The 288,358-nt window shown below is 40.3% G+C and overlaps 1 protein-coding gene, 1 non-coding gene and 2 pseudogenes across 2 annotated transcripts; 2 read left to right on the top strand and 2 right to left on the bottom strand.

Annotated features, from left to right (window-relative positions):
• Nucleotides 1-28,949: 28,949 nt before the first annotated feature.
• On the bottom strand, nt 28,950-29,780 carry LOC148163575 (endogenous retrovirus group V member 1 Env polyprotein-like; annotated as a pseudogene).
• A 17,484-nt stretch (nt 29,781-47,264) lies between these two features.
• LOC114216399 (ORM1-like protein 2) lies at nt 47,265-72,309 on the top strand (annotated as a pseudogene).
• LOC114216441 (U6 spliceosomal RNA) lies at nt 57,886-57,992 on the bottom strand. The gene has a single exon (XR_003610781.1). It is a non-coding gene; the product is annotated as a U6 spliceosomal RNA (small nuclear RNA).
• Nucleotides 72,310-134,094: 61,785 nt separating the features above from the next.
• SPTLC3 (serine palmitoyltransferase long chain base subunit 3) lies at nt 134,095-286,259 on the top strand. Its single transcript, XM_028113001.2, has 12 exons — nt 134,095-134,253; nt 175,514-175,696; nt 191,608-191,762; nt 192,394-192,542; nt 215,437-215,561; nt 224,433-224,526; nt 235,781-235,886; nt 244,697-244,916; nt 253,132-253,258; nt 277,686-277,821; nt 282,696-282,825; nt 286,105-286,259. The coding sequence occupies exons 1-12, from the start codon at nt 134,137-134,139 to the stop codon at nt 286,216-286,218; spliced, it is 1,656 nt and encodes a 551-aa protein (XP_027968802.1). The 5' UTR covers nt 134,095-134,136; the 3' UTR covers nt 286,219-286,259.
• The last annotated feature ends 2,099 nt before the right edge of the window (nt 286,260-288,358 follow it).

Raw genomic sequence — 288,358 nt, 5'->3', positions numbered from 1 at the left:
GAGATTGTACTCTTCTGACTCCTGTCACTGTAGGCCATGCCATGCCTTGCTTTGCTGTGTTGCACCTTGCCTGCTGTAAGGCCCCTTAGGATGTTCTTGGTAACAGCACACCCCAGGGGACAATTTCCTGGATTCTGAGAAATTCACTGATGTCCAGACAAAAATCTGCCCCAACTGTTCCCTGGTGCTTGAAATCCTTCTATCAGGGAAGACATGAACTGTGTGCATAAATGCCCCTAGAGCTGCAACCTGGTGATTTCAATTCATCAGGTAGAAATGACAGAAAGAAAAGATACCTGCCAGACACAGACTTTTTAGGGGGATCAGATAAGGTGGGAGAGGTGGGGAAAAGATGCAGAAGGAGAGGCCAGAATCATCCAGAGAAATTTCATCTAATGGTTAATGTGATGGTTGACTGGCCTCAGGGTCCTGATTCATTCTCCCTGCTGGGGAGGGACTGGATTATCCATTTCTTCTGACTGTGTCATCTCACAGCATTCTCTCTCCCTTGGGAGTAGGTAGGTCTTGAGAGAAAAGGGAATAAGGCTGAGCTGTAAGTCTACTTGTCTTTGTGGTTTGTTTGTTTGTTCTCAGCTTAGTTTGGATTGAGTTTTTCTTCTCTTTTCTTTCTGCTCATAAGGCTTTCCACCCCAAATGAAGTGTTTTGGAAGTGTGGCCCAGCTTGTTCTGAACTATAAAAGATTGAGTTAATTAACCTTTTTATTTCAACCTTATTGTTGGCACATTGGGGAAATGTATTAGTGGCTACTAATTAAAGGTATTGAATATACCTTTACACTTCAAATTCTTCAACTCCTGGAACTAAGTTGATTAAAAAGAAAAAGGGAAAGTTTCTGTTGAATTTATCCTTGAAAACGGCTAAGAGAGACTATAAATAAAACCAGGAAAAGGGAGCTGTCACCTTATTCTGTAACCTATCTTTGTAATTGAAGTTTGGGGCTAGGGACCATTTTGTAAAAATAATAATAGCTGAAATTTACTGGATGTTTATCATATGCAAGAAAGATAATAACAGCTTTACATGGACCATCTTATGTAACTCTCACAATTCGAGAGAGATATTAATTCCAATCCCAAATTATAGACAAGAAAATTAAAGCCTAGCAGTCAAGCAAATTGTCCAAGATCACAAAGTTAGTACACACCAAAGGAGGGACTTAATGTGGGTGGTCCGTCTCCAAAAATGATACATTTAATCTCAACAATGTTGACTTAACTGATGCTACAATCATTATTTTTGGAGTTGAAAAAAATTTAAAAAATCCACTTGCAATTCCAAAGAACATCATATTTTCTCACAATTCCTTTCTGTATTGGTTGTTTATTGCTTCATAACGACTTTCCCAAACATGTATTATCTTAGTCCAGTTAGTTGGGTCTGAGTTCTTCCCAAGATTGTAGTCAAACTGGTGGCCCAGGCTGCAATCATCTGAAGACCTGACTGACTGGGGTTAGAACACTTGCTTCCCAGCTCATTCATCTGGTCATTGACAGATGTTGTTGACTGTTGACCAGAGTCTTCAGTTTCTCACCATGTAACCTCTCCATTAGTAGCCCGAGTGTCATGATGGCATGGCAGCTACATTCCCACTAAGCATGTGACCCAAGAGGGAGAGAACCATGATGGAAACTGAAGCCTTTTATAGCCTCAATCTCAGAAGAGACAGACCCTCAATTCTGTCCTATCCTATGGGTCACACAGGTCAGTCCTGGTACAGTGTGGAGGAGGGAAGGGGACTGCATGAGGGTGTGAATACCAAGAGGATAGAAATCTCTGGGGGCCATTTGGAAGCTGGCTACTATCCTCAACTTTCACACTGATATGTCAACATTCCCTTTTCCATCTTTTCTGTCTGCCTTCTGCTCATCCTTAAAGACTACTTCAAATGTAATTCTTTGGTAAATAATTCCCTAGTTCTCATGATTCTAATGATTTTTTAAATTTTTTATGAACATTCTTTTTTAAATTCTTTTTATTATTATGTTCAGTTAGCCAACATATAGTACATCATTAGTTTTTGATGTAGTGTTCAAAAATTCATTAGTTGTGTATAACACCCACTGCTCATCACAACATGTGCCCTCCTTAATACACCCAGCTACCCCATCCCCACACCCTCTCCCTTCTGTGACCTTCAGTTTGATTCTAATGATTATTAACACACTGATCACATTGTACTGTGATCACTTGTTTACAAGTTTTCTTAGCTTGGGATCTCTCAAAAAGCAAAGACATGGATTGCACTAAGGAAATTTACTTTGGGGAGTGATCTCAAGGAACAGGCATGGCAACTGTGAAGAATGAAATATGAGAGGAAGGAAAGGCAATCCAAGAGGTCACTGCTGAGCTGACTGACACTGTAGGCAACTGGGCTCCATCCACTGGGGATACTCTGAGGGACTGTGTCATGTGTAACCAGAATTGTCTGCCTGAAAAAAGAGAATTGTATTTATTTGCCAGGTCCTATCTTCCCAGTAATCAAAAGTGGATTCAGAGAGTAGTGACAATGGTACAAAAAGCAAGAGATATGGGGTGTAGCAAGTATACTAGAGATACACTGGTATATAGCAGGTGTCCACAGCAGTGGCCTGAAAAACATGTTGGAATGGGAGGGTGTAGATGTCCAACATACACGTATGGATCCCAGTTAAGGCCAGGGATGGTTCTTCATTTGTCTTTGTATCCCATTTCCATAGAACAGGGCCTAGAAGCTGAAAAACCTTGACATCCCATGCAATCATCCTGAAGGCCCTTAATTTATTCAACAAACAAGTACTGAGTATATACTATTAGGTAGGCACCATGCAAAGTACTGACAATCCTGGTAGAGGGATTTACAAAATTTTAATAGCTAGTACCACACAGGTACTGACCAATCAAAATGAACACCAGCCCTTTATAAGCAGCAGGATTATCCTGGAAGTTACTTTGTTAATTCAAATCTGGAAACAGTTGAATAATGAAGCATAAACCAAAAATGATGGATCTTTTTGAATTGGGGGCTAGGGGATGGAGGAAAGAGATGTCTTAGATGCTTTCAAGAGAGAAAGGAGAATGGTGATTGAATATGGAAGGAAAAGGCATTCGTGGGATGGGGAGGAGGATGTGGGAAATGATGCACATGAAAGCACAGATCAACCATTCCAAAATGAGTGGTCTGTCCCTTTGTTCAGCTGAGAATAAATCAGGAAAAAAAAATAAAAAATCTCCAGAATTATCAAGCATCAAGATAGAGAAGTGCAAAGTGTCAAACAGCATGTTAAAATGTTAAAGCTGTTAAAGCTCAGGGTCATGTTAAAGCTCAGGGTGATATTAAAGATGTAAAACTTTATCCTAAGAACTCACTTCAAGAAAAGCTTTATGCTTCTCTCCAGTTTGGATGCTGATCTCTGGAAAGACTGCTCAGAAATGTTTTTTGGTCAAATAAATGAATGGAGCTTAAACTTCTCACTTCAAAATGAGCAAACTAAATCCTGGTCTGTTTCAGATTCAGAGAGTGGCAAAACACTGTCATTCCCACCCTAACCAAGAATACAAAAAGGAGAAGCTCTAAAATCATTTTTTCAAACCCTTTAGAGAGCTGAGGACATTAAAAAACAACAACAACGACCTAAATGAACTAAAATATAGAAACAATCTCTTCCTAGGGGAGAAGAGAAACAAGGCAGCTTTCATCCCCAGCAGGGGGGTGGAGGAAGACTCCTCTACAGACAAGGACCTGCAATACCAGACAAACTAAAAAGATGTTTTATAGATGGAAGAAAAATGCCGCATGGACACTTAGGTCCCTTGTAAAGAATGAGGAATACCAGAAAGAGCAAACATAAAACATTTTTTTAATTATCATGTTATATCTGTTTTCTTAGTTTATAGATTAAAACAAAAATAATGAACATTGTATAGGGTTTACAGCATACCTGGGTAAAAACAAATGGCGACAAGAGCATAGAGGGTTGTGGGGGGAGTAAATTTAACTATAATGTTGTAAAATCTTACAGTGTGTATGAAAAATTAGGATATCATGTAAAAGACTGTGATCAATTTAAAATTATTTTTATAATCCAGGTCAAGCCCTCAAGAAATGATATAAAGAGGTATAGCTTAAAAAGTTGAGGGATGAAATAAAATGGAATACTAGAAAAAATACTTGATTCACCCAAAAGAAGGCAGAAAGAGAGAAGTAAAGGGAAGATGGACAGATGGGACAAATAGAAAATCAAAATAAATATCAAATGGTATACATAAACCCACTATGATAATAATTATATTAAATTTAAATAGAAAAAAAATTGAAAGACAGTATCTGGTAGGACGAAAAAGAAGATACAACTATTTATTGTCTAAAAGGACTCCTTTAAATATAAAGACATAAACTGGTTGCTAGTTAAAAGAGGGAAAAGGATTTAACATACAAACAATAAGCAAACAAAATCTGGAGTGACTATATCAATATCAGACAAAGTAAACTCTAAGACAGTATTATAAGGGATAAAGAAGGACATTTCATGATGATTAAAGAAATCTATCTCAAAGATGTAAACAATCCTAAGTGGTGTTTGAATCATAGAACTTCAAAACACATGGAGCAAACCTAATATAACTGAGGGAAGAAATGGACAAATCCACAGTAATATAGATTACAATGTTCAGCTCTCAGTGATTGACAGAATGACCTATGAGAAATTATTTGCAATGCATATACCTGATAAAGGACTTATACCCAGAGCATATAAAGAACTCTTACAACTCAATTATAAGACAAAAAAATCCAATTTAAAAAAGGGGCAAAGGACTTAGACACATAAAAGAAGATACAGTAATGACCCAATAAGCACATGAAAAGATGCTCATTGTCATTACTCATCAGGGAAATAAAAATTCAAACCATGGTGAGATGCCATTATAAGTTCAGTGGAAAGGCTAAAAATAAAAGGACTGGAACACCAAGTGTTGGCAAACATGTAAGGGTACTAAAACTGTAATATGTTGTTAATCAAAGATAATATGGTTTAACCAATTTGGAAAATAATTTGCCCTATCACCTAGTAACTCCATTTCCAGGTATTTACCAAGAAGAAATAAAAATAAATGTCCACACAAAGCAGCTTTACTTACAATACCCAAACTCCAGAAACAACCCAATTGTCTATCACCAGGTAATATAGAAATAAATTATTGTATATTGTATATTCATACAATGAAATACCAATTGGGGGGTCCCTGGGTGGCTCAGTGACTGACTGACTGACTGACTGACTGTCTGACTGACTTTTGATTTTGGCTCAGGTCATGATCTCGGGATTCTGAGATCAAGCCCCATGTTGGGCTCTGCACTTACTGCGAGGTCTGCTTGAGATTCTCTCTCTCTCTCTCCCTCTCCCTCTGCCCTCCCCACTGTTCGTGTTCTCATTCACTCTCTCTCTCTCAAATAAATAAATAAATAAATAAAATCTTTAAATAAATACATAAAATCTTAAAAGAAAAAGAAATACTAGTTGGTAATTATAAGAATAAACTGCTTATGCACACAACATGGATGAATCTTTAAAATCATTGTTGATCAAAAGAAGCCAGACCCAAAGAGACTATACTGTATGAAACCCAGGAGCAGGCAAAACTAAACTACAATAATAAAAATCAGCAAGTTGTTGCTTATTGAGCGGGGGAGGTAGAATAGCTAGAAAGGAACATGAAGGAATTTGCTGAAGTGATGCAAAATGTTCAATAGTGTGTTTGGAGCAGCAGTTACATGAGTGTGTAACATTGTAAAAGTTCATCAAATGCCCCCCAAAAAGTTCATTAAATCCAATAAGAATATTAAATTTATTCATTTTATTGTATGCAAATTGTACCTCAGATGAAAAAAAAAACAACTAAATCCAAGTAAATTTAAGAAACTTGAGAGTCTTTATATTAATCAGATACTGCTGGCAATAATGCCTAATAGAAACAACCCCCAAGCTCAGTGGCTTGCAACAGCAAACACTTGTTTCTTGCTCACAAGTGACAGGTTGACCAGTAGTCCCGTGGGACTCGTCTCTTCTGGAAGTTCTAACAGTTACCAGGGCAAGCTCTTCTCAAGCTGCACGAGAGTCCTTAGAACCTCAGCTTATAACCTGCATCTTGTCACCACTTTCCATTGGCCAAAGGAAGTGACCTGAGCCCAAAGCTAAAAGGACGGGAAGAATATTTCACTCCCAGTGAATCATGACAAGGGTGGAGAAGGAAGGTAGAATTAATACAATGTCAGTGTCCCCAAGTAGTGTAAGAGGTGGGACAAAAACCAGGTCTCCTGACAACTAGTGCAGTACCTCTGAATCACACCATGCTGTCTCTGTGTAGTCTAGAAGCCAACAAGGTCAGCCCCAGCTATGTTCCAGAGAAAGATTCCAGAACATCTTCACACTCCTTGACAGAGAAGTGTGACAAAACCAGAACACAGTGCTCAGTGCAGATCTGAGAGAAAGCCCCACTCTAGGACACACAGTCAGATAGTTACCTCCTCCAGGGAGCCACCAAGTTCTCTGTGATGAGAGAAGAAACATCTGTTAATAGAAAGAAATGCAATACAGCCATCTAATGGATCCTGGGTGTCATAGGCCTGCTTCTGCTTCCCTGAGAACATCTGAAATAGATCACAATACAAAGGGACACTGTGTCTCTACTTGCGTTGTTGAGTTTGAGCATGCATGTTAGCAGGCAGGTGGGCTCCTGCCAAGGTGGGAGGCAGTAGGTGTATGAATTATCACTGGGCTGCTTCTTGGTTTGGAGTAGTTGTTCTTCAGCTCTCTGGGGAGAAATATTCCCTAACTTGAGCCCACCCCAGCATAAATATCCAAGGAGGAGATTCGACATAAGAAAAGGGAAGAAACTAGACCAATTTTCACCCACCTATATCTGGTAAAGACCAGGTCTAAAGACAGGTGGTGACCATTTCTGCTGCATATAGTTTAGTAAACCAACCAGAAAGAAACTTCAGCTTCTATAGTCCTTCCAGACATGGTAAACCATTTTCTCCCTGACCAACCATGGACACAGAGTAAGCACAGCAAGAGCCTCCAGCCTTCAGTCCCTTTCTGCAACATTATGGTCTGACCCAGGCCAGTGATATGAGCTTCCCCAAATCTGCCTGACTCCAGGAATTTGTCTACTACTCCAGTCAACTGAAGAAGTTATTCGATTTCATTCGCTCATCCAACCAACAATGATTGCTCACCTGCTATGTGTCAGGAACTCTGCTAAGCCCTGGGGATAAAGCTGTGAATGAGGAAACCATGGTCCTTTCCAACACAGGGCTTATAAACAAGTAGACAAGATGGATGTTGACAAAGCAGGTTAAGTGTAATAGGAGTTAAAAAGCAGAATTGCACAGGGGTCTTCAAGCCTGGTGAGTCACAGTAAGGAATCCCAGTGTATCTTAAGGGTAGTGAGGAGCCATTAAAGGTGCAGTGCTGCATGACCACGGGCTTTGGCTGCTGTGCTTTCCCTGAAAGCTGCCATGTAACAGGGCAATGCTTCAAGTGCTACATCTTTCTGTGAGCTCTGTCCTGCCTTGTGGGGTTTCAAGCTAAAGAGCTTACGAATGCACTTAAATTTTCACAAATGCACTTAAATTTTTACAAATGCAGTATCTCTGACACATCCCCACTGAGGTCTGAAATACTCTGGGGACCCTCCAGGACATCTGGCCCTGGGCCGGCAGAAGCCTAGATCCCAGAGACCACACACAGGCTGCTCATACCCTCTCCCACCTCTGTCTGCGCTGTCCCAAGCCCAAGGGGAAAAGTACTTGCATTGTGATAAAGCGTCTCCTCCATCGGGCCAAGCGGTTGGCTGAGCATCACCAAGCAGTTTGTAAATATAACAGGGAAAGGCCCAGTGGGAACTCTTATTTAACATACTCTGCACCCAGCCCACTGTATAGGGTTAGAAAAGTGACTTAAATCCTCATCTCCTTTTCACTATGCCCTTAGTTAAATGAATACAACAAAGGTCTAAGCTGACAGCCCTTAGTTGAAAGTCTAAGGCCTAGCTGACATTCATGAAGGCCTAAAAATAAGGGAAATAAAACTAAAATATAATCCCCACCGAAAATGTAACTGGAAAAATATCTTCTAGTTTCAGTCATACATTCCTCAAAGGGCTTCAAGCCAGGACCACAAAAATGGTCAGCAACAGTGGTTAATTTTGTGAGGAAAGGGGTTGAGTTTTTTTTCCCCTCCTAAGTGTTCTATTTAAAAGAAACTATCATTAGCTAAAATCTGGCATTTGGACAGCACAGCGTTCTATTTGTAAACAAACACACAGTTTAGGCATATTTCATTGAGCTCCTTCACTAGGCAGAGAATTGCCCTGACAGGCTTGGAGAATGATGTATGGTGCCGCGTGCAGGAAAGAAGGCTGGTTGGTGGGGTGCTGGAGCCTCAGAGGTGCTTAGGAGCTTGACATCAGAACCAATGGAATTGATTGAGGGCAATTTTGTTTCTTCCGACTGTGTGGGAACTCTAGCGAGAGAGGGCTTTTGGGGAAATTATTTTTATAATTTGATCCCAGAGTAAACCAGGATGATAGCTTTGCCCTGCAGCAGAAACTCAGCCACTCAGGAAACACCAGGCCTTCGGAGGGAAGCCTGTCACTTCACTGAGAAGGTGTCAGCATTTTCCTCCAAGCAGGCTCTGATCCTGCCTTGGGCTGATCTGCAGGAAAGTGCAGGACAGGTCAGGGGCTGGAGCTCCCCAGCTCCTCAGCATGCCAGCAGTGTGGAAGAAGCATGAGAGGAGATTGATTATGTCTGCCAAGGGTTGACCCGAAATAAATGACAGTGCCCTTCACTTTTGCTTAAAGATCCAGGCCAGGCTTGCCTCATAGTTTGTGCACAGAGTTCACCCTGTCAGAGGAAGTGAATGCAAACGCATTTGTGCACACATACACACCAGCACACATAGGGTTCCATCATGATCTGCATCCTCCTGCCTTCCTCCTTTTCAGCAAATATTTGAGGAACCCCGGCAGTGTACTGGGCACTTGATTCTGGAGGTCATGTTGTGGGTTTGGAGGTGGTGGCTCAAGTGGGTGCAAATGAGCTGTCAGCAGAAAGTGATTTGGACAAAAAGAAGAGGAGATTGTGACCTGAACTGCTCTCAATCGTGTGGGAATCCGTGTGAGAATCATACAGGGTCTTGAGTGGGTTTCATCATTCCATAGGTCTGGGAGCAAGGACACAGAGCCTAACATCTTCCCTCATCTTAAACCAAGTAGAGATAGCAGAGAGGACAACTTATTCTATAAAACAAGAAGAAAGTACTTTTCTGTAGAAGATATTTGTCCCTCTTTGGCTGGTCAGTATCCACATCTGTTCCCAACAATCCCCTCCTGCCCACCATAAAGGCTGGCAGTCCGGGGTCCTACCCTGTGTGGTAGGCTGGATAACGATCCCTCAAAGATGTTTGCATTCTAATACCGGGAACATATGACTACATTACCTTACACAGGTAGATAAGACTTTGCAAATGTGATTAAGAACCTTGGATGAGAAGATTCTCTTGGATTATCCTGATGTACCCAACGTAATCACCAGCGTCTTAGATAAGAGGGAAACAGGAGAGTCAGAGGAGGAAGAGGAGAAGCCCATGTGATGACAAAAAGAGAGGGATATGGAGTCAGAGGGAGGCCATGCTATTCTGCTGACTCTGAGGATGAAGAAAGGGGCCATGAGCCAAAGAATGTAGGCAACCTCTGGAAGTTGGAAAAGGCAAGAAAATGGATCATCCCCTGAAGAGTCCAAAAGGAAAGTAGCCCTTCATCACCTTGATTTTAGACTTCTGACATTCAGTATATTAATTCATGTCCTTAGCCACTAAGTTTGTGCTAATCAGGAAATTAATAGGAAAATGGAAATTAATAGGAGACTAATACAACATGTTAGTGCAAGATTGCTTGGCTTTCAGCTGCCATCTTGTGCTTCCCTTTCCCAAGACCACTCAGCCCCTATTTGTAGCATTCCAGAAGTGACTGAGGATGCACTCCCACAACCTCCAAGCCATCACTGAGGAGAGCTGGTAGACGTAAATCCCAGTTCACTTGACCTTGGGACAGATAATCAGAAGTGTGGGTTGCATATAGGTTCCTCAGGTTGCCCTATGAGATTAAGCCCCCACTGCCCTGTGTGGAAACTGGCTCAGTTGGGCTTCTGGCTGCCTTCTCTTCCCTGTCTCACTTTCCCACTTCCTTCTGGGATTAACCCCCAAGTATAAGATGGAATATGATCAGAGCCCTGCTTCCCTGAACTAGAATCACTTATTTAAATCAAGTGACTCAAGTCAAACCCAGTAGATGGTTGTAGCCTAGAGCATGAACTTTAAACAGAGACATGAGGGACCTTAAACCAAGGAGCACTTGGTCCTGGGGGAGCCTCTTACCCCACACTGCTCCTGCCAATGTTTCAGTCTTCACCTGCTTCAGGTTCCACAAGCCCCTGTAAGCCTTCCAAAGAATAGCTTTCTCTTAAATTAGCCAAAGTTGGTTCCTGTAACCAACTTTGCCATCAAAGAACCTTAGCAGATAGAGAATTGGGGAAGAAATGAAGGAAGGAGGTGTACTCTTTGAAAAACAGGAAGGAAAAATGAGGGGAAGGAGACTTGACATCTGGGAGCCTTAGTTAAACATGGTTTTTAGTGTTTTTCAAATAGAAGCTTCCAAGGTATCCATTTTGCTCTTTCTCAGCCAATATCAGCCCTTCCCTCAGGACAGGCAATGTCTAGGTACAGACACATGACTATGCTGTGAATGTTGACCAAGTTGGAATTTGACCATTTTGAACTTGGGAGAATTCTTTAATGAGCAGAAAAGCAGGTGCCCAGAAGACCTCCCTTCTCTGCTGTGCAATGCTTGGAGGTGATAGGGACTCCTCTTCTGTTATTCTGGGTAGACATGTGATGGGCTGAGCCTGGGATATGTAGAGTTCGATCCTTGATATCATAAAAGAGTAGGGGAGAGAAGTACAGCCATTATCCCCAAGAAGTTTGTAGTAATCTTGTTCAGCGGTAATGGACAACAGAATGTGTTGCAATAGTGATAATGACATTTGATTCTAGAGAACTGGTGTCTAGTTTTAACTCTGCCACTAATTGTATAACTGTAGGCAGGAAACATCACCTCCCTACATCTCCCTTTCCCTCAATTATCAAATGAGAGGACTGGACAATGTGATCACTCCCTGGCCTAGTGGCTATAGAAGAGCATGATTCTTGGATGATCTTGTGCCAGTCAACTTATCATAACCAAAGTTATGAAGTTGAATAAACATACTCCCACTTGGCCTGCATTGCTGTCTCCCCATCATACTCAGCATCCAGCAACCTGGGAGTTTGAACATGGAAATCCAAATTATTTTCTTCAACATGATTAGAGGCCAGAGGAATAGGGATACAGCTCTAAGCTTGATTTCACTCCCAAATAACTGGTAGACTAGTGCTGTAGGTAACTGTGTTGGCTTTAAAAGGAGAAAAAGTCAAAAGAACATCTTATTCCTTATTAGGCATAAAATGAAAATATCTCTGCTCCCTCCAGAATGCAAGGGCATTTAGTTTCTTAAAGCTGCTTTAAAAGAAATATATTCATTTTGGGGATAGTTAAGCTTATGGTTTTCAATAAAACTGCTTCATCTTAAGAATCTAGCTAAAACCTCTAATCTGCTGAGCCAATTCATTTAGCCAATGTTTTGAGCACTTGCTATACACCAGACATAGTTAAGTAACGGAAATACAAAGCCATATGACTCATACTCCCTTTTATTTTGAAAACTCACCTTTATTCGTTTAGTACACAACCATATTCTGGGCACCTATTATGTACTAGAAACAGAACCAGACACTGGGGAAAAAAAGTGAACCAAATAGTCTCAACCTTCAGGCAGCTCCCAGGTATGTGATGGAAAAAGTCAACAAAAATGGGCTATTCTAGGGCGCCTGGGTGGCTCAGTTGGTTGGGGGACTGCCTTCGGCTCAGGTCATGATCCTGGAGTCCCGGGATCGAGTCCCGCATCGGGCTCCCTGCTCGGCGGAGAGTCTGCTTCTCCCTCTGACCCTCCCCCATCTCGTGCTCTCTTTCTCTCTCATTCTCTCTCTCAAATAAATAAACAAATAAAATCTTTAAAAAAAATGGGCTATTCTGATATTGTACAGAGGTAGATTTATATATGCATGAAGCTGAAAGTAAGGAGTGGTTGGTGGCTACATGAAGGGGTCAGAAATGACCCTCAAATGTGCTGACTCTTCCACAAAAGTATAAAGGAACCAAATAGATGGGGAGTTGATTGGAGTAAAGTTGGTGAGGAGAATTCTAGGTAAGGATACAGATGTGTGAAAAGGAAATCTGTTTCCTTGTCAAGGGTTACAAAGACCAAACTTGTCAAAAACAGGAAGAAAAGAAGACATTGTCTGCTTGAAATGTCTTTCCTTCCATCTTCCAGTAGATGTAAAAATCATTCAGTCAACCCCAAGTGGATGAAAAACTCAATTTACAAACATGAAATGTTGTCAGCTGTGTTCTATCACCAGGGAGGACGGGGCCAGGACTACACCCTGGGACTTCAGCATCTCCTGGGTCTGGGTTTAAACTCAGCTCAGCCACTCCCGAGATTCAGAACCTTGGGCAAGCTACTGTAAGATGAGATCAATAAAAGGATACTCCTAAAATTGCTTAATCAGAAAATGACTATAGAATCATCTACTAAGTGATCAAGAAACACTAAAATTATTAGAAAAAAACTTTTTTGCTTTCTTATAATGAGTAACTTTTTTCTTTTTTCTTTTTTTATGCATTTATTTATTATGTTATGTTAATCACCATACATTACATCATTAGTTTTTGATGCAGTGTTCCATGATTCATTGTTTGTGCATAACACCCAGTGCTCCACACAGAACGTGCCCTCTTCAATACCCATCACCAGGCTAACCCATCCCCCACCCCCTCCCCTCTAGAACCCTCAGTTTGTTTCTCAGAGTCCATCGTCTTTCATGGTTCATCTCCCCCTCCGATTCCCCCCCCTTCATTTTTCCCTTCCTGCTATCTTCTTCTTTTCTTCTTTTTTTTTAAACATATAATGTATTATTTGTTTCAGAGGTACAGGTCATGGAGCCAGTCTTATTCACTTGAGATATATAAACATCTATTTATAAAACAAATTGTAGTCTAATTCCTGGGTAATTTAATTTTTATTTTATTTAAAGTGTCCCAAATGAGGAACATTGATGTCAGTTTTTCCTTTCCAAGTGGTACTACTTACAAGCAGACAATCTTGTATACAAATCCCATTTTTATTATTAAGTCCACAGTTCAAAAAGTGATTCTGTATAACTTTGCGTAATTACAGGCTCGATGGTGTAATGCATATACTTGAGTTTTGAGCTCCTCATCTACCACTTACTAGCTGTATGACATCGAGCAAGTTAACTCATCTCTTTATGCTTTCTTTCATACATATTTAATATGGAGATTACAGAGTTGCTGTGACAATTAGATGAGCGAATTCATGCAATGTGCTTAGGACAGTAATTGACATATACAAAGTTCACAATAAAAGATAATATATTATCATTATAAAAATTTTAGACATTCAGGTCACCTGGGTGGCTCAGTCAGTTAAACATCGAACTCTTGGTTTCGACTCAGGTCATGATCTCATGGGTCATGGGTTTGGGTCCTGTGGGATCAGGTCCTGCATCAGGCTCTGCACTCTGTGGGGAGTCTGCTTGAAGAGTCTCTTTCTGCCCCTCCTCCAACTTGGGAGTGCACGTCCATGTGCGCACGTGCACACACACACACACACACACACAAGCGCACACGCTCTCTGTCTCTCTTGCTCTCTTTCGTTCTCAAATAAATAAGTAAATAAATCTTTAAAAAAATTTAGACATCACCCAAAAGGGGTTCTAAACTAATTAAGAAAAACCGTAACGATTATTGGCTTGAAATTGTCTATATTAAATTGCTATATAACAAGTCACCCTAAATCTTTGTGGCTTAAAGTAAAAATAATTACTGATTATCTCTTATGGTTGGTTCTATCTCAGGGTCTGCCATGGAGCTGTAGTCAGATAGTGGCTGATCTGGGATCACCTCAGACAGATGTGGGCTGGATCAGTAGGGGCTGGATTTTAGACAACTCTCTCTGTCTCTAAGGGCCTCTCCATAAGGTCTCACAAGTGCGGCAGCTTCAGGTGACCAGAGTTCTTACACAAATGCTTCAAGAGTCTCAAGTCTCTTATTGAGACAAGAGAGAAAAAAAGAGAGGGAGCTGAAAGATGTCAACACACGCCGGTGCTCAGAGCAGTGCCTGGTAAGCTGTCAGCCTTCAAATAGGTAAGGCCAGCTATTGCTATTATTATCAGTTATCATCATCACCTTCTAAGTTGCCCTTCAAATGAGTGTCCTTGAGAAGACAGGTGGCAGAAGAGCCTTGGTTTGAGTTTCCCTGGAAGCAGTGTCTGGGACGAAGGCTCGGGTGCCATTGGTTTGTTCAGTGATTCCATGAAGCAGGAGTGAGGGAGCAGAAAGCATGAGACAGCCAGAGAACAAAGCTGATAAAACGTGCACTGTTGAGCTGATGGCAACAGGGGCAATGGGGACATAGAACAAGCCTCCAAAATTTCCCTCTCCTGGAAGTTGGAGTATTTATCCACCACCTCCCACTGATGGCTGAAGGTTGGTTGAGGATTGGGCCAGGGTCATTAACTTGCCCGTATCCACACTGTGCTTAAGGGCAGGCTGGAAAGCCCTTCCCCACTTCAGAAAGGGGGATTCAGAAAAATTCCTGAGGCAAAAAAAGAAAGAGGATCTGAGGTGGAACCCTGGCAGCAGGCACAAAACTGCCCTCTCTAACTGTGCCAGAACTGGGGAGGTGGTGGGGTGGACACATAAAGAGTCCACCTCAAGAGGTGTCTCCACGCAGCCCAACAGCTGGGCACAGGAGCTGCCCTCCACTCAGTCCTGAGGGGCTGTGAGCTGCTGGAGATGCCATGGCATGGCATGACATGCTGGGCATAAATGGATGCTGGACTCAGAGCAAGGCAGATACAACCTTGTTCTCAGTAGCCCTAAGGCTGTGGGTGTGGCAACGGACAGTATTTCCTTCTGAATGTGTCCTAATTCACCCAAGGGCCAAAATGAAGGAGCCAGGAGGGCAGGATCTTTGTTTTGTTCACTGATGAACAACTCAAATGTGCCTAGAAGAGTTTCTGACAGAGTACGCCCTCAATAAATATTTGTTCAGGGAGGGAAGGAAGGAAGGAAGGAAGGAAGGAAGGAAGGAAGGAAATGATCCTTCAAAGGCCCAATATAAATCTCTGGTACTTACATGGGGCCTCCCTGTTCCCTCTCTATACTTGAAGAAAGAAAGGTCCACCTTCATAGCCTGAAATAAGGATAAGAAACATTTAAAGACTGCCTGTAAAGTAACTAAAATAATAATTAATAATAATAATACTTATTATTATTATTTATTATTATTATTATTCCAAGGCTCAAATGGCAACATGCCTCTCCAAGCAGAGCAGTCGGGCTAGGGCTGCCCTCTCTGGGGGCGGAGGTACTCCATTCAGTCCAGAAAGTCCAGTGCAGTAGAAAAGGCACAGTGATAACTGAATGCCTGGCCCAGCCTTAATTGCAGTGTTAGGTTCTTTCTTGAGCCACCAAGGACAGCTCTAAAGACCAATTTGCAGGTTGCTGCTTAGGGTCAGATGTGGGACTTTCCTGCCAGGAGCAAAACTCAGAAATAATTTGGAGCCCAACTTAGTTCTGATCCTCTCCTGCTTCTCTTTCTATCACGATGTCTGCCCTGCACAGAGGGGCTTGGGGAGAAGCCTGCTAATGAGCCCAGCGCCACTTTGGGGTTGTGCTCTTTCCAGGGCGCTGGCAACCAGTGGTTCTCTGAGGCTCTGAGGAGGAGTGGGGCCACAGCACCACCGAAAGGAGACAAGAGAAAAGGCCATTCGTTGCAGTGTGTGCATGCAGGAAAGCAGAGAGAGCCCCAAGTCTCCAAATGTGGGATAAAAATGAAATGAGCCCTGCAATCAGCAGCAAGGGGAGCCAGGCCCAACACTGACAGATTATATGAAGTCCATGCCCAGCATGGTGTCAACCAAACATTTCAGCACTTCAGAGTGACCAAACCCACAGGCAGACCCAGATACAGAGGAAAAAACACCTACACACAGAGAGGGGAACATTCTCTTCCCTGGAAGCTCAAGTTTATGTTAGCCCTAGAGCAAGGCAGGCTGAAGGAGCTATAAACAAACCACTGAGGCAGGTCTCGGGTCTTTTGAAAACTCCTTCCCCCTTTTAAAAGAGAGCAGAAGACATTTTTCTAAGTGGAAGGGGAGTGGGAGGCAGAGAAAGAACCAGAGAACCAGTGTGACAATCTCAGCCGCAGGAAAACACAACTTTTATAAACTGAATTCGAAATTTCCAGAAACATAGGAAATCCAGGAAGATCTACACAACTTATGACACTTCCCAGAAATGAGAGGGCAAACTGGGTGTGTTACATGACGTTAATCCTCCCTAATTTACTGCAAAAATCCCCAACTGATTTTTTTGTGAAAAACAACCTTTTTAGGATTTGCTTTCATGGACAAAATCACTTAGGGGTTTCCCAAAATGGCAGACTTGCCCAAGCAATATATATCTGATTTGGGCACATTTTTGAATTGACAAATGAACATGGGTCTGTTGGACGTTGAGAATTCATACTTTGAGAAAATAAAAGAAAAAAAAAAAAACTACCCAAAACCCAAGTGTAAAAAGATCAGAAGGTGCAGCCTAACCTACTCCCTTAAAGTCACTGGTGAGTAGGAACAAATTGCTTTCTCTCAACCCTTCTCTACCTCAGTAGTTTCCAAACTCACGTGAGCAGTGAAATCCTTTCTTCAAATGGAAGTTCATGTAGAGCTCCAAATACCAAACTGGTTCAAGCAGAGGGGTCCTGAGAAGCAGGTAAAGGCTTGTGAACCTGCAAGGGTGCTCCCAACTCTCCCATGGCTGTCACCCCAGGAACCCCTCATGTACATCTGCCATGAAGCCCAGACTGAGTATCACTGCACAAATACACAAAAGTACACTCTGCAGAGGTATGAAGAAGTTTGTTTTACACTCCTGTCCTCAAACCTCTTTTTATAAAAGATAACAATATATCCTTCCGAAGATAAAAATCATCAGTGGCTGTTGGGAAATAAGAGTTTAAATTTTAAGGGCACCTCAGTGGTGCAGTCAGTTGGGTGTCCGACTCTTGGTTTCAGCTCAGGGACGTGAGGTTGAGCCCTGCGTCGTCGGGATTCCATGCTCAGCATGGAGTCTGCTTAAGACTCTCTCTCCCTCTGCCCCACCCACACCCGTGCTCTCGCTCGCTCTCTCTCTCTCTGTCGTGCGCACACGTGCGTGCTCACTCTCAAATAAATAAATAAATCTTTTTTGAAAAAAGAGTCTTTAAATTTTAAAAGTGCATGTGATTTCTATAGGAAATCAGGCTTAGCTAATATTCTCAGAAACCAACATCTCTGATAAAAGCATAAGCTATGGTAATAATGTAAATTTGAGTATTCATAATGACCTCTCAAGGTAGATGTAGTAATCATTCTTCCTATTGCAGACACGATCCTGTGTTTTGCCTTTATCCATGAGGTAAGTGGGTTGTTGGGCAAATCTACAGCCATTGAAGCTTGAAAGGCAAAAGAGATTTAAAGCTGCAATTTTACTTCTTGGTATTAGTGGATGTGATAGTGAGAGAGCTTGGGGGCTGAGTCAAAGGATAGGTATTAGTTAGAATTACCAGAAAAGATGGATCAAACCAAACCCACAGAATAACTAACTGGGACCCCTTCTGACTCTGTGCCCCGAAAGGTGGTGACTGAGCTTTACTCATTCTTGAATCCCCAGAAATCAGTGCAGAGTGATTGCATTTAGTGCAAGATGAGCAGTCCTAACCTGCTTCCTTCAGAACTCACATTAAAATAACCCTGACACAAAGAAGCTGGATTTATCTCTGCAAGGAGTGCTACTCAGTGGCAATTGCTTTGTTTATATTTTTGAATCTCTTATAAATTACAGGAATTCAGAACACTTCATTCACTTATTTGTAAAGGAAAGAAATGTCAAGATCTAGGGGCGCCTGAGTGGCTCAGTTGTTAAGCGTCTGCCTTCAGCTCAGGTCATGATCTCAGGTCCTGGGATCAAGCCCTGCATCAGCAGGAAGACTCTTCTCCCTTTCACACTCCCCCTGCTTGTGTTCCCTCTCTTGCTGTGTCTTTCTCTGTCAAATAAATAAAATCTTTAAAAAAAAAATGTCAAGGTCTAGTTACCTATAAGTAGTTAATCAACCTAGAGAACAATGGAACCTATAAATCAATCGTTGTGTGCAAACTTAAGAGCAAGATTTACTGTAATGGGCAGGAAGAGAACCAGCATTGGAGTCCTGGGGACGTGGCTGAAATTTCAGCTCTGTCACTCACTCTACATCCCACCATGGATCCCAGCAAGACACCTTCACTGCTCTTAACTTCAGTGTCCTCACTTGTAAAATTCAAGGCTGGGAGAATATCTATCTCACAGGTTTATGAAGGGTTTGTGAAGAATAAATTTGAAATATATGTAAAGCTCTCTTCATAGAGCCTGGAATATATCAAAGTTCAGCAAATTGTATCTAGCATGACTAATAAAAAGAACTAACATTTTTTTTTTCCTGTAACCAGCACTCGGAAGAAATGATAAGTAAGAGTAAAAAAGAGACAAGACCAGGAAAGACCAATTAAAACAGGACAGCAGGAAAAGATCCTTTAAAGGAAATCCCTCTGCTTTGTCCACAATAGCTTCAGCATACCCCCTTCTGTGATTCCGAGGCCATGGTAAATATATGCCATGTGTGTGGCTACCTAGCATGTTTTGGACAGCTTTTCTGTGTTTTCCACATTACAAGTCTGCCTCCTCAAGTAGAATCCAGAATTCACTTATTTACATTTAAATTTCCAGATTCCTTTGTAACTAAAACATGGACATGTGACTTAAACTCCACCAATCACATGTTCCCACATTGGATTTGGAAGAGAAACTAGTTGCCATGTAGAATCCAGTTTCTGGTGAGGGTGACTAAGTATAGTGGAAACAATTCCTATTTCACATGGAGAACTGGCTAAAGTCATAGAAATAGTACCTACACCTGTAACACCTGCAGAGCTGGCGCCTAATGGTAGCAGCACAGAGTCTCTCCTGGAGTGACCAGTGGTACCATTGAGGCATCATTCCTGCTGCCTAGGCTACATACCTAATACTCTTACCCTCTATAATGCTATGAATTATCTAAGATCTAAGAATAAGTTTATTTTATTACCTAACTAGTAGAGTGGATTCTGTTATTTGCAACCAAGAATGCCAATTGCCTACTTCAGGACCACCATTGCATCGCAGTGCCTGGGTGGCTCAATTGGTGAAGCATCTGCCTTCGGCTCAGGTCATGATCCCAGGGTCCCGGGACCAAGCCCCCCAGTTGAGCTCTCTGCTCAACACGGGAGTCTGCTTCTCCCTTGCCCTCTGCCCCTCCCCCCACTGGGCTCTCTCTAGCTATCTGTCTCTCTCAAATAAATAAATAAAATCTTAAGAAAAAAATCCTCTAAAAAAAAAAAAACACTATTGCATCATAGTCCAGAAACGGGCACTCAGTAAATAATGCTCCTGAAAATAAATCACCAAAAGAGAAAAAACAAAAAAACAAAAACAGTTTAAAATGTTGAGAAAATTAGGGTTTAAAAGTTATGGTGCATTATAAAAAGTCTTCCATTTTAGAAAATGGTTAATGGAAACATTTAGGTAGGAAAAGAATAAACATTGGTCATGACAGACTGTGCTTAGCATTTAGTCTGTGTTATCTCATCAAAATTGACTTCATTATGTGGAATTTGACAATCGAGTACCACCTACTTGTTGATTTCAGTCCTGACACATGCATTAGGTGCCACTGTCATAAACTGGAAGGCATTAGCAACCATCTGCAGCCTCTACTCTAACTCACCAGACAAAGATATAAATGGCATATGGGTAGGAAAGAGTTTCTAATTGTCTATAAGCAGAACAGAATACAATAATTGACTTCTATCCATTAATTATTGCTGTTTAAAAACAACCAGTCATTCATTTATTCATTATTTATATTCAACAAATATTTATTTATTCAGGGACAACCACATACCTGATGTTATGCTAGGTACCAGAAATAATTAACAGTTACCAATATATCACTTGTCAATGGTATAATTAAATTCAACTCTTTGGATGTTTTCATTTTTTATGTTTAACAGACATGCAACATGGTTGTCAACTAAAGTCTTCCAGCCTCTATGATCTCAATAAGATTGACTCCAACTCTTTTTGCATGCTCTGGAAAGTTCCAAATTCCCCACCACCACCAAAAAAAAAAAAAAAATTGTAAATATCTGAGGTAATGTTTTTCCCATTCCTTCTGGCTATTATTTCCAGCATCTTATGAATTACACACCTTGCATTATACATCTTGTGACTTTTTTCTGAAACTCATTTTCCCAACTCTACTACCAAAGAATCCCATTTACAGAAACCCTTATGTGCAGAGCAGATTTGGAGAGACAGGGAAGTTTAGATCACAACAGTATAAACAAGTACAAAATGAATATTAGCCATCTGAGCTGGGGAGTCCCTCTGTTCCCTTTCAATGGGCTCAGTCACCACATCATCTCTATTTCCTACTTCCTTTTTGTGCCCGTGTCCCCTAATTCTTGTGTGTTCTTATATAACAAAATCATTAATAATAAAATTGAGCTTTTGAGATAGGCCTCTGACGTGTGGATCCCAGCTCTACCCCCTACAATCCACACGACCTTGGCCAAGTTACTTCACCCCTGGAGGCCACAGTTTGCTCATCTATAAAATGGGATCACTCTCATTTATGGTGTTGTTGTAAGAATTAAGTGAGTTAAAGCACATAATGACTGTATATACGTGTTAGGAATTTTACTGTTGTTAATGCAGACCTGCTCAGTTACCCATTTGTGCCATTACCCTTACTAATCCATGTCTCTGGCCCGAGAAATGGTTGAAACTAATTTTTCTTCCCTAAGAGGAATTCTATTTCCAATTGCTAAAATATTTATTATTGGCTTAGGTGTAAAGGCCCACTTAGCAGGACAGCATAGGACATAAGCATTTGGTTTGGAAGATCGATGGCCTAGGCTGAAGCCTGGTACCACTCCTTAAGGTTTTTTCTCCCATTTGAGCAATTAATCAATTCTGATGCTTCAGTTTCCTCATCTAAAAAACAGGGAAATAATACTACATACTTAGTAGGAATGTTGTAAGGATAAAGTAAGTCAATACCTTGAGAAATTAAAAATAAGCTTGGACTTTAAAGTAAAAATCAGGCTTGGCAAATAGACAAGATAAAGCCAGTAGCAGAGTTCATAGCAAACAGCATTCCTCCCAAGGGCACCCTATAGCTGTAAAGTGTCGTAAAACCCCCTTCACCAGGGGACAACTGCTTTTTTACCCACTGGGAAATTCTGTTCTCTAAATCATAGACTCTGAGAAACATTGCTGTTTGAAATCATACCAATATGAATGAAACACCCCACTCTGTCTGGTTTGGGGCTTTTGTCTTTGAAAAAATATATACATTTATTATCTTAGAGTTTCTATCGGTTGTAAGTCCAGGGGAGTCACATGATTCCTCTGCCAAGTAATGGGTTCTCAGAAGGCTGAAATCAAAGTGTTGGCAGGGCTGCATTCCTTACCAGAGGGTCTGGGGAAAAGTGTTCCGAGCTCATTCAGGCTGTTGGCTGAATTCAGTTCCTTGTAGTTGTAGGACTGAGGTCCCATTACCTTTCTGGCTGTCAGCCAGGCTTGTCTCTGATTCTGGCAGTTTCCCACAAAAGCATCCTACTCTCATCTAGAGAATCTGAGTCGCTTTGGCAGGGAAAACCAACCTGGACTTACAAGCCATGTGCACACCTCCAAATAGGGAGTTTCTGGCTATAGTACTCCACATCTACCTTAACTTTACTGTCTCAAAGTAAAAGGATTCTGAGTCCACTTTGTGTCCAGACCTAATGCTGACCTCTTACACACAGCCCAGCTTTGCTTTCAGCCCATCAAGATGCTGCTTCAGTTACATTGCACCTAAATTCCACACTTCTCCAAAATCCTAGAACTGCACTTCCTATTTTATTTGGTAAGATCTACCACATTTCCTCTAGTGTGTGCTCTCCCTCATTGCAAAGCATCAATAATCTGACTTAGTAGGACTAGCGGCTTGTCCCTGGTGGTCTTAGGCTGGTCGGGCTAGAACAACTCTGCTTAAAACACAGTCTGACACATGATAGTACTTGACTTAATCTTAGCTGTTATAACAAATATAATAATAATAGTTATATTATTATGATAAACTCTGTGGATAAATGCAAATAAATGAGCGATAATGCTGTACCAACGATAGAAGCTATGAATAAGCCAACTGGAAAAAACAAACACATCACCGTGCACTGTCTGCAGAAATACCTGTAACTGCAGAGATTTTCTGAAAGCAAATTTCCACTTGAGAAATCTTGCTTGCTGTCTTGTGACAGCACCCTTGGTGCTAGCAGAAGCTGTTCAGTCCTTTGAAATATTTCAACATGTTTACTCCTCAGGACTATGAGTTAAAACAATTAAGCCACAGTGTATAAGACTTTAGAAATTGCTTTAAAATCAGCCCCATAACTGATACCAAGTGGAAAAATAAATTGATCTCAGAAATGTTTCTTACTTTTCCCATTAAAAATGTAAAATGTAAAAGATGTTTGCCAGCTTAATAATAATTATGAGTAACCCTGCATAATATAAAAGGACTTGGGCTTTGAGGCTTCTTTTAGAAACATGCCTAGCCCCAATTTGAGGTTCAAGGAGAACCTGGTAAGGATGGAGGACAACAAGCATCAGAAAGAGATCCCTTAGCGCATCCCCATCTTTCTGGCTTACCTAAGCAAGATTTCTCATATGGGTAAATAATATTCAGAAAAAATAGATTCAAATGTCATTTACCAAACAATTTAAAAAAGTTGAGTCAGGGGGCTAGTGGGTAGCTCAGTCAGTTACACATCTGACTATTATTTTTTTAAGATTTTTTGTTTATTCATTTGAGAGAGAGAGAGAGCATGAATAGGGGGGGAAGCTCAGAGGGAAAGGGAGAAACAGAATCCTTGCTGAACAGGGAACCCAATGCAGGGCTGGGTCCCAGGACCCTGGGATCATGACCTGAGCCAAAGAGAGATGCTTACCCGACTAAACCACCCCGGTGCTCCTAAGCATCCAATTCTTAATATCAGCCCAGGTCTTGATCTCAGGGTCATGATAAATAAATAAATAAATAGATAGATAGATAGATAAATAAATAAATAAATAGTAGTCTTGCACACCTACCCAAGCAATGAGCCATACACATGCTAATTCTTCTTTTACCCAGTGCTCATTTTGCTGTCAAAGACTATAGGGGAATATCTGAATTAAAGATCAGAGAATGGAAAATTCCTTTATCTCTTTTAATTCTTCCCTACTTTTAATATTATGACTTTTCAATAAATGTTGTGTCCCTAAGCACCTCTGCTTTCTCCTTTTAGTTATGAATTATTCATGTAACACAGAGCAAATCAATAACACTCATTTTAACTAAAGTTATCACTTTTCACCAGCATTCATTCATTTTCTTTTGTCTCCTCTAGGAGAAAGAAAAGTTTTTTTTTTTTAAGATTTTATTTATTTATTTGACAGAGGGAGAAAGATAGTGAGAGCAGGAACACAAGCAGGGGGAGTGGGAGAGGGAGAAGCAGGCTTCCCGCTGAGCAGGGACCCCGATGCAGGGCTCCATCCAAGAACCCTGGGATCATGACCTGAGCCAAAGGCAGATGCTTAATGACTGAGCCACCCAGGCACCCTGAAAGAAAAGTTTATTATGTATGCTTGATCGATGTGAAAACACACCCAAACTATGAACACAAGAAGATTAAAAGTCTTTAGTTCAAATCAGACCACCCCCCCAAAAGAAATAACCCCTTACAGCTAACTAAGCCATGGAAGACACCAATTTTCATTAGTTCATTAGTGGTGTGGGAAACAAAGGCAGAAGAAAAATTATCAAATTTCCTTACTACCTAGAGACCACCAACAAGTTCTTGAAACAGGCAGAGTGACATTCCTCTAGGGACTCAACTGCTTCAATATTAATACTTTGCTAAGGGCAAAAGGCAATCCTAGGCTGAGCCCCAACCTCCACTAGGATCCTGTAAGTCTACTTTAATGTATAAGAATTCCTTTGGAAACTTCTTTATCTCTAAACCCGCCAAGATACGTGTTCACAATCATCCCCCAAGCGTATGGCCCACCGATATACATCTGAAGGGTCTCATGACTAAGGTTTTATTAGATGGTAATAAATGACATTTTCCCAACAATAGCTAGCCCCCTCAAGGTCCTGGAAACCTTGCTTCCAAAATTCCTTAGAGATTTATCCTAACCCCCTCCCAACTTGAAAGTATATACTGAGGCCACTCCTCATAACCCCATTGCAGCTCTTTCTGCCGACAGGTCCTGTCCCCGTGATGTAATAAAGTCACGTTTTTGCACCAAAGACGTCTCTAGAATTCTTTCTTAGCCCTCAGCTTCGAACCCTAATAAAGTCTTTCTTACATCAATTAATATTAACCCTTTAAGCCTATTGGTATTTTAAATGACACCAACTGGAAAATCCTCACAGTGTGGGCCATGGGCTTCTCACCACAGCTATTACAGATTCCTGCCTCATAAAAGGACCTTCTGTGTTGAGTGGATTCCAGAAACTGGGGCATTTCTGTAAGAGAGCTGTGAAAACATGCTTGACTGGATAAAAGGGTAGCCTTGTTTTACTAAAAAACAAATTTAGGCCATAAAAAATTAAGATAGGCCCTAACAACAAAATTAATTATATTTTAGTTACACATCCTATGTTTTTACAGAAAACACCTTTCTCCACAGAGAAACTTCAAAGTACTATCACCTCCATAAAACACTACACCCTAATTCTCAACAGGGGAATTGCAGGACTCTGAAAATCCCTGGTCCCCATTAAATTTAATTTAAGAATTTTTAGTAGCTATGAAGCATCTCCTCTGATCTTGCAACCCCAGCAAAAACATCAACAGTAACCAAAATATCTCCCTTCTTTTGTCTCTTAGTCCCATCCATTTTGAAACAACCTGAGTTCTTAACCAACCTGGATTATCCAATGGGAAATACTGAGAGAAATCAATAATCTCTTCCTGGCATTCCAGTTCCAAAGAGAACCCCAAAGATGTTTTGTGTCACTGTTACTGACAAAATCCTTGAGACTCAGGGATAGAAAGAATGTCTCATCCTACCTGCTTCCCTGAAGCAAAGTAAACATGTTTCATGGTAGACCTTGAGTTATTGAAAAGACTTTTGAGTTATTTAGCTATTATAAGCCAGTTTTTATTCTCACATGAAACCACTTGAAAGTAGATGGAATCTTCCATAATTAAACAAACAAACCAGAAAAAGAGTACTTGACCATTTTAAAAGATACTTCTCTCCATCTGGGTCTTGATCAAGCCAGATTGTATCTATTCTCCATTACAAAACTTAGATCTGAAACCTCCTCTTTCTCAAGATTAACAGCTAGCTCCTGATTCTAAGAACAACAAACAACTATTTTTTTATTATTATGTTATGTTAATCACCATACATTACATCATTAATTTTTGATGTAGTGTTCCATGATTCATTGTTTACATATAACACCCAGTGCTCCACGCAGAATGTGCCCTCCTTAATACCCATCACCAGGCTAACCCATCCCCCCACCCCCTCCCCTCTAGAACCCTCAGTTTGTTTCTCAGAGTCCATAGTCTTTCATGGTTTGTCTCCCCCTCTGATTTCCCCCCCTTCATTTTTCCCTTCCTACCATCTTTTTTTTTAATATATAATGTATTATTTGTTTCAGAGGTACAGATCTGTGATTCAACAGTCTTGCACAATTCACAGCACTCGCCATAGCACATACCCTCCCCAAAGTCTATCACCCACCCACCCCATGCCTCCTACCCCCCACCACTCCAGCAACCCTCAGTTTGTTTCCTGAGATTAAGAATTCCTCATATCAGTGAGATCATATGATACATGTCTTTCTCTGATTGACTTATTTTGCTCAGCATAATACCCTCCAGTTCCATCCACGTCATTGCAAATGGCAAGATTTCATTCCTTCTGGTGGCTGCATAGCATTGTACATATATGCCAAATCTTCTTTATCCATTCATCTGTCGGTGGACATCTTGGCTCTTTCATAGTTTGGCTATTGTGGACATTGCTGCTATAAACGTCGGAGTGCATGTACCACTTTGGATCACTACATTTGTATCTTTGGGTTAAATACCCGGTAGTGCAATTGCAGGATCGTATACAAACAACAACTTCTAAATAACCTTCTGACTAGCAATCCTCAGACTCTTTCTTCAGAAGACACTGCCTTGTGAAATGCTTTAGCAAGAACTGAAGATATGGGAAATGTGTTGTTATGCAGAAATGCATTAGCCTTTGGGCAGGTGCTTGGAGGAACCATCACAGCACACCTTGTTTTTAAAGTGTGAGTGGCGGGGAGGTCAAGGAAAGACCAGTGTAAGATTGTGAAATGATGAAAAAAATGGAGAGGGGAACAAGGAGGAGAAGGAACAATGAGAAAAGCAGAATAGCTCTTGCACTTTATCTCATAAAATCATAGTTCTCTCTGATAAATAAATGAATATGGTAAGAAATCTGATAATTTACTTTAAGGAAACATATAATTTTTCTTTTTTTAACACAATTCAGGTTTATTTCTTTGGGGCTACATGAAACTCCAGAGAAACAGTATAGACATGTCAGTATTCAGAATAACAGTAAGGGAAAAGCTGACCTAAAAATACTAAATAAATGTTTACTTTTAGAAAATGAACTGTCTGTGCGTACACATTTATGCACAAATACACATCTACCAGAGTAAACCAAGACCCCTCTTCCTCCTCAGCTTTCTTATGTGTGGCCCATTGGCTATGGGACATGGTGTTTGTAAAGACAAGATGCTAGATCTCAGAGGCAACAGAAATGAGGTAATACATCCACATTATCACGACCCTTAATAGGGAACTAACATGATTGGTCATAGTTTCAGTGCAGTTTTCCCTGGAAACATACCCTGAGTCGAGAATTTATAGGCATTTAGCTTGTTGGGGTAATAAAGGCAACACCAGGGAGAGGAGTAGGGAAGGAAACAGGGAGGGAAACACTGCCAATAAAGAAGGTGTTGTCAAGCCAGCTGTCACCAAGGTGACTCAGGAAGTGTGGGACTGGTACAGAGCACAATGCCTTAGAACTAACCCATCTGAGGGGAGAGAAAGCCAGAACTGTACCTGTCAAGTCTTATAAGTCATTGACTGAGCCTGCTGAGATGAACGCTAACAGTATCAACTCAGGTTTTTGGGCTCTCTAAACAAGAAATTGCCTACAAGCCAAACAGGAGTTCCAGGTGAGGCTTTTATTTGAGCTTACACTGGAGCACAAGGGTGACAGCAAAAAGGGAAAGTGTCCTTCAGGCTAGCTTTCTGGGAAAAGTTTTGAAAGGGGCTGAGGTGGGAAAGGAGTGACATCTAGGCATGTTGGGGCAGGAAGATACAGGAGGTTGGATATACAGGCACAGTGGACAGAACATGCTTTCACATGCATCACATGTCTCATTAGCATGTTAAATCTCCACCCCAGGCATGATTTTTAGTATCATAATGAGGGGGAAGATTCAGTACTGGGGTCCATCTTGGTGCAGGCTGGTCTTGTCCTGTCTTCATAGTTGAATCTCTCCTTTCAGCGAGCTTCCTATCTTTGCATTCCTGCAGGATAAAGACACAGAGTTGTAGCTATCTCAGAAGATCTACCCAAGGGGCATTGCTATCCAGGAACCCTGGATTCAGCAGTTAAGGGACTTGAGGGGACCTGAGTCCTGTCCCTACATTTTCTCATTCCCCCCTGAGAGATTTGACCCTCCTTATTCCTAAGGAGAAGGGGCCAAAGATTTCATCTTCTGAAACTGCTTCCTGCTGAGCGGGAGGCCATCATTCCTATCCTACCCTGGAGGCATAAAAATCTTTCACTGACAGTCTAATGATTTAGAAGCACTCGGATCCTCCTGTCGTGGTGTTGGTTGTACCACCATTAGCTTGACTTGGAACTCTTGAAGGCTGGAAGACACAAACTTTACCAGGAGATTAAGAAGATAGGGCCCCAAAAGTAACAGCAATAGAATAGCCGATCAGGGCCCAAGGAAAGGCAGGAACCAGGTAACATTAGGGATATAGCCTATAATAGAGTACCATATACTTTGAGCATTGATACAATTAACCCAAGCAACCATTTGGCTTATTTGTAAATCTGAATATTCAGTTCAACCTCCCCAGCAGCGTTGATGTACGTGCAGCAAGTTTTCATTGACTACTGTAGAGACATCTCTTTGTTCAGCCAGAAGATAATCTAGAGCCAACCTACTATCAAGTACAACCTATTTGCCAAAGAATGTAAGGACTCCCAGAGGCCCTCTAAGGTGTCACCAACATCTGAGGCCAGTTTGTCTAAGGCCTGGATATGGTTCTTTGAGGTTGTTTCATGATAGGTGAAACAGCCTCAGGGGGCGGGCCAGTCTTATGGCTGCTCCAATTTCTGCTGAGAGGAGTCACAGTGCTCTCTTTTATCTGGCTTGAGAGGTGACTTTATATATAGTGGGGCCTAATCCTTTGGGGCCTAGCCCTTTAGGGCCCAATTGTCCCCAAGTGCACTCTCACTAGAAGGTAACATTATTTGCCTAAAGAAACCAGGAGGAGAAGGAGAAATCCGAGCTCCCTTCATAAGGTAGTTTATTTTGTGGTGGACTAGAGCGTGGGCTACAAGCTTGGCGAGGTAAAGAGGAACTAAACCATCTTTATAAAAGGGGACCCAAGTTAGGTGCATTACTCATCTGGGAGACAGAAACTGTCCATCCGATGGCCTCCCCATCTAGTTCTGAGTCCTCTTTTATTCTCTCCTGGCTGCCCAAGGCAGATGGGGTCTGATAGGTGAGCCTCTAGGAAGGGGTTGCTGGTCCTTTTCAGTGCATACAGGAGGAGTTAGGTTGGAGGCCTGGGGAGAGTAGAGATGAGTCCACACACCAGTGAGTCTGGTTGGGGGTACATGAAGAGCTTGAAGAGGAAAATGGCAAAGGGTAAATAGGGGGTGAGCTTCCCACATCAGTAAGGCAGGTATTTGTCTGGCAGGGGCAACAGTGTTGTCCCTGTTTTTCACAGAGAAATGGGTGCTTAATCTGGAAACTGGCTTGGTTCCAAAAGTCTGTAAGCCCTATACACCTTAAATCGTCACAATCACTGAGTTCCACGATTAGAAGTGATGTGCTCCTAATGGGGCTAAAAGTCAAGGTGAGATTAGTGTCTTCATTTATAGGTACAAACTGGAGCTTAGGAACCCCTTCTTGTGGGTGGGGATGATAGATCCAATCATTAGAAAGGTTATTTCCTGAGGCCACAATGCTAGAAAAGTTTACAATTGAATTTTCTCTCCAGGTTTCCCTCCCTTTGTTATTTCCTTCCCAACTCATCCTCAGGAGAAGGGCCAAGAGAAGGGTCTACCTCATCCATCTCATCATTGGTTTCCATGTCTTAGACCCACCAGGGCAGAACAGACCTTTCCCGGGGAGGGGGGGGAGGTGACCCGAAACAGTATTGGTAGAGAAGGAAAAGTAAAACAGGGACAACAAAAAGAAAACTCAGCAAACCAATTCAAAGCATAATCACCTATCTGACTCCAAGGGTCACTTCTGGAACAAGTATCTAAGGTCTTCCACAGGTTCACAAGAGTAAGGTGGTTCTGGGCCTGAAGAAGTCCAGGATAAAAAGGTTTTAGCCTGAAAAGATGTACCCAGTTAAGGATTCCCTGTGGAATGGCTAAAATCACTAGATGGGGCCTTTCCACTTAGGTAGCAAATCTTCTGGGGAGCCCTCTTTCCAAGTTTTAAGGAGGACATGATCTCCTGGATTAATGTGCAGTGGCGTGGCCTCTTCTAAATTACCTCTATGGGGTGCTGGTAGCACATGATTAACATACTCCAAAATAGATTTTTGTACCTGGCCCAAGTTAATAATATGCTGAAAGCCTTGGCTTATTTCCCCACCTAGTAAAATATCAGCAGTGAGGAAGGGTTCCCCATATGTCATTTCAAATGGGCTGAGTCTTAGGCTAGTCTTAGGGCAGTGGGAATCCTGACTAGTGCAATAGGAAATAATTTGGCCCAAGGCTCATGAATTTCCTTGAGAGCTTGTTTGGAGGTTCTAGCAGGGGAGCGCAGCTACTCGTATACCCTTGATCGAAGAACGGTCCTCCTCTACCTGGGACGTTCGTCCTCTTCGACTGAGCGCACAGCTTCAGGAGGGATGCACATGGAGTGGTGAGGGAGGAAGGGGACACCCGCCTAGCCAGCCAAATCAGCCGAATCAACCCTGGCGATCAATGGGGTGACAGATGTCGCAGCCAGATCGCCCTCACATCCAAGGCTCATGAATTTCCTGACAAAATTTCTCTAAGGTTTTCTTTAGGGTATGATTCATCTTTTCAACCTTTCCTGAAGACTGGGGACTCCAGCAGGAGGCATGTGGTTTATAGTTTATTCCCAGGGCTGTCAAGAGGCCCTGGGTGACCTTGGCTATAAAGAAGGGCCCGCTGGCGCTCTGGAGAGACTAAGGAAGATCAAAATGAATAATTACTTCTTTTAAGAGGGACCTGCAAACCTTAGTTGCCTTCTCAGATGGAGTGGAGAAGGCTTTGACCCATCCTGTGAAGGTGTCAATGAACATAAAGAAGATATTTATACCCTGATTGTGGGGACATTTGGGTGAAGTCTATTTGCCAAACTTCCCCTAGGTATGTACCTTGGTGTTGGACTGGCTTAAGTAATGAAGGAGGGATTGGATGGGCCTGTGCATTGTTAGGAGCACACAAGTTATAGGTGAGGGTTACCTGTTTTACCATTTTTCTAAGTCCCCTTCCTGAAAAGATCTTTTATACCTAGTCCCATAGAGCATCCCTCTCATAGTGGTAGCATTGTGTAAATACTTAATGAGTTTCCACATTTGGGCCCCAGGTATGAGAACCTTGTCACCCTTTATGAACCATCCAATACTCTGTTTTTTTTTAATATCTCCATTTTTCATCACCTTTCTATTCCTGAGGGAATATTGGGGGTGACTGGGGAGCATGGAGGGGCCAATCACTGAGCCTTGACTGATCAGGCTTTTATGATTAAACTGTCTATTTTGGCGCTCAGTCAGCCTTGTTGTTTCCTTGACTTACAAGGGACCTGTGTTGTTGATGGCCCTTAGAGTGGACCATGGCTACCAGAATGGGGAGCAGTACTGCTTCCAAGAGGGTTAGGATCAGATCTTTATGCTTTATGCTTTATCAGGGAATTTTTAGCTGTTAGACACCCCCTTTCTTTCCAGATGGAAGCCTAGGCATGTAATACATGGAACCCATACTTGGGTCGGTAAAAATAGTTAATCTTTTTCTTTTCCCCAGTTATAAGACCCTGATTAGGGCAATTCACTCAGCGTTTTGAACTGAGGTCTGAGATGGGAGGGATTTTGCTTCTGTAACCTCATTGAGACTCAATATTTCATAGTCTGCTTTCCAGACTCCCCTTTCTATAAGACTGCTCCCCTCAGTAAACCATTCCATTACTGGGTTGTCAAAGGGCTTGCCTTGAAGGTCAGGTTTACTGCAATAGGTTTGCTCTATTGTCTCTATACACTAGTGTTGCAAACCTTCATCCTCTCTGGCTGGGAGCAAGGTAGCTGGGTTTAAAGTTTGGTTATTCTTAAAGTGTCCATCAGGAGAGCCTGGTATTTAGTTAACCATCCTCCCACTAGCCAATGATGTCTTTTAATTTCTGGTACTGTCTAGACATGATGGGGAGTTATGCATTCCAGGTGTTGGCCCAGAGCAAGCTTAGAAGCTTCATTAGCTAAAAGAATAGTGGTTGCAACCACTTGTAGGCAGCTCTGCCATCCTTGTGCAACTGGATCTAGCTGTTTTGAGAAATAGCCCACCAGTCTCTGGTTAGGGCCCAGCTTTTGGGTTATGACCCTCAAAGCTCCCAGTCTTTCATGAGTATAAAAGGTAAAAGGTTTGTCCAGAATGGGGAGTCCCAATGCTGGGGCCCTGCCTATTTTAATTTTTAAAGCCTCAAAGCCTTGCTTTCATTCCCTATTCCATTGTAAGGGCTCCTTTTACTCCCCTTTTAGAGCCTCATATAAGGGCTTTGTAATTAGGTCATAATTAGAAATCCAGAAGCATCAGAACCCAAATATTGAACCGGCTACCATGAGATCTGAGCTTTCATTGGGGAGATTTTATATCCTTTTTTCCAGGAAGTTAAGGTTAACATCTGAGTCTTGTTTTTTCTGGCTACTTATCAGCAGATCATCAACATATTGCAACACGGTTCCATTCTTTAAGTTGAATTCTCATAGTTCCTTTGCCAGTGCTTTTCCAAAAAGATGGGAAGTGTCCCAGGAGCCTTATGGGAGTGCAGGCCTCGTATACTGAGTAGCTTCCAGAATATCAGGGTGTCTCCACTCAAAAGCAAAAAGGGAAGCACCTAATGGCTCAGTTGGTTGAGCAGTCATCTCTTGATTTCAGCTCAGATCATGATCTCAGGGTTGTGAGATTGATCCCCGTGTAGGGCTCCACACTGAGCATGCAGCTGCTTGGGATTCTCTCTCTCTCTCCCTCTGCTCCTCTCCACTTGGGCTCTCTTTCTCTAAAAGCAAGCAAGCAAGCAAGAAAGAAAGAAAGAAGGAAAAAAGGTACTGGGAGTCAGGGTAGAGAGGAATGTAGAAAAAGGCGTCTTTAAGATGCTACTCTTTAAGATCGTTAAGATCTAACACAGTGAAATATTGGGTGTCTCCAGGACCCTGGGTGAGTAAGGTGAATGGATTTGGGACCCTGGATGAATGGGACTAACTGCCTCATTTACCACCCATAGATCCTATACAAATGGATATTCCCAGTTTGGCTTCCAGACAGGGAGAATTAAGGTGTCACTGGGAGATTGCCATGGTTTAATTAGTCTGTTCCTAAAAATTTAGCAAATAGCAGTTGGATTCCTTATAAGGCCTCAGGTTTTAGGATATATTGTCCTTTTCAAGGAAATCCCTCTCCAGGTTTTAACTTTGCTTTTATTGGGGGAACATTTTTAGCCTTTCCTTGGGTAAATATGTCCCAGACAGAAGAGTTTACTTGGCTCCTAACTTCCTCAGGAATATTTAAAGCATTAGGCTCCAGACAGTTTAGACGTGCCAGTAGGTGGAGTCCCTGCCCAGATTCCATTTCCATTTGAATTCTATTCTTTTTTTAGGGTAATGGTGGCTCCAAATTTATTTAGCAGGTCTCTTCCTTGTAGGGAATGGGGCACTCAGGTACATATAGGAAAGAACAAGTAATAGTGACAGACCTGACCTCACAAGCAAGAGGGGGAGTGAATTGCCTTACCTCAGGCCATCCATCTATCCCATTGCTGTGCAGTTGCAGTTGGAGAGGGGCCGGTAGGCCTGATCATGACAGATTAGGCAGCTCTAGCATCTATAAGATTTTCAGTCTTCCGACCTGCCCCAGCAAGGGTGGCCGTAGTCTCCGCTGCAGGGACACTGATGCACTAGGCAGAAGCTGGAGCTGGGCTGGCACTGCATTCGGTCAATCGGTGTAAGGTGTATGTGTTCTCATGGAGAGACTAACAAGAAGAAGGTATGGCCAAGGTGTCCCACAGGGAGCTTTCCTGGTATTCCCTTCTTCTCCAATGTCCCTCCTTCCAACAATAAACACACTGGTTTCTTGGGAGGCTGGCAATCTCCTGTCGATTGTCCTGTCTTCTGAGCCTCTGAGGGTGACCTCGAGGCAGTGGATGGATTGGGGCAGCTGTGTCTTTTTGGCCAATCTCCTATCTCTATCAGCTCCTCTGCCTTGTCCTTGTTATTACAGACCTTGAAGGCCTCCTCTACTGAGGTTGATGATGGAGTCTGAGGACCAGCCTCTAACTTTGGCAATTTTCTCCTAATGTCGGGAGCAGATTGGGTAAAAAAATGCATGACAAGCAATGCCCTTTCCCCTCCAGACTCCAAGACTGTGTTAGTATACTTTCTGAGTGCTTCTGTTACCCAGCTGAGGAAGACTGTGGGGTTTTCATCCTTCTCTTGAGTAACATCTCTAATCTTATCATAATTCACAGATTTTATCCATCCCTCTGACAAACTGCTGAAGTAATGCTGTGTTCTGGCTCAGTCTATGTAATCTTTATAGTCCCAGTGAGGGTCTTGTTCTGGGACCGTGTCACCACCCACCTGGTAGACCTGATGGGGAGGATTGGTGGCCATTAAGCAATCTGCACATTCTCTAACCTTCCTTATGATGAGACCTTTCTCATCAGAGGTGCAACAGGGTGCTAAAATGATAATAAACTCCTGCTAGGTCAGTGAGAAGGTAGTCTCAATCTGACAAACTCATCCCTAAACTTTTTTGAAACTCTACCAAACCTTTCTTTGCAGATCCCTAAATCTCCCATAGAGAAAGGGACGTGTACTCTAGCCATTCCCCAGCCCCAGCCCCCCATCCTGCCCATTAACCACCTCCCAGAGGGGATAGAGGCAAAGGAGGGGGGTAACTTGGAGCCTGATCAGAGTCCCATGAAAGAAAGACTCTGGTTTGGGGCGTTCTGGGTCTTTAGGAGCTGGATTAGGATAAGGTAGGAGCTTAGAGGCTGAAGAGGGTATTGAAGTAGGAGGCTGAGGGTAGCCAGCTGGTCCCTGAGGAGTGTCCCCCACTTGGGGAAGATGCAGTAGCAGTAGGAGAAGAGGGTCTGTAAGTGAATCTGGTTGGGAATCCTTTGGGGGTACGGCAGGAATGGAGACCATACATACACAATCATGCAAGCCCGGGTCCTGATACAGTTTCATAAAGGCCTCTAGATACGGAATCTCTCCCACATTTGAGACTGTTTACAAAACAGATCCAGTTGTAGAATAGTGTTAAAGTTAAGGGATCCATTTGGTGGCCACTTCTCTCAATCATCCAAAGTGTTTTGGGGGCCAGACCATGTTACCAAAGAAAACTAATTTCTTTTTCTTTAAACCATCTAATTAGAACTGGTCCTGGTTATTAAGAAGGCAGCCCAAGGGGGAGTCCTTTGAGATTCCCTGAGCATTTGTCTTAACTATTGATAAACCTGGTGTTCGACTATCAAAGGACCTGGCGCTGGATGGAGCCTCTGGGACTCAGAGTGGTTCTGGATAGACATTGGCTCCTGGCCCAGTTACTGTGGGAATGAGGCTGCAGAGAAGGGAGAGAGGAACGGATGTAGGAAAGGAGGGGTTCTCGCAGTGCTGAACTGCATGTATGAGCAACCCTTTCAATTTCTCCAATCTTACACCAAATCCATGTCCCGCTCATTCTGAACCCAAAATTTTTGGGCTGAAAAACAATTAATAAGGTGGCTGGCCAAACAGAGAGAGGAAACAGATTTTAGGGTCAGAAAGAGCCTGTGCCCATGTATTATTGAGGCGGTCTTCACGGAGATTGCAATGAGATCTAACCAGGTGACAAATCGAGCTAGTGAGGTGACAAAGACACCTGCACAGTTCTCCTCCCCACAGACTGGGACAGAGGATGGAGAAGTACCCAGGAGTTTCAAAGGGGAATCCAAATGGTGTCTCCAGGTTGAAGGCCAGAAGTGGGTAGAGCAGAGCAGCTGGAAGAAGGAAAGGGAGAAAGAGAGAGAGAAGGAAAGAAAGAAATACCATTTGAACCTGCCTTCCTCAAGGGTGTCTGTTCAGGCAGAGAAACCAAACAGGGGCCAGTGGAGGGAGACACTCTGTCCACATCCACCGCCCCAGGGTGATCAGGCCCAGGGAAGTCAATCATTTCTACCAGCCTTCCCTGAGGGTGTCTATTCAGATAACCTAGAGAGAAGAAGAAAAGAGAGAAAAAACAAAGTTTCCGGTGACTCTCAGACTTACAGCCATTACAGGCTGCAGGGTGGCCGCCTCCCACCTCTGCTGGTCAGTTACTGGCCAGAGCGAGTATGTAGGGAGCATGTTCCCACAAGCTGAGAACAATGAAGCTGCAGAGGTCTGCGGTCACCCCAGAGAGGGTACGAAGGAGGGGAAAGAGTGTGGAAAAGAAGAGGGAGCTTAAAGGAGGAGAGAAGAAAAGGAAAAGGGAAATGTATTGTCTGAATGAGAGCAGTGGGAATCCCGGGACGTCGGAGGCAGATGTGCCTTGATGTGACACTGGAACAAACGTTCAGGTGGCCTCATGTCAGCAGCGATGGGGCTGCATCTGTCTGTCTGCCCTGAAGGGTCCCAGACCCTCTCTAACAGGGGGAAAAAGACCCCCCTGGGGCCCCTTCTTGGTCGCTGAAATATGGTACCAACCTGGGTCCTTGGGCTCTGTAAACAATAGAAATTGACTAGAAACCAAACAGGAGTTCCAGGAGAGGCTTTTATTAGGGCTTATGCTGGAGCACAAGGGAGAGAGCACTGGGGGAAGTGTCCTTCAGACTGGCTCCCCAAACAAAGGCCAGGGAAAGTTTTTAAAGGGGGTGAGGTGAGAAAGAAGTGACATCTAGGCATGCCGGGGCAGGAGGTTGGGTTTGTAAACACAGTGGACAGAACATGTTTTATATTCATCACATATTTCATTAGCATGTTAAATCTCCACCCCTGAGCATAATTTTTAGTATTATAATGAGGAGGAAAGTTGGTGAAAGTTCAGGGGTGCAGGCTGGTTTGGTCTGGTCTTTGCCAGTCTTTATAGTCTGGTCCCTCCTTTTAGTGAGCACCCTCGCTCTGCATTCCTGCAGGATATACTAGTCAAAAGCATAGAGTTTTAGTTTCCTGGCAGACCTACAACTCAAGGGGCATAGCTATCCAGGAGTGTTGGATTTGGCAGTTAGGGTGAAAGGACCTGAGTCCAGTCCCTGCTCTGTCTCATTAATTCCTAGGCATCTCCAGTGAGCAAAACAGGCCTCAGTGGACACAGAACACCCTCAGACAGAGAAGTGCAAGGACTAACAAGTGAAAACAGGCCCTGTGAACTGTTGGGGCTAGGGTGTAGGGGTGGCACTGAACCTATCTGCTTACAGTCTCGCAGGAACTCAACCTTACTGAATAAAAGGAAAGGATTATCTCACCTTCCCATCCCACAGTGCACCTGACTGAGACATTGTATTGACCATCTCCTTCCAAGGTAGGCTATTGAGCTTGTAAGGGGTGGAGGAGAATTTCCTGCCCCCTTCATTGTCTCTCTAACTGGACTAAGAATCAAATTGCTGTGAGACACAATGGAATATTATGCAGCCATCAAAAGGAATGAGATCTTGCCATTTGCAACGATGTGGATGGAACTGGAGGGTGTTATGCTGAGTGAAATAAGTCAATCAGAGAAAGACATGTATCATATGACCTCACTGATATGAGGAATCTTAATCTCAGGAACAAACTGAGTGTTGCTGAGTGTTGGGGGGTGGGAGGGATGGGGTGGCTGGGTGATAGACATTGGGTAGGGTATGTGCTATGGTGAGTGCTGTGAATTGTGCAAGACTGTTGAATCACAGATCTGTACTTCTGAAACAAATAATGCAAGATATGTTAAGAAAAAAGAAAAAGAAGACGATATCAGGAGGGGAAGAATGAAGGGGAGTAAGTCGGAGGGGGAGATGAACCATGAGAGACGATGGACTCTGAAAAACAAACTGAGGGTTCTAGAAGGGAGGGGGGTGGGGGAATGGGTTAGCCTGGTGATGGGTATTAAGGAGGGCACGTTCTGCGTGGAGCACTGGGTGTTATGCACTAACAATGAATCATGGAACACTACATCAAGAACTAATGATGTAATGTATGGTGATTAACATAACAATAAAAATTTTAAAAAAATTGCTGTGAGACAGATTAACAGGAGAAAATCAAACTTAATTTTGTACATATGGGAATACACGCAGACATGAAATTCCAAAGACAGGCAAAATGAGACTTGTATGTCATCCTGAACTAAGGAGAAGGGGGTAAGTGTCTGAGACTTTAACAGGAAGGAATGCAATTCATGGGGGGGGCAGGGGCTAGATGTTTGCTAATTAGATATTTACCTGCCATATAGATGGGTCATTCAGTTAAAATTTATCTCTCATAAATAGCCATTATTCTGGGAAAGACCCTTCATTTAGATTCTTTTATGTAGGTAATAGAGGGGTAAAGGTTTTTCTTGAGACTGTAGGGTCTCAATTGCCTTCACCTCAACAATAATCTTTATGCCAAAGTGGGCCATCTTGGGGTGGCCTGCCCTTGGTGCCTACAAGCTTCAGTAATCAGGGAACATTCCAATTTTATGTGGACAACTCAGCTTCCTTTTGGCATTCCAGCAAGATACCCAAACATAAATGAAGCTCCTACATACTTTGTCTTTTTCATTTCTCAAGATAGATCTAGAATCTTGAAAAGGTGTCTTGTGTTCTGCAATTCCTCATTTCATAGAATCGTCACATCAATGCTCTGTGGGCAAACAGCCTATTATATGATAGACTGTTTCTTATTCCTAGGAAGGAGCCTCTAAACCCTTGGAAATTCTTGAGTAGCAAGAATGTCTTTGTTGCTCATGGTGGGGGCCCCTTGGGCCATACTTGAGTTTATGCTTATGAAGTGACTCTGGTGGACTCCTAGTTTCAGGATGGGGGCAGTCCATGCTGGAAAGACCAACCATGTTATTGGAAGGTCACATGATATCAAGCCAACCTCTTAGGAGGGAAGAGGGTCTGGTCATTGAATGCAGTCATGTGGCCAATGATCCAATCAATCATAGCTACATAATGAAATCACAATAAAACATCTGGACACCCAAATCTCAAGTGAGCTTCCCTAGTTGGTGATCATACACTAATGTGTCAGGAGGGGAACATGGCCTGAGGACATGCAAATTTCACTTTTGGGACCCTTCCAGACATCAGCCTGTGCATCTCTTCATTTAGTTGCTCCTCATTTGTATTCTTTATTTAAAAGCTCATAATTAATTATAAGTATAGCCCTTTCCTGAATCTGTGAGATATTCTAGCAAATTATCAAGCCTGAGGGCACTGTGGGAATTCCTGAATTTGTAGCCAGTTGGTCAGACGTGCAGTTGTCCTGGGAACGCCCAAGCTTGGGGCTGGAATCCAAAGTGAGGGCAATCTTGTAGAGGAGTTTGCCATTAACCTGTGAAATCTGACCTAACTCCAGATATTTAGACTCAGAATTACACAGTGCAGCCTGAGAAGTCACACAATTCATCTAAGGTCCTTTCAGCGCCAAGTGGGGACAGACTGCAACACAGGTCCTCCTTGCTCTAATTACAAGTCCTTCCACTACACCTTGCTGAATTTTAGCATATGTCAGGAGGGTTTAGGCTAGGATCAGGGAATTGTGTAGTTAAAGCTGACTTAAGATCTCCAAGAATAGGGGTACCTGGGTGGCTCAGTGGCTTAAGCGTCTGACTCTTGATTTCAGGTGGTGATTTCAGGGTGGTGAGATCAGCCTCACATTGGGCTCAGCCTCATGCTGGGCTCCACACTCAATGGGTAGTCTGCTTCAACTTCTCTCTTCCTCTCCCTCCGCCTCTGACCCCACCCCATTCTCTCTCTCTCTCTGTCTCAAATAAATAATTTTTTTTAAAAAAAGACCTCTAAGAATATGGTGTGATATTTCTAAAAATATACAAAAATAACTATAAAATATACAAAATTTCTTTCAACAAGTAAATCTGTATATGCGGTTACAACAATGCCAAATCTGTTCTTAAACTGCTATAGCCTGAAACTTAATCCAGGAAACTGGGACTGATACTGCTCTAAAATTAAATATCAAAGCATCTAGAGTTTTTCCTTACAGTGTCCCTGCCATCATATTTTGGAAGTTTTCCGGGTTCACTAATTTTTGTTCATTTGCTTTAGCAAAAGTACAGGAAGTAAAGTCACATTTTTGCTCACACTAATCACAAGTGTGCAGAAAAAAATAGGCATTTTTATTTCTTTATGATTGGCTTCATGTTTTTCCCAAGCTGCTGGGTGTGTGTGTAGTATGTCATTTTGTGGGGTAGAGTGTAGATTACTTGTATAGATTTTTTAAGTTATCTTTTCTTAAAGTATAATATGAATACAGAAATACATAGAAATAGATGTGGGGCCAGGAGTGAACGGTCAGGAAAAAGTTCTTGAGATGTTTTGGTGCAAAAAGGTGTTTTTATTATAGCACAAGAACAGGACCCATGGGCAGAAAGAGTTGCACTTTTGCTGTGTGAAGCTTGTGATTATATGCTTAGTGCTCAAGGAGGTGGGGATGTACAGGGAGCATTCGATCATAAATGTTTTCTTTGAATTTCTACAAGATTTCTCTGGTGCTTATCATTCAGCTCAGTATTAACTACCAGTGAGATGTACAGGCAGTCATGAGATCCTTTAAGAATGTAGCAGCCAGAACCTATTTGATCCTTATTGGAATGATGCAGGCTATAGGGCAGCCTTCTGGACTAAAGTGGACATTTTTCTGCTTCTATCCCTCATCACAAATCAGAGTGAATTTTCAAGATTCTTGCTTTGTGGAAAGGGTGAGGGGATCCTGGATTTCATTCAAGGGCTGAATATTACATTTTTCTCTTTAAATATCCGCTATAATAATTCTAATCTTAATTTCTATTTTCCCCTGCCACCTCTCTATTTCCCTCCTTTGAATAAAAAACAAACAAAGAACAACAACAAAGAAACCCTGCCTCGGGAAGAAGAGAGAGGTGTCATTTACACAGAAACATACAATCAAAAAACATATTCAGATATTTCAAAGTATTAATAAGAGATGCAAAGATTAATTTGGGCATATTTCTTCCAATACAGAACCACCCTTGATAACTAATGAGTTCTAATTCATCAGCTGCAGAAGGATTGGGCCAAGTAACTCTGAAAACCAAAGGGAAACAGTGTGGCTTGCCTTTATAGTGTTTGATAGTTTGCAAGATGCTTTTTAATACCTTCCTTATTTTAGCCTTGGAAGACATTGTGGGAGATGTTTTACTACCTTCAGGTAGAGGCCTGGAGCAATTCAATTGCTTGCCCCCAACGTACAGCCATAAGTGAGGAAAAAACAACATATTTTAAGCATGCCTTTCTTGTGGTTCTAAAGGTAGAAATGAAAGGTGTGTTTGGGGCAAACTTCCTAGGTTTTCAGAGGAGACATTTTTAACACACCCTTTCTGTCGTTCAAATGGTTATCAAACACAAGCCAGGGCCAGTGTCCTGGAGAAACACTCCATAGGTGAAGTCAAGCTAGACGCAAACTGTGTGTCCTGGGAAAGAAGTGTCCTGTTTAGAAACATAAAGAGCCGCCATCTTTACAGTACCGTGCTCCCCTTACAGGTTATTATGATGGGAACGGATGTTTTGTTTTCTGGACAGGAGTCAGCAGTCTTGCACTCTGGAAAAGCTTAAAAACTTGGCCTCTTGAAGTAGGAGGGCAGAAAGAGCCCCAGAGAAGAAGCAAGTTGCTGAATTCTAGAAAAAGAGATCTGGTATTTTATTTTATTTCCCTTTTCTGCATCATAATTTCCTTATATTATCTTTAAATGTTGAACTCAAAAGCCATGTGTTAATCGTGCTTTGGGAAATCATCGCTATCCACATTCTTTGGCAGAATGGGCCAGAGAGAATAACTACAAGAAGGAAAAGGGATTCACAAGGGCAGAAAGAAGGAGGAAGGGAGCCTTGGTGTGCAACATGAGGTGCCCGGGGCACAGGTGGGCCTGCGGAACATTCTGGTACTCCCCAGGGTTCTCAGAAACACCTGCTATTACCCAAAGGGGACTCCAACTTGGGACCACTGGACAGTAAAGAAGAGATAGCCTCCCACAATGCAGGGAAACTGAGTACAACTATAATTAACAAAAATGACTCAAATACCTGTTCTAGATCCCTGTCCACCCTTCTTGCTGTGGGGCCCAAGGGCAGGTTGTCCCAAAATGCGCCAGTTTGGCATATTGGTTATTTTAAACAAAAGTTACTTAAGAGACAGCCTGTGTAATGAGATCTTGCCATTTGCAACGACGTGGATGGAACTGGAGGGTCTTATGCTTAGTGAAATAAGTCAATCAGAGAAAGACATGTATCATATGACCTCACTGATATGAGGAATTCTTAATCTCAGGAAACAAACTGAGTGTTACTGGAGTGTTTGGGGGTGGGAGGGAAGGGGTGGCTGGGTGGTAGACATTGGGGAGGGTATGTGCTACGGTGAGTGCTGTGAATTGTGCAAGACTGTTGAATCACAGATCTGTACTTCTGAAACAAATAACGCAACATATTTTAAGAAAAAAGAAAAAGAAGAAGATAACAGGAGAGGAAGAATGAAGGGGAGTAAGTCAGAGGGGGAGATGAACCATGAGAGATGATGGACTCTGAAAAACAAACTGAGGGTTCTAGAGGGGAGGAGGGTAGGGGGATGGGTTAGCCTGGTGATGGGTATTAAAGAGGGCACATTCTGCATGGAGAACTGGGTGTTATGAACAAACAATGAATCATGGAACACTACATCAAAAACTAATGATGTAATATATGGTGATTAACATAACAAGAAAATTATAAAAAAAAATAGAGAGACAGCCTGTGTAAGAAGAACACTCAGACCCTCCTCTGTCCCCCTGGAAGCAGAAAATGAATTTCCCATATGCAAGTTACCCTTTCTGTACCAGAAAGTAAAGAGCCATCCTCATCACCATAGATGGGAAATTAAGGGCTGAGAAGGTTTGATAAACAACCCTCGTGACTTTTTACTAATTCACTATCCCAGCCCAAATTCTGTTTAGAATTCCTTACCAACTGAAGCTCCCAAAGTTAAGTATCCTTTAACCTGTCAATTCCTCACAGATTTATTGTCTCTCTGTTTAAAAAGTACAAAAACTATCTGCCGTGGTCATTTCTTGGGGTCTCAATTTTATTATTAGGGATTCATGTATACATAAGAAAACTGGGTTTTTTTTTTTGGTCCTGTTAATCTGTGTCATGTCAATTAAGTTTAAGAATTAATTAAGAATTAAGTTTAATTCTTAGTCTAGCTGGAAGACCTTGAAGGGTAGAGGAAGAATTTTTCCCTCCCTACATTACCAACTACCACAAAGGGAAAAGGACATTTTTTTTTTAAATATCAGAGTTGATATTTCATTTTACTACAACAAAAAAATAAGGTAAATACTATGAATATGTCTAAACTCAGATCCTAGTTCTGTCCCTACAACCCTGGACAGACCACCTGTCCTCTAGTAGTCAGATATTTCAACTGTAAAATGGAGATATCCATATACCTCATGGGTGTTTTGTGGGGATTAAATGAGATAATTTAGAAACAGTGCTTAGCATGGGGTCTAGTTGCCTGACGTAATATTCTGATTTGTAATAAATATGTATTTAATCTTCATCTCAGTTGTTTCTGGCACAACTCTCCTAAAACCCTTAGAACTTGCTGAGCGATAAAGGTGTCTTACTATTCATAACAAACCCCTTTCAACCACATCTGCATTTATGTCAATGCAGCAACTTCTGGAAAGCACTTGAGGATTGGACTGGTTGCAACAGAACCAATCCTGCGATTAGACAGTTGGAACTTTCAGTCCCACCCCTGATTTTCAGGGAGATGAGAGGGGCTGGAGATTGAGTTCAATTGCCAATGGCCAATGATGTAATCAATCATGCCTATGTCATGAAACCTCTAGAAAAACCCAAAAGGTTGGGGTTCTGAGAGTTTCCTTCCCAGTTCAAGAACACAGGGAGATTTGTGGAGAGTAGCTGTGGAAGCTCCCCACCCCACCCCCATATCTTGTTCTATGTATCCCTTCCTTTGGTTATGAATTTGTGCCTTTTAATACCCTTTGTAACAGGTAACGTGGTAAGTAAGTTTCCTGAGTCCTGTGAGCACTCCAGAAAACGAATCAGGAAACCTCTGATGTCTAGCCTGTTGGTCAGAAGCACAGGTGATGACTTGGACTTGTGACTGGCATCTGAAGTGAAGAGCAGTCTTGTGGGACTCAGCCCTTCACCTGTGCGATCTGATGCCATCTCCAGGTAGACAGTGACAGCACTGAGTTGAATCATATCTGGTATCAGAGAATTGCTTGCTGTGGGGAAAAGAGCCACCACATCAGAATCAAGTGCAGAATTGTACTGACCTTAATTAATAAGTGCTCCATGAGTGGATTTTCTGCTGACCAGTCCACTGTTATTCAAATATATTTTAGGAAAAATGAAAACTGCAAGTTAATTGGAATTAAAATGTTCTGGCCCCTCATGTTTTGGAATCATAATAATACTGTTTTTCAAAATGATAGAGGGGGGAAACTCCTCCGTTTGCTTTAGGAACAGCTTCCAGCTCTTCTCGGGTGGCATGTGCATTGGTCTAGTGATAAATCTGTCCAGGATGCCGAGTAAACAACTGCTTGCCTCCAGTTGTATATTCAGTTACACCAGATACATAATCTGATGTCTGGGAGCCCCAGGCTGCTGAGGACAGTGTCGTCTTTGTGGGGTTATTTAAAGAAGATCTTTGTTTACCTGCTCCCCAAATGTCCTCGCCTCATATATTTTTTTGCAGTCTGACATGTTCCCTTTCAATCCCAAAGGCTCTCTGTGTTCAAAGCTCCTTATCTATTATAATGCAAATGTCCCTGGGGAAAAAATTAATAGCTCTTTACCAACTAATATTTCAAGGAGAACCATAGCAACAAATGCCAAAGACAATTTCTTGGGAGCCCAGGATATAGGAGAGGCGTATATAAGAAAGGGAGGGGAATGTGGGGGGAAGGAATACAAGACGATGGATAATCTTGAAAAATGGAGACAGATGACAAGGATGGGTTTTGGAAATAGGCCAAGGCTCAGATTCCCACACCAGCCAACGTCCATGACCCTCAGTTTTGCTTCCTCATTTGTAGAGTAAGCATAACATTATTTATCTTACGAAGTGGTTTTAAAGATTAAATGAGGCAACGTGCAGACTTTGCCTGTCCTACTCATTGGAAGGAAGTGATGACCGTTAGCTCCACCTCTGGGCTCTGGGGTCTGAGGGACCTTCATTCAAGGCCTCATCTACCACCTGCCAGCGATGTGACCTCAGGCATTGCTGCTAGGTTCCCTCTAGGTAAAATGGGAACAGGTCTTGCCTGCTGGCCTACTCGTGAAGAAGGAAATGCATGAGGCACATTTTTTAACATCTAGTTAGCTAGCTATACAAATCACTCAAGTCTGCTGCATTATGTTGGCCATCTGAAGAAAGAGGTCATCCAGTGACACTAAGTGAGTGGCTTATTAACTGAAGCAGAAATAGCCATAATAATAATTTATTATTAGCCAGAAATAAATTTATCTGTGGTCATTAAAGTTAAAATATTACTTTCTTATAGCTATGCTGAAAAAGACTGCTGAAGAAATGTGACATATAATAATAAAGGGAATGAGTAAAAATGAAGGTGGAGTGAGCGGTTCAAGTTTCTTGTTCTCAGACTCCAGGCCACCGCCCCCCACCCCCCGCCCCCGCAGTTGCCCCAAGGCTCCGTTTCTTTCTTAGTGGAACGCCTTTTTCTATCTCGGCCACAAGATGTCAGCCTAAGCTTAGTCATTTCTGTATTTTCATTTCTGTATTTTTCCAGGCCACATAGAATTTCTTCATCCCTTCCGTTCCTCTTGTTTTCTTTATGGACTCTGAGCTTTGTGGACAAGTGCTCTTTGGCTTGTGGACACTAACAAATCACAACTGATTGCCTTGACTTCTAACAGTTGCAGAAGGGCCTCTGCTAACAGCAGTGTCCAGCCTCCGAGGGAGCTGCCTTTCCTTCCCACAGCGGCCCCCAGGCCTGGGAGGACACTGACCCCTTGCCCAGTGTGTTGGCTGGAGCTTCTTGCATAAGGACAGGAAACCAGTGTCCCTGATTTCAGAGAAGACACCATATACCTGCCTCCCGCCAGTGCATGAAGGCAACTCTGGAATGACTTGGTAGCTCAGTGCCTTCATGGACGAAAATGCTTTCCCAGCCTGTCCTCCCCAGGGTGTCAGCCGAACCTTTCCTCATGGGTGTGAGATGCCTGCAGTAGCTCCAAGAACCACCTCCTTGCCACACAAGAGAGAAAGAGAAAAAAAATGGCTTTTCTTTCTTTCCTTGTGGATTCCTGTGAGCCCCTTGCTGCCCCCGACAAGAAAACCTCTTCCAGACACCTTCCAGCAGATGTGGGTGTGCAGCTCACTGGCCAGCCTGTCCCAGAAATTGTTACCAGCAAGAAGAGTGGGGGACCCCATGATTGGTTTCGATTGGTTAGACTCACTCCCTAGGTCTGGGGAAGGTTTACCTTCCTTAAACACAGTACTTGTACCAGAGATCCATATTCCTGGGCTGAATTCTAGGGCCTGGGGTGATGAATCTGAAGTCAGGACACTGACCTATCTCCCAGGGGCCCGGTAAGTGGCTGCCCAGGGAGGTCTGCAGTACGCTAGAGCTTCCCCGAAGCAGAGCAAAGACACCACCAGCCATGACAGTTTATATATAAGTGGTTGCCCTTTGCTGAAGGAAGGGGGAAAAGAAACATGCTGCTGTGACCTGCCAGGACCCTGACATCAAGAGGCCCCGGTGTCAGTGCAGGGAACATTGGGCCAGGGGTCAGGAGTTTGGGACCTGGAACTCGTTCCGCTCAGACTGAGAACTTGAGAAAATACCTCTTCTCTCTGGGCCTGTTTCCTTTAGAGAAGTGCAACCTGTTCCAGGAGGTGCAGCCTTGCACAGCATCCGCCTGGACTACTGCCCGTCCTTGGGAACAGCTGGGCTTGGACCTCTGTTTGTTGGTCTCTATCCGTGCCCTTAAGCCACGGAGTCATGGTAACCCATACTGTCCAACCAAATGATCTTCTCTGCTTGTGTAAATATTGGGCACCACTATCGGCAAGCATCCTTCTGTTCCCTTTCCTATAGCTGACCGGTGGGGATAAAATACTCAGACAAAGGTAGGATGTCCTGAGGAAGTGGACCTGGAAGGGACATGAACTGTGAGGCCATTGATGTGCAGGCCTATAAAATGGGAGACAAGTTGACATTGTTCACTGGACGGGGGTGTGTAATAAGAGTATTCAAGTACCAAGTCATGGTGTGCTCCGCCTTCAAGATCAAGGTCAACTCTGGGGAAAGGATATAGGAAAGGTGATTGGATTTTGGTTACATGTGGAATGATTTTTCTCCTATAAAACACTTTTTTTTGGCAGAGAAACACAAGTTGTTTGTCAGGATGCTGATGTCACATGAACAGTCACTACACCCTTGCCTTGGTCCAGCCCCTGCTTGGGGCTCAGGGTCTCAGAAACACTAAAAGCCACAGAGAACCAGGCTTCCTGCAGACACACTCTAGGAATCAACCCCATTGCAACTTCCATGGGTGGAGAAGGATATTAATTACATAGGGCTCGACCAGGAGCCATCCAGCTTCCCCTGGGACCAGGTAGATAAGTCCGTGAGAAACTCCATTACATTCAGAGGAATTTCAGGCTCCACCAGGAACAAGTCAGGCACATGAGCCACCCTTGGCTTCAGCCTTGCTCTTATCCCATAGCTTTGTGCAAAAGAGAACTTGGCATCAAGGAGAAATGTCACATTTTGAAGGCGCCACTGCCAGGGCTGGACAGTACAATTTTCTGTTCCACTCACTGCACTCACCTTGTTCTGTCTCTTCCCAAGAGGGGAATTCAAGAAGAGGAACCGACAGAAAGCTCTGTATGTGGAAGGACAGCGATTGGGCCAAGTTCGTGCTGGGACCCAGATCATGGTGTGTAAGAGCAGGGATCCTGGACCCAAATGCCACAGGGCCCAGCTCCACACTCCCCTCCTAGCTCAAAGACCGGGGGCAGGTTTCCCGAGTATCTGTAGAGCTCAGTTTCCCCCTTGGCTAGCTAGCAATGTTAGCAATAGTACCTGCTTCTGGGTTGTGAGGTTAAAATCACAAAGGATTCAGAACAGTGCACAGCACGGTGAGTTCTTAGTATATGTTAGTTTTTATAATTTTTACTATGATTTACCAACTACTCCGATTTTGAGCAGATGATTTCTCTGAGCCTCGGGGGTGTGCTCCTTAGACCTTAAAGCACTATCCTAGGGCCCCAGGAGATAGTGGGTAAAGATTTTACAAGGTCCCCCTACTGCAAAGTTGTAATGAAATCCAGACCTTCACCTGAGTCCCATCGGCAAAGATAAGGGATTTCCAACCTGATCTCTGCATCGGAATCATGTGAGGATTTTATAAATAAAAATATTTTTTAACAGAATGACACCACCATAATATTCTAAATAGTTCATGTTAACTATACAACAAAGGGAAATAAACAGTTCAATAAGTGGGAGATTACAACTTGACCTTGTGACTTGGGATCATCCTCTTTGGTGATAGTTTTAAGTTTTTTGAAACCAGTCCTTGGAAGTGTGTCTAACCGTTGCAGAAAAAATAAAAATCAGACCGGCGAGAGACCAAGTGACACTCGAAAAAGTAGGAGAACTCGGATTTATTTTACGCGGGCAGACCTAGATGAGCTCGTGCTCGAAGTTCTGGGCCCCGGGCAATGGGGTTATATGGCTTTTATAGGGGACTGCAGGCAGTCAGGTTCCAAGGGCTATGTGGACTGCTGGTAAGTGGGTTTAAACTGGGGAAACGGGGGCTGCTTTAGGTGGGGACAGTAGTGCCGGGACCCTGTGGTGGGAAGCCTGTTTACAGAAGCAGAAATGGCTGGTTATCTCTTGCTCCCAATAGGGCTTCTGGTTATCTCTAGCTTATTGTTAGTAACTTTCCATCTTCTGGGGCCTCCTGGCCTGGGCCTGCTCTGGGTAATTTTCCTCTTCATAACCAGGTACCCAAGGATATACCTTCAGAAGAGTTCTTTATTCTACACTGTCAATGTCCTCCAGCCAAAGACCATCAGGAACAGACCTATGATTCAACAAGTTGAATTTATTTCTCATCGAAATGAGGAACAACACCAAGGGGAAATGTGGAGTCTCTCAGTAAGAGCATGGTAGAGAGGACAGGAAATGTGGGGCTTGAGTTGGGTGCTTCAGGGGCAGGCTTGAGGAATCAGATCTTTGCTGTGCCGTGGATGCTGTCGGGAAACAGAGTCGAATCTATTACCAAGTAGCTTGGAAAAATCATATGTACAATTTGGGAAATGTGAGACTAAAGCTATGCTTGGTAAAGCAACTGTTAAACTTATTAGCCAGAAAGGGTGTTTGCTCAGTTTTGTGGTTTGGGCTATGTTCATGTTTCTGACTGCATTCAGACATGACTACGGAGTGGTTTTCTTTTTGCCTTGACCCATCGGAGTTGCAACATGGCCTTCTCTAATGTTGGTGTTGTGTGGAATTATTTTTACTGAACAGGAGAGTGCTATGTCCTAGCTGTGAGGGCCAGATCTGCTTCTGGCAGCACCGAGCCTAACAGATGGTGCCAGGCCAGTTCCCAAATGTCAGGGACTGCGTCTCTCTTTCTCAGTACCTCTTTCAGCCAAGGCCAGACTGTCAGGTTTCAGGACATAAATCTTCACCATTGCCAAGATGTTGCTAGTCAGGTGTTTGTCCAGAGTGTGCTGCCTGTAGGTAATCTCTCCTGCTGCTTTGTTGCAGGATGAGTCATTGTATCACCGGACATGGCCATGACTGCCCAGGAGCATTTAAGACTCTGGATGGGCTGTATCAGTTGATTGCATTGCCAGCAGTCACCAGAAACAGAAATGGTTATTAGTCCTTTCAACAGGCCTGTGCAAGGGGCCTAATCATCAAAATGAGGCCAGGAAACTCATCCTAGAATCCAACAAGGTCGGTGGTGGAGAGCTGGGTACCTTTTCCTTTAGCCTAATCACAGGCTATGTCATTGCCTGGTGTATGTAGGTGCAGTAAGAAGTGTTGGCTACAGTACAAACTCTCTAGCGGCTAGTTAAGAGAAAATTCACGTCTTTATGGTTATCCATGATTGTGACTAGTAAACTTAAACTAGTTTGTAGGGTTTCCAGAGAACAAATTGTGCAACTCGTGACATCTGCTAGTGTCAAAAGTAATTTTTGGACTTAATGCAACTTTTCTAGTTGCATTATCCCTACCATGGGGGTTGCTGTTCAAATACTATGTGTGGAAAAGTCACTTATGCCTCTTGGAGTTCTCCCCAAGTAGATTCTGTTTGCCTCTTTCTGGAGGTTTTTGGATATATTTTGTTCAGAGAAACATGATCCACTGGAGGGGTAATAGTTTTAAATATATGAAAGTTTATAACAATTATCCTGAATATGCAGGATTAGTGTGTAGTGGTCAATACACACTAAGTTATCTTTGTACTTAGGATAAGTCTGATAAGCAGCAGAACCTAATGGGGCATGAACCGTATTGGGATTATAAGTATTATATTGCAATGCTATTAACCAAAAACTCTATTCCCCAAGGAATTCATCAGTTCTTGCAAAGCAGCCAAGAGTGTATCAGACTATCGGACCAAACTCAGTCCAACATTAGTCCCCACTGGACTAGGCTTTTCTGAGAGGGTTGTAATGGCTTTCGCAGAAGCATTTTGTTGACATGGGTCAAGGTCCAGTTTTCATAAGACTAAATTTGAAACCAGTTATGTGAGAGAAGCTCATGTACCAGAAAGATCAGTATAAGAAAATTTACCTTGAGGGGGGCGGAGCAAGATGGCAGAGGAGTAGGAGACCTGGATTTCGTCTGGTTCCAGGAGTTCAGCTGGATAGGGATCAAACCATTCTGAACACCTATGAACTCAACAGGAGATCGAAGAAAAGAATAGCATCAACTCTCTGAACAGAAAAACGACCACTCCTGGAAGGTAGGATGTGCAGAGAAGTGAATCCGAGGCGATATTTGGGAGGATAGACAGTGGGGGAGGGGGCCTGGGGGAGGGGGCCTCCGTCGGCCGCTTCTGGCAAGTGATAGAGCAGCAGAGCACAAAATCGGAATATTTAGAAGTCGGCTCCGCTGAGGGATGTCGCTCCAGTGGCTAAGCGGGGGGTGGAACACTCACTGAGGCAGTGTGGTCTCAGGACCCTCGGGGTCACAGGAAGACTGGGGGTGCCTGAGTGCGGGAGAGCTCCCAGGTATCAGAGCGGGGAAGCCAGCTGCAGAGACGGAGCCAAGGAGTGGGCTCTCAGCTCAGGGTTGCCGTGAACTGTGATCCACGGCACAGTCGGGCCACTGCTCTTCCAGCAGGGACCCAACAAGTGGCAGATCCAGGGAGACTCCTCTTCCTCCTCTGGGAGGAGTGGTGCAGGAGAGCTCTGCAGATATCTGCTGGGTTTGGAGACTCCACACGGGGTCGGGTGCCAGAGATAGAAATGCTCGGTCACAGGCCGGGTGAGCACGGAGTGTGGCCAAGACCAGGGAGACAGGAGTAACTGACTGTTTTCCTCTGGGGGCTCACTGAGGAGCAGGGCCCCGAGTTCTCAGCTCCTCCAGGAAGGAGATTGGGAGGCCGCCATTTTCACTCTCATCCTCCAAAGCTGTACTGAAAGCTTGCAGGGAACAAAAGCTCCCAGAACAAACCCGAGCAGATTACTTAGCCCAGACCGACAGGACGGGGCAATTCCACCTCCGGCAAAGACATTTGGGAACCACGGCAACAGGCCCCTCCCCTAGAAGATCAGCCAGAACAGCCAGCCAAGACCAAGTTTACCAATCAGTGAGAATGGCAGAACTCCAGTGCTAGGAGAATACTGCACATAGAATTCGTGGCTTTTTTACCATGATTCTTTAGTCGTTCAAAGTTAATTTTTTAACTGTTTTTTTTTTTGAATTTTTCTTTTTCCCTATTCAACCAACATCTTATCAATCCTTTTTTAAAAAATGCTTTTATTTTTCATTTTTAGAGTCATGTTCTACCCTTCATAGTAGTTACCCTTATTTTTGGTATATATATATTTATATATAAGTTGTTCTCTCTTTATAATTTTGAGATACAGTTTCTTCTAACAGATCAAAATATACCCTAAATCTCTAGTTTATGGCTTTGTTCTAGTCTCCTGCCTGATCACATTCTCTCCCTTTTTTTTAAAAAATCCTCTTCTTTGTTTTTCAACCAACTTCTTATTTTATCAATTCCTTTTATAAAATCTTTTATAATTTTCATCTTTACACTCATATTCCATCCCTTCATCATATTAACCCTCATTTTTGTACTTATATAAGCTTTTCTTACTTGAAATTTTGGGAGGCACTTTCTTATAACAGACCAAAATATGCCCAAAATCTAGTGTGTGGCACTGATCTATGCACCAGCCTGATCATATTTGATCATATTCTGTTATTTTGTTTTGTTTTTGTTTGTTTTTATCTTTTTCTTTTCTTTTAATTCTTTTTTCTTTCTTTCCCTTTCTTTTCCCCTGGTTTCATGTCTTTTCTGATTTGTTTAGTGTATCTTTTCCGGGGACGTTCTTACCCTGTTAGCATTTTGTTCTCTCATTCACTTATTCTCCTCTAGACAAAATGAAAAGACAGAAAAAAATCACCTCAACAAAAAGAACAAGAGGCAGTACCGACTGCCAGGGACCTAATAAATACGGACATTAGTAAGATGTCAGAACTAGAGTTCAGAGTCATGATTTAAAGATACTAGCTGGGCTTGAAAAAACATGGAAGTTATTAGAGAAACCCTTTCTGGAGAAATAAGAGAACTAAAATCTAAACAAGTCGAAATCAAAAAGGCTATTAATGAGGTGCAATAAAAAATGGAGGCTCTAACTGCTAGGATAAATGAGGCAGAAGACAGAATTAGCGATATAGAAGACCAAATGATGGAAAATAAAGAAGCTGAGAAAAAGAGAGATAAACAACTACTGGATCATGAGGGCAGAATTCGAGAGATAAGTGATAACATAAGACAAAACAACATTAGAATAATTGGGATCTCAGAAGAAGGAGAAAGAGAGAGAGGGACAGAAGGTATATTGGAGCAAAGTATAGCAGAGAACTTCCCTAACTTGGGGAAGAAAACAGGCATCAAAATCCAGAAGGCACAGAGAACCTCTCTCAAAATCAATAAAAAGAGGTCAACACCCCAACATCTAATAGTAAAACTTATGAGTCTCACAGACAAAGACAAAATCTTGAAAGCAGCTCAGGAGAAGAGATGTGTAACCTACAATGCTAGAAACATTAGATTGGCAATAGACCTATCCACAAGGACCTGGTTTGCCAGAAAGGACTGGCATGATATATTCAGAGCACTAAATGAGAAAAATATGCAGCCAAGAATACTATATCCAGCTAGGCTGTCACTGAAAATAGAAGGAAAGATGAAAACCTTCCAGGACAAACAAAAAGTAAAGGAATTTGCAAACACAAAACCAGCCCTACAAGAAATAATGAAAGGGGTCCTCTAAGCAAAGAGAGAGCCTAAAAGCAACATAGACCAGAAAGGAACAGAGACAATATACACTAGCAGTCACCTTACAGGCAATACGATGGCACTAAATTCATATCTTTCAATAGTTACCCTGAACATAAATGGGCCAAATGCCTCAATCAAAAGACACAGGCTACCAGATTGGATTAAAAAACAAAACCCATCTATATGCTGTCTGCAAGAGACTCATTTTAGACCCAAGGACACCCCCAGATTGAAAGTGAGGGGTTGGAAAACCATTTACCATGCTAATGGACACCAAAAGAAAGCTGGGGTGGCAATCCTTATATCAGACAAATTGGATTTTAAACCAAAGACTGTAATAAGAGATAAGGAAGAACACTATATCATACTAAAAGGGTCTATCCAACAAGAAGATCTAACAATTGTAAATATCTATGCCCTTAACAGGGGAGCACCCAATTATATAAGGCAATTAATAATAAAAGCAAAGAAACACATCAACAAAAATACAATAATACTGGGGGACTTTAACACCCCCTCACTGAAATGGACAGATCATCTAAGCAAAAGATCAACAAGGAAATAAAGACTTTAAATGACACACTGGATCAAATGGACTTCACAGATATATTCAGAACATTTCATCCCAAAGCAACGGAATACACATTCTTCTCTCATGCCCATGGAACATTCTCCAGAATAGATCACATCCTAGGTCACAAATCAGGTCTCAACCAGTACCAAAAGTTTGGGATCATTCCCTGCATACCTTCAGACCACAGTGCTTTGAAACTAGAACTCAATCACAAGAGGAGAGTCAGAAAGAACTCAAATACATGGAGGCTAAAGAACATCCTACTAAAGAATGAATGGGTTAACCAGGAAATTAAAGAAGAATTTAAAAAGTTCATGGAAACCAATGAAAATGATAATAGTAAAACTTATGAGTCTTCAAAATCTTTGGGATACAGCAAAGGCAGTCCTAAGAGGAAAGTATATAGCGATACAAGCCTTTCTCAAGAAACAAGAAAGGTCTTAAATACACAACCTAATCCTACACCTAAAGGAGCTGGAGAAAGAACAGCAAATAAAGCCTAAACCCAGCAGGAGAAGAGAAATAATAAAGATCAGAGCCGAAATCAATGAAATAGAAACCAAAAGAACAGTAGAACAGATCAACGAAACCAGGAGCTGGTTCTTTGAAAGAATTAACAAGATTGATAAACCCCTAGCCAGACTTATGAAAAAGAAAAGAGAAATGACCCAAATAAACAAAATCATGAATGAAAGAGGAGGGATCACAACCAACATCAAAGAAATACAAACAATTATAAGAACATATTATGAGCAACTCTATGCCAGCAAATTAGATAATCTGGAAGAAATGGACGCTTTCCTAGAGATGTATCAACACCAAAACTGAACCAGGAAGAAATAGAAAACCTGAACAGACCTATAACCACTACCACTAAGGAAATTGAAGCAGTCATCAAAAATCTCGCAACAAACAAAAGCCCAGGGCCAGATGGCTTCCCAGGGGATTTCTACCAAACATTTCAAGAAGAATTAATACCAGTTCTTCTGAAACTGTTCCAAAAAATAGAAATGGAAGGAAAACTTCCAAACTCGTTTTCTGAGGCCACCATTACCTTGATCCCCAAACCAGACAAAGACCCCATCAAAAAGGAGAATCAATATCCTTGATGAACATGGATGCAAAAATTCTCACCAAATACTAGGCAACAGTACATTAAAAGGATTATTCACCATGACCAAGTGGGACTTATCCCTGGGCTGCAAGGTTGGTTCAACATCCACAAATCAATCAATGTGATACAATACATTAATCAAAGAAAGAATAAGAACCATATGATTCTCTGAAAAGACACAGTCTGCAAGATTGGTTCAACATCCACAAATCAATCAATGTGATACAATACATTAATCAAAGAAAGAACAAGAACCATATGATTCTCTGAAAAGATACAGAAAGTGTATTTGACAAAGTACAGCATCCTTTCCTTGTCAAAAGTCTTCAGAGTATTGGGATAGAGGGTACATACCTCAATACCATAAAAGCCATCTATGAAAAACCCACAGCAAGTATCATTCTCAATGGGGAAACACTGAGAGCTTTCCCTCTAAGGTCAGGAACATGGCAGGAATGTCCACTATCACCACTGCTATTCAACATAGTATTAGAAGTCCTAACCACAGCAATCAGACAGCAAAGAGAAATCAAAGGCATCCAAATCGGCAAAGAAGTCAAACTCTCACTTTTTGCAGATGATATGATACTTTATGTGGAAAACCCAAAAGACTCCACTCCAAAACTGCTAGAACTCATACAGGAATTCGGTAAAGTCACAGGATATTAAATCAATGCACAGAAATCAGTGGCATTCCTATACACCAACAACAAGGCAGAAGAAAGAGAAATTAAAGAGTCGATCCCATTTACAATCGCATGCAAAACCATCAGATACCTAGGAATAAATCTAACCAAAGAGGCAAAGGATCTGTACTCAAAAACTAGAAAATTCTCATGAAAGAAATTGAGGAAGACACAAAGAAATGGAAAAGCATTCCATGCTCATGGATTGGAAGAACAAATATTGTGAAGGTGTCAATACTACCTAGAGCATTCTGCACATTCAATGCAATCCCCATCAAAATACCACCCACTTTTTTCAAAAAAAATGGAATAAGTAATCCTAAAATTTGTACGGAACCACAAAATACCCCGAATAGCCAGAGGAATGTTGAAAAAGAAAAGCAAAGCTGGCGGCATCACAGTTCTGGACTTCAAGCTCTATTACAAAGCTGTCATCATCAAGACAGTATGGTACTGGCACAAAAACAGACACATAGATCAATGGAACAGAATAGAGCGCCCAGAAATGACTTGCAGCTCTATGGGCAACTAATCTTCGACAAAGCAGGAAAGAATGTCCAATGGAAAATAAGACAGTCTCTTCAACAAATGGTGTTGGGAAAATTGGAGAGCCACATACAGAAGAATGAAACTGGACCATTTCCTTACACCACACACAAAAAATAGACTCCAAATGGTTGAAAGACCTCAATGTGAGACAGGAGTCCATCAAAATCCTAAAGGAGAACACAGACAGCAACCTCTTCAACCTTAGCTGCAGCAACCTCTTCCTAGAAACATCGCCAAAGGCAAGGGAAGCAAGGGCAAAAATGAACTATTGGGACTTCATCAAGATAAAAAGTTTTGCACAGCAAAAGAAACAGTAAAAAAACCAAAAGACAACCCACAGAATGGGAGAAGATATTTGCAAATGACATATTAGATAAAGGGCTAGTATCCAAAATCTATAAAGAACTTATCAAACTCAACACCCAAAGAACAAATAATCCAATCAAGAAATGGGCAGAAGACATGAACAGATATTTTTCCAAAGAAGACATCCAAATGGGCATCAGACACATGAAAAAGTGTTCAACATCGCTCGGCATTGGGGAAATCCAAATCAAAACCTCAATGAGATATCACCTCATACCAATCAGAATGGCTAAAATTAACAAGTCAGGAAACGACAGATATTGGCGGGGATGTGGAGAAAGGGGAACCCTCCTACACTGTTGGTTGGGAATGCAAGCTGGTGCAGCCACTCTGGAAAACAGTATGGAGGTTCTTCAAAAAGTTGAAAATAGAGCTACCATACGATCCAGCAATTGCACTACTGGGTATTTATCCCAAAGATACAAATGTAGAGATCCGAAGGGGTACGTGCACCCCGATGTTTATAGCAGCAATGTCCAGAATAGCCGAACTGTGGAAAGAGCCAAGATGTCCATCGACAGATGAACGGATAAAGAAGAAGTGGTGTACATACATACAATGGTGTGTATATATATATATACAATATTATGCAGCCATCAAAAGGAATGAAATCTTGTCATTTGCAATGACATGGATGGAACTGGAAGGTGTTATGCTGAACGAAATAAGTCAATTAAAGAAAGACATGTATTGTATGACCTCACTGATATGAGGAATTCTTTTTTTTTTTACAAAAAGTCCTCATTTTATTTTTTGCAAAGTACTTTTTAAAAATTTTGTTTCACCAAGGACTAATCCTTTGCTGCTGTTCAAATTTAAACTATTTTTCTGAGTTTGTTTCATAAGAGAAAAACATGAAAAGTTGCTTCTGTGGCATTTTCTTCTAGTTTTTCAAGCCCTCTTGTAGTAGCAACTGGTTCAAAATACTGCTTTGTTTCAAAGCATGCAGTAAAAAATATGGAATGCTTCACGAATTTGCATGTCATCTTTGCGCAGGGGCCATGCTAATCTTCTCTGTATCGTTCCAATTTTAGTATATGTGCTGCCGAAGTGAGCACTGATATGAGGAATTCTTAATCTCAGGAAACAAACTGAGGGTTGCTGGAGTGGTGGGGGGTGGGAGGGATGGGGTGGCTGGGTGATAGGCACTGGGGAGGGTATGTGCTATGGTGAGCACTGTGAATTGTGCAAGACTGTTGAATCACAGATCTATACCTCTGAAACAAATAATACATTATATGTTAAAAAAAAAAAAAAGAAGATAGCAGGAGGGGAAGAATGAAGGGGAGGAAATCAGAGGGGGAGATGAACCATAAGAGATGATGGACTCTGAAAAACAAACTGAGGGTTCTAAAGGGGAGGGGGTGGGAGGATGGGTTAGCCTGGTGATGGGTATTAAAGAGGGCATGTTCTGCATGGAGCACTGGGTGTTATACGCAAACAATGAATCATGGAACATTACATCAAAAACTAATGATGTAATGTATGGTTATTAACATAACATAATAAAAAAGAATTTACCTTCAGTGTTTAAAGGAACAGAAGCCATGGTCTGAGAAAAATATGCCAATTTTTTTCCCCTTAAATGGTAAAAGATCATGGCATGGGGAAGGGGCAGTCAAATTTAACAGAATGAAGATGAGGGAGATCATATTAAGAGACTGACACAGGACAACACTGGGTGTGATTTGATTAGTGTAGAGAGAGAAAAGGAAAGGGATCCTGAAAAACAGAAAATTTATCTGGTTTTGACATCTTGGGTCTTGGGTGAAAGCCATCCACCTCTGCACTCAACATGATCTAGAAAATTTCTAAGAACCTTCAGTTTCAAGTCTCCTGATGCAGTGGACATCCAGTGGACAGAAGTTAAGTCTTTTAAGTTGGGAGACATAGCCTGAAGACCCACATCTTAGAGTTTCACTGTGACAGTCATTCACAGTACTTGTTAAGGTCTTTTCCCATTGAGGTTCAAGAGCAGTTTTTCTCCAGTGCCTTTTTCAGAGGCCCAAACTTCCAGGTCTCAGATCATGCAGCATCTGCTTCAGTAGTTGTTAAAAATTGTTTGTACCTATTGGTGATAAAGTCAGAGGTATTGTATGAGTTCTTTGGAGTAATTACTCATATCAGTGTATAAGACAGTAGACTCTAGAATGGGAAGTAATTCTCAAACTCATGAGGCAACTTGTTATTAATGCAGAAGGGGATAACTTCTGAGCCCTATGAAAAATGGATCTTATTGCCATCAAGGCTAATGGGAATAAGGCCTTAGAAGTTTGAGGATTTTGAGAGCTTTGATCATTATGCTTTTAAAATTCTGTTACTTCTTTTTATTTTCCCTGAGGTTTATAGATGATAAAAGGAAGTTTCTGAATAAAAGGTAAGGCTTACAGAGTTCTTAACAGTAGTGTCCATGAAATATGTGTCCCCATTACTGCAAAGACAGATTAAGATTCTCCAAGCCCAAAATACAAAATCAAACAGTTTTCCCCCTATCATTACTGCCATAGCTTTCCAGAAGGATAAACCTCAACCATGCCCATGTCCTACCTTTGTGAACTTCCTGGGGTTGTGTCATCAGCAGGTGGGACAATACCAGAAGCATCCTCAGTAATACCTTATGCTCTTGTGGATAATATCATGAAACATTTTTTAAAAACTCTACTTCCATTATGACTTATTATAACTTTAGATAAGACTAAAGCATCCCAGTGTCTCCAATGCACTGTCCTACATTGGCCAGGACATCTGTTCCTAAAGCTTTTTAAAATCATGAAGTAACCTAAAATCATACCTATTCTCAGTATAAATATTTACCTCTTTATGTTCTATCAGCCAACAAGTCTGGATAAGGGCAATTAATTTAGCCATCTGGAATATTTAATTTCTGGGTGAAGCTTATAAGTCAAGGGCAAATTCAAGTTTCTGATAGCATACCCAGCTTTGTTACTTTTGTTGTTTTTTTTTTAAGTATGAGCCATATAAAACCACAATAAAATCAAAGTTATCTCATCTAGAAGATCTATGTCAATGGTAGATAGTTCCCTAAATGATGTTATGTAATTATTGGGTTCTCTTTCTTCAGGTAAAGAAAAGAGTGTGGTCAGATTTTAAAATGATGCAGCAGTGGATAGAGATCTTTGAAGGGCAAAGTAGGTGGTCATGGCTACCAGAAAAGTGTGGATCCAGTGGTTCTTTTATACCAAGTCCTTTGTGAATCTTTCCATGGGGCATGGTATTACCAGCCTCCAAAACAGAAGAAGCTCCCTATTGCATATAAGATGTCATCAGTGTGTTACATTGCCTTTGACGTGAGAGAGAGAAAAAGAAATTTGTGCCTCCGTTAGTTCAAGATTATGTTAAATTAAAGAACCAAATCATAAAGGCAAAGAGCTGGGTTTCTGTGTCCATGTGAAGTACTCTCAATATAATCATTACATGCCTTCAGGTGTTAGACTGTGAACAGTAACCAACCCCTGGTCCAGACCTCATGGGTAGCCTCTGAGCATAATTGAGTGACCAAGACTTCTCTGCTGTCCAAGTGCTTTGGTATGGGTACAGGAGCATTTTCAGCCAGGACAACCCAGGCTCTTCACCAAAGGCTGCTCTAGGCTGGTGGTGTGCCCACAACAATATAGTAATGGCCAACTGCTCCTTGTGGTTTTCTGATGATTGTGCTTCTTATTAATCCTCTGCCATACTTTGGTAATTGTATTGATTAGAATTTATAACCACTTTAGCTCAGATGTTGTTCTTTCAAAACCTTTGTACCTATACAATAAATATGCAGTGTTTTTCTCTTCAAAATTTTCTATGAAAAGCTGTAAGAATTGGCTGATGGAAATTCAAACTGTCATGGGATATATTGTTCTTTCTGGAAATCCTGAAGCTGCTCTTTTCATCAACTAAGTATTGACACATTTTAATAAAAAGTATAGGTGTCCAAGTTATTCCATGGACACATTTTTTAGATTGTAACTTATTTCAGATACAATAATAATTTTGAAAATGTTTTGAGAACATCTTCTGTCTCGTGTCGGACACTTAAAAGTTAATGCATAATATTACTATCACTATTTGAAAACTGAAAAAAAATTAGAACCAAAACAAGTTATTCCTGATGATTATGTGAACTCTTCACTTGCAACTGCCCTAAAGCCATGTGGCCATAGCACCCTACCACATAGGCATTTGCTTCATTACCTCTTGATGCCTGGAGCAAGAGTTTCCAGAGCCAGGTGCTACTATTAGGCATCTGCAGAATTTATCACTGAGAAATCTCTGAAGGGTTTATATGTTGTCTTCTCTGGCATTTAGTGCAAAGGAGGGGTGGGTGTTGTAGCAGTCAAATCACAGCATGACTTGGCTTGCCTATGAATGCTTGGCTCCAAGGCTTTCCTTAATTGGATATGTTAGGGGCAGTAAATATATAACATACTTAACTGTTCTCTTTGTTTTTGAAAGGTTGATAAACCTGGTATGAGATCTAATTTTAGTCTATTAAATCTTAGAAAAATATATCAGAAGGAACATGTTGAAAATGTAGCCAGTTTTAAAATCTTTTAATTTTTTAAGTGCTAGTGTTGTGTATTTTTATATCTTCTAAAGTATGATAAAGCTTTCAAATGTAAAAAAAAAATAAAATAAATAAAAGAGAGTCTGTATAGAATGAGAACTCATTAAATGTAGTGGGGAACCTGGAACTAAATCAATGGACATTTTCTTTTTTCTTTTTTCTTTCCTAAATCAAAGCAAGTTTTCATGCATTTTGCTGTTGTACATATTAAACAAGTTAGATATGGCTTGGCCACTGGATCTAACAAAACACTGAAATAAGCAGGAGGTCTCTAATGATTCTCACGTAACTGAGTCAATACTCCTACCACTTGTTCAGAATTTTCATGAGCAAGAAGAAAAAGGGATTTGTGAATCTAGAATCCTGGAGCCAATTTCTTTTAAAAAGATTTTATTTATCAGTTTGAGAGAGAGAGAGAGAGCGCTGCAGGAGAAACAGAGAAGGAGAGAGAAGGACAAGCAGAGTCCACACAGAGCATGGAACCCCACTCGGGGCTCGTTCCCAGGACCCCGAGATCATGACTTGAGCAGAAACCAAGAGTCAAACATTTAACCTACTGAGCCACTTAGATGCCTGCAAAATTTTTTGATAAAGTTATTGTTCCAGTTTTTGTGCTTAAACATGAGCCTGCTGCTTATAAATTGAAAAGTATACAATTATTAAAAGATAGTTCTATTAATACATTCTACTTATATACAATTCACCTAGGAAGATCAGCTCTCTTGGATTTGTCTGGTTTTATGGTTTTGGGTTTTTTTTGGCCGTTTTTATTTTTTTTTTCCTTTAAATTCAATTAGCCAACATATAGTACCTCATTAGTTTCAGATGTAGAGTTCAATTAATTCATCAGTTGCATATAACACCCAGTGCTCATCACATCACGTGCCCTCTTTAATGCCTACCACCCAGTTGCCCCATTCCCCCACCCATCTCCCTCTCTGCAACCCTCAGTTTGTTTCCCAGAGTCAAGAGTCTCTCATGGTTTATCTCCCTCTCTGATTTCTTCCCATTCAGTTTTCCCTCCCTTCCTCTATGATCCTCTGCACTGTTTCTTATATTCCACATATGAGTGAAACCATATGATAATTGTCTTTCTCTGGTTGACATCTTTCACTTAGCATAATACCCTCCAGTTCCATCCATGTCGATGTAAATGGTAGGTATTCATCTTTTCCAATGGCTGAGTAAATTCCATTGTATATATAAGCCACATTTTCTTTATCCATTCATCTGTTGAAGGACATCTGGGCTCCTTCCACAGTTTGGCCATTGTGGACGTTACTGCTGTGAACATTGGGTGCATGTGTCCCTTCTTTTCATTACATCTGTATCGTTGGGGTAAATACCTAGTAGTGCAATTGCTGGGTCATAGGGTAGCTCTCATAGGGAACCTCCATACTGTTTTCCAGAGTGGCTGTACCAGCTTGCATTCCCACCAACAGTGTAAGAGGGTTCTCCTTTCTCCACATCCTTGCCAACATTTGTTGTTTCCTGCCTTGTTAATTTTTGCCATTCTAACTGGTGTAAGGTGGTATCTCATTGTGGTTCTGATGTGAATTTCCCTGACGGCTAGTAATGTTGAACATTTTTTCATGTCTCTGTTAGCCATTCATATCTCTTCTTTGGAGAAGTGTCTCTTCATGTCTTCTGCACATTTGTTGGCTGGATTATTTGTTTTTTGGGTGTTGAGTTTGAGAAGTTCTTTATAGATCTTGGATACCAGCCTTTTATCCATAATGTCATTTGCAAATATCTTCTCCCATTCCGTGGGCTGCCTCTTAGTTTTGTTGACCGTTTCCTTTGCTGTGCAGAAGCTTTTTATCTTGATGAAGTCCCAATAGTTCATTTTTGCTTTCATTTCCTTTGCCTTTTTTTGGTTGTTCTTAAATACCAAGGTTGGAGGACAAAGTCTCATTGTAGTTTTGAATTAATTAAAACCTGGATATTTTTAACAAACCTAATTATTCTTATTTCCACTTACTTTGTACAGCAAAATAATATAATTATTATACTGAATTTTGGAAGGGCAAAATAAACACTAATAGCACAGAAGACAATATAAATCATAACTATCTAAAATCAGAAATAATTTTAGAACATTGTAAAAATACACAATAATAATTGTAAGAACGAAATTAAGAAAAACACAAAGAATTTTTAAAAACTGATTGAAGTGTAGAGAAAGCACTGATATTTAACAGAATAATTAAGTTACAAAAGGAAACTCCACAATCTAAGCATACAAGTTTATTCCTGTTTTACAATACTTATGTAATAATTTGGAGCAAAAGATTTATTATTGTACTCTTATATGTATATACTTAGGCATATACAGATATATAAAAGGTAATTACTTAAGCTTTTACCTGTAGCTTTAAAATATAATTAATCTATAAGTATATTAAAAATGTAGCTATCATATCAAATTTATCCTGTGAATAAGCTGTTATAAATTTCTTAAGCAGAAATTTATATGTATTTTACATATATTATTTATCTTATATAGTTAACCATTTATATTAAAATCATCTTTTTTTTAAATTTTATTTTATTATGTTTAAGTTAGTCACCATACAGTACATCATTAGTTTTGATGTAGTGTTCATTGTTTGCGTATAACACCCAGTACCCTCCTTAATACCCATCACTATGCTAATCCATCCCCCTTTCCTCTAAAACCTTCAGTTTGTTTCTCAGAGTCCATAGTCTTTCATGGTTCATCTCCCCCTCCGATTTCTGCCCTTCGTTTTTCCCTTCCTTCTTCTAATTTTTTTTTTTTTAAAGATCTCACAACCCTGAGATCAAGACCTGTGCTGAGACCAAAAGTCACACATTTAACCAACTGAGCCACCCAGGCGCCCCTATATAAAAATCATCTTTAATCAAATTAACCAACCCAAAAAAGAACTACAGGACAAAAAACAAGAATTGTTTCACTATTTTTTCTTTATACACATATCATTTTAACAATTGAAGTGGATGGATTCTCACACATATAAAGACATACATATTTATTTCTGCCTGTATAATTTGAGTGAGATAGTTGTCATCCAAAGACAATTGTATATTTTGTTGTTAATCTATTGCAATTTAAAACAATAAGAGTAGAAATTATGTTTATTAGTAGGTGTTTTGTGTCTGGTTTTAGAAACTTCCCTAGCTTTCATAATTTAATTAACTGACTCATTTGTCTTAAGATTTTAAGATTAAATAAGGATTGGGAAATTATAATTTTGTTAAATCTGTAGCTTTACAAAAATTTAATAAAGTTTAAAACTTTAAAAAGACATCCATCGTTATCATTTCATTTCACTATGTATATACATAAATTTTAATTTATACACATAGTTTTTTTATTTTAAACTGGTTATGTAAACAGTGGTAACTTATCTAACTCATAAATCCAATATAGGAAATTTATAAAGTTTAAATCATGGGACAGTTCTCCCTGATCTTGAACAAACAAAAATACTGTCCTGACATTATATTTATTATATGGTAAGCTGTTTTTTTTTAAACATACCAATTCCAGTTTAGTTGGAGAATATATTTTGTTTTAAATCATCTAAATTTAGTGTTATTTTTTGGCGTGGCATATGGTATATCCCGAAGAATGTTACATGTGCATTGTAAAATAATCTGTATTTTGTAATCATTGAGTAGAGTGTTCCATCTATCTCAAGTTAGTTGATTGTGTTGTTCGAGTCGTCCATATCTTTGTTAATTTTCTGTCCAGCTATTCTAGCAATTATTCAGAATAGGGTATTGAATTTTCCAACTATAGTCAGTGAATTTTCTATTGCTCCTTTCAATTTTAACAGTGTTTGCTTTATGTATTACGGAGTTTTTTATTAGATATGTATGCACTTATAATATATATTCTTGATGTGTTGAATTTTTATTGTTGAGATGTTTCTCTCTCCAATAATATTTATTGTCTTAAGATCTATTTTATTTTATTTTTATTAAAGATTTCATTTATTTATTTGAGAGTGAGAGAGGCAGAGAGAGCTGGGGAAAGGAGCAGAGGGAGAAGCAGACTCCCCACTGAGCAGGGAGCCACAGGTAGGGCTTGATCCCAGAACCCTGGGATCGTGACCTTGGGATCATGACCTGAGCTGAAAGCGGACGCTTAACCAACTGAGCCACCCAGGCGCCCCTTAAGATCTTTGTTATTGATATAGTCATTCCACCTTTCTTATGGTTACTATTTGTATATCTTTTACTTTCATTTTCAGTCTCTTTGAGTCTTTAAATTTAAGGTGTGTCAGCAACACAGGTCGGGTCAATCAGAAGCTCCATTCAAAGCACAGTACAATCATTCATCCCTCAAAATCTATTTTCTTATTTTATTTATTTATTCCAGTTCCTCGCTCCCTTTTTTCCTAAGCTTCCCCAAAAGAAATCATTATATATTTATTTTCTTTTATTTTGTATGAGTTCATATAAAATGTAGTTTTATAATGTGTACATGTTTTAACTTCAGTAAATGCTACTGTGTTCTTCCTCATTTTGTTTCTTGCTCTTTTGGTCTGAACTTCCTTTAGACCACGCCAAGAATGTGGACCTTGCTGGCACATTCGTGCTCCTTTTTATTTAAAAAAAAAAAAAAGGATCCAACTAGATTAGTCATCAGCAACCACTGCTGGCAAGCCAGATCTGGCCCTGAGCTTTTTTATGAAAATAAACTTTTACTGGAACACAGCCATGCCCATTCGTGTGTGTACCATCTATGAATATTTTCATGCTACAATGGTCAAGCCTAGTAGTTGCCATAGAAACCATACAATCTACAAAACTGATGATTTTGCTATCTGTGCCTATACAGAAAGTTCACCAGACCCCTGAACTGGATGATCCATTGCAGTCCTCATATTCTCATTTGCCAAAATCTTCCTTTCTCCTGCCATTCTTACTGAGCTAATGGAGGAAGGCAAACATTTACCATGACTGCAGAGATTTTCCAAAGGCAACTTTCCACTTCAGAAATCCCACTTGTGGTTACATGATGAGGCCTTAGCACTGGCAGAGCCTGTCACACGTTGGAAATGCTCCTTCTATAAGCTCCATGTTAACTCCTCTGGATATTATGGACTTGAGCAATTAAGTCTTGGTGTTTAAGACTGCTTTTTAAATCAGTCCCTTGACTAATGTTGAGTAAAAAAAGAAGCTGATTTCAGTGAGAACTGTTTCTCACTCTTTATACTGAAAGTGTGCCCTTATATTTTTTAATATTGTTACCCATGTTATAGATTATTGTAAAAGGCTCCAGGTTTTGGAAAAAAATTAAAAATACAGAAGGCACAGACTCTTGGGGATTAAAGTAAGGCAGGTGGACAGAGGACCCAAAGGTCTTTCAGAACATTATTATTACTGTTCTTTGTTCATTATTATTCTTTTGTCTTTCTATCCTAGTCTAAACATCATCTCTTACTGGTGTAGTTTAATAAAGACTCAATTGACAGAGGTTAGGTTCTGTGTAGTACAGTTCTAGGCAGATAGTAGACACTCATTAAATATCTGTTAGATGAATGAGTGGCCATGATGGGTGCTTTCAATGTAATCCCAGCCCTCTAGGAGCTTTAAATGTTAAAGAAAGTACTGGCACAAGCATTCAGTGATGGGCATCCAGATGGGCAACCATAGAATGAGAGGAGTCCAGACCTGTATGGACAATGAATTGTGCTAAAGACATATACAACAGCCATAGGTTGGCGGGAGGAGCAGTGTAGGGGGAACACAACAAAAAATTGAAATGATTAGCTTCACTGCAGTTATATTTACACTCAGTTGATGTAATTAGCATCAGGTAAACTGTCTTGTCATTATTACCCCTATGAATGTCCTTTAGTAATACTTGCTACATGAATTCTCATCGTGCCTTTGGATTTCACTTGTCTTCAATTCCTTGGCAAGTGTTCAAACTGAATCAAGACCTCATCATACAACATTTATATATTCAAGTCAAAGGGCCACCTTACCAAGTTAACAAACAAACATTTTTCTCAATAAATATATAAATATTTGGTTCATGAATATGTTATTCATTCTTTACTTTTGTTATTTGGTGCTTTTGTGTTTGGTTATGCAATATTTAATATTTACTGAAAGACATAAAGAATAATATTGCAAACATGCATTTACACACTACCCGACTTGACAAAGTATTTTCAATCCAGTCGAAGCTCCTAGTGGTCTCATCCCTGATCACAGAACTCCTTCTCCTCACTTAATGTAACAACCCTCTAGACTTTGGGGATTATTATTTTCATGTGTCTCTCTATACTTTTCTACATATATTTTCATCCCTAAAACATCCAGTATATTCTATACACTTATAGCCTACATGTAATTGTTATCACAATTTAGGTGTTTTGGGTTTTTTTTTTTTTTTTTTTGCAAATCATTTTACTTGAATCAGGATTATATTTTTGAGTTTCATCCATAGTGATACATTTAGCTCTTATATAATGTTTTATTGTATGAATACAGCATTTTTTTATCAATTCCATTTTTTATTATTTAGGTTCTTTCCAACATTTTTTTTTTGCTATTAAAAACAATATTTTTGTGAACACTCATATACGTGTCTCCTTGTGGACATGTGCAAGAGTCTCTTTAGGGTGATATCGAATAATGACAACATTGAGACTACAGCTACTAGAAATAAAACCTGCAACTTACTGAGAGTTGCAAAGTGTAACTTCTAAGTATGTCAGATATATTAAATCATTTCATCCTCACTTCAACCCAATAAAATAGATCATTATTATCCTCGTTTTATGCATACAGAAAACATAAATGGACAGTTGATGGGTCATGTGATGTGTAAATTTTCAATTTTAGCAGACATTGTAAATTATCCTTCAGAGTTTTATAATAATTCCCATGTCCATTTGAGATGTATGTCAATTTTTATTGGTCTATATTCTTGCAGCACTTAGTAACATCAGACTTTCAAAAATCACTCAAGATAAAAATATATATTTGTGTGTTATATGTGTTATTTATTTGTGCCGATAGCTCAGACGAGAAAGAGAGAGATCAAAATAAATTCTGTCTTAAGAGTATAGAAGAGTAAGGAAACCCAGAGCCTGGGAGTTTGAGAACACAGTAAAATGCCCCACAGAGAATCAAACGTCATTGATCGTTGGCACACGCCTGTCCGAAGGATGGAGCGTATTTGATACACAAGTGACAGCTCTGTTTTCCTAACACTCGCAGGGCTATTGAACACAAAAGGGAAAGTCTCAATAAAATTCAGAGTATAGAAAGTCTCACCTCTAACTTTCAATTTTCTCCCAGCTTGAACATATATAACTTTACGGTGAGTGATGTATCCTAAACACCCCCACATTCTCTTTCTTAGCTGTGAATGATTCAAATAGCACAGAAAAAATCACTACCTTTGTTTAGAAAACCTAAAATGGCCATTTCTCCCCAGAATTTGTTAATTTTTTTATATTTCCTGCAGAAGGAAAGAATGTTTATTATGGATGTTTGATTGATGGAGATATACTAAAATTATGAACATAAGGAGATTAAGGATCTTTAAAATTGTGGTCAAAGCAGATAAAAATAAAACTTTTCCAGTTCATGGAGGTTGTGGAAAAATGCCATTTTCCATGAACACACTTACATTAACACTTTAAGTGCACCGAGACTCAAAATCCCACCAAATGGAAAATTCCCACGTTGTAGGAAGTGGGCTTCTTACCACATGGGCTGCTGATTCCCTCCTCATCAAAGGGCCCTTCTGTACTCAGCAGATTTCAGACTCTAGTATTTTTGTGAGGGGGTTATGCAAACATACTTGACTGAGAAAAAGCATAAGATATGTTTTGCCAAGAAATGAAGTTCAGACCATTAAAAGTTAGGATATGCTCACAGCAGCAAAACAAACTATATTTTAGTCACACAGTCTATGTTTTTGTGGCAAACTCCTTTCCCCACAGAAAATTTAGAGGTCCTGTCACCTCCATAAAACAGCAGCCCCTCCTCCTCAAAGGGAGTATTTCAGAATTCTGAAAATTCTGATTCCCTATTGAATTTTACAGAAGAGGCTTTATGAGGCCATGAAACACCCCCTTCTGGTTCTGCAATTCCAGAGAAAATATCAACAGTAACAATAGAAGCTTCCTTCTTTTGTTTCTCTGTCCCACCCATGTTGAAAAGATCTCTGAGTGCTTCAAACATCAACCTGGATTATTTAATAGAAAAAGCAAGAGAAATAAATATCTCTTCTGGGCATTCCAGTTAGAAAGAGAAGCCTGGGCTTAATGTCGCTATTATCGACCAAATCCCCTCAGCTCAGGGATGGAACGTCTTCTCTTCCTCTTGCTTGGAACTAAGAAAACGTATTTCATGGTAGGATCTTGATTATGAGAGTTTGGTTTCTAAGTGATTTGGTGATTATAAGCCAGTCCTTACTTTTCCGTGAAATTACTTGAAAGTAGATGGAGCCTGCTATGATATTAAAAAAGAAAGTAATTCCTTTGAAAATAAATATTACCCTTTTCCTGTGTTTTGATTTAGCCACAGTGTGTCTCCATTAGGAAACTTGTTCCTGAGGTGTCCTATCTCAAGCTCTATATAACATATGACTGCCGGAGAGTCCATCCCATGAAAGAGCATTCTAATTAGCAAGGCTTTTGCTAATGAAGTACTCAGAAGCCAAAGTCTTTTAAATTAACTTAATGCCAAACAAGAGATATTACAAGGCATGCTGTCATTCCAGAGTATGTTTGTACTATTACATGTTTCCAGAGGAGTCATAAGTGAGGTGGGTAGTTGGGGGCCCTGGGAAGACAAAAGATTAGGGAAGGAATGTGGAGAGATAAAGGAAGGGAAAGAATGGGGAGGTGACTGATGGGAGAGACAGAGGAATTACACAGTAGAAAGAATCTCACCTATTAAAATAGTCCATGGCTCCCTGATAAATCAGCACATTCGGAAATCTCTTTTCCTTAAGGAAACCTACATTTCGTTATCTTGAACACATTCTAAAGTTATTTCTTTGAGGTTATACGGAACTCCAAAGAATCATATTTGGGGAGGAGGAGCAACCTAGATGATACTAAACAGTAACGATTCCTGGCTAATTGAACATAATAATAAAAAATAACAATTAATTTTAGAAAATATGCTCTTGATACATGCATGTATCTACCAAAACAAACCAGTACCCCATTCCCAACTCAGTCTTATAACCTTTGATCCATGGCCCATGGCATGGACAGTAGGGGAAAAAAGCCATAAATTAGGCAATAAACTCAATTTCAAGAGTCAAAAATTAGAGCCAATATTGTTGGTCTTTGTCTTAGTTTGGGATCCACCAGAGGCAAATGTTAAGACAGAGATTTGAGACTGGCTTCTGAAGGAGGGGCGGGGAGAGGTTGCCAAGAGACTGGAAAGAGGTGCTGAGGAAAAATGGTGGGAGGCGAAAGATGGGGTAAGGGAAAGAAGTAGAGCTCCGGGGAGTTAAATACCTAGAGAGAAGCTCTAAAGAGAGCCTTGAAGAGAGCCTACAAATGATGAACTAGAGAGGGAAGCTGGGAGGAGCACAGGTGGACCCAATACTAGGGTTTAGGGAATTTTAGGTGAAGAGGGGCAGGCAAGGTCTGCTTCCCAACTAGGCATCATCAGTTTTAGAGCTCGCATAATATAAAAGGGTCAAGTTCAGAAGATCAGAGTCACCCCTGGAATTGGGGTCAGGTTCCATCTCTTGAGATGGTGAGCTCAGGTCCCTTCTTAGCTCAATCCAAAGGCCATGGGCAAATACTTGGCAGCAGCCGACTCTTGAGAGAAAGAACTGGGATGCTGCCTGCTTATGCTTACATGCCAAGGGAATGAGAGACATGCCAAGGGAATGAAAGACAGGACAGGGAAGCCCAGAGGAGAAGGTGGGCATTAGAAGTACTTTTACCTCTCCCTGCTTCTTAGTGGTTCCGTGACTGTTTCCCCTGACCCTCTTCTGAAATTATGGTGAATGTACCCTCTTCATGATTCCCTATTAACTTCTTCAGGAAAATAAAGTGAGATATTAGTTTCCCTTGCTGCTTGAAGCACCTACCCCAAGCCTAGGCCTACTCCTTCGATTTATAGTTGAAGCATAAGAATCAGACTAATGATAACCATTAATGTTTCTAAGATCAGAGAGGATTTTTTAAGTTATTTTTAAGTTATTTTTCCCTAGGTCTTCAGCTTTTCCTTTGTGCACGATGGGGGATGTTCTTTCATTCTTTCATTTTGGCTATTCTGGAGACAACTCGGGGCAACAAAGTCAGAGAGGTTGAAAGGAACTTGAGTTGGACTCCTGCCTGATCCCCCCAGTGTGGTAGGAAGAATGTGGGGGTGGCACACAGCGAAGTAAACCCCAACACTCGAGTGATGAATAGCTGGGGCATCTGGCTGGCCTACACCATCTTGGTAGGACTGCTGCATGTGGTTCTACTCAGCATCCCCTTCTTCAGCATTCCTGTTGTCTGGACCCTGACCAATGTCATCCATAACTTGGCTACGTATATTTTCTTACATACAGTGAAAAGAACACCCTTTGAGTCCCTGGCCAAGGAAAGGCTCGGCTACTGACACACTGGGAACAGATGGACTACGGGCTGCAATTTATGTCTTCCCACAAATTCCTCAGCATCTCTCCTGTTGTCCTCTACCTCCTGGCCAGCTTCCACACCAAGTATGATGCCACTCACTTCCTCACCAACACAGCCTCATGGCTCAGCATACTGCTGCCTAAGTTGTCCCAATTCCATGCGGTTTGTCTCTTTGGCATCAACAAACACTAAGGGATGGGGCTGGGGATGGCACTGGACCAAAAGACTGTAACATCTTTCCTTCTCCATACTGTCTTCTGTATCTTGAAAGCCCGAGAACTATACAACATTTCCCAACCCCAGGAAGAGAATAGATTGGAAAATGGGGTTCTCTGGGCCCAGTTTGGCAAAGAGCAGGTTTCTGTGAAACAGGAAAAGTGGGAAAGATAAGGGCCAAATCACTCTCCTCCACAACAGGAAGCCATGTTTGGGCAGCTTGTTTGGTAATTAAGTTTTTCCAGGTCTTCCACCCCACCACCTTCCAGCTCTGTTTTACTGTGTATTTTCCCTATAATAAAGAAAACTTTTTAAAAAAAGAAAAAGACAGGGATTTGAGGCAATTAGTGTACCTGAGAGGCAAAGGAAACAAGAATAGGACAGCGGAGAAATGAGACAGAGAAGTGAAGCCACCCTATAATGGTTAGGACATCAGGCCAGCTACCACTGAAGTACCTGGAGCTCTAGCCTATTGGAGAGCCCAGAGAGTCAGAGTAGAACACAGCCTCAGTGTTATCTCTCTCCAGGGGCTAGGGAGCTGGTTGAGTGCTGCTTCAAGGGGCATTAATTCTCTGACTCTGCAGCACCTTCCATGAGCAGGCAGAGCCAGCCTCACTGGCCAGAAAAAAAACCCCAGCCCAATGACACAGGAGCTGGGAGTTAGATGCTACGGGTATGTGGTGGAGGGGAGAAAACTGGGTGAGCACTAACATGTCAGATGCAGGGATGCAGGGCTGAATGTAAAGAAAGAATTATCTTACTCCCAGTTCACTTCCATGCAGCACAAGCCATATATATATATATATATAATTCACTTCATGTGGCAGATTATTAAGCACCATTAATCAAAGGCCAATTGAATTCTTACAGTTTTCCAGTTTTATAGAGAAATAATTGACATACATCATTATATGTTTAAGGCATACAGCGTAATGGTTTGATTTACATATACTGTGAAATGATGACCACAATAAATTCAGCTGACATCTGTCTTCTCATATAGATACAATAAAAAGAAAAAAAAGATCTTGCAAGGGATGTTGTTATCCAAGAGTAAGTAGGTTCATCCTATGACAGGTTTCTGGAGGAGTCATCTGATACTTCTTTTAAAGTAGGAAGCGAAGTCAAATTTTCTCCTTGTGATGAAAACTCTTTCATAATTATTCTCTTAAGTGTACATAGTTCCTATACCTCCTACATCAGTGTTAGCCATGGTCATCATACGGGTCACATACCTAGTACTTCTTTATCTTATAACTGGACTTTGTACATTTTGACCACCTTCCTCCCCCCACCCTGCTCTCTCTCTGGTAACCACAAGTCTGATCTCTTTTTCTATGATTTCTTTTTCATTTCCACATATACGTGAGATCATATGATATTTGTCTTTCTCTGTTGTTGTAAATGGTAGGATCTCCTTGTGTTTTATGGCTGAATAACATTGTACTGTATATATATATATATACCACAACTTCTTTATCCATTCATCCATCCATGAACACCTAGGTGGTTTCCATGTCTTTGCTATTATAAATAATGCTGCTATGAACATGGGGGTGCAGCAATTGCATTTTGCAATTTGAAATATGAAGCTACCGTAAGAGTTATAGAACATGGACATGTTCAGTCTTTCATTTCTCCACATAGATCTGCAATCATCAAGAGATATCTTGTGAATGAAGATTTTGGAGGACTTAAACGTGTAGCATTTCCTTTATTCTCACTGCCAGGCTGTAGGGTCATCAGATGCAAAGATTTTCTCACTGGAGAGAAAGCAGCTTGAGAGATTATGTGGTTCATCTGACCTGTTACAACTGCTGAAAGGTATGGACTTGACCCACTTTCTCCTTTCCACTATACCTGGCTGTATTATGAGACTACCGCCAATGTGGAGAAGATTTTAATTAAAGTTCTTTAAGACCTCCAAGAAAATTAGAAAGTATGTGGTATTTCCAATAATACATCCACATAACACTAACTACTAACGTAGCTATAATGATAGTATGCAGCAATAATGACAACTAAATCTCCTCTTTAATTTCTGTCACTTGAAATTGGTTCTAGATAACTTCCTACTTGGGAGAATATTAAACATAGAACTAGCCTAAGTGTTTTCTAATGGTGTCACTGTCATTGTATTTGGGAAGTCTACCGTGTTTATAGATTTTTGACCTAGTTTACTTAGCAAAAGCACATAAAGTAGATTTACACACTTACTCACACTGTGCTCAAATGCATGAAGAAAGGTGGTATCTTTTTCTCTAAAATTGATTTTTTTACTTCTCCCAAGTGCCACCTGCTGCATTGTATGTGTGTTTCCCTGTGAATGTGCCTGGAGGTTCAGAGGCATGAGACTTTTCATGCAAACTCTTCTGGTGAAGAATAACATATATAATGAAATGTGCAAATATATTTCACAAAATAAATATGAATATGGAGTCAGCACCCAGATTAAGATACTTCCCAGATACTAAACCTGAAGTGGGGGACAGGGGTAATTGATTCAATCACCCCTTTCTCCCTTCTCTGCACTGATGATCTAGGTGCATCACTGCAGAGCTTAATATGATGCGAATTACTGCTTTGCTTCCTCAGACAGGAACCAGAGGCAGGACTTGGGTTTTTTCACTCTGGAAGACATTAAAAACTTGGACCCTTTTGGGAGCAAAGCACAGACCTTGGTAACATGGCATCATGCTAGGAGCTATGGCCAGTAGAGAAATCACAGGGAAAAGGTAGCTGATGAATTCCAGGAAAATAAAAGTTGGAGTATTATTTTTAAGTTTCCCTTTTATGCACTGCAGTTTCCTTATGTTATCCTCAAGTGTCAGGAAAGTCGGCTTAATCCACAGCCCTTTTGTTAATTATGATTGGAGGGATCCTCTGTCCACATTCTTCAGCAAAACGGACCAGAGGGAATAACTAGAATGTGAAAAAGATGTCAGACCTGAAGAAAGAGACAGAGGAAAGGGACTGAGCCTGAGCCTGGGCCTGGAACATGAAGTGACCAGGGGCACAGGTGGGTTTGTGGAAAAGTCTAACACTCCTAAGTGTTTTCAGAAATACCTACCAGCATCCATAGGCTGCTCAGATTAAGGACCACCAAACAGTAAAAGGAAAAGGATTTCCCATCTGCTAGAAGTTAATTCGATGCAGAATTCGTAATTTTTTGAATAACTTCTACCTGTGCCATCAGATTAGCAAATATATATATGACATATATATAATATATATATATTCTTAATATTCAAATATATATATTCTTAATATTACCTTTTCATAGATATCCTTTAACATGCAGTTAAAGAATATCATCAGACAATTAGAAAATATTAATTGGTCTTTTTTTTGTTTTTTGTTTGTTTGTTTTTTAGTTAATTGGTTTTTATTATTTGCTGTTCTCAGGGCCCCTCTCTTCCCACTCATTCCCTGGGTGAAGGGAATTTCTTCCTGAAGCGCCTATTTCACACTCAGCCACAAGATGTCAGCCCAAGCTTAGTCATCCGGCATTTTCTCGGCGCACAGAATAAGCTTTCTTTTTTTCTAACCAGAAGTAATTTTGAGGCCCTCAAGACCCTCAGGGTCAGGAACAGCAACCACAGTGGCCGATTGCCCCGGATGCTCTTCATGGGTGAAACCCCTGGCCTTCTTGGTTCTGAGCAGACCAATAATCTTTGGCTTGTGGACACTAACAAATCACAACTAATTGCCTTGAGCTCTAGCAATTTCAGAAGGGCCTCTGCTAAGAGCAGCGTCCAGTCTCCGAGGGAGCTTTCCTAACCACCGCGGCCCCCAGGTCTGGGAGGACATTGGCCCTTTGCCCAGTGTGTGGGCTGGAGCTTCCTGCGCAAGGCACGGGAAACCAGTGTCTTCGATCTGCGAGGAGGAAGACACATACCCGCCTCTCCGCCAACAGCATGGAGGCTACTCCTGGTCTGGTCCTGCAGCTCGTATGCCTTCGTAGATGAAAATTCTTTTCCACTTGCAGCCTGCCCTCTGCAGGGTGTGAGCAGAACCTTTCCTCCTGAGCGCGAGATGCCCGCGGTAGCTCCAAGAACCACCTTCTTGCCACACAACAGAGAAGGAGGGATGGGAGAAGGTGGCTTTTCTTGTGGATTTTTGTGAGGTCTGAAAACAAACAAACAAACAACAACAACAACAACAAAAAACCTCTTCCAGACACCTTCCAGCAGATGTAGGCACAACCCACCGCCCAGCCTGTTCCTGAAAACAGTCGCCAGCAAAGGGAGTAGGGACCTAGTCGGTTTAGATTGGTTAGACCCAACCCATGGGGCGCGGCATTGCCCAACTTGAACAAAATGGGCTCCATTATCCAGGCTGTTGGGGAGGCAGCTAGCAGAATCTGCTTCACAAGGCTTAAAAAAGGAAGGAAGGAAGGAAGGAAGGAAGGAAGGAAGGAAGGAAGGAAACTGCTCAAAAAAACAAAACCAAATACAAACGAACGAAAAACAAACCTGCCAAAAGTCCATATGAAATCTATTCTCAATAAAATTTATTTTCAGTAAATCAACATTTAAAATGTGTACTGTGCAGGTAGCTTATCATCGTGAAACTCTTTTTTTCTTTCTTTCTTAAATGCCCTTTTATGTCGCTCTACTGACTACTTACAGGGTAATTTGTGAAAATTTTATTATTTTGAATGCATTGGTGGCCAGTTCATTAAGTCTCAACATAATGGGACAAAAACAAGAAAAGGTTTTCTCTTTCCCACACTGTGAATCTCCCTGGATTTCTACTGGAGTTCCCTGTCCAGTCCCTTAGGTACCTCCTGGGCAGAGTCCATAAATTTCTAGTCGCTTTCAATTGCCAAGATTCTGTTCATTTAAAATGTTTTAATTTAAATACATATTTAGGGGGGCGGAGCAAGATGGCGGAGGAGTAGGAGACCTAGATTTCATCTGGTCTCAGGAATTCAGCTGAATAGGGATCAAACCATTCTGAACACCTACGAACTCAACAGGAGATCGAACAGGAGAGTAGCAACAACTCTCTGAACGGAGAAGCGACCACTTACTGGAAGGTAGGGCGTGCGGAGAAGTGAATCCGAGGTGATATTCGGGAGGATAGACGGCGGGGGAGGGGCCTCCGCCGGCCGCTTCTGGCAAGTGATAGAACCTCGGAGCACAAAATCAGACCTTTTAGAAGTTGGCTCGGCGGAGGGACGTCGCTGCAGTGGCTAAGCGGGGGGTGGAATCCTCCCGGGACAGTGTGGTCTCAGGACCCTTGGGGTCACAGAGAGACCGGGGGTGCCTGAGTGCGCCAGAGCTCCCAGGTATCAGAGCAGGGAAGCCGGCTGCAGAGACGGAGCAGAGTCGCGGGCTCTCAGCTCGGGGTTGCCATAAACTGTGATCTGCGGCCCAGTCGGGGCACGGCTCCCCCAGCAGGGACCCAACAAGCAGCAGATGCGGGGAGACTCCCCTTCCTTCCCGGGGAGGAGCGGTGCGGGAACGCACTGCAGGGATCTGCTGGGTTTGGAGACTCCGCGCGGCGTCGGGTGCCAGAGATAGCAACGCTCGATCACAGGCCGGGTGAGCACGGAGTGCGGCTGGAGACCGGGGACACGGAAGTGACTGCTTTTCTCTGGGGGCACACTGAGGAGCGGGGCCCCGAGTTCTCAGCTCCTCTGGGTGGAGATTGGGAGGCCACCATTTTTGCCCTGGTCCTCCAAAGCTGTACCGATAGCTTGCAGGGAACAAAAGCTCCTGAGAGCAAACCGGAGCAGCTTGCTTAGCCCGGAGCGACAAGGGCGGGGCAATTCCGCCTCCGGCAAAGACATTTGGAAACCACAGCAACAGGCCCCTCCCCCAGAAGATCAGCACAAACAGCCAGCAAGCCAAGACCAAGTTGATCGATCAAGGAGAATAGGAGAACTCCAGCGCTAGGGGAATACTGCACATAGATTCATGGCTTTTTTTTTTTTTTTTACCATGATTCATTATTTCATCAAAGTTAATTTTTGTTGACTGTTTCTTTTTTTTATTTTTCTTTTTCCCTTTTTCAACCAACATCTTATAAATCCCTTTTTAAAAAAAAAATTTTTTTTATTTTTCATTTTTAGAGTCATATTTTATCACTTCATAGTAGTTACCCTTATTTTTGGCATATATATATAAGTTGTTCTCTCTTTAAAATTTTGAGGTACAGTTTCTTCTAACAGATCAAAATATACCCTAAATCACTAGTGTATGGCTTTGTTCTAGTCTCCTGCCTGATCACATTCTCTCCCTTTTTCCTTTTTTTTTTCTTAAATCTTTCTTTTTTCAAACAACTTATCTTACCAAGTCCTTTTATAAAATCTTTTATAATTTTCATCTTTACAGTCATCTTCCATCCCTTCATTGTATCAACCCTTATTTGGTACATATATGTCTTTCTTCCTTTAAAATTTTAGGAGGCACTTTTTTCTAACAGACCAAAATACGCCCAAAATCTAGTGTGTGGCACTGATCTATGCACTAGCCTGATCATATTTGATCATATTCTGCTTATTTTGTATTGTTTTGTTTTTGTTTTTATCTTTTTTTTTCTTTTTTTTCCTTTTTCTCTTTCTTTTTTCTTTCTTTCCCTTTCTTTTCCCCTGGTTTCAGGTCTTTTCTGATTTGTATACAGTATATTTGCTGGGGACGTTGTAAACCTGTTAGCATTTTGTTCTCTCATTCATCTATTCTCCTCTGGACAAAATGACAAGACGAAAGAAATCACCTCAGCAAAAAGAACAAGAGGTAGTACCGTCAGCCAGGGACCTACTCAATACGGACATTAGTACGATGTCGGACCTAGAGTTCAGAAACACGACTTTAAAGATACTAGCTGGGCTTGAAAAAAGCGTGGAAGTTATTAGAGAAACCCTTTCTGGAGAAATAAAAGAACTAAAATCTAACCAAATCAAAATCAAAAAGGCTATTGATGAGGTGCAATCAAAAATGGGGGCACTAAATGCTAGGATAAATGAGGCAGAAGAGAGAATCAGCGATATAGAAGACCAAATGATGGAAAATAAAGAGGCTGAGAAAAAGAGAGAGAAACAACTACAGGATCACGAGGGCAGAATTCGAGAGATAAGTGATACGATAAGACGAAACAACATTAGAATAATTGGGATCCCAGAAGAAGAGAGAGAGAGAGGGGCAGAAGGTATATTGGAGCAAATTATAGCAGAGAACTTCCCTAATGTGAGGAAGGAAACAGGCATTAAAATCCAGGAGGCACAGAGAACCCCTCTCAAAATCAATAATAATAGGTCAACACCCCGACATCTAATAGTAAAACTTACGAGTCTCAGAGACAAAGAGAAAATCCTGAAAGCAGCTCGGGAGAAGAGATATGTAACCTACAATGGTAGAAACATTAGATTGGCAACAGACCTATCCACAGAGACCTGGCAGGCCAGAAAGGACTGGCAAGATATCTTCAGAGCACTAAATGAGAAAAATATGCAGCCAAGAATACTATATCCAGCTAGGCTATCATTGAAAATAGAAGGAGAGATCAAAAGCTTCCAGAACAAACAAAAACTAAAGGAGTTTGCAAACACGAAACCAGCCCTCCAAGAAATATTGAGAGGGGTCCTCTAAGCAAAGAGAGAACCTAAAAGCAGCAAAGAGCAGAAACGAACACAGACAACAGACAGTTAACAGTCACCTTACAGGTAATACAATGGCACTAAATTCATACCTTTCAATAGTTACCCTGAATGTAAATGGGCTAAATGCCCCAATCAAAAGACACAGGCTATCAGATTGGATTAAAAAACAAGACCCATCAATATGCTGTCTGCAAGAGACTCATTTTAGACCCAAAGACACCACCACATTGAAAGTGAGGGGGTGGAAAACCATTTACCATGCTAATGGACACCAAAAGAAAGCTGGGGTGGCAATCCTCATATCAGACAAACTAGATTTTAAAACAAAGACTGTAATAAGAGATGAGGAGGGACACTATATCCTACTTAAAGGGTCTATCCAACAAGAAGATCTAACAATTGTAAATATCTATGCCCTTAACAGGGGAGCAGCCAATTATGTAAGGCAATTAATAACAAAAGGAAAGAAACACATTGACAACAATACAATAATAGTGGGGGACTTTAACACCCCCCTGACTGAAATGGACAGATCATCTAAGCAAAAGATCAACAAGGATATAAAGACTTTAAATGATACACTGGACCAAGTGGACTTCACAGACATATTCAGAACATTCCATCCCAAAGCAACGGAATACACATTCTTCTCTAGTGCCCATGGAACATTCTCCAGAATTGATCACATCCTAGGTCACAAATCAGGTCTCAATCGGTACCAAAAGATTGGGATCATTCCCTGCATATTTTCAGACCACAATGCTTTGAAACTAGAACTCAACCAAAGAGGAAAGTCGGAAAGAACTCAAATACATGGAGGCTAAAGAGCATACTACTAAAGAATGAATGGGTCAACCAAGAAATTAAAGAAGAATTAAAAAAATTCATGGAAACCAATGAAAATGAAAACACAACTGTTCAAAATCTTTGGGATACCGCAAAGGCAGTCCTGAGAGGAAAGTATATAGCAATACAAGCCCTTCTCAAGAAACAAGAAAGGTCTCAATACACAACCTAACCCTACACCTAAAGGAGCTGGAGAAAGAACAGCAAATAAAGCCTAAACCCAGCAGGAGAAGAGAAATCATAAAGATCAGAGCAGAAATCAATGAACTAGAAACCAAAAGAACAGTAGAACAGATCAACGAAACTAGGAGCTGGTTCTTTGAAAGAATTCACAAGATTGATAAACCCCTGGCCAGACTGATCAAAAAGAAAAGAGAAATGACCCAAATCAACAAAATCATGAATGAAAGAGGAGAGATCACAACCAACGCCAAAGAAATACAAACAATTATAAGAACATATTATGAGCAACTCTATGCCAGCAAATTAGATAACCTGGAAGAAATGGGTGCATTCCTAGAGATGTATCAACTACCAAAATTGAACCAGGAAGAAATAGAAAACCTGAACAGACCTATAACCACTAAGGAAATTGAAACAGTCATCAAAAATCTCCCAAGAAACAAAAGCCCAGGGCCAGATGGCTTCCCAGGGGAATTCTATCAGACATTTCAAGAAGAATTAATACCTATTCTCCTGAAACTGTTCCAAAAAATAGAAATGGAAGGGAAACTTCCAAACTCATTTTATGAGGCCAACATTACCTTGATCCCAAAACCAGACAAAGACCCCATCAAAAAAGAGAATTACGGACCAATATCCTTGATGAACATGGATGCAAAAATTCTCACCAAAATACTAGCCAATAGGATCCAACAGTACATTAAAAGGATTATTCACCACGACCAAGTGGGATTTATTCCTGGGCTGCAAGGCTGGTTCAACATCCGCAAATCAATCAACGTGATACAATACATTAACAAAAGAAAGAGCAAGAATCGTATGATCCTCTCAATAGATGCAGAAAAAGCATTTGACAAAGTACAACATCCTTTCTTGATCAAAACTCTTCAGAGTATAGGGATAGAGGGTACATACCTCAATATCATAAAAGCCATCTATGAAAAACCTACAGCGAATATCATTCTCAATGGGGAAAGGCTGAGAGCTTTTCCCCTAAGGTCAGGAACGCGGCAGGGATGTCCACTCTCACCACTGCTATTCAACATAGTATTAGAAGTCCTAGCCACAGCAATCAGACAACAAAAAGAAATCAAAGGCATCCAAATCGGCAAAGAGGAAGTCAAACTCTCACTCTGCAGATGATATGATACTGTATGTGGAAAACCCAAAAGACTCCACCCCAAAACTGCTAGAACTCATACAGGAATTCAGTCAAGTGGCAGGATATAAAATCAATGCACAGAAATCAGTGGCATTCCTATACACCAACAACAAGACAGAAGAGAGACAAATCAAGGAGTCGATCCCATTTACAATTGCACCCAAAACCATTAGATACCTAGGAATAAATCTAACCAAAGAGGCAAAGGATCTGTACTCAGAAAACTATAAAATACTCAGGAAAGAAATTGAAGAAGACACAAAGAAATGGAAAAACGTTCCATGCTCATGGATTGGGAGAATCAACATTGTGAAGATGTCAATGCTACCTAGAGCAATCTACACATTCAATGCAATCCCCCATCAAAATACCGTCCACTTTTTTCAAAGAAATGGAACAAATAATCCTAAACTTTGTATGGAACCAGAAGAGACCCAGAATAGCCAGAGGAATACTGAAAAAGAAAGGCAAAGCTGGCGGCATCACAATTCCGGACTTCCAGCTCTATTACAAAGCTGTCATCATCAAGACAGTTTGGTACTGGCACAAAAACAGACACATAGATCAATGGAACAGAATCGAGAGCCCAGAAATGGACCCTCAACTCTATGGTCAACTTATTTTTGACAAAGCAGGAAAGAATGTCCAATGGCAAAAAGACAGTCTCTTCAACAAATGGTGTTGGGAAAATTGGACAGCCACATGCAGAAGAATGAAACTGGACCATTTCCTTACACCACACACAAAAATAGACTCCAAATGGTTGAAAGACCTAAACGTGAGACAGGAGTCCATCAACATCCTAAAGGAGAACACAGGTAGCAACCTTTTTGACCTTAGCTGCAGCAACTTCTTCCTAGAAACATCGCCAAAGGCACGGGAAGCCCGGGCAAAAATGAACTATTGGGATTTCATCAAGATAAAAAGCTTTTGCACAGCAAAATAAACAGTCCACAAAACCAAAAGACAACTGACAGAATGGGAGAAAATATTTGCAAATGACCTATCAGATAAAGGGCTAGTATCCAAAATCTATAAAGAACTTATCAAACTCAACACCCAAAGAACAAATAATCCAATCAAGAAATGGGCGGAAGACATGAACAGACATTTCTCCAAAGAAGACATCCAAATGGCCAACAGGCACATGAAAAAGTGCTCAACATCGCTTGGCATCAGGGATATCCAAATCAAAACCTCAATGAGATACCACCTCACACCAGTCAGAATGGCTAAAATTAACAAGTCAGGGAACGACAGATATTGGCGGGGATGTGGAGAAAGGGGAACCCTTCTACACTGTTGGTGGGAATGCAAGCTGGTGCAACCACTCTGGAAAACAGTATGGAGGTTCCTCAAACAGTTGAAATTAGAGCTACCGTTCGATCCAGCAATTGCACTACTGGGTATTTACCCCAAAGATACAAATGTAGGGACCCGAAGGGGTACGTGTACTCCAATGTTTATAGCAGCAATGTCCACAATAGCCAAACTGTGGAAAGAGCCAAGATGCCCATCGACAGATGAATGGATAAAGAAGATGTGGTATATATACACAATGGAATACTATGCAGCCATCAAAAGGAATGAGATCTTGCCATTTGCAATGACGTGGATGGAACTGGAGGGTGTTATGCTGAGTGAAATAAGTCAATCAGAGAAAGACATGTATCACATGACCTCACTGATATGAGGAATTCTTAATCTCAGGAAACAAACTGAGTGTTACTGGAGTGGTTGGGGGTAGGAGGGATGGGGTGGCTAGGTGATAGACATTGGGGAGGGTATGTGCTACGGTGAGCGCTGTGAATTGTGCAAGACTGTTGAATCACAGATCTGTACTTCTGAAACAAATAACGCAACATATTTTAAGAAAAAAGAAAAAGAAGAAGATAACAGGAGAGGAAGAAAAGGGGCGTATGTCAGAGGGGGAGACGAACCATGAGAGATGATGGACTCTGAAAAACAAACTGAGGGTTCTAGAGGGGAGGGGGTTAGGGGGATGGGTTAGCCTGGTGATGGGTATTGAGGAGGGCACGTTCTGCATGGAGCACTGGGTGTTATGAACAAACAATGAATCATGGAACACTGCACCAAAAACTAATGATGTAATATATGGTGATTAACATAACAATAAAAAAATAAAAAAATTAAATACATATTTAAATCTCATCTCTCCCCTTCTCCAAAGGTTGAGCCTTCAAAATGGATGAGACTGTGGTCTGCTCTTTCCTTCTGCTTCGGCGTCTTGGACTCAGTAAAGAGGAAGACACGGTCTATCTCTGGAATCCCTCTTGGTCCTATTCATTCTAGTCTCCAGCTACTCTGATGTTGGATGAGGAAGAGCAGGTCAGGGAAAATGATAAAGGCCTTTTGTTTTTGTTGCTTCTCTGTGGTGGTTGCTGCTTCTGAGTTACCACAGACTGGCTACCAATACACTCCCAAGTGAAAGAGACTTTCAGACATCGGCTCACAGGTTACATGCACAAAATTTTTCAAAGGCCTTATTGGGGTTCTCCCTACCCCACAATTTGCTGATGTCATGGCTCATGTCAACCCCTTTCTGCTCTCCCTTATTATATCTTCCTGGTAAAAAACCCCACACACTTGTCCCTGGTAGGCAGCCTTTATCTTTTGAGCAACCATCTTCAGTGGAGAATTGACAAGATGACGCAAAACTGGCATTTTTCTGTAATGTCACAGGAAATTCTGTATCCCAGTTGTGGATGTATGAACATCTCCACCATAGATCTTTGCTATCTCTCCTGCTTTTCTCTTCCTCCTCAGGCTGTGGGGCAGACGGCAAGGATACTTGCCTTGGGAGATGCCTATCTGGGAAAGAGATCCAGCTTTTCCTTTTTGCAGGCAGCCCTGGTCTTTGTGTGTGATTCTGTTAGAAATCCCATCACTTGGCTTTGGAGATGAGAAAGCATCTTTATCATGAACATTTGCTTCACCAGGTTGAGACCCACACTTCTTACGAATCTACCACTTGTCTCAATTCTTTAATAAGATGGGAAGGGGCATTGGCTGACTCTCCTGGATAGTAGGGATGATGTGTCTCCTCTTGGTAAGCCTGGGGCAGGGCCTGGTCCCTGTGGTATTTTAGAAGGTGGAAATGTAACTCACGCTATCCTTAGGTTACGTTCATTGTTGCCAATATGGGGCCATAGTGAATGTCCTCCTAACTGTCTTTTAAATTTTACATAAAGAACAATTATTAAAGAGAATTTTAAAAGTTTGATTTGTGGATCAGCATTCTGTGTTAAATAAAAGAAGAAAACTCTAACATGTTTTGAGAACTTCTTTCATCTAATTGTCACAACAAGACAATGAAGTACTATCATTCTTACTTGATAAAAAAAAAAAGAAAGAAAGAAAATTTAAGCTCCAGAACTACTCAGTGACTTGTTCAAGGTCTCACAGTTAATGAGGCAGAAACACAGGTATGTCTGACTCCAAAGCCCATACTTTTTCACTTCTGCTACTTTTTATACAGTGTCTGGTAAGTAGGTCTGAAAGCCTCTCTAAATAACTAGTTTTAAATAAGCGAACAGCAAGACAAAATTCAGTTAAAAAAGAGTGGCCACCACTGATCATGAACAGCACTCACATCTCCACTTACAGCACTTTCAGCTTATTCAGTCCTTCAATGAAGAGTTATTCAGGGCCCATGGCAAACAAAGAAATAGGATACATATCCTTGCCTTCAAACTAGTTTGCAACTATGAAGGAACCTAAATACATACAGGAAATGAACTATAATAAAAGATGAAAGTGCAAATCCTAAAACAAAGTCAAAAACTCAAATTCTAAAAAAATTCTCAAGTTCAATTTCATGTTTGGAGGAGTGGATGTCATAAAAAGTTACAGAGTATGCCCCTGGGTGGCTCAATCGTTAAGCATCTGCCTTCAGCTCAGGTCATGATCCCAGGGTCCTGGGATCAAGTCCCACATCGGGCTCCCTGCTCAGCAGGGAGTCAGCTTCTCCCTCTCCCGCTTCCCCTGCTTGTGTTCTCTCTCTCACTGTCTCTGTCAAATAAATAAATAAAATCTTTAAAAAAAAAGTTACAGTGTGAGCTGAGTGCTAGGGAATGGGCAGCCTAAGGGGCTGAGTGATGTCAGGGAAGGGTTTGAGGGTAGGGAACAGTGTGAAGAAAATCAGAGGGAGAAATCATCTAGCAGGTTTGGGGAACAACCAGCTATAGCTAGTTTGGCTGGAATGTGAGGTGTGTGGAATTTATGTACCAGAGATTAGGAGATAAAATTAAAAATTTACTAATGGTAAGATCACAGAGAACCTTCAGTGTCAGGCTAAGGTAATAACTGAAACACCATTGAAAGAAGTTGAGCTGAGTATTATCTCATTAGAGCTGAGTCTTAGGACGGTGAACCTTGGAGTACCGTGTAGAATCAATTAGAGCAGGCGAAATTGAAAAAGTCAAAAGAAAAGACAGAACAACCAGGTAGCTACTACAATTATCATGGGATGCACTGTCAGAGTAAATAGCAAAGATGTGGAGCAACTGGAACCTTTGTATACTATTCATTGAAGTAGAAAGTGGAACAATCATGTTTCAAAGTTGTTCGGCAATTTCTTATAAAGTTCGCCTTATGATCCAGTAATTTCACTCCCAGATACTTACCCGAGAGAAATGAAAACATATATTCACAAGAAGACTTGGGTAAAAATATTGCCAGCTGGAGCACCCGACTGGCTTACTTGATTAAGCAGCTTACTCCTGATTTCAGCTCAGGCCATGAGATTGAGCTCCACATAAGGCTCCATGCTCAGTAGGGAGTCTGCTTGAGATTCTCTCTCTCTCCCTCTCCCTCTGCCCCTCCCCCTGTTCACATGTGCATGTGTGTGTGTGCACACGCTCACAACCTCTCTCTCTCTCTAAAAGGATAAAAGGAAGGAATGAAGGAACGAAGGAAGGAAAGAGGGAAGGAAGGAAGGAGAGAAGGAAGGAAGGAAGGAAGGAAGGAAGGAAGGAAGGAGGGAAGGAAGGAAGGAGAGAAGGAAGGAAAAATATTGCTAAGAATATATTGAAAAGCTGGAAATAACCCAAACGTCCATCAACAAAAAACTAGATAAACAAATTTCAGTATATACATAATGGAATATTAATTAACAATTTAAAAAAATGAGCTACTGCTAGACACAATAACATGGTTGAATCTCAAAAATATAATGTTAAAGAAGCCAGATAAGAGTATGTACCATGTGATCCCATTTATTTGAAGTCCAAATTCTGGGAAAGTTAATCTGTGGAAATAGAAATCAAATAGTGGGTTTTGGGGGAAGGAAATAAAGGGAAGTGTGGAGAATGGACTAGAAAGTTGCATGAGGGAAATTTCTGAGGGATGCAGATGTTCTGCATATTATTTCTGGTGGTGATTACCTATATCACACAATTGTCAAAAACTCATCAATCTGAAAATGTGGCATCTCTGCATCTTATTGTATGTCAGTTATAACTTAGTTTAAAAAAATTCTAGGGCACTGAAAAGGTAACATTCACGCAACCTCCCTGGAAAAAACAAACTAACAAATCATAACACTCCCATACATTACCTGAGAAATCAATCAAAATAAAATGGCGGAAATAATGGTTGGAAAGGGCATAAGGGTGAGCAATAAAAGCAATAAAAACCTACAGTAAAGACAAAATAATAAGCTTAGATTTAAAAAATTAATGACTTTTGTAAGAGAGAATGAATGCTATAAAATTAATACATTAATAGTTGGCTGTATCTCAGAGGCTAAATTATGGTAAAAAATTCTGAAAAGTCAGTGGAAAAAGATACAGCAGTGGTGTGTTTAAAAAGAAGTCTGTAATTTAAAAAGGCTAAAGGGCCTGCTGCAGAAGAAGCCAGTATTATGCTCAAATGACATATTTATACATTTAAAAGAATTTATTGTAAATTCTTTAAAGAATATTTTTTCAATTAAGTTCATGGTTCATAAAATTTGTTTTGGAAATAAAACCCATTTGGCTGCATTTATTTCTCACTCCGAGAGGTAATATAGTGCTTGCTGAAGCGTGTCCTCCTATCTGTCGGGGAAGTAGAGCTTATGTAAAAAAGGCAGCATATAACTTTCTGTAATTAGCTTAGGAAACAAAATTAATTACTATTCATCATATCTTACCCAGATAAGCTCTAAGAAGTATATACTTAAGCTTACTTGTTTGGGGAGTCAGAAATTATATTTTCCTATTCAAAAGCAAGATAGAAATCTGTAAAATATGTCATTCTGGTGACTTGCTTAGGAAGCAAAAGTGAGTTAAGAGTAGTTGAAAGTCCATTTGAGAAGGAAAATATAGCCTTGCACCGTGATAATTCATGTACCCTTCTCTAGAAGGAAAGCTAAGCTGTTACCTGGAGATGTATTTTCCAGTAATAAACAGGTGCCAGAGATGCCAGAATTCTATACAGAATAGAGAGTGACACACACAGTGCAAACTCTTAAAATACACTATGATAATTTGGATATCACCAGCTCCCCACCCACTCTGGATACTTGTTAATTCTCTGGGTTTCTGTGACTCTAAGATACTAACACATGGTTCCTAGAAATAAGTGGAATGACTCTTAATGAGCAAACAGTTGACTAAATTGTAGTTAATGTCTACAAGGAAATATTAGATCTGTATTGACATTGTATTGTTTATATGTTAAATAAAAAAAGTAAGTTTCAGAATCACACGTATTATAAATATTGATTTTAGGTAAAACAAATCACAAGGGATTTGGGATAAAACAAGTCCCAATATAAGATATGAAAACAGACCAGTAAATGCCATACTAGAGTATGGAATAATATTGTTCATATTTAAAAAAAGACATCACTGATCTGTTTAAAATGTACATGACAATTACTATAAGGAAATCGCTTTGGAAATATATGTACTAAAAAAATTTCAGGAAAGATGAGTTAATGTGGGTGGATGGACAGATGGGTGGGTGGATGGATGGATGGATGGATGGATGAGTGGGCAGACTGATGGATAGAGAAATCTGGAAGCATTTTTCCATTATTTTTTTAGTATGTGATGTTTCCAATGATAAGTCTGTTGCCAAAATTCCTTTTGTTCTCCTTATCTTTAGCATTCTGACATTTTTGACAGTCAGAATGTGAACGGAAAGCTTTTCTATTTAAAGAATTCTATTCCCCTTCAGCTCTGAAAAATACCCTCATTGCTTCTCAAGTCATTGAGACCTGCTTCATTTCCTCTATCTTTGGGGCACTACTACTTGCTGGCTGTTAGATCTCCTGGGTAGATCTCTGTCTTGATTTCTCTAAAACATTCCATATCCTTTTCATGTTGCTCAACATTTTGAGAAATTTTTTCATTTTCCCCCTTTTTTAATGAAAGATTCATTTTATAAGTCAATCAGAGAAAGACAATAATCATAAGTTTTCACTCATATGAGGAATATAAGAAACAGCACATAGGATCATAGGGGAAAGGGGGAAAACTGAATGGGAAGTTATCAGAGAGGGAGACAAACCATGAGAGACTCTAAATTCTGGGAAACAAACTGAGGGTTGATGGAGGGGAGGTGGGTGGGGGTATGAGGTAATTGGGTGATGGACATTAAGGAGGGCATGTGATGTGATGAGCATTGGGTGTTATATGCAACTGATGAATTATTGAACTCTAAATCTGAAACTAATGATGTACTATGTGTTGGCTAATTGAAATTAAATTTAAAAAGGATCATTTTGGTCTCTATTTAGAATACAATATCTTCTTAAATTGGTATGTTTCTTTCTCTCTGTGCCCTGAATTATCTCTATCCTCTTGGGTCAGTTTGTGTGTATGTGTGTGATTGTATTATCCTAAAACAGTGAAGAGAATAGGGAGTGAGATTACAGTTACAGGAAAAGAGATGTCTACAGATTTCTGGCATATAGAAGATATATTAAGAAATGTTGATGGCAGAGGAAGAGGTAAGGAGGGAAAGCCACTTCTTAGAATATATGCTGAGGAATATACATGAAAGAAGCAGCCAATTCACCTTGCAGACACGGGTGAAAATTCCAGCATGCTGTTTATTACTCAGATGATCCTTGGTATTGTACTTCATTCAGAACTTTCACTATTATTTAATAGATCAAATATACAAGGTATGAAATACATATGTATTTAAGGCATATCTGCATTTATCATTTATAACTCTAATGTACATATGGTAGATATATATCCTTTGTACATAATTATATTTAAGTTATATATGTTTTTATTGTCTTTTTTTTATTTTTCTATATTGTCAAATTTTCATTAAATATTTGTTGAATAATTTTTTAAATTTTTTTAATTTTATTGTTATGTTAGTCACATACAGTACATCATTAGTTTTTGATGTGGTGATCCTTAAGTTATATATGTTTACAATTTTGTTCTGCTTGGTTTTGAACTTACACAAATAGAATTATGCTATAAATATTATTCTAAGATTGTTTCTTTCATTCAACACTGTTTTTGAGGTTCATCCACATTGAGGTATGTGGCTGTCATTTAATCACTTTCACTGCTGAATTTTATTCCATTGCATGATATATTACAATTTATTGATTCAGTCTGCTATTATGAAGATTCACTGTTTGGCTATCATGAATCATGCTGCCATGAACATTTTTATATACATATTCGTTTACAGGAGTGCACAATTTTCTCTTGGCATGGGTTATTACCTTACAGAAATGCATAGGTTCAATAGCACATTTGATAATAAACTGGTTTCTTTTTTCATCTTTTTTTATTATTATGTTAATCACCATACATTACATCATTAGTTTTTGATGAAGTGTTCCATGATTCATTCCTTGTGCATAACACCCAGTGCTCCACGCAGAATGTGCCCTCTTTAATACCCATCACCAGGCTAACCCATCCCCCCACCCCCCTCCCCTCTAGAACACTCAGATTATTTTTCAGTCCATCGTCTCTCATGGTTCGTCTCCCCATCCGATTTACCCCCGTCATTCTTCCCCTCCTACTATTTTCTTCATTTTTTTTCTTAACATATATTGCATTATTTGTTTCAGAAGTACAGATCTGTGATTCAACAGTCTTGCACAATTCACAGTGCTCACCATAGCAATACCCTCCCCAATGTCTATCACCCAGCCACCCCATCCCTCCCACCCCCCAACACTCCAGCAACACTCAGTTTGTTTCCTGAGATTAAGAATTCCTCATATCAGTGAGGTCATATGATACATGTCTTTCTCTGATTGACTTATTTCACTCAGCATAACACCCTCCAGTTCCATCCACGTCATTGCAAATGGCAAGATCTCACTCATTTTGATGGTTGCATAATATTCCATGGTGTATATATACCACTTCTTCTTTATCCATTCGTCTGTAAATGGACATCTTGGCTCTTTCCACAGTTTGGCTATTGTGGACATTGCTGCTATAAACATTGGGGTGCACGTACCCCTTCAGATCCCTACATTTGTACCTTTGGGGTAAATACCCAGTAGTGCAAATGCTGGATCATATGGTAGCTCTATTTTCAACTTTTTGAGGAACCTCCATACTGTTTTCCAGAGTGGCTGCACCAGCTTGCATTCCCACCAACAGTGTAGAAGTGTTCCCCTTTCTCCGCATCCCCACCAACATCTGTCTTTCCTGACTTGTTAATTTTAGCCATTCTGACTGGTGTGAGGTGGTATCTCATTGAGGTTTTGATTTGGATTTCCCTGATGCCAACGATGTTGAGCACTTTTTCATGTGTCTGTTGGCCATTTGGATGTCTTCTTTGGAAAAATGACTGTTCATGTCTTCTGCCCATTTCTTGATTGGATTATTTGTTCTCTGGGTGTTGAGTTTGATAAGTTCTTTATAGATTTTGGATACTAGCCCTTTATCTGATATGTCATTTGCAAATATTTTCTCCCATTCTGTGGGTTGTCTTTTGGTTTTTTTGACTGTTTCTTTTGCTGTGCAAAAGCTTTTTATCTTGATGAAATCCCCATAGTTCATTTTGGCCCTTGCTTCCCTTGCCGTTGGCGATGTTTCTAGGAAGAAGTTGCTGCGGCTGAGGATGAAGAGGTTGCTGCCTGTGTTCTCCTTTAGGATTTTGATGGACTCCTGTCTCACATTGAGGTCTTTCAACAATTTGGAGTCTATTTTTTGTGTGGTGTAAGGAAATGGTCCACTTTCATTCTTCTGCATGTGGCTGTCCAATTTTCCCAACACCATTTGTTGAAGAGACTGTCTTTTTGCCATTGGACATTCTTTCCTGCTTTGTCAAAGATGAGTTGACCACAGACTTGAGGGTCCAGTTCTGGGCTCTCTATTCTGTTCCATTGATCTATGTGTCTGTTTTTGTGCCAGTGCCATACTGTCTTGATGATGACAGCTTTGTAATAGAGCTGGAAGTCCGGAATTGTGATGCCGCCAGCTTTGCTCTTCTTTTTCAATATTCCTCTGGTTATTCGGGGTCTTTTCTGGTTCCATACAAATTTTAGGATTACTTGTTCCATTTCTTTGAAAAAAGTGGATGGTATTTTGATGGGGAATGCACTGAATGTGTAGATTGCTCTAGGTAGCATTGACATCTTCACAATGTTTGTTCTTCCAATCCATGAGTATGGAACGTTTTACCATTTCTTTGTGTCTTCTTCAATTTATTTCATGAGTATTTTATAGTTTTCTGAGTACAGATCCTTTGCCTCTTTGGTTAAATTTATTCCTACGTATCTTATGGTTTGCAGTGCATTGTAAATGGGATCGACTCCTTGATTTGTCTCTCTTCTGTCTTGTTGTTGGTGTATAGGAATGCCACTGATTTCTGTGCATTGATTTTATATCCTGCCAATTTACTGAATTCCTGTATGAGTTCTAGCAGTTTTGGGGTGGAGTCTTTTGGGTTTTCCACATACAGTATCATATCATCTGCAAAGACTGAGAGTTTGACTTCCTTTTTGCCAATTTGGATGCCTTTGATTTCTTTTTGTTGTCTGATTGCTGTGGCTAGGACTTCTACTACTATGTTGAATAGCAGTGGTGATAGTGGACATCCCTGCCACGTTCCTGACCTTAGGGGAAAAGCTCTCAGCTATTTCCCATTGAGAATGACATTCGCTGTGGGTTTTTCATAGATGGCTTTTATGATATTGAGGTATGTACCCTCTATCCCTATACTCTGAAGAGTTTTGATCAAGAAAGATGCTGTACTTTGTCAAATGCCTTTTCTGCATCTATTGGGAGGATCATATGATTCTTGTTCTTTCTTTTGTTAACATATTGTATCACATTGATTGATTTGAGGATGTTGAACCAACCTTGCAGCCCAGGGATAAATCCCACTTGGTCATGGTGAATAATCCTTTTAATGTACTGTTGGATCATATTGGCTAGTATTTTGGTGAGAATTTTTGCCTCCATATTCAACAAGGATATTGGTCTGTTATGCTCCTTTTTGATGGGGTCTTTGTCTGGTTTGGAGATCAAGGTAATGCTGGCCTCATAAAATGAATTTGGAAGTTTCCCTTCCATTTCTATTTTTTGGAATAGTTTCAGGAGAATAGGTATTAATTTTTCTTGAAATGTTTGGAGAATTCCCCTGGGAAGCCATCTGGCCCTGGGCTTTTGTTTGTAGGGAGATTTTTGATGACTGCTTCAATTTCCTTAGTGGTTATAGGTCTGTTCAGGTTTTCTATTTCTTCCTGTTTCAATTTTGGTAGTTGATATGTCTCTAGGAATGCACCCATTTCTTCCTGGTTATCTAATTTGCTGGCATAGAGTTGCTCATAATATGTTCTTATAATTGTTTGTATTTCTTTGGCGTTGCTTGTGATCTCTCCTCTTTCATTCATGATTTTGTTGATTTGGGTCATTTCTCTTTTCTTTTTGGTAAGTCTGGCCAGGGGTATATCAATCTTGTTAATTCTTTCAAAGAACCACCTCCTAGTTTTGTTGATCTGTTCTACCGTTCTTTTGGTTTCTATTTCATTGATTTCTGCTCTGATCTTTATTATTTCTCTTCTCCTGCTGGGTTTAGGCTTTATTTGCTGTTTTTTCTCTAGCTCCTTTAGGTGTAGGGTTAGTTTGTGTATTTGAGACCTTTCTTGTTTCTTGAGAAAGGCTTGTATTGCTATATACTTTCCTCTTAGGACTGCCTTTGATGCATCCCAAAGATTTTGAACCATTGTGTTTCCATTTTCATTGGTTTCCATGAATTTTTTAAATTCTTCTTTAATTTCCTGGTTAACCCATTCATTCTTTAGTAGGATGCTCTTTAGCATCCATGTTTTTGAGTTCTTTCCGACATTCCTCTTGTGATTGAGTTCTAGTTTCAAAGCATTGTGGTCTGAAAATATGCAGGTAATAATCCCAATGATTTGGTACCAGTTGAGACCTGATTTGTGACCTAGGATGTGATCAATTCTGGAGAATGTTCCATGGGCACTAGAGAAGAATGTGTATTCCGTTGCTTTGGGATGGAATGTTCTGAATATATCTGTGAAGTCCATTTGGTCCAGTGTGTCATTTAAAGTCTTTATATCCTTGTTGATCTTTTGCTTAGATGATCTGTCCAATTCAGTGAGGGGGGGTGTTAATGTCCCTCACTATTATTGTATTGTTGTCAATGTGTTTCTTTGCTTTTGTTATTAATTGGCTTATATAATTGGCTGCTCCCATGTTCGGGGCATAGATAATTACAATTGTTAGATCTTCTTGTTGGATAGACCCTCTAAGTAGGATATAGTGTCCTTCCTCATCTCTTATTACAGTCTTTGTTTTAAAATCTAATTTGCCTGATATAAGGATTGCCACCCCAGCTTTCTTTTGGTGTCCATTAGCATGGTAAATGGTTTTCCAACCCCTCACTTTCAATGTGGTGGTGTCTTTGGGTCTAAAATGAGTCTCTTGCAGACAGCATATTGATGGGTCTTGTTCTTTTAATCGAATCTGATAGCCTGTGTCTTTTGATTGGCGCATTTAGCCCATTTACATTCAGGGTAATTATTGAAAGATATGAATTTAGTGCCATTGTATTGCCTGTAAGGTGACTGTTACTGTATATTGTCTGTGTTCCTTTCTGATCTATGCTGCTTTTAGGCTCTCTCTTTGCTTAGTGGACCCCTTTCAATATTTCTTGGAGGCCTGGTTTCGTGTTTGCAAATTCCTTTAGTTTTTGTTTGTCCTGGAAGCTTTTTATCTCTCCTTCTATTTTCAATGACAGCCTAGCTGGATATAGTATTCTTGGCTGCATGTTTTTCTCGTTTAGCGCTCTGAAGATATCATTCCAGTCCTTTCTGGCCTGCCAGATCTCTCTGGATAGGTCTGTTGCCAATCTAATGTTTCTACCATTGTAGGTTACATATCTCTTCTCCCGAGCTGCTTTCAGGATTTTCTGTTTGTCTCTGAGACTCGTAAGTTTTACTATTAGATGTCGGGGTGTTGAGCTATTATTATTGATTTTGAGAGGGGTTCTCTGTGCCTTCTGGATTTTGATGCCTGTTTCCTTCCCCACATTAGGGAAGTTCTCTGCTATAATTTGCCCCAATATACCTTCTGCCCCTCTCTCTCTTTCTTCTTCTTCTGGGATCCCAATTATTCTAATGTTGTTTCATCTTATCATACCGCTTATCTCTCGAATTCTGCCCTCGTGATCCTGTAGTTGTTTCTCTCTCTTTTTCCCAGCCTCTTTATTTTCCATCATTTGGTCTTCTATATCACTAATTCTCTCTTCTGCCTCATTTATCCTAGCAGTTAGTGTCCCCAGTTTTTGATTGCACCTCATTAATAGCCTTTTTGATTTCAACTTGGTTAGATTTTAGTTCTTTTATTTCTCCAGAAAGGGTGTCTCTAATAACTTCCATGCTTTTCTCAAGCCCAGGTAGTATCTTTAAAGTCATGATTCTGAACTCTAGGTCGAACATCATACTAATGTCCGTATGGAGTAAGTCCCTGGCAGATGGTACTACCTCTTGTTCTTTTTGCTGAGGTGATTTTTTTCATCTTGTCATTTTGTCCAGAGGAGAATAGATGAATGAGAGTACAAACTGTTAACAGGTTAACAACGTCCCCAGCAAATATACTCTATACAAATCAGAAAACACCTGAAACCAGGGGAAAAGAAAGGGAAAGAAAGAAAAAAGAAAGAGAAAAAAAAAGAGAGAAAAAGAAAAAGATAAAAACAAACAAAAACAGAACAAAACAAATAAAAACAGAATATGTTCAAATATGATCAGACTAGTGTGTAGATCAGTGCCACACACTAGTGTATTTTGGTCTTTTAGAAGAAAGTACCTCCTAATATTTTAAAAGAAGAAAGACTTATATATGTACAAAATAAGGGTTGATACAATGAAGTGATGGAAGATGACTGTAAAGATGAAAATTATAAAAGATTTTATAATAAGATAAGAAGTTGTTTGAAAAAGGAAAGAAGAAGATCAAAAATCAAAGAAGAAAAGAAAAAACAAAAAGGGAGAGAATGTGATCAGGCAGGAGACTAGAACAAAGCCATACACTAGTGATTTAGGGTATATTTTGATCTGTTAGAAGAAACTGTATCTCAAAATTTTAAAGAGAGAACAACTTATATATATATGCCAAAAATAAGGGTAACTACTATGAAGGGATAAAATATGACTCTAAAAAATGAAAAATAAAAAAATGTTTTTTTTTAAAAAGGGATTGATAAGATGTTGGTTGAAAAAGGAAAAAGAACAATTCAAAAAAAGAAAAAAACAGTTAAAAAAAATCAACTTTGAAAAACTAATGAATCATGGTAAAAAAGCCATGAATTTTATGTGCAGTATTCCCCTAACGGTGGAGTTCTCCCGTTCTCCTTGATCGGTAAACTTGGTCTTGACTTGCTGGCTGTTTGTGCTGATCTTCTGGGGGAGGCGCCTGTTGCCGTGGTTCCCAAATGTCTTTGCTGGAGGCGGAATTGCCCCGCCCTTGTGAGTCCGGGCTGAGCAAGCTGCTCTGCTTTGCTCCCCAGTGTTTTTGTTCCCTCCAAGCTCTCGGTACAGCTTTGGAGGACTAGAGTGAAAATGGTGGCCTCACAATCTCCGCCCAGAGGAGCTGAGAACTCGGGGCCCCGCTCCTCAGTGCGCCCCCAGAGAAAGCAGTCACTCCCATCTCCCCGGTCTCCGGCCACACTCCATGCTCCCCTGGCCTGTGACCGAGCATTTCTATCTCTGGCACCCGACCCCGCGTGGAGTCTCCAAACCCAGCAGATCCCTGTGGTGCACTCCCGCGCCGCTCCTCCCGGGGAAGGAAGGGGAGTCTCCCTGACTCTGCCGCTTGTTGGGTCCCTGCTGGAGGAGCAGTGGCCCGACTGGGCCCTGGATCACGGTTTATGGCAACCCCAAGCTGAGAGCCCATGCCTCGGCTCCATCTCTGCAGCCGGCTTCCCTGCTCTGATACCTGGGAGCTCTGCCGCACTCAGGCACCCCCAGTCTTTCTGTGACCCTGAGGGTCCTGAGACCACACTGTCCCGCGAGGGTCCCACCCCCCCGCTTAGCCACTGGAGCGATGTCCCTCAGCAGAGCCGACTTCTGAAAGTTCTGATTTTGTGCTCCGCGGTTCTATCATTTGCCAGAAGTGGCCAACGGAGGCCCCTCCCCCGCCGTCTCTCCTCCCGAATATCGCCTCAGATTCACTTCTCCGCACGTCCTACCTTCCAGTAAGTGGTAGCTTTTCTGTTCAGAGAGTTGTTGCTATTCTTCTCTTCAATCTCCTGTTGAGTTCGTAGGTGTTCAGAATGGTTTGATCCCTATTCAGCTGAATTCCTGAGACCAGACAAAACCCAAGTCTCCTATTCCTCCGCCATCTTGCTCCGCTTGTCTACTAAACTTGTTTCTAAAGTTGTACCATTACACCCAAACAAACAGTGGATGAAAGTCCTGGTTCTTCTACATCTTAGTTATCATTTAGTATCTTCAAATATTCTAAATCTTATTGAGCTGGTTGTGTGCAACTATGTTTCATTTGGGTTTTAATTTGTATTTCTAGTATTGCAAATGAATGTGAGCCTCACTGTCTTGTGTATTGTGATTTTTTGTCTGTGAGCGACTCATTTTTTATCTATTTTTTTGTGGGAGTTTTTTTGAGTTTGAATTTGAGGTTTTACAGAAAGGATATGCATTTTCATCACCAGGCACCTAAGAGTATTATTAGAATGAGGTCACTTCAATTAAATGATCTGATTGAAATTTTCCAGACCACAAAGGTAGTATGAATATGGACTAAAATCCATGCGAGAGCTGGCTTACATATTTTTAGAGGAGATTTCTTTTTTATCTAGTACCAAGTTCAAAAAACACAAGTTTTATCTATGCCCCCTTCTTCAGGGTGAGATTTCTTTTTAGTTCACCTTGCCACCAAGGGCGTAGCCCTTAAGAATCCCAGTCTTATGAGGAGATGTCCTAATAGACTTCTACTTTGGGTGGACCCTAAGATTTGCCTCTGTGCCCTATATTCCATAAAGCCAAATCAGAAACTCAATTCCCCAAGTTTCTTAGCAACTCTTGGAGAAGTTCCAGCTTTGACATTTAATCTAACTTACAGGGTTCCTTCTTTCACTTCAGTTTGAAAACTGCAGATGCCCTTTTTTTAAGATATCAGCTCAATAAGGCTCTTAAATTAAGAAAAAAAAATCCATCCAACACTTTCATTATTTCAATCAGGAGTGTCAATCAGCATATAATCTGGTATATTACATAACCCTGCTTCTTTATTCTTTACCAAATAGACTAGTGTTGCCCAACGGAACATTCTGTGATAAAGGAAATGTTCCATGTCTTCACTGGCCAATATAGAAGCCACTAGCCACATGTGGCTGTTGAGTATGTGAAATGTAATTCTGGTGGTTAAAGAAGTGAATTTTAATTTTTTTAGAAGATTTTATTTATTTGACAGTGAGATAGAGAGAGCACAAATAGGCAAAGCAGCAGGCAGCTGAGTGGGGAGCCTCACACGGGACTTGATCCCAGGACCCTGGGATCATGACCCGAGCCGAAGGCAGATGCTTAACGACTGAGCCACCCAGGTGCCCGTGAATTTCAATTTTCACTTAATTTTAATTGTTTTCTTTTTCTTTGAAGATTTTATTTATTTGACAGAGAGACAGCAACAGAGGGAACACAAGCAGGGGCAGAGGGAGAGGGAGAAGCAGGTTCTCCGCTGAGCAAGGAGCCCAATGTGGGGCTCCATCCCAGGACCCTGGGATCATGACCTGAGCCGAAGGCAGATGCTTAATGCCTGAGCCACCCAGGTGCCCCATTTGTTTTCAATATAAATTTAAATAGCCATCTGTAGCTAGTGGCTACCATCAAACAGCAGAGGAACAGACCTTTATTCACCCATACATAACTGCTCTTATAAGGTATAACTACTAGAATTATATATAAACCAGGAGATGGGATTATTTGCTACATGACTAAGAATGCATAGCCAAAGGAAAAGCAGTAAAAAATCAAGTTTAAAAGAGAGCTGGTCTTCAAACTATGAGGTTCTATAAGAACTAAGACATGGAGTTGTAGGGTTACTTCATTATCTGCAAACTATTTCCCCAACACTATTACATATAACTCAGCAATGAAAATACTGGATAGAAGTGATCTACATGCAGGAGCACCAGCAAGTTAAACCAACAAAACCACAGCTGTGGTAAAACCGTAGGTATTTCTCTACCAGAGGTAGGTTTAAAGGCCTACTGATTTAACAGTCAAATATCATATCTATAGCTTCATCTAGACTTTTATCATGGTGTATTGGCAGCTAAAAATGTTATTACTGGGGACCCTGTCATATTAATTACACTGGAGCTGGTACTAACATCAGGCACAGCAATGTTAAACACATCAATGCCCGAAGTGACCCTGGTATGCCCCAAGGTCTTTTCTGGCACAGCAAATGTCTTCAGTTTCTTCTCCCCATTGGCCATAAAGGAATTTTGGCAGCACTATGTATACAATCTAAGCAGGCTTTGCAGTTTTGTAACAAGGGCAGAATTGGCCTTGGTATGTTAAGAACACTTGGATTTTGAGCAGCATGCCCACATTTACACCCTTTCTTTTTTTTTTTTTTATACTGCTGGAAAATTTCCAATTTCTACATTTATCATCTCTCATGAGATCTGACATATGTTGAAGTTATGTTTTGTTTTGGCACACAGTTTGTTCAATGATGGTTACTCACCTGGTACAAGACATGGAGAAGAAACCTTTGGACACAGAGCAGATGACACCACTTTCTGTTTTGTAATGCTTCCTGATGTCATTTTCTGTGAATGTGGTCAGGTAGAGTTGCTTTTGTTGTTGTTGTGCTTTTTTTTTTTTTTTCCCTGTCTTGTTTAGCGGGGTGGGATGAGCTAAAGTCACAGGAAGAAAAATGTGATGTATATGCTCAGTATGTACCGTTTTGGTTTTGTTTTGCAAGAAGACTTGAACTATTTTTGATAAGATGAGTAAATGGTAGGAAATGATTCTTTAAATTAAAAAAAAAAAGAGTCAGTCTTCCTCCTAAAAGTATTAAGCTTCCACCCTCCTTTTTTTTTTTTTTTTCTTTTTTGGGAAATAATACTGGATATGTGACATCTACCTGGCTACATCACAAAAAGAGTATTTAACATAGTTTGTGGATTGCACAAGTCAAAAACATAAACAGCATAGGAAATGGCATGAGGCACTCCCCAAAAGATTTCATTAGGCTAAATCTTATCTCAGCTGCAATTGCTCTGACTCAGACTAGCTTCTTGAATTAATATCAAAGCCAGTACATTCTCACAGCTGGGCTCCCACCATGCAGCCTCTTGTTTTTGTTATTTATGGCACTAGACCTCTCCTTGGAACTTCAGGGAATCAGCCATTTGGCTCTAGACCCATTCACAGAGAGATTTCTCCCAATGTTATTGCTACCAGACACATGATATTTATTTCCTTTTAAGAAATGGAGGAGTATTTAAATCATGCCTCTTTGCAGAGTTATATTCTGCACAGAAGAAGCACAGTCCTGTGAAAAGAGTACTGGATTTAGGGTCAGGAGAAATGGGTTCTTACCCTAGCTCTGCCATTAGCCACATGTGCTCTTCCTGCACAAGCCACACAACTTTTCTGGGTCTTGGTTGCCTCAGCTGTAAAAGGTAAGGGTTCTACTACATCAACATTAAGATCCCATATGGCAGGGGCGCCTGGGTGGCTCAGTTGTTAAGTGTCTGCCTTCGGCTCAGGTCCTGGGATCGAGCCCTGCATCAGGCTCCCTGCTCAGCAGGAAGCCTGCTTCTCCCTCTCCCACTCCCACTGCTTGTGTTCCCTCTCTCGTTGTCTCTCTCTCTGTCAAATAAATAAATGAAATCTTAAAAAAAAAATCCCATATGGTAGTCTAATTGGAAAGGCTGAGTTATCCAGAAGTGACCCATGTAAACAAGTATAAGATAGATTGGGGGTTCTATTTCCATGCTGCTGGATCCTCAGAATAGGTCAACCCCAATGGAAAGAAAGCCAACATTTTTTGCACTTTTTCCTCAATGACCTGTTTTCTAATTTAGGAAAGATTAAATACTCATAGTTCATGAGAGTGTTTCTGGGTCATTTTGTAGGGTCTGTGTCCTCTTTGTAAGGACACTATTTTATATCCCATTATCATGCATTTCACATCATAAATGGAAACCTCTTACATTTATAGGGTATCTGAAAAGGTGGAAACCATATGATAACCTTATTTTAAGCAAGTATGTCAGTTTTATTATCAAATAATGGGCATTAAATTTAAAACAATGGGTTTAGGGGTGCCTGGGTGGCTCAGTTGGTTAAACGTCTGCCTTTGGCTCAGGTCATGATTCCAGAGTCCCGGGATCAGATTGAGCCCCGCATCAGGCTCCCTGCAGTGGGAGTCTGCTTCTCTCTCTCCCTCTGCTCTTCCCCCCACTCATGCTCTTCCTCGCTCTTTCTCTCTCTCTCAAATAAATAAATAAAATCTTTACAAAATAAAATAAAACAAAGAGTTTGTTAGTTGGCAAAAAGTACAGTAAATATGCCAGAGATTCTGGAAACAGGAGAAATGGTGTATTTGTTGTTGTACATTGTACAGATAGGAAAATTGAGTCTCAGAATTGCTAAGAGCTCAGAGTTTGTAAGGAGCAGATCAGGTCCAAAATTCAAGCCCATATTGGTCTGCCTCCAAAGGTACGCAGCTTGTTCTCCATTAGGTATAAGCATATCAAATCAGAACCATTTCCCTAACATATTTATATAACTTTTCTCATTGAAAGCTTACAAATAACAATCCACGATCCCAACAACTCACTCAGAAGGAGACTGGATAAAGTGGTCTAGACGCTTTTGATGTATGATGGAAGAGTCTAACTGAGTCTTGGTCACTTTAAGACAAAAAGTTTTCATTGTTTTTTCAGAACTTTTTTTTTAATTATGTTCAGTTAGCCAACATATAGTACATCATTAGTTTTTGATGTAGTGTTCAGAATTTTTCTTTAAGAATTTTCTGAAAATATCTGTATACTTTTCAAACAAAAACTTTTTATCCTGAAGCCCATTCTGTGTATAATGAACATTTCTTCATTTTATGACATTAAGTAAATGTGCACATCAATGTCCTCTGCTTAAAGTAGAAAACTAATTTCAGGGTGTCGTCACTTCTACCTTGTTTATACAACATATGGCACAGTACCCTGAACAGCTACACTGAGCTACACGTAGAGTCTTCAAACGTTTGGACTGGATGAAAGCTTATAATAGGCTACTCTAGTCTCCTCACTTCACACTTGAATTGATTGAGGTTCATTCATTCAGTACACCTTTTCCAGCACCTATTGTATGTCTTTCATAAGATTCAGAACAATGGGTGAGAAAAGGATGAATCAGCTCAGACAAGTCCAGCGATTGCCCAAGGACACTCACAGCTCCATGCCACATCTAGGACAACTGGAGCAATGGTGATCAGAACACTTAAGACTGAAGTAAGTCAGCACACATCTGTCATTATTTATAAAGGTGCTAAAGGTAGGAGGCAGGATGAATGCAAACTCAGTGAGCATCAAGGGAAGGAAATCTGGGGAAAGTTTTTAAATATTTATATCTGAGGACTTCAAAGAAATGCTTTAAAGCAATGCCACTTAAGTTGAGGGATATGACCTGATGGAACAATTTAGCATTTGACAGAGTATTTTTCAGAAAAAAACAGGCTTTGAGGTGTATGGTTCCAAAAGATACAATGTGGGGGCACATTAAACTCTCTAGCCTTCAGACATCAAAAAGTAACTTCTGGGTGGAGACAATTGCTCCACAGACTCACATCTTTCTATCTCCACTCTAGTCTGCAAGTGAAAGCTAACAGATTTGGAATTACAAGTGAAATCTGGCCTCCTTGGGAAAACTAAGAGGTTAAGTGGAAAAAAATAAAAACAAAATCGCTTCTATATCACCTCCCTGACAAGGCAGCAAGCCCACAATTAGAACAGAGAGTACTAATGGTTATAATGAAAACCTCCCACTCTTGTTCTAGAAATGATGAAGAGAGGAACTCCAGTTCACTGGGGATTCCTAGGATCACTGATTCTTCTAGGGGACCCTTGGCCTCTAGGCAGATCCAATTTACCCTTAAAGAAGAATGAGATCATAAGGAAACTAAACTGCCATGTTTATCCCTCCAAAGCCTACTCACTATTAACTCTAGGGGAATAGGGGTTTTTTACCTGGGCAATTTCTCCTCTGGATTATTGAGGGTTTCAAGAAGGTTGTCTTTGGAACTGGAATGTTTCTAGTGACTGAGAAGCCAGTCTGTGTAGAAGGGGTCCCGTCTGAGTCCAAACTATATATGTTCTAAGGACTCCAGTATGTCTGGACATATTTGAAGGGCTTTTAAGATGCGACCAACAGGACAGTTTTTAATGGACATCTCCCAAGGTCCAAACCACAATGTTGGTTCAAGAATAATGGTACAGGATCATAGAACAGTGGCAGTGTGGTGGAGGCACTTCAGTGTAGCCCCAGAGTATACTGGAGACCCAAGGGTAGATAGAGACTCTCGTAAAAGTGCAAGCGGAAAAGTAAAGTCACTTCAAGTATATTTTCCACAAGACTAAGAGAACAATTAGCCAACAGCACCAGGTCCAGCAAGACCAGGAATTGGCACCCTCAGTGCAAATGTTGGCACCCTTGTATCATGGATCTGCTACCTCTGTGAGAACATCGACAAACACTGGAGTAGTGGCAATACCCCAGGACAGAATGGGGAGTGATTAGCACAAAAAAATCAAAGCATTGAGAGGAGATGGGGAGTCTGGGTCCTCACACATCTCCTTCCTCCAAGACAAGAGGATTTATCTGTGGAACACATTTGAGAAAGACTCAGGAGGAATTTGAAAGAAGTTGTCATTCTTGCAGAGACATGGGAAATGGAGCCAGAAAAGTACTGTTTAATGACGATTGTCACAAGCATTATTTATTCCTACGCTGCTGTAGCATCAAAAATACAAGTTAAGAAAGAAAAAAAAATCGGTGCTTTTTTTCTTTAATGAAATGTGTAACTGTGGAATTCTCGAACTTGATAAATTATGAAATGTTATTTCTAGCCTTTTCTTCTTCTTGTGGCTCCTCTTGTACCTTCTCCGAGTATTGCCACGTGAATTTCCTCACAAAAAAGAACCAGGCTGGATGAGAACAATAATTTCTTGGAGTAGTGCAATGTCATGGATACTGAAAAGAAGGTACCACATTTCTGCTGCATTGATGCATCACTAAAGAAGCCACATAATTTATTCTGTTACTGTCAAAACCTATCTGCTACCCTTAAGCATTTTACTTAAAAATTATCTCTATGATTATTGCCTTTACTACAACCCTGATTAGCTTTTATGTGATGATAAATGCATTTATGTTTGGGTTAATATATGCCACATATATATTTCCATTCATTTTCTTCCCTTGGTGAGTGTGTTTATGCACTCAGTTTCCAACACAAACTACACCACTAGCACCCATACATATGGATAAGAAACAGAAGAGGTTAGGTGTGGAATGCCATATCTTCTTGTTCTAATTCAGGACAGCAATGGAATAACCAAACTAGGGAGGTTCTGGGCTTTAGGCAGATAAAATTCATAACTGATAAGTGTTCAGAACTATCATCCCTTTCCCCATACACTACTGAATAGGGGGATTGCTTCTCATACTCCCAGATAAACCTGTGCATAACTTCATTCACAAAGTAAGACCTTGGGCAATGAGCTTAACCTCTTTGAATGCAATTTTCTGATTCATAAAATAAAAAATAAAATATCTGCCTGTCTGTCCCTCATAAGACTTTCTATCACATAAAATAGAAAATTACGATATAGATATATTTTTGTTTTATTTCAATTACCTTCATTTTTCTTTCTTTCTTTTTTTTTCTTAGAGAGAGTGCGCGCGCGCACGCGCATGTGTGTGGGGAGGGGCAGGGAACAAAGAATCTCAAGCAGGCTCCATGCTCAGCACAGAGCCTGATGCAGGGCTTGATCTCACAACCCTGAGATCATGACTTGAGCCAAAATCAAGAGTCAGATGCTTAACTGACTGAGCCAAACAGGCAACCCGCAATTAGCTTCATTTTTAAAAAAAGAAATTATCACTTAAAATGAAATGGTTGCTGGAAACGTGAGTAACATCCGTAAGATGGCAGAATAAGAAATCCCAGTCTTTGAGCCCCCACAGAAACAGATATAACAATGATATATAAACCAAAGTACTTTTATGAGAGGTCTAGATGACATTAAAATGTTATAGTACTCAAGATGAGCACACCTTGTAGAATGGTTACCTTAAAAAAAAAAAAAAGATAACCAGTACTGACAAGGATATGAAGAAATTGGAATCCTTGAACACTGTTGGCAGGAATATAAAGTGATAAAACTGTGATGGAACTGTATGTGGCCTCCTCAGAAATTAAAAATAGAATTACTGTATGATCCAATAATCTCACTTCAGGGTATTTATCCAAAAGGGCATCAGAATCTCAAAGAAGTTTATGCATCTCTATGTTCATTGGGGCATTATTCACAATAGCCAAGATGTGGAAAAACTAAACATCTATTGATGGATGAATGGATACAGGAAATGTGATATTGAGCCATAAAAAAGAAGGAAATCTTGCCATAGGCAACAATACGGGTAAACCTTGAGAACACTATGCCAAGGAAAATAAGCCAATCAAAGAAGAACAAATACCATGTGATTCCACTTATATGAGAAATCTAGCAGAGTCAAACTCAAAGAAAGTATAATGATGGTTGCCAGGGGCTGGGAGGGGAAGTGGAAAGTGGGGAGTTACTATTCAATGGGTATATAGTTTCAGTGAAGCAAGATGAGTAAGTTCTAGATATCCACAGTACAACGTCGTGCTTAAAATTAACAATACAATAGTGTACACTTAAAAATTTATTAAGAGAGGGGTGCCTAGGTGGCTCAGTTGGTTAAGTGTCTGCCTTCGGCTCAGGTCATGATCCCTCCTGGGATGAAGTCCTGCATTGGGCTCCTTGGTCAGCAGGGAGTCTGCTTCTCCCTCTGCCTGCCGCTCTCCCTGCTTGTGCATGTGCACTCTCTCTCTCACAAATAAATAAATAAAATCTTTTTTAAAAATTTATTAAAAAAGTAGATCTCATGTTATCTATTCTTACCACAGTAAAAAATGTATTAAGCATGGGTCCTTTTAGGACAACTCCCTCTTAAAACCTAAAATATTGGAATGCCAAATTCCAAAGTGATTTTTAAATAAACTTTGAAAACTAAGCTTTACCATGAGTTAAGGACAACCTGTGTGGGATATTTGGGGCAACAGAAGAAGGAAGCTTAGGTCAGATGTTCCCTGAGATCTGAGGCAGTAACTCTTCTTTTTCTATAATTTGGGCTCTTCATAACTCAGTGTTATGTACAACATAAGTCCATGTCCTATGGTTTGGAGGATGAAGAGGCAGAAATCATGTCAGAGTTTTCTCACCTGAATAATAAACACTGAAAAAGAAATGCAGGTTAAGAAAAAATCAACCAAGTTTGAGCCCATAGGTAACAATTGTTCTGGTGCATCACCAATGCTCCACCAGCCCTCTTGGCTGACTACATGAGATCGTGGTCAGACAATCTTTTGGCAAGAGGAACATGTGAATCTTAGGACCATTGCTTGCCATAGATCCTGGGGGCTAAAATGCTCTCTCTGTTCTCTTAATGGTTCCTATACTGTACTTGCTGGAGGACTAAAAGCTCTTACAGCATCTTTCACCACTAAGCAGATGGTTTCTGTGGACAAGGCTGATGGGAGCCCTTCCCCTTCAAAAAAACAAAAAAGCAAGTTTGGACAAAGTGAACAGGGTTGAGAATTGGGGAATGCCAGAGGTCACATCTGGATACTGGTCCAAGTTTCTGCCCCACCCCATTCTAAGTAAACGAAGGAGTGCCAGCATTTTACCAACTGACGGTGAGGCTCAGATATCTGTGGATGTTGGAAATCAAGAGATGCTTCTCACTCTCACTTTATCCCATGACATTGTTCTTGGATAGCATTTAGGAAAATGTCATATTTAGTGAAAAAATTAAGGATGATATAAATTCTCATTTTAAAAAAATGAAACATTAAAAATAGTTCTCATTAGCACAAAAATGAGCATTCTATAAACTGAATATTCATAATTGGTTTTTCCCTTATTTTAGAAGTGTTTGTATTCATGGAACTGAACAAGAGGAATCATATGTAGACTCTAAATGCCATTTGGTATTAGATGAAATAGCCTCATTAGTAATAATTCTATACCTAACAGTTTGTTATGTCAGAAAACTTACTGATCAGTATTCAAATATAAGTGCTTTGGGAAAATCATTGGCTTAAAAAATATCTTTTTTATTAAGTTCCTTTTCAGAAATTATGCAATAACATCTACTCAAATTCACAGATGTAAAGATACATTATGAAAAAGCTAATATTTGCCCAGGTAACCAGAATAATTTCACATAATCTGAATGCCCCACAAGTGTGTATGATGTTTTATAATACTTTTACAAAACAAATTTGTATTATTCACATTGGTCTCTAATCTTTTCTTCTCACTTAGCAACCATTCATGAGTGTGCCTCTGAGTCAGTCTTAGAAATCTCAATCATTCCTTACTGTAGTTGCAAACCTTTCATTTATGGCTGTACCACAATTTGTCCAATCATTGCATAGCTAATGAACGTTCAGGTTGTTCCCAGATTGGTTTGCTTGCTTGCTTGCTTGCTTGTTTTTCTACTACAAACAATGCTGTGACAAAATGATACATTTGATACACATATCTTTGAGTCCTAGTACTTTTATTTACATGGGGTAGATTTCTACAAGCAAACTTGTTGGTCAAGGGCACATACATTTTTATTTTACCAGTTAATACTTGCTTGTTTTCCAGAGGTTGTAGCAGTTTTATACCCACCATCAATCTATGAGAGTACTCATTTCCTTGAGGCATTGCCAACCTTGGAGTTTGCTGTACTTTAACATTTTTGTCATTCTCATAGCTGTTGGGTGACTTTTAGATGAAAAAAAAAATAGGTTTGTGGTTTCTTTTTGTACTCTAAAAGTCCTGACTGTACTGTTATAAAATGTTCATTTTAAATAGAAAAGCTTACATGTTCTTATTTTGCCCACTGGATTTTTATTACAGTAACAATTTTACAACATAACAGATATAGAAAAGCAACCAACATCACTCCAAAACTATTTTTCCATTTTAATCCGTGTACATTTGAGTTTTATGGAGACAAGTTTCTGTATACTGCAATTTTACACTTTCAATTTTTACTATACATTACAAGATTAATATTTTCCTTGTTATTACAGAATCTTCCCTTTTAACAGCTGCTTGCTGTTCCATGGTTTGTAATCTATACACTAATTAATGCTTCATCTGTTACTGAGTGTGTGACATCCACAAAGCTATTTCTGGTCTAATAATTACAGATAACTGAAGTGAAAATATACATAAATATAAAATAATCCCTGTTAAGCAGATTTTCCTTGGATAACATTCCAAGAGAATAGAACAAACATGCTAACAGATCTTGAGACATAGAACCAAATTATTTTCCAAAAGTATGGTACCTATTTATCCAGGCACATTACCCTTATGCATGACACTTAAAGATTTCAAAATAAAGGCCCAGCAATCTTTCTTTTCAATGAGCTTTTTGACATTTTAAAAGTACTCTATGCTTTTAAGATATAATGGTTATCCTTGGGAAAGGTAACAACTGGAAGGGGGAGCAAGTGAGGTTCTGGGCCCTGGTTATGTTCTGTTTCTTGAGGTGGGAACTAAGGAGTCAGATGTGTTTAGTTTGTGAAAAACAGAAATGCAGTACACTTAAGATCTGAACACTTTCTCTATGTGTGTTATAGTAAATGTTCAAGAAATGTGTTGCGGCAATTTCATGGGAATATCTGTTGTGCTGCAGAAAAATATATGAACAATCTGGAACATTTTGCCAAGTATCACTTTGGACTGAAATTGGGTATCTAAATATGCTCACATATTTTGCTATAAACCATCAATGATGTTCCAAAGCACCAAGTCTATGGGTGTTAGAAAATCACTCCAAGTCCCAGATGATCATACATTCTTTGTTTTCTAAACTTCGGCAGCAGTCTGACAATGGCACTGTTGGGAAAACTAGGTCAACCTGGAGCTTACTGTTGCTCAAAATAAAATTTGAGGATGTCAGCTGGTGACAGGGCCCTGGGAAGTAGTGATTGATCCGAGACACACAGTTAACTAGTGGCAGAACTGAACCCAGGCCTCCGCTTTACCCATAGTGGAGCTTTTCCCAATGTAGCAGGCTGCCTTCTCTCCAGCCTGAGACAAGTATCAGACAAAATGGTTCTTGATTAAAGTCTTTCTCTGGTTTTCCATAGGACCTGCTGTAAGTTCTCTGATTCTGTATTTCGTCCTTCCCCCAACTCGGCTTTTTTAGAACTTTTTTTTTACATATTCTTTTTTTTAATTTTATTTTATTATGTCATGTTAATCAACATACAATACATCATTAGTTTTTGATGTAGTGTTCCATGATTCATTGTTTTCATATAACACCCAGTGCTCCATGCAGTATGTGCCCTCCTTAATACCCATCACCAGGCTTATCCTGGGAAAACTATGCACTTGTATGCTTTGCACCTGTTGCCTACTTCTCCTACAAGATGCTCCTGTGTTCAGTCCTTTGTATATATGACCTCATTTTAAATAGTCCACACAATAATCTCATAAAATAGGCCTTACAAACAAAGTCTTATCCAAGAGCACACAGATACAGACTTTTCACCCAGTTCTGTTTAATTCCAAACCCCTTATCTAAACCACTCCTCCCTGCTGCCTCTGTTCTTGCATTCATAGCATCTTTGAGTCTTGATAGTTACATGCATGTTTGCATAGGCTGTGTCTCATTTACCTTACAACTCCTTACAACCTCCTGAACTAAGCATTATTTTTGTGCCCCTTTACAGATGAATAAATGAAGGCTTAGAAAGGTGAAGTGACTTGCCCAAAGTCACACCATAATTATAATCCATACCACATAATTTAATTCCTGATTCAACATTAGCTTTTAGGTAATTACATAAATATTTATTGAAGACTTACTTGTGGAGCATTAAATTGGATACTCTGAGAATTAGAGAGATTGTTCATAATTGCTTCCTGTGTTAGATATATCTGTTCTATCTAGTTTATAAGATCCTACCCAGAATAGAGCTCAGCCTGCGTGTAACAGCTTCCCATAAGGCTTAGACCAGCCTGGGGCCCAGAACCACTAAGTACATATTATTAGACTGATTACCTTAGGATCTTCTCATCTTGGCTGCCAGGATAACCAGATGCCAAACAATCACCAAACATTCTTATCCTGTGGCTGATTCCAAGGTCATTCATCTCCTGGTCACCCTGATTTCCTGTTAGGAAAAAAAATTCCATTTTATTTTAAGAAAATATTTTTTTTTCTCAAACTAGCCATAGGCAGTAAGAGTGAATCCCAACCTCCCCAAGACATATAGAAAAATCACTGAGTGGTCTGACATTAGAAATTCTTCCTTTAAATGATGGTAAATATATCAAGTTAAAAAAAAAAAGAATTTTTAAGCATTAACAATTCAAAAATTCTTCAAAATCCTATTGAAGAATGAAGTTCAATGGCATAAAAGCACAAAAGAAAAAGAAAAACAGATAAATTAGACTTCATCAAAATTAAAAACTTTTGGCGACCCATGATGACTATACTTACTGTAGTGAGCACTGAGTAGTATATAGAATTGTCAAATCACTATGTAGTACACCTGAAATAATATAACGTTGTGTGTCAACTATACTTCAATCAAAAAAGAAACTTTTGTACTTCAAAGGATACCATAACAAAAGTAAAAAGACAATCTACAAAATGGGAGAAAATATTTGCAAATCATATTTATGAGAAGGGACTTATATCTAGAATATATAAAGAACTACTATAATTTAATAATAAAAAGACAAATGAACCAATTAAAAAATGGGCAAATGATCTAAATAGATATTTCTCCAAAGAAAACATACACATGGTCAATAAACACATGAAAAGATGTTTGATATCAGCCATCATGGAACTACAAATTGAAGCCATAGTGAGATACCACCTCATTCTTTCTAGAATAGCTAGATAGATAATAACAAGTATGGTGAAGATGTGCAGAAATTGAAACCTTACATTGCTGGTTGTAAGGTAATATGGTTTTAGAAAACAGTCTGGTGGTTGTGAAAAATGGTTAAACAGAGTTAACGTATGGCCCAGCAATTCCACAACTACATATATACCCAAGGGAAATAAAAACATTTTTACATAAAAACCTGGATACAACTGATCACAGCAACATTACTCATAATAATCAGAAAACAGAAATAATCCAAAATATCCATCAGCTGATGAATGGATAAGCAAAATGTAGTGTATGTATATATATATACACACACATTTTGTGTATATATAGATATAAAATGGAATATATATATTTATATATATAAATATATATATAAATTTGTATATATATTTGTGTATATATATATATAATGGAATATATATATTGGAATATTACTCAGCCATAAAAAAGAATGAAGTAGTGAAAGAAGCCATTGACAGAAGGACATATATTGTGTGATTCCATTTATATGAAATGTCCATAAAGGTAAAACAATAGGGACAAAGAGCAGATTAGTGCTTTAGTGCTTGTCTACCTGGGGACAAGCAAGGGGAAGGAGGAGATTGGGGTACCATGAAGAGTGACTGCTAATAGTATAGGGTTTCCTTTTAGGGTAATAGAAATATTCTGAAATTGTGGTTGTGATTGCACAAATCTAAGTATAGTAAAAATCATTGAATCGTATCCTTTAAATGAGTGAATTATATGGTATGTGAATTATCTATTAATAACACTGATTTAAATAAGGAAATAAAAAGAATAAAGTTCAGTCTTGGAAACTTCAAAAACATTGGAAGAAAATATTTGATGACATATCCCTGCATTCAAAACAAGTTAAGATACAATTGATGCACATCTTATTTGTGGTCCATTTCTGTGAATTTTTCCATCTGTCATTATGTATGAGTGATGTCTTCATATTATCACACCAATATGGCAAGAAGTAGAAACCAATTAGTTGGAAATGGAATGAGGGAAAGTTGTCAGGTTCTCAGAACTGGAAAAACAGGTTGAATATAGATTTGATATGTCAGCAGCTGAAGTTCCGTGCACTAGCTCACTCACAAGAGAAAAACATTAGCCATTTAGAAAGGAAGATGGTGGGATTAAATGCGTCAACCAATATCATCTGGAGACTGGTTACTGGGCAACGAACACTCTATGCAGAGGTCAAAACCAGTTAAAATACAAGCCCCACTTTTCCACCTCCATTCAGAGTAGATTGAATTCATCACAATGTGTGTGTGCATGTGTGTCCAAAAGATCTGGGGCAAAAGGAAATGTATTCTGATACTAGTGGTAACAATCTTAAGGTTTTATAAAATGAATGTTGTCCAGAAATAAAAGCAAGGAAATTACAATTACGTGCAATGATATGGGAAAATCTTACAATTACAATGTTGAGCAAAAGAAGTCAGACACAAAGGAATACATCCTTCATGATTCCACCAACATAAATTCAAAAGAAAGAGACCAAACTAATCTGTGCTGTTGGACGTAGGGGTAATGGTTACCCTTGGGGATGTCATGGTTGGGGGAGCATGAATGAGATTCTGGGGTGCTGGTAATGTTCTCTTTCTTGTTTGAACATTTCCATTTTGTATTGGGCCCACGAAGTAGGTAGTTAATCTTGCTCTTAGGAGTACTCATATTTACTCTGTCAGGAAATTCAAGAAAGAATGCTTATGGCAGCTTTGCAAAGTATCATGAATCATGAGTTCAGGGCAGGAAAAAAAAATCAAGAGAAGCCAGTCTGAAGAAAGCAAGAATTCTTATAAACATTATAAAAGTATCCCAGGAATGGTACCATTCAACTTTGAACCACACCTTCCTTTTGGTTTGGAGAAGAGAGAAAAAAGAAAATAATAAAGATGAACTGATCAATTTTGTACCCAAATACCCAGCTGATAGAAAACATTATCTTTTTCCCCCAGTTTTAGTGAGATATAATTGATATATATCACAATATAAGCTTAAGGTGTACAGCATAAGGGTTTGAATTACATATATTGTGAAATGATGACTACAGTAAGTGTCATTAGCATCTATTGTCTCCTAGAGATACAATAAAAATAAAAAGCAGAAAAAGAAAAAAAAATTCCTTTGGTAAGAAGTCATAGATTCTACTCTATTAACAACTTTCCTATATATTATGCAGCAGTAAAACTACAGTCATCATATTGTACATTACATTCTTACTACTTACTTATCTTGTAACTAGAAGTTTGTACCTTTAAATCACCTTCCTATAATTCCCCATCCCCCCACCATCTCTGATAACCACAAATGTGATCTATTTTTCAATAAGTTTGGGTTTTTGTTTGTTTGGAGTCCACATATAAGTAAAATTATACAGTGTTTGTCTTTCTCTGTCTGATTTCACTTTGCATAGTACCCTCCAGGTTCATCTGTGTTGTTGCAAATGACATTTCCTTGTAAAATGTTATTTCCTATGCTCTTCTCTTCACCCCCAAGGAGAAGAATAATTTATTTGATCTCAAATTACTAATTAATTGTGATGCCTCATTTATTACTTTTCTGAAAACTGTTGCTTAGATCTTTTCATCTTATGGATATTTTTCATTTTTCATTTTATATATCCATGGTGGATTGGTGATTGTTAGCCACTGTTAGCCATACGATACTCAAATCATAGACTCCTTGATGCAACTGATGTCTGCTATCTGATACCCTACAGGCCACCCTCTGTAAATTAAGGATGCAAAAGTTATTAGTTGGTCAATTTTTGTATCTCACCAAATGTCATTTTGAATTTAAACCTCCAAAATTAACATTTTGCTTTTTCTTGAAAAAGCCTAAAATGAGGACCATAATATCTTCTAATACTTTTAATTTTACAGGAGGACTGTATAGTCCTGAGCTATTTTGACTTTAAAATGGACCAAAGTAATGCAGGATAAAGGAATTTAAAGCAAGCTCAATATTTATTAAAAGTCCAGCTATATTATATAGTACTTTTGAACAATTTGGGAGCTACAATTAAACAAGTTATTCTCTGAGCCTCAGTTCTCAATGTGTAAAATAGAAATCTGATGGCCTATCATTGTGAAGATTATTTTGAAGACCACATGAAATGTGGACAAATTCTGAAAAACTATTTGGAACATGGCTGATGGATCTAACACTGCAGTAGCAATTTAAATGCCAAAGAAACAGCTTATACTACAAATGACTAAAGCGTAATTTTCAAAATGTAAAAAACCTGACTTTCAAATATAAAATAAACACATATGAAAGGTTTTATGCACCTTTTTAGTTAATTCATCAACAATAATATGCTAAGACTGGGCCAAAGGAGAATTTGAAGAACAGACAAATATATTTAGATATAGATAGATATAGAGAGAAAAACAAGAATGTGGACATTAATATTCTAATAAATATAAAATGGATAGTGTCCTCTAAGGCAATGCAATTTAATGTTTGGGGACATTTTTTCAAATCGGCAGAAACCAGTTATATCTTTACCAGGGAAAATTCACTTACATTGCTTTTCACAAGAATCATTAGCATTTCTATCAGTTTTCTACACATTAACTTTAACCCTACAGAACTTGTAAAATAGTCAACAGAAAATCAGTCAAAATGTGCATGCTCTTACAGAATCAGATAACCCCCGAGAGTTCACTGGACTATGTCCTGCACTCCAACTGAAAGGACATTTTGTTATTTCTTTTGTCCATTTCCAAGTTGTGCACGTATCTATAGTGTATGTGTGTAGTGTCTATAGCATATGTGTCTATGCGTATGTGTCTGTATGTGCATACGTGTCTGTACATGTATATATGTATATATGTATGGAGCTGGATGGAAACAATTTGAAATGCCTAAACTCATCCACATTCATTTCAAATGCTATAGCGGGATGATATGTTTGCTTTCTTTCTTTGTATGTATGTGCCTATATGTCGTAAGGAAGATAGGCAGGTAGGTGAATTATTGTTGTAGATTATTACTCTAATATAGTAACTGATGGGCACATTCTCCTCCTCACCCCTGTTCAGCTGCTCTATTCTCATCAAGCCAGGAGGAGGAAATTACAGAACAGCATAGAGAGGAATAAAAAGAACCTGCTCTGGACTTTTGTGTTCCAAAAGGGAAGATCTTGGGGAGCACTAAAGACTCACATGAGTGACAGCAACAGGTCTGAGAAGAGAGGGATATCCTGGGGGACTAGAAAAGAGATGCTTCCAAGTTTGGAAAAGGGAAATCAGAAAGGAAATAGTGAGAGTAGAAACATGAGTCAAAGGCAGGGGGAGGAGGTAGTACTCCTTAGAAGAGGGAAGTTCCTGGAGAGGGAATAATTACAGAAGGAATCTAGGTAGATAGGACCACAAAAAAACTTGTAGGGATCCCTGATTTCCAGCCTGGCAAGGAAAGAGGAGTTTGGTTCTTTTGCCTTCCCACATGGCACAGAGAAAGCACAGAGAAATCCAGTGGAGCTGAAGGGGGTAGAAGTGCAGAATGAGAAGATGCTCTGTAGCATGTGTCAATGACCAAAGTTATTGTCATTCTTCAAGGCTTCTGTTTCCAGAATAATCTGAGTTCATGAATGCCACCCATAACTAGACTAATGGACTAATATTATCTCAACCACCTGATGGAATGGGAGTGGGTCCTCAAGATTAAATTCTCAGAAGAGTTACATTTTTTTTTTTTTTTTTTTTGCACAGCTGAGTTGTGGGCTGTGATTTATGTGTGCTATATTTAAGATTGTTGTACTTAGAAAGATTCAGCCCTCTGGCAGGTCCAGTGCTCATCATCAACTAGGATCCATAATACTGAACCTCTTGTTGTCAATATCAGAAAGCCTCAGCCACAAGCCCCTTGGAAGCTTAGAAAATTTTTCCATCCCAAGTTACTAGGTTTTACCTCCAGTGTCAGACCATCCCAGGATGGGTTTATCCTTCAAGTGTCTGGAATGAGGAGGGCTTTTTTAAACTATACTGTGCATAGCAGAGGTATAAAGTGACTCAGTCACACTTAGGAGTCCAAAGAAACTGCCTAGCAAATTGAGAGACAGGCTACATAAACCCTCACACTGATCCTTTGCATTTAAGAAACTTAGAAATAGGTTTTAAACAACAGAGCTAAAAGCACTTTATGAATATTTTTTGACAGCTTCTGGTTTTTACCTACATTGCTTCCACAGTGATGTGGCTACAGTTATATTCCCATGAACATGGGAAAGGTTACCCTGGGTCAAGCTATCGTCCATGTGTGGCCAAGGTGGCTTAATGATTGTCAAAATCTACATTCTTCTCTTCTTCCCACACATATAGCTAGATGGCATTTCCCAGCATCCTTTGTAGGTAAGGGTGGCCAGGTGACTGATTTGCAGCAATGGAAATGGGGAGAAGTGATATGTCCCCCTTCCACACCTGGACCATAAAATCCTCCCTCAGGCACTGCTCTATGACTTTTCTCCTTTGGCCAGGGAAATGTAATAACCATAGTGGTTTTATAAGACATGGTGTGAGATGACAGAGCTTAAGTCATTTCAGTGTGATGTCATACTTGAACTGGATAATGTAATCTTTGTCAATGTTTGCCCACCCCCCCTCCTGGTTTCTTGGGTAGAAGTTCTAAGAGGATCAGGATGATTTGGAGTTGTAGTCCCTCCTACTGAACTTTCTTAATGGTTGATCTTACGTCAATCAAATTTACAGCTTGTGGTTTTGAATCTTTCTTCTTAGCTCCATAAATGCCATTACATCATCACTAACAATATTCATGGATAAAGGAGGAAGAGAGACTCTAAACTCTTGTATAAGGAGCTTTCCGATGTTCTCTCATGTAATGTTTATGATAGCCCTAGGAGACTGTTACTTTCTTTTATAGATGGAAATAAATAAGCTTCAGAAAAACTAATTTGCCTAATCCCAGCAGAGCCATTTATTCTTACCACCCAGCCTTCATGAGATACATATTATTGAAATAAAAGTTGAGGCTGTTTCATTTGACAGAGAACATCCAGGCCACCATCTCTTTACAAGTCAACTGTTTTGTTTTGTTTTTTCACCTTCTTTACTTGCAGGCAAATTAAAACTACATTGCACATTTCCTGTAGCAAGTTAAGTATGAAGCCTCAGGACCTGTGTGTGCCAGGGGCATGAAGAAGAATATGTTTTAACCATGACATACATACCTAGCTGTGCATGACTCATACAGGAATATGACAAGAACCAAAAAAAAAAAAAAAAAGGAAAGAAAAAAGAAAAAGAAAGAAACTATTTTAAAGTCAGAATGCTCTTGGCTTCAGTCTTATCACATACTTGTGGTTTGGCACTAGCAACAAGAGGCTGGAGCCAAGCAGGCAAACTCTCTTGATGCTAGACTACTATGTAATGCTACTGAGACTCAGAGACTGAGGCTCTGCCCTTCCTTTTCCTGGACAAGTGTCCCTTGGGTAAGTAGATAAATGGCTTCTCAGGTCAACAACACATACTAACTTAATCAATCCACATACTAACTCAATCCAACAGTCCACAGACCCAAATGAGTGCTTGCCTCTGCCTGAGTATTATGCCTAACACAAGAAGGAATGTGTTAGGAGCATGTAGTGAATACAGTTTTTTCTCTTCAGCCACAAGTGACTTAATTTCCCTGTAATCTTCTTGATAGGAAAATTCCCCATTAAACAGCTTGGAAACTTAAGGTTCAAACAAGCTTAAGGTTTGATAAAACTCATTCAATTGTATCCTTAGGATTTGTGCATTTCACTATTTATAAATTCTACCTTTAAAAAAAAAACAACAAACCACCAGGAGATACAACTACACACTAGAATGTATAAATTTTTAAAAGACTGACCAAACCAACTGTTGGTGAGGATGTGGAGCAACTGGAATGTTCATGGTACAAACACTTGGAAAACCGTTTGTCAGTATCTTCCAAAGCTGAACACACATACACTTTATGTCCCAGTGACTGCATTCCTAGATACATACTCAAAATTGATGCATATATATGATTACCAAAAGATATATATATATGTATATATATACACACACATATATATATATTCTATAGCTATATTATAGATATATATAGAAAGAGAGAGAGAGAAAATTCATGGTAGTAATAATATTAATAGCTAAAAGCTGGAAACAACTCAATGTCTACAGTAGAATGGATAAATGATGGTATGTTTATAAAATGGAATACTACATACCAGTCAGGGAGAACAAGTTGCTGTTACACACTACAACATGGAAAACTCTCTTAAATGCAATAATTGAATGAAAGAAGCCACATATAAAAGAATATATACTGTATAATCCTGTTTATTTAAAATTAAGAAGCAGAACTGCTCTATGGTGGTAAAAATCAATATGGTGTGTTCTTTTGGGGAGAAGAGAGTAATGAATGGGGCAGGGCATGAGAAGATTCTGTAGGCTAGACTGTCCTATTTCTCCATCTGGGTGATGATTCCTAGATGTGTCCACTTTTTGAAAATCCATTGAGTTGTACACATAACGTTCTTTTGTCTAAGTAATTAGACTGCAATAAAAAAATGCTATAAAGGGGCAACTGGGTGGCTCAGTCGGTTAAGCGTCTGCCTTTGGCTCAGGTCATGATCCTGGAGTCCTGGGACTGAGCTACGCATAGAGGTCCCTACTCAGAGGGGAGTCTGCTTCTCCCTCTGCCCCTCACCCTGTTCTCTCTCTCTCAAATAAATAAATAAATAAATAAATAAATAAATAAATAAAATCTTTTAAAAATGCTATAAAAAGGTTTGGGATATTCAACTTGAGGAATAAACCAATGAAAGCCTTTACAAACACACATTTACTATATTCCTTTTTTTAAAAGAGTAATAAACTAAATTAAGTGACCCTCTTGCCCCTATTAGTAATAGGCAGGCAGAATAATGGCTTTCCAAAGATGTCCATACCCTAATCGCTGGAAACTGTGAATATGTTACCCTACAGGGCAAAAGGGATTTTGTAGATGAGATTGCGGTTATTCTGAGATTATCTTGGATTATCCAGACAGTCACAATCTAATCATATGATTTCTGGAAAGCAGACAACCTTTCCTAGGTGTGGTCAGCATTGATGTACAACCAAAGAAAGGTGAGAGAGATGCAAAATTGCTGCCTTTGAAGATGGAGAAAGGAGGCCATAAGCCATGGAATGGGGGTGGCCTCAAGAAGGTAGAAAAGCCAAGGAAACAGCTTCTCCCCTCAAGCCTCCAGGAAAGAATGCAACTCTGCTCATACCTTGATCTTAGCCCAGTAGGACCCATGTCAGGCTCTTGACTTACAGAACTGCAAGATGATGAATTTGTGTTGTTATAGCCAAGTTTAGGAAAATTTGTTACCACAGTGGTAGAAAACTAATAGAGATAATGAGCATACAATTTCCATTTATTTTCCCTGGTTAGCTAGATACAAAAGGATTTTTTTTTTCCCATCAAAGCTTTAGAGAAAGGATAGATTCGTTTTACATTTTATGCAGATAAAACACATTTTCTGAGCCCTTTCCTCATTCAAATGCTTAGTGCTTTTATGATGCTATAACTCAAAATTTATTACGTTCCTTCCCCAACTAGGATTGTAGAGACTCTCTTTTTATATATGCACCACAAACCTTTCCTATGGGAGACAGAAGAGTGCAGCTTTCCTTCTTCTCTTCCAAGTTTGTTGAGGTTTTACTCAATAACCACATTGAGTTTGTCCACATGTTGTCTCTCTTAATCTTCAGGGCAATCCAATATTGATCTTTCAAAAGATACAATCGGATCTCTGATCAACAGATTGGTGGACTAACTGGGGCTCCTTTGTCCTTGTTCAGGTTCCCCCAAAGAGATTCTGAGACAAGGATTTGGGTACAAGCATTTATTTAGAGAGTGCTTCCAGGAAGACTGGATAAGTAGAATGATGAAGGGAGGAAAGCTAGTAATAGGTGTTTTCATAAGAAGCTTACTGTTGAAGGTAATAGGGACTCAGTCCCACTGGGGAGACTTGAGAGACTATGAACACACCTCAGAATTTTCCCCTAGAGAAGAAGAACACAGGCATTTATGCACCAGCTCTTGCCCTTCATTGGTTGAGGGTTGCTCCCAAGGGTCTGAGTCCCCAGCATGGTTAGCCACGCTGCACAAGCAGAGCACATCAGAGAACCCATGCAGAGTAGAGAGACATAGGAAGCAGTTGGCATGCAAGAACAGTCTGTCAAGGCCCCCAGGGGACACCAAGAGGATCTGAATGAGGCACAGACTGTCTCTGCCTCAGTGGATTTGATCTACTTCCGGGCAAAGACCTGTGGTGAGAAAAATGATAAATAACGAATTATTCATGACTTTCCCAATAACAGTTGTGCAAAAAAACCCAGAGGCGTGAACACTAACTTCATTAAGAGTAACAATTTCTACCCCATAGCAGACAAACTTGCATGGTCACTCTCTGGGTTTTCTCAGAGGAATGCAATAACTTCTTGGCCAATTCAGACTTAATGTTCAGTCACGTATAGTGTGTTTTCCCTTTGCCTCTCTCTTTCCCATTCTAGGATTGCCCACACAGAAGTCCACTATGAAGGAAGTAGAAAGTGAGGGGCCATATCTCCACTCTGCTGGGTTTGCATAGCCTTTCCACAGTCTTGCTCTGGGCAACAGTGAGGCACGGCACCTCCCCAAATGGTGTCCTGGGTGTTCTACGGCACAATTCACCACACTACTAGGCTGCTCAGTGCTGACTGGTTTCACTAAGACACAACAGGGATCCCGCCCTACCCACCCCCCACAAGCTCTGTGATTTCCTCGCAGTCTTGCGAATTCTACCTCACCCTCATGGTCACTTCCCAGCCTTGCTTGGGTCCCAGTAAAATGCCTGCATTTCCTCCCATCCACTTGGGGGCCAGGGTCAATCAAGAGGGCTGGGAAGTTTCCTACAACCACCTACCTACATCCTTTCCACACGCTCATCTAGCTCCACGTATCCCAACCATCATTTGGAAAAGACCTCAGATTTACCTCCTCACTCGGAAGAAGTTGATCTGTCTCTCCTCACTGTTATGTGACTCTTTTGTCACATATTTTCCCACACAAGGCTCACATTTATGCTTTCATGCCACTCTCTCTGCCTGAAACATTCTTTCCCCATCTTGTCTCCTGATACTCAACTACTAATGTACCAAGGCCTGGTTCAAATCCTGCTTCTGATACGTGGTTTTCCACACTAGGCAAAATTATTTGTTCCCTCACCTGTGCTCCCTAGTTCTCGATTCTCCTGTCACATTAGACTAGAGATCTGTGTGTCCCTCTTGCCCACAGTTCTTTGAGAGCAGGGACTGTGTCAGATTCATCTGGGATGAATGGGTTTTCACATTTAATCATCCATTTCAACCATTAAAGGGATAACAAAGTAAAGCTTTATCAAGAATTAAAGTCAACATAATTCAAGAATTGAAGTCTCCAGTAATTTGCGTATAACATTCTACTTTCAGAATAAAAAAGCAAATGTAATTAAAATAACTTATCTCAGAGACAATTTTTTAAATTCAGATTATGACCCACATTTGGTTTCTATTCAATCTAGTTACACTGTTGGGAACCTCAACCTCACCAAGAGGGTACACCTATTCCTTAAAGTTGGGTAATTGTAGGGGAGAGGAGCAAGATGGCAGAGGAGTAGGAGACCTAAATTTCTTCTGGTCCCAGGAATTCAGCTGGATACGGATCAAACCATTCTGAACACCTACGAACTCAACAGGAGATCGAAGAGAAGAATAGCAACAACTCTCTGAACAGAAAAGCGACCATTTTCTGGAAGGTAGGATGTGCAGAGAAGAGTATCCAAGGCAATATTTGGGAGGAAAGATGGTGGGGGAGGGGGCCTCTGTCGGCCGCTTCTGGCAAGTGATAGAACAGCAGAGCACAAAATCGGAACTTTTACAAGTCAGATCCAATGAGGGACGTCGCTCCAGTGGCTAAGCAGGGGGTGGAACCCACTCTGGGACAGTGTGGTCTCAGGACCTTTGGGGTCACAGAAAGACTGGGTGTGCCTGAGTGCAGCAGAGCTCCCAGGGATCAGAGCAGGGAAGCCGGCTGCAGAGACGGAGCTGAGGAGTGGGCTCTCAGCTCGGGGTTGCCATAAACCGTGATCCGCGGCCCAGTCGGGCCACTGCTCCTCCAGCAGGGACCCAACAAGCGGCAGATCCGGGGAGAGTCCCCTTCCTCCCCCAGGAGGAGCACACTGCAGGGATCTGCTGGGTTTGGAGACTCCACACAGGGTCCTGTGTCAGAGATAGAAATGCTCGATCACAGGCCGGGTGAGCATGGAGTGCGGCCAGAGACCGGAGGTGGGAGTGACTGACTGCTTTTCTTTGGGGGATCACTGAGGAGTGGGGCCCCAAGTTCTCGGCTCCTCTCGGCAGGAGATTGGGAGGCCGTCATTTTCACTCTCGTCCTCCAAAGCTGTATGGAAAGCTTGCAGGGAACAAAAGCTCCCGAGAGCAAACCTGAGCAGATTACTTAGCCTGGAACCGGCAAGGGCAGGGCAATTCCGCCTCCAGCAAACACACTTGGGAACCATGGCAACAGGCCCCTCCCCCAGAAGATCAGCCAGAACAGCCAGCCAAGACCAAGTTTACCGATCAATGAGAACAGCAGAACCCCAGCGCTAGGGGAATACAGCACATAGAATTCATGGCTTTTTCCCCCCTGATTCTTTAGTCTTTCTAAGTTCATTTTTTTAATTTTCCTTTTTTTTCCTTTTTCCCTTTTTCAACCAACATCTTATCAATCCCTTTTTTAAAAATCTTTTTTATTTTTCATTTTTAGAGTCATATTCTATCCCTTCATAGTAGTTAACCTTATTTTTGGTAAATATATAAGTTGTTCTCTCTTTAAAATTTTGGGATACAGTTTCTTCTAACAAACCAAAATATACCCTAAATCTCTAGTGTACACCTTTTTCTAGTCTCCTGCCTGATCACATTCTCTCCCTTTTTTTTTTTAATTCCTCTTCTTTCTTTTTTCGACCAACTTCTTATCAATTCCTTTTATAAAATCTTTTATAATTTTCATCTTTACAGTCATATTCCATCCCTTCATCGCATTAACCCTTATTTGTGTACATATATAATTTTTTTCCTTAAAATATTGGGGGGACTTTCTTCTAATAGACCAAAATATGCCCAAAATCTAGTGCGTGGCACTGATCTATGCACCAGCCTGATCATATTTGATCATATTCTGTTTTTTTTTTTTTACCTTTTTCTTTTTTTTCTTTTTTCTTTCTTTCCCCTTCTTTTCCCCGGTTTCAAGTGTCTTCTGATTTGTTTAGTGTATATTTTTCTGGGATTGTTGTAACCCTGTTAGCATTTAGTTCTCTCATTCATCTCTTGTCCTCTGGACAAAATGATAAGATGGAAAAAAATCACCTCAAAAAAAAAAAAAAGAACAAGAGGAAGTACCAACTGCTAGGGACCTAATCAATACAGACATTAGTAAGATGTTGGAATGAGAGTTCAGAAATACAATTTTAAAGATACAGCCTGGGCTTCAGAAAAGCATGGAAGATACTAGAAAAACACTTTCTGTAGAAATAAAAGAAATAATTTCTAACTAAGTCAAAATCAAAAACGCTATTAATGAGGTGCAATTAAAAATGGGGGCACTGACTGTTAGGATAAATGAGGCAGAAGAGAGATTCAGTAATATAGAAGACCAAATAATGGAAAATAAAGAAGCTGAGAAAAAGAGAGATAAACGACTGGATCACAAGAGCAGAATTCGAGAGATGAGCAATACCATAAGACGAAACAATATTAGAATTACTGGGATCCCAGAAGAAGAAGAAAGAGAGAGAGGGGCAGAAGGTATATTGGAGCAAATTATAGCAGAGAACTTCCCTAATTTGGGGAAGGAAACGGGCATCAAAATCCAGAAGGCACAGAAAGCCCCTCTCAAATCAATAAAAATAGGTCAACACCCTGACACCCAATAGTAAAACTTACGAGTCTCAGAGACAAAGAGAAAATCCTGAAAGCAGCTTGGGACAAGAGATCTGTAACCTACAGTGGTAGAAACATTAGATTGGCAACAGACTTATCCACAGAGACCTGGCAGGCCAGAAAGGACTGGCATGATATATTCAGAGCACTAAATGAGAAAAATATGCAGCCAAGAATACTATATCCAGTTAGTCTGTCATTGAAAATGAGGAAAGATAAAAACCCTCCAGGACAAACAAAAAGTAAAGGAATTTGCAAACACAAAGCCAGCCCTACAAGAAATATTGAAAGGGGTCCTCTAAGCAAAGAGAGAGCCTAAAAGCAGCATAGACCAGAAAGGAACACAGACAATACACTAACAGTCATCTTACAGGCAATACAATGGCACTAAATCCATACCATTCAATAGTTACCCTGAATGTAAATGAGCTAAATGCCCCAATCAAAAGAGACAGGCTATCAGATTGGATGAAAAAACAAAACGATCGATATGCTGTCTCCAAGAGACTCATTTTAGGCCCAAAGACACTGCCACATTGAAAGTGAAGGGTTGGAAAACCATTTGCTATGTGAATGGACACCAAAAGAAAGCTGGGGTAGCAATCCTTATATCAGACAAGTTGGATTTTAAACCAGACTATAATAAGAGATGAGGAAGGACACTATATCCTACTTAAAGGTTCTATCCAACAAGAAGATCTAACATTTATAAATATCTATGCCCCTAACAGGGGAGCAGCCAATTATATAAGCCAATTAATAACAAAAGCAAAGAAACACATTGACAACAATACAATAATAGTGGGGGACTTTAACAACCCCTTGACTGAAGTGGACAGATCATGTAAGCAAAAGATCAACAAGGAAATAAAGACTTTAAATGACACACTGGACCAAATGGACTTCACAGATATATTCAGAACATTCCATCCCAAAGGAAGAGAATACACGTTCTGCTCTAGTGCCCATGGAACATTCTCCAGAATAGATCACATCCTAGGTCACAAATCAGGTCTCAACTGGTACCAAAAGATTGGGATCATTCCCTGCATATTTTCAGACCACAATGCTTTGAAAGTAGAACTCAATCACAAGAGGAACGTCAGAAAGAACTCAAATACATGGAGGCTAAAGAACATCCTACTAAAGAATGAATGGGTCAACTAGGAAATTTAAAAAAATTCATGGAAACCAATGAAAATGAAAACACAACTGTTCAAAATCTTTGGCATGCAGCAAAGGCAGTTCTAAGAGGAAAGTATATAGCAATACAAGCCTTTCTCAAGAAACAAGAAAGGTCTCAAACACACCACCTAACCCTACACCTAAAGGAGCTGGAGAAAGAACAGCAAATAAAGCCTAAACCCAGCAGGAGAAGAGAAATAATAAAGATCAGAGCAGAAACCAATGAAATAGAAACCAAAAGAACAGTAGAACAGATCAATGAAACTAGGAGCTGCTTCTTTGAAAGAATTAACAAGATTGAGAAACCCCTGGCCAGACTTACCAAAAAGAAAAGAGAAATGACCCAAATAATTAAAATCATGAATGAAAGAAGAGAGATCACAACCAACACCAAAGAAATACAAACAATTATAACAACATATTATGAGCAACTCTATGCCAGCAAATTAGATAATCTGGAATAATGGATGCATTCCTAGAGATGTATGAACTATGAAAACTAACCAGGAAGAAATAGAAAACATGAACAGACCTATAACCACTAAGGAAATTGAAGCAGTCATCAAAAATCTCACATAAAAGCCCAGGGTCAGATGGCTTCGCTGAGGAATTCTACCAAACATTTAAAGAAAAATTAGTACCTGTTCTTCTGAAACTGTTCCAAAAAAGAGAAATGGAAGGAAAACTTCCAAACTTGTTTTATGAGGCCACCATTACCTTGATCCCCAAACCAAAGACCCCATCAAAAAGGCGAATTACAGACCAATGTCCTTGATGAACATGGATGCAAAAATTCTCACCAAAATTCTAGCCAATAGGATCCAACATTGCATTAAAAGGATTATTCACCATGACCAAGTGGGATTTATCCCTGGGCTGCAAGGTTGGTTCAACATCCACAAATCAATCAGTGTGAAACAATACATTAATGAAAGAAAGAACAAGAACCATATAATCCTCTCAATAGATGCAGAAAAGGCATTAACAAAGTATAGCATCCTTTCTTGATTAAAACTCTTCACAGTGTAGGGATCAAGGGTACACACCTCAATATCATAAAAGCTATCTATGAAAAAACCACAGCCAATGTCCTACTCAGTGGGGAAAAACTGAGAGCTTTTCCCCTAAGGTCAGGAACATGGCAGGGATGTCCACTATCACCAGTGCTGTTCAACATTGTACTAGAAGTCCTAGCCTCAGCAATCAGACAACAAAAATCGAAGGCATCCAAATTGGCAAAGAAGAATTCAAACTCTCACTCTTTGCAGATGATATGATAATTTATGTGGAAAACCCAAAAGACTCCGCCCCAAAACAGAACTCATACAGGAATTCAGTAAAGTGGCAGGATATAAAATCAATGCACAGAAATCAGTGGCATTCCTATACACCAACAACAAGACAGAACAGAGAGAAATTACGGAGTTGATCCCATTTACAATTGCACCCAAAACAATAAGTTATCTAGGAATAAATCTAACCAAAGAGGCAAAGGATCTGTACTCAGAAAACTATAAAATACTCATGAAAGAAATTGAGGAAGACACAAAGAAATGGAAAAACATTCCATGCTCATGGATTGGAAGAATAAATATTGTGAAGATGTCAATGCTACCTAGAGCATTCTGCACATTCAATGCAATCTCCATCAAAATACCATCCACTTTTTTCAAGGAAATGGAACAAATAATCCTAAAATTTGTATGGAACCAGAACAGACCCCGAATAGCCATAGGAATGTTGAAAAAGAAAAGCAAAGCTGGCGGCATCACAATTCCGGACTTCCAGCTCTATTACAAAGCTGTCATCATCAAGACAGTACGGTACTGGCACAAAAACAGACATATAGATCAATGGAACAGAATAGAGAGCCTAGAAATGGACCCTCAACTCTATGGTCAACTCATCTTCGGCAAAGCAGGAAAGAATGTCCAATGGAAAAAAGACAGTCTCTTCAACAAATGGTGTTGGGAAAATTGGACAGCCACATGCAGAACAATGAAACTGGACCATTTCCTTACACCACACATAAATATAGACTCCAAATGGTTGAAAGACCTAAACGTGAGACAGGAGTCCATCAAAATCCTAAAGGAGAACACAGGCAGCAACCTCTTTGACCTCAGCCACAACAACTTCTTCCTAGAAACATCGCCAAAGGCAAGGGAAGCAAGGGCAAAAAGGAACTATTGGTAGGGGTGCCTGGGTGGCTCAGTTGGTTAAGCGACTGCCTTCGGCTCAGGTCATGATCCTGGAGTCCCGGGATCGAGTCCCGCATCGGGCTCCCTGCTCAGCAGGGAGTCTGCTTCTCCCTCTGACCCTCCCCCCTCTCATGTGCTCTCTCTCTCTCTCATTCTCGCTCTCTCAAATAAATAAATAAAATCTTTAAAAAAAAAAAAAAGGAACTATTGGGACTTCTTCAAGATAAAAAGCTTTTGCACAGCAAAATAAACAGTCCACAAAACCAAAAGACAACCAACAGAATGGGAGAAGATATTTGCAAATGACATATCAGATAAAGGGCTAGTATCCAAAATCTATAAGGAACTTATCAAGCTCAACACGCAAAGAACAAATAATCCAATCAAGAAATGAGCAGAAGACATGAACAGACATTTTTCCAAAGAAGACATCCAAATGGCCAACAGACACATGAAAAAGTGCTCAACATCGCTCAGCATCAGGGAAATCCAAATCAAAACCTCAATGAGATACCACCTCACACCAGTCAGAATGGCTAAAATTAACAAGTCAGGGAACGACGGATGTTGGCAGGGATGTGGAGAAAGGGGAACCCTCCTACACTGTTGGTGGGAATGCAAGCTGGTGCAGCCACTCTGGAAAACAGTGTGGAGGTTCCTCAAAAAGTTGAAAATAGAGCTACCCTATGACCCAGCAATTGCTTACTGAGTATTTACCCCAAAGATAGAAATGTATGGATCCAAAGGGGTACGTGCACCCCAATGTTTATAGCAGCAATGTCCACAGTAGCCAAACTGTGGAAAGAGCCATGATGTCCATCGACAGATGAATGGATAAAGAAGTGGTATATATACACAATGGAATATTATGCAGCCATCAAAAGGAATTAAATCTTGCCATTTGCAACAATGTGGATAGAAGTGGAGGGTATTATGCTGAGCGAAATAAGTCAATCAGAGAAAGACATGTATCATATGACCTCACTGATATGAGGAATCCTTAATCTCAGGAAACAAACAGGTTTGCTGGAGTGGTGGGGGGTGGGAGGGATGGGGTGGCTGGGTGATAGATATTGGGGAAGGTATGTGCTATGGTGAGCACTGTGAATTGTGTAAGACTGTTGAATCATAGACCTGTACCTCTGAAACAAATAATACATTATATGTTAAAAAAAAAAAAAAGAAGATAGTAGGAAGGGAAAAATGAAGGGGGGGAATCAGAGGGGGAGATGAACCATGAGAATCTATGGACTCTGAGAAACAAACTGAGGGTTCTAGAGGGGAGGGGGGTCGGGGGATGGATTAGCCTGGTGATGGGTATTAAAGAGGGCACGTATTGAATGGAGCATTGGGTGTTATACGCAAACAATGAACCATGGAACACTATATCAAAAACTTATGATGTAATGAATTGTGATTAACATAACATAGTAAAATAAAAAAAACTCAAGAGAAAAAAAAGGTTAGGTAATTGTATCTTGAATCCTGGTAATATAGAAATTAATAAGGAGGTGATAAAGAAACTCAAACTTATCGTATTAATACTTGCTTGTTAAATTTAGGAATAATGCATATGTGTGAACGACCTAAAAAATCTATAATATTAAAGGTGCTTTCACATAGCAGTCTTGTAATTTTAAGTTGAGACATCTAACAGAATACTAATTCATTCATAGAGAACATGCGATATTGAGGAGAACTTGGATTTGCCATAAGTTTATTTAAATTTATTTAATTTATATAAACCATTTTTTTTACTTGGCAAGGTTTTGATTATTAAGGCTAGAAGCATCTCCAGTAGCCTTTTGAAGTGCTTAAAAGAAAATAAAATACAAGTGTTGTTATGTTTTAAATTTTAAAAGGATTTAATTAAGTTTTACATATTTTGGGGTTTCCACATACAAGTGACATCATATGGTATTTGTGTTTCTTTTTCTGACTTATTTCACTTAGCATAATAAGTTTGGGGCTTTCTTTTAACAGATGTTTCATAGCCAAAGAGTCCAAACATCTGTAGGTTAGGGGAAACACCTGTTCATTGGTAGGGGTATTCTGAAGGTAACTGCTGTCCCAAAGACTCAGGCACACACTCCCCAGAGGATGATATAAATGAAGAAAAGCAGAATTACTCCACTGTTGCTGACTTTGGAGTAATAGTCATCAATAACAGGGTTTTTTCTAACTTTAAATAGCATTGCCATTCTATTAGCCAATGTTCTGAAAGAAATTAAAAAAAAAAACAACTGACACTTGACTGTAACATTGTAACATTGGTATCTGGCCTTCTGATGTTATGGTGTTTACAACCTATTGATAAGAAAACATTTGGATCTGAATTATCTTGATACTGAAAATTTTCTAGACTGAATTCTTTAGGAAATTTAAATACTTCTCTGTAGAGGAATACCAGACTGTCAAATCCCGGGAGGCATTGAGATGTCATTTGATCTTTGCACCTATTTAATAGACATAAGATTTTCATGGATCAGGAAGGAAAATAAAAATTTATTTCTTATTTGGTCAATTCAACAAAATGTCTCAAACCATAACAATTTCTGTTATTTCTTTTCATAGTGGCCGACGGTTGTCTGAAGGAGAGCTATCATGATGTGTGGTAAAGGCACTTGCTGCAGACCCAGAGATTCTAGCCTGAGTTCACACCTGCTTCTGCCACATGGCCCTGACGCTTGTGGAAAGTCACTTAATGCTTCTGCATCAGCGTCACACTCCAGTACATAAGTAAAGATCAAGTCGCAGAGAATGGATAGATTTCTAGACACTGTACAATTCTGACCATTTATTTTGCTCATTTCCTCTCTTTTCTGCCAGTGTTTTCAGAACATATTACCAAGCCTTTGAACATCGCTTTCTTGCCTTCTTCTATAAGTAGGCATCTGGGCCAAAAATTCCCTTCAGAGAACACCACAAGGTCATGGTTAACTAATTTTATCTTTGCCTTTAATACACGAATGGACAGGTTTCTTTTTAATTTCACTAATGAGATATCTTGAGTAGAAGGTATGAAGGTGCTGCTAACCCTTGGTTCTGTGAGGGTGGAGACTGCTTTTGTCCCATTCATTGTTGTATAGAAAGGCTTAGCAAATAACCTAATACATCACAGTTATTCAAATATTTATTAAGATTACTAGTTGATCTGAAGTGTGCTTCATTATTCAGAGACATTAAATCATACCCAATATTTAGTTGGCATTTTAGTGTTGATTGATGTCTTAGTATGTTTGGGCTGTTATAACAACACTGGGTGGCTTATAAACAACAGAAATTTATTACTTATAGTTCTGGAGGCTAGAAGTCCAAGATCAAGGCACTGGAAGGTTTGAGCCTACTTCTTAAACGGCTATCTTTTCACCAGAACCTCACCTGGCTGAAGAGGCAAGGGAGCTCTAGTCTCATTTATGAGGATTCCCCCAACACAACCTAATACCTCCCAACTGCCCCACTTGCTAATACCATCACCTTGATGGTCACAATCCCAGCCTATGAATTTAGGGGGACACAAAGATTCAGACCATAGTAATCAATGTCCTTAAACTCAAAGGTACAACTCAACTCAAAGAGACTTCCACACTTATTTTGACTGAAGAAACAATGAGTCACCATGATTACACATATCGACAGTACCTGATGCTAAATGGTTGATGTGTTGAGATGATTTTGTGCATATTACAATTCACATATCCCAACATGACAAGTAAAGTAGAAAAGTTTCAAGAGTGAGAACATGTAGTAGATACTTCCTAAAGGTTGGTGGGTGAGCACCTAACGTTGGTAATTGAGATGAGGGGGGAAGAAAAGTGATGCAGATTTCAGTTTTGTTTTAAGATGTTTTCTTTATATACAGTTTTTGTCTCCTTGTAAAAAGAAAATAAAGAAAAACAAAAAGAGAAGGAGGAGGAGACAGAAGGGTAAGAAGAAAGGAAAAAGAGGAAATTCGAAACATGAAAGGGAAGAAGGAAGAAGAAAAGAAAAGGAGGTGGGATAGAAACATCTAATGTTCAGAAATTTAGTTAGTTTTATCTCAAAATCTTTATTCCAAAAATAATCTTGTATGGATCATTAGAGCTGGATCAAGATAACACCATGTCTTCAACTTGTCTTCCTAAGTAAGCTGGGGCAGTCAGGCCAACAGTTATCAGTGTCCTTCCCTACCTTTTCATCTCCCTTTTGCATAAGTCTAGAAGGAAATAGCCAACACAAATTTAGCCCTGACTCCCAGTATAACAGCTGTAGAAGAGAGAGACCAGTGAAAAGCTAGTTCTGCTCTGATGACAAAGTTGGAAGAAATGCAATAAAAAAATCTGAGCTTGGGACACAAAAGGGTGGGCACACTTGGGATTAGCCCCATCCCGACATTTAGCCCAAGACCTTATCTTACACCTTTAGCTCTCCCTGGGGCAGAAAAAAATGGCAACCCTCCTATGCAAATCATGGTTGGAAGAAGCATTATCATCACCTCCTCCATAAGCCACATCTTCCTGGAGGGGAAACAAACCCTTTCCAAGAGAGTTGAAAGCCAAGAAATGAGGCTCTGGCAACAGGGGCCATCTTTGTTTTTCTCTTCCTATTTTTGGCTGATGTGTGTGTCTTTGTTTTTGTGCATTGACCCAATAAATGGCTGGGGTTTTTATTCCTAAGTGCATGATATTAAAGAAGTCTCGTTCAGGGGAACTGTAACGGTGGGCTTAGGAGGACTGAACAGGCTGTAAATGATTGACACTGTCCAACAAAGCACAATGCCATCTGATGATGATAGAAGAACACAGATGCCTAATGCATTGAAAGAGGAAGAGGTAATGAGTAAACCACAGGTGTTCAGGACTGGGACACCGCAGTCACCATCTGCCTCACAACACCTGTGTCAGTAACAAACCCAAGCCACACTTTTGTTTTCCTGCTACCCCACTGGACGTTAGCCCACCAAAAATGTTTTGTCTCTTTAGCTGAACAAACTGAGGCAAAAGGAGAGTAGATGGCTTTCCCAAAGTCACGTGATAAGATATTGCAGCCTTAACAAGAAACCAAACATTCTGTCTCCCAGATTTGTGTGCTACTGGAATGCTTGATGAGTTAATACCTCTCATTATATCACTGGTTTTAACTTCAGGTGGGTTCTGAATATTGTTACTTTTTTTTGCCATTTTTGGATTATGGTAAAATCCACATCACACAAAATTTCCCATTTTCACTGTTTTTAAGTGTACAGTTCAGTGGCATTAAGTACAGTCACACAGTTGTGCAACCATCACCATCATCCATGGAACCAGCTGAAACTCTGTGCCCTTGAAACAGTAACTTCTCATTCTCCTCTCCCTCTGGGCAGTCCTGGCAGCCACTGCTAAGTGTTTTTTCACAGGAAAAAAAAAAAAAAGTTGAGCTAGGTTTACAACCAAAAGTTGTAATTAGATACAGGAGGGCGGGGGTGGGGGTAGACATAAATTCGGAACAGACTACAGGTAGGGGACAAGAGACCGTGACTGTGCTGTGTGTGTGTGTGTGTATACGTGTGTGTGTGTGTGTGTGTGTGTGTGTGTGTGTGTGTCTTTAAAAGATGCTCCACCTCCCAGCCCGCCTCCTCGCAGTTTGCCACTGGGGTTTTGCAGTCTCCTGATTTCCTCTTGCCCCCCAAGGAGCCAGCATGGGCAATATCCTTTGTAGTTTCAGAAGCAGGTCTGTTGCTCTGAAGGTCGCATTCTGAGCCGAGGAGCATAAAGGTAACCACTTGTTTTTCCTTTCAAAGATCTGCCCCAAAGATAGGCTGTTGCTCTTCTGGAAAGCCTGATCGGTAGGATTCCTTCAGGGGCTCAGCCCAAAGTGCTTCCTCCCATCCCCTCACCAACTTCAAAACCAAAGCTTGCCAAGAAACTCTGGAGGAAAACCTGCTGGATTCCATCGTTTCACACAAATGGCTAATCCTGGAGGTGGTGCTATTTGCAATGGAAATCTGCACAAGCACGAGAAACAGAGCGACGGCTCACCCAGTGGAAACTGCGTGAAGAATGGGATAGTGAAAGAAGCCCAGGTAAGAGGCGAGCCCTCCCCTGTACTCTGAATGACTTGGACATTTCCCTCTTTCTATCTGGTGCTGTTTGGAGCTGCCGAACTGAAAGTCCTTTCCACAAGTGTTTTATGTGTTTTGACACTTCAGCTAATTTCAAATGCTTGGCTACAAAAAAGTTGAGTTGTGGATTAAGGGGGAGCCTGTCTTCTCTGTACAAGAGCGGACACACAGACCCAAGAGCCTTAAACTCCCCAAAATACAAACATATCTACTAGACTTCTGTTCTCTCATGAGTATTTTAGGGGGCAAAGTGCTGAATGCTCAGACCCGTCAGCTGAATTTCCATGCATCAAACAATCACAGAAGCCTACACTCCTCAGGCCTCAGCAGGAAAAAGAGCAGTGATAGTAAATGTGCTGAGGTGATGTGGTGTGGGCGGCATTTTTCCCCAGTACGTGAGAAATGCCTCTCTGGCTGAAAGGCAAATTCTTTGTCCTGTTTAGTGGAGCATTGTCATGGCTTACAGCTTGATTTGGGGCCAGAGTCCTTCTTTGAAAGGACATCACAGGCATTCCTTTCTGAGACACTTCAGAAAGGGTGGCTTATTGTTCACACTGCACACAGGAACTAAACAGGCTTTTCATTGTTTTCCCATTTGATACTTTTTTGTCCTTCTTGGCTCTTGGTGCTGACAGAATGTTTGATGGGGATGTACTGAGGAGGAGGAGGAGGAACTTCGGAAATATTGTCAGTGTATTCAAAGAGGGAGCCCCAGTGTACGAGGTACCCATAAAAAGGCAATGCCCTCCTTCTCACGTAATGCCCTCTGCTAAAGCTGCACAGGTGAGCTCACCTGCTTCGGGAGCAAATTAGCATAGCCAAACAGGTGGCTTCACTCTTGGGAAATGTGAAGCTGGGCAGGGAACCCATGCAGTCCTGAGTTACACATCCCTTAGGAACCAGTATCCACCCAGGGAGAAGGTCAGGTTGTTCTAAGATCACAGGACAGGCAGAGCTGGCTGGGGGCCAGCCCACCACTCAGTAAATTAAATTTGTGCTTCTGGAAGAGGTGGGTGGGGAGGGGTGCTCTGGCTCCTGGGGTGTGTGTGAAAGGCTGTCATCCCAAAATGAGTTCCCCTCTTAACAACAGGCATTACCCTAGGCTTGGACGTATCCACCAAAAACCTCAGGCCTGGCCTCTCCCAGCTGAGTATCTGAAACCTATTGCAATATGAAGAGAGAACATTCAACTCCTATCTTCCTTATGAGGACAATCCTAATAATATCCACCATCTATTTGTCAGTAAGTGTTGATTCAGACTGCTAACCACCCAAGATGCTCCTTGACCCTGAAATGCTGGAAACACTGGCCAGACACCCACTCACCCTCTCGGCCAGTCTGACGCTGAGGCCTCTCATTTGGGCAGAAGAGCCTTCAAAGCTGTTCTTATGTTTCTCTACCTAATCTTGGTTTTGTAACCACCTTCTAGTGTCTGACGTTAGAAACTTAGCTCAGTGGTTACAACCACTCCTAAGTAAAGATGAAACTCAAGATCCTAAAGATTCATTGCTAAGTACTCCTGTAAGATTGAAAATACCCTTGGACATCAAGGCCTCTCTTAGAGCAACAGGAAATAGGATGGCTATTGCCTCTTCCAACAGCTCACTCTGAAGGGCCATCCAGAACCTGTTGGTTCAGATATATTTAGGTGTTACTAAATTGAAATTGGCTTTCATTGAAAGCCTCAGTTATGACTTGAAAAATATTTTCCAGAAAGAATAAACCCTGCTGAGATCTTGGTGCAGGAAGACAGACAAGGTCCTATTTTCCCCTTGAGGAGGGCGCAGTCATCTTTACTACATGATCTTCTGTCACTAGTTTTAGTACATTTCGCTTTGGAGACCTTTAACCAACAGGTCTTAACCAAAACCCTTGCCAGTTGACAAGAGCAATTCATAAATTCTTAACAGATATGCCAGGCCAGTGGTCTTCCCAACATGTTCTGCCAGACTTAAGGTCCTATGAAGTGGGATCTAAGATTCTACCAGCTTCTCCCAAGATCCCTTCATACTTTCTCTTCCTGCTTCTTTGCAGTCAGATGGCAATACCTCTGTTTCTTTTATGTATCACAGGACCCTGTAGGACTCTGAACAAAGGGTTGTTTGGCATAAAAAAGAATATGAAAATCACCGTTAGGCACTCTCTCCAGAACCCTCCTTCTCTTTGTTCCAGTGTAGCCTGGTTTTGACCCCCTTGCACTAGAGTCCAGCTCACATACCCAATCTCAAGTTTAGCAAGGGAGCCAGATTCCTTCTGTCTGGAAAACTTCCAGTTCCTTTCTGGAGCTTTTCAGAGCTTGACCCTATTGCATGTTGTCTTCTCTTTAAACCCCACATGACCTGAGGTTGCACTGATCCTGGGTTTTCATCACTGATTAAGTCCATTTATTTGTTCACTTGTAATATGTCATCCTACCTCTTACTTCTGACAGGTGGAGCCTCAGTCAGTAACAGAACACTCTTGTCCTAAAGGATTTGTTTTCCCTCCTCATGAGCATATCTGTATAAATGATGGAAGGGCCCTTAATATCTTAACTCAAACTTTATATTTCCTATTGATTTACTTAATTCCCATAAAATTAATTGGGGTTTAATATTCACATAATTTCTTTTTCACTCCCACTATTTTTGACCTGGCTATCCATTCGTATTAACAAAGCCTAAAGCTGGGTGGTAGTCCTTGTGTCTTCATTGCTCTGAATACTACATCTCCTCCAAGTTATCCTTTCGTGGGATGGGATCTGCATTTTCCCTTGTTATTTCTATAGGATCAAGGAAAACTGTTGAACTTTTCCCTAATCATTCCTTTCCTAGAAAACAAAAATGTCCTGACATTAAAGTTATTCTAATTCACTGAGTTCTTGACCATGAATGTTGTACTTTACAAAGTATAGTATAGACAGCCCTGAGAGGTAGTCATTCTTTCCACCATCTATTCATTCACACACCAATATTTATTAAGAATCTGTTGTCCTTGGGACATATAAAGATGTACAAGAAGAGACCATTTAGCTATTAGGAGAAAGCTTATATTAAAATTGCTCACTAAATACATTAAGTTAAATAATGGCACAGGACAAGAGCTGTCACAAAGCAAGCATGATTTAAGGACAAATGAGTGATACAGATATTAAATACCAGAAGTTCAGAGAGGAGAAAAATAATAGAATGTATCAGTGGTGTGCTATATACCAGGACTCAGCTAAACACTTAATGTAGAGATCTCCTAGACCCTCATTACAGCCCCATGAAGTGGTAGCATCATGCCCAATTTACAGATGAAGAAACATAAGAGATTAAGGAACTTGTGCAGAATTACAAGCAGCATAGCCAGGATTTGAACCCAAATCCATATCGGCCCAAAGCCAGTTCCCTTTCTACTACATTCTAAGAAACCCCAAGTTGGGGTGGTTGGTGATGGCTTTGTAGAGCCGGGAGGACTCACACTGAATATGGAGACATTTGAAATGGCAGAGCAAATGGGGAGTTTATTCCTGGGGGCCAAATAAGGAAAAGAAGGGAGAGGAGCCCCACAGATGAATGTAAGCATTGCTAGGTGAAGGGCCAGAAGCATAGGTCATAGATCATTCCAGAAAGGAAGGGAGGAAAAAGCAAAGGCTGTGAGGCATGACAGAGTGCAGAACATTTGAGAGATTTCTCAATTTGGTGAGGCTTCAGCTTAAGAAGGAGTGGGAGTGCCATGCCCAGCTGGTGTTCAGTAAATGCTACATGAAGGGGAAAAATTAGGCAGATTCGTGGAAACTCTTCCTAGCTCTATAACCATTGAATATGAGCCTTCTGTTCTCGTCATTTTTCATATCCTTCTGAAGCCCACAATGTCCTGGTACATCTGCTTTTCTGTTACAGTATAAATGTCTGGACAGTGAGAACCATGACTTACAGTTTAATTGCACACAGTGGTAGCTGTCTGACAGGCCCTTGTAAATATTCATGTCTCTGGGGGCTCTCTAGGCTGCACACTGATGGAAACAAAAGTCAATAATCTCACCAATTATAAGGAGAACTCATAAACTACAAGTTTTGCAGATCCCTTGGAATTGGTCTGAATGTTCATCCACTGTTGTCTTCCACAATCATTCTCTAGTACCTTTTATTTTTTGGTTCTCATTTCCTTTAACAAATCCTCAATGCAACAAAGTTTCTCTGTGATCTCCTTAAAGAGTCCTATTTTTTCATGGGCTCATCATTCTAAAGCATTCCCATATGTCAGGTGTTACAGCTATTCTAATGAAAATATTCTGTCTCCATTTATAGTAGCTCACCAATGTGGCAGATAAGTAAATAAATAATTATAATATTTAATAACAAGTTCTATAATAGATGTTGCAATTATCTACTACTGTGTAACAACTACCACAAAATTCAATAGTTTTAAACAATTGCTGATTATTTCTGTGGTCTAGGAATTCAGGAAAGGTTTGGTAGGGATGGCTGTCCATGCTCCATATGGTGTTTAATGAGCATCCAATATGGACTCACTGAGACCTTGGTACTGGCTGTTGTCTGGGAACCTTGTATCTCCTTCACAGGAATACACTCTCCATGTGGTCTCTCAGTATGAACAGAGTAACTCAAGCTTCTTTAAATGAAGGCTGGTTTCCAAGAGAGTGAAAATGGAAACCACACATCATCTTAAGGCTTAGGCTCACTTCTACCACATTCTGTTGTCAAAGTTAGTCACAAGGCCAGCCCAGATGCAAGGGGAAGGGAAATGGGCTCTGCTTCCTAACGGGGCATGAGGCAAGTTTGCAAAATCACATTACAAAAGGTTGTGAGGGATTGGAGGAATTATTGTGACCATCTTTGGAAACAGTCCATCACAGCAGAGATCTATGAACCATGTTTGGGAATACAGAAAAGGAGGCATCTGACCCAGAAGGCAAAGAAATCACTCTTGGCCTGACTCTTAAAGGCAGAGTAGCCAGGCACACAGTCATGGAAAGGCATTCTAACAGAAGGAAACACTCTTAGAAAGATAAAAAACATCAGGACATGATGTGTTTGTCATTGGATGTTGGGTAAATGGGACTAAGTTTAGGATGTTTAATGGAGATAAGCAGGTAATAAGCCTGTAAAAGTAGGTGGGATAAGATCATAAAATATCTTTGTCTTAATTTACATTCCCCAAGAAATGGACTCAGACATAAGGATTTGAGGCAAGAAATTTATTTGGGAGGTGAACCCAGGAATTAGGGGAATGGAAAAGGGAGACACAGAAGAAAAGGAAGTCAATACATTCGTGAACAGGTTACCACTGTTGGCAACCAGAGCTCAGATTTGGGGGGGAGGGGGCAACTCGATAATGGTGTAGAATATGCCTCAAAGTTGTCCCAACTAAGTCACAAGAAAAAGAGGTATATGTCAACTAACTACTGTCCATCATCAGTTGAGGGATTCTCCCAGGAACATCAACCACAGAGCACTTCCAGCCTGACTACATATGACCAGAGAAAGCCCTCAAACTGAGCTATAGGTGCTTGCAGTAAGAAATCATCAGAATGCCAGAGAATCTGGATAGCAACAAAAGTGTATAGCCATATATATTTGTAATGAGGGAGCTTTGAGAAGAGAATTGGCAAGATCTTATGTGGCTTTCTCAGGCTGTGTGGTTTTATCTCTGGCGACTTTTAGAATATGGCATTATGGATTGTCTTTGGCCTAATGGACTAGTCATCATGGAAGACTAGATTATGCTATTAAGCAACATAAATAGAACCTCCTCCTACTGTAACTGGCAATGGAGAAAACAAGTGGAGTATGTCAGGATTGAATATCATTGCCATGATTTTCTCCCTTTGCACTAAAAGAAAGTGAAAAAGTAGAAACTATGAAGAAAAATTTAATGAATTTTATCTACATAAAATAATCTAGGGGCACCTGGGTGGCTCAGTCATTAAGCGTCTGCCTTCGGCTCAGGTCATGATCCTAGGGTCCTGGGATGGAGCCCCGCATCGGGCTCCCTGCTCTGCGGGGAGCCTGCTTCTCCCTCTCCCACTCCCCCTGCTTGTGTTCCTGCTCTCACTATCTCTGTCAAATAAATAAATGAAATCTTAAAAAAATTCTAAAACTCTGGGAAAAAACATAAAGAACAATGAATAAAAATCAATTGGAAAATGTAATTGAAATAAAAGCTCCATTTACACTAGCATTAGAAACATGTACTTGGGAATAAATGTAAGAAGTGAAAATCAATTTGAAGAGAAAATCAATTTTGAAGAGCAGCATTTATGCTGAGGGAGATAAAAGAAAACTGGAATAAGTGAAAAGACATACAATCTTCATGGATAGAAAGACTCAAGATGAAAACTATGTTAATTCTGCCTAAATTAATCCATAAATTTCATGTAAGCCCAATAAATGAAACATCTTTTTTTGAACCAGAAGAATGACTTTTAAAAATAATATGGGAAAATTTACAAGAATAAACAGTAAATTTATGAAAAAGAGTGATATTGAGAGGGAACCAGGACTACCAACTAATAACCCATGTTATTCAGTGCAAGAATTAGAGTGGTTTTATACTAGCACATGGAACACACAGATAAATATTATATTTAATTGTTAAAATTAATCCATAATGGTGCTAAAAATATAAATTTTAATATTTGCATGTGGAAACTATAATATAATATTCAGAAGCCATAAAAGAAGACATTGAAAATTTGGCTACATAAAAATCAAATATTTCTTTCTGAAAGGCAACAAAACAAAAATAGAACCATAAAATAATCAGAAGGTAAATTACAGACTGGGAAAAATGTTTGCAATTCATATCATGAAATGCAATGTCTTCGTATATAAAAAACTTTTAGAAACCAATACAGAAAAATGTACAAAACCAAAGCAAAAAGTATAGGGAAAGATATGAAGAAAGTCCACGTGGAAATACAAAATGTAAGAAATGGGAAAAGAAGGGTGCCTGGGTGGCTCAGTTGGTTAAGTGACTGCCTTCAGCTCAGGTCATGATTCTGGAGTCCCAGGATCGAGTCCCACATCGGGCTCCCTGCTCAGCGGAGAGTCTCCTTCTCCCTCTGACCCTCTTCCCTCTCGTGCTCTCTATCTCTCATTCTCTCTCTCTCAAATAAGTAAATAAAATCTTTAAAAAAAAAAGAAATGGGAAAAGAAGATCAGGGAAGTGAGGAAAGGAATATTCTAGAATCAGTTTCCATGAGAAGGGAAAGAAAAGATCTTTTTTCATGTTGTGTCTGTAAGGTACAAAAGCAAGTTAAAACTTAATTGATATAATTATTTTGATCACTTCAATAATAATAGTAAGGCCAATAAATAACATTATCGGTAATCTCTCCCTGCCAGGTCCTTTTATAAAATTTGTCTCATTTAATTCTCATAACCATACTGCCAAATGGATACTATGAGTCATGTTGGTATAGATGAGAAAATTGAGGCTCTGAGAACATAAATAACTTCCCAAGGGCACACAGCTAGAAGAAAACTGGGACATAATCTCTAGACCATACCCCTTCGCCAATTTCTTTTTACTCCAACACTTTGCCCTGGACCCCATGGTATTATCTGCTTTCGATTAAAATAAGCCTAGAAACCTTTAAGAATAGACCTGTACCTCTGAAACAAATAATACATTATATGTTAAAAAAAAGAAGAAGATAGTAATAAGGGTAAAATGAAGGGGGGGAAATCGGAGGGGGAGACGAACCATGAGAGACTATGGACTCTCAGAAACAAACTGAGGGTTCTAGAGGGGAGGGGGATGGCGGGATGGGTTAGCCTGGTGATGGGTATTAAAGAGGGCACGTATTGAATGGAGCACTAGGTGTTATACGCAAACAATGAATCATGGAACACTACATCAAAAGCTAATGATGTTATGTATGGTGATTAACATAACATAATAAAATTAAAAAAACAGAAATAGTAAAATAAAGATTATAATTATATAAGAGGACAAGCATATAAGATTGGAAACACACAAACCAAAATTCTAAAAAGCGATATAATGTGCAAGCATTATGGGTGTTTTTTCTTCTTTTTAAGGTTTTAGTTCTAATATTGCAAAATGAAAAATATAACCTAATGTAAATAAAAAGCTTTATCATAACTATTAAAAAAAAGAATTGAAAATAATTCCAGTTGCCTAAGTTATCAAAGAAAAGAAAGAGGCTTATGCTTTCATTGTAACCACAAATAGTCTAGAATATCATTCTCCCACTCCTAATACATATTGACCTATAGTTAAGAACTTTTGGAGGTAACCAAGAAAATAATAATTATGATAATCTCCAACATGTATTGAGTCTTTCTAAATGCATTCTAAGTACTTTGGATTCATCATCTCACGACATTCTTCTGAGGTAAATACTATTATTATCAGACCCATTTTATTTTATTTTTTAAGATTTTATTTATTTATTTATTTGAGAGAGAGAAAGAAAAAGCACACAGGGGTGGGAGGGGCAGAGGGAGAGGGAGAGGGACAAGCAGACTCTGCACTGAGCCTGGAGCTGAGGAGGACTCCATCCCATGACCCTGAGATCATGACCTGAGCTGAGATCAAGTCAGATGCTTAACCCACTGAGCCACCAGGCGCCCCTATCAGATCCATTTTAGAGGTCTGACAGAGGAAACAGAAAGTTTAAGTAAGTTAACCATGGTCCTCAGCTCACAAGTAGCAACTCTGGGTTTGGAAACTAGGTTTGTCTAATTCTAGAACCCAAGTCCTTAGTCTGCACTGCTTCTCTAACCACAAGATATTAGTAGAAATGGGATTCATACCTCCTTCCACAGGGAAGGGGCAAACTGAACTCAGCCTTCAAGGGCAGAGTCAGTGTGGGTTAAAGGTATTGTGGATTGTTTTGCTTGCTTTCTTTATCATTCTTAATGAAAATTTAGCTTAGCACCAAACTGTCACATACCAGAGCTTTCAATATGCAACACAGTCCACTCATGGACAAACTACATCACTGCACTGGCCACCCCCCACCCCATTCTTCACTTTAAATAACTCTGAATTTAAAGAAAATCGACCCATGGAACTCTAAGTCATATGGACTCAGACTGAACCCCAGATGGAGCTCTGGAGATAACTCGGTTTTTAGAAGCTTCTTTAAGGGCACACGGCCACCCTTGAATAGGCAGTTAACTTAGCACAGGATTTCCTGGTAATAGTGATATCTTGGACATGTGATGTGATAGATGGAGGATACTTGCAAATTCTCTGAGGTATTTCCCATTGAGAGATGAAATCTATTCCACTCCCTTTGAATCTGGGCTGGACCTAATGACTTACTTGGCCAACAGCATGAGACAGAGGGGATGATATGGAACTTCTGAGACAGTTACAGGAAGCCTTGTGGCTTGAACCCAGTCCTCTTAGAACACTCACTCTTGGAACCCAGCCACCATGCTTGAAGAAAGCCCAGGTGGTCCCTAAGAGAAGCCCAAGTAGAAAGAAACCAAGTGTCCTTGCTGTGTCCCTGGCTAAGATGCAGCACCAATGTAGACTGTGTGAGTAAACCTATCTCAGAAGTAGGTCCTCCAGCCCCGGTGTCTATCTGCTCCTATTGATACTTCATGCAGTATAGATGTTTTGTCCCTACTGAGCCCTGCTCAAATTATAGATTCCTGAGCAAACAAATGATGTTTTGACTGTGACAATGGTTTGTTAAGCTACAATAGATAAATGAGCATGTGGATATTCTATTTCTTTAAAATGCCTAGAAAAAACACTCTGCAATCTCACTTAATAACCATTTTTAGTGCTGGCATTTGCATTTTGAGGGAAGAGTTTGTTTGGGCCATCCATTTGCATTTAACCTGTGGCAAAGATGTCTTTGCTGAAGCTGACAACTTTTGTTTTGCTTGTGTTTTGAAATAAGGACTGTATGCTTTTAGATGAGTGTCTGGTGGGTATATCCAAATACCAAATACAATAAACTCAAATATCACCAGTGCAAAAACACAATCATTTGGACGCTATTAAGTCTGATGTGTAATTATTCAACCTGAGGGGGCTGTAATTTACAGCATTATCTATGAAGAAAGAGCTGACTCAGGAGCATGTGTGTGTTCAGGTGCAGATGTTTTTATTAATTAAAAGAATACATGTTTTTAATTAAATATATTTAATATCTGCCAATGAAGTACTAATTTTATCTATTTGTTAAAGTTTCCTAGAACAACTTTCCCTTTGGAACTACTGCTAGAGATAGATTGATATTAACTTAATTACTTGTGAGAGATCAACTACATTTATTTTTAAATACACTTAATCTTTTTGCTAAGTATTGCCACATTTGTCTCAGTAGGCCTGAACTAATGTTTTTCTGGAATTCTGAAGTATCCCAACCTATAAGTTCATGTGAGAAGGAGCTGTTGCCGCCAAATTAGAAACAAATTAGATTAACCATTAAAAGAAAAAAAACCAACAACACTGTAAGCATAGCTCTGAGAAGTATTCAAAATCCTTCTCCACAATCTACTTTATCCATCACACTGCCAATCTGAATATTGCTGCCTTAAGAGTTTTACCATATTGGTTGACACACCATATGATTTTCAAAAGAAGCTGGAAATCCAAATGTGATGGAAAGAGGTGAATCTAAATGGGATGGGAAGAGGTGCCAAGGAGAAAAATATCCTGATTTTTAAGTATTGGCATCTAATCTTTAAAAATTCAAATAGTGTAGATTTCAAAGAAACATTGCTACTAGACAAAAATCTGTAACCTCAGAGCGATAAGCAAATAGGATGAGAAAACTAAGAGGTCATAAATTGAGTGTTCTTTTCTCATATATTTTAGGGAAAATGGCTCAGGGAATTTGGCTCTTCTTAATTTAGACTTTATATTTTTTAAAAAGCAATAGATGAGTCTCACATCTTCATTTTCCTGAATTGTTATATTAACAATTGATCCTGGGATGTGCAAGTTTGAGGAACAATTATGACCAACCACACATACTTGATTTCCCTGACCAAATATTAGGTCCCATTTGTCAAAATGTCCGAGAACTGACAATATTTTACTGGTCAAATCTCATCTCTCAAGCTTCACAGGAAGTGACATACAAACCTTTTGTTAGATAATGCAATCATAAGGCCTGGTCACTATTATTGTTCTCTATATATGCTATAACTGGGCCTTCAAAAGTTGCCTCAGAAAAAGGCTGTGTGCAAGTCATGATTATCCTCATAACTACAAGTTATACCTGACTGTTTTTTCTCTGCCATGTGGGGTTTAGCCTCTTGGAAGCCAAGGATCCTCTTGAGAAGCTGACAGATACTTCCTATGGAAGGATCAATATGTCCATAATCACAAAGCTTTCCACGTAGAGAATTCATGCCTTCCCTGACTTTCTCAGATCCCCAGGTTAAGAACATCAGCCCTGGAGTGCCTTTATTAATTACACTACATCTGCTCTCACAACCCAACCAGAAAAACCAGCAAATCAACCTCTCAGGAGAAGATAGGGTAAGGGATTCACAAGTTGATTCACCAAAGAGAAAAACACACTTAACCCAAAGCCATTCAGGTGGCAAGCCCCAGATGTGTTATTTATTTATTTGGAAAATTTATGTTAGAATTTTGCCTTCTACAATACTACAATGCATTCATATTTCTTTTACTATAAAACCACTTTTAAATCCTCCACTTAAAACCTTGAGTAAAACTGAACTCAGAGTTAAAAAGGCATTTTCTTTTCTGGTGGCTTTTCACACCCCAGCACCCTTCATGATTTCCCAGGTATCCTCACAGAGGAATGGATAGCAGGAAGACCAACATTCAACATCACATGGAACCAGGTTCGAGTCCCAGCTCTGGGCCTTACTAGCTCTGCCACATTGGGCAGATAGCTTCATGTCTCGATCTATACCCCACAAGGCAATGGTGAAGATTAAATGAGATAGAATATGTAAGGCTCCCCCATAACTTTCAGATATATAGTAGATAGTCAATAAATGATAGCTATTATCTATTAAAGTTAGGCTAAAGCCATCACTTTCTCCTCTGCTACTATTATAAGAGTGTTCGGTACAAAGCCTGGTATATATATACACACTCAATATATATACACTCAATAAATGATAATCTTAAACCCTCAAATTCCATCATCCAATGGTGCCTCCTCAGACCTCATTTTGCTTGACCTGTCAACAACATCTGACACAAGTAATCACCCCCTCCTCCTTAAATCACGTTCTTCTCTTGGCTTCTATATCATTAACTATTCCTTTATAGTTTCCATTCCTGGTTTCTCTTCATCTCCTTGAGCTTTAAACAGTGGAGCGACACAAGGCTCAGTCCTTGCACCTCTTCTCTTTTCTGACTGTGTTTCTTTAATGATAATCTGATCTTGTCTCATCATTGTGTGTGTGTGTGTGTGTGTGTGTGTGTGTGTGTGTGCGCGCGCGCGCCTGTCTGCCTATTTCATTTCCAACTACCTACCTTCCATCTGGGTAATCAAAAGGCAACTCCAACTTACCATGTCCAAAACTGAGTTCCTGAGACTCCCACCCTTCACCTTCAAACCTGCTCCTCTTATAGTGTTTCCTGTCCCAGGAAATGGCAACTCTGTCCTTCCATTGGCTCAAATCAAAATTCAAGTATCATTCATGACTTTTCTCTCTCATTTGACATTCGGTCAGTCAGCAAACTCATGATCCTAATTCCACAGTATATCCAGAATCTACTTCTCCCTTCTCCACAGCAACCACCCTGGTCTTAGCCACCATTACCTCTCACCTGACTTGTTATACGAGGCTCATCTCTTCTCTCTGATCCAGTTACCTATTGCTGGCATAACCAACCATCCCAACACATAGTGGCATTAAACAATAATCATTTTAATATGCTCATAGATTCTGCTGGTCAGGAATTCAGAAAAGACACACCAGGACAGCTCTTTTTCTGCTCCGTGATATCTGGGTCCTCAACTGGGATGACTCTTTTGGCTAGATAGATCTGAAACAGCTGGGCCAGAAGAATCTGTCTCCAGATGGCTTCTTCACTCCCATATCTGGCATCAGGGCTGGAATAACTGAGAGAAAAGACAAGTAGGGATTACCAATGTGGCCCCTCTGGCAGGAGGGCTTTAAGAGTGTTTTCTAGTAAATGGAGTAGAAATCTCATGGCTTTGTGTGACCTAGCCTCAGAGGTCAGCTTCACTTCTACCCTACTCTGTAGGTTGAAGAAGTGACAAGTAAGCCCACACGGTTCAAGGGTAAGGGACCTTCTCCCGCCCCAACTTCTTTTTTTTTGTTGTTCTTTTTTTTTTAATTTTTTTATTGTTATGTTAATCACCATATATTACATCATTAGTTTTTGGTGCAGTGTTCCATGATTCATTGTTTGTTCATAACACCCAGTGCTCCATGCAGAACGTGCCCTCCTCAATACCCATCACCAGGCTAACCCATCCCCCTAACACCCTCCCCTCTAGAACCCTCAGTTTGTTTTTCAGAGTCCATCATCTCTCATGGTTCGTCTCCTCCTCTGACATACTCCCCTTTTCTTCCTCTCCTGTTATCTTCTTCTTTTTCTTTTTTCTTAAAATATGTTGCGTTATTTGTTTCAGAAGTACAGAACTGTGATTCAACAGTCTTGCACAATTCACAGCGCTCACCGTAGCACATACCCTCCCCAATGTCTGTCACCCAGCCACCCCATCCCTCCCACCCCCAACCACTCCAGTAACACTCAGTTTGTTTCCTGAGATTAAGAATTCCTCATATCAGTGAGGTCATGTGATACATGTCTTTCTCTGATTGACTTATTTCACTCAGCATAACACCCTCCAGTTCCATCCACGTCGTTGCAAATGGCAAGATCTCATTCCTTTTGATGGCTGCATAATATTCCATTGTGTATATATACCACATCTTCTTTATCCATTCATCTGTCAATGCCGCCCCAACTTCTTAATGGGAAGAATATCAAAGAATTCATAGACAAATTTTACCTTGCCTTCCCTTCCACCGCCACCAGCAAGACTATTTTCAACAGAACAGCGAGTGGGATCTTGTTGAAATAGAATCCAGAGATCTCACTCTTCTGCCCAAATCCTTCCCATGGCTCCCATTTTATCCAAAAGACAAACTCCTTACAATGGCCTAATAAGGCCCCATGGCTTGGTCCTCTTTGACTCACCCCCTGCTCTTTCCCCCAGTGCTTAATCTATTCCAGCCACACTAGAGCAAGCAGGCCATACATCCTCCCATCTGGGGACATTCACACTTCCTCTCCTGTATGCACTTCCCAGATGTCCACATACCTGCACCCTCCCTGCCCTCAAGTCCTCACTCAAATGTTAGCTTCTCTGTGCAATATAAGCTCACGACCCTATCTAAAATTGCAAACCTTCTCACCCCCTCCCTTCCCTTCTTGATTGTTTCCATTAGTCCGTAACACTGTGTACACACACACACACACACACACACACACAAATTGATTTCCAATCTCTTATCTGCTTCATCTTCTAGAATATAAGCACCACGTGGGCAGGAATTTCTGTCTTATTTATAGCTGAATCCCCAGCACCTAGACCGGAGCCTGTACATAGTAGGGTGCTCGATAATATTTGTAGAATGAATAAAGACCACCTATTTGTGTTAATCTATTGTTTATAAGAATCTCATTTATTTTGTTTGCTATTTCAATTGTCATTTGCTTTCCATATGCCTAGTTCTTTAATATGGGGAAAGCCCCACTTAATGTGATACACAGGCTTCTTTGTAAATTTCAAAGTATACAACCTCTTACTGATTAATTTACAGGTCTCCTAACCTTTGTTGGAGAACATGGCTACTATTCATTGTCCTCTTTTTAAAATCACCAAATCACTAGATGATTTTGTATAACCAGGTAGCTACATGCTTTTATACTGACATCCAGATATTATATATACTCAAGGCCTGGGGTCAGGGAACATGCTTTAAGCAAGTGGAACTTTTTAAAGGAAATGAAAACAGAAATTAAATATCACGCATCCTGATCATCCTGATGATTCCTGCCTCTTAGTAGGAGATGAAACATACCTGGATTAGAGAGAAAATGACAAATACCTCAGGGTATATAAGCCTGTCATCTGGTTTTAATAAAACTCTGCATTCTTAGGGTTGAATGTCCAAATAAAGTCAGTACAATCTTATCCCCTACCAATGTCCCTGTATATAAGATGATTTTTAAAATATCATTTAACAAACGTTTACATCACACTACATGCTAAGAACCTTACAAATACTACTAACTCACTTGTTTCTCATAACAACTTTATGAGTTTGATACTCTTACTCTATCCCATTTTTTAGATGAGTCAACTGAACATACAGAAATTAAGTAAATTTGCCTAAAATTAAACCTCTAGTTAGTAGTGCAGGCTGGCCCCAAGTTCTGTGTTTTTATCACTAGAAAAAAAAAATGCCTTTGTCTCAAACGTCTTATTGTGAATATTTGCAAAATCACATAAAAATTAAAGGAGTTCTACAGTAAATATTCATATGCCTACCACCTAGATTCTCCAATTAACATTTTACTATATTTGTTTTATTTCATGTCCATCCATCTATCCATTCTTCTATCCACCTATCAATCCTTATGTTTTATGCATTCCAAAGAAAGTCGTAGAATCCGTACACTTCACCCCAAATCCTTCTGCATGCATATCATGTGGCTTCAATGGTTGTTTACAATTCTTTTCTTTCCCCTTCTTTTGAGGTAAAATCTACATATAATGAAATGCAGAAATCTGAATTATACCACTCAGTAAATTTTGACCTACATTGCCTTTTGATTGTTCTTATTGGGAAAAGTTTCATAATATAGTTTTGACTGTGGAAAGATGTTATAAAACTGTCCACTTAACATTGGAGAGTTTAATCTCTGGAGAAAACGTAAGCAAACCAAATGAGAGTTCATCTACCGGTGTGCAGCAAGCCAAGAAAAACTGACACGGAGCTTGGCTGTGAAGGAAGATGGGCTCTTTATTGGGTGGTGTCACCCAGAAGAACAGGGAGCTAAGGCTCAAAAATCCCAAACTCCCCAGTGGTGCACAAGTCAGGATTTTTAAGGACAAAATTGGGGGCAGGTGTCTTCTGAGAAGGTGGACACTGTTTATTGGATGCCCATGAAGTCATGTTAACAGATGTTACCTACTTGCTTCTGGTGCCCCTCTTCTGGTCCTAAAGAGGTATATTGCCTCTCAAAAGACTTGGAATCTGGAAAATACCTTTGTTCTTCACATTGGATATTCTATTAGGTACATCTGGTGCCTGTTTTTTCAGGATAGTGCTGCCTGTATGTGCTCAAACTACTTGTACATGCATAAGCTAGTGAGGTTGCATTTCTGTATGTTTCTTTGAATGACAAAGAAGCATTCCTATCTCTTGAGCCTGGGTCTGCATGTCCTGTGGCTGGTCCATTCATGTGTGGGAACGATATCACCCCTACGTTCATTCTTCCATTTGAACTAGCAAGATGAACTTATCATCAACTGATATAGCCAGCAGCTTCAAAAAGAAGCAAGTAATGTGTAAATTGGCATCTCATGAGGTAAAGGAAGGGCTCAACAGAAGGTTTGTCTAGAGAAACTCCCCCATTGTACACATAGAATTCCAAAGGGATCAAGAGCCATTTTCCTTTTTTGACTTTAGTATAATCCATCTGGCAGAAAGGGAATTTAGTTTAGAAATCCCTACAATTCCACTCCATATTTGTCTTCTTACAGATGGAGGAATGAAGGTCAACAAAACTAAGTGATTACCTCCAAGTTCACACCAGTGTGAGGACCCCTCCTCAGCCACACACTGTTAAAGCAAATAGCTAGGGACCACAGTATTTGAAGACTTAAAATGATATCTGTTATTTCAAATTTGTTACCTTCCCCTTTAAAAATTAATATCTCAAAATTGCATTTGTCTCATGTAAGAAGTAAAGGCATCTCCTTTCCTATTTCCCAAAATAAAAGCCACACATAGAAAGCTTTTTTTGTGTGTGTGTATCTCAGAACAACATGTCAAAGAAATCAATATTAATTAGAGTAAATGATTGCTACCACATGTGTTTATGCTTTTTAAAATAGTATTGTTAATCCTCACAATGGGTTTTCGAATTTCACACATAAGGATTCAAGGTTTGAAGAGGTCAGACAATCACTCACATGGCTGGTAAGTAGTGGAACCAGGATCATCTGACTCCTAATGTCACATAACCTGTTGCCACACCCCACAGCCCTGCTGCCCTAATAAGCTGAATCATCACATAGAGATTGGGAGTAGGGCTTCCTGTTGGCACTGTGTAGGCTTGAATTCCAACTTCACATTGGTAGTTCTGTGACCTTGAGCAAGAGTCATAAAAAAAAAAAAAATCTCTTTGTGCCTCAGTTTCCCCATCTGGAAGTGAGGGCCAGTTGCCCACAATAGTAAATGGCTTGACAGCACACTCTTCACTGGTTTCCTTCCCTTCCCTATCTCATTCCCCCTCTCTACCAGTGCTTCCTCGGGTCACCTTCTAGATAAGCAACTTGCATTTGAATCCTTTCCTCAGGGTCTGCTTCTGGGGAACCTGAAATTAAGACAATGATTTCTTAAAAACTTAAACAATTCTTTGCCCTTTTAACCCTCAGCAACAAGTACCCAGATCCTTATAACTGTACAATCAACCTTTATCCAGGATCTTACTGAATCCATACATCAATGCTGTAAAGTAGACAGAATGACTGTTATTGGCCCATTTTAGGGATGAAAAAACCAGGGCTTAGAAAAATAATGAGACCAAAGCCACATGGATAATGGGGACAGAGCGAAACAATAGTCCCAGACATTCTGACTCTAAAGTTCAAGGATGTCTCAAAGGACTGACTGCAGCAAACATTTATCCAGCCCTTATTCAGTGCATAACTCCATCAACCGCTTCTAGCAAGAACATGTGGGAAGTGAAAATAATCAAGGCATCTTTCCTTCAGTAGTTTAATTCACAAGGAAAAAGAGTGCTATTTTTGTAACTACACTTAGAAGTACACTTAGGGGTCAGTCTTAGTAAATTAAAAAAAATCCACAAGATTCTAAAAGCCTTGAAAAATGTTAATTTCTACCCTAGCTGTCCAAAGCCAGATAGCAAAGTGATTTTACATGGTACATCAGATAGCACAACTTCCTATAAATCTTTCTTTTAAAATCATTTACCTTTGTCTTCACATCCTTATGTTATATAGCATGTGTATTCCTCAAAATTACCTTTTCCTGAGCCCTTAATCAACCTCAAGTTCATTTTCAAACACTTAATATCATGAACGCTTGCTTCCAGTCAGTTCACTTCTTGGTTCCTTTTCTGAGCTTGCTCAGAGCAATGACATTGATGACATGGTAGGAGCTCTGGGGTTCTTACAATATAGCATGTTTCTCAGTTACCTACTTGATTGTTATTCCTAAAGAAAGTAGGCTCCAGATCGTCTCAAACACTTGAATAATAATGGCAGAACTGATCTCAAATCCAGAGAAGCACGTTATCTCATTTTTCCAGATCTTATTGACACATTTCTCAATAGGCAACTGAGACTTGAATAGGTGTCCTCACTTGCCCAAGACCTCAGAATGGCCAGTCCAGAGCAAGACACACTTCTGTCCACTGCCAGTTTCTAGCACCACTACACAACACTGCCTTTCACATCATAGAACCAAAACAAACCCCATAGGAGCTCTTGGCACGAACACCTTTTTGCCAACTCATGCAAATAATTTGGGGCACCAGGAAAAACCCCACAACTGATATCCTCAGGATTTGGTTTGTTAGTTATGCAAAAGGGGCTGGTATTTTATTTAAAGGACCATGCTTGCCACTGGCCAATTCTTTTCTTTTTTTCTTTTTAAGTAAATTCTATGCCCAACGTGGGGTTTGAACTCACGAACCCTGAGATTAATTGCATGTTCTACTGACTGAGACAACCAGGGACCCCACCACTGATAAGTTCTTAGCAAGACATTGATTCAGGTGACTACAGACTGAAAACAGAAGTACTCCACATGGTGACATGAGAAAATGACTCAAAGTCTGAAAAAACCAGGTCATGAACAACAGGAGTTTGTTGTTGTTGTTGTTAAGTGTAATTAATCTTTACACCAATCAGACAACTCAGATCTTTCACCCATTCATTATTTAGGGCTCAGAAACTCATGGCTAAAAATTCCTAATCTACTTAGTTGGTTGATATATGAGTACAGATAAAAACTAGTCAAGATTAGGGGCGCCTGGGTGGCTCAGTCATTAAGCGTCTGCCTTTGGCTCAGGTCATGATCCCAGGGTCCTGGGATCAAGCCCCGCATCGCGCTCCCTGATCAGCGGCAAGCCTGCTTCTCCCTCTCCCACTCCCCCTGCTTGTGTTCCCTCTCTCACTGTGTCTCTCTCTGTCAAATAAATAAATAAAATCTTAAAAAAAAAAAACTAGTCACGATTAGCCTTTCTCTTGGAGAAGTTACTTTTTTCTACATTATATGTCACATAAGAAAAATTAATCAGATAATTATAGCTATGACACGGATATTATCAGATTTTTTGGAAGCAAAGAAATAAGTTGTTGTTGGTGGGAATGCAAGCTGGTGCAGCCATTCTGAAAAACAGTATGGCATGTCCTCAAAAAGTTGAAAATAGAACTACCCTATGACCCAGCAATTGCACTATTGGGTATTTACCCCAAAGATACAAATGTAGTGATCCAAAGGGGTATGTGCACCCCAATGTTTATAGCAGCAATGTCCACAATAGCCAAACTATGGAAAGAGCCAAGACGCCCATCAACAGATGAATGGATAAAGAAGATGTGGTATATATACAGAATGGAATATTATGCAACCATCCAAAAAAAAAAAGAAATCTTGCCATTTGCAAATGGATGGAACTAGAGTGTATATTATGCTAAGTGAAATAAGTCAATCAGAGAAAGAAAAGTACCATATGATCTCACTGATATGAGGAATTCTTAATCTCAGGAAACAAACTGAAGGTTGCTGGAGTGGTGGGGGGTGGGAGGGATGGGGTGGCTGGGTTATAGACATTGGGGAGGGTGTGTGCTATGGTGAGTGCTGTGAATTGTGTAAGACCGATGAATCACAGACCTGTACCTCTGAAACAAATAATACATTATATGTTAAAAAAAAAAAGATCGTAGGAAGGGAAAAATGAAAGGGGAATATCAGAGGGGGAGACGAACCATGAGAGACCATGGACTCTGAGAAACAAACTGAGGGTTTTAGAGGGGAGGGGGATGGGGGGATGGGTTAGCCCAGTGATGGGTATTAAAGAGGGCACATATTGAATGGAGTACTGGGTGTTTTACGCAAACAATGAATCATGGAACACTACATCAAAACTAATGATGTAATGTATGGTGATTAACATAATAAAACAAAAACAAAAACAAAACTAATGATGTAATGAATAGTGACTAACATAACAATAAAATTAAAAAAATAAAAAATAAAAGAAATAAGTTGTTATGTTATCATATTCTTGGTGAATGGGTTGTTTGGAGACAGTATATTTATTTTTCCAAGGAGAAAAAGGTTTTCATGGGCAATAAAATAATATGTGCTGCCTTCCACAGAAACAAAAGATTCCAGCCAGGAAATGTTAGTAATGTTCAACTAATCTCTTTAAGGACACATTCTGGGGGTGCCTGGGTGGCTTAGTCAGTTAAGCCTTTAACTCTTGATTTTGGTGCAGGTCATGATCACAGCGTCATGGCATCGAACCCTGAGTTGGGCTCCATGCTAGGCATGGATCCTGCTTACGATTCTCTCTCTCCCTCTCTGTCTGCCCCTGCCCATCCCCACCCCATCTGTTGGCATGCATGTGCTCACTCTCTCCCCCCCCAAAAAAGATACATTCTGTCTTCGAAGGCAAGCAAAAGATGAACCAGGTTATAGGCTCCTAAGCTGCTCTTGTCATGCATAAAATGTGTGTGATTTTATAGAGTAACAGGCAGAGAAAGGGAGGAGAAAAGCAAGAATAGGTATGTGCAACCACGAACCAAATACTAATAAACATATAGAGAAGGAACACAACTGGATCCTTGGCAAGTTTCTCTCTTTCTAGGTAGTAGGGCCTTCTGCTTCTTCATGTTGCTGAAAGTCGGGCACTGTTTGGCCTAGCTTCACAGAACAGGAGTTTTGGGTGGGCCCAAGTATGTAGTTCAGCATCAGTGAGGTGCAAGAAAAAAATAGATTGTTTGGTTCAAAGAGAAAAACCATTGTCTGTAATCCAAGTTCAGTCCACTGAGCTCAGCCAAATGACTCCTAGAACCACATTTTGTGCTCTTCCAAAATCCCCACCCTTGTTAAAACTTACCTATGAGTCACTGGCTGCCTTGCGTGGTAAAGAAATACCACAGTGCACACCTCACCTAGTGTCAAAGCACAACTCTGTTGTTGGTTCATTCCCATGCAGTTTAAGAGATTCCTTTTGATTTGGGGTTGTAAATTAAAAATTTCAGAATCACCTGAATAAGTTTGCTTCATTAAATCTTCCACAGTAGATACAGGAAAGACTTTAAAATTACCAACCATATGACCACAAATCACTGTGAATCACTGAATGTGGGTGCTCCCAAAGATCTGTTCTTCACCCAGCTTCCAAGGGCCTTTTGAAAACACACATCTGATCACATTCTTAAGCCACAGATTTTCTTAAACTCATCAGTGGTTACCTTGTTAGGATCAAGGCTGAAATCCTAAACTTGATTTATGAGCTCTCTATAACCTCCCTGGGCTGTTCATTCATTCATTCATGAAATACTTATTGGATATCTACTACATATCTGACGTCATTCTAGGCACTAATGTACTAGCAATGGACAGAGTGGATGGACTCCCCTCACCCCCCAGAAATGACCCTTGACCATGCCTGCTCCCTCACTGTCCATGCCTACCAAATACTGTGCCCTCTCCCCACTTCCCACAGTTCTTCAGGATCTTCCTTCTGCTGGGAACATTGTGCCTGGTAAACTCCTACTGATTATTCAGTCTCATTTTAAACACTGTCTTCTTTAGGAAGGTCTTTCTCTTTTCCTAAACTAGGTCAGATCCCCAACCTGTCCATCCCGCAGCACTCTTATTTATTCATCATTTCCCTTTTTGTAAGTATTTGTTATGTGTCTGTATTTCCATCTAGACCAGGGGTTGGCAAAATTTTTCTCTAAAGGGCCAGATAATAAATACTTTTTCAGCTCTGTGGGACATACAGTCTCTGTCCCAACCATTCAATTCTGCCGTTATAGCATGAAAGCAGTCAGACAATACATAAACAAATGGGTGTAGCTGTAGTGCGATAAAACTTTATTTATAAAAGCAAGTGGTGAGCCTGATCTGGCCTGTAGACCACAATTGGCTGACCTCTGAACAACAGAATTTCTGGTGGTAATGGAAATGTTGTATATCTGCTCCCTTCCATAAGGTAGCCACCAGCCACATGTGGTTATCGAACACTTGAAATGCAGCTAGTGTAACTAAGGATCTAAGTCTCTACATTTATTGAATTGTAACTATTTAAATTTAAATGTAAATAGCCACATGTGGCTGGTGATTATTTTATTGGATAGCACACACACACAGACCATGAGGTCAGAGGCTGTAACCTTTTTGGTCATCACCATGTCACTTGGACCTAGCACAGCAGCTGGCACAGGGTAAGGGAGTCAATATTTATTTGCTGAATGAATGAATGAACAAATGTATAAGGATGGGATGACTTATCAAACTTCCTGCATGCTTTTTACCCCTGCTATACACTTGATGAGATGTTGCCACTGAATACTTCTTACTCTCTAGTCCTGGAATATTATATTTTTGTATGCAAATTTTATCTCCCAATTAGCCCATGAGCTCTATAAAGATGGTGTTATAAGAGAGACTCCCTGAATGATTCTCCCAGTGTCCAATACAGGTACATGCCCATGGTAGCCAGCCTTCCTACAGAGTGTTTGCAGCTACCATTACTTACCTGGAAAGGGAAAAAATTCAGCCCTATAGCTATTTTATTTCTGAAATATGTTTCAGTATATCCCAAAGGTCTAAATTCAAGCTTCTCTGCTTCAACTTTGTTATTGTAAAGTTGAGAAATTCAACATTGCCCTGACCTGTCCTGCCTTCCCCAAGCAACTGTGGGGAAGTTGCTTAATGCCCTGTCTCCCTTATTAAGTAAAGGTAATTCTAGTTCTTATTTTTCTTTAAATTTTTTATTGTTATGTTAATCACCATACATCATTAGTTTTTGATATAGTGTTCCATGATGCATTGTTTGTGCATAACACCCAGTGCTCCACGCAGAACATGCCCTCTTTAATAACCATCACCAGGCTAACGCATCACCCCACCCCCCTCCCCTCTAGAACCCTCAGTTTGTTTTTCAGAGTCCATCTTCTCTCATGGTTCATCTCCCACTCCAAATTACTCCCCTTCATTCTTCTCCTCCTGTTATCTTCCTTTTTCGTTCTTAACATATATTTCATTATTTGTTTCAAAGGTACAGATCTGTTATTCAACAGTCTTGCACAATTCACAGTGATGACCATAGCACATACCCTCCCCAATGTCTATCACCCAGCCACCCATCCCTCCCACCCCCCACCACTCCAGCAACCCTCAGTTTGTTTCCTGAGATTAAGGATTCTTCATATCAGTGAGGTCATATGATACATCTTTCTCTGATTGACTTATTTCACTCAGCATAACACCCTCAGTTCCATCCACATTGTTGCAAATGGCAAGATCTCATTCCTTTTGATGGCTGCATAATATTCCATTGTGTATATATACCACTTCTTTATCCATTCATCTGTCGATGGACATCTTGGCTCGTTCCACAGTTTGGCTATTGTGGACATTGCTGCTATAAACATTGGGGTGCACGTACCCCTTCGGATCCCTACATTTGGAACTTTGTGGTAAATACCCAGTAGTGCAAATGCTGGAGCGTATGGTAGCTCTATTTTCAACTTTTTGAGGAACCTCCACACTATTTTCCAGAGTGGTTGCACCAGCTTATATTCCCACCAACACTGTAGGAGGGTTCCCCTTTCTCCGCATCCCCGCCAACATCTGTCGTTTCCTGACTTGTTAAGTTTAGCCATTCTGACTGGTGTGAGGTGGTATCTCATTGAGGTTTTGATTTGGATTTCCCTGATGCTGAGCGATGTTGAGCACTTTTTCATGTGCCTGTTGGCCATTTGGATGTCTTCTTTGGAAAACTGTCTGCTCATGTCTTCTACCCATTTCTTGATTGGATTATTTGTTCTCTGGGTGTTGAGTTTGATAAGTTCTTTATAGATTTTGGATACTAGCCCTTTATCTGATAGGTCATTTGCAAATATCTTCTCCCATTCTGTCGGTTGTCTTTTGGTTTTGTGGACTGTTTCTTTTGCTATGCAAAAGCTTTTTATCTTAATGAAATCACAATAGTTCTTTTTGCTCTTGCTTTCCTTGCCTTTGGCAATGTTTCTAGGAAGAAGTTGCTGTGGCTGAGGTCGAAGAGGTTGCTGTCTGTGTTCTCCTTTAGGATTTTCATGGACTCCTGTCTCACATTTAGGTCTTTCAACCATTTGGAGTCTATTTTTGTGTGTGGTGTAAGGAAATGGTCCAGTTTCATTCTTTTGCATGTGGCTGTCCAATTTTCCCAACACCATTTGTTGAAGAGACTGTCTTTTTGCCATTGGACATTCTTTCCTGCTTTGTCAAAGATGAGTTGACCATAGAGTTGAGGGTCCATTTCTGGGCTCTCTATTCTGTTCCAATGATCTATATGTCTGTTTTTGTGCCAGTACTATACTGTCTTGATGATGACAGCTTTGTAATAGAGCTGGAAGTCCGGAATTGTGATGCCGCCAGCTTTGCTTTACTTTTTCAACATTCCTCTGGCTATTCGGGGTCTGTTCTGGTTCCATACAAATTTTAAGATTATTTGTTCCATTTCTTTGAAAAAAGTGGATGGTATTTTGATGGGGATTGCATTGAATGTGTAGATTGCTCTAGGTAGCATTGTCATCTTCACAATGTTTGTTCTTCCAATCCATGAGCATGGAACGTTTTTCCATTTCTTTGTGTCTTCCTCAATTTCTTTCATGAGTATTTTATAGTTTTCTGAGTACAGATCCTTTGCCTCTTTGGTTAGATTTATTCCTAGGTATCTAACGGTTTTGGGTGCAATTGTAAATGGGATAGACTCCTTGATTTGTCTCTCTTCTGTCTTGTTGTTGGTGTATAGGAATGCCACTGATTTCTGTGCATTGATTTTATATCCTGCCAATTTACTGAATTCCTGTATGAGTTCTAGCAGTTTTGAGGTGGAGTCTTTTGGGTTTTCCACATAGAGTATCATATCATCTGCAAAGAGTGAGAGTTTGACTTCCTCTTTGCTGATATGGATGCCTTTTATTTCTTTTTGTTGTCTGATTGCTGTGGCTAGGACTTCTAATACTATGTTGAATAGCAGTGGTGATAGTGGATATCCCTGCCACGTTCCTGACCTTAGCGGGAAAGCTCTCAGCCTTTCCCCATTGAGAATGATATTCGCTGTAGGTTTTTCATAGATGGCTTTCATGATATTGAGGTATGTACCCTCTATCCCTATACTCTGAAGAGTTTTGATCAAGAAAGGATGCTGTACATTGTCAAATGCTTCTTCTGCATCTATTGAGAGGATCATAAGATTCTTGTTCTTTCCTTTGTTAATATATTGTATCACGTTGATTGATTTGATGATGTTGAACCAACCTTGCAGCCCAGGGATAAATCCCACTTGGTCATGGTGAATAGTTCTTCTAATGTACTGTTGGATCCTATTGGCTAGTATTTTGGTGAGAATTTTGCATCCATGTTCATCAAGGATATTGGTCTGTAATTCTCTTTTTTGAAGGGGTCTTTGGTTTGGGGATCAAGGTAATGGTGGCCTCATAAAATGAGTTTGGAAGTTTTCCTTCCATTTCTATTTTTTGGAACAGTTTCAGGAGAATAGGCATTAATTCTTCTTTAAATGTTTGGTAGAATTCTCCTGGGAAGCCATCTGGCCCTGGGCTTTTGTTTGTTGGGCGATTTTTGATGACTGCTTCAATTTCCTTAGTGGTTATAGGTCTGTTCAGGTTTTCTATTTCTTCCTGGTTCAGTTTTAGTAGTTGATACATCGCTAGGAATGCACCCATTTCTTCCAGGTTATGTAATTTGCTGGCATATAGTTGCTCATAATATGTTCTTATAATTGTTTGTATTCTTTGGTGTTGGTTGTGATCTCTCCTCTTTCATTCATGATTTCGTTGGTTTGTGTCATTTCTCTTTTCTTTTTGATAAGTCTGGCCAGGGGTTCATCAATCTTGTTAATTCTTTCAAAGAACCAGCTCCTAGTTTCGTTTATCTTTCTACTGTTCTTTTGGTTTCTATTTCATTGATTTCTGCTCTGATCTTTATTATATCTCTTCTCCTGCTGGCTTTAGGCTTTATTTGCTGTTTTATTCTCTAGCTCCTTTAGATGTAGGGTTAGGTTGTGTATTTGAGACCTTTCCTGTTTCTTGAGAAAGGCTTGTATTGCTATATACTTTCCGCTTAGGACTGCCTTTGCTGCATGCCAAAGATTTTGAACAGTTGTGTTTTCATTTTCATTGGTTTCCATGAATTTTTTTAATTCTTCTTTAATTTCCTGGTTGACCCATTCATTCTTTAGTAGGATGCTCTTTAGCCTCCATGTATTTGAGTTCTTTCTGACTTTCCTCTTGTGACCGAGTTCTAGTTTCAAAGCATGTGGTCTGAAAATATGCAGGTAATAATCCCAATGTTTTGGTACCAGTTGAGACCTGATTTGTGACCTAGGATGTGACCTATTCTGGAGAATGTTCCATGGGCACTAGAGCAGAATGTGTATTCCGTTGCTTTGGGATGGAATGTTGTGAATATGTCTGTGAAGTCCATTTGGTCCAGTGTGTCATTTAAAGTCCTTATTTCCTTGTTGATCTTTCGCTTAGATGATCTGTCCATTTCAGTGAGGGGGGTGTTAAAGTCCCCCACTATTATTGTATTTTTGTCAGTGTGTTTCTTTGCTTTTGTTATTAATTGCCTTATATAATTGGCTGCTCCCATGTTCGGGGCATAGATATTTACAATTGTTAGATCTTCTTGTTGGATAGACCCTTTAAGTAGGATATAGTGTCCTTCCTCATCTCTTATTGTAGTCTTTGGTTTAAAATCCAATTTGTCTGATATAAGGATTGCCACCCCAGCTTTCTTTTGGTGTCCATTAGCATGGTAAATGGTTTTCCACCCCCTCACTTTCAATCTGGAGGTGATTTTGGGTCTAAAATGAGTCTCTTGCAGACAGCATATCGATGGGTCTTGTTTTTTTAATCCAATCTGATAGCCTGTGTCTTTTGATTGGGGCATTTAGCCCATTTACATTCAGGGTAACTATTGAAAGATATGAATTTAGTGCCATTGTATTGCCTGTAAGGTGACTGTTATTGTATATTGTCTGTGTTCCTTTCTGGTCTATGCTGCTTTTATGCTTTCTCTTTGCTTAGAGGACCCCTTTCAATATTTCTTGGAGGGCAGGTTTCGTGTTTGCAAATTCCTTTAGTTTTTGTTTGTCCTGGAAGCTTTATATCTCCTTCTATTTTCAATGACAGTCTAGCTGGATATAGTATTCTTGGCTGCATGTTTTTCTCATTTAGTGCTCTGAATATATCATGCCAGTCCTTTCTGGCCTGCCAGGTCTCTCTGGATAGGTCTGTTGCCAATCTAATGTTTCTACCACTGTAGGTTACATATCTCTTCTCCCAAGCTGCTTTCAGGATTTTCTCTTTGTGTCTGAGACTCGTAAGTTTTACTATTAGATGTTGGGGTGTTGACCTATTTTTATTGATTTTTGAGAGGGGTTCTCTGTGCCTCCTGGATTTTGATGCCTGTTTCCTTCCCCACATTAGGGAAGTTCTCTGTTATAATTTGCTCCAATATACCTTCTGCCCCTCTCTCTCTTTCTTCTTCTGGGATTCCAATTATTCTAATGTTGTCTCATCTTATCGTATCACTTACCTCTCGAATTCTGCCCTCGTGATCCAGTAGCTGTTTATCTCTCTTTTATTCAGCTTCTCTATTTTCCATTATTTGGTCTTCTATATCGCTAATTCTCTCTTCTGCCTCATTTATCCTAGCTGTTAGTGCCCCCAGTTTTTGATTGCACCTCATTAATAGCCTTTTTGATTTCGACATATTTAGATTTTAGTTATTTCTCCAGAGAGGGTTTCTCTATATCCTCCATCCTTTTGTCAAGCCCAGCTAGTATCTTCACGATTCTGAACTCTAGGTCCGACATCATACTAATGTCCGTATTGAGTAGGTCCCTGGCAGACAGTACTACCTCTTCTTCTTTTTGTTGAGGTGATTTTTTTTGTCTTGTCATTTTGTCCAGAGGAGAATAGATGAATGAGAGAACAAAATGCTAACAGGTTAACAACGTCCCCAGCAAATATACTCTAAACAAATCAGAGAAGACCTGAAACCAGGGGAAAAGAAAGGGAAAGAAAGAGAAAAAAAAGAAAAAAGAAAAAGATAAACACAAAAACAGAACAAAACAAAAAAACCAGAATATGATCAAATATGATAAGGCTAGTGCATAAATCAGTGCCACACACTGGATTTTGGGTGTATTTTGGTCTGTTAGAAGAAAGTGCCTCCTAAGATTTTAAAGAAAGTAAGACTTATATATGTACAAAATAAGGGTTGATACAATGAAGGGATGGATTATGACTGTAAAGATAAAAAGTATAAAAAATTTTTAAAAAGGAATTGATAAGGTGCTTGAAAAAAGAAAGAAGAGGATTTAAAAAAAAGAAAGAAAGAAAAAAAGGGGGGGAGAGAATGTGATCAGGCAGGAGACTAGAACAGAGCCATACACTAGAGATTTAGGGTATATTTTGATCTGTTAGAAGAAACTGTATCTCAAAATTTTAAAGAGAGAACAACTTATATATATATGCCCAAAATAAGGGTAACTACTCTGAAGGGATAGAATATGACTCTAAAAATGAAAAATAAAAATGTTTTTTTAAAAAAGGGATTGATAAGATGTTGGTTGAAAAATGGAAAAAGAAAAATTAAAAAAAAAAAGACAGTTAAAAAATATTAACTTTGAAAGACTAAAGAATCATGGTAAAAAAGCCATGGATTCTATGTGCAGTATTCCCCTAGCGCTGGAGTTCTCCTGTTCTCATTGATCGGTAAACTTGGTCTTGGCTGGCTGTTCGTGCTGATCTTCTTGGGGAGGGGCCTGTTGCCGTGGTTCCCAAATGTCTTTGCCAGAGGTGGAATTGCCCCGCCCTTGTCGGTCCAGGCTAAGCAATCTGCTCAGGTTTGCTCTCGGGAGCTTTTGTTCCCTGCAAGCTTTCCGTACAGCTTTGGAGGACACAAGTGAAAATGGCAGCCTCCCAATCTCCACCTGGAGGAGCCGAGAACTCGGGGCCCGCTCCTCAGTGAGCCCCCAAAGAAAAGCAGTCACTCCCGTCTTCCCGGTCTCCCGGCCGCACTCCGTGCTCCCCCGGCCTGTCACCGAGCTTTTCTATGTCTGGCACCCGACCCCGTGTGGAGTCTCCAAACCCAGCAGATCCTTGCGGTGAGTTCCCGCGCCGCCCCTCCTGGGGGAGGAAGGGGAGTCTCCCCTGCTCTGCCACTTGTTGGGTCCCTGCTGGAGGAGCAGTGGCCCGACTGTGTCACCGATCACAGTTTATGGCAACCCCGAGCTGAGAGCCCACTCCTCAGCTCTGTCTCTGCAGCCGGCTTCCCCGCTCCGATACCTGGGAGCTCCGCTGCACTCAGGCACCCCCGGTCTTTCTGTGACCCTGAGGGTCCTGAGACCACACTGTCCCGCGAGGGTTCTACCCCCCGCTTAGCCACTGGAGCGACGTCCCTCAGTGGAGCCGACTTCTAAAAGTTCCAATTTTGTGCCCCGTGGCTCTAGCACTTGCCAGAAGTGACCGACGGAGGCCCCCTCCCCCGCCGTCTATCCTCCCAAATATCGCCTCAGATTCACTTCTCCGCACGTCCTACCTTCAGAAAGTGGTCGCTTTTCTGTTCAGAGAGTTGTTGCTATTCTTTTCTTCGATGTCCTGTTGAGTTCGTAGGTGTTCAGAATGGTTTGATCCCTATCCAGCTGAATTCCTGAGACCAGACGAAATCCAGGTCTCCTACTCCTCCGCCATCTTGCTCTGCCCCAAGGTAATTCTAGTTCTATTACAGTTGTCCACCACCTACCTCTTAAGAATATAGTGTAAATAAATAAGAACCTGGTAATAACTCTTTGAGCACCTCAGAGGGAAGCACTCTTCTTACATGGCACATTATAACTGATCCACAAGATAGTAGATGGTAGTGATTCTCAGTGATATTAAATTACTGGTACATTGTTTTCTTTGGTTTATCGGGATAACTCAGTAAAAGCTTTGTGTTCCTCAAATAAGCCAGCTGGTTGTAAATAGAAGAAAACAATCATTGCAGGGTGGTGAAGGACAGCCATTTTGCTTGAACTATACCAAATTGATTTTAGAGCCTCCCCTCCAGCTGTCATCACAAGTAAGTGCTGAGGATCCTCCAAACCTTTCTGCCCTGTATTCCTCCAGCAGTTCTGATAATGAGGCATCCCAATTGAAGGCACACCTTTCTTTCACTACTACCTGAAACAGAAATTCTAGCTTACCTTGCCATAGAAGGCTCATTCAATTCCGGTGGGCTCCATACATCTCATCTCCAAGTAGGTAACACATGAGGTCCAGCCAGAGGTCCATGCAAGGTTCTGTTTCCACCCACCAACAAGTGCCCACGCGGGTCCTCCTGTCCTAGAAAGTCCTCCACCCCTCTCCCAGCCTTTTCCAAGCTTGGCTCTGTCCCTCTCATTCACTCATTCCTACAACAGATATTCATTGAGCACTCTACTAGGGACTCTTTACATCCCTCCAAGCAATCCTGCCCTTTATTTTGAATCCTTCATTTCCCAATCTGGGTGTATCCTGTGGAAGCCTATGGCTCTCTTGATGGGCTGCCCTGACCTATTAGCTACCTTTTCAGATGGTGAAGAGGAAAGCCAAGACAGCGGGAAACAAATTTAACCTCGCAAGAACTGAACTTGTTCCTCAGTAGAAAAAAAAAAAAAAAAAAAGGATTGAAGTAGCTAATGTATAAAGATCTTATCCCCTGAAAAATTCCGTCTTTATAATCTTGTTTCTCTTTCTCTCTGATGTCTGTGGCCACTGAAGCCTAAATCATATAATATCCTTTTTTTCTATCATGCACTGCCCAACATACAGAGATGCTCAATGAATCAAGAATTTCATTCCTGTTTATTTTCTGGCATAAACTTCCCAGATTTAAATTTGAATTTTGGTCAGCCCAGTTGGGTCCTGATACACATATTTCCTTGGGGAGCTGACAATTCTTAGACTTCTCCCAAACACATCTAAGCAAGGGTTAGAAACAAAAACATTTTAATAGAATCCCTATAGTAAGTATTCATTAACATAATAACAGGTGTCATAATAAATGAGCCACCAAATCTCAATGGCATAAGCCAACAGAAGTTTATTTCTCAGTTGTAGTAGGTCTAATTGACAGTGATAGGAAGCTGGAGAATGTGGTGAGGACTCTGCTCATGCAGTTATTCAGAGAATCAGGCTAACAGAATTTCTGCAATCTTTAATGTGTGGCTTTCAAGGTCACCCTGGCTATCAGCATTCAGAGGGCAAGAGGAGAAAAACAGAAAGAAGTGGATCACAAGAAAGGCTTTTTTATGGGTCAGGCATGAAAGCGGCACATTTCACTTCCACCCATTTCACATTGGTCCACCTTCAGTCACGTGGCCATTTCTGTCTGCAAGGGATGAGGGCAATGTAGCCCAGCTGGGAGGAAGAGGAAAGAGAAATGGGTTTGGTGAATAGCCAGTCTTTGCCACACTGGACAAACAACAGGGTTAAAATATTTGAAATATTTGCAAGGCCTGAGTGCAAGATAATGAAAGCTATTATTTTACAAGTGATCCTTTATTTTCTGTCCTTTTATTAAATGACTTGTCTTCTAAAAATATTATTGTAACACAATGTGGTGAGTATAATGATGGTGTTATGCCGTGAGAACATTGAGCCTGGATCTTTTTACGAAGTGAAACAGCCAGAGCTGGTCTTAAAAAGGGGCTGTTAGGCAAGCAAAGGGTGTGTGTGTGTGGTGTGGGGAGGAGGGAGGGGCAGCAGCAGAAGACAGTTAGGGAAGGGAGTAGAAACTGAAGAAATTACAAGAAAGTGGCGGCATGAGAAAAGTTGTGGAGGAGATAAAATCAGGGCGTGAAATGAAAGTTTAATGTTGCTTAAGCAACTAATGCAAGGCAGGAAACAGGAGGACTTGAGGCAAGTCATTTCGATGCTAAGAAACTTAGCTTTATGCTGAAAACCAACACTTCCCGAAAAGACTTTTGTCATGGCCTAGGTAGATTTATATGAAAGGTGAAAAATACATTTGATACATGTGCTGGACTTGCCAAAGTTAAATGGTTTTTCACTCCATAATTTTAATAGTATTCATTAAGCTGATTCAATGAGCAAGTATTTATTCAGCACCTACCATGGGAAGCTGTTTGCTAGCAATAGGGAATAATAAGGAAGAACAAGAAAGATGGCTCTTATATTCTAGCTTTTTTAAACTGCAAATACCCAAGAGACACAGAGGTATATAGCCTTTCCAAAACGCTTTCTGTTAATGGCCATCTCTAGGGAGCACTTTGGAAACTCTGTGATAAATGGATTTTAGAGCTGAAGTTACCTAAGTAGTTGCAGATTTGAGGAGTCAGGATGGAATAAGGAGAGCATCCAGGAGGTGATAAGGTGATTGCAGTGGTCCCGGAGATGGTTTGATGAGTATCTCCCCTGATGCTTCCAGTTCTAAGTTGGGGATCTTTCTCCCCATCCATTCCTACTGCCCTTATCCTTCCTGCCCTCATCTTCCAAGCCCTTGGTCAAAGGTGTTCTCATTCATGAAGCCTCCCCTACCTTTTCTAGCCAGGGTTAGATACAACCTTATCCCAGTTCCCACGGAATCCTGAACATCTCTCTGTGGTAATAGCTGTCAGCCTGTAGTCTGTCTGTGGGCACATCCTGGCAGATGCTCCTGGCAGAGCATTTGGTAACACGGGCACCCAGTAAGGCTTAGTTTAGTGTTGAAATAGAAGAAAACAACAATAACGAGGTACACTTGAGGCTGGAGTTTGAAGACTGTGTGAAAAAAGAAATAAGTTTTAACCTAAGTTGTCATGTGTTCATGTATCTCAGTGGCTTGAACAATTCGAGTTGGCTGAGCAACTGTTTCTTTTACAACAGCTATCCTCCTGGAATCCCCTAGATACGAGGTTTCCACTTGGCTTTTATCATGTAAAAAAAAATCTGGTTTGCCAGTAGTTAATGATTAGTTATACCAGGTGTCTGTAGAAGTCAGAAATAAAATTAGTAAGGTGCTTATGCCCAAATTAAACATGACTGTAAACATATAGAACCAAATGATACACTCTGAGCAGAAGAATCTCACCTATTTGTGACAAGATGATAGGACTTAGACTAAACTGAGACATAAGAGTTTCATAAAGCATCTCTAAACATTTATATCTACCAAACACATGATATAAGGCTGTGGTTAAAGTACTCATTTGTTAATATCCCCAGACAACTTTCAGGCATGAAGTACCTTCCAAATAAGGTAGAATTGTGTACGCTCATCATTCTTGTATCATTCCACTTTTATGAGCTTTTAGGCTGTACCATTTGTATAATTGACATTCCAAAGTATTTTAGAAGAGAAATAAATGGGAACTTGGGGATCAATAAAACACTCAAATATTTAGAGTAAAAGTAAGAGTTCTACTGAAGAAAGAGCTGCTCTGAATTTTATTACCTTAAGGATGATAATTTTTTTTAAAAAAGAAAATATATATATATATATATATATATATATATATATATATATATACAAGCAATAAATAAATGTTTCTTCATTTGCTGTATGTCCTTAAGACAATCCCAGGTACTTTACATGGTCGTATATTTTTTAATTTTTACCAGTTATGCTTGTTTTACTGCTAAGATGGTCCATGGAGGCTCTTCATGGCACCATTGTGGAAATGGTCTCCCCTCCCATAGATTTTTAACCAACTCCCACATTTGAGTACAGCCTAATCACTGGAATAAGTGTCTTATTTGATATCATTCACAGTGGTTCTGTTTCTCTGCTCAAAACCTAGCAACTACAATGTAGGTAGACACACATTCCCAAAATGCCAGTATCCTCGGAAGTTTTTGTTCTACCCAGGAGCCCTCAGAGGCGGTCTACCCAACTCTCATAATGTGGAAAATTCTGCATACATTCCACTTCAGAAAGGAAGATGGCCCTCTCCTTATCCCCAGTGCTCTAAGTTCCCTTAGCATTTTGTCATCCCAGAGACTATCTTACTCCCAGACTTCCTACCCCCATAGTGACCAAAACCTGACAGTCTCTTCAAACTCATCTTGGCTCTTCTTTCCATGGACCAACCCAGCAGGATAATGGAATGTGCCGTGTTCCATGGGCTGCCTCAGTCTGAAAACAAAAGCTTGCTTGAGAGTGGGTGGTTAATCTACAGAATTAACTTGATTCTCTTTGCTCATCCCTTTTTATCCCACTCTAAGGACTAGAGCAGAACAAAGCCCTACAGCATATTTGGAGTTTTTGTCTGTTTGTTTTTCAAAATTCTGGGGTCGGGGAAATGCTACTGAGACTGTCTGTGTCCTGGTCAAGATAGTCACAGGTGCCCCCTCCCACCCCCTCAGGGGTACTGTTCTGGGAAGTATACCATCTCTTCCCTTTATCTCCAGTTGTCCTTAATCTATTGGGTACTTTCTTCAATTCCTAAATATGCTATTTCTTTGTGATAAATTCACAAAGAAGCAGCTCCCCTCACTATTAGTACCTAAAGCCACCACCTCCTGTCTGTCCCATCCTTCACCATCACACTTCTTCAGTGAGTAGTCACCACTCCAAGGCCTGTTGCCTCCACACCCCCTTTCTCCTTAAATCCTGCCGTCCATAAAACCACTCAGAAAATAGGTGGCTAAAATCACTTGCTGAAGTTTCCTTGTGAGCGTGCCCACATGCAGTGTTCTTCCTCAGCTCCAGTGACCCAATCCTCTGCTTCTCCTCCCCCTTGACCCTCTCACTGCTTCATCCCTCACACTTGCTGCCTCCCAGTGGACTCTCCTCCCCCTGCTTCTCCCTGTATGTAGGCACTGGCCAGGACTCCACACATATTCTTTCCCTTTCTTCCCAAATACTTTAGTCTAACAGTTTGATCGGTCTTCTCTATTCAGAAGATTTCATGAAAATCATAACATTTCATGAGTACTTATTTTGTGGCAGGTACTTTGCATATATTATCTCATTTAATTTTCTTTTTCTTTTTTTTTTTTTAAAGATTTTATTTATTTATTTGACAGAGAGAGACAGCGAGAGCAGGAACACAAGCAGGGGGAGTGGGAGAGGGAGAAACAGGCTTCCCGCTGAGCAGGGAGCCCAATGTGGGACTCGATCCGAGAACCCTGGGATCATGACCTGAGCCGAAGGCAGACGCCCAACGACTGAGCCACCCAGGCGCCCTCATTTAATTTTCAAGTAACCCTTAGGAGCGCCTGGGTGGCTGAGTCAGTTGGCCGTCTGACTCTTGGTTTTGGCACAGATCATGATCTAACAGTCCAGGGATGGAGCCCTGTGACCTGTGCTGGTCACGGGGAGTCTGCTGGAGATTCTCTCCCTCTGCCCCTCCCCCCACTCATGCTCGCTCTGTCTCTTAAATAAATCTTAAAAAAAAAAAAAAACCTCATTAGCTCCATTGTACACTTGTGGCATTTGAGGGCAAGAGAAATTAAAGGACTTGCCAAAGTCATCCAGTCAGCAAATGAAAGCGTCAGGATTTGAACCCAGCTAAGTCTCATGGCTGTTGAAGAGCTCTCCACCATTCAGCTCTTCAAGACGGGGCTCAAATTCCACCTCCTTCAGGAAGCCTCTCCTGAGCACCCAGTGTGATATGGTCCCTCCACTGGTGGCACGCTTATGACGTTTATTTTTTGCTCTATGTTATGGTCATTTTTGCTCACTCCTCTTCCCGCTCCCACTCCACCTCCTACGTACACCATAACATTACCAATTCTGAGAGGAAGGGACTGTATTTATTAATTTCATATCCCCTCTAATGTTAGCATAGGACTTCTAAAATAGGCAGCCAGCAAAAGACCTGCTAATTTGAATGGAAGACTCGTCACCTGTAAAAGTGGGTCCTCCCAGCATGCCCCAACACCCTGTTTAGCAGGAAGTGAACAAATCTCAGGGTGTTGCTGTGTTGCCAATGAGCAGGCACTCTAGGCTAGGTGGCTCAGGATCTGTTTATTTTCAAGGCTGTGAAAGAAAAGGTAGAACAGAGAAAGAAAGTGCATTATGGATTCCCATGCTGTGTCAGCCTTTGGCCAGCAAACTTATTAAGCAATATTTTAATGCTTCACTTACTTTGAAAAGACAAAATCTCATCTTTCAGAATAACTAGCCAACCCCAGATTGAGATACCTTTCCCAAGAGGTATGATGGACTTCAATTTTAAATAAAGGGATGTAATAAATGAGTCACTTTCCATCTGTTAAGAAAGACCTATATATTTCCAGATAACTTTGTTCTCCATCAAGGTATCTCATTTTCTTTCTGCCAAATAAAAGTACATTAAATTAAACTAAAATAAATAAATCAAGTTATATGAGAAAAAGTAGATATTTGTTTGAATTGATGGACATTGTTGAACATTTCTTCTTTACGTTATAACTTTCTTCCAGAACAAGTCACAGGGGCAAAAGAACTGGTTACACAAGCCCAGGCTGTGCACCCAACTGGGAGTGTTACTTGCATCTAGGTAGACTATTCTGTGCAGTGCAGGTTTGCCTCAGAACCAATTCAAGATGAAATTTCCCATGGACTTCAAGGGAAATGTGCTGCTTGATTTGGCCACATATGGAGCTCAGAAATGGATATAGGGCCAGAAAAGGAAAAAAGGAAAATCTTCAGCTTATCCTCACAGGATGGCCTGGAAGTATATCTCTTTACATGTGCCATCTTAGCCGTCTTCTGAGTCAACCAAAGTGGTTAATTTGTGAGCAGGTTAAGTCATGTTTCTGGAAGTCACCTGTATTGGGTCCCTTTCACTCAATCTTTTTCATCTATGGTGCCCTTAAAATCAGTGGGTCTCCAAATTCTGTCTCAAACCTACTGTTCTTCTCTCTTCATAATTTGTCCTTTATCTCATTCACCTTCAACTATGGCTTAAACTATGCCTCATAGCAGTTGACTCCGTTTCAGCCAGGGCCTCTCTTTTCCTGCATCTCTAACTGCCTGGCAAATAGTCCCACTTCTGTGAGCCATAACCACCTCCAGTTCAGTCTTCCCCCCAGTAGCAGCCCCCCTTCTAATTCCCTGTCTTCTTATCAACAATAACAAAATGCTCCTTGCACATACTTTCCATCTCCCTCTTCCTTGATGTTCTACCTTACCAGTCACAAAAGTTCATCAAATCCTCCTTCATGAGGATCTCAGTCCCTTTTCCTGGAATCTGACAAATCAAGGAAAGAAGGAAGCCAATGGTGTGTCCCCATGATGTGAAAGGAGCCAGGAGATGGTTCCTAACTGGGTTAGGAGGTCACTTGGAATGCAAGACACAGATGTAGTCCAAAGGTTAAGCACAGAACAGAGCCAAGGATAGGAGCCAAAGCTGACACCAGAATAGTAAGATCAGCTGTCCATCAGACCTACAGGACAGGTGGGAGGACATAGCGAGAAGGAGGTCAAGAAGTCAGGAACCAAGGACCCGGTCTGTTTTGTTCATCTTTGAATCCCCAGAGCCCAGCACATAGTCAGCTCACAGTAGCATTATAGGGCACCCAATGAATGCCCTATAATCCCAAATACAAGGCATTGTTTATAACCTCTCATTCAAGACCTCATATTAAGCAATGCTCTCTCACTGTCATTATTTGAGACACCAGGTAATGTTTGGGGAAGACATATGAGACAAGAGCAACATCCATCCGTGTTAATTTAGAGTATCTAGAGAAGCAACCTGATAGAATGCATAAATAAGGAGGCAAGGGATTTTAATAAGATTTAATAATATCTCATGGGGGTTTTGACTTAACAATTCAAGTGTTCAGTGTCATTATAAAAAGGCTTTTTAAAAATTGCTTTAAAAACAAGAGATGTAGACATAAATACTCATCTACAGACAGAGTTTTTTGATTGTCATGTATCTTGTGGCCTGGGATAAAACTTGCAGTGACTAAGTCACATGGAGATTTCCAAAATACTGCAGCTCAAAAAACACAGGGGAAAGGAAGGTGACATACTCTAGAAAACTGTGTTGATGGAATCAAACAGTGTTTATAGTGGCAACAAAGATTATGACAGTAGCAAAAACAATGCTTCTAATTAATAAGATTTTATATAATGCATCATGCTAAATATATATGTGTAAGTTAAATAAATTAATGCATTAAATATTAGTAGACATTTGACAGTTTCCTGTAAGTCACTAAAAGTTATATATTCCAAGTGGTCAAAACACTTCTCATTGAGAAATGCAGAATCTGGGCATTGCATCATGATTGTTGAGTGAAATAATGAATTAATGTATAAATACTTATTAAAGACTAAAAATTAAATCTTATCCTTAGGAATAATTTACTCATTAATCCACTGAGCTAATATTGGTTGTGTTACTATGTGCAAATCAGTTAAACAGGAATCAGAATGGCTTGGTACTAAAAAGTTATGTTCCACTGGACTATTGACACCTAATATAAAGAAAGAAAAACTTCCTGTAACTTTCTGTTATAAAAAATTTCAAACACACACAAAAGTGAAAAAATGATGTAACAAACATTCATATGACCTCCACCTAGACTCAACAGTTTTTTTTTTTTTTTTTAAGAGAGAGAGGGAGAGAGTGGGGAGAGGGGCAGCAGGAGAGGGAGAGAGAGACTCAATAAGCAGGAACCATACTTAGCACGGAGCTTGACATGGGGCTAATCTCACAACCCTGAGACGATGACCTGAGCCAAAATCAAGAGTCGGACACTTAACCAACTGAGCCACACAGGCGCCCCATAGACTCAACAGTTATTAACATTTTCCCAAAGTTGCTTCATACATATATTTAATTTTTGATGGACCATTTGAAAAAAAATGACAGGTGTCATAACATTTAATTCCCCTAATACTTCGGCATGCACTGAAGTATTTCCTTATGTAACTGTAATCCTACTATCCCTCCTATCAAAATGAACAATAATTTCTTAATAAGATACATATCCAGTCCATATTTGGATTTATGCAGTTGTTCAAAATATGTATTTTTTAATCAAGTTTTTACAACAAAACAGGATCCAATGAAAGAACACACACTGCATTGGGTTATGATTTTAAGTCCCCTCCACCACCCCTCTTTTTCTCTTCTTTTGTCCAGGTTTAATTGAGGTATAATTAACAAATAAAAATGTATATATTCGAGATGTAAAATGTTATTTGATATATGTAAACACTGTGAAATTATTACCACAGCCAAGCTAATTAAACATCCATCACCGCACCTGGTTACCACTTTTTGTGTGTGGTGAGAACACTTTAGATATATGGTCTTATCAAATTTCAAATATGCTATACAGTGTTGTTAACTGTAGTAACCATGCTGTACATTTAGATTCCAGAACTTATTCATCTTATAACCAAAGACTTACATACTTTGGCCAACATCTCCCAATTTCCCCTATTTTCTGTCCCTGGTAACCACCATTCTACTCTCAGCTTCTGTGAGTTCAGCTTTCTTAGATTCCACATATAAGTAAGATCATACAGTATTTGCCTTTCTGTGCCTGGTCTATTTCATTTAGCATAATGTAGTCTAGGTTCATTTATGTTGTTACAAACAGCAGGATTTCCTTCTTTTGTGTGATTAAATAATATTCTACAATATTTTATATTCTTTATCCATTCATCCATCTACAGACACTTAGATTATTTCTGTATCTTGCTTATTACAAATAATGATGAAATGAACTTGGAGGTACAGATATCTCTTCAAGACACTGATTTCATTTCCTATGGATATATACCCAGAACTGGGATGGCTGGATCATGTGTTAGTTCTATTTTTTTAATTTTTTGAGAAACCTCATATGGGTTGTACATTTTCATAATGGTTGTACGAACTTATATTCCCACCAACAGTGTACAAGGGTTGCCTTTTCTCCACATCCTCACCCACACTTGTTATCATTTACCTTTTCGATAGTAACCACACCCTAATATGTGTTAGGTCGTATCTCATTGTGGTTTCCATTTGCATTTCCCTGATGATTAGTGATGTTGAGTACCTTTTCATATACCTATTGGCCATTTGTAGGTCTTCTTTGGGAAAATGTCTATTCAGGATCTTGCCCATTTTTAAGTCAGGTTATATAAGGGGTTTTTAGTTGTATGAGTTCTTTATTTTAGATATTAACCGCTTATCATATATTTTGTTTGCAAATATTTCCTCCCATTCCATCAGTTGCCTTTTCATTTTGTTGATAATTTCCTTTGCTGTGCACATTGTGGTTTATCTGATTGTTTCCTCATGAAGTCATTTGCCACATCCCCTTATCTTGATGTTTCTTGTGAAATGGAAGTTACATATAAAAACTTGACTAAATTCAGGTTAAATGCATCATTAGTGTATTGAATATTACATTATGATAAGAGCACAGATGCCCTTGTTCCAACATTGGTAATGGAATTTGATCACCCGGTCAAGGTAGTAACCTCAGATTTGTGATCAGGGAGTAACTGATGGGGTGATACTTGGCATCTTGCAAAAACTGTATTCCTCATTAACTTTTCACTTAATGGATTTAGCATCTGCTGAGAATTTTTGCCTGAATCAATTATTTTATTAGGGGGTTGTAAAATAAAATGTACCTTTCTGATTACCCTCTTTCATGATCAACTTCCACTTTTCTTTAAGCACTTTTTATGATTCTAAACATGTCCTTTGAAAGTTAAAATTTTCAAAGTCAAAAATTTTAAATATATATTTTATTGTAATGGAAGAGAACTAACCTATTTTCTTTTGCATTTTCAGCAAAATGGGAGGCCCCATTTTTACAAGCCAATTGTTGAATCCTTTGAGGAAGCACCTCTTCACGTTATGGTTTTCACTTACTTGGGATATGGACTTGGAACCCTATTTGGCTATCTCAGAGACTTTTTGAGGAGCTGCGGGTTAGAAAAGTGTAATGCAGCCATAGAGCGAGAAGAGCAAAAAGTATGTATGTGTACCTCCTTGGATCTTTGTCAATGCATAGTCTTCTCTTAAGTGTTCTCAGAAGTGTACCGATCCTAAAAAAGAGTGAGGCACTCAGGAACCACTCAGGATAAATTCTATTCATCTCCCACCCCATAAACTCCATCCTCCATGTGTCAGACTTTGTTTTTTTTTTAAACAAGTATTTTATTGAACAACTACTATTCTCCAGACACTGAACTAAGGGTTTTCTCATACATCATCATATTTAATTTTTATAATAATCCATGAGACAGGTACTAAATTACCATTTTAAAGATGAAAAAAAATCAAAATATAAGAACAGAGGTTTTTGGATAGGACTGGACTCTGGTCTTCTTGTTGCAAGATTAATATTGTTTATGTTCCAGAAAAGTGTGCCTGAGTGAAATATGAAATTTTAATTTCAGTTAGGTCATGGTTTCTCAACTTTGGTAAAATTGACATTTCGGATTGGATAATTCTTTGATGTAGAAGGCTGCCCTGTGCATTGTAGGGTTTTTAACAGCACCCCTGACCTTTATTCATATCGACGAGTTAGCATTCTACCACACACTTGTGACAATCAAACACTTCTCCAAACATTGTCAAATGGTATCGTGAAGTGCAAAAAACACCAATTTAGAACCACTAATCTAGATACTTTTGATAGTTAACCCGCAAAAGTCTACATCATCCTCTTTTCACATAGAGCTACCAGGACAACCTAGAAAATATTCAGGGATCTGCAAACAGCCTGCATTTTCCTAACATGTTCTCCGACTTGGTTCATATGATTTATGATGCCCTAAATTCCTTTTTTCTAAAAATTACTTTGAAATACTATGATGATTATGGACATGGATCATTCCACATGATGGAGCCTTGAACACATCTAAGCAAAGAACATAGGGAAAGAAAACATGGTGTGAAAGAGGTAAGAGAAAGCATTGTACATTCAAGAAACTGAAGAATTCCAATGACTGGACTATTGTGAGTGACAGTGGGAGTATGTGGGGAGAAAGATTGTTTGAAAGGCAAGTAGGGACAAGACTATAATGGGTTTTTATAAGCCAAAGATATTTATTATAAGAACAATGGGTAGGCATTGAAGGAATTCAGGCAAAGGAATGCAGATTTGCAGATTAGAAAGACCATGTTCACTGGCCTATGAAAAAGGGATTGCAGGACAGCACAGACCAAAAAACCAGTTAAGAGACTGATGCAGAAATCCAGCTTAGAAATAAAAAAAACTAGATGAGATCTTGGGGTAAATTCAGGGTAGTTATAATAGGGGTGGTAGTAAGAGATCAGGCCAAGAGATGTTAAAGAAGATGGAGTTAAGGATGATTGGCTTGACTTGGGGAATTAGGGAGATGGACAAATCAAAGATCACACCCAAGTCTATGCCTTGGGCAGCTAGGCAGGAAGAAGGTTGTGGCATTCATTGAAATGGGGAATAGAGCAGGAAGAGCTCGTTGGAGGGAAAATGGTCAATTCCTTTTTTGACAAGTTGAGAATTGGCAGATATAAAGGTCTTGACCCCTGGAGAAAAGTCCCAGATGGATACTGTGGCATCTGTAGCATATCTTAAGCATATCAACATTAATAAAGCCACAGAAGTAGATGAGATCTCCCAAGGAAGGTCTATAGAGAAAAAAGAGGAAGGGAGAGACAAGAATGAAGAACTTTAGAGAATTTAATAGATGTAAGAGATGGAATTCCAGTTCAAGACTAGAAGCAAAGTGACTATTTAAAAAGCCTTAAAATAGTTTAGGAAAGAGATATTTGTCCTTAAACTGGTGAAGAGGTAGATGGAATGCAGAAAAGGGAATTATAGAGATATTTAGGAGGTAGATATAGAAAATAAGATAAAGGGAAGAAACCCAGGTAATCCCAACTTTCTACTTTGGTCAGACATGAGTATAGTCGTGGCACATCCATCACAATGGCAAAGTTTTATATTAGCAAAAATATGTGCACAGATACAGTTTTGAGGATGTACAGGTCTGTAAATGGCAAAGGCTATAGAAAGAGTTGAATCTAGTAGGAGCTGATAATGAAAAGGGAGACTAGGATAAGGAAAGCAAGTTCTTCTTGGCCATTCTCACGAGGATCCCCACAGCTCCTCCCTGACACCGGCTGGTCTGTTCTAGAAGTTCCTATCACCAGTCTGCCTGCTCCCCAAGTGTAGGTGACCGGTGTACAATAGATCAGCACATTTTGGAATATTTACTGGGACAGAGGGTGAGTCAAAGGTAAATTTCTCAGGTGTGTTATCCCTTAGCAGGCTTAAGCTTTAGCTCTGCCATCTATTTTCTACCCTGTGCCAATATTTTTGCTCTAGCAACCCAGCAGGGCTAGTCACTTTGGTCTTTCCAAAGCATTTCTTACATTTCAAGCAGAACATATTTATATACAGGCAAATTGGTTCCCAGGGATGCGGATTCTGAGATGGAGGTGGGAGAGCAGAAAGGTTTCTATGGTGTGCTCCTGGAAGCAACACCCATACACCTGCCAGGGAGCAAAGGGAGCAAGATGAGACAGGTGAGCTGTGATGCAGTCCCAGCCAAGACCTCAGTGGATTCCACCGGGAGCTCTGGAGATAGGAGGGCCCTTCGGAAGCATTCCTCACGGATGGCAGGGTGTGGAGCCTCCAGCGATGATAGATGGGGGTTACCACCCTAGAGGGATGTGATCCCGAATCAGGCAGCTCCCTTTAGCAAGCTGTCTGCCTCCAATACTCCCCGCACTGGGGGAATGGGTGCCTAGTCCTGAACAATGGGATACACTGAGGGCGAGCAGCCTGGATTGCAACACCTGTTACTATGGCTGCAAGCACTGCTCGAACCATCTCCCAGGAAGAAGACATTGCATCAAATAAATCAATGCCCTGTATTTCTTTACAAAATAAATGATTCCCTCCTGTTTGATCTCTGTGAGGTAGAGAGCATCAGTCAACTGACTCACCTTGGTGGTCATACCTTTCACATGGCACACATTTTATTATATGTTCCTTCCTTTTGAGCCCCTTTAGACTTTTTTAGCCTTTCAGAGTAACTGGTTTTAATAAATTGCAATGGCTGCCGTCACTGTATTTTTTTTTAATTTTTTAAATTTTTTTTATTTTTTTATTGTTATGTTAATCACCATACATTACATCATTAGTTTTTGATGTAGTGTTCCATGATTCATTGTTGTGTATTAACACCCAGTACTCCATGCAGAGCGTGCCCTCCTTAATACCCATCACCAGGCTAACCCATCCTCCCACCCCCCTCCCCTCAAAACTCCCAGTTTGTTTTTCAGAGTCCATCATCTCTCATGGTTCGTCTCCCCAGCCCTGTATTTCTGACCGTATCCTTGCATTGTGTTAATAAGCTACTTGAGGCACATCTTGAAATCTCTTGCTGGAAACACGCTGCTTTCCAATGACTCCTGGTTCTCCTAGCAGAAATGAGCATTATATTCTATTCGAAAAGCTGGTCACTGAGAGAGCAGAATGAATCGTCCCTTAAGACAAACCAGCCAAGAGCAAACTAACACCAGGAAAAAAGCACATCCGTAAGATGGTGGCAGAGACTAGCAATTATGTTTTTCAAAAAGATCATAAAGATATGCTTGATTCTATTACACTCTTCTACTCTATGTGCATTCTTTTTATTTGTAATAAAAGTTGTATACATTTAAGTGTAAAACATGATATTTTGTTAAAAATATACAGAGCAAAATGATTGTTGCAGTCAAGCTAATTGACATGCCCCTCTCCTCATTTCTTTCTTGTTTTAATCAAATACAAGAGTTTATTAACCCAGTTTCCCTATTTTCTCCCTCACTGGGATGACTCCTCTCATATCAAACCATCCATTCAAACTAAAGTGTTGCCCCGATTTTAAAATCTTTTTGCATTCTTCTTCTTTTTGATTTCTAGCCCAAACACCCTGAAGCTGACTCCAAAACATAAAGGCTCTGACAATCCTCTAATCTAGATCACTTGGTTACTGATTCACTAAGTATTACTGATTCACTTAGTATAAATTAAGTGAAAAGGGAAAAAAAATCAAAATCTTCCTCCAGAAGAGCACTGAAAAACAAATCACAGGCCCAGGATATCTGGCATGTCAGATAGACTCCACTAACAATCAGAAGACACTGACAAAGAATAGGACAATACAGACAGGTTCAAGGTTTAAATATTCTCGCTTAAATTCTCCTTTTAACTCTTAATTTTGGGGACCCATGTATCTTTTATTTAAAATCAAAGGCCACTGTGCTGATGAATTGCAATTCGTTAAAAACCTCTAGATAAATCGCTTTCTCAATGATGCAATGACTTAACTTTGCAAAATCCAGAAGAAGGTGTCAGCAAATATAATCATCAAATGAATGTCAAGCATCATCAGAGACTTGAAAAACTTCAAGCACAGCCGCATTTCTCAATCCCTATGGTTTGATAACAGGTTCAGCAAGACCTGCTCCACAGGGTACCAGCCTGTTAGAAAACATTGCAGTGCAATTCCGTGTTCACACTATATTCAGAGAGTCCCTGTAGCTCCCCTACAAGTACATCCCAGACATTTCTGGCCCATCCCCAGAGATTTTTACTCCCACATGAAACAAAGAGGGTTCAGCAAGTTGTAACTGTAAAGAATTTTAAGACAATGTCCAAACGTTTGCATGAATTAAAAATTGCCCTTTTGCATCCACATTTTGCATCCTGATATGATAGCAGAATTCACCCAGAGAGACTTTCTTCTGAGTAATTTGAAGGATGAATTCCATTAAGGTCACTGGGTATGAGTTTTGCCCAAAGCAAACAGATGGCCCAAGCACTGGTTTTCCTCTTTGGACCTGGGTGAGCCCAAACTCACTGGGGTTTCCCTGGGAACTTAACATATTAGCCAGCAGCTTGTGAGATGTTAATATTAGACCAGTGATTCTCAGCCTTGGCTGCACACTGGAATCACCTAAGAAGTTTTAAAAGAGTTTGTGGAGAAAGGGGAACCCTCTTACACTGTTGGTGGGAATGCAAGTTGGTACAGCCACTTTGGAAAACAGTGTGGAGGTTCCTCAAAAATTTAAAAATAGAGCTACCCTATGACCCAGCAATCGCACTCCTGGATATTTACCCCAAAGACACAGATGTAGTGAAAAGAAGGGCCATATGCACCCCAATGTTCATAGCAGCAATGTCTGCAATAGCCAAACTGTGGAAAGAGCTGAGATGCCCTTCAACAGATGAATGGATAAAGAAGATGTGGTCCACAGATACAATGGAATATTACTCAGCCATCAGAAAGGATGAATACCCAACTTTTACATCAGCATGGATAGGACTGGAGGAGATGATGCTAAGTGAAATAAGTCAAGCAGAGAACGTCCATTACCATATGGTTTCACTTATCTGTGGAACATAAGGAACAGCATGGAGGACATTAGGAGAAGGAAGGGAAAAATGAAGGGGGGGGAAATTGGAGGGGGAGACGAACCATGAGAGACTATGGACTCTGAGAAACAAACAGGGTTTTAGACGGGAGGGGGAGGGGGGATTGGTTAGCCCGGTGATGGGTATTAAGGAGGGCATGTACTGCATGGAGCACTGGGTGTTATACGAAAACAATGGATCATGGATCACCGCATCAAAAACTGATGATGTATTGTATGGTGACTAACATAACATAATAAAATTAAAAAAAAATAGAATAAATAAACATCTACAGTAAAGAGAAAAAAAAAGAACTAAGTTTTCCTGTTTATAAATGTATTCCTAGCAGTAAAAAAAAAAGTTTTAAAAGCCACTAATACCTGGGCTTTACCCACAAATATTCTAATTTAATTGATTTGTGATGCACCCTTGGTCAGGTTCATAAAAGCTTCCCAGGTGATTCTCATATGCAGAAAGTCAGAAGCCAGTATTTTAGAACAATGCTTCTTGAACTTTCCTGTGCATACAAATGGTCACTCCCTCACTTCTTTGACTTAACTATCTACTAAGAAATCAATAGCTTTAAATGCAGCAGAAATTGTTGGCTAGTGAAATCCCCAATCTCCCCAACCAGACTTCATTCCAAATAGCCCCTGGCCGCTTCTAAAAAGCAAATGCACCCTCACAAGGGCTGAATATTTTCCACGATTGCTTCTAGCAGAGAAATATGTGCCATAGGTTGGAACAACAACTCTAAAGTCATAGTTCTAGAAATATTTTTGTAATAAGACCATCAGTAAAATCAGATCACAGCCTCAACCCAGTGAATACTCAGATAGGTCAATATTTATTTGGATATATATATCCAAACATCCAAATAAATATGTATATATACATATACATATACATGTTACACATATATACTTAACTTCTGCTGTGTCATTAAAATGTTGGTTAAATCATTTTTTTAGTTTTTTTACAGTATAGACTTTGCTTCCCTTTGCAAGAAGGAGTCTACAAATAGGAGGCAAGCAGAGTTCATTATTTTTTTTTAATTCTACCAAATATTTATTTATTTATTTATTTATTTATTTATATTTTGTTCAATTAGCCAACATACAGTACATCATCAGTTTCTGATGTAGTGTTCAACAATTCATTAGTTGCATATAACACCCAGTGCTCTTCATAACACGTGCCCTCCTCAATACCCATCACCCGGTTACCCCTTCCCCCTATGCCCCTCCCTTCTGGAATCCTCCGTTTGTCTCCTCGTGTCCAGAGTCTCTCATGGCTTGTATCCCTCTCTGATTTCTTCCCATTCAGGTTTCCCTCCCTTCCCCTATGGTCCTCTGCACTGTTCCTTATGTTCCACATATGAGTGAAACCATATTGATAAGGTAGAGCTTTGCTATGTACACCAACTAGTACTAAGCCAATGTGTGATATAGGTGGATTATGACAAGTACTAATGAAGAGCCCCTTCTCAAACCTGTATCTTTTTTTTCTTTCCTTTTTGTTATGGAAATAATGAGCAAAAGCCTCCTTCCTGTCTTTTTCATGCACTTAATTACACATAGGTTCATCTGCACCCATTCTGTCTTTTCCCTAACATAAATGGGATTGTATCATACACACTGTTGTGTGATTGACTTTCTTTTTCACCTAACTATATCTGAAGATTTTTACATGTCAGTACAAGTTTATCTCATTCCTTTTAATACTTTGCATGATGGTATTCAATACTGTGGGTATATGATTATTTATGTTATCATTTTTTATTATTTTATTACTTCAAATAATTCTTCAATGAGCAGCACATGTATTTATTTGAAGATAATTCCTAGAAGTGGCTTTCTGGGTTCAAGGAATGTATATTTCAACTTATGAGAGATTGGCAAATTGCCTTTCAAAAAAACTTGCCCAACTAGGCTCCAGTCAGCAGTACCTAGGAGTGCTTGCTTCCTCATTAGTACCTGATATATTGATATGATCAACGTATTTTTTACTTTTACCAAGCTGATAGATGAACATTTTTTGTTCTTGTCTTAATTTGCATTTTCCTAATTAACAGTGAGACTGAGCTTATTTTCATATGATTATTAGTACTTTATACTTACTCTTCTTGAATTGCTTATTCATATCTCTTGTTCTTTGATTTTATTAATTTTTTTTCTCACTGATTTAGAGGAGCTCTTTCTATATATCCATCTATGAATAATTTGTCTATTAAAATATTTTAGGTACTTTTCTAATTCTGTTTCTTGGCTTTTAATTTTTTTCTGTTCTATTTATCCATATTTACATATTTAATTTTTAAGTCGTATGTATCAGACATTTTCTTTTGTTTTCCTTATTGTTAGTTTTTGCTCTTTGGGGAGGGACAGTTCATCATGTTTAAGAAGGCATTTTTTTCATCTTAAAGTTAAAACAAATTTTCCTACAATTTCATTCAGTACTTTTATGATCTGTGATGTATTTATGCATTAATTCATAAATTCACTTAGAACTTATTTCTATGTGTTGTGTGAGGTCGGAGTACTTTTAAAAAAATTATTTAAATTTTAGTTAGTTAACATATAGTGTAATATTAGTTACAGGAGTAGAATTTAGTGATTCATGACTTACATATAATACTCAGTGCTCAACATAAGTGCCCTCCTTAATATTCATCACTCATTTAGCTCCTCCCCTGCCCACCTCCCCTCCAGCAACCCTCAGTTTATTCTCTAGTTGAGTCTCTTGTGGTTTGCCTTCCTCTCTTTTTTCCCTTCCCCTTTGTCCATCTATTTTGTTTCTTAAATTCCACATATGAGTGAATTGGATGGTATACGTCTTACTCTGACTGGCTTATTTCGCTTAGCATAATACATTCTAGCTCCATCCATGTCATTGCAAATGGCAAGATTTCATTCTTTTTGATGACTGAGTAATATCCCTGTGTGTGTGTGTGTGTGTGTGTGTGTGTGTGTGTGTGTACCACATCTTCTTTATCCATTCATCAATCAATGGACATTTGGGCTCTTTCCATAATTTGGCTATTGTTGATAATGCTGCTATAAACATTGGGGTGCATGTGCCCCTTCAAATCAGTATTTTTGTATCTTTTGGGTAAATACCTAGTAGTGCAATTGCTGGGTCATAGGATAGTTCTATTTTTAACTTTCTCGGGAACCTCCATACTGTTTGCAAGAGTGGCTGCCCCAGTTTGCATTCCCACCAACAGTGTAGGGGGATTCCCCTTTCTCCACATCCTCACCAACATCTGTTGTTTCCTGACTCATTAATTTTAGCCATTCTGACAGGTGTGACATGGTATCTCATTGTGATTTTGATTTGTAGTTCCCTGAAGATGAGCAATGTTGAGCATCTTTTCATGTGAGGAGGACTTTCTTTTATAAAAGAGAGTTTTAAATTGTCTCAATATCATTAATTTAATTTTTACCCACTGATTTGAATTACTAGATGTCTATTTTTTAGGTAAATTTGGAAGTTTTTAGGTAATTCTTAAAGATTTTTTCTCTGTGTATACTTTAGAATTAGCTTGTCAGGCATTGAATTTTTTTAAAGAAACTGTTGCCATTTTAATTGTTAGTATATATTATTAAATCTATAGGTATAGGTTAACTTTGGAAAATTTGACATTTAATAATATTTAGTCTTCCCATTTAGAAACATGATATGTCTCTCCATTTATTTAGGTATTTCTCATGTCCTTTAATAAAATTTTATAATTTTCTTTATTCTAAGGTCTTATATTTCCTCTTACAATCATTATTTGGGTATGAATTTTTGATGGTGGTACTATTTGAATATTATCTTTTTTCTCTATCCCGTATTCTAATTAGCTATTGATGGCATATAGGAAAGCTATTGATATTTTCATATCTTAATTCCAAATGCTACCACCTTAATGAATATCTCTCTTAGTTGCCACAGCTTCTCCGATAGTTGTATTGGAATTGCTTGTAATTTTCCATGCATGCCATGAAAAACTGAACATTGTCTTTTTAAGTCTATTAGAACAAACCTGCTAACTATGTAATTTGGATCCTCTAGACTTACTTATTTTTTGTCTTCTCACATTTAAAATTTCTGAGAAATGTGTGTTAATGTCTTCCACTGTGATTATGGATTTGTTAGTTTTTCTTTTTCTTATGTGTTTCAGTGTAACTGTGAGATACATGGGTTATGGCTCTTACAGTTCTTGGCAGATTTGTTCCATTTATCTTACTTTACCTTGCACTCTGTCATGTCTGATATGAATATTTATACATCTGCTTTTTCTTCATCAGTCATCCCTTTATTTCAGTCTTCATCACTTTCAGAAAATGTAGCCCTCTTATAAGCAACATATAGATTTATTTTAAATCAAATATGAAAGCTTCTGTGTTTTAATAAAATAATATAAGCTATGAACAATTACTTTCTTGAACCATAGGAAATTGCTGTTTTTGTAGGTCAAAAACAAACATTGGCAACTCCTTATGGTTAAACCTAATACTTTAATTACTCATGTGTTTAAAATTATTCCTGCCTTTATATTTAATATTTACATTTTCTGGGTTTTTTTTTTAAGTACTTTTCTTTTCAATACCTTTGATACATCTGATTGAATTTTCTTTGTTCTGCATGTTTTTTCTCCTTGTCACTGTTAGGAAATTGTATATAGTATTTCTCCCTGCTATTTTTTTAATGGTTCTCTTTTAATATTTAACACATACATATAGAATTTAGATACAGTTAGTGAAGAGAGTCTTCCCCAGACCAGGAGAAGAATTTAATAATATTTCTTTCACCCACATACCCATTTTCCAGGATATCAATTGTTTATTAATTTTTAGATTCTGTTTCTTTATACTTCATATATAAAACTACTTGGGTTAAACCATAGCCCATCAGTTTGTTCACTCACTACTTTTCCTGGCATCTCCTCTTCCTCCTTAGTTATTTCATTGTTTGTTTTGTGAGGTACATGCTCAATTATTACAGAAAATAATATGGGAGTTAAACTCATGACTCCTTACATATATTGGAATGTTTTTATGTGGCTTTCTCATTTGATTGCTGGCTTGGTTGAGTAAAAGATTCTAAGTTCAAAATCATTTTCCTTCATAATCTTTTTTACCATTGTCACCTACAAAAGTCTAAAGCAATCCATTTCTTATTCCCTTGTATGTAAACTGCCTTTCTTCCTTCTCTGAAAACACGGAGTTTTCCTCTTTATCCCCAGAGACATGAAATTTAACCAGTACCCAATTGATCATTCACACCTTAGTATTCAAATCTTTCTTCCTTTCTGGAATTTTCCCTTACCCCTCCTCCTCCATCTTTTTAACCTTTGTTTTTCCCTCCTCTTGTACTTCTCCTTCTTATCCTCCTTTTTTTCAATCTTGCAACTCCCATTAGAGAGATATTGGATCATCTGAATCTGTCTTACATTATCTCTTGACTTCCTTCATATTTTTTTCTCTATCCTTTCTCATCATGTCCTGGAAAACTTAGCCAATTGCTATCCTAGCTTATTAATTTGCCAGTATACTTTTGAACTGTTGATCTTTTTAAAAGATGCATTGTTCTGTTGTTTATCCCAAAAGAAAAATACATCTTAGATTCTTTTTCTCTTTGCTCTATTAAGTCTTTTCACTAGATGTTAGTTCTTCTGCTTGTTGAATTTGGTACCTCTTAATGCTAGTTTTCCTTAAATAGCACTGACACTTTGTTTTATGTTAATTTCTTCTTTATTTAAGAATCCTTATTTTCCTACATATTCACCTATCTTGAGTAATTGAAGAAGGGAAATGGAAGGAGTTGCCAAGACCAGTAGCTTGGATTCTTGCAATGTGGACTCCCCATTTCTCTACATTGGGACATTGCTCTTCCATTCCATTCCTGGTGCCTAGCAAGGTGATTTGTCCTGTGGACAACACAACTGCTTCTTACTTATTAACACAATAAAAAGAGGACAAAGAGATCTAGCTCCTCACTTAATCACCCTGACTATCAACCTCTTATGGTTATTGGCTCCTAGCTTTAAAGTCCCCTACAGTTAGCTTATGTCCACACCAATCTTCTCAGCAAGTGTTTTAGAATTATGGTATCCTATGGTTTTACTTCTCCTTTGATCAGATCTTATTTGTGTTGTATCTTTTGTGATTCTTCAACATTTCTGATTCAGTAATGATACTCTCAATTTATAAATTTTATAAATTTATTTTGTTTCTTAAACATCTTTTGTCAGTTCAGAGGACTTAGATGAGTGGTAGAATACTTACAAGCACTGGGTCTACCATTTTTATTCAAATCTCCCTCTATTTTCTTAATAGACTTACACTTAGCCATCTTGACTTTGTGCTTCTCATACTACAAAGAACTGTTTATGATACATTGTCCTTTCCAACAATGAAGAAAACATGAACATATTTTATTATTATTCAGAGCTCAACCCTGATAGGAGAAATGGCTGTTTCCCAAAAGGAAATAATGACATAAAATGAAATATTAGGTGAGAACAGAAGTGTAGGTGAAAACAAGTGTTAATATGGGCAAAAATTAATAACTGGTGTTAGATAATGATTTTTTCTCTCTACAAATTCATGATTCTATTTCCTACTGAATAAGCAGGTATTTAAATCAAATAAAAAGGAGCATCCTTCCAAATTTGGCAGTATTTTTTCACAATGAGCCATAGATATGTTCTCTTCACTTCCTTATAAACACCTAGCCCTGTAGCATGGTTATTGAAAAGAGCACTGGTTTTAGAACTGTAATTCCCAATTTGTCCACTCAAATTTTCTGACTTTCCACTGATTCATCTATAAACATTGGATAGAAATATGTATAACACTTGAAAAATTATAAAGTATCCTACAAGCTTAAAGGTGGAAAAAGAAAGATTGTCATATTGCAGTCAAAACAAAGACATTTTTCTGGCTGCATTTTTAGATTTTGCTCAACCCTCCTACATCCCCCCCCCCCCCCGCCAAAACGATTTTGTCCTTATGGCCCAAGTTTCACTCTCACATCTAGCCATTTGTGTCAGGAAGAAAAACAAAGATAGTGAGTAGGCCAAGTGACAAGTTGTATCTACAGATGGATAAAGGTATGTCCTCTTGCAATGCTCCTGTTTTTGCAATATCTAGTCCAGTTTCATTTTCTGGTATAACAAAAATGCTGTGGGAGGCTTACCTGAGATTAGAGGACATTGACCTTTGGAAGGTGTTGACTGCTCCTGAAGAAACCTCACTGGTACTCAAAGGAATGGGGTGGGGTGAAAATACACCCATGCAGAGGCAGGAAGCATCACAGGTGCAGAAGAAGAGCAGGATAATGCCGCAAAAGAAGGCAATTCTTACCCAAACCAGACCTTGAATTCTAAGTAGTTCCCTCTCAGGGACACATAGACTGCTGAGCTTGTGTTTCAGATCTGGGTTAGAACTCACACCACTCACAAAGAAATGGCTCTGCATGGTTAAAAAAAAAGAACTGGCCTATCCCTTTGATAGAGAAGTTTCAGGTACTTAATTACTAAAAAAAATTATATTGAAATGAAGATCATTCCCTACTACAAAGTCTTCTCTGATTCCACAGAATAGGTTAGAATCCCTGTATCTTGCCCTCAAAGCATTTGTCTCAATAAAAAGCTGGCTACCCATTTCCTCATAGATAGAAAATCTGGATCTCTGAGCCAGGAGCCAGAAAGTTTGGGCAAGATGGAATATTTTCTCACTTTCCCTCAAGAGGTCATGATAGCATATCTTTATGAGGCTCAATGATGAAATGCCCTAGGTTGTTTCCTCAAGTAACTGCAAAGTTCCCAAAGATGAGTGGACATTCCTTCATGGTCTGGCACACTGTTGGCCTTAGCTTTCCATATTGTGGGTCATGGTTTTTGTTTTAACTGGGGTTTTGGAGGGAAGCTTGCACAAGTGGGGAAGGTGCCAGCCTGAAGTCACTCTGAAATGACTGCTGGGAAAGTGAACAAAGCCAGAGGCTGGCCAGAGTTCAAGTCACTCACCTTGCTGGGTCTGATTTTCCTCACATGTCAAATGGGTGCTTGAACTCTGCAACGTCTATGTCCCCCCTGCCCTGGTATCCTGTGCATCTTGTGGTTCTATGTTGAAATTAATTTGGGGGGGCGGCACCTGCATGACTCAGTTGGTTAAGTATCTGCCTTCGGCTCAGGTTATGATCCCAAGGTCCTGGGATCAAGCCAGGAATCAGGCTCTCTACTCAGTGAGGAACCTGTTTCTCCCTCTCCTTCTGCCATTCTCCCTGCATTCTCAGGGTCTAGCAAATAAAGAAATAAATAAAATTTTTTAAAAAATTAATTTTGTTTTAATATTGTAGACATAGTATTTTGTTTTTCCTACCTAAAGCCAAGTGTTTTCCTAAACCAACTATTAACTTTATTTTGAGTAAGATATCTCAAAAAAATCTAAAACTAAAATTCCATTCAGAGTCTAAAAATTGTACTTACAGACCTACTTCTCTATTTCTCTTGATAGTATGAATTTATATGTAATTTCAATTAAGGAATAAGAAATTAGACATAGAAGGACACAAATAACATTTGGGGATATGGAGTAATCCATAAGTCAGTAAACAGTTTGAAAAAAAAAAAATCGTTTGGAAAAGATTTTCCTGAAATTATACAATCTCCTTTTCTCTCAAAAATATGTCCATTTCCCTGTTAGAACATAAACGGGTATAATTATCATAACTTTGTAGCTTTAAATCTTAATAAAACTTCAATCAGGATACTTAGCTATTAGAGGACAAATACATTTGGTATGAAATTTTCAACTTAAAGATGTAACCAGTAGGGCACCTGGGTGGCTCAGTTGGTTAAGTGACTGCCTTTGGCTCAGGTCATGATCCTGGAGTCCCGGGATCAAGTCCCACATCGGGCTCCCTGCTCAGCGGGGAGTCTGCTTCTCCCTTTGACCCTCTTCCCTCTCGTGCTCTCTATCTTTCATTCTCCCTCTCTCAAATAAGAAAGTAAAATCTTTAAAAAAAAAAAAAGATGTAACCAGTAAAGTTGCCCTTTTCATCCTCCAAATTTGCATGCAACAGATAGTCCCCAGTTATGTGCTGGGCCTGTGTTTATAAACATTCTTTTTTATAGATAATCACAACTCCCTCCCCAGAAATGATGCCATTGCCACTGAAAATCTAATGATGTGGCAAAACAGACTGTGGCTTGGATGCAACCACCAGCCACCAAAGCCTGCAGATTCTATATATTTTCCTCTGGCATGGATCAGCTCAAGAGATGAGTAAGCCAACCAGTGGCACAAGAAGGTCTTCCACAAAGCCTTGGCCCTGGTCCTCCTTGTTCCCTCAGGAAATTAGCTCTATTCCATAATAGGAAGGAGACCGAAGAACTCAAAAAGGATGGGAGAATAAGAAAGCTCCCTCCTGGTTATTCAGTGGTTCTCTATTGAGTCCAGGATAATGTGTGAGTTCTTCATCCAGACCCTTAAAGGTCCCACTTTCTGTGCCCCACTGGATATTGCCACCTTAACACACCACAGGGAATAGTAGTGGGGTGGGAGCCATTATAGATCAGAGCAGAGTGACAAGATCTGCCTTATGTATTATTTTTACTCATTCTCCTCAAAAACACCCTACACTTCCAGCACAGACCCATTCATCGTGAGTGCCTTCTCCAAGCATCCCTGCCCAAAGCAATCTCATTCCACCTTCAGTGCCCAGCTTCAAGACCCCTCCTACATAAAGCTACCTTGATTCCTCCAGCAGGATGTGACTCTCCTTCTTATTCTAATCTTGCAAATGCCCAAAGTACTTGGCTTAGACCAAGGTTTTGTATTTTCTGCCTTGTACTATTAAGAGTTAGATGACCAAAAGTTAGATTATGTTTTTCTTTGAGGCTCAGCTGGATTGCAAACCCCTTAAGCATGGCTTACATTTTATACAGCAAAACAGCACTGCTACTTCAACTGTGGGAGAAGCCAGGTGCCTCCACAAGTTCATCAACTCAGTTTCTAGGCCCTCGGCTATATGACAGCCAGCCAACTGCCAAGAGTTTTGCCAATAGGTCCAAATCAAGTTCATCCACATTTCTGAAAACATGAGTAGGGATATTCATGTTCAAAAAAGTTAAGACCAATTATCATCCAACCACTCTTCTCCAGCTAAACTCCTTTGACATGCACATCTATTGTTACTTTTCAGATGGAATCCTGTGGGGATTCATTGGGTCCACCACTCATTTGGGGACTTATCTTGTGTTGCCTTTATCTTTGCTAACTTTCTGTGCCACATTTACTTCCTTCCACTAAAATGTAAGTTCTTTAGGGATGGAGGCCTCAGAGTTCTTTGTGGACCCACATGTCCCCTTACCTATAGGCCCTTGAACCAAAACTATTTGCAGGTGGACTATTTGCATGGCTCTTCCAGCCTTCAATTGCAAATAAAATACAAAAAGCAGGAGACCAAAGATAAACTACTGCCTCTGTTGTAACAGGATTTTGTGCCGCTTTATCAAAACTTTGAGAATTTTTACACACGGAACCTGTACATGAGAATCAGAGACAACTGGAACCGGCCCATCTGCAGTGCCCCGGGGTCTCAGTTCGATGTGATGGAGAGGGTGTCGGATGACTACAACTGGACATTTAGGTGAGGCAGCCTTCTGGAGGGGCTTGGTTGAGAGAAATCCTTCCCAGGAAATCCTAGCATGGGCACCAAACTACAGAAATGATGAACACCAAACCATGGAATTTGCTGGTCTTCCATCACTGGGCCCTTTGCAAGCCCTCATAATTCCAGTGAAGGAAGTCACGGTAATTCAGCTGCCAAGGGTGGCTATGTTAGATTAAAATAAAGCTTGTGTCAGAAAGTGCAGGATACACAGAGCCAGCCAGGAAGAGCCTTTTCAGCCTTATTGACAAATTATACCCCCCTACTTCTTGCTGAAGGAGACAGTGATGATCATGGCTCTTTCTCACCTAGAAAGTTCTTGCTGGAATTTTAATAAGAACACAGGTATCACAGAAGTGAGCACCCAAGGAAAATCAGGGCTAAATAATACTCCATGGCTTGTGATACCTTTTTCCGATGCTCTGCCCAGCTTCATTTTGGGGTTACTGTCTTCCAAAGACAGACCATTTTGTGTTGACAGCAATTCACATCAGAAAGGAGAAAGAAAATATATGATTGGGGCCAGACCCAAGATCTCCTTGTAAGAGTCTTTTATGGGACACTAGGATGATGTTAAATGAGAAAGCCCTTTGTGGTCTTCTCTCTGCAGGTTCACTGGAAGAATCATCAAAGATGTCATCAACATGGGCTCATATAACTTCCTTGGCCTGGCTGCTAGTTACGATGAATCTATGAGGACAGTAAAGGATGTTTTAGAGGACTATGGCTTAGGTGTGGCCAGCACCAGACATGAAATGGGTATGTATGTTCATCATTTTGAAATTTTGTCCAGTTGGTCCTCAGATTCTTTATGGCAACTTCTCAAACCTAGATCGTATCTAGACTGTGTACCTCAAAAAGCTGTTATAAATTGCAAAATGAGAAAGGTGTCTGAAGTTCTTTTTGGAAATTTCAAACGTTATGCTCTTGCCAGGTAGTTTATTAATTACAGGTCTTAATTCTCCAGAAAAAAATAAAAATAGATCTTTCTTTAGACCACATTACTTAAAATAGCAACTATTGTGCCTCTTCCATCTGGTCCTTTTCTGGATCCTTCCCACACTTTTTCTTTAAACAGTTTTAGTGAAGTATAATTGATATTGTTAAAACCTGTACTTACTTAATTTATACAATTTGATGGGCTTAGACATATAAATACACTCTGAAACCATCACCCCAATCAAGGTAATAAACACGTCCATCACCTTGGAAAGTTTCTTTGTGTCCCTGCTTTTTGTGGTAAGAACACTTAACATGAGCTCTACCCTTTCAACGAATTTTTAAAGTGCACAATGCAGTATTAATTATAGACACAATGTTGTACAGCAGATCTCTAGAACTTACTTATCTTGCATGACTGAATTGTATATCCATTGAACAACTTTTTGTTTAGATTTTGCTCTTTCTTAATGATGTCCATCACTGATCTTGCTTTTGTATTTGGATATTGCCCATCACTGCTACTAAAACATAAGCTTCATGAAGGGAGGGATTGAATTGGCCTTGTTGTCTGTCATGTTGAATGAATGAGTGAATAGGGATGAATGAATGGGCAAGGTGAAACAGACTGCCTATTTGTTTCTCTTTTAGCTGAAACATTTTTCTCTTATTCAAAGGAGTGAAATCTGTGAGAAGGAAACTTCTGGTCCTCTCCACCTCAGGGAGAAAGAGTGATGCAAGCTTCCTCCTATAGAGTGTCTTGCTATTCCTGACACAGTGTTTTCTTATATGTCATCTCATTTATTCCTCACAAAAGTCCTCTGCTCAAGGAGGCAGCACAGGCGATGTTATTTCATCTTCTAGAGGAAAAAATAGGATCACAGTGACTAAGTGATGTCCCCCCAGTGGCTTGTCAATCATACTAACTCCCAGTCTAGCTAGCTTCTCCTAAGACAGCATTTTCCCACCCAGAATGATATATGCATGGTTTACCATGTCAGTTTCAGGCCAGTCTAAGAACCCAAGGTAAATCTACTAAAAAGGGATTGACCATTAATGAAAAATGAGCCATGTGCCTCTCTTAGATATCCAGTTGACAAAAGAGTATTAAAAACCCATGCAACAAAGAACAATTTAAGTTGAACAAAGTAACTTTTTTAATACATACATTCAGTTAACATTTAGTGAAAGCTCCATAGTTTATAAGTGGTTGACCAGATTTCTTAAGAAAGGCATCTTACTTATGTTCATTTTGAGGCAGGAGGGCTGCAGATATGAGCAGAATGCAGAAGGAAGGTTCTACTTCACTTAGCAGAACTGGGTCACCCATGATACGCCATTTGGGATGGGGCAGAGACTGGAAGACTACCCCCAGTCATAAAAGACATGGAGTCAGTAAGCTTTGGGGATATTTCCTCTGGTGCTGGTGACACCCAACACCAGGATTGTTGAACCCTCCTCAGTCACAGCCAGCAGAAGCTAAACCTGATACAGACAATGGTTTCCTTCCTATGGAAGCCAGATATGGAATAGGAGTTCCTGATTCTGCAGACTCAATGAACCAGAGAAGCCAGGCAGAGATGAAAATCATAGTTTCAACTGCCTGCAGCCAAGGTTCTCCACTTCCTCAGCCTTCTGAATGGCTGGACTTTTAATGTTTACCTGCTTCACTTAGTCTCTGGCTCAAGCTCTAGGAAGAAGATTTTAACAGTTTTCAAGGAAACAGTAAGAGAGCAAAATAGAAGCCACCCACACTAATTTTAAGCAAACAGAAGAATTGATAACAAGGATGGATATGAGCAGTCAGAAGATAAAGAAGTAAACGGAGTGCATTTTAAAGTATTGTGCAACATAAGCAGTAACCTTAGCATAGCATATAAGAATTAGTAGCATAATTTTGAATGCCACTTATTTCAAGAAATACAAATAACTTTTAGAAAGCATAAGCTATCTAGTCTTAAGAAAATGTTTAACAGTGCCAGTGGATTGTCAGTGAAAATTTGAGAATATAGAGGCTTACCAATTTAACAACCAAAAATGCTCCTTGAGGAGCCCAAAGTAAAAGTTTAGGAACATTTAATCACTTGAGTACTTTCCCAGAGCTTTTAAAAATAGTTTCCAATGTTCTGAAGGGAAAAACACACAAAAATCATATTACAAAATAGGAAATTAAACAAAAAAGAAATCAAGAGGAAGTATTTAAAGCACAGTGAAAGGATAGAAGACCACACACAGTATCTTGGCCAAAAATATGTGAGAAGAACATATTTGCCCACTGAAAGAAAAGGACTGAGATTTTGCCAAAAACCCAAACTCAGCTACAAGCTATAATCACAAACAAATACAAGTAAATATAAGTTATTCCTAAGACTGAAAAGTAGAAATTTAAGTCCCAGCCAGACACCTGGTTCTCGCCTCCCTGCAGCAACCACCACTAAAATGAACTCAGTGCTCAAGAGAGAGATCAATTCAATAAAAAGTACAACAAACAAAGAGCTCTAGAGTAAAGTTGTGTGTCCAGTCTGCATCTGCAAATGCTAGGACTGAGACTGAAATACAGCTGAGCTCTAAGGAATGAAACATTTCCAGACACATACGTACAGAATTGCAAATGCTGTTTTTAACATGTGGAATGATGTGCTGCTGTTATTTTCATGTACAACTAAAAAATACTGGCATACAGAATTAAGGGAGGCTTTGACTGTCTCGCGGTCAATTTAATTTTCCATAGCCTGATGGAAGGGATGGCACATTTTTTTGATATCCTAAATATGAGGCAGAGTGAAATGGAAATTTGGAGTCATAATCAACCATTTAAAATGACTGACACATTTTTAATTCTTATCCTCTATATTCATGGGTGCATTTTTATTAGAATTCTCCTTGATCTGGGCTGTCTCCTTCGAATTGTGTGCCATGTGTCATATCTTTGGTAATTACAGACTAGTTTTTCCTAATAACTTTCTTAATGTGCTGTGAAAGATTAGAAATCTTTGAGTATTGCTGTGTGTGATATTATGTTGTAAACTAGTGAACTCTAGACTGAACAGCTTATAAAAAGTTGAAGAGACTGCTGCTCAACATCCTCTTTTTAAGGTGGCTTGCTTCCAGATTTTTAGCTGGAAAATCACTTGAATAACTGTTTACAGATTCTAAAATTACATGGATTTTTAGGTTTTCAACACCAGGATTGAGAATTGTTCATGATGTCTGAGTATTAACAGAAAACAATAATCAGTAATATCTCCATTATGCAAGGTATTTCCACATTTGATCTTTGAATTTCTTTATCTGAAAAAAACTATTTAATTTTTCTGTATGTGGAAGGTGTTTGTCTGAATATGTTGGTTGGACAATGAAAAATGTAATACAGCAGGCTCTGAGGCAAAGTAAATGCATAATTGCTTGTTCTTCTTTCATATTAAGCCAAAAAAATAAAGAACAAGCTGAAACTTTAAAAAATAAACAAACAACATAAATGTGTGGTACAAATGCAAAGAAAAAGGAAAGCAGAAGATTAGTTTAAAATTATTAGTTGTTATTAAACATAGGAAGAGACTCACCTTATAAAAATTATGCGGAGAGCCCATAATGAAGACAGATTCAAGTCCTATATCCTCTATGCATCAAGTAACACAGTGCAGACATCGATGGCTGTTATTTTTCTGTACACCTGGAAATTAGGAGAATGAATTATGAGAGGCTTTGAAAATCATATGGGTCAATTTAACATTCTACAGGCTGATTATAAACAAAAGCAAGACAAATAAAATAGTGATAAGAGACCACAAAGTACCTTCCAGTCCTTGAAAAGGAAAGAAGGGAGGGAGGGAGGGAGGGAGGGAAGGAGGAAGGAAGGAAGGAAGGAAGGAAGGAAGGAAGGAAGGAAGGAAGGAAGGAAGGAAGGAAGGAAGGAAGGAAAGGAAAAAAGGAAAGAAGGAATGAAGGAGGGAAGAAAGGAGAGAAGGAAGGAGGGAGGAAGTGAAGGAGGAAAGGAAGATATAAAACATAAAGGACACTAACAATGCAATTACTGACTTCCATTTAATATTTATATATTGAATTAAGAGCCTTAAAACATATTACCAGTATACCTCATCTTTTTAAATACCTAGTGAATTTTCACAAAAATTTACTATATTTTATGCCACAAAGAAAACCTCATTAGATTCCAAAAAGTGGAATTTACATAAGTCACATTCTTGGATCACAGTGAAATAAAGCTAAAAATAAATATTAAAATTAGAAAAAATTCCTTTTTAAAAAATCTCTGGAATGTTTTAAAGCCCTTTCCTAAGAGACTCTTGAATCAAAAGGGAAATGAAATTACATTTACATTATATTTAGAAACTAACAACTGTGAGAACACCATAGGGTCCAGCTAGTTGTGTAATCAGAGGAAAATATATAGTCTTACTTTACTAAAGACGAAAGATTGAAGCTAGCAAACTAAGCTACCCATGCAGTAAGGAGTAAAAGGTAAGCAAAAGTATTGAATTTTTAAAAAATAAAAACAGAAACTTATTAATTAGAGAAGAATAATTTCTATTGGGCTGAGGCATCTGTGTTTTAATAAGTCACTAGAGGTGATTTCAATGAGCGGCAACCAGAGTTGGCAACCGCTGAACAAAATTTGACAAACAAGCACTTAGCGAAAAAACATATGTATGGAATTGACGTTGCAAATCAAACAGTGTACTCAAATAACAAGATACCATGATCAAGTAGTTCATTTCAGTAACTATGAGAATAGTTAGCTCAATAATAAGGCAATTCATAACATTGAATAATCCTAGAAGAAAACATATGATTATCTTGATAGGTGACACTAAAGCATTTGTAAAATTCAGTATCCGTTCCTAATACAAATTTTAATAAAATTTGTAAAATTTGTAAAATTTTATTAGAATAAAAAAATTGTAAAATTTTATTCTAATAAAAATTTTATTAGAAAAAATAAAAATAAGAATTAGGAGATTCCAGAATGCAATAAAAACACCTACATCAAACAAAGAGACTGTACTATGGTGAGCGCTGTGAATTATGTAAGACTGATGAATCACAGACCTGTACCCCTGAAACAAATAATACATTGTATGTTAATAAAAAAATTAAAAATAAAAACAAAGAGACTGTGCTATATTTTGCGATGAGATACTAGAAACTTTCACTTCAAGTCAGAAGAAAGGTGAAGATGAGTTTATCCACCGTTTTTAATAACCTATGGAAGTACTAGACAATATAATTTCATTTTTCATTCTTTAAGTCAATAAATATTTATTGAATGATGACCATGTGACATAATTAGAAGTATAGGCACAATAAGAGGTAAACTAACCATTATTTGTAGATTATCTGATTGTTCACCTCTCTGATTTTCAAACTGTGATCTGTGAGGAGCAAAGGAGACCTCTGCAGGGGCTCTTCATGGGGCCACCATCCATATGAGAGGGAGCTGAGCAGGAAGAACAGAGTTTGGGTCTACTTTCTTCCAATTTACATATTTGAATAATCAAAAATTTATTAGAAATAATAAATATCCAATAAAAAACTCAATAAAGACCTACCGCATGTAGACCAACTTTTATTTTTTATTTTATTTTGTTATGTTATTTTAGTCACCATACAATATATAATTAGTTTTTTTAATTGTATTATGTTATCTTAGTCACCATACAATACATCATCAGTTTTTGATGTAGTGATCCACGATCCATTGTTTTCATAGAACACCCAGTGCTCCATGCAGTACATGCCCTCCTTAATACCCATCACTGGGCTAACCCATCTCCCTACCCCCATCCCCTCTAAAACCCTGTTTGTTTCTCAGAGTCCATAGTCTCTCATGGTTCATCTCTCCCCCCTTCATTTTTCCCTTCCTTCTCCTAATGTCCTCCCTGCTATTCCTTATGTTCCACAAATAAGTGAAACCATATGATAATCGACTTTCTCTGCTTGACTTATTCCACTTAGCGTAATCTCCTCCAGTCCCATCCATGTTGATGTAAAAGTTGGGTATTCATCCTTTCTGATGGCTGAGTAATATTCCATTGTATATATGGACCACATCTTCTTTATCCATTCATCTGTTGAAGGGCATCTCAGCTCTTTCCACAGTTTGGCTATTGCGGACATTGCTGCTATGAACATTGGGGTGCATATGGCCCTTTTTTTCACTACATCTGTGTCTTTGAGGTAAATGCCCAGGAGTGCGATTGCTGGGTCATAGGGTAGCTCTATTTTTAAATTTTTGAGGAACCTCCACACTGTTTTCCAAAGTGGCTGTACCAACTTGCATTCCCACCAACAGTGTAAGAGGGTTCCCCTTTCTCCACAACCTCCCCAACATTTCTTGTTTCTTTCCCTGTCCATTTTTGCCATTCTAACTGGTGTAAGGTGGTATCTCAATGTGGTTTTGATTTGAATTTCCCTGATGGCTAATGATGATGAACATCTTTTCATGTGTCTGTTAGCCATTTGTATGTCTTCTTCAGAGAAGTGTCTTTTCATATCTTCTGCCCATTTTTTGACTTGGTTATTTGTTTTTTAGGTGTTGAGTTCGAGAAATTCTTTATAGATCTTGGATACCAGCCCTTTATCAGTAGTGTCATTTGCAAATATCTTCTCCCATTCTGTGGGTTGCCTCTTTGTTTTGTTGACTGTTTCCTTTGCTGTGCAGAAGCTTTTTATCTTGATAAAGTCCCAAAAGTTCATTTTTACTTTTGTTTCACTAGCTTTTGGAGATGGACCTTGAAAGAAGTTGCTGTGGCCAATGTCAAAGAGGTTACTGCCTATGTTCTCCTCTAGGATTTTGATGGATTCCTGTCTCACATTGAGGTCTTTCATCCATTTTGAGTTTATCTTTGTGCATGGTGTTAGAGAATGGTCGAGTTTCATTCTTCTGCATGTGGCTGTCCAATTTTCCCAGCAGCATTTATTGAAGAGACTTTTTTCCATTGCATGTTTTTTCCTGCTTTGTCAAAGATTATTTGACCATAGAGTTGAGGGTCCATATCTGGGTTGTCTGTTCTGTTCCATTGGTCTATATGTCTGTTTTTGGGCCAGTACCATGCTGTCTTGGTGATCACAGCTTTGTAATATAGCTTGAAATCGGGCAATGTGATGCCCCTGGCTTTGTTTTTCTTTTTCAACATTTCCTTGGCAATTTGGAGTCTTTTCTGATTCCATACAAATTTTAGGATTGTTTGCTCCAGCTCTTTGAAAAATGTCATTGGAATTTTGATCGGGATGGCATTGAAGGTATAGATTGCTCTGGGTAGCATAGACATTTTAACAATGTTTATTCTTCCGATCCCTGAGCATGGAATATTTTTCCATCTTTTTGTGTCTTCTTCAATTTGTTGCATGAGTGTTCTGTAGTTCCTAGAGTATAGATCCTTTACCTCTTTGGTTAGGTTTATTCCGAGGTATCTTATGGTTTTTCGTGCTATTGTAAATGGAATCATTTCTCTAATTTCTCTTTCTACAGTTGCGTTGTTAGTGTATAAGAAAGCAACTGATTTCTGTGCACTGATTTTGTATCCTGCCACATTACTGAATTGCTGTATGAGTTCTAGTAATTTGGAGGTGCAGTCTTTTGGGTTTTCCACATGTCATCTACGAAAAGAGAGAGTTTGACTTCTTCTTTGCCAATTTGAATACCTTTTATTTCTTTTTGTTTTCTGATTGCTGTTGCTAGGACTTCTAGTACTATGTTGAACAATAGTGGCAAGAGTGGGCATCCTTGACATGTTCCTGATCTTAAGGGAAAGGCTTTCAGCTTTTCCCCATTGAGGATGATATTCGCCGTGGGTTTTTCATAGATGGGTTTTATGAACTTGAGGAATGTTCCCTCTATCCCTATACTCCGAAGAGTTTTAATCAGGAAAGGATGTTGTATTTTGTCAAATGCTTTTTCTGCATCAACTGAGAGGACCATGTGGTTCTTCTCCCTCCTCTTATTAATGTGTTCTATCACATTGATTGATTTGCAAATGTTGAACCACCCTTGCCTCCCAGGGATAAATCCCACTTGGTCGTGGTGGATGATTCTTTTAATGTATTGTTGGATCCTATTAGCTAGGACTTTGGAATCCATATTCATCAGGGATATCAGTCTGAAATTCTCTTTTTTGATGGGGTCTTTGCCTGGTTTGGGGATTAAGGTAATGCTGGCCTCATAAAATGAGTTTGGAAGTTTTCCTTCTGTTTCTATTTTTTGAAAAAGCTTCAGTAGAATAGGTATTATTTCTTCTTTGAATGTTTGGTAGAATTCCCTGGGGAATCCATCAGGCACTGGACTCTTGTTTTTTGGGAGGTTTTTGATCACTGCTTCAATCTCGTTACTGGTTATTGGCCTATTCAGGTTGTCAATTTCTTCCTGTTTCAGTCTTGGCAACTTATAGGTTTCCAGGAAGGCCTCCATTTCATCCAGATTGTTCAGTTTATTGGCATATATTTGTTGATAATAATTTCTAATAATTGTTTCTATTTCCTTGGTGTTAGTCGTGATCTCTCCCCTTTCATTCATAATTTTATTAATTTGGGTCCTTTCTCTTTTCTTTTGGATAAGTCTGACCAGTGGTTTATTGATCTTATTAATTCTTTCAAAGAACCAACTTCTAGTTTTGTTGATCTGATCTACTGTGTTTCTGGTTTCTAATTCATTGATCTCTGCTCTAATTTTAATTATTTCTCTTCTAATGCATGGCTTAGGCATCATTTGTTGCTTTTTCTCTAGTTATTTAAGGTGTAGAGTTAGTTGGTGAATTCGGGATTTTTCTATTTGTTTGAGTGAGGCTTGGATGGCTATGTATTTCCCCCTTAGGACTGCCTTTGCAGTATCCCATAGGTTTTGGACCGATGTGTTTTCATTCTCATTGATTTCCATGAATTGTTTAAGTTCTTCTTTGATTTCCTCATTGACCCAAACATTCTTAAGCAGAGTGGTCTTTAGCTTCCAAGTGTTTGAATTTCTGCCAAATTTTTTCTTGTGATTGAGTTCCAGTTTTAAAGCATTGTGGTCTGAGAATATGCAGAAAATAATCTCAATCTTTTGGTATCGGTTGAGACCTGATTTGTGACCCAGTATGAGGTCTATTCTGGAGAAAGTTCCATGTGCGCTCGAAAAGAATGAGTACTCTGTTGTTTTAGGGTGGAATGTTCTGTATATATCTATGAGGTCCATCTGGTCCAGTGTATCATTCAAAGCTCTTGTTCCTTGTTGATTTTCTGCTTAGATGATCTGTCCGTTGCTGAGAGTGGAGTATTGAGGTTTTCTACAATTAACGTATTGTTATCAATATGATTCCTTATTTTGGTTAACAGTTGGCTTATGTAGATGGCTGCTCCTGTTGTTGGGGGCATAGATATTTACAATGGTTAGATCTTCTTGTTGGATAGACCCTTTAAGAATGATATAGTGTCTTTCTGTGTCTCTAATTACAGACTTTAGTTTAAAATCTAATTTGTCTGATATAAGAATTGCTACCCAAGCTTTCTTTTGAGGTCCGCTGGCATGGAAGATGGATCTCCATCCCTTCACTTTCAGTCTGGATGTATCTGTAGGTTCAAAATGAGTCTCTTGTAGGCAGCATAGGGATGGGTCCTATCTTTTTATCCAATCTGCAACCCTGTGCCATTTTATGGGAGCATTTAGGCCATTCACGTTGAGGGTGATTATTGAAAGATATGAATTAATTGTCATCATGTTGCCTGTGAAGACGTTGTTTTTATACATTGGACGTCCCTGTAAATTTCTGTTGTATATCACTCTTGGGGTCTTTCTCCTTTTATAGAACCCCCTTAATATTTCTTGCAGGCCAGCTTAGTGGTCACATATTCTTTCAGTTTCTGCCGGTCGTGGAAGCTCTGCATCTCTCCATCCATTCTAAAAGACAGCTTTGCCAGATAAAGTATTCGTGGCTGCATGTTCTTCTCATTTAGTACCCTGAATATGTCTTGCCAGGCCTTTCTGGCTTGTCAGGTCTCTGTGGATAGGTCTGACATTATTCTGATGTTCCTCCCTCTGTACATAAGGAATCTCTTCCCCCTAACTGCCCTTAGGATGGTTTCCTTGGTTCTAAGATTTGCAAGTTTTACTATTACATGCCAGAGTGTTGGCCTGTTTTCCTTGATCTTGGGAGGGGTCCTCTCTGCCTCTAGGACGTGAATGTTTATTTTATTCCCCAGATTAGGGAAGTTCTCAGCTACGATTTGCTCAAATATATCTTCTAGTGCTCCCTCTCTCTCCACTCCCTCTGGGATTCCAATTATTCTGACATTGGAATGCTTCATGGTGTCACTTATTTCTCTGATTCTATTTTCATGGATTCTGAGTTGTTTTTCCCTGGCCTCCTCTTTTCCCTTTTTATCTCTTATATTGTCTTCCAGGTCACTTATTCGTTCTTCTGCCTCACTTACCCTAGCTGTTAGATTATCTAGTTTGGATTGGACCTCATTGATAGCATTTTTAAGTTCTTCCAATTCAGCTTTCATTTCTGCCCTTAGAGACTCTAAGTTGCCATTAATTGATTTCTCCATTCTAGCTATTGTCTTCACAATTGCTAGCCTGAATTCCATCTCAGACATCTTGGTTATATCTGCAACCATTTGTAAATCTGCAGCCTAAGTCATAATCTCTCAGTCTTTTCTATTTTGGGGGCTCCTCCTCCTAGTCATTCTGTTGATGGGTCGTTGAGGGAATGTATAGAGTCCAAATTATTGACCAGAATCCAAGCAAGATGCACCTGTTTTCTAGGGACCTTAGGGTTGCTAGCCTCTTGTTTTCCAGGCTGTCTTCTGGGGGAGGGGCCTGCCACGCTGTTACTCAGGCAACCCTGTTTGGTTGGAGTTGCCCTGCCCCCCTGTGGCAGGGGATGGGCTCAGTGGGAATCAGTTTTGGGGGCTTTTGTTCTATGGCAGCTTTCCATGTTTCCTCCACAAGTCAGAGCAGAAGAGACCATTTCCAACCCCCTGCCTCAGAGCAGAGAGATTGTAGTCTGTTCTTCAGTGAGCTCTCCAGGCCACACTATCTCTGTTTCTGTCCATGCTGCTATAAACTGCAGCATCCTAGGTTGTGAGCCCCTCCGCAGTGCCCCCAGTCCTGCCTCCAGGTCGGGGCATGTCTCTGCCCTTTGTGCTTCTAAAACCACCAGCCACTCCCAGTTTGCAGGCACGACCCCGCCGCTCTGGGTTTCCACCTTGGGGGCTGCCCTAAAGTCCTTTCCCCGCCGCTACTGGTCTGTGAGTCTGTGCCCCGTCCCCAGCGCGTGAGGCTGTCGCTCACCGGCAGTGTAGGATTCCCCACAGCCAGCCTCCCTCCCGCTGCCGTTTATCCTCCGATATCTGCCAGCGGAATCAGGGCTCCCTGCTTCATACCTCAAAACCAACCACCCACAATATTCTGTTTGTAGAAATCCAGATCTTCTTACATATCAGGATGATTTCGTGGGTGCTCAAAGTGGTCTGGTAGATATCCAGCTCAATTCCAGGGACCAGTTGAAATAGGGTCCCCTACTCCTCTGCCATCTTTCCTCTCTCCATACATCATTAGTTTTTGATGCAGTGATCCACAATTCATTGTTTCCATATAACACCCAGAACTCCAGCAGTACGTGCCCTCCTTAGTACCCATCACCGGGTTAACCCATCCCCCCCCACCGCCCTCCCCTCTAAAACCCTGTTTGTTTCTCAGAGTCCATAGTCTCTCATGGTTCATCTCCCCCTCTGATTCTCCCCCTTCATTTGTCCCTTCCTTCTCCTAATGTCCTCCATGCTATTCCTTATGTTCCACAAATAAGTGAAACCATATGATAATTGACTTTCTCTGCTTGACTTAGCAACTTTTAAAATTCATATAGTAAAGTCAGTAATTAGCAATCAGAAGATATATTAGAGAAATTATTTTATTTTAAAGATTTTATTTATTTATTTGACAGAGAGAGACATAGTGAGAGAGGGAACACAAGCAGGGGGAGTGGGAGAGGGAGAAGCAGGCTTCCTGCTGAGCAGGGAGCCCGACGCAGGGCTCGATCCCAGGACCCTGGGATCATGACCTGAGCTGAAGGCAGATGCTTAATGACTGAGCCACCCAGGCGCCCCTGGAGAAATTATATTATTAATAAATACGAACAAAACTAACAAACACCTAGGGAATTCTGTTGAAGATACCTAGAAACTATTTGAAGAAAACTATAAAACTTTCATAAAAGACTTAAGAGAAAACTCGAAAAAATCGAGATAGCAAATCCTAGAAGGGAATGACCTGGTGTTATATTTCTATCAGTACTTCTCCAAATGAATATGTGAATTGAACACCATCCCAATGACATTAATAAATGGGGAGAAGGAGTGGGTTGTCTAAATGGAAGTCTAGAGACAGACACAACTTGGAATACTCATTAGTATACAACAAGAACAATTTTGAAATCAGTTGGAAAAGGACCAATTATGTCATATTTAGTATTATGATAACCAGCTGATCACAGAAGGAAATAAGTTAGATCCCTACCTCACATATTATATCTCAGTAAATTCCTTTTGTCTAAATTGCAAATGCATTTGAGATTGAAATACAAAAAATAAGAACCACCACCAGAAATAACTACATAAGTAAAATGGAAACTGAATGAATAAGGGAAGTGATGAATGAATGAACAAATGAACAGAGTAAAATGACCTCAACAATTCAAATACAAAATGCACTTGTATGCATTCCTTGGTTAGGGCCCTGCTAAGATCGTCAAGCTGTAGCTCCTTTGATGTGCACAACCTCTCTGTCCCTTAAGGCTGCTGTGACAAAATATCACAGACTGGGTGATAAAAAAGTTCATTTCTCACAGTTCTGGAGGCTGCCAGTATGGTCGGGTGAGGGCCCTTTTCCATGGTGCAAACTTTTGGTTGTACCCTCACATGGTGGAAGGGACGAGCCAGCTGTCTGGGGCCTTATACATAAGGACACTAATCCTATTTATGTAGGCTCCGTCTTTATGACCTAATCACTTCCCAAAGGCCCCACCTCCTATTACCATCACTTTGGCTATTAGGTTTCCAATGTGAATTTTCGGGAGAAATAAACATTCACCCACAGCAGGCTCTTCTCTAGCTTGTCGCTTATAATCACCCTTTAATTCTATAACCCATAATGACCGACGGTGGAACTCACCTTACCTAAGTCACCCTACCTGGCAGTATGTCCTCTTAGTGGGAGGGATCCATTTGAAATGACTTCCAGACTGACTCCCTGCAACACAGGCCACCCTTGTCCATGGATAACAGGCACTCTTCCCTGTTAGAGGAAAGACAGCTTGCTCCCACCCCAACCTCAGACACAATGACTTGCCCTTCAGATTAGTCAAGCCTGATTCAGACAGTAGTCTCCTGTGTCCTCACGCTCCGGAGAACCAGAGAAAGCACACCCAGAAATCATAGGGGGAAAGAGCCAACACAATGAAGCATTTAAACTTCTCTACATAAAAACCATGTCGACAAAGTTAAAAGTTGAGGAACAAAATTAGATAAAGTTATTTGCAAAATATAAGACAAAATGTTAACATTCTTAACATGTAAAGACTTACAGATCAGAAGAAAAAGAACATTACAACTTAAGAAGTGGGCCAAGATTTTGAGAAAGCCAAGAGGCAAAACATGCACAGTCAGGACTATATAATGTTTCTCAAGCTTTTCTTTATCTCTCCCTCCTGTGATATTTTAATATTACAGATAAAGTATATATCTGTTTATGTAGATCATGGATATCTGTACCTTATACATAGTAAGTTATCTGCCCTTCCTCCAAGAACAGCTTGTCAACCCTTTGGGAGCAATATCATAGCTGCTGAGAATGCATAAGATAGTTAATTACCCTTCAGAGGAAGTAGATGGTGACCAGAAGGGGGAACAAAGGGACTTCTTGGGTGCTGTCTATATTGTTGTTGGGTTTTTTATGATGCGGTAATCTGTGTGGGTGTTCACTTCATAGGGCTCAATACTTACAATTTGTTTCCTTTTCTACATGTATGTTATAGTGTAATGAAAATTTTACATTAAAAAGTAGATCCAGTACACAAATGAACAATTAAGGAAAAAAAAAGAAATGTAAGTGTCCAACGAGCCTGTGGAAGATAATAATTAATAATCAAAGAATGATTAAGACACAGAGTTGCCATTTTTCACCTAATTGGCAAAAGTAAAAAAAAAAATAATATCCCATTAGAGGCGCCTGGGTGGCTTAGTCGGTTAAGCGTCTGCCTTCGGCTCAGGTCATGATCCCAGGGTCCTGGGATCCAGCCCTGCATAGGGCTCCCTGCTCAGCAGGGAGTCTGCTTCTCCCTCTCCCTCTGTCCCTCCACCTGCTGGTGTTCCCTCTCTCTCAAAAAAATAAATAAAATCTTTAAAAAATAATAATATCTCATATTTTCAAAGGAATAAAGAAAAGGGCACCCTTGGGCACCTGGGTGGCTCAGTCAGTTAGTTGTCTGCCTTTGGCCCAGGTCATGATCTCAGGGTCCTAGGATCGAGGCCCACATTGGGCTTCCTGCTTGGCAGGAAGCCCGCTTCTCCCTCTGTCTGCTGCTGCCCCCACTTGTGCTCTCTCTCTTTCTGTCAAATAAATAAATAAAATCTTAAAAAAAGAAAAAGAAAAAAGACAAGGGCACCCTTATATACTGTTGATAGAGTACATTGGAAGGCAATTTGAAAATGTATCAACAGAAAGCCATTTAACTCAGCAATTTTGTTTTGAGAAATTTTGCCTTAAAATTTTTGAATAAGTTTTCTAAAATGTATGATCTAGAATAATCAATGCAATACGCTTAATAATAGTAAAAATTGGGGGAAAATAAGTAAGTTTCCAACAATAGGAAATTGATTATATATATTTGGTAGATCTGTTTAACACAATGTTATTTAACCATGCAAAATTATAAAGCAGTTTCTTAGCAGGGTGGTTGAGAGCAAAGGCTCTGGAATTAGTTTGCTTGGATTCAAATCCACATTCTCTTCTTTAACTAGCTAGGGCCTGAGATAAACTCTATGCCTTCCTAGTCTTCAATTTTCTGAAAACTGAAAATACATTGTTAAGAGAATAAAACAAGTTACAGAACAGTATATTTATTATGAATCCATTTTTAAACATATATCTTACTTGAATATTTGCATTGATAAAGATGGTTATATTTTATTTTGTAGTATCTTCTGATTTTTCTGAAATGAGCTCATATTTCCATAGATAATTATTTCCTTAAAAGTCAACAGAGTCTAAAATGAAGGCACAGACTTATGAAAATAGTTCTGGCGTTTCCAAGACTTGCCCACTGAATCAGACTGACCAAATTTTCCAGTCTTCTGAAGGGAACCTGCCACAGGCTATGTGGATTCTTGAGCTTACACTAGTGGTTCTCAAATTTTAGCTTACATCAGAATCACCAGCAGGGCTTGGAAAAATACAGGTTGTTGGCCCCACCCTCAGAGTTTCTGGTTCAGCCCAGCTGGAATAGAACCCAAGATCTCACATTTCTAATGACTTCCCAGGTAATGTCCATGCTGCAGCTCTGGGGACTACACTTTGGGAACCAATGGATACTATCTAGCATGCCTGCCTTTTTTGACCAAATTAGTCAAACATTTTCCAAAATGCAATGGTCTTTTACTTTCTGTGGAGTGAATACCACATATGCCTGGGGTATGAGGTCTATAAATAAAAACTGGAAAGTAGGTAAGAGACAAGCCAGAAAATCAGTGAAGCAAGTTAGTTTTGATTGTTGAGTGCATCCTGCCACATATTGCTGCCCTAGATTTCCAAATCCAGGAAAGGTTAAACTCAGGCAAACGGAAGAGAAACTTTTGTTTCCTTTCTTCCCCCTCCCGCCACTTTTATTCTACAAGGGTGTTTAGTTTCTTGGTCTTTTGTTTTCCTGGTTAAGAGCAGATGTGTACTAACAGAATATTATTTGAATGCCTATGCTCTATAAGTCCTTTGTGCTGCTAGCAACTGTTAGTCAGAAGTTCACTTCTAAGAAAACAAACTCATGAAATGCCACAAGACTACTTCTGTGCCAAGGAAAGCTCATCTCTACTTGAAGACTTTTCTTCCTTTGAGAAGGAAAGCCTTGTGCTTGATTCAGCTCATCAGGGAAACCTAAAGAGTAAGCACACCTCAAAACTGCCTAGTGGAGAATATTCATTCAAATTATAATTGCAATTTTCAGAAGTAGCCTTCAATTATTTTCATCCTAAAAACATCAGAAAGGACACATTAACTTAGGAATTGATATGACTGGATGTAATGGGAAATTATTTTCCATTTCCAAGTTTCAAATGTGATTTTTATGTTAGTTGTAATGTACCAGTTTGCTGAAATTTCTATTTCTCAGTTTGAGAACATAGTCTTAAATCATTTGATAATTCATCTCCCTCTTTATCTTCCTGAAGTTTTCTGCTATCATTTCATTCAAATTAGCAAGGCTCTTTCTGTGTTTCTTTCTCAAATATTTGTGTCTAGATCCAGGAAATGTACAGTCTCTCTAGTCTGAACTATTGCAAAAGGGGCCAGCCTGAATCTACAAAATGTCTAAATTAAAGCAATTTCAAATAAGTATCATCTTATGGCTTTCAAGTTCCTATGAGAATAAGCAGTTTCTAAGAAATTGCTACCAAGTAGAGATCTTGTTTTCTTTTTTTTTAAAAAAAGCAATTTTAATTAACACAGTTTTATGCAAATCAATGCCATAAACATACTCTAAAGCAGTGGATTCGATTAAATAAGCTGTAAACATCCCCACATCAATTAGTTTCACCTTCTTAATTTACAGCAGCAAAACTCTTCTTCATAAACAGTGCCAGTTCCTTTCTGACCAAATTGTTGTAAATTCAGATTAATGAGATTTCATTCCATTTCTCTCAAGCCTCTTTATTTTCCTTTAAGAGTATTTTTAAAAGGAAACAGACTCTCAGAGGAATTGTTTGAGAGTAGGAAAATGAAAGTATATCTTTGTTTCTGAAAGCCTTTTGGCAATTTCCTGATACCCATTATAGTTCTGACAAGATAATTGCCCTTTGCTTGACAATGACAGAAATTACAGCACAGCCAAATTGCAACTAGCAGAGATATTTCTGCAAGTGCAGATTTGGCTTTGTAGGTTCAACAAAGCCAAGCAAGCATAACAACTCAACAAGATATCCCAATAATTTTATGTAAGTATAATACTTGCCAGCAAGGGAATACCTGGGATGATTGAACAAAGTTGAAACTCATAGAATTTCAGAATATGTAGATTTTCCACCATCTTCTCACCCACACAAATAACATAATATGAGATACATAGAGATTTTTTAATAACCTGCCAATCAATGTTTTTGCAGTCAGTAGGCTGAGAAGTCAAAACTAGAGACCAGTTCTCCTGATTCCTACTAAAGAGCTCTTGACACTACCCCATACTGTTCATAGCTAAAATCAGAGACCATCCACATCAAGGGTCACCAGACTATTCCAGCTGCCTCCTGTTTTTGTACTGCCTGCACGTCACAAATTGTTTTTACAATTTTAAGTGGTTGAAAAAATAAAAAGAATACTATTTTGCAACATGTGAAATTATATGGAATTCAAATTTCAGTATCCATAAATAAAGTTTTATTGGTACACACCCACAGCCATTCTTTTGTGTATAGTCTATGACTGCTTGCACTTTATAATAGCAGAGTTGAATAGTTGTAACAGAGACCATCTGGCCCACAAAGTCCAAACTATTTTCTCTCTGGCCCTCCATAAAATGTTTGCTGTTGTAGATAAGTACCTGCCCTCTTTGCAACTTGGGAAGAAGAATCCTCTAGATTTATTAGCAATTGTCCAGATTTCCAAATCCAGTGCACATCAATGTACATCAAAGTTTAGTCTCTTTTACTTCATTTAGACAAAAAGTCTTGTTATATCCAAACATACTGAGAATACAGATTAACTTTCATTGACATTGGCACCTATGTATATCCCTCAACTTGAGGAAGACCAAGTACATTGTCAATGTCTACCCCTAACTTCCCACGTCCACATCCCCAGTTCAAGCAAAGTGGTTCAGATGTGGGCTGATATCCATGGCACAATTGGAACAGCCAGGTGAGCCTGCTGGCAGGTTGTCATGAAATGCCAGTCTGCTCCCAGATCAAGTCTAAGAAACAATCTACAAACAGGATATTCTGGACAAAAAGTGACTACAGTCACAGTTTGGAAAATAGTCTTCACATGTGCTGAACAGAAAGAATTGGTGGTGGTGAAATAAGCTTGTTAATAACACCCACACTCTACTATTAGTCAGCATCAGTTTGAAGGCCAGCAATCTTTATGTTCTGACTAAAAAGTATGAACCAGTCCGTATCAATAAAAATCCAGCAGAAGTATACAGTCCATAAGCATAATATTGGTATTTTCTCCTGCATCTGATTTTTATGATTTGACTGATGACAGCAAGCCCAGTGTTTGGCACATGAAAATACTGTTGAGAAAGCTGGGAAGAGGATACAACCAGCTTATATTTGTTCTTTGATTCACAAAGCAGGTTTTCAGTATCCCATTGGATAAATAAACCTCCAGGATAAGAACAAGTAGGCACAACATAGCAATTTGGAGATCCATTGTCACTAGCTAGTTTGTGGCTGTTATTGACCTTCAGAGGCTAAAAAAAAAAAAAAATACTAAAGTCAGAGAGAAAGAGATAAAAATCACTATGAATTTATTTGTACCTTTGGTTCAGACTATAGCTGTGCTTTCTTGGGATTAAAAAAAAATTCCCATATTTACATAACAAAGACAAAATGTTGAATATAATTTCTAGAACCACTCAAATACTCAGACCACCAACTGCAACTTGGTATGACTCAGGCACCTCCACCCAATTAAGATCTAGCCTGAATGTTTGCAGGAAGCAAGCTCATTAAGTTTTTGTTAGTGTTTTGTTTCCCCAAGGTCTTCCTACATTTTTAGTTCTTCAGTGTGAAGAGCAGGAGGAGGAAAGCAGCTCTCAATTAATACAAATGAGCCACACTTTTCAGTATTCCTTAATGAATACCCCATCCAGACAGCCCAGTCTAACTTTGAGAGGCATGGCTTCCTGATGTAGAAAATGTCCAGCCATCCTGGGACTCTCTCATATCTGTTTATTAAGTTTGAGCTGTGAGCACCAAACAGAGAAGTTCTATAAAAATGGGGGTTGCAAGTGGGGACTGTTATTTTCTGCAAATGAAGATAAGACCCTAGATGCAAAACCACTCATAACTCAGCTGTGAGACATGTGGTCATAGAAATAAGTATATTTGAATATTAGTTTACTATCTACTTGACCACTGGAAATCCAGAAGAAGGCTGGATCTGGAGACCTAATATGGACATCAGCATTTCCTCTCTTCTTCCTCTCCGCAAGCCAGGGCTAATAATAAAGACTCACAGAGGGCACTTTCTCAGGATGTTCTTGGATACACCCGCTTCTTACTAGTTAGTTGGCTGTTTGATTGCTTACAACACATTCTACATTATCCTAAGGACTTTTAGTGATGCATCTGTTATAGATAAACCCCTGGATGGCAGACATGGGGAAGATGAAAGTGGAGGAAGATACCCCAGATACTCACCGTGAAGTTCTACTCATTTTTGGGTGACTGGGCCAGGACGCAGTTGTCACCTGACCCTCTGGGAAGGAAAAGCTCATGGGGAAATTTACCAAGGTGGCAATATTTGGGCACCCTCCATCCTTGCTGGAGGCCTTCTTCAAGTATGGGTGTTTTCAAGGTGGAGCTCACTACATAATCACCTTTTTGCCCTAGCATCATGTGACCTCTTGACTTTCTTCCCTGTGACATCCCCTACTCTGGGCTTAGTGCTGTCTTTTTTCTCCATCAAAGACAGCATACAACTCAACAAGCACCTACTATGTGTGAGTACTGCATTATACTGTGTCAGTACTCTGTGGTTGCCAAGATGAACATCCTACACACAGTATCGGCACCCCAAGGGCTCTTTCTGTAGTAGAGAAGATGGCCTCATGAAAGTTCAACTTAGTAAATGCTATAATCATTATGTAATGAGGCTTATGTGATCTCAGAAGAAAATGACCAAGTTTGCCTGGGGAAACTGAGAACAGCATCTAAGAAAAGACATCATATGAGGTGGATGTCAAAGAATGAGGGGGACCTTAAAGAAGACCATTCTATGTGGAGGAAAGACCACCCCCAACGTCAGGGAAGCCTAAAACAGCACTTCTCCCAATCTCCCTGGAAACTTCGAGGAGAGGTAGCCAGAGGCCACTCTTTAGTGGAAAAGCTGAGGCCAGAACCCAAGGCTGTCATGCCCAGGCCAATGGCCTATTCACTTCCTATCCTTGGGGCCATTACCTTTGGGATGCAGTCTCCATTAGATAAAAACAAATCTGATGAGTGATTATGTGCCCGTGTTTTCTCTTTAAATTTTAGCATTTCTTTTTTCTCTGTATCTTTGATACAGAAATAATAAAGTTTTAAATGACAGTTTAAAATTTTAACTCCCCACCCCACCCCACTAAAATTGATTCTGCTAGAACACTTGTTTTACTATGGTTTCTGACAATCTGAAGGTAAATGAATTCTAGTTTGAGAAGAAAGGCCACCAGCCATCTGTTGTATGACAATGTGACCACTCAGGAAGGACAAAGATGATCCATGAAATGTCCTCTTTCATATCAAATGCAAAATAACTCTTTGAACTCACTAGTCCATGCCTTCTCAAGTTTAACCCTTCACCATTTGAGCACAGTAAGCAAGATAATTTGCCAATTTAATAAAATTCTGGTATCACACTATGTAAATATGTTACACACTAGTAAAATATGTTGATCCTTAGTTGAAGAAACCATGTTTATAGTAGTCCCGAATATGCTAAAAATATTCCTCTAATTTAAATCTGAGTTAAATCTGCTTCTATGTTCTGTGGTTGCAAATTACAATATCTCTCCACTTGTACATTTTTATGTTCTGCCAAGTGTATCATGTACCCAGCACTGTCCAATAAAAATATAATGCAAGACACATGTGGAATTTAAAATTTCTAGTTGCCACATAAAAAAAAAGTTTAAAGAAAAGAGGTAAACTTAATTTCATAATATGTTTTGTTTGACCCAAAATATCCAAAATAGTATTCTAGAACCACTCCAATACTCAGATGTAAGTACATCAAACTACTCAAGATGTAATCAATATAAAAATATTGATGAGCTATTTTACATTAGTTTATTATTGTTGTTCTTGTACTAAACATTCAAAAAATAATGTATATGGACAGGGAAAGAAACAACAAATGTTGGAGAGGTTGTGGAGAAAGGGTAACCCTCTTACACTTTTTGTGGGAATGCAAGTTGGTACAGCCACTTTGGAAAAATGTGGAGGTTCCTCAAAAATTTAAAAATAGAGCTACCCTATGACCCAGCAATTGCACTCCTGGGCATTTACCTCAAAGACACAGATGTAGTGAAAAGAAGGGCCATATGCACCCCAATGTTCATAGCAGCAATGTCTGCAATAGCCAAACTGTGGAAAGAGCTGAGATGCCCTTCAACAGATGAATGGATAAAGAAGATGTGGTCCACAGATACAATGGAATATTACTCAGCCATCAGAAAGGATGAATACCCAACTTTTACATCAACATGGATGGGACTGGAGGAGATTACGCTAAGTGAAATAAGTCAAGCAGAGAAAGTCGATTATCATATGGTTTCACTTATTTGTGGAACATAAGGAATAGCAGGGAGGACATTAGGAGAAGGAAGGGAAAAATGAAGGGGGGAAATCAGAGGGGGAGATGAACCATGAGAGACTATGGACTCTGAGAAACAAACAGGGTTTTAGAGGGGAGGGGGGAGGGGGGATTGGTTAGCCCGGTGATGGGTATTAAGGAGGGTACGTACTGCATGGAGCACTGGGTGTTCTATGAAAACAATGGATCGTGGATCACCACATCAAAAACTATGATGTATTTTATGGTGACTAACATAAGTTATAACTAGATTTACTATTATCTATAGAAATCATGGGATCTGTTTGGATTTAAGTGTGGGGCCCCTTGGAGAGGGTTATAACTTAATTAATCACTTGAGGGAGGTAGGGTGAGAGGAGAGAAAAATTGTGGTATTTTTTTGTAGATTTTATTGCATTATCAATATTTATATAGAAAAATAGGCCAATCCTAACTATACAGCTCAAAGTATTTTCACAAAGCAAACATACCTGTGTAACTAGCGCCCAAATCTAGAAACAAAACATTTAGAGAATCTCAAAGTTCTCTTTGTGCTCCCAACGAAATCAACCACTATACTGACTGCTAACACTATAGGTTAGTTTTGTCTGTTTGTAAACTTTATATAAATGGACTCAGCCTGTATGAGTGTATGTGTCTGACTTCTTGCACTCAACAACATATTTGTGAGATTTTTTTCATTTTGTTGTGTAGGGTAATAGATTGTTCCTTCTCATTACGGTGTTTAATTACACTATGTAAATAACTCCACAAGGTATTTAATTTGTACATTCTACAATATGTGGACATGTGGGTTCTTTCTTGATTGCAGCTGTGGCAAATATACCTGCTACACACTCTCTTGTGTAGCACATTTCTTTTGGTGATGGGTATGCACTGGATTTTGAGTTTTCAAACTTGTTGAGAAGAGAAGATGCACTCATCCCATCATTTCATGTGCAGGAACCTTGGATAAGCATGAAGAATTGGAGAACCTTGTGGCTAAGTTCCTGAATGTAGAAGCAGCTATGGTCTTTGGGATGGGATTTGCAACTAACTCAATGAATATCCCTGCACTAGTCGGAAAGGTGAGAATTTGTTAATATAATTGTCTTCTGCTGTGTTATTCCTAAGAATCACAACTCTGAGCAGGTCCTTCATTAGAAGTATGGCAGAGAAGGTGCTTTTTCTAGGAAAATCTGATTGGATGTCCAGCTTTTTAAATAAATATACCAGCTTAGTCCAGCAAATCTGTTTATAAAGATATTCTGTTTATAGAATTGCAGTCCTAGACGAGGGTCAAATTTCATCTTTGATGATAGTTTAGCAACATCAATGAAATTTTCAGTCTCCCACGTCCTCATTTACAATGTAGAAAACGCTTATGGAGCATTTATTTGAACAAAACATTTTGCTCATGCCACTCATTCATTTATTCTTTCAACAGATCACTTATTGAGAAATGACTTTGTCCTCATATAAAGCAAGATACAGTGCATACAAAGATGAATAAGACCTGTGCCTTATAAATGTATGTTGTTTACAGTCTAGGGGGGAAACAATGTACCAAAAAACAATAGGATGAATACCACAGAAAATACATGCACATACATGAAGAAGGGCAAACGAGTTGCTTCCAAGCTCTTCTTGGGAAAGGCTAAGATGCCTGTGCAAAGTGGGTGACATAAGGACTGAATCTAGGTGGGTGGAGCAAGATGGCGGAGGAGTAGGAGACCTAAATTTCGTCTGGTCCCAGGAAATCAGCTGGATAGGGATCACACCATTCTGAACACCTATGAACTCAACAGGAGATCGAAGAAAAGAATAGCAACAACTCTCTGAACAGAAAAGCGACCACTTTCTGGAAGGTAGGAGGTGCAGAGAAGTGACTCCAAGGAGATATTCAGGAAGGTAGACGGTGGGGAGGGGGCCTCCGTGGCCGCTTCTGACAAGTGATAGAGCAGTGGAGCACAAAATCGGAACTTTTAGAAGTCAGCTCCGCTGAGGGACGTCACTCCAGTGGCTAAGCAGGGGGTGGAAACCTCGCGGGACAGTGTGGTCTCAGGACCCTTGGGATCACAGAAAGACCGGGGGTGCTGGGGTGCAGCAGAGCTCCCAGGTATCAGAGCAGGGAAGCTGGCTGCAGAGATGGAGCCGAGGCGTGGGCTCTCAGCTCGGGGTTGCCATAAACTGTGATCCACAGCACAGTCGGGCCACTGCTCCTCCAGCAGGGACCCAACAAATGGCAGATCCAGGGAGACTCCCCTTCCTCCCCCGGGAGGAGTGGCGCAGGAGCGCATCTCAGGTATCTGTTGGGTTTGGAGACTCCACATGGGGTTGTGAACCAGAGATAGAAATGCTCGGTCACAGGCCAGGTGAGCACGGAGTGCGGCCAGAGACTGGGGAGATGGGAGTGATTGACTGCTTTTCTCTGGAGGCACACTGAGGAGTGGGGCCCCAAGCTCTCGGCTCATCTGGGCAGGAGATTGGGAGGCCACCATTTTCACTCTCATCCTCCAAAGCTGTACGGAAAGCTTGCAGGGAACAAAAGCTCCAGAGAGCAAACCTGAGCAGATTACATAGCCTGGACCCAGCAAGGGCAGGACAATTCCGCCTCCGGCAAAGACATTTGGGAACCATGGCAACAGGCCCTTCCCCCAGAAGATCAGCAAGAACAGCCAGCCAAGACCAAGTTTACCGATCAATGAGAATGGCAGAACTCCAGCGCTAGGGGAATACTGCACATAGAATTCATGGCTTTTTTCCCATGTTTATTTAGTCTTTCAAAGTTAAGTGGGGTTTTTTTTTGAATTTTTTCTTTTTCCCCTTTTTCAACCAACATCTTATCAATCCCTTTTTTAAAAATGTTTTTTATTTCTCATTTTTAAGAGTCATATTCTGTCCCTTCATAGTAGTTAACCTTATTTTTGGTATGTATATATATATATATATATTTCCAACCAACTTCTTATCAATTCCTTTTATAAAATCTTTTATATTCTTAATCGTTACAATCATATTCCATCCCTTCATAGTATTAACCCTTATTTTTGTACATATATAAGTTTTCCTTTCTTTAAAATTTTGGGAGGCACTTTCTTCTAACAGACCAAAATACACCCAAAATTCAGTGTGTGGCAATGATCTATGCACCAGCCTGATCATACTTGATCATATTCTGTTTTGTTTTGTTTTGTTTTTGTTTGTTTGTTTTTATCTTTTCCTTTTTCTTTTTTCTTTTTCCTTTCTTTCTTTTCCCCTGGTTTCAGGTCTTTTCTGATTTGTTTAGTGAATCTTTTCTGGGAACGTTCTTACCCTGTTAGCATTTTGTTCTCTGATTCATCTATTCTCCTCTGGACAAAATGACAAGACAGAAAAAATCACCTCAACGAAAAGAACAAGACGCAGTACTGACTGCCAGGGATGTAATCAATAAGGACATTAGTAAGATGTCAGAACTAGAGTTCAGAATGATGGTTTTAAAGATACTACCTGGGCTTGAAAAAAGCAGGGAAGTTATTAGACAAACCCTTTCTGGAGAAATAAAATAATTAAAATCTAACCAAGTCAAAATCAAAAAGGCTATTAATGAGATGCAATCAAAACTGGAGGCTCTAACTGCTAGGATAAATGAGGCAGAAAGGAGAATTAGTGATATAGAAGACCAAATGATGGAAAATAAAGAAGCTGAGAAAAAGAGAGATAAACAATGACTGGACCACGAGGGCAGAATCCGAGAGATAAGTGATACCACAATACGAAACAACATTAGAATAATTGGGATCCCAGAAGAAGAAGAAGAAAGAGAGAGAGGGGCAAGAGGTATACTGGAGCCAATTATAGCAGAGAAGTTACCTAATTTGGGGAAGCAAACAGGCATCAAAATCCAGGAGGCACAGAGAACTCCCCTCAAAATCAACAAAAATAGGTCAACATTCCAACATCTAATGGTAAAACTTACGAGTCTCAGAGACAAAGAGAAAATCCTCAAAGCAGCTCAGGAGAAGAGATGTGTAACCTAAAATGGTAGAAATATTAGATTGACAACAGACCTATCCACAGAGACCTGGCAAGCCAGAAAGGACTGGCATGATATATTCAGAGCACTAAATGAGAAAAATACGCAGCCAAGAATACTATATCCAGCTAGGCTGCCATTGAAAATAAAATGAGAGATAAAAAGCTTCCAGGACAAACAAAAACTAAAGGAATTTGCAAACACGAAACCAGCCCTACAAGAAATATTGAAAGGGGTCTTCTAAGCAAAGAGAGAGCCTAAAAGCAGCATAGACCAGAAAGGAACACAGACAATATACAGTAACAGTCACCTTACAGGCAATACAATGGCACTAAATTCTTATCTTTCAATAGTTACCCTGAATGTATATGGGCTAAGTGGCCCAATCAAAAGACACAGGCTATTAGATTGGATTAAAAAACAAGACCCATCGATATGCTGTCTGCAAGAGACTCATTTTAGACCCAAAGGCACCCCAAGATTGAAAGTGAGGGGGGGGAAACTATTTACCATGCTAATGGACACCAAAAGAAAGCTGGGGTGGCAATCCTTATGTCAGACAAATTAGATTTTAAAACAAAGACTGTAATAAGAGATGAGGAAGGACACTATATCCTACTTAAAGGGTCTATCCAACAAGAAGATCTAACAATTGTAAATATCTATGCCCCTAACACGGGAGCAGCCAATTATATAGGCCAATTAATAACAAAAACAAAGAAACACATCAACAACAATACAATAATAGTAGGGGACTTTAACAACTCCCAGACTGAAATGGACAGATCATCTAAGCAAAAGATCAACAAGGAAATAAGCACTTTACATGACACACTGGACCAAATGGACTTCACAAATATATTCAGAACATTCCATCCCAAAGCAACAGAATACACATTCTTCTCTAGTGCCCATGGAACATTCTCCAGAATCGATCACATCCTAGGTCACAAATCAGGTCTCAACTGGTACCAAAAGATTGGGATCATTCCCTGCATATTTTCAGACCACAATGCTTTGAAATTAGAATTCAATCACAAGAGGAAAGTCGGAAAGAACTCAAATACGTGGAGGCTGAAAGGGCTCCTACTAAATAATGAATGGGTCAACCAGGAAATTAAAGAAGAATTTAAAAAATTCATGGAAACCAATGAAAATGAAAACACAACTGTTCAAAATCTTTGGGATGCAGCAAAGGCAGTCTTAAGAGGAAAGTATATAGCAATACAAGCCTTTCTCAAGAAACAAGAAAGGTCTCAAATACACAACCTAACCCTACACCTAAAGGAGCTGGAGAAAGAACAGCAAATAAAGCCTAAACCCAGCAGAAGAAAAGAAATAATAAAGATCAGAGCAGATATCAGTGAATTAGAAACCAAAAGAACAGTAGAACAGATCAACGAAATTAGGAGCTGGTTCTTTGAAAGTATTAACAATATTTATAAACCCCTAGCCAGACTTATCAAAAAGAGAAATGACCCAAATAAATAAAAATCATGAATGAAAGAGGAGAGATCACAACCAACATCAAAGAAATACAAACGATTATAAGAACATATTATGAGCAACTCTATGCCAGCAAATTAGACAATCTGGAAGAAATGGATGCTTTCCTAGAGATGTATCAACTACCAAAACGAAACCAGGAAGAAATGAAAACCTGAACAGACCTATAACCACTAAGGAAATTGAAGCAGTCATCAAAAATCTCCCAAAAAACAAAAGCCCAGGAACAGATGTCTTCACAGGGGAATTCTACCAAACGTTTCAAGAAGAATTAATACCGATTCTTTGGAAACTGTTCCAAAAAATTGAAATGGAAGGAAAACTTCCAAACTCATTTTATGAGGCCACCATTACCTTGATCCCCAAACCAGACAAAGACCCCATTAAAAAGGAGAATTACAGACCCATATCCTTGATGGACACGGATGCAACAATTCTCACCAAAATACTAGCCAATAGGATCCAACAGTACATTAAAAGGATTATTCACCACGACCAAGTGGGATTTATCCCTGGGCTGCAAGGTTGGTTCAACATCCACAAATCAATCAATGTGATACAATACATTAATCAAAGAAAGAACAAGAATCATATGATCCTCTCAATAGATGCAGAAAAAGCATTTGACAAAGTACAGCATCCTTTCTTGATCAAAACTCTTCAGAGTATAGGGATAGAGGGTAGATACCTCAATATCATGAAAGCCATCTATGAAAAACCCACAGCGAATATCATTCTCAATGGGGAAAAACTGAGAGCTTTCCCTCTAAGGTCAGAAACATGGCAGGGATATCCACTCTCACCACTGTTATTCAACATAGTATTAGAAGTCCTAGCCACAGCAATCAGACAACAAAAAGAAATAAAAGGCATCCATATCAGCAAAGAAGAAGTCAAACTCTCACTCTTTGCAGATGATATGATACTTTATGTGGAAAACCCAAAAGACTCCACCTCAAAACTGCTAGAACTCATACAGGAATTCAGTAATGTGGCAGGATATAAAATCAATGCACAGAAATCAGTGGCCTTCCTATACACCAACAACAAGACAGAAGAAAGAGAAATTAAGGAGTCAATCCCATTTACAATGGCACCCAAAACCATAAGATACCTAGGAATAAATCTAACCAAAGAGGTAAAGAATCTGTACTCAGAAAACTATAAAATACTCATGAAAGAAATTGAGGAAGACACAAAGAAATGGAAAAACGTTCCATGCTCATGGATTGGAAGAACAAATATTGTGAAGATGTCAATGCTACCTAGAGCAATCTATACATTCAATGCAATCCCTATCAAAATACCATCCACTTTTTTCAAAGAAATGGAACATATAATCCTAAAATTTGTATGGAACCAGAAAATACCCCGAATAGCCAGAGGAATGTTGAAAAAAGAAAAGTAAAGCTGGTGGCATCACAATTCCGGACTTCAATCTCTACTACAAGGCTGTCATCATCAAGACAGTATGGTACTGGCACAAAAACAGACACATAGATCAATGGAACAGAATCAAGAGCCCAGAAATGGACCCTCAACTCTATAGTCAACTAATTTTTGACAAAGCAGGAAAGAATGTCCAATGGAAAAAAGACAGTCTCTTCAACAAATGGTGTTGGGAAAATTGGACAGCCACATGCAGAATAATGAAACTGGGCCATTTTCTTACACCACACACAAAAATAGACTCCAAATGGTTGAAAGACCTAAATGTGAGACAGAAGTCCATGAAAATCCTAAAGGAGAACACAGACAGCAACCTCTTTGACCTCAGCTGCAGCAACTTCTTCTTAGAAACATCACCAAAGGCAAGGGAAGCAAGGGCAAAAATGAACTACTGGGACTTCATCAAGAGAAAAAGCTTTTGCACAGCAAAAAAAACAGTCAACAAAACCTAAAGACAACCTAGACAATGGGAGAATATATTTGCAAATGACATATCAGATAAAAGGCTAGTATCCAACATCTATAAAGAACTTATCCAACTCAACACCCAAAGAACAAATGATCCAATCAAGAAATGGGCAGAAGACATGAACAGACATTTTTCCAAAGAAGACATCCAAATGGCCAACAGATACACGAAAAAGTGCTCAACATTGCTCGGCATCAGGGAAATCCAAATCAAATCCTCAATGAGATACCACCTCACACCAGTCAGAATGGCTAAAATTAACAAGTCAGGAAATGACAGATGTTGGCAGGGATGCGGAGAAAGGGGAACCCTCCTACACTGTTGGTGGGAATGCAACCTGGTGCAGCCACTCTAGAAAACAGTATGGAGGCTCCTCAAAAAGTTGAAAATAGAGCTACCATACGATGCAGCAATTGCACTACTGGGTATTTACCCCAAAGATACAAATGTAGGGTTCCGAAGGGGTGTGTACAATCCAATGTTTATAGCAGCAATGTCCACAATAGCTAAACTGTGGACAGAGCCAAGATGTCCATCGACAGATGAATGGATAAAGAAGATGTGGTCTATATATACAATGGAATATTTTGCAGCCTTCAAAAGGAATGAGATCTTGCCATTTGCAACAACGTGGATGGAACAGGGGGGTATTATGCTGAATGAAATAAGTCAATCAGAGAAAGACATGTATCATATAACCTCACTGATATGAGGAATTCTTAATCTCAGGAAACAAACTGAGGGTTGCTGGAGTGGTGGGGGGTGGGAGGGATGGGTGGCTGGGTGATAGACATTGGGGAGGGTATGTGCTATGGTGAGAGCTGTGAACTGTGTAAGACTGTTGAATCACAAATCGGTACCTCTGAAACAAATAATACATTATATGTTAAAAAAAAAAAGAAGATAGCAGGAGGGGAAGAATGAAGGGGGGGAAATTGGAGGGGGAGATGAACCATGAGAGACTATGGACTCTGAGAAACAAACTGAGGGTTCTAGAGGGGAGGGGGTTGCGGAGATGGGTTAGCCTGGTGATGGGTATTAAAGAGGGCATGTTCTCCATGGAGCACTGGGTGTTATACGCAAACAATGAATCATGGAACACTACATCAAAAACTAATGATGTAATTTATGGTAATTAACATAACATAATAATAATAAAAAAAGAAAAACTGAATCTGTTACTTGTCTGTTAAATTTTTTCTTTAAGATAAGGAAGAGGGAGCAGCATGCATAAAGTCCTGAGCTTTGGAAGTACTAAAATATAAGGTAGTAGATGTAGACCAGACTAGAGATGAAGGCACATTGCAAAGAACCTTGTAGTCATGCTTGAGTATTGGAAATTCTTTCTGAGGAAAATGGGGAATTTGGTTGGCTCAGTTTAAGTAAGCAAGTGTCATAATCAGATTTAGGTTTAAAAAAATCTGATTCATGACAAATGTAATATATGATCTTTTACTGGATTCTGCACTGAAAAAATAGGAAATAAAACATCTGTAAGACACTGATATCATTAAGACAGTTGGAGAAATATGAATTCAGGCTCTATCTTAGGTGATAGTGCTAAATGAATGTTGGATTTTTTGGGTATGATCATTGCATTATGATTTAGCCAGAGAATGTCCTTGTTCTCAGTAAATACCTGATGAAGAATTTGGAGGTGAGGTATCATGAGGTATCCCTAAAAATATATATATAAATACACACACACACACACATCTAGAGTATGGAGATATGAGAATATTGCTGGCTCTTGCCCCCAAAACTTAAAATATGTCATGTGTGAAGTTTCCAAAATATGAGCAAGAACTCAAAGATTCTGGGTGGCCACAAACGGCCACCATCATTTGTTTCTGCATTTTTGGTACACTTGAGCAATTTTATAATTTAGAAATTTTTAAATTAAGAAAGAAAACTAATTTCACAACTATAATTTATAAGCAGTAAATTTGATTGATCTTTTTCACTCGCCTCAGACTGAATTGCCATCCACACTTTTCCAAATGCGAAGTTTTTAGCTGGAAAGCAGTGATGTTTTTGTCTACAAGGATGTCAATACAGAGGAGAATGAGAATAGGAAAACAAGAGCTTGAAAGGCCCTGCAGAAAAGACCCCTGCCCTCCAGAGGGAGAACACCGAAACTGTCCCAAATAATACACCACAGGATTGAAGAACCCCAGCAAACCACAATCCACCCAAAGTATATCCACTTTCCTGTCAAAGATCAATTCTTTAGAAAATGGTAGCTGACATTTAAACAAGGTCTTGAAGGATCTTTTCTGATGAAAATCAAATGCAAATGGTTAAAGATGTAATCCCTTAAAGTAATCCCCATCTTTATCAGCTAATTGTCTACAGGATTTTATCCACATAGACATCAGGCAAAACTTGTTCTTTTAAAATTAAAGAGGGTTTGGGGGATGTGTGATACAGGTCTTGAAGTGTCTTTCTGTTCCCACGTGTTGTTTTTCTTTAATTTTATTTATTGGCCTGTGTTTTGTGTGCTTGCTTTCTGAACAGGGATGCCTCATTTTAAGTGATGAGTTAAACCATGCATCTCTTGTACTTGGGGCCCGACTCTCAGGTGCAACCATAAGGATCTTCAAACACAACAGTGAGTATCAATGATTTTATCCCAACATGTATTGCTTGCTTCTAGAAGAAAGTAAAGATTTTTGATGGGGCTTTGTCCTTGCTCTTCCAACTGGGAATTTAGCCCTAATGAAACACAATTATGTTTATATTCACTACTGGCTTGTTAACCTCTGCTGACCTGAAACAAATGGTTGAAGTGCTTTAAACACCGAGATTGCTAAGTGGAACCCAAACACATTAATGTCACCAGTATTAGTGGTCTTGCAATGCAGTCTCTGAAGACATGACTGATCTCTTAGGAGACTGATGCTTAATTATCAGAAGTGTTATAACTCTTCCTTTTCTATAGTTCTGCCTTAGGAAAGTTTTAAGACTTAAGTTCTATGTTATTGTCGGGTAAAAAGTGATGTTTTTGCTTAAAATATTGTCTCCTTTCACTATCCCCACCCAGCACATGCTTACAATCTAGTAAGAGAAGCAGATATGTCCCTATACTGTGACCCATAAATTCTTCATCTTGGAATTTCCAGTGTCTGTCCACCCAAAGGTTTGTACAAGAATGTCCAGAGCAGCTTTAGTCGTTATAGCCAAGACTGGAAACAACCCAAATTTCTATCAACAGAAGAATGGAAAATATCTGTGCTGTATTCATATAATAGAATATGACTCTCTGATAAAAAACAAATACACTACTAATACATACAGCATAGATTACTCTCAAGAAAAATCACTTTTAATGAAAAAATTCAGACAGCAAACAGTATATACTATATGAGTATGTTTATAGTAAATTAAAAAAAAACTATTAGGTAAAACTAATCTATGATGTTAGAAATCATAATGATACTTGTCCATAATTGTGAGGGAGGGAATTGGTGAGAAGAGGAATAAAGGAACTTTCTGGGATGATAGAAATGTTTGATATTTTGATTGGGTTGATGTGTACATTCTTATTAAAATTCATTGAGTTTTACCTTTAAAACCTGTCAATTTCCTTGTAAGTAAATTTTCCTAAAATATAATTGTTATCATATAATATCTCTGGTATTAAAGAAAAAAGTATAGGCTTTGGCCCAAGCACTTGTGTCCTTGTTCTATAGCTTATTAGTATGCAATCCTTGGCAAATTACTTAACCTTCTTGGATCTCACTTTACCTATTCCAGAAATGAGGATAATTACAATGCCTGATTCATATGTTGGAGAAGGCACATAAAATACTTGCTTAGCATGAAGCCTGGCAATGGAAACTTCTGAGTTCCTTGTACCTGCTGTGTGATTAGATTATTATTATCCTCATCATTTTCATTGCCAGTGCCACTAAAGGACAGTAGAAAACATTATGATGACGCATAAGAATGCAGAGGTCATTTCACTTCGGGGATTGCATGAAATTGATAGCATCTGCATAGACTTTGAAGGGTTAATAGAATTCTGATCAGAGATAAGGGAAAGGGTATTTCCAATAGAATAATCTGGAGTGTATAAAGAGCTGCAAAACCTCTAGCATGAGGCTAAACTACTGGAGAAGAGCCTGAAAAATAAGGTCTTGGCCAGTTAAGGTAGAGCCACTAAGATATGTATACTAGCTAAGATATATGTACTTCAAGAATTAACAAAAAGTGTTTGGACAGTTCTGCTTCATTCTGTGCTGTTCTCTGGATGAACTGTATCGGCTCAAAGCATTTAGTAGCTCTCCCCTATGCCTAGTGGCAGCGAAAACAGAGATACAAGCTGTGAGTTAAGTTAAAAACTTTGAACAGAATCAGATGGAAAAGACCATCTGCTTATGGGTTGTAAAGATTAGCTGTCCCCAAAGCAGTTCTTGTACACCCTCTCTATCCTGCATTTGTTATTATATGGAATTTAGCCCAAATTCTACCATTCTACCCAAATTCTACTATTTTCTACTTTTCCCTTGAAGGCTTTATAGGGGTGATGATAGATGATAGATAGATAGATGATAGATAGATGATAGAGTGACAAAGTAGATGGAATAAAATGTTAATAGATGAATCTGGGTAAAGGGGTATGTGGGTGTTCTTTGCAGTACTCCTTGCAATTTTTTTTAGGTTTGCTATTACTTTCAAATAAAATTTTAATTCCTTAATCCTTTGCTGAAATCTAATTCAAGAATTTCATTTTATCTTCCAATTTTACAAAGCTCTCAAAACATTCAGTAACTTATTCCTCACGCCCTCCCTTTGTACTCCCAGAACGCAGAGAATAGTTCTCATTTACATCTCTATAATAAATATTAGCTGTGGTTATTTTATACCAGCAACCAGCACTTACTGAGAATTTACATTGTGCCAGATGCTGAGCTAGTGGCCTTCTCTTAGGTACTTATTTAATCTCATGGACAACCCCATGAGGTAGGTGCTAGTTTACAGATGAGGAGATCTGGGCTTTGAGGTATTAAACAACTTGCCCAAGATCCTACAACTGCTCAGTGGTGAAGCCTGGAGCTGTCTGTGAGCTAGGAATAAAGTAAATGGACCCCTTCCAACTAACTGTGCAGCAACGGTCCAAACTCCATCATCTAGTGAAAATTCTCTTATGTATGAGTTGCTGTTGCTCTTAACTTTCTGTTGTAGGTAGAATAATGACCTTTAAAGATGTCCATGTCCTGGGGATGCCTGGGTGGCTCAGTCGGTTAAGTGTCTGAACTTCAGCTCAGGTCTTGTTCTCAGGATCCTGAGTTCAAGCCCTACATTGGGCCCAATGCTGGGTATGGAGCCTACTTAAAAAAAAAAAAAAAAAGTCTTTGTCCTAATCCCCATAGCCTGTGAATATATTACATTATGTGATAAAAGGGAATTAAAGTTGCAGATGGAATTCAGGTTGCTCAACAGTGAACTTTAACATAAAGAGAGCGTCCGCCTATGTCCAGTGTAATCACAGGGTCCTTAAGTGTAGGAAAGGGAAGCAGGAGAGTGAATGTCAGAGTGATGCCATGTGAGAAAGATGCTGATGGTCACTGCTGGCTTTGAAGTGGACGAAGGTCACAGACCAAGGAACGCCAGAAGCCTCTGAAAGCCGGAAAAGGCGAGGAAATGGATTCTCCCCTAGAGTTTCCAGAAAGGAAAGCAGCCCTGCCCACACCCTGATTTGAGCCGAGTGAGACGATTTCAGATTTCTAGTCTCCGGAACTGTAAGATAACAAATCTGTGTTGTTTTTGAACCATACATCTGTGCTAAATTCTTCCAGCCCAAAAGGAAACTAATACACTTTTATTCTCAGACACAAAGCCCTTGTTTCCACTCACTGACATGCTTACTATTTTTGCAAATGGGCATACTTTCCCAGCTATTGTGTTCACATCACGAAAACAGCCACTCTGAGAGCAGGGGTACCTCCAAGTTCCTTTGAATGACTTCTTCCTCGAGAGGTGAGAGAAGTGAAATTGTATGAGGTCACAATATGTAAGGCATCAGTTGCAGCTGGCTGTCTTTCCTGCTTCGCCATTCCCAGGAGAACACTAAATTGCTCAGTAAAGGATAATGCTTTAATCCTTAAAGCACATCCACGCAGATTGGAATGATAATGTAAAGAAGATGTAGAAGATACTAAATTGCCTTCCTGTGTGTGTATGAGGCATGCAACCAGCCCAGATGGAAGCTAATAACTTGTGAGACAGGTTCTTAAGAATGGCCACCCAACCAGAATGTTCTTAAACATCAGGATGAGATTTCATACAACTCTCCTTCTGCTCTCCTGGGCTCTCCTCTGCCTGTGTCCTCTGCTTACACCTTGAGGATACTCCCCTGACTTTTGGAGAAGAGGTCCTATTTTATATAAATCAGTACTAGAGGATACCCTTTGCTATTTATAGCAACTATGTATAAATCAGAATTCTGGGCCCTTGAATTTTTGAATTGTGAGTAGGTAGAATATACCCAAGGTACAGTTAAACCTATTCAGATCATTGTAAGCTTTGAATCCTATTTGAACAAGCCTGATGACTAACTTGAAGCTATTCCTCATTTCTCTTTCAATTTCCCACAAAATCAGAATAAGGATCAAAGGAGAACAAACAGAAGGAAAATTCTGAAAGGGAACAAAATCAGAACACGCAAAGGCTATTCTCCAGGGAAACTCTCCAAGGACTCAGAAGTGCATTTTCAGTGGTACTAAATTCAAAGTCAGGTACCAGACTTCTTTATCACCATAGATTAGTTCTTCCTGGATAGTGAAGATGGACAATTACTGAGACCATACCTATCATTTACTCTTCATTCACTGATGCCAAACACTATGTTAAGTCCTTTACATAATCAGCTCATTTACTTTTAACAAAAACCCATATTCATAGTTCTTTCCATTATCTCTCCATTGTTAAGAGGAAACTGATTCTCACAGTGATTAAATGACCCACCCAATGTCACACATAACAAATGGCCAGAGTCAAAATTCAAACCCAAGTCTGTTGCTCTTCTCTTGGTTCATTTCTCCCAGGAGCAGAGCCTGAGAAAAGGGTTTGAGTACAAGTGATTTATTTAGGATGTGATCCCAGGAAGCACCAGCAGATGAGCAGGGAATGGAGACAGAGAAGGAAAGGCAGCCAACAAAGCCAACAAAGCTTGCTTGTTTTCAGGCTAGCTACCACAGTAGATGACTGGAGCTCAATCCTAACAGGAAACTCTGGTTACCAGTGTAGACATACCTCAGTGTCATCCCACTTGAGGCGTGAGGGAGCTGCATTATTTATACACAAATTCCCAGTTGTGAGTGGCTAGAGGCTATTCCTGCTCAGGCTGAGTAGGGACCCCGCAGCCAGGAAAATAGCCCTTGGACAAAGAATGGCCTGTGTTTGCAATAAGAAGTGGGCTGGGAGATACAGGCAGGGCCTGTACAGCATTTGCTAATGCTCTCACCCACTAGCTAAGTCCAGCTACTGCCAGAGCATACGTAGGACCCAGAGAGCAGTGGGTCCTTGTGTAAAAATCAATCTAGTATGACAGCTTATCCTTTTAGTAGCCAAAATTTTAACTCAGAGTCCTAAAGTTTGACCCCTAAATTCCTTTGGCTAAGTGCTAAGAACATCTCCTTGCGTTTTCTCCTTTGGGCAGCTTCATCAGTGAAATAGCCAGTCCTTACGTTGTCTTTGTGACTCCTCAGGTGTCACAAAACAGATTCTTCAGACATTTCATAGCCAAAGCTAAGGAGACAGCTCTAAGCAAGGACCAACAAGTCTGCTCTCCATCATGATTCTGGTACCTTTTGAGGAAATGGGCCGCAGCCCTTTGGAACACTTGGATGCCTTTGGTAAACACATCCTCCAGGCTGCGTATTAACACCCTGGCATTCTAGGACTTCAAGCCCTGGATAAATTTTAACTCTCTGGAAAAGTTGACAACTTCTTCCAGAGGTTTAGAAAATTGGGACTGAGTTATTTTTTCTGTGAATCTACTCACTTTACTGATAATGACACAGGACCTAGATTCTGAAACAGTGTTTCTCAGACTTTAACATACACTGAATTCACTAGAGGCTTTTGTTAAAATGCAGACTCTGACGCAGTCGATCTAGGGTGGAGTCTGAGCTTCAGCATTTCTGCCAATCTCCCAGGTAACGCCAATGCTGCTGGTGTGGGACCACACTTAGTGAGGCTATAGGCAATCTCCATCTTCAAGGGCATCACAAAGGACTTCTTGAACTAGTCTTGGAGAGTAGAAGCAGTCTTTTCAGCTAGGAGAGTTGCCATGGGGTCAGAGGCCTGGGCAGCCCAAGAATTTGGAGCAGTTGGTTAAAAAAAAAAAAAAAAAGGTGGAGAGGAAGAACCAAGGTTCTACCTAAAGGCATTTAAAGGCCAAGAGGAAACAGAAGAATGAGTGCAATGTTTGTGAGGAAACTCTTGAGTTCTGCCTCTGACGGCTCAGCAGTGCTGTTTGAGTGGAAGGTCAAACCTATAAACAGCACTGAGACTACTTTTTATGAGCCACAACCTTTTAGATCTTAAGGTCTGACTTGGACTCCTGAACTGGGTTGTTTTCTTTAATAAATACAGCGATTGCCTCGATACATTTTAACAACTAACAGTATTGAACCCTTGCTGTAATGAGCTTTTTACATGTACTAACTCATTTGAGCCTCATAACTACACAAGTCACCTGCAAGGATTATCCCCTTTTTTGCAGACAAAGAAACAGAAGCACAGAGTGGTGAGGAGACACAGAGCTACTAAGAAGCAGAGCTGACATTTACACCAAGGAGATCTGATTCCAGTTCCCATTTTTAAGCACAACACATTTACCTCCTCCCCAGCTGCTTCCCCCTGGCTGGTGAAATGCAGGAGCTTCCCTCTCCCTCTCCCATGCAACTCTCCTTGAGCAGGGCACTTGGGTTAGGCAGATGCAGCCAGGGTTCACTCTGGTTGCCCTTGACCTGAGAGGCAGGATCCCAACACTGACTTCTGAGCCCCCACGTCATTCCCCGAATCACATCTCACCTTCCTGCATTGACCTCAAGTGTTTAGGGATCCCAACTCAGTACTGTGTTTAATTCCTCCCATAGAAGCAGAACCCTACACACTGCATTGGGCCAGAGCCTGCGGACACTCTGTTCCCATGCTTTGGGCTCTGCCTGTCCTTTATCTCCTGTCCCCAAGGTCAGAAGTTGCTGGTATGATCCCCTCCCCCAGTACACAGGCCCTGCCCCTAGCAACTGCCTCACCCTCAAATCAGCTTGATGTTCATTTTAAACCTAATCCCAGGCTAAACCTGTAATATGTGTGTGACCTATTTGGTTGCCTTTGCACTCTTGCAAGGAGATCACCTTACTTCTTGCAAACCTGCCCAAAGGCAATGCAACACCTGCCCACATACTGACAGAGCTATCAGGAAAATCAGAACCAAAGTATTTACCCAAACCGTAAAACTTAATATACCAAATTTTGAATGCATCAGAAATTCCCTCATTGATCTCATGGGGAAGAGACTCTATAAATGTGACTTTGAGAAAAACATTTACTTTGCTTACCAAAGTTAGCCATTATGATTATGCTTTTCCCCAAAGTCTAAACAAAGCACATGTCCCCCATCACCATCTTAAAAGTAAGAATAATTTATTTATCATCATTCACAGTTACTTAAATAATATTGCTTAATATTTCACATTCCGGCTCAATGTTGAAGGATTAAATTGAGCATCTCCAAAGAAACAATAGAATGGGTGAACAGATGGGGAGCAAGGACTTAAAGTAACAAGTAGCATTCATTTATCATCCAACCATCCTTTCACTTCAGAGATATCTGATGGATGCTTATACGTGTGCAGGCATGAAAATATTTTTGGTGAGCAGCCCATGGAATAGGGAAGCAGAGGGTGTATCTACATATATTTGCACCTGGAGGTGGTTTTCGTCGAGCTTTGAAGGATGAGGGATGAACCATCAGCCACACCGGGCAGCATATGGAAAGTAGAGGCTGAGATTCGTTACAGCCACCACGACTGGCCCTGGATCCAGAGGAGGGGAGAGCCATTGAGGGATGGGCAGTAAGGGAAGCGCTCATGTCTCAACAGAAGGTCAGTTGCACAAGAGTAGAGGAAGGAGGAAGCCATGGCAAAAGAAAGTGTTGTCACTGTATTGGAAAGTCAGAAAGAAGCCAAATAGCCACTTCTGTTCTTCAGGAAGATAGTCTGAACTACAGCCAACCTCCCTTCTGAGATTATGGTGTCCTTGTTTCCTTGTGCCTGCTTTTCACAGTAATGTTATCTGCAGCTTGCCCAGATTCCAGCAGCTTGCTGATATTATTGGAGCTTTGAATTTTAAAGACAGGCTCAGGAACAGGCTCTCAAAGTGTATTTGTCACCTAAGCCTGATCATAGTTTTTGACACATTGTTGGATTATTCTAGGTATTTAGCAATTCAGTAATCTGATTAGTCATGCCTGTGACAGACCAGGACTTGCTTTGCACGGATCACCAGGATGTGGCCTCTATGCTTTCATTTTTAATAGCTAAATGTTCATCACCCATCATGCCAGCTAGCTCCTCTCAGCCCTTCATAAACCAAAGGAAATCACCTTAGCGAGCCAGATGGTGGTGAATGATGCCGAAGGCATTGCTGAAACCCAAACTTGTGGCAAAATTACAGGCCCATAGTGTGCAATAAGTTTAGAATGATATTATAGAGTAGTGGTGTATGTGTGCCTCGATGGCATCAAGTGTATTCTTTTAATTGCTGTATCTCGGAATTTTCTTTATAAATCAACAAGAAACTGGTTTGTTTGGGTTTGGTTTTGGGTGGTTGGTTTTACAAACCTTCTGGCATTGGTTTGTTCATCAGAGAAAACAAAAACCTAATCATTCTTTCCTACTTCTTAGAGGTGTCATGAGGATTAACATAATACAAATATAAGTACTTTAATAAGCATCATTACTTAAAAATCCCTTGCAGATGTTAGCGTGTGGCTGCTGAAACAGGAGCCTCTCACAAGGCCTGCAGAACATAAACCACAAACCCCCGAATCCTACCAGTCTGTAACCCACACACTATGGGGTCAAGAATCCCACACTGAGGGAGGTCATCCCTTTCTCTGCCTAGCTTCTGTGTTTCTAAGAGGCCAGTGAGCTCCTGCTCACAGGAAATAAGGTGGGAAATAAGGCTGATTGATTTTCCCTCTGCTCAAGAATCTCAGTGTGGACACCAGGGGCTTTGTGACGTTTCACCAAAGCCTATCCCCATGGAACTCTCTATTCAAGTGGAACAGGATGAGCTCCCTGCCATAGAAGCGACTGGGATTCCTCTCACTTCCATCTGCAAAATGCCTGGAACACATCATGGCCATTGAAAGTCTTGTTCTCTGTGCTGCTTGTTACTAAAAGAATGGGGAGAACCTTCTATTTTCTTTAGTGGTGTTCATTTTAAACCTAATTCCAGGTTAAACCTATAATATGTATGTGACCTATTTGATTGCATAAACAATAGAATGATCTCTGCATATACAGATTTTTCAAAATCTCATAATATTCATTTTTTAAACAGCTGCTAGTTTCATGCACTTGGGTTTGTTTTGATCACTATGGCATTGGGACCACACTCATCATGTGTCATTTCTCTACAAAAAACTTACAAATTCCAATTCCCAGAAGGAAAAACACTCTTTGAACAGGAATACTTATATTCATCATCTCTTCATTCCATTCAGAGACTAACAGGCCTGCAGTAGATTATAGAAAAAGGCGCTGTTTCCCTCAATCACAGGGGTCCCTTCAACATCTTAGGAACCCAGCCTAAAACAAAATGTCCATACAGGTGAAGGTTTATTATCCCGGAAATTCTCAAAAGTAGAAAGCTGCTTTTCGTTTCCTTGGCTGCCATCTAGTGGGTAATGATGTCCTGTCAATAAAACACACTCCATCTGTGAAGACAGAAGATGTCTTCCTGTCTTTAAAACAAACCCCCAAAGCACAGGTAATTAAAGAAATATGATTGCAGACATGAGGCAATTATCCTTCCTCATAACTTCTATTTAGATCCAAAGTGTTATTCTCCTTCCTTTTTCCATGGGAAGGCAACCGATTCAATGATCACACATTGATTTGGCACTAATATTATGCACTAGGACTAGCAGTATAAGGAAACCCTAAAACAGATCCAGCCACAGATTGGGAACTAAAAGGCAAAGTTTCAGGGCTCTCCACTGAAGCCAAGAACCTCAGCTAACTTGAGCCTAGACCAGTGATAACCCAACGAATAGCTGTTTCTTTAGCACACCTGCTTCTTGTCGCAGTGGCAAAACCAATATTGACTGTGCTGTTTTAGATTTATCTCTGCTAGGTTTATCCTGTGAGCATTTTTAATGGAGTCTCTAATGCCTGGAGAACATTATGTAATAGTCAGGTCAGCTGTTCAGTAGTATCTCCATCTTTTCAAATTAAAAATCAGATTCCAGACCTTTTAAAGTACTTGGGTTTCAGATTCTCAAAAAGGGAGGGCTCAGGAGGTACAAAGAAACACAGTAGAAATATGAGGAGTCTAAACAACATGCACATAAGCCTATGCCTTTTTATCTCTCTCTCTAGGCTTTGTGGGTTAAACACACACACACACACACACACACACACACAGAGCTGGAATGTAGACCAATCTTTCCCAATGGTCTCTCAAGCAAAGCCCAGTCATCAACATGTGATTGCAGAAAGTGAAAAGTCACTATCATTATATTTGACACCACAAGTTAACAAGAATATTCCAGCAGACATCCACCCTTCCTTATTCTACATGACCATGGAGCTCAAAGGTAGTGGTTCTGAATATGGATTGTGGTACAAGACTGCATGGGTTCAAATCCTGGCTCTGCTGGTTGTTATCATAGACCTCAGGAGATTTCGCAGATTTTCCTGTGCCCTGGTTTCCTGAAACATAAAATGAAGGTGCCTCCTCTTTAGGCTCATGGTAAGGATCAGAAGAGTTCTTTTTCTCTTTTTAAATATTTTATTTATTTGTTTGTCAGAGAGAGAGAACACAAGGAGGGGGAGCTGCAAGCAGAGGGAGAAGCAGGCTCCCCGCTGAGCAAGGAGCCTGATACAAGACTCGATCACAGGACCCTGGGAACATGACCTGAGCCAAAGGCAGACGCTTAACCGACTGAGCCACCCAGGCATCCCAGGATTAGAAGAGGTCTTACAAAAAATATGCTCAGAAGATTGCCTGGCATGCAGATAGGGCTCAATAATTGTGAGCACTTACTAATGTGTCCAGATGCTTCCAAATAACTTGCAAAGGAGTGCTAATTGTTCCCCTGACTTAAAGTTCTGAAACCTCCAAAGGTGGAGGATGTCGAAGGTCAGGTCTCAAAGTACAGGAAGTGAGACACCTGCCAACAAGTCCACCACTCTGTACAAACTCAACTAAACTCTAACATGCTTGTGCCTAAACAATTGGTGAGCGTTAGTTAATGATACCTCTCCGAGTTAATTTTAACCTGGTAACAAAGCTGAAGTCACGAAGATGCATGTAATGTAGTGTTTCAATCTCTGCTGAAGCAGAAGAGGAGAGCCTTTAAGAGCCTATGAAACCATGCACCTCCAGTGGGGGTTTATTCTGCCTGCTATACAAACCCGACGAGTCACCTTGTCAGAATTAAGTTGTACTAAAATATAAGCCTCTCTCTCCCTCCAGGTGTTCTCTGATTCTGATTTTGCTCTCTGAAAAAGTTTAGGTCTGAGCCTGAGCCCAAGAAATCTGATGTCTTCTCAAAAAAGAAAATGGGGGAGGAAAAGGAAAACCTTCTCATGACTCAGTTTCTTTTTTGGTATTATTTAAAGACATGCAAAGCCTAGAGAAGCTCCTGAGAGATGCTGTAATCTATGGCCAGCCTCGAATCCGCAGAGCGTGGAAGAAGATTCTCATCCTGGTGGAGGGCATCTACAGGTACGGAGATAACCAGAGACGTTTTAACACACTGGGGCCCACAGCGAGCTGACACATGAGGAAAGTCTGATCTCTCCTAACTCAACGGAAAAATGAGTTGGATATAAGGTATTATGAAGGGACCTGAGCCAGAACTACCAATGTGAGCTGTCAGGCCTTGGGTCACCTGTCTTTTCAATGTCTGTTCATATGGCAGAACACGTCAGATGCTGGATGCTTGTGAAGGTGTTCTCAAAAATGTCCTCAGAGGGCATGGATAACTTGCATTGATTCTTTCCACCACCATTGGCTGTCCCACAGTTTCAAAGGCCTATGGGGGCTGGGTTATTCAACATCAGAATGCTTCTTGCCTGGGGCGCCTCGATGGCTCAGGTGGTTAAGCACTGGATTCTTGATTTCTGCTCAGGTCATAATCTCAGGGTCACAAGATCGAGCCCCTCATCGGGCTCCACGCTGAGCGAGGAGCCTGCTTAAGATTCTCTTTTCTCCCCCTCTCTCTGCCCCTCCCCAGCCCCCCACTCATGCTTTTGCTCTCAAAAAAGAAAGGAATGCTTCTTGCCTTCATGGCATTGCTGACAGGCACCCAGATGCTTCTAACTGGAGAGTGCACGCAAACTCCAGTTGCTTGCTGAACTTGACCAACTGTCGGCATTAGAATACAAAAAGCCAGCACATTTTCCACAAAGTTAAGACTAACCTCAAGTGCAATTCTTGATCCAGAGCTGGGAGCGGCTGGACTTAGCATCTGAAGGTATGCTCGGTTTCCCACCGCTTTGAAGCCGAGCAGACAAAACACCCACTAAGCCACTGAGAGCTTTTACAAGGCACGTTGTGATGGAATTGGCTTCATTCTCTTTCTGAATTGGTTATTGCTGCTGAAACAGAAATTGCCTCCAAGTCGTTCTTCTGTCGAATGCCCTAGTCCCTGAGTCAAGGAAACATAATGTCAGAGAGCTGCCTCCTTAAATCAGTTCTCAAACAATCTTCATGTTCAAAGAATTGAGGGAGATGTTTCTTATAATTATAGAAAAGCAAACAATATTAAATGGAAGGGAATGAGAGCCTAACTTCCCCACAAGGAGAAGTGTGCTTGCAAAGGAGATTTAGATCTGACGGAGCTTTTCATTCAGCCAGAGTGCGCATCGTTTTTGTTCCATGAATAGATAACAAGCAACAGAAGAAACATGTCTCCATTCCTTTTGGGAAAAAGAAGTGCTTTCTCCTCAATTTAAAATAATAATAATGATAATAATAATAAGCCAGGTACCATCTTGTTTTTCCCTCAGCCTTACTGCCCCAGTGCCTGGTGTTCTGGGTGTCCCCAGGGCTACTATATATAGAGTTACAAAACTGGCATTTCAAGTTTCTAGTGGCCCACTTTATGTATCACCCATCAGTACCACCTCGGGTCAGCCCCCAGACAGTGTTTTATTTATGAAGTCTTTAGGATCACCCTAGAACCGCGTTCTCAACCAAGGTGATTCCCTCCCACAACCCACCCCTATCCTGGACACTTTGGGCAATTTTCAGTTGTCAAAACTGTAATAGAGTACTACTGGCGTCTAGTGGGCAGAGGCTAGGGATGCTGCTAAGCATCCTACAATGCATAGGACAGGCCCCTACAACAGAGAATCAACCCGCTCAAAATGTCAACAGTGCCGAGACTGAAAGACCCTGCTGTGGCATCATTCAATTAATAATTCAATTTAATGAATAATTTACTCAGTGGCCTTGAACTTGCTACTTTTCAGAAATAATCTCATATTGACTCGGCTCTCATAACCTCAAAGCCAGGTCTTTCTCTCTATGTGATCTGTGCCAGCTGTCACGTGGGGAAGGGAACTCTTATCTAAACACCTGTCATTCAAGCCTGGACTTGCAAGAGCATGGATCAGCTGAGGGAGGGCAGACTGGGCATCTTCTTTAACCAGAGTTGACAGAATCCAACTGCAAATAAACAAAACTTGGCTCCACTAAAGGAAAGTTGTGTTTGAAGTACTTTGATCGTGGCTGAAATTAAGTGGACCACCAGCATTTTACTGTCAACTGTTCCCATCAGTTACACAGAGAACCCACTCCAGCAGCAGGGCTTGTTAATGGCTGGGCCTGTGTCCTACCATGATCTCAGGAGGACAGCAGAGCCAGGTGTGGACTTCTGCCTCCAAGCCTGCATGGCACCAAACCACAGCCTGGGCCTCACTAGCAATGGGGGCCTGTTCTGTTATCTGATACTGTGTAACAAACCACCCAAAGCGTAACGGCTTACACTGAAATAAGTTATCATTTCCCACACCACCGTGGGTTGCCTGGACCCACTGGGCAGTTCTTCTGCTCCATATGGTGTTGGCTGGGGTCATTCCCTTGGGAGTCCAGCTGGGATCTGGAACATCTAAAATGACCCCACTCAGTACTAGTTGTTGGCTGAAGTACCTTGTTCCCTTCTCTTCTCTGGGGTGCTCGGTCTATAGGCTCTTCTCACTCAGCAATCAAGCCAGAACTTCCTTACAACATGGTGCCATCTTCTGAGAAAATGAGAGCAGAAGCTGCCAGTCTTTTAAGGGCAGGGCCCAGAACTGGTATAGCATCCCTTCTGCCATACTCTATTGGTCAAAGTATGGCAAAAGCCCAGCCCAGATTCAAGGGGAAGGGAAATAGAACCCACCTCTTGATGGGAGGATTGACTTGTGTGTAGAGGGATGGGAAGACTTGCAGGCAGCCATCTTTGGAGGCAATCTACCACAGTGGTTCAATCAGCCTGGCATTTATTTGTACAATGAAACCTCCACTTGCCATGGACTTCCCTTCATAGAGAGATTTATTTTATCTCATCTGCACAGAATCTTGTCTTTTTTTTTTAAGATTTTATTTATTTACTTGACAGAGAGAGAGATACCAAGAGCAGGAACACAAACAGGGAGAGTGGGAGAGGGAGAAGCAGGGAGCCGGATGCGGGGCTTGATCCCAGGACCCTGAGATCATGACCTGAGCTGAAGACACATGCTTAACGACTGAGCTGCCCAGGCGCCCCTCTTGTCTTTACATGAAACTGTGACCTCAAAGGGCCCATTCATAGCTAGGAAGTAGGGCACCTCTTAGACAAACCTCAGTACTTCCTGGGGCCTCAGTTTCTTCATCTGTAAGATAAGGCTAACTGAGACTAGAGTTCTGAAACATAGTGGATGTTCTCATTTGCTGCTATCACCAAAAAATGAAATTATTTCCCACAAAATTTTCCAAAGGGCTAGGGTTAGGAATGTGAAATCAACAGTTCACAAATGCACTTCTACTTTTTAGTAATGTGTTATGGACACATACCTTGTTGACATCAACACAAAGCCTCCTTTGAATTTTCACTCCCAGATATTTTTTTTTAATCTATTGCTGTGGTTTGCCACCATGGGAAAAGTCCCCCCCACCACCACCACCACAAATGCCCCAGAAATCAATTTTTTCATAATTCCTAAAAAAAGCAGTCAACCAAATCCAGCAGTTTCAGACAGGTATCAAGGTAGAAAAAGCCAGATACCAAGTCTAAGAAATCCATAAACTCCACAAAAGCAGTTATGATAATGATAATGATACCAACAATAATAACAATAGTCATGTCACCATCCATAAACCATCTAAGTCTCATTATATATACAGATAATATGGAGAAGCCAAGATCTGGAGGGAGGCCTGGGATCTGGGTTCAAATCCCAGTGTTGTCACCTATGGTTCTGTGCCCTTCATAGAGTTCTTTTGTAAGTATTAAATAAGATCATAGAACCTCGTTCTTGACAGAAGCCCAGCCCGTGGTAAGCCCACAACCAAGGGCAGCTGTCCTCATCATTAAATTTCTTTTCAGTTGAGGAAGTGGCAGCATGGAAAACAATAAGCTCTCTGCATAGTGAAGCTGTTTTCTCTTCACCCAGCTGAAGGATGGATGTCAGAGGAAGGAGCTTGCATTTATTTACTCGGTGTCTACTCCTCGCTTCTCACGTGTGATCTTGAGTAAACCTCCCCAGTACCTTTGAGATTACTGTGAAGATGAAGACCCTTGACCTAGGGCAGATAACTGAGGTGAAATAGAGCCAGGATCCAAACCAGGTAGCCCTGCTGGGACAGAGGCCCAGTATCAACAGAAGAGTCCACCCGTGTGTTCCCATCCGATGAAGTAAACATGGAAAATGTAAAGTCCTCCATGTGACCCTCACCATTTACCTATCCAGGGCTCAGTTTCTTCATCTGTAAAATAGGGAGAGTGAAACTTGAGATCTAAAGTTCCATGAGTTCCTGATTTAGAGCTTAAAACTACAATCGTATTATTATAGTGTTCTTGTCTGCGTTTTCTTTTAAGTATTAATTTAAGGTCAGACTCTTCCAGTTTTGTGTCTCTGAAAAGTCTAGTTGGTTGACTCATTGTGGTTGAGAAATCTCAAAATTATTCAAAAATATACTAGAGACGGGCAGGGGGTCCCAAATAACCTAGGAGATAAAGTCGCATAACTGGAGTCCAAACTTTCAAAGTAAGTATAGAGAAAGAGTACCCAGCCCTTCCAGAAAACACATATGAAAAGAAATATTTAAATCTCGGAACACCATTCTCTCTAAGGATGTAAGCCCTTCTCCTACCAAAAACAGTGTTAAGTTTAATGATTGAGAACTTTAACCTATGGTTTAAACAAATAGAGAAAAAAAGGAAAAGAAAGCACTTTATTTTTAATTAGTCTTAGCTCTCTTCTTTTTCTCTTTTCACCCTCTTTTCTTCCCTGGATTATACTTGGGGCCCACCGAGGAGATTTTTCCACCATGTAAGTTGGCAGACCAGTGGTTTAATTCCCACTCCTGCTAATGGATAATAATGCTTTATATGTGGAGGAGAAGGTGATGAGAGGGAAATTTCAAAAAAGAGTCTTGTCACTTAGCTAATACATTATGTAACAGAAAAAATATAAAGAAATTATTCACCAGCTTGCTGGTTTAAGACTAATTCAAGTCCCTGCACAGAGCTTCAAATTAAGTGGTGGAATTATCTCTACCTACAGTTGTATTTTAGTTGTTTTTCTTTTATTGAAGTCAAAAGAAAACACAACTTGCCATTCAGGAAGAAAAAAATAAAACACAGTCCTTGTTTTCTTTTTCATTTTTGGCACTGTGTTTTCTGACAGCAATTTAAAGGACCGACATAGAAACCCTTTTCAATGCATGCACCAATCTCAGTATCCCACTATAGGAAAGGGTTCAATTCAAATCTGGTCACATTGAGAAAATGAAACAGTGCGGGTGAATATAACACTTTATAAAAGCTGAGTTCTCCCTAGGACTCATGTGTGCCCTGCAGTAACTCCAGAAATCAGCAGTACTGTAGAGTCATTAATCTTGGAGGAAGAAATATAAACCAGGTGGGCAGACTCCTAACATCAGCTAGACCAGCCCCAGCAAAAGATGGCTAATTAGCTGCCTTGAGTGTCTTCAAACTGTTAACATTAACTCTGCCTCCTGCCAAATTCAGTTCCAGAACAAAGAATGGTTATTTGTGAAATGTCAGGTTTTCAGCATAGTTGTGTTACCAAATTATAACATGTTAAAGATGAGAAGTAAATCCTAGAATTTTGAAGGCATATAGCCACTTATTATGTATGGCACCCATATGCCTCTTTCCTAGAAGATTCAACACAGAGCATTGTCAAGGGCTCCCCATTTCTCAAGTCAGGCCTCACTGCAAACATTTCCTCCTAAGCTCCTCCTAAAAAAAGGAACAACCCAATGAGTGCTCATTATATGCCAGACACTTAACAAACATTATTTCTAGGCTTCCATGGAAAGACCTTATGAGGAGGGTTCCATCGTCATACTTACTTTACATCTCAGAAAACTGAGGCAGAGAACATCATGTAAGTTGCCCAAGTCTTCAGTTGGTAAGTGGTGTGGCTACAATCTAAGCTGAGTCAGATGGCCATACCTTCTCCCCTCAATGAAAACCATGTTAACAAACAATCTAAAAAAAAAAAAAAATACTGGAATTAATTCAGACTTATATAAGAGAACATGAGTGTATTTGGTTTTCATTTCATTAAAATCTGAAACCAGGCATTCAGAATGACCTTGTGAAAAACACAAATGCAATAAGCTGGACTTCATTAAGATTAACAACTTGTGCTTTGTGGAAGACCATCCCAAGAAAATGAGAAGACAAGCCACAGACTGGGAGAAAATATTTGTAAAAGATACACCTGACAAAGAACTATTATCTAAAATATACAAAGAGGGGCGCCTGGGTGGCTCAGTTGGTTGAGCGACTGCCTTCGGCTCGGGTCATGATCCTGGAGTCCTGGGATCGAGTCCCGCATCGGGCTCCCTGCTGCTCAGCGGGGAGTCTGCTTCTCCCTCTGACCCTCCCCCCCCTCATGTGCTCTCTCTCTCTCTCTCTCATCCTCGCTCTCTCAAATAAATAAATAAATAATCTTTTAAAAAAATAAAATATACAAAGGACTCTTAAAACTCAACAGTAAGAAAGCAAACAACCTGATCAAAAAGACCTTAGCAGACACCCCACCAAAGAAGATATGTAAATGGAAATACACATAGGAAAAGATGCTTCACATCATGTCATCAGGGAAATGTAAATTAAAGCAATTAAGATACCACTACATACCTGTTAGGAGGCCAGAATCTGGAAGACTGATGAGGATGTGCAGCAAACAGGAAGGCTCATACATTGGTGGTGGGAAGGCAAAATAGCAGAGCCACTTTGGAGGACAGTTTGGTGGTTTCTTACAAAGTTAAACATACCGTTACCATACAATCCAGCAATCATGCTCGTTGGTATTTACCCATACTTGTGAAAACTTGTATCCACACAAAACCCTGCACACGGATGTTTATAGTATCTATATTCATAATTGCCAAAACTTGGAAGCAACCAAAATGTCCTTCAGTCAGTGAATGAATAAGTAAAATGTGGGACATCCAGACAATGGAATGCTATTTAGCACTAAAAAGAAATGAGCCCTCGAGCCATGAAAAGACATGGAAGAAACCTAAATGCATATTATTAGGTGAAAAGAAACCAATCCCGAAAGGCTGCATAGTGCATGATTCCAACTATATGGCATTCTGGAAAAGGCAAAACTATGGAGACAATGAAAAGATCAGTAGTTGCAGAGGTTGGGTGGGGAGAGGAATGAACAGTGGATTTGTAAGGCAGTAAAAAATAGAATGTAAGATACCATAATGATGGATACTTGTTATCATACATTTGTCCAAACAGAGAATGCACAACACCAAGAGGCAGTCCTCCTTAACTATGGACTTTGGGTTACAATGATGTGTCCATGTAGGTTCATTTGTAACAAATGGACTGCCCTGGTGGGGGATGTTTACATGTATGTGTGGCAGGAAGTAAATGGGAAATCTTTACCTTCTGCTCAGTTTTGTTGTGACTGCTCTAAAGAATAAAGTCCTTAAAAAGACACAAGCACAAATGCTGCACTTGATGGTCACCCTACTCTCTCCAAACCAACACTTCTTGGCCTGGGGTAACTGCACAACCAGCTGGACTGTTTTGACTGAATTGACCTAACACTTATGTTTATTTTTATAATACATTAAATTTAATAAATAAACTAATTAGGAAGAAGGGAGAAGTTCAACTTTCTGTTTGCGTCAGTTGATTAGTTCTTGAACTAAATTGAAGGGTTGCTTGAGTTGTTTGACAAGCTCCTTTGTGTGGTGAGGGTGAGAGTCTGTGTGTTTTCATAGAATTCGCCTGTCAGGGCAGTCAAAACTGTGTGTGGTGTAGACACAGCCCACAAAGTGTTGTGAGAACTGATTAAAGCCAAAAGTCCTTTTAAATCCATTGAGTTCCAAAGGTGCCATGTAAATGTGAATGTTACTTATTTATTTACTCCATATTTTTCCATTTTTTGGAGGACTTGAAGTATTTTTGCAATTTACAATACTATGAAAAGTTAGGCACTTAGGGCTAAAACAAAGGGGTTTATCTATGGCAGTGGTTCTCAAAATGTTGTCCCCAACCAGCAGTCCCCTCCCCAGATGTCCCCTGGGAGCTTGGTAGAAATACAAATTTTCAGCCCACCCCAAACCTGCCAAATCAGAAACTCAGGGATGGAGGGGAGCATAATCTGTGTTTTAACAAACCAGGGGATTCTGATGCTCCTTCAAGAACGAGAACCGTTGCCCTAAAGGAACAGAAAGAGAGGACGCTACCAGATGCCTCAAAATACCCTTGACTTCCAGTGAGCACTGAACAGGAGATCCTAAGAGCCTTCTATTGTGCTTTCTTTAATACTATGTGTCTTAAGCAAAGTTCTTTTGTGTGTTTTTAATTCTTTCCTTTACTCTTTGGCAATTCAAGCACTGAGTCTAGGTCAGATAGAACTGGTCAAATAGACAGCAGCAAGCTGACAAAGATAGATTACCATAGATCAATTTCATTAAAACTAGCAAAATACCTAGAATCCAAAATGGTCAGTCTAGTTACACTAGCTGATTTTACAAATAAATTGATCAACAATGCTGTAAGCTAATTGTTTACTTGGGAATTAGCTATAACAACTCAAAGCACTTCAATCTATTGAACGTAAATTATTTTTTTTTCAAGTAAAATAATGCCAGATTAGCTTTACAAGATTGAGAAGGTTGTCTTAGCCAACTAAAAATATGCCTTAAGAAAAAAGGAATTGTATGTCCCTGTCACCACTGACTGGGGTCAGGAAAGGCTGTCTGAGAAGGATTGGAAGGGAGACCATCACAGGGCTTCCCAGGAAAGTATACACAAGTGACAAGCATTTCTCCTTATGCCCTAGCATGGAAGGTTCCATCGTGGATCTGCCCCAGATCGTGGCTCTAAAGAAGAAGTACAAGGCTTACCTCTACATAGATGAAGCTCACAGTATTGGGTCCGTGGGCCCAACCGGCCGGGGTGTTGTAGAATTCTTTGGACTGGACCCTCGAGATGTTGATGTGCTTATGGGCACATTCACCAAAAGTTTTGGAGCTGCAGGAGGTTACATAGCTGGAAGGAAGGTAAGCCAGGGACTCCCTGTGTCTATTTAAAACCTGAATGCTCTGGGGACACAGTCCACAGGGTTTCTGTGGATTCCTTGAGAGCTTCAGCTCAGTTCAGCACACCTCAGTAGATCATGGCAGCCTGGAAACAGTGGGTCCACGGCCACATAGGCCCAGAATGGCAAGTAACTCTCCCTCTAGTGGTGAAGAAGAGCATGTGATGTATAATCACATTATAATAAAATGACACCAGCAGTGTACCCAGGCAAAGACTTAATACAAGGAGAGGGATGGTTAACTCTGCAGGGTAGTATCTAAGGAGTCTCAGAATAAATATCATCCTTGTAGACAAATGATGGGGGGAGGGTATATTTCAAAAAGAGGGAATAATATATACCAAACCACAGAAATGATAAGGGGATGTTACAGAGCTGTAAGTAGTTTGGGTTTTGTGGCATGAAAAACATAAAGCAGGTAACAGCAACAGTGGGCAAAGGTCAGATATTAATGAGGTTGACCCTGTGCAACAAATTCTGGATTTTAAGAGTTTTAATCAAAATCGTAGCAAGATCTGAAATGCCCTTCTAAGAGATTTTCTGCGCAAAATAATTCTCTACCAAATTTTGGATAAGCCATAGGTCAAATTGTATCACCCTCTAATATCTTTTTTTAAAGGTTTTATTTATTATTTATTTTTTTAAGTAATCTTTATCCCCCAGTGTGGGGCTCAAACTCATGACCCCGAGATCAAGAATTGCATGCTGAACCAACTGAGCCAGCCAGATGCCCCTCTCATGTCTTATCTACATGACTTAAAATTCGGATCCAATGGGATCAGACTATGGAGTGTTATCCCTGTAATTTTAAGCCAATATCACCAAGGGGGTTGCCAGTATAAACCAATAAATGTTTAAAAGAAATTAAAGAGAGGAGAGAGGGTCCAGGGAGAAAGAGAAAATGAAAAATTCAACCTGGATTTGAGGGATAAAGAAGCTGGTAGTCTGCCTGTATCCAAATCCTGATAGCTATCTCACAGAAGCCTACACTTGTCCCAAAGTGACTTGTGACAGTGATGTTGGCTCCAACCAAGGAGGCACACCAGGCCCAAAACCAGTGCATGCGGGTGGCATCCACAGTTTATCCAAAATTCCCAATTCCTTACTCATTGTCACCAGCAGGAACAAGAGTTCAGACTCCTGATAAACCAGTTAGACAAATCATGGATTTTAGCAGAAGACAGTCTGGCCATTGAAAGCCTATGATTTAAAATAACAGATTTCACTGTGACCATGAGATGCACAAATGCTTCAAATGTTCAGGGTTTTCAATGGTCTTGACCCTTCAACAAGCATTACTTTCTTCTGAGCCCAAAGCACTGTTTTCCATCCTCCCTCCACTGGCCTGTGGGAATTAGCTGGGTAATGCTGAAAACATCGGGAATGCTTAGGGTCCTACAAAATTTAGCTAAATCTGGTGAAAGGTTAAATGTTCCCTTCCCCAACTGTGGAAGCAGAGGGATCAGAGGGTCTCAAATTCAGGAGGTCCCTTATCCAGGCTACATTGCTTTGTGAGCTTGTGGTTTTGTGATTACTTTAGCAGCAGTTCTGAGCTACAAAATTTTTAACCAAGCGTAACTCTGTTTCCTGAACCAAGGGCACCTGAATAAACTGAAGTGAGCAGATCCTTGAAATGTTGTCAAATTCGGTAGATGTCACATTTTCCCCTTGGAGTTCCTTCATCAGATACCCACTTTAAACAAAAGCGGGTGACTGGCCTGAAGTTAGGACCAGCTCACTCTGGTTTCTCTTACTCTCTGTCCTCAAGCCAGTGGGACTATTTTAAAAGTGTCTTGTCTATGTAACTTGTATTCATTTGGGATAGATACTGGGAAATCATGGAAAGTTATTATTTACATTAGTCGCAATGCAGAAAAATGTGTAGATCTGTTCATTTCCTTGCTCTTTAAAATATTCATTCTCTGCATGCTTGGATCCAGAGAACTGCATCATCCCTGCCCCCCACCTCCCGCTCCCTTTCCAGAGCCTCTGTCATTCTCCTCCTCCTCCATACTACACTGCAGTCTCTGAATTTACCACTAGATGGCAGCAAGAATTAGAGAGTCTTTGGCAGAGGTCCCTTAGCCTATTCTGAGACTTAACTGCCCTAAAACAAGATGCAAAGCCTAGAAAACACAGGGCAGTTTTCAAGACGTGGAGGGTGAGCAAGAGACTGGAGGCCACTTGTGAAAAGCGTTTATATGCGTCGTTCCCTGATGATTTCAAAATCAGTCAAATACACACCTGTCTGGAATGGTTTTGATGAGTCTGTGGCAAACCCAGATAAACTGGTTTCCTTCCAACCTGAGAAGCCCAAGAGTTAATGGAATTTTTGCATCTGCTCGTCTGTACCTTCAATTTTTTAAGTTATGTTAATTTTAAATTATGTGTAGTTTCCCTTTAAATCATAGTTTTTATTCCCCTGGATTTTGAATTATTTTTGCAAAAAATTTTCACTTAAAGTTTGTTTTAAACTATGTTTTTTAACTAAAAGGACAGAGGATTGGACAAATGCTAACAGTTTTAATTTGAAAGAAATCTTTGTATTTAGCTATTAAATAATTAGAGTAAAGTTTTTATAGAGTTTCATCATATTTTTTCCTGGATATTTTGGAGTGTATACCTCAATTGGGGGGGTAGGGGGGGGAGTAACAGCAAAACATCCAGAATTCTAACAGTGGGTACAAAAGCAACAAAATGAACCATAGAAATGTTAAAGCACACTCACTAGGACTTTACATTTTTCTGAAACCCTAATAATTTCAATTTTACTATGTTCATGGGGATCTTTCTTGAGATTTGAAAATAATTACTTGGGTCAAAAAATCTAGACAAAGATAAAACTGTCTGGCTCTCTTTTTAAATGTCAATGTTAGGGTTAGTAATAGAGGGACTATATTCCTAGCAACAGTTTCTAGGAGGCTCTAGAAGTCTTTCTGGAGCTGGTCAAGGTCAGGAACGTGTACATTAGCGACCAGATCTGTCACGAAAGCAAAAGTGTTTGAAAACAAACAAGGGGAGAAAAAAATTGATTTGCTAAGATAGTACCACAGAGAGTAGAGATTTTGTCTTGGCCTCAGGCTGGCTGTCACAGAATGTCCGATAAATTCATCTCTGCTTGTTGGAATTTACTGCCCCAGCCTCAACCTTCTCTCCCCTCCTTAGGGAAACTGACAAAATGGTCTCTCCAGAGCCAGCAAGATTTTGCTATTTTATTCACTTTGAGTTTGGAGCTACTGTAGATGATCTGTGAACAGCCCAACTTGGAACATTCTGTCTATTCAAGACCTTTGAGGTGAAATGTCAGAGATAATTACTTGTCTCCTCCTCTTGGAGTTCCATGCCATGAATGGCCTCTTTGAAGGATACCTGAGCTGATGAAACTAGGTTTATGTTTATTTTTTACTTTGTATCAGTCCAGTTGCTGAGAAGGTGTGGTCAACACTAAAGACCCTGCTTTGGGGAGTCCAAGTCTTTCTCGGGCATGTGTCCTGAGTACCCTTGTATGTCTGCTCTTAACCACTGGCTTTCATAGCCTCCTCAGGCTGAGCAGAGACCTGCAAATGAGTGAAGCAAAGGTAGCCTTCATGACTGACAGGTCGCAGGGCTGGAATTCCGGAGGAGGGAAGTCAGACAGGGCGGCCAAGTTTGGGGTAAGCATTAACTCCAGAAGCCTGGGTGCCAGACAAAGGCAGGCCCCTGGCAGGAGCCAGCTCTGCCCTGTGTGCTCAGCCCCGGGCTGCATTTAACAGCCCTTTGAAGTAAATGGGGGTCACGGTATGAACACCAAGATGTTTATTCTAAGAGCCTCCTGTCTGATTTCCTCAGCAAACCACCCTTGCCCTTGAACTCCAGCCCTATGGGTAGAGAAAATAATCAGGGTTTTGAACTTACAAATGGACTTGGAAACCTTAGTATGAGGAGACATCTAACCCACTCTGAAGGAAGACATAACCCAGACTTTCCTCGAAGAGACCAAAGCCAACTCCTAATTCATGGCTCCCGGTGCCCAATGGCAGAATGCAAGGAGGGAATCAGAAATAGGGCATCAAGACCTTCCTTGATGCTCTGCAGAAGTTACCTAAGGAGTCCCACTTTCTGAAGCACGCAAGAAAATTAGATGCGTCCACAAACTCAGACCCTCAGAGGAAGGGGACCCAGTCTAAAAGAAATAAGATTGTGGGCAACATAGTCTTAACGTTAAAAGGGAATGATAACTGCACTGATGAGGCATTTATTCAAACTAAGAATGCACACAACCTTGGCTTTATGAAATTTCCCAATTTGGAAAGGAAAATTACGGGTTGGGGACATTGACAAGAACCCTTGAGGAACCCAAAGAAGCTTTGTTTGGTTTCTTTGTCTGATCTTCGCCACTGATGCCCAAGACTAAGAGAATAGTTCTATACTTGTTCCTGAGAATGCAGCTTAGTAGTTCCCTATATATTTCGGGGACCCTCACCATCCTTCCTCAGTCCCTAAAACCCTTCTGCTTTTCTTTAGATCACCAGTATTTATCAGGCCCCTGCTGGGTACCCACCACTGTGGATTTTAGAGTGTGTAATACCATCCCTGCTCTCAAGGGGGTCTCACTCACTTTGGAGAAGTAAGAGCAATAGCCCCAAAGCATTTTGAGACTGATGCAATTCAGTCTGTAGTTTAGTACTGTTAACAATTGAGTATATTGGGGATTCACCCCTCCTCCCCCCGCCAAAATAATGAGCAATCTGTGAACTAGGGAAAGCACCACAAGTGAAGTGGAAATGAAGGAGTTCGGCTCTGGGCTAGCCTGCCCGCCTCACCACGTGGCAAGCCAGCTCTCTGGTCTGGAGTAGAATTATATATAGTGTGGTGCTAAAGGTAGGGACTCCAGAGTCATGCTCTTTGGGTCCAAATCCTTATTATCCAATCATGTTTTGGTTGGATAATTTTCTGATCTGTTCTGTGACTCAGTCATCCCAACTACAAAAGGGAGATAAAAATAGTACCTACCTCAGAGTGATTGGGAAGGTAAAATAAGTTAATCCATGTAAAGTTCTTAAAATGGAGCCTCAAGTGGCCAAGGAATATCAACTGTGGTGTTAACTTCGAGCCCTATTATGTTTTTGGGGCCATGCCAACTGTCATCAAGTCCAGGTACTCTTTTCTTTAAAATGCTTCTCTCTTCGGGCACCTGGGTGGTTCAGATGGTTAAGCATCTGCCTTCGGCTCAGGTCATGCTCCCAGCGTCCTGGGATCGAGTCCCGCATCAGGCTCTCCGCTCCTTGGGAGCCTGCTTCTCCCTCTGCCTCTCTCTCTCTCTCTCTCTCTCTCTGTCTCTCATGAATAAATAAATAAAATTTTTAAAATAAAATAAAATAAAATGCTTCTCTTTTCTTTTATTTCCCCTTCTACCTTTACGACCCCAGTAAGGATGGAGGAAGAGCTGGGCTGAAAACTTTTGGTTTGCCCCCTGGGGGTACCAATGTGTAGTTCCCTAACCTTAGAACATCACTCTCTGCCAAATGAGGAGGCTGGGATAGAGACACTTGGAGGAGTTTTTGTATTTTGGTCCTAACCCATGCTCCCAGCTCTGAGAATCTCCGAATTGACAATCCATTAACAATGACTGCCAATCTCATTGGGTGTTCACTATATACCAGACACTTTTCTAGACTATATATATATATATACATATATATATATTAACTCATTGAATTTTCATAATGACCCTGAAGTTAGTATTACCATTATCTCATCTTTCAGAGAAGAAAAGTAGAGCACAGAGAGGTTTAGTAACTTGTCAGTGGTCACATATCAGTAAGTGGGAGAACCAGGATTTGAACCCAAGCAGTCCGGTTCCAGAGCTTGTCCTGTATATTCTCGGTCACACTTCCCTTCCTGGGGATAATCTTGTCTTGGAAGCAATAGCTTCTCCCTCTGCTCCCAACTGACACCTCCATTCTTTGATGATAAGATGCTGTCCTCATTCCTAATCTTAGCACAGGTCCATGGCTCCACCTTCCTCTGCATCTGCCCAAATCCACCCATCCTTCAAGGCCAGATCACCTCCTTGAAACAGGCTTTTTCCAGCCCCGGTCCACATTAGCCCCCATTATACTGTTGCCTGTGTCCTACCCACTCTCTCCCACTTGGCTTCCCCAGCATTGTCAGGAGGTACCAACTCCCAACAAACAAAGAAAACCCTTGTTGCTGCTCATGGAGCAGCCCTGAACATAGAGCTGTGAACAGCCTGGCTGCAGCTACTCTGGAAAATGCCTCTCTCTCTTTAGATGCTCCTCCCTCCCCCATCCTCCAGAGTGAACTTTCCAAATACTGTGTGGCCAGTGCCTTAAGTCAGGCCATCATCATGCACATACTCTTCCAATATAGCGAAAACCTACCCAACTACTTGTATGAGATTCACTAAACAAAAGAATAGATAGAAACTTAATTTTAATTCTAATGTAAGTGGATGATGGCTGCCAGGGACTAGCCTTTCCATTCTTCTTCTCTTCATAGACTTCCACATTAGAACGGAGGCTGGAGCAAGTCCTTGCACGAACATGCTGGGAGGAAAAATGAAAGCCAGGAAGAAGGCCCAGGAGGAGGGAGAGAAGAGAAAAAAGAAAGGATAAGGAAGGGAAGGAGGGGAGGGGAAGGGAAGGAAAGGGGAAGGGAACAGGAAATACCTAGGAATGGAGAGAAAAAAAAGATTTAAATGAAGAATTTGAAACACAAGAGGGAAAGAAGAAATCAGAGTAGAAGAAAAGAAAGAAATGAAGAGTATGAAATGAAGGACAATAGGGAGAAAGGAAATTGGGGAAGAAGGATGCATGGAAGGGGGAATTTAGAATGAAGGTCACATTGAAGGAGGCAGGAGGGACAGAATGGAGCTGCCAGGTCCCGCCATGGACCAGGTAGATGCATCACATCACCAACCACCTGTGAGACAGGCCTTTCACTTTACTGAGGAAGATGAGCTAAGAATGTTTAAAATGCTTGTGAACAACTATGCCATCCATTCCCCAAGAGACAAGGAAAAGTGAAGGGTGGGCACAATCCCAAGCTTGAAGGTAGCCAATGAAGGGGGTTTAGGAGGAGATGGGCCTACCCAAAGCCTCCCAATCACCTTTACTATGGAATGATCGGAGAAGACACCTCAGTGGGATTCTAAATTGTCTCCTCATTCTTGAAGAAAAGGTGGCTGATCCTTTATAGACTCACTGCTAATTCAGAGAGCTATCATTAGCCCATTAGCTTTTCTGCAGAGCATCCTGAGGGTCCCAAGCCATGAGCCAAAACACGGGGGCCAATAGATGGTCTGGTCAGCCAATAGATGGCTGAGCACCTCCAGTGCAGCCCTCCCCACTGTGGCATTGGGTTATTAGAATGTCTTAAGGCTTTCAACGGGCTTACCTGGCACCTTATATTTGGCCTTGGGAATCAGGCATACAAGTGAAGAATCATTCCTACCACTGAAGACCAGCAGACTGCAGTGAGTCAGCACCCCAAATAGTGCTGCACAAAAGTTCCAATAGTTCTCTACTGTCCAAGTCATAACCAAAGTTTATCAGGTCCTAACCTATACTTTGGTTTAATTTCCCACCTCTCCCTTCTGCCACTCCCTACCCCCACCCCAAGTTTTCTTTTCTTCCTTATCTGTCTTCATTCTTCAAGAGAATTCCACTTCCTCACTGAAGCCTTCCCTGTCTGCTCACTAGGAATACCCCTCTTTCCTCTGCAGTCTTATAGCCCTTTTGCATATACTGGTTTGCGTAACCTGTTACTTTTCCTCCCATTACTTTTCCATAGGCATAATCTAATGTTATATTCTCAAGGGCAAGAACCACATCCTGTATTCCTGGATACTCCTAAATACTAAGCCAATGCTTTTGCATGCTAAGTATTCAACAAACGTTTGGGAAATCATTTTTCCGTCATACATATGGTTTTGCCTTACAGGCCTCAACTCCAAATTCTCAGCATCCCACTTTTCTATACCTTGTAGGTTTTTAAGGGAGAGACTAAGAAGAAGAGATAGAAAAAATAAACAGTTTGGGGATGCCCCTTGAAAATCAGACCACATTCGAGAATCAAATGTGCTATGGTGGCTGGAGAGGGGACTAAATTGGTAATTCTCACCACCAACACTAAGACTTATTTGCTTTCTTTTATGGTTTCCTCTTTTATTAAAGGACCTTGTGGATTATTTAAGAGTTCACTCACATAGTGCTGTTTATGCTACATCCATGAGCCCTCCAGTAGCTGAGCAAATCATCAGATCAATGAAATTTATCATGGGACTGGATGGTACCACGCAAGGTAAGAGGGTCTGCAGGGGGACAACTCCCATAAATCCTTTCTTAGACTTCTCTCTACCTTCCTTCTGCCTCATCAATCTGCTCCCTTCTCAGATACACACCTTTGTCTTAATATAACCCAATTTGTACATCAATTTGTACAAACCCAATTTGTACATGATATATAATCATACAGAGTACAAAAATGTACTAAAAATGCTGCCAACACACAACACAAAGAAATGCTTTTCTTTAAAGCAAAGAAAAATTTCTAATTCACCTCTTAATGTGATCAGCAAATTTGGATAATTTTGTATAATCAGTTGTGTTAAAATGAAGCAAATAGTTGTATGTGTTTGCTGTGCTTGCTTGGGACCATCACTTGTGTTTCCCTAGGAACAAACTAGGGGTTGGGGAGGGATTGGCCACCACTGCCCATTTGAGGATATGTGGACAAAACACACCCAATAACTTTCCATTTCCACTTCCGTTTTTTTTTTTTTTTACATTGGTGCGCTACTTTGCTCAACCCAGATGAGCTTAATCTTTTTGAAAAATTGTTTCAGCAAAGCCTTTTGGAACTAGCCTCCTATCTTTTAGATATAGTTTATAGGGCTTCTACTACATATCACAGTGGGGATACAATGATGAATAAGGCAGTCCTTGCCTCCAGGCAATCTCGTGAGTGCATTCATGGAAGTAGTAAATTCTCCCAGCCCCAGGACTGGTCACTGGGCCATGGAATCCATGTGTTCCACCTCACCTCCCAACTAGTGAGAAGCCCTCCACTTTTTACTGCCATCTTCCAAGCCTACTATTTCAGTAGAAGCATGGGGAGATCCATTTCCCAATTTTATTAAAGCAGCAGAATACTTTACTCACATATAAATTTTACCCAGAACTCTACTATATAAGACAGATTAGAACAAGGCTGGGCTGGATGAAGTAGTGTGTACACCTACCTCCGTATTGACAGCCCCTCAAGCCTTTCTCCTGAGTCCTAGTGCCCCCCAGGACACTGGTTTGAAAACCCCTGAGACAGACCTTTTCTGTTCACTAAAGCAGGAAAATGGCTTGCAGAGTGATTTTTTTCCTCCATGTAAAACGCAGTAATTGATGGTTCTCCAAAGTCTCTTCCAACCTTGTCTTTGGAGTTTTATGATTCTGTCCCTTGTTGAATAGTCTGTGTGAAAAGGAAATAAAAATCCAATCTAGGAAGGCCATGTGGTGCAATGGTTAAGGGCAGAAACTGAAAGTAAACTGGAATCCTGTTTACTAGCTCTGTGACCATAGGCAAGTGATTTAACTTGTCTGGTCAACTCTGAGCAAGTGACTTCTCGGTGCTTCGGTTCATCCAGCTATAAAATGAGGAAAATAATATTGATGAGCTCATGCTTTTGTGAGAATTAGGTAAATTAAGATACATAAAAACTTAAAATTATGTCTGAAAACAATTATTTAGTAAACATCATATAATTGCTTGCTACCGTTATTTGCTACTATTATTGAGGTGCTTAGTTCTCAGATGAGAAGTATTTGGACCACAACTCCGGGATGCTGTAGGAAAGAGTCTCATAATGGAAGTGAGGTAAGACTAATGTCTTCCAAGGCCCTGGATTAGTCAGGATAAGCAAAGTTATGCCACCATAAAAAATAAACCCTGAAACTCTCTATGGCTTAACAGAACCAAGTTTTATTTCTTGCCCACACCAACTCTAATACAAATCAGATAACTCTTTACACAGCTATCCTCCATAGGAGCAGTGATTCAGGCTACTTTAGATTCCACGATCCCCGTGGCAGAGAACAGGGGAACATCAGCCTGGAAGTGACACTTACCACCTTGCTTATAATCCTTTGGCCAAAACTAGGCATATGACCACACCCAAATTTGTGGGAGAAGGAGTTGGTAAATTAAAGGATATGGATAAGCAAATATCTTTCAAACTTTTAAAACTGAAGCTAGAAATAGAGCTGTATCTGTGCCCACATGAACTGTCTGGTTGTATGAAAATGTATGAAAAAGACTGGTCTTGAACCACTGGCTTATCACAAAGCCATTATTGATGATCTTCTTGAAATTCACTCGTTTCTTTTTTTTTAAAGATTTTATTTATTTATTTGAGAGAGAGAGCATGAGCAGCAGGAGGGGCAGAGGGAGAAGCAGATGCCCCCACTGAGCAAGGAGCCCCACTCAGGGCTTCATCCCATAACCTTGGGACCATGACCAGACCGAAGGCAGGCTCTTAACCGACTGAGCCACCCAGGCACCCCAAACTTCATGCATTTCTTTTTTTATTATCATGTTCAGTTAGCTACTATCATTAGTTTTTGATGTAGTGTTCAATGGTTCATTAGTTGCATATAACACCCAGTGCTCATCACAACACGTGCCCTCCTTAATACCCATCACCTGGCTACCCCATCCCCTAACCCCCTCCTCTCTGAAACCCTCAGTTTGTTTCCCAGAGTCCAGAGTCTCTCATGGTTTGTCTCCCTCTCTGATTTCTTCCCATTCAGTTTTCCCTCCCTTCCCGTATGGTCCTCCATGCTATTCCTTATGTTCTACATATGAGTGAAACCATATAATTGTCTTTCTCTGGTTGACTTATTTCACTTAGCATAATCCCCTCCAGTTCCACCCATGTCGAAGCAAATGGTGGGTATTCATCCTTTCTGATGGCTGAGTAATATTCCATCGTATATATAAACCACATCTTCATTCATTCATCTGTTGAAGGACATCTTGGCTCTTTCCACAGTTTGGCTATTGTGGACATTGCTGCTATGAACATTGGGGTGCATGTACCCCTTCTTTTCACTACATCTATATCTTTGGTGTAAATACCTAGTAGTACAATTGCTGGGTCATAGGGTAGCTCTATTTCTAACGTCTTGAGGAATCTCCATACTGTTTTCCAAAGTACCAGCTTGCATTCCCACCAACAGTGTAAGAGGGTTCCCCTTTCTCCACATCCTCACCAACACTTGTTGTTTCCTGCCTTGTTAATTTCTGCCATTCTAACTGGTGTAAGGTGGTATCTCATTGTGCCTCGTGCATTTCTTAATGGAAAACAATTATTTGAGATTTAAGCTAAAATGCAAGTTATATGAGTTGTCCTACAATGACAGAATTATCCTTTGGTCTTATTTTTAAAGATGAATAACTACGAAAGTTACCGAAAATTAGCCTATGTCTCAATAAGGATCACTAATTTCTTAAGCCCTTTAGTGTATATGCTATCAGAAGCAGTTGATTTACATGTAGCCAACCTGACAATCATTCCCTTCCCTCCTCTGGATTGATTTCCTGCTTCCTCACAGACAGAACCCACTCCGCTTATCTGATCACAGCTGAAGATCTGCAGAAAAGTCACATTGAAAGATATGATCATTTATTCTTTGATAGTCATCTATCATCAATTTTTCTTCCTTTGAGGTGAGAGGTTATCTCCCCTGGTTCTCTCTATAAGGCCTTATAATTAAAGAATTATTTGCTTATTATTTTTTTACCTCCCAGTTGAAGTTTCTTACTTTACTCCTCTTACCACCTTAATAGGGAAAAGAAAAAAATAAAGAACAGAGAAGGCAATGTGTGAAGTCTGTTTTCTTAGAGCCAAGATGGAAGGACCCAGGGGGAAAAAATAGGACAATTTCTTTTCAAACGGGTGAAGATAGGAAAGTAGTAGAAAAGAAAACTGACAGAATCATCCACTAAGTTTCAGATGGTTCTGTCTAACACATCTTTTGAAGAATTCAAAAACACCAGTGAATGTTCATGTTGGCCTCATTTATGACAATGCCTACTTTAAATAAAATGAACAAGACAGGTTGAGAATATTGCATTAACTCACCCCTCTCTGCTGAGATATACGGACTTTTGGGGTAAAGCTCCCCAGAGCTCAAAGGGATGCACTATGTCATTCCAGAGCTGCCTTACAGGGTCTGAGAAAGAGAGCACGGCTCCAAGCCTTCATCTTTGGCCCACTCCACTGCAACTGTGATTGGAGTCTTTCAAGGCTTTGTTTTGGGTTGAGTTTGGGGAGCAGTTGGCCAGATCTGTCCCTTGATGAATATCTTCACTTTAATCTGCAATGCAAAGCCATTGGCTTCAAAGAAAGGCAAGCTACAAGAATAAGGTCAGTGTTCCTTTGAAGCCAAGGTTCAAAGATGAAATAGCAGTCTCAATGAAATGACAACGTTTATGAACAAACAGCCACTTTCACTCTGCAGCCAGGCTGCTCATGGAGTTCACGCACACAGGCTGAGGAGCTGCAGGCCGTGCATGCATTCCACATGCTTCAAGGCCCTTTTAATCCCTGGCCTGTCACATCGTGCAGCACGATGAGCCCAAGGTGGAGATTTGGTTTCTCCATCCTCATGGTTGTTGGGTGATCCATAAGCCAAATCAGTGCTGTAAGCCCCTTAAGGGCAAGAAATGTGTCTCGAATTAATCTGGTGTTCCTCTGAGTGTCAAACCCAGTGCTCGGTTTAATAAATACATCATGATTCAACTTCCATCTCGCTGGCCTACTCGATTTCAGGTCAATGTTTCTGCTAAACAAGTTCAAGGGGATGTTCATCTCAGAGGACTGGAGGTCAGGAATGCGTTCCACACCTGTGTGGCAGCTACAGGGATCACTTAGTATTGGGGACCCTCTGTAACTGACATCACTTTTGAAGAGGCCCAGGAAGATTGCAGCCTCACCTCCACTTGGCAGAAACAGCCACAGGAGGCTGAGTCCCAAACCATAACAACTCCCCTAAGGAAAGCACCAGCAACAGGTGTCTTATTATTATTTAAATCTTGGATGCATGTTTTTCAATGTATCCTTCAATATTCTTTTTGAACTGCCAGTTTTGGCCTTCCTTCCCCACTTCCCCTTCTGCACTCCAGGGAGAAAATAGAGGATGTATCTCACGGAGGATTAAGGGTGCATGCTCTGCAGCCAGATGGCATGGGGCCCGGTCCCCAACTGCCCTCACTCCATGACAGGCAAGCTGCTTACCCTCACTTAGCCTCCGTCCCTTAATTTTAATTGGGCTTGTCCATAGGAGTAAATGACGTGGTACAGATAACGGACTTAGTGCAACACTTGATAAATAGGAAATACTCAATAAAAGCTAACAGTTACTATTATTAGTATTATTTTAATTCATCTGCTTTCTGCTCTTCTCCAGATTGTCAAGTTTTTACTCATCCTAGAACTCTGTCTTTCTCTCAGACCTCCACCGGCTCCATAAGCAAATCCCAAAGCGCGTCCTTTGCCATAAGTCCAGAATCTGGTCCCTTCTTGCCAGGCCCGCCTCTACCTCTGTCAGCTCCCACCTGGATTACTGGAGTAGCCTCCTAGATATTCTCTCTACTTCTGCTCTTATCTTTTGTAAGACTTGTTTGCCATATAGAAGCCAAAGTAATCTTTTTTTAAAAAATGTAACTCAGAATACCCCCCATGCAGAACTTTTCACTGCTCTCCATCTTACTGAGTGTGAAGTTCAGACTGTGGCCTTCAAGGCTTCTCATGATAAGGTCTTCCATTTTCCCACCATCTTTTCCTCACTTGGTCCACTCCAAGCAGCTGGCCTCCTTGCTCTTCCTAGAATGCAGAGAATAACTTCTGCAGGGACACTGGGCCCTTGCCCGGCCTCCCTACACCAGCATCTCTGACCAATACTTGTGTGGCCCTATCCCTCACATCCCTAACATCTTTGCCTAACATCAACCTATTAGGGAAGTGACCTTATCCTAAACTACGCTCTCTCCTTGTCTCTCTGATTCTCCTTACCTCACTCTTGGCTTCATGGCATTTGTGAGCACCTGACAAATAACATAGGCATCGCCTTGTTTTTTGTTTTGCCTCCCTAGAATGTAAACTCCAGGTGAACAAGCATTTTTGTCTGTTTTATTCATTACACTGAGGACAGTGCCGGGCAATTCATTACAGGTTCTCACAGGCTTCCACGAATGTTTGTGGAAAAACAGAATCCTCTCTTTCCCTCTTATCTCAACAAATAAATGACCCTTGTCTCCTTCACATCTCCGTGCTTGATTCTCTCCCTTCCCACCTGCTACAGCCACTGCCCTTTTTCTGAGTGATGAACTGTTCACTTCCTTCATCTCAAAAAGCTTTCCCTTACCCCTTCTTCCTCTTCAGCCAGCCAGTGAGTTGCGTCTCTTCCATGGCTGCAAATCTTCCTGACCCTGGGGCCTTTGCTGCCTGCTTCCCCTCCCCCTCCCCACTCAGCATTCAAGAACTTGAGCTTGTCCTCAGCCCATTTCCATGGCCATTGCCCCGGAAGGTCATTGCTGTATACCCATGCCACTGGCCCTTCTCCGTACAGATTTTTGACTGACATCTCCACCTCTTCCTCTCTTCCAAGTCTTCTCTTAATTGTGGAGATGCTCTTTTTTTCTGGTTCTTTTTTTTTTTTTCTATCTGTTCTTCCTCCTGGTTTCTGTGAGGTATGTGCCCCTGTCTACATTTGCCAGAATTCCATCCTCTGTTCTCTTTAGATTTCCCTCTGCACAAGCACACGCCCCCCCCCACACACACACCCCTTATCCTTTCCCTTATGTAGAGACATGGGTCTCAGATATGAACCTGTATCAGAATCACCATGGGGGATGGTAAGAACAGATTGCTGACAGCTTCTGGCTCAGAAATGCTTATTGCACGTCTCGTAAGCTCCCAGGCGATGCTGCTGCTGCTGCCCCAGGGACCAGACTTTGAGAATCACAGCTGTATGATGATCTGTAGTCAGTTCAGGTTCTCCTTCCCATCAGGTTGTCCCATCACTCCATGAGACATGAAATGATGACTGGGAACACGTGGGCAATTTCAGACATCAGTGGCATTACAATTAGCATATAAATGTAAGAGCAAAACTAAATATAGACATAGGGCAAGAATCCCAAGAAAGGGGCTGACTGTGAGCAAACTCAATGCTGAGATGGCCAATATTAAGTATTCAGAGATTCTGCTCAATCCTTTGGAGGAAAAGATGGCCCAGAACAGATACATTATCAGCATCTGTAATATGGCCAATGCATAATTGGGACTTAGCACCTTTATTTTTAATTCAGCTTGGAAAATATGTATCAGAGACCTACTAGGTGTCAGGCACTGTGCTTACTACTGGGAACATGATGGTCTCCATTCATAAGAAATCCACAGCCCACGAGGGCCTAATAGCCAAGAGCTCTGCACCCTCACAAAATACCTATGCTCACAACAGCCTCTCCCTTCAACCTGCCCTTCTGTATAACTTTTTGAAGTACAGAAAGTCATTAGGAGTTCATGATCACAGTACTGATTATATTATTTGATTTGATAGCAGACGTCTGACACAGAGACTGCCATTTCTCTAAAAACCTGTGTCTCTTGCTTGGGATGGACCAAGTATAATAATTACTTCAGTTCTTTAGGGCATCTTCAATAGGTGAACTCCATTCGGTGAGAAAGGAGATCCCCAGTGGGCAACTGCTAAGTTTAAATTAAATTATGAAGAAGGAAGTTTAATAAGTTAAAATAAATTACAACAAAGTCTTTCACACTCATAACTTGGGAGGAATGGCTTTTCCTATCGCTCTGTGAGGTCTGCTTGACTTTGCACTATAATTATCAGCTTCCTATTGGCTACTTATTTTCCTGCTGTGATTGTTACAACTTTGATGACATGGTGCTGAAATGACATTGGCACTTTTCTAAGAAAAGTTGGTCTGCTCAACCTGATACATCTATTGAATATCAGATACTAAGATTTTGTAATACTTTCAATTTCACATCAGGATGAAATAGTGACTGCATTTTATGAAACATTTGCCTCCTTGCCAGGATGCAATCTACAGACCCATTTATTTGAATATCTAAGTTTAATCTGGACATGTAATATTTTTAATTTCTTGTGTAACATCAATTTTTTTAGATATAAAACTTAACCAGAGACAGGAATAGTTTTGGAACAATTCTAGCTATATTTAACAGCTCAGTACTTACATTTGAATGACTCCACTAGCTAACTCATTTCTTATTTCACCAAAATGGCTTTAGGAAAAATCATCGTATCTGTGATTTAACCATCCTTTCTCCCTGCTGTTACTTCAGTGCTAGGCTGTTGGGATGAACACCAACTTTTTTTTATCACAATACCTCTTTTTTTGCTATCATATGCATGGAAATATTCAATGTTTATAATTGAGTGGCCAGGAGTATCCCTAGAAATGAAAACAGTAGTGAGAATGTACTTACAAGAGAAAATAAATACAGAATTCCAATTCCTAATGTATAATATCCAATTTCGGTAGCCTAAAATTCATCACTCTTAATAAAATCTCCCGGGCTTATACAATAAAGTTAAGAAAAATGAAATTCCCTATTTTTTGTCAAAGTCACACTTCTCCCTCTTTGCCCTTTAACAGGGAGTTTCTGAGTAGCAGGGGGGCACATGTCTGGATATTATATCGGTAGAGGAAAAAACTAAAGGTAAAATTAAGATGAAATAATGAATTGTGTTCTTCCTGGAAATAAGGCAATTCACTACATAGGATCCTCAAAGCTATGGGAATTTGACAGGATGGAAAAACAATAGGGTGTTTTGTATTATTAATTTGATATTTTCTGAAGGTAGTATGCAGAGATTATTGCTACAAGAGGACAACACAAATAGCCACAGTATTACTAGGATCCTTCTTCAGTCGTCTTAGATATTACTGATCAAACTTAGATATTATCCAGATAATTGCCTCAATTCTCTACTTTCAATATGAAGAGAAGGCTTAACAAGCCTAACAGAGCCTGGAAATTTTGGTTTTGGTGAACTTGAGCAATAAGGCTAAGGGAGGATGCAGAAATTGAGTCTGCAAATGAAAGCTAAGTACCCCCAGCCATTGTGCCAATACAAGGAATTCTTCCTCAAGCTGTCTTCCTTTGCCCATTGGCAAATCAAAACCTTGATGGGCCCAGGATCTGAGGAGGAAGTATTAAATAGACACACTCCCCAACAGAGGGCCTCCTCACACTAAATCTTCCTGAGATTTTATTTCCTGCTTGACTTGGGAAGTATTCAAAACATTCCATCTGTGGAGAAGTCCTACCTGGGCCCCAGAACTCTGTTTGCACATCCCATGCTGCCTTTGGCAGGGTTGGGGAATGAAGGCTCTCAGCTAATGGGATTGCTCTCCTTTTTCCCTCTGAGTATCAATCAGCCTCTGGGATGGAAAGTTTCTCCATTCCTGAAATGAGGAGGTGATGTCTTTTAAATCTACGTTTGGTCATATTACAGTGTCACTATTCTATGGTGACATTGCCTATTCTAAAATTAAAACTGAGTATTCTGTCCCTTCGTTGCAAAATCTCTGGTTCTAATCACTGAGAATATCTGAGGGGCTAAAGATGACTGGTTTCTATGCAAAAAGGAGAAATTAATGGAAAGGGGGCACATATTGTTCGTTGAACAAGTTTAGATCACGTTTAAAATCACCAGGTAAGTAAAAAATTGGCACTGATAAAATTTTTCTTAGCCTCACAGACAAAGAGAGAATTCTCTTCAAATTGAAAGAAAACAATTGGGACTTTCTCTGATTCCCCAGAGGCTTGCAACCTTTCCTCATTTTCATCCCTTGACCACCGCATAAGACCTTCCTTGCTCCTGACCCCAGACACAAATGCCTTGTGCTTTCTGCCACTCCTCTCATCTCTCAGAACAGGCTCAGAACGAAACTCAGGGCCCAGATGAAATTTGGACTCAGGACATCTTGGAATGGGAGTTCATGATGGAACGACCTTTCTAACTCCTGCCACCAACCCTAACCACCCTTTTCTAAGATATCACCCTCTTCTTTGTGGGCTATGCTCTCTACTTCCCTGTTCTGCACCATTTTTCTTCATAGTACTTATCAGCACCTGCTACTTCCTTGGTTATTGTCTGTCTCCCTCAGGAGAATACAAATGCCGTGAGGACAGGGATACTGTCCCCAACCCCAAGCAAGAAATGTTGACAGAACGAATCACCCCGTTCAGTGTAATCTTTGGCCATATCCCACCAACTATTCACCAGGCATTGGTACCTCCCTTATCTATGCTCATGATATCTCCTCTATCTAGAAGGCCTTCATCTCTCCCCACAACCCATTTATACCTATTTTTTTAAGATTGTATTTATTTATTTGAGAGAGAGCAAGCATGAGTGGGGAGTGGGGCAGGCGGAGAAGGGAAAATGGAGAAAGGGAGAGAGAGAGTGCCAAGCAGACTCCCTGCTAAGTGAGGAGCCCAATGCGGGGCTTGATCCCAGGACCCTGAGATCATGACAGGAGCCCAAGTCAGATGCTTAACTGACTGAGCCACCCAGGTGCCCCCCACTTATACCCAGTCTTCATCTCCTAACCCCTATTTGACCTTCTAAGCCCTATCTCAATGACTGCATTCAGAAAATATTGCTTCCCTCCTCCATCTCCTGCAATGTTTCCCTACTGTGTTAGCCACACACCCCCAACCCAGCCTTCCAAATAGTTAGCGTTTGGTTAATTAATTGTGTCTTAAGCATCAAATATGTAAATGAATGAATACTCAGTGACTAGATTTGGGGCTAAACAGATTTCCAGGACAAAGCTTAGAACCTAATCACCACCTATAAACAATTATGGTTTCTTTAGAGATCACTTATAGAATTATTTTGGTTCAAATACTGGAGTTAGAATCACTTCCTCGATAGGCACATGTATGGGCCAAAATCTAGGGTTCCTTTTCTATTCTTTTGATAAATGAATGGTTTTATATTATCACATATATTAAGGCTCTGTCTAGACACCATCTAATACAGAGGTGAGTAAGCTGGGTAATTCAAGCCAATGCTACCCAAATAGCAGAAACAAAAATAGAGTTTTTCCTTTAATTATCCGAGCAGTTAGCTGAATCCCTTACTTAACGTTTCCTATGGAGACATCCAAAGCTCAAAAGTGCATGTGACTTTTTTATACACAGTAATCAGCAAGGACTGGCCAGCTAATCCTCTCTGTCCGAGGCAAAGTACATATCTAAAATAGAGGAGAATAGGTTGATTCTTAGGCATCCAAAATGGCATTTTCCACTGAGTATGCTGAAGCGGGGGTGGGGGGGTGGGGGGTGGAATGCTCCTTCTCTCCCCTCCTCCATCTTAATGATGGTTTGCACTTAGGATCTTTTTCAGTCAAGAAACTTCATGTTTTCATGACATTACTTGGTGTCTAGTAATGAGAGGTTGAGAAACTAAAATTCTCACACAAAAATTACAGTTTCCCTTTATACCATTTAGCCAATGAAAAGTAGAAGGGCATTAGGATTTTCAACCCTTAAAAGTGTTCATGATATACACAGTCTTATAAGGCTGGTATTAGTTACGGTAATTTGTTGCTGTAACAGATAAACTCCAATATATTAGTGACTTAACACAATAAAAAATTTATTTTTTTGGTCATACAAAGTCCAAAATGGGTGTTCCTATTGCATAGGTAGTTCTCTTCCAGGAATCCAACCTCCTTGCATCTTGTAGCTTCTCCAGCTTCAACATGTGGCTTCCAAGCTTGCCACTGAAGGGGTAGGGAGCAGAGGGGATGGTGTATGCAATGTTTTCATGGGCCGTAACTGGAAAGGCACATTTCATTTCTGCCCACATTCTATTGGCCATGACTCAGCCACATGACCTTGCCTGACCACAGAGGAGCCAGGGAAATGAAATAACTGTCTGCCTAGAAGGAAATGGGTTCAGTGAATAGCTAGTCAGGCTTTGCCACAGTACTTAAACTCAGTCCAGGACATTCTTTTTCCCAGACTTTTGATGGATGTATACTGTAGGAAGACATTGTATATTTTAGACAGTTTCCCAATCTTTCCCTATTGACTGAGTAAATAAACTCTTGACCTGGAATGGAATAAAAGTACCTAAGAAAACGAGAAAAACAAAGTCCAAAGGACTGAAGATGAATCTCTTTTCCTTTTATAGAGACTCTCAGGGCTCCTAGTCTGGATTTTACTACAACCATCCCTGCTTCTTTTGCACAGAACCTAGTCCCAGGCCACAGCAGGTATTAAGATCATTATCATTACTTTGTTGCTAAAATCCCCAGTACTGTACACTTTTTGGAGGTAGAAAATGGACCCTGGGCATAATGTTTCCCCAGAAGACATTAAAATGATATGAAATTGGGACAGTTCTGGAAGTCAGGCCAAAACAGGGAAGAACGTATATTTTGGAAATAGTAACATACTCTCAGACAAGTAGGACTTTTTTTTTTTGAGGGGGAAATGTGATGGGACAAAACATAGAACATTGCAATTTAAAACATGCGATTTATAAACATGCACATTTAGGCTAGTTATCTGAAATGGAGGGGTTCATTTTGAACCACCCCAAACCTCACACTCAGACCATTATGGTCTTTGGGGATCATGGACTTAAAGGAGGCTAAGAGACTTGAAGAAGGATTGAACCTTTGATGTTCATCACACCAGCACCCAGCAGGTGACTAGTCAAGGTGACTCATCACTCTGCACCAGATAAAGAAATAAAACTAGAATTCATGTCAAGATTGAGTTCATGTGAAGATATGATTCTGCCCCACATTGCTTGAAGCATTTCATCTACTTTGAGAAGCACTGTTTTTTCTGTTATATCTACATGGGCAAGCTCACTCCAGGTTGTTCATGCTGTCCTGTATTTGAGATTTGCAAAACAAATTTTTTGAAGGCTTAACCTGTTTTTTAATTTAGTTATTAAGAGAAAGAGTGGAATACAATGGCAAGGTCTTTCAAGGAACTTCATTAATTTATGAATCTCCATCGTTTTCCTTTTTTTTTCACCCTCGGGAGAGAAAACCTAAGGATAAAAGAAAAAAAAGAGTGAGGCTTAAAATATAATACACTCGAACTGGAAAATACGAACATGCCTCATCTTTAAATCATTTTGTATGGATTATTTCATTCATCCTGGTCATTTGTGAACTTTTATCATGAGATTGGCAGGTGAGGTGTTGACCCTGCTTCTAACTCGACATGGACTTGGAGAAAGTGGCACCAGCGCCTTCCAGCTGTGACCTTGGACCTTTGCTCTGGGTCCTGGAACAGGGCATGCATATTTTTACACTTGAGTTTGATAGGTTTAAAAATGGGAGTGACTAACTGGGAAGATTTCCCGCTTGGGGGAGGGGGGGGAAGCGGGAGGAGTATGCTGGGTGACAGCAGTTTGCTCTCCAGTCAAATTTTCTCACTTTCTTACTGTTTATATTTGACATGAGATACAGTCACAAACTTCCCTCGGAAGCTGTTGCTTTTCTTCAGTGCTGTGTGGGAGCTGCAGACTATCCCAATCCATCTGCATCACCAAGCTTTTCTGAGACTGTCCTTGCTCATTTACTCTTCACCAGGAATTCTGTGTCTTCCTCAAAGGGAGGAAGAGGCAGTGAACACCAAAATAACACCCAAAAAAACAAAAGAAACTAATAACGAGACATGCGATTTTAAAAGGTCTCACGTTTCTTAGCACCTACCTGGGCAGAGAGCAGATCCAAGATCAGCTTCCTACAGTTTCTTTTCTCCCCTCAAACCCAGCAACATGCTGTTCTGTTCGGCCCCTTGGAAGTCCCTCAGTGAATGTGAGCGGGGTCTGTGGAGAACCCCACCTGAATCGGGCCCTCCAAGGGCCCAGGCATTGCTGAGGGAGGCGTTAGCTGCTGCTTCCTGAAGATATGTGCTTGGTTACCCACTGGGGACCAGACAGAGGCAGAGAAAGAGGCTCGGGGCTTTCTGCGCTTTCTAAAGGTTTCAGGCCACTGGCATTTCAGCAACAGCTAATACAAAACAGATGGCCGGGTGCTATGCTCTGCTGGCTTTCAACTGAGGGGTTGCCTCCCTCGTGATTAATCACCTGTGTTGCGGGGGCGGGGTGTAGAAAGTCCTACCTGAACTCTTTTTGTATGTGTGGACCACAGGTTGGGCTGACCAGCCAAATGACAGGCATTGACTCTCTGCCCTATTGATGCTTCTGTGCACATAGGACAGCTTGGGTTTATCCCATAAACACAGAAATAGCCAGCAAACTGAATGCCGGTGAGGAGGGGAGGCTTGTCGGGTTGTGGGTCGCCAGAACTTCCATCCCTTCGTTTATTTCACCTTGAGAGTTAGGCAAGGGTGGAGGTTTAGGGCAGCTCCGTAAATTCTGCACTTGCTTTGAGGCCTTACAAAATTTCCCTAGCAGGAGTGTAAAGAGGATCTGTTTGTCTTTTAGATGGTACTGGGGCAAAAGGTTAGTGTGGCCACTTCCTTCCACCCGCCCTACAAACAAGATATCCTTTTACACCATGAGTTGCTACAGAAGCTTCCTCTTGGCTTTTGTCTCCTCTGTGTGGATGGATGCTGAGATGGGGGAGTCTGTGATGGAACACACGTGGGATTCCATGTTGGCTCAGCACAACTGGAGAAGGAAAGAACGCGATTCCAGCTGTAGCGTCTCAGAGGGTGAAGGGATGCCACTGTTCCACATTGATCCGTGTTTTTCCCCATCACTGGTTCATGTTCAACTAAGCAGCAAAAACCCCAAACGCCATGGGTGCCATGCCCCAGCCCCACTCTTGACCAGATAAGTTGTGGAGAAAACCAGCTACCCTACTGGCCACAGCTGGGGAGGCTTAAGCAGGTGGATTTGTGCCTGGAGAAGCCCAGCTTGTGCTCTGGGCTAGAGAGAACGACTGTATTAGTTTTCTATTTCTGCATAACAAATTACCACAAATTTAGTAGCTTAAAACAACATCATTTATTATCTCACGGTCTCCTTGGGTCAGGAGTCTGGGCACAATTTGTTCTCTGCTCAAGGCCAAATCAAGGTGTCTGTGGCTGGCCTCTCCTCTGGAGCTCAGGCTCCTCTTCCAAGCTCACGTGTTTGTGGCAGAATCCAGTTTTGGGGGTGCTAGAGTGAGGTCCCCATTTCCTTGCCAGCTGTGAGCTGGCCCCTCTCCGCTCCTAGAGACCTCCTGAACTCCTTATCACGTAGCCCCTCCACCTCAAAGCCAGCAATGGAGAATCTCCCTTGCCTCAGATCCGCCTCTCTTCTTGAATCTCTTTCTTCGGGGAGAGCCCAGTCCCTTCTAAAGGCTCACCTGTCCAGGTTTTAAGTACTGGTTAATGTCCCTAAAATTTATTTTACTCTTCTAAAATAGGAGGACTGAATATAGTTAGATTTCCAGTGACCATACGCTTCAACTTGAATACTGAAAATGAAAATTATTCCGGTGAACACTTAATTCTGGTGGATAAGAAGCTGTTGGAAGACATGTCCAGACACCAAAATATCCCACAAAAAATACAACAAACAAACAAAAAACTGAGAAGGGCACAGGAACAGCCAGATTGGGTGCAGGTGCCACAGGCTACCTTCACTGAGTTCAGGGGCACAGCCCTACAGCGCAAATCCAAGTCAGTCTGTCTGCTCTTTGGTTCAAATGAATAGTTTTCAACATTTTTGAACTATAGAATTTTTTTTTCAAATGAAATGTATATGGAAGTCCATTTTATAAGCTATTTCTAGTTTTTAAATTTTACAATGCTCATATAGGGCTTATCGTGTGCCAGGCGCTATTCTAAGTGCTAAAAATTTAATCCACAGAGCAGAATGTAATGGATATTATTATTATTACATTGTTGTTATTCCCATTTTATAGGTGAAGATCCTAAGTTACAGAAAGATGAAGTGCCTTGCTCGAAATGGTAGAGCTGATTTTGGACCCAGGAAATTGGGCTCAGAGTCCTTGAGTACTTGGCCTTGATGCTATTTGTTGTAGCCGGGGCAGGGCAGTCTGATCTGCCTTCTGCTGAGCCTTCCCTCAATTCCTCCCCACACCCCCTGTCTGAGGCTTCTCCAGCGCACCCTCAGCGGACACTTTGAAAGCCAGAGGTTTGAATCACGTCGGTAGCTGCCTCAGTGGGACTTGCTGGTGGCCACTTTAACTTGCATCATTTCTCAGAGACCTTTCAGGGGACCCCATTAACCCAGTTGCTCAGCCCAGGACCTGTCCTTTGCCGCCTCCTTTGCCTTCCTGCCACAGATCAGAACAGTTGCTGACACACACCTCCTCACCCACTTCAGACCTTTGCTGCCACTCTGGCTTCCTACTTGTCTTGCCACCTCCAGTTTTTCCCTCATCCTAATCCACATGCTATACACCATGAGCTTCCTCTTCCCAAACCCCCTCAGAACATGACATGTCCTGTTCGTGATGCTGCCATGGCTCCCTATTACTCACCCAAACCTTCCAAATCCTAGGGTGCCAATTCACAGCTGTCAGTGGTCTGACTTCACTGATCTTTCTCACAACTGTGATACAAACATTATGGCAAGTGAGTTACCCATTTTCCATGTGCCCCCCCACCTCCAAACTTAAATGCACATGATGTTAACTTACCCCCTCTAGCTCTTTGCTCCAAAATCCCAGAGCATTTCTTCCATAGAGCATTCCAATAGGTGGGGAAGTTATTGCTATCATCCCTATTTAATAGATCAGTAAATGAAGGCTCAGAGATGATGAGTCACTTGCTCATCTTCATTAAAAAAAAAAAGGAAAGGGCAGGTGGAACCTTATGTACAGATCTGTTGCCGGAGTACAAAATATTCTGGAATGAAATTGCTCTCTGGTGTCTTCAGTTAGGATCAGCCTTAGTATCTTTGTAGAACCATCACCCACAATAGAAGTTATGCCTTCAAGCAATGATTCTTAACTGGTGCACAACACAGTTATACCAGTAGTCTGTCTGGAGCAGAATCTCTATGCGGGGGGAGCTTTATTATATGTATTCTAGAAAAACAAATATTCCCGGAACACTCTGGTGTGTTCCTCTGCTTAAGAATCATTGGTGTGTTCCTCTGCTTAAGAATCACTGATTTACAAAGTTCCCAGAAGACCCCTAGCCTCCCAAATTACCCCATTTAATGTGTAAAATTCCACAATTCATGACTTGCTAAGACACTGCTCTCTACTTAAATATTAAATCTTATCATTCATTCTGTAAGGATTCAGGAAGCACTAGTATGTGAAAAGCCTGCCAACTCTGTCTAGATCTTTCTTAAGGCTCTTGCGCTCAATTGTATATTATTTGCTACCTGTCCTGTCTTCCATCAGATCATTTCTTTCCAAAGAGCCTCAGAATGTTCTCATCTTCTACTTCACCTTTGCAGCTGGTCCAGCTCCTGAACATAGTGAATACTTTTCATTTGTAAAACGTGTGAATCCATGAATCATGGAATTCACACCTCATCAGAAATGAGTTTACCAGCTTCTCTCCAAAGAGCAGACTTGGATTAGATCAGGAGGTACGGCCAGTTTCCAGGTCAGCTGGGTAATGCATTAATGATCTCCCAGCCTCAGTTTCTGTGTCTGTGAAGAGGGCCCCAAAACACAGTTTCTGGCTCATAATAGGTACACAAGACCTGTCCATTCACACCTCTCCTTGTGGATGAAACTCCTGATGGTGTACGTGAGCAGTGGGTAGGGAGGTGCAGGCAGCGGCGGCCACCCGGGGTCCTTGAAATTAGGTTGTGCAGACATCTGTCCACCCTTGATGTCCAGCCTCCCTGCTCCTGCGTGCATTCCCCGGGGGTATGACTAAGTGGCCTGAAGAGTCATTGGAACATGTGTATGTGACTATAAAACATGCTGTAACCTTGGAATCCAGACATCAAAAGGGAGAGCTTCAGTGCCTGATAAAAATGTGTGTTCCTCTCAACAAACCACTCCAAACAATTTTCTCCATCCCACCGGGAAGCTTGTCACTGCTAATGTGATTCTTATGATTCTTGCTGCTCTGTAGCCTCTTGATCTTTGCTGAGATCACTTTGCCCCTAAGTGTGTTGCAAACAAAATGTCCTGTCTGGTGTCCAGAGCTTAAAATAACAGACCACTGGGTTCCTGCTGTCACATTGACACTTTATTCCAAGGTCGCTCCCCAGTCCCACCACCAGCACCACCACCCCCCTGCCCCACCATGCCAGGGGGAGAAACCATAAGCGAATGGACAAAGAAGGGGCAAGAGGCAAGAAGATGAGGCATTCTCAGACCATTCAGGTATTCTTTAATATCAATGTGATATTTTTAGAAAGATCGACTTCTTAAATTGTAAGAGATGTTTTATGGAGAGACTCTTCCCATCTCTTAAAAAAAAAAAAAAAAAAAGGACAACAGTTTCCAAGCAATGCTGCCTAAGAGCATGTTTGAGGTTGTCCAGTCTGTATTCCGACCATCATGGAGGTGTGCTAAATAATTTAGGGAGGGATAGCAGCATGTATTTCTTTAGTGCATTTTTAAACCTGGGAAATAATAAAAATAAGTCACTCTGTGGCATCTGGGCACATTCATGTTTCCTCTGTTACCAAGTAAGCTTGCAAAATCTGCAGAAAATAGAGAGTGGCACCCGTGTTGGCTCCCAAGCTCATGAAATCAGCCTCTTTCACTTAGTCTTTCAGAGGGAAATGCCTCTCTGTTTTTTTGCATGCCGATGGTTTAGCAGACAACAAATTTTCCTTCTTTAGCTTTTGACAGGTCATTCCGGGAGTCTCCACTGTCTGCAGTGCCTTCTAGCCCTCTGGAGATTGAGTTGTCCCAAGCATATTTTTGGAAACGCCACAGACGATTGTTTTTATTAGGGGACTGCAAAGCTTTGTAGTGGGATGCTTTGTGTTTTATTTGTTTTCCTTCCCCTGCCCCAGCTGTTTTTGTTTTAACAGCATTGGAGAGAAGGTTAAAGTATTTGTGGCCTCCGTTAACCTAGCCCACCTCTCAAGTTGGCAGAGCTAGAAATCTGAATGGGTAGAACAGCAGTGTACAGGTCAGCTGGATTTTTATCCAGCCTCATGAGAGGCGGGAGGTTGACAGTTGGGTTGATCTCAAGTCGAATGAGCACTTTGGAGCACATAGCTGTCAGGGAAGCAGGTCATCCCCACAAAATGTACTCTCCAAGCACCCAAGCACTGATTAACTGCTGGGAGGTAATCGTGTCAAACAAGAGGCCAGGACATATGCTCATCTTTTATTTTCCACATCCAACTAAGAAATAAGTCATAGCCGACACAGTCAGGTACTTAACACAGACGTGGATGGCTTTTGGACTTCGACTGGCAATGGCGGCTATTACTGAGACATCCAGGTCTCCATGGCTACAACTTGTAGAAACCAAAATTCATGCCTGGTCCCGTCCGGGTTTATATCGATTTAATACTGATTCAATTGGTCTGGGTTGCAGTCTGGGCATGGGATTTTGCCAAGCTATCCAGATGATTCTGAGGTGCCATTGAGGTTGCTAGGAGCTACTGTCCTATGGAAAAAAATATAATTAGACTTCCAAATACCTACTGCATCCCAGGTACATACAAATCATGTTTCTGCATTAACCCCTTTATTTCTACCAACCTTTCTGGGTGATGAGTTTATTTATCTGTATTTTACAGGTAAAACTGAGGTTTTAAGGCCTTATATTGTCCCGATGGAGTTCAATTTTTTTAGTCCATTTAACTTCAAAGCCTCTTCCTTTTTCAGAGAACCCAGAATATAGCAAAATAAACATATAAACTCTCCAGAACCCTACATAAGAGATCAACTCATTTACTTAACTATCTGAGCAGAGACATTCCCTGTCTTCTGCCTGATGTGTGAAAGAAGAACCAGAAATGCTTGAATTAGAGACTTTGAGTGTTAGGTAGGGAATGTGACTGCAATGCCCAATCTCCATGCCACCCTGGCATGGCCATCCCTGTACAAAAAGACAAATGATAAAAATTCCTCCTATTCTTACAAAACACTCTTCAAACAAGGATCTCAAAGCACACCATAATTAATAAAATCACCCACATCCTGCCTAGATGAGTAGCATTTTATATGGATAAATTCCTCTCTGCCCCCAGGCCCTACAAGAGTAGAATGTTTCCAATTTTAAAGAGTGAGCGATAGAGTAATTGAAAGGAGCTGTATCTTGGCTGACACAAAGGACCTCAAAGGCATTAATAGTGATCTATATGAGAAAACATGGTGACCACGAAGTATATCATAATGGCTTGTCAGCCATGCCATGCTAAATGATTCAAAGATAGAAAAGACAGGGCAATTCTTAAGAGTTAGCTACCCTTGGGATCAATATTCTGATCTATTTGGTCAACTCTCCAAAAGATCTAGAAGCAGTAAAGTGATGACATTAGCTGATGATCCAGTTACCTGGGTTAATCAAGGCAAAGGGGACAGACGGGGCCAATTAAGTAGTTGGGCAGCCCAATGATAGATGAGTCATTATGGGCAAGCACAAAGATAATGCCATTGGGAAAAGCAATTTAAGTCATTCATGCACTTCCAGGCCAGGAAATCCTTCTAGTCTTTGAGGGGGATCATTTAGGAATCATCAGACCCAGCCTGATGAAGTCATCTATTCATTGTGCAGCTAACGATCAACAAAAGAGCTAAACATACAAGGCGACAGGCCATATGGAATACATTTTGGTGGCTGAGATGTATTTCTGTGACTTCATTTGAATCACCTTCTTTAAAACAAGTCTTACCCAGTCCTTCTTTTTCATTCCCTTCTTCTTCCACAACCTCCCCCTACTCCTTATGCTCTCACCTACCTAAATACACAGTTTCAATGTATAGATGAAATTTTCTTTTAAATGAAGACAAATATTCTCCTCCTCATTTCTAGTTCTGGCCTTCAAAGAGGTTGCTTTCTATACACATACAAGTTTCCAAGGAACACTTCAGCATATTACAAAGCAAAATGTATACAAATGGTTCTATACCTCTCCCAATCCCTTACTTGTATTCATGTTGCAAATCTGGAATTTCAGGGTTGAGGGCTTATCTTTTACTTTTTGAAGGAGGATGAGTGGGAAAATAAAAGCATATATGAATTAAAATAAGCCATATTTGCAGCTACCTGTTTCTTGAAAACCAAAGTCCCAACCAGGAACCCCAAAAGTAAAGGTTATCAATGATTGCCATGTTGATAAAATCAGTAAACAGTATTTCATCTCCTGATTTGTCTTCTCCCACCCTGATTGCTCTGTTTGTCTCCCTTTTAAGTTTATTCTCTTCCCAACCACTAAATGTTGGATTCTTCAATCCCTGTCCTCTTTTTTTTTTTTTTTTTTTTTTTTTTTAGAAAATCTACCCATCACTCCTGCCTTATCTTGCCCAACACTTAACAACATCTTACCCGGTTCTCAACCACTCTTTTCTTCTACAAACCACTGGACCATTGCACCTGTTTCCTGTACTTGAAATGCTCCCCTCTAGTTTTTTGCCTGTTAACATGGGTCTACCCTTCCATCTCAACTCACTCACCATGTATTGACTTCCTCAGATTTGGTCCAATCTCTCTAATATGGGTTCTCATAACACCACATAGCATTATTTACAGCACTCATAAGAGTTGCAATTTTCCATGCATTTTTAGGTGTCATATCTGTCTGCCCACTAGACTGACTATGTGTTTTTCCCTGTTTCTATTTCTTCTCTTCCAGTTGCTACTGACTAACCTTGCACTGCCCACTTCTCTTCTATATGGTTTATCATCACTGCCACTGACCAGTGGATCCTATGTCTTATAGATTCTGATAATAAGCTTTTCTATGTCCTTCAGTTTCTAGTCTTAATACCAATTGTTGGCTTTCTCTAAATTTTTCATGTTCATACTCTACCAGCAAGAGGTTCTTATTGGTTTAATTCATATTTATTATCTCTTTGGTGAAGTTCCCATGATAGACAAGTCATGAGTCTCTGGCCAACACCCAAGCGGACTGGCCTTCAATCAAGAGTGTTGTGCATCCATTAGCTATGGCCAGCATGGTGGAATTGAGAGATCAGCTTTCCTGAAAAAATACAATAACCCAGATGCTTTCTCTATCACAGTCTACTGGCAGAGTCAGAGAGGAGTCTTCCTTGCGAACTGGAGTTGAGTGAAGAGTAGAAACAGAAAACAAACAGGGACAATTCAACACCCTCCTTCTTGGTTGGTGTTCCACTCCACTAAATTTCCATTCCTTTGCATATATTGTTAACACATTTAAGATGTCAGAGAAGCCAAGTAGATTTGGGCCTGGTAAGCAAAGAAAAACTCTTAGAAGAGCTGAACTATTTTGGGAGTGGATGTGCCCTTTGGGAGCCTGTCTACTTCTGGTTCACCCTTACTTCACAGGAGTAACCCTTCAGGCTCCCCACTCAAAGTGAAGGGAGTTCACCAGTCCTCCCCTGTGGCAGGCCTCAGACTCTAGTCCCTGATGTCTTATCCCCTTTCTCACAACATGAGGCTACTGAAAGCTTGCTCAGCCCTCAACTTCTGAACTGCCTCTACAAGAAAAACTTGGTATAACAATGATCATAATAGCTGGAAGAGTATATTTTATTGAGCTTAGTGAAGAGTTGGCTATCATCCATTATCTAGGTAGACATCACCCATTGCTACTCTTGGGCATAATGTAGAGGTTAACAGCACAGATTCTAGAACCCAATTACCTGGGTTCAAATTCTGGCTCTGCTACCTACCAACTATGTGAACTTGGGTGAGTTATTTGGCTTCTCTTTGTGTGTAACATGAGATTATAGCATCTAGTTCAATACAGTTGTTGTGAGGACTAAATAAATTATTAAATGTCAAGTGCTTATAACAGTGGTAACATTATGTATTTGTGAACTAGAATTACTGTTGTTGTTGCTATTATTATTGTCCTTTAGAGGTAACCCCATACAATAAGTGGCCACCTGTATTACTCAGAACACATTTGGTTATAGGTTGTATAAACTCAAATAGCTTAAGAAAAAGAAATGTATTGGTTCACACAACAGACAGTCCAAAGGACAGACTCACTTACGCATGGCTAGGCCCGAGGGTTACAATGATGCCATCAGGACTCTTACTGTCTTGTACCTTGGCTTTCTGAGTCAACATCATTCTCAAGCAGGTTTCCTCCATATGATGACAAACATGTAGCTTAGGATGAACTCATTCATACACTTCTTCAGCAGATCTGAAAGATTCTGATAGGCCCAGGTTGTATTTCATCATTGAACCAATAATCAGGGGGATGGAGTATTCCAATTGGCTAGGCCTTGGTCATATGATATCCTTGTAGCAAAGAGGAAAGTCAGGGCCAACTCTACCTGAACGTCACGGCACCACATAGCATTCTTTATAGCACTCATAAGAGTTCCTGGAGGAAAGATGTTGAGCAGGAAATGTCCACTGCTCAACCCTCTGTCAAGACACAATCTGAGCCATTTCTCCAAGAAGGAACTGGAGAACCGTGATTGACATGTTTACTGACATTTTAACCCATTTTCCATCTGCAGAGTTACAGACACCCAGGAGTGATGTTCAGAATATTGAAAAACTAGTAAAGCAAGAACTCTGATCAGTTTGAATAGACACCCAACCAATCATAATGGTGGTCAGCTGTAGCAGCTCTTCCTGCTCAACAGCCACTTTGCATCAGATGCAAACGTTGGACTGATTTCTGGGGACTTAAATATCCAGTTCTGTTCAATCTTCTGTATCAAGCACACACACTCTGGTTTTGGCTGATTTGCCCACTTGCCTCATTGGAGGCAGTAATGGAGTAGACAGATTTCTTCAGAACTCTTTCCACTCTTTAATTCCCTTTGCCATCTCATATGTGTGACCTCCCCCTGGGACAGAGGCTAAGCTTTTGAGCTGAAGTACCAATAACCTGGAAATGGACACATGTACCTTCCTTGACCTTCTGTTTGGAGCCCATGCTGTCATTTTTGGTGCTTGGGGAAAACAGAGGTCCCCTTCTTCCCTTCCCTCTATTCCTTTCCCTCTATTACTCTACCACTAGCAAATGCCTCACAAAACAGTTCTGGTCTCAGCTGGACCTATCTTTGTTCAGGAATGTGCTACCCCTTCAAGCTCAGGTTAGGTGAAGTGCTCTTTGATTAGAGACTTGGATGAGAAGCAACTTAATGGGCCAGCTCAGCTTGGCTGAAAAGCATCTACCAACAAGTGGTGTGGTATGTGTGTGTCTGTGTCTGTGTCACTTCTTGTCACATTCCCTTCACCTGAGTTAATGTCTTTAAAGCACTTAGCACAGAGTCCATACACAGTAGGTACCTAGTAAAGATAGCTTATCTTGTTTCTTCTTGCTAGACACACTCTCTGCCCACTCCACACGCTAGCCTGCCTTTAGTTGCTAGCAGAACCTAACAGCACCTTCCCGCACCCCCACCCTGGATCCTGACTTCCAGCTCAGGACAGCTCTCAGGCATCAGTACCCACACCTGCTCACCAAAAGATATTTCCCTGGCCTATTTTGACCCCCTCCCAGCTAATAATGCAGGCCTGCAGAAAGACTTAAGAATGCTTGCCAAGTCAGTCTGACCTTTGCTTCTCTCTTCCTGGTGGAAATTGATGGATTTCATGCCTGTCTTCTTTCAGGGTTACAGAGAGTAAGGCAACTTGCAAAAAACACAAGATACTTCAGACAGAGACTGAATGAAATGGGATTCATTATCTATGGCAATGAGGAGTCTCCCGTCATTCCCCTGCTCCTTTACATGCCTGCTAAAGTAGCGTGAGTATACAACGGGCTCTCAGAATAATACCGGAGCCCCAAGGTGATCTGACTAAGACAGCGCTTCTGACTCTGTGAGGCTCTTTCAGCATGGGCATTGTTTATGTGCTTGGAATGGGATGCTGAGTTCAGAATTCACTTGTATAGCTTCTTGGAAGCCACCTGCCAGCCCATCAGCAAAGAGGTCTTCTAAGAAGAGAATCAAGTGCCCACCACTTTCAAGCCCTGTGAATTTGGGTGTCACCCCCTAGGCCTCACCTGTAAATTAGAGATGATCCTTGCCTCCTTCTGCCCCACAGTCTTTTTCAGGGAAAACTTCTGGAGACCATCTCTCCCAACATTTGAAACAACATTACCAGGCTCTGTGCTTTCTCCACTGACCTTTCATGCCCATCCTCAGAAGAAGGAAGCCTTATTTCAAGTGTGGGGGAAACTGAGGCTGAGGACAATTAAATAGTTTGCCTAAAGTCATACAAGTCGAGCAGTAGTAAAATCAAGAGAATATCAAGAGGCAAACCCAAACTTAGGCTCACGCTCTTAACACCAAATTTTAATGCCGCTCCTATAAATCTATGTGGAGTTGTTTCCCATTGATTGCAACTCTGAAATTGAGCATGAGAACAACTGCATAAAGAGGAAAAATGACTTTTTCTCAATATGGCATAGACAATTTTATACATGAGCCATTCTCCAACTTGCCACAGACTAACTACCTCTGTTATTAAAAGGAAGTTAATTAAAGTCCTTTCTAAATATAAAATGTTTATTTGGGTGTCTGACCATGGGCATGGTGGAAAGTAATAGTCAACATATATTTACAAGATTCTAGATGTCCTAACTCTCCTGCAACATAACCCCATTTTTGGAAATTTCTGTTTGACTCTTTAAGAGTCTGAATAGATTGGTAGAGTATTTTAAGTATAGAGAAGAGATTCCGGGGCTATCAGTTGAGAACTCACGGTAGATAGGACTGTGTTAATTCTTCAGCATACACTCTTCCATCATTTCACCACAGCAAAATAACAAACAGTTAAAAAACACACGTGAGTTCTTTCGCATGCCACACCATTACTGCCAGTGGGCCCTTTGTTCACAGATCTGGGTTAGGCTAACAGTGCATGGGGTGGTCAAGAGAATAGTGAGCTACAGAAAAGTCCCACAGGATACTGCTTGGTACTTACCACAGGGAGGAATGGCAACAGGGACTCAAAGTAGCATATGATCCCAAACCCTTTACCATCCAATTTCAGAAGGCACAAAAGAAAACCTACGTTTATTCAGCATGGTTAGCAAAATGGTATTTTGTGGAAGAAAGATGCCACGCTTAGTACATGTCTCTCTAATATGTTATCATTAGCTCAAAGGAAGACACCAAAATAAATTTGTTTTATTTTTGAGAGTCTAAAGTGCACAATGCTGGAGGGTGGTCCTAGGGAGCATGCCATATAATTCTAACTTTGCTGGTGAAGGCTGGAAATAGAATTTTAACATGAATCCATGCCCTGAGAAGAGTCCATGAAGTGTTAAAACAAATGCATTTAAATTCAGGAATTGAATTTTGCAATAACAGAAAGAGAGAGGGAATACTTCTGTGGACAACAGCTAATGTGAAAAATGAAATCAGAGGGTGTTATGTGTAAAAACTGTGCTCCTTGGTGTAGTGAGGAGTTTGGAATGAAGAAGAATTTGACTCTGCCTCTTGCTAGCTGGGGGATCTTGGACAAGTTGCCCAACTTTCTGAAGCCCCAGTTTTCTCATTTTTAAAATAGGATGTAATAGTACCTATTTCATAATTGTTTCAATTAACCAAGATGAGGTCTGTCAGCATAAAGTATGTTGTCTCTTAAATAGGAGCCCCAAGTGGGAGCTGTTATTATTAGTAGTATATAAGGCACTTAATATAGTACTTGGTGTACTATCAGCACTTCATCAGTGGTGGTTATTATTACTACTACTGGGACTTCTACTAGTACAATGATTATTATTATTAGTTTCAACTGTGTGCAGGATTTGGTCACCATGGTTGCATGGGCTCTCCAAAATAGTTATTGCAACCTTTGGTTGCATTAATAAAAATAGAACTTCCAGGAAAATAGTAGGTGGAGATCCTGCTATTGCATGAATCAAATATGCCATATTGAACCCTGGATGATATGTCAAACCATCTAGTGCCTTCCAGTGAAGATGGTATTTAAGGAGGATCTGATGTGGCTGAATGCTGATTCTATGCTAAGTAAGACTATCAGACCCAGCGATCACCCAGCAAGGGTGGATGCTTGGCCCTAGTTTATAAACAAGGGCACCAAGACCCACAAAAGTTAAACTACTTTCTAAGGGTCACTCAGGTTGTACAAGCAGTAGAGCCCAGAATTCAAAGCCAGTTCCATTTGCCTCCTACACCAGAGCTCTTTTCAGTGCATAGCATGGCCTCTGAAGCTTTAGTCCACAGTGGGGGATATCCACATTTCATTAAAGCAAACACAGAGTATAAGTTTAACTCTCAATGTCATCTTTGGTGAATCAGAAGGCCTCAGTCACTGCAAATGGGGAAAAAACCACTCTAATTGCTTGAGTTGTCTAAGGAAACTTAGAATAGGTCAGTTACAAAAGGTAATGTCATCTCTTATTGGCCAGAGTTGCTGCCAAGAGCTTCCCTGCCGCCTGGCTTTGTTTTCTTCTCAGATATTTCTTCAATGGAAAGTTTATATGGAGAAAAGTCTTTTGAAACAAGGAGTTAATTGTATAAGCCAGTGTATGAGCACTTCTTTCATTTGCTCATTTTCAACCCTTTGCTTTTATTAAAGCACTATGATTTCTCCACATGTCCACCTACTGCAGAATGAAATTATGATCTCCAGCCAGGTATCGTTTTGAGCAAAGTTTCATTGCAACCCTACCACAGGAATCTTCTACAACGTCCAATATCATGTGATTTCACCCATAAAACATTCACTTGAATAATCAAGAATATATTGTATTTACTCTCTGGTACAGAGTTTACATTCTCCTTCTATGTGTCTCATCATACACTTGTAGGATGGTGGCATACAGGATGCAGTGATGCTGCACATATGCAGTGCTAACGTTTTATTATTATTATCCACGTAGTCTAGCTTCTTTCAGCTCACACTGGCTCTCATTTATTTTGGGGAGTACAAACCCAGAGGCTCATTATATAAAATGTTCAGGACAATCAGACACATTAACTGAAGGAGGCCAGGGTTAGTAGTGTAAATTTTAAGCCAGAAAGTGCTCCAGGGAGACCTCAGATTAGCCTAATGAATCAACAGTCATATATTTTGCTCTACATTCGTTGGCAAAACTCACTTCCTCTGGTACAAAGAGAAACACGCAGACAGTGAAAATGGTCTTTGGGGAGTCCTGAAAACTAGCCTGAGATCATGGGTCAGGTGGTTTGTATTCTAGCAATAAAAGCACTTGCCTTGTTTCTCAGATAATTATGAGCTCTCATCCTGTGTAGTTCCGTGGGCAGCCTTCTATAGGGTGAACAAGAAAGAGAAAGAACAGCCTCTGTTTTTCAAGCTTTCTCAGAAAGCTTCATCTCCTTGTTAATCTTCCTCATCCAAATCAAAGGCTAATCTTACCTTTCCTGGGCCACGGGGCCAGAGAGGCTGTGTGTTCAGTAGATCTTGCAATCTCCATCACTTCATTTGATAGCATGCATTCTGCATGAGGCAACCAAAAAGGCAGACAGTTCCATGGCAAGAGGAATGAGTAAATGAACAAGCTAGCTCTCCACGTCTAGTTCAAGAATTCTTCCTGAGTTATGACTGGAAGGTTTCTGTGGTGCTGTCAGCTTCCAGCCTAAGAAAAGGACACCAGAATCCTCTTAATGCTAAGAACAGTTCTGAGGCATTTACCTTGCTTGTGGGCAGAGACATTTAGTAAGTAATGTTTCCTGCAGAGAACAACAGAGCACAAAGTGGGGAAAGATTCACTTAGGGGCGCATGCCTTTTTGTCTGATTTTAGGTCTTAGCACAAAAAATCTACAGACTTTTTAGAGATCAATATTCTAGAATCATTACTGAGATTAGCTTTGAAAAAGAAAGTGTCTAGAAGCAGATAAGGGGAAGGAATGACAACTGAGGAAGTTTACAGCCTGTGTCAGAAAGCTTTGTAGTTATGACCTACGTACTACAGGCTGCATCTACCAACCAGCCTCTCTGTGTGTACACATTTCTTTCCCTGCGTCCCCCTTGCCTCATTTCCCCTTTAATCCAGTCAATGGGTTTATTATCCTTGAACATACCTGGGTGGATTCATTTACACAATCAAAAATGAGGAGACCCTTACTATTTTCCCTCTCCAATTTAATGAGGGAAAAAATCTTTGGCTCTGGAGTGAGAATACAGCTCAGTATTAGCACCCACAGACCCTCAGATCCTGGTTCTCAAATAATAGTCATAAAGTATAGTCTTCTTGAAATTTCCATACTCTATTATTGGTATTATGTTTTTAAAACATACAAGTTTACACATACTATACGTTCTTTCTTTATGCAATTGCATTGTGTTAGCTGTTGGGTTTTTGTTCCTAGGAACTCTGCAGACGAAGGATTTTTATATCAATGCTGACTCATTAAACCAGGGTCACGTACATCAGCATTTTCTGCTCAGTGTCAAAGACAGTACTCACAATGTTCTGAGTGTGCCAGGCTGCATAATATACACCCTCAGATATGGGTGCCATCAAGGAACTGCCTCATTTTCTTGTCAGTTGCATGTAACAGAAGTTTAGTAATTTCAATCATCTTCTATTTATTGTTATAAGAAATGTCAATTAGCCATATTCTTTTTCTTGCCACATAATTTTGTCATCTCTCAGCTAACCTTCTTTTTTACCCTTCCCATAGGGCTTTTGCAAGGCATCTATTAAACAGAAAAATTGGGGTGGTGGTCGTTGGATTTCCAGCTACTCCCCTCGCAGAAGCTCGGGCTCGGTTTTGTGTTTCAGCGGCACATACCCGGGAGATGCTAGACACGGTGAGTACCCCACAGGCCAACAGAACCACCAGTGATGGCACCTTGCATTGTGGGCACATTCTTTTATTGAGCTTGCTTGAGGTTCCCTAAATTTCTCTTGATGGTTTAGAAAACCAACACTCATAAATCTCACTGCAAAAAAAAAAAAAAAAAACGGTTATGCCAACAATGCCCAACAATGTGATCAACTCGAGGGATAGAAAAGAAAAATGAGTTTAGTGAAGATTTGACTCAAGGCATTGTTTTGGTTTCATAAAAAGACTGACTGAGTAGCCACATGTTGTGCCATTTACTTGATCTTAAATGCAAAAGCTAATCTGACATGCTATTTCAGCATGAACCGCCCGCAACCTGACACTTTTCAGAGCCACCAAAATCCTCATAAGAAAATATGACACAACTAAGCAACATGTTGGCAAAGCAATAACAAAGACAGGTCCATCATATCATCCAGACCTACACTAGCTTTTAATGATTTCATAACCACATTTCACTGTCCTTTGGTTTTGATCTTTATGTGAATGAGCAAGAGCAGAAAACTAAGCCATCTCAATCAGTTTGGGGTTGATGAAACTGTCTCCTAATGTCAAAGCAATTTAGCAAACACATTGAGTGTCTACTTGTGTGCAAAACGCTGGGGCAAAAACTCTAAGAGGAGATACTAATAAATAAGCAACTAGTGATAATACCAGACAGAATAAATTCATCTTGGAAAAGAAATATAGACAACTGTGGAACATGAAGGTGGGAATTATATATGGGATTATATGAAGTCATTCATTATATATGAATGAGTTATTCCATATGAAGATGGGAATGAATTATGTGTATATGTGTAATATACATGCACATATAACATGTATTATGGATTGTTATGTGTGCATGTATATTATATATGTATACATATGTATGTATATATACATACACTAGGAGACAGTTCTACAAAGAATAAAAAAGTGAATACTTTGAGCTCAAATAATAAATTATACATGCACAGTGTCCATGTCTTTCTGCTTCACCATTACATTCTTAGGACTTAAACCAGTGTCCACTACAGAGTACATACATAATAACAATTTCTTGCATGACACACTAATAATTGAGCTAACTCTAGGTTTTGAGATGATGGGTGAACTTTGTTGTTATTTTTCTTTAGAGTTTTTTATGTTGTCCAGGTTCTCCAAAATGAGTATATATTTCTAGTAATTAATTTTAACAAATTGTTTCTTTTAAATAGAAAAAGCCAAGTTTCACTACAAAAGCAAGAAAAAATAGGTTTAAAAATCCCTTGAAAGACTTGAGCATGTTTACACATTAAGAGAGGAAAAAGTAACGAGAGAGAGGCAGTAGACATGGGAGAGGAAAGGACATGACCGGGGAGCATGCTCCCAGAGATGAGAGGAGGGGGTGGACAGCAGTGGGTGATTTGTATTTTTTGCGACCCCCAACAGCATTGAGGTATTCATGGATACCCAATTCTGGAGACATCAGACCTCGGGATTCTCTTCGAAAGTTCTTAATTCCTGTTGAATACCTGGTTTGGAAGGAGCACTGAGACATCATCTAGACAGATTCCTCTAAGCTTTTGAAATCAGGCACCTATATCAATAAAAATATTGTGAGCATATGCCTTAATATGCACATTAGGGAAAGTGAAAAATGACCCTTGAATAGCCAGGACATTGAGGTAGTTAAATGAATATAACACTCACAGAAAATACATACTAAATAAGTCCCTTCTATGACCATGTTTGGAACAAGGCAGGGATGAGGTCCCTCTACAAACACAAAATGGCTTAGAATTTCTTTCTTCTAACATGAGTGATGACTTCTCCTTTACCAATGACCTCACCTTCCCACCTGCCACATAAGAATTCTGCATAGAGCCAATCACTGAACTTCTCCCGCTCAAAACAGCATCAACCTAGACTGGTCCCTGCTTCCTTAGAGTCATCTCAAACAGAAGTCTAAATGTGGGAAGAAGCCCTTCCCAGGTCCCTCTTACTAAGATGCTTCTTCTGTAATTCATGCCTACCTTTTTTGGGTACAGGTGTGCTCTAGATCATCTGATCAGTGGGCTTCAACATAAATCCACTTATAAGTTATTTATGCACTGCCAATATATTATGTACATTTTATGGCAGACACAAAAATGGAAGTTAAAAAGACTGAGATTAAAATAACTAGAAATCCTATGTTCTCCCACACCTTCCATGAATTGTCTCTCATCTCCCCCAGTGTACAGATGCCTTACTCTGAGCTACTCCATCCCCACTTCAGCCAAGAGCAATAGACACTATCTTGGTTTGATGTCATTTCAAATATAACTTTTGTTACTTTGTCTTAGTGCCTAGATTTGATGCAAAAATTTAGGAAGTACATTGAAGTAAAAAGTAAAAAAACATTTTAACCACCCATAATGCTACCACCCAGAAATAAATGACTCTTCATATGTTGGTGGATATCGAACTTGATGCCAGTTTGAAAGACTGCCCAAAGAGGAAAGCCCATAAGCTCACTAGTCATTCATTCCAGAATTAACAAACATCTTCACCTTTTTCAAATCATTAGATCCTAATATTGTCCACCTCGTTTGACAGGTCAAGACAGGCCTAAAAGTGTTAAAAAGGCATGCCCAGTACCATAAGATTAGTGATACACTAGATGGGAAAATTACATTTTGTATATTCTGCATCTCAGTTGTTTCTTTGGAAAATTGGGGATACATTTATCTGCCTGAATTGAGAGAATTGAAACAGATGAGTTCTTGGTCCTTTGTGGTTTTAAGTCCTATGATTCCATGGAACATAGAGATGAGTGTTTAAAAGCTGTGGCTGGGGCAGTATGGGAGAGAGAAGAGGACACTAACCAGCTCCTGCAATGTTCCATTTTGCCCCTGGCCAGGTTGATTTGCTGTGTCATGAGGACATAAACCCAAATGTAATCTGCAGCCTTACCTCTTTCTTCCACAAGGTTATATATATGTCATTAAACTTTAAAATAAAGCCTGAAAGGGTAAGCATTGGTCAGATGCTTTTATTCCTTTCCTCACACCCCAAAAACAAATTAAATACTCATAATGTGGGGTAGACTATTAAAGAATATGAAATAAAATTAATTAGCATCTAACATTCCTCTAGGGCTGGTTTATAAGCCACACCTTAATGATTTGGATCTTTCCCCTTTTCTTTAAAATCAAGGAAGTTGGCAAAAGAAGATTGTATCTCTGCGGGGCTTAGGAGTTTAAAGAATAACTGATGGAACGCAATCTCTTTGCAGGTTTTGGAAAACCTGGATGAAATGGGTGATCTTCTGCAACTGAAATATTCTCGGCACAGGAAGTCAACACGCCCCGAACTCTACGATGAGACAAGCTTTGAACTGGAAGATTAAGTTTCCTGGTCCTGAATTGCACCTAAAGACTTTGCTCGAAAGACCCCCATTTTGCCTCAAAAGGAATATAAATGGATTTCTCCCCCCTTTCTAAGGACAATTTTGGTTTCCAAACCAGCTTAATTGAACTGAAGGAAAGGTTGTGTTTTTAATATCTCCAGCTCGGGACTGCAGAGACAAAAATATGGTTCCAGATTTTAACTTTCTCCTCTCCCAAGTATCCTGCTACAAATACACACACACGCACACACACACACACACACACACACACACACACACACACACACACTTCCTAGAACATTTTTAATGGCAATGAGCCTGTGTTTTAGCTGCTCCTGTGCAGACTCTTTGGTCCAGACTCTTTCAGGCATTCCAACCAAAGGAGAGGGCTTTGATTTTTAATTCAGTAGATCTCCCTATGTGTGTACTTATTTCATCTGCAGACATGAGCAAGGGTGGTGCGCAGTAGCTGACCTCCTTGTTTCACCCATGAATGGCCCAGCTAGAACTCATCTGTATCATGGGGAGCTCCAGGCAGGAGGGTAAAGAAATTTTGCTTCTACCATTTGCCACATTTGGACTTTTTCCAAGGACAAGTGTCAAAAGCTATAGTTAATGTTTGGAGGGAGAGAGCGGGACTGGCCAGCCAGTAACTCCAGACGTCTTTGAAGGAAACTCCTTTTCCTCTTCTTGGTCTCCTACAGTTTTACAGCTGAGCTTTTGAGGTTTGGAAAATTCAAGACTTTTGTTTCATAAGGAAGGGTGCAGAAAGCAAACACAAGCCAATTGCAGGCCTAGACTCAAACTGTAATGTTATAACAACTGGAAGGCTGTTGGTGCCATGTAGAGTGAATGTTTAGCTTGCATACATAACCCTTATTACTTTAAGGAATGAGTTGTCATTTTCCTATTAAATTTTGAGTAAATGGTGAGATGCAGTTTCCTTTAGAGTTGACTCTCAAGCCTATACTTGAATGTATTAATTCAAAAACGACATTAAAAAGCAAATTCTATTTAACATTTTTAAGACTGACACCCCTGTTCAGGCCTATTAAATAGTCCTTACCGTCTGCTGGCACATGCAATCCGATTTTGGTGTAAAGTGGGCTTGCACACTATTGAGCAAAGAACTGTAATTTCCTTGAGTTCTCTCTGTCTCTCTCTATCTCTCTGCCTCTGTTCTGTCTGACTGCCTGTCTCTCTCTCTCTTTCTAAATGTGAACACAAACTTATCTGCAATAGTCCCTTTTTGCTAATTGGTTCTAGTTGGTATGGAAAAAGCCAGTGGAAAACCTTATCTTTAACAAGCTCCCAGATGGTTCCCAGATTTGGAAACTCTAAAGAGCAGTGGTGACCTTTTAGCAAAGCTTCTGTAATAGTTCGAATGAGTTACAGAACATTCCACTCCATCAAATGACAGTATAAACAAATCACTTCAAGAGAGGTTTGACTTGTGACACAAATGGACTCAAGCTTTCATGCTGTGCAGTGAGATAGAAACCCAGCCAGGAGCACTGGTGTTGGAGAGAGCAACATGCCTGGTGCTCACAACAGATTAAAAGATGGAAAGCTTTTTATGGGAAAAGTAAAACCGCTACTAGGTATATCAATTTAAAAGTGATCACAACGATAAAGTTTCTCACACACATTTGTAAGGATCACTATCAGCAAAAGAGGAGAGGAAATGAGTTCTGACAATGCAGTTGCCCCATCCAGTGACTAATTTTGATAACTAAATTACAACTCTCCCCAATGCATTGGTGCACCATTACTTAGGCAAAGAAAATATATGTGGTATACATGTCCCCAAAAAGTCTTTTCTCTTGAAAATGTGCGTTTAAGTGAAGTTGATTCTAGTTAATTGTCCAAAATGCATAAATGTCTTCAGTCCTATAAAAAGAACAGTAGAGGAAGAGGCCCTTACTGAGGTACACTGAGCAGTAAACATCCCCTTCCTTTCTAGTCCATGATCTTCATACACATCTTCACACCCACCCTTTGGGTTTTAGGGTGTTTTTGTGAGCAGGAATATTCGTCTATCTTTATTACTTTTATGGAGGATCCTGAGTCTAACTCATGATAGGAAAATAATTATTTATCCACTGGCCTGGGGAGCAAGGGGGACATTACTCCTGCTTCA

This window comes from Eumetopias jubatus, unplaced genomic scaffold (assembly GCF_037043125.1).
Source record: "Eumetopias jubatus isolate StellerSeaLion01/CBP00866 unplaced genomic scaffold, mEumJub1_p1.0 scaffold_9, whole genome shotgun sequence".
NCBI classification, from domain to species: Eukaryota; Metazoa; Chordata; class Mammalia; order Carnivora; family Otariidae; genus Eumetopias; species Eumetopias jubatus.
This window is presented reverse-complemented; position numbering and strand designations above follow the sequence as displayed.

Excerpts from the sequence above, each read along its gene's own strand:
- SPTLC3 (XM_028113001.2), top strand. The coding sequence starts at position 134,137 with ATGGCTAATCCTGGAGGTGGTGCTATTTGCAATGGAAATCTGCACAAG. Across the intron at positions 235,887-244,696 it reads CTGGTGGAGGGCATCTACAG|CATGGAAGGTTCCATCGTGG; the intron begins GTACGGAGATAA and ends CTTATGCCCTAG. Across the intron at positions 282,826-286,104 it reads CCCGGGAGATGCTAGACACG|GTTTTGGAAAACCTGGATGA; the intron begins GTGAGTACCCCA and ends ATCTCTTTGCAG.